The 271,218-nt window shown below is 45.1% G+C and overlaps 2 protein-coding genes across 3 annotated transcripts; both read left to right on the forward strand.

Annotated features, from left to right (window-relative positions):
- Window positions 1-7,011: 7,011 nt before the first annotated feature.
- Window positions 7,012-138,104, forward strand: BBS1 (Bardet-Biedl syndrome 1; the record flags this gene model as incomplete). Its single annotated transcript, XM_082270495.1, has 17 exons — window positions 7,012-7,040; window positions 29,051-29,121; window positions 61,759-61,793; window positions 61,880-62,152; window positions 67,635-67,681; window positions 74,014-74,052; window positions 74,200-74,272; window positions 80,368-80,499; window positions 80,703-80,809; window positions 82,179-82,299; window positions 82,423-82,581; window positions 89,700-89,769; window positions 100,470-100,628; window positions 101,776-101,909; window positions 104,144-104,278; window positions 128,407-128,493; window positions 137,616-138,104. 17 exons carry the CDS (start codon window positions 7,012-7,014, stop codon window positions 137,700-137,702), a joined length of 1,758 nt encoding a protein of 585 aa, XP_082126621.1. The 3' UTR covers window positions 137,703-138,104.
- Window positions 138,105-216,664: 78,560 nt separating this feature from the next.
- Window positions 216,665-236,384, forward strand: RNASEH2C (ribonuclease H2 subunit C). 2 transcript variants are annotated; one of them, XM_082269582.1, is made up of 5 exons: window positions 216,665-216,694; window positions 216,774-216,935; window positions 225,027-225,139; window positions 230,514-230,633; window positions 236,316-236,384. In XM_082269582.1, exons 2-5 carry the CDS (start codon window positions 216,776-216,778, stop codon window positions 236,334-236,336), a joined length of 414 nt encoding a protein of 137 aa, XP_082125708.1. In that variant the 5' UTR covers window positions 216,665-216,694; window positions 216,774-216,775; the 3' UTR covers window positions 236,337-236,384. The 2 variants fall into 2 exon arrangements, with proteins under 2 accessions (XP_082125708.1, XP_082125707.1); XM_082269581.1 differs by lacking the exon at window positions 216,665-216,694 and having other exon boundaries at window positions 216,711-216,935.
- The last annotated feature ends 34,834 nt before the right edge of the window (window positions 236,385-271,218 follow it).

Raw genomic sequence — 271,218 nt, forward strand, 5'->3', positions numbered from 1 at the left:
GAGAGGGAGAGAGAGAGAGAGAGGGAAAGAGAGAGAGAGGGAAAGAGAGAGAGGGAAAGAGAGAGAGAGGGAAAGAGAGAGAGAGAGAGAGGGAAAGAGAGAGAGAGAGAGGGAAAGAGAGAGAGAGAGAGAGGGAAAGAAAGAGGTCGAGAGAGAGAGGAGGAAAAAAAACTAGATAAACATTTGCAATGAGGGAGATCGCCTCAAGCAGCAGTTTGCCTTTGCTCGGTCCTGCTCTGAGGTATTCTGCTGACAGTTCCTCAGTCAGCCGCACGCTGCAGATGAAGGGAGGAGGTGGGGAACATTCCAGACATTCCACACATTCCAGACATATACGCGCGGAGAACGAGGAAGATCCTCTCTGCTCTGCTTCCTGTTTCCTCTCCTCAGCCTCACTTTCGTTCTCAGGACGTCACTGGTTGCTAGACGCCAGTCGGCTGGCCATTCTAGCAACCAGTCCAGCGCACAGTAAAGCTGCTGCTGCGGCGTCCTGGGGGATCAGATCAGGGAAACTGTCACCCTGCGTGGGGCCCCCAGACAAATTGCCAGTGTGCCCATGCAGAAAGACGGCCCTGCCGGGCCCCCCCTGACCCCGGGCCCTCGGGCAATGCCCGAAATGCCCGACTGGTCAGTCCGCCCCTGCGCCCGCCCGCCGTCATATGACGGCGGAGCGGAGCGGTGCGACCATTGTTCTGGGCCGCCGTCATATGACGGCGGCACATTCAGGCAGGGCAGGCGCGCGATCGTGTGCGCTCCGCCCTGCACTGCCGGTGTCGGCGTGTCCCCGGGACACAGCCCGTCACCGGCAGGGGGGAAACAGCCAATGGGCATGGCTGTTTCCCACGTGATCGGCTGTGTTCCAATGACACAGCCGATCACAATAGAGGAGCCCAGAAGATGACTGCGCATGCACGATCGGGAGCGTACAGCGCGGTCATGTCGGTGGCTCTGTGTTCCCTAGGAACACAGCTAGTCACCGGCAGTAGTAAACAGTCACTGACAGTGGCTGTTTACTATGTGATCGGCTGTGAATCCATTCACAGCCGATCACAAAATGTAAACACAGAGCAGTAACTCACTGTTACTAGCTCTTCTCCCCTCACACAGTTTCCAGTGTGAGGAGAGCAGAGCCAGAAACAGTGAGTTACTGCTCTGTGTACCTGTCACTGTAAAAGCACACTAATAAAGGTCCCCACACAGTCCTCAGCCCCCCCCCAATTGCACCTGTCACCCAACAGTCACCTCATCAGTGCCCAGAAATTGACACCCATAAGGCTACGTTCACATGTGAGCATAGCGATCGCGGGCAGAATCACCGTGATTCTGCCCGCGATCTGGAAATCATTGCAAATCGCGGGACACCTGTGCGTTGCCCGTGATTTGCAATAGCACCCCAAACGCTGTGCGATGTTGCCGCGATTTCCGCCTGCCGAATTGCGGTAACATCGCGCAAACAACGCATGACGCCCAAAAAAGGTACAAGAGTTTCTTTGGGGCGTCATGCGTTGTTTGCGCGATGTTACCTCGATTCAGCAGGCGGAAATCGCAGCAACATCGCACAGCGTTTGGGGTGCTATTGCAAATCACGGGCAACGCACAGGCGCCCAGCGATTTGCAATGATTTCCGGATCGCGGGCAGAATCGCGATGATTCTGCCCGCGATCGTAGCGCTACGCTCACATGTGCATGTAGCCTAAAGTTCACCTGTCACCAGAGGCTGCCATCAGTACCGCCGTGCACCATCGCCCGTCACCTGTCACCCATCGGTGACCATCGCCCGTCACCTGTCACCCCATCAGTCATCATCACCTGTCACCCCATCAGTGATCGTCATCTGTCACCCCATCAATCATCGTCACTTGTCACCCCATCAGTGATCGTCATCTGTCACCCCATCAGTGATCGTCACCTGTCACCCCATCAATCATCGTCACCTGTCACCCCATCAGTGATCGTCATCTGTCACCCCCATCAGTCATCGTCACCTGTCACCCCATCAGTCATCGTCACCTGTCACCCCATCAGTCATCGTCACCTGTCACCCCATCAGTCATCGTCACCTGTCACCCCATCAGTCATTGTCACCTGTCAACCCATCAGTCATCGTCACCTGTCAACCCATCAGTCATCGTCATCTGTCAACCCATCAGTGACCGTCACCTGCCACCTATCAGTCACCTGCCACCCATATAGCAATTTTTGCTATATACATGCAACCACTTACCGACCGCCTAACGACTATATACGTCGGTCATTAAAAGCTAAATACTGGGGTTATGGCAGCAGATAGCTGCCATAACCCCGGTATTTTTTTAAACGGCGGGCGGTTTGCTTTCAGATAAGGGTGGTCCCAGTGGCAGATTCGCCGCAGAATTACCCTTACGGTGCAGGGGAAGAGGTTCCCCCCCCCCCTCCCGCCACGTCCCAGACGTTTTCCCAGCTTACTGGACCCGCCGGCAGCGGGGAAAACTATCCGGTCCCGGATCCTCAGAGACAGGAAGTCGAGTGAGGGCAAGATGGCCCTCACTGGACTCTATGGTCTTGGAGGACCGGAGCTACGTCAAAAGTCGTTGCCTAGCAACCGGTTTAAAGGGCCGCTTTTTTTTTTTTTTTTCTTTTTCAACAATTTTTTTTTTTTTTTTCCTTTTTAGTGTAGTTGTGAGGTGTGAGGTCTTTTTGACCCCAGATCTCACAATAAAGAGGACCTGTCATGCCTATTTCTATTACAAGGGATGTTTACATTCCTTGTAATGGGAATAAAAATTATCAAAAACATTTTTTTTTAAAACTGTGTAAAAATAAAAAAAATAATAAATAGGAAAAGAAAAAAAAAATGAAAGTGCCCTGTCCCCGTTAGCTCGCGCGCAGAAGCGAATGCATACACAAGTCCCGCCCACATATGTAAACGGTGTTCAAACCACACATGTGAGGTACCGCCGCGATTGTTAGAGCGTGAGCAATAATTTGAGCCTAGACCTCCTCTGTAACTCTAAGCTAGTAACCTGTAGAAATTTTTAAAATGTTGCCTATGGGGATTTTCAAGTACCAATGTTTGGCGCCATTCCGTGAGCGTGCACAATTTTGAAGCATGACATGTTAGGTATCTAATTACTCGGCGTAACATTATCTTTCACATTATGGAAAAAATTGGGCTAAATTTACTGTTTTCTTATATTTTAATTAAAAAAAGTGAATATCTTTCAAAAAAATTGCATTTGGAAGACTGCTGCGCAAATATGGTGTAATAAAAAATATTGCAACGATCTCCATTTTATTCTCTAGGGTCTCTGCTAAAAAAAAATATATAATGTTTGGGGGTTCTGTAGTTTTCTAGCAAAAAAAAATGATTTTAGCTTGTAAACACCAAGTGTCAAAAATAGGCTTAAAGTGGATAAATGGACAACTTTGTGTAAAGTGCTACTTGGATGTTAGACCTCTGTATGTGGTAAGGCTGTGTAAAAGTGTTACACATGTGGTATCGCCATACTCAGGAGGAATAGCAGAATGTATTTTGGGGTGCAATTTTTGATATGTACATGCTATGTGTTGGAAATATTTCATAAATGGACAACTTTGTGTAAAAAAAAAAGAATTTTCATTTTCTTTCCACAGTTTCCAAAAACTTGTGGAAAAAAATGACACGTTCAAAAGACTCATTATGCCTCAAAAATTATACATTGGGGTGTTTGCTTTCCAAAATGGGGTCATTTTATGGGGGTTTCCATTGTCCTGGTGCTCCAGGGCCTTCAAAAATGCGATAGGTTGTCAGGAAATTATATGTGTAATTTATGCTCCTAGAATGCTGGACGGTGCTACTTGGATGTTAGGCCTCTGTATGTGGCCAGGCTGTGAAAAAGTCTCACAAATGTGGTATCGCCATACTCAGGAGGAGTAGTAGAATGTGTTTTGGGGTGTAGGAGTAGTAGAATGTGTTTTGGGGTGTAGTTCCAAGTATACATATGCTGTGTGAGAGAAATAACCTGTTAATACGTCAATTTGTTAACAAAAAAAATCTTCATTTTGCAAAGAATTGTGGGAAAAAATTACAACTTCAAAAAACTCACCATGCCCCTTATTAAATACCTTGGAATGTCTACTTTCCAAAAAGGGGGTCATTTGGGGGGTATTTGTACTTTTCTGACTTTTTAGTGTCTCAAGAAATGAGATAGGCCTTCAGTACATCAGGTGTGATCAAGTGTGATCAATTTTCAATGAATAGCACCATAGCTTGTGGACTCTAACTTTCACAAAGACAAAATAATATACACTTATTTGGGTTATTTTTACCAAAGATAAGTAGCAGTATAAATTTTGGCCAAAATTTGTGAAGAAAAATTACTAATTTGCAAAATTTTATGACAGAAACAAAGAAAAATGTGTTTTTTCACAATATTTTCAGTCTTTTTTTATTTATAGCACAAAAAATAAAAAAAACAGTAGTGATTAAATGCCATCAAAAGAAAGCTCTATTTGTGTGAAAATTCCCTACCCTCGTTACTTCCTGTGAGGGTACGTCATTCTACAGCTGAGCAGCTTGCCAGTGCGCATGCTCACAGCTGCGGCAGGTAGGGAATTTTCAAGGGGTAGTGTTTTTTAACCTTACACCGCGTCATTTATCAGCTGTTGCAGCGCATCCCACTGCGCATGCCCAGCTGCTAAATTAAATCATCTTGGAGACATCCCTCATCAGCAGGTGCGGCGTCCCAAATGAGTGACTGTTACGTTATAAAACATTGTAGCCGTGATTTGAATTTTCATAGACCCGCTGCCGATTACATTTTCCTGGAGCAGAGATGAGGGAAGTCTGACGGGTTGGAGCCGAGATGATTTCGCGCGGCAACAGCTGATGAATGAGGCGGGGTTCCGTGAAGAAACACTACCCCGTGAAAATTCCCTACCCTCCGCAGCTGTGCGCATGCATACTGGCAAGCGGCTCAGCTGATGTATGACTTACCCTCACCGGAAGTGACGAGGGTAGGGTATTTTCACGGAACACCAGATTCCTTTATGAACATTTTTTTCACATTGTCTACACACTTAATTTTTTTGGACTTTAAGCACTCCGTTTTAGCACTCAGCACAAAGATTGATTTATTAATAATCACCATTTGTTTTTGTGCACATTGTCTTGGTGCTCCCTTTTTTTTTTTTGGATTTGTAAAGTTGTATATACTTTGTATCGGAGTTAGTATAAGGTTTTTTGTTACTTACCAAATCACAGCTATTGGATAGAAATATCCATAATCCCACTACAACTCATATATGTGCAATATTTGTTTATTAGTTGTGAGTAATATTTAACCACTTGCCGACTGCCCACAGTATATTTACTGCGGCAGTCAGTCCCTCACAGGCAAAGCGACGTAGGTCTACGTCGCTAGCCTGTGAGGCTCTGGGGAGCGAGCGCGCGCAGACCCCCCCCCCCGCGCGCGTGTGCCCGGCGGACCCGATGTCCGCCGCTCACTCGCGATCGTCCGTGACAGCGGGAGAAAGGCAGGCGGCTGATGTAAACAAGCCGCCTGTCATTCTCCCCTGTGTAGGAATAGTGATCATACGGTTCCACTATGTAGGACCGTTGATCGCTGTTCCTACACCTCAAGCCACAGCCAATCACAGTTAGAATCACGCCCCTAGGGACACACACAGCCCCTCCCTCTAAAAAAAAGTTAACCCCTTCACTGCCAGTGTAATTTTACAGTAACCGTGCATATGTATAGCACTGATTACTGTAGTAATGTCACTGGTAACCCCAAAAGTGTCAAAAATGTCAGTCAAGGGTCCGATCTGTCCACCCCAATGTCGCAGTCCCGCAAAAAAAATCGCTGATCGCCGCCATTACATTTAAAATAAAATTACATTTAAAATAAAAAAATGACAAAAATCTTTCCCTTAGTAAACGCAATAACTTTTGCGCAAACCAATCAAAATACGCTTTTTGCGAATTTTTTTTTTTTTACCAAAAATATGTAGCAGAAAACAAATTGGCCTAAAATGTTAAAAAATTTAGATTTTTACTTTTTTTTTTTTTTGCGGGAATTTCATATAAAAAAATGTGAAAAATTTTGTTATTTTTGCAAAATTGACGCTCTTTTTTTGTTTATAGCGCATGATCAAAAAATCGCACAGGTGATCAAATACCACCAAAAGAAAGCTCTGTGTGGAAAAAAAGGACGTCAAATTTGTTTAGGTACAGCATCGCACGACTGCGCAATTGTCCGTTAAAAGTCACGCAGTGCCGAATCGCAAAATAGGCCCTGGTCAGGAAGGGGGTAAAATCTTCCAGGGCTTAAGTGGTTAGTAGCGCACCTTCACATTTTTCATTTCTTATTTTTTTTTCTCCCAAGGTTCAGGTAATTTCAGGTGCTGCTTTTTCACTATAGGTCTAGCGCATCTATTCTTCACATACCATCCTGGTCATATGCTAGGTAATTGTAATTGCAAAAAACACATTTTGAACCTGCTTTTAATCACAAAATCGATCTAACAAATACTGGCACCCTATTATCAGTAATTTTAATCAGTTTTCGGTTTCTTTACAAAGCGGCAGAGGTTGCACAGGAAGTTGGTCAAATTGCTATACTCTTAAACCGTTCTGCCAGCATGTGAAACATAATGGAAGTGGACTGCCTCTTTTCCATGCCCTAGAAACCCCCGAATAAAGTCAGGAATTACTAGATTCACTGATAAAAGCGATTGAAGAAAAAAAGAAACAAACAGGAAAAGCCATGTCCGGACGTGACGTAAACGTTTGGCTGTCAGGACTGTCCAATCAGCGTTCTGCAGTGGGCGTGTATAGGAGGGATTGATGATGGTTTAACGGTTGCTGTGGCAACCGCAGCGCGGCCTAGTGAGAGAATAGCTTTTAGCAACGGGTGAACGTGTGATAGTACAGATGTCGGTAGTAGTCGGGGAGTGAATGTAGTTCGGCATTCTGGGAGGATATAACGGCGACATGAGCACCCGTCTCCTACTTCATAGCTCCCTATAGATGTCCGGTTAGCTGAGCTGGCCATGTCCTCATCCGACAACAGCCGAGAGGGGTGAGGATGCAGCTTGTGTATCATTCTGTGTATTGAGGGGTGATTTCTATAGCTGGAGTGTGATTATGGCGGGCTCGGAGTGTCTGTATACGTTGTTAGTGGATTGTGTTCTGAAATAGAATATAGTAAACAGTCAGGCCAAGGATTATGTCTCTTCACACATCCGAGGCTCCCTAAGCTCTCTTATCCTTTGCCATTTTAGCCTGTGTATAGATCTGCAGTTGCCATGGTGATGCACATGTGATCTGCTATAACATCAGACACTTGAGAGCCCATTCACACCATGTGCTTTTTTTCCTCATGGAAAATGCAAATAACTGCAATGACATAAGAAAAAAAAAAGAGTTCTCTGTGTGGCACGTTCGTACTAGAACGCCGCGTTTAACCACTTGCACACAGGGCTCTTACACCCCCTTCCTGCCCAGCCCAATTCTCAGCTCTTTTACTCTTTGAATGGCAATTGTGCGGTCGCAACACTGTACCCAAACTACAATTTTATATTATTTTTCACACAGATAGGGCTCTTTCACACGGTCCGCCTCCGTAGGCGGATCCGTGCTGCTCAGCACGTATGGATTCCGCCGATCCCCGCTGAGCCGGCAGATGACAGCTCTGTCTCTGCTTGCAGTGCGGAGAGGGAGGTGTCACAGCCCTCGCTGCTCTCTATGGGGGTCGGATGAGAGCGGACCGACCGCCTGTCCACTCTCATCCGATCCGATCCCTGAACGGATGGAAAAATAGGGTTTCCATCCGTCCAGATTTCACGGACAGGATCGGATGCGGGTGTCAGCGGAGATGTCTCCGCTGACATCCGCTGCCCCATAGAGCTGCATGGAGGATCCGATCAGATCCGCCTAAAAAACTGACAGGCGGATCTGATCGGATCGCCCGTGTAAAAGAGCCCATAGAGCTTTCTTTTGGTGGTATTTACGTATCAGTTTTTTTTTGCTAAATAAACTAAAAAAGACCGAAAATTTTGAAAAAATAAAAAACTTTTTCATAGTTTTGTTATAAAACTTTGCAAACAGGTCATTTTTCTCTTTCACTGATGTGTGCTGATGAGGCGGCACTGATGGGCGAGACTGATGAGGCACTGGTGGGCACAGATTTGCAGCACTGGTGGGCATAGATTGACAGCACTGATAATCAGTGCCCTGAATATCAGTGTATATATCCCTTTTACAGATGCCGGTTATCAGCTCTCTTCTCCGATCCTCATGCTGACAGCATGAGGAAAGGAGTGCCGATAATTGGTGGTCTATCAGATTACTGCTACCCGTCACATAATGCAACGGAAGTGACATTCAGTCAGCTGTGCATGCCTTTCACCGCTACCAGGTTTGCTAATCTGAAAAGAACACCTGCAGTCAGAAGGCGGCAGCGAATATCTTACTACACCCAGCTACGTCTTGAATTTCAGAGTAATTTTAGCAATAAAGTGAGCGTATATATAAATATAATATATTGACACCTGTGATCAGCGGCGACCGGTCTATTGAGGGCGCAGGGGCGCCGCCCCCCCCCCATCCATGCGTCCCGGCCCCTAATCTGCATGCAGGGCGCCGGACGCATGGATCTCAATGTTTTTTTTTTTATTTCAATCACCTTATTAGAGCCAGAGGCTCTAATAGGGTGATGCAAAGGGTGGTCCCGGGGCGCAGAGCAGTGCGCCCAGAGCCCACCCATTGTGTGACAATAGCGAATGAAAATTTGCTATTGTCACACTGATCCTCCTCCTGGCCAATCAGATTGGCGGCATGGCAAACCCCATGCCATTGGCCGAGGAGGAGGCGGGAGCGGGAGGAGGACTCGAGAAGACCGCCGCCGGAGTGAGAAGAAGCCGTCGCCGAGTGAAAAGAAGCCGCCCGCTGGGACAGAAGACAGAAGCCGTCGCCGAGTGAGGAGAAGCCGCAATCCGGGACAGAAGCCGTCGCCTCCGGGCTGCTCCAGGGCTCCAGGTAAGTGCAATGGTCAGGGGGGGGACCACACTGCATTGAAGGGGGCACGCACGCTAGTCGCTGCATTGATGGTGGCATGCTGTGGTAACTCTGCATTGATGGTGGCATGCTGTAGTAGCTCTGCATTGATGGTGACATGCTGTACGGTAGTAACTCTGCATTGATGGTGACATTCTGTAGTAACTCTGCATTGATGGTGACATGCTGTAGTAACTCTGCATTGATGGTGGCATGCTGTGGTAACTCTGCATTGATGGGGGCACGCTGTAGTAACTCTGCATTGATGGTGGCATGCTGTGGTAACTCTGCATTGATGGGGGCACGCAGTGGTAACTCTGCATTGATGGGGGCATGCTGTGGTAACTCTGCATTGATGGTGGCATGCTGTGGTAACTCTGCATTGATGATGGCATGCTGTGGTAACTCTGCATTGATGGTGGCATGCTGTAGTAACTCTGCATTGATGGTGGCATGCTGTAGTAACTCTGCATTGATGGTGACATGCTGTACGGTAGTAACTCTGCATTGATGGTGACATGCTGTAGTAACTCTGCATTGATGGTGGCATGCTGTAGTAACTCTGCATTGATGGTGGCATGCTGTGGTAACTCTGCATTGATGGTGACATGCTGTACGGTAGTAACTCCGCATTGATGGTGACATGCTGTAGTAACTCTGCATTGATGGTGGCATGCTGTAGTAACTCTGCATTGATGGTGGCATGCTGTGGTAACTCTGTATTGATGGGGGCACGCTGTAGTAACTCTGCATTGATGGTGGCATGCTGTGGTAACTCTGCATTGAAAGGGGGCACACTATACTTTGATTACTGAAGGCCCCTTTCACACTTTTTTGACCTCCAAGTCATGCAATTTTTTGCCGCAAAGCAATGCCTATTCGATTTTTTTTCTGTTCGCTCCCCCCCCCCCCCCAAAAATGTTTAAACACCAGCCACCACTGCCTGTGATGCTGTTTTTATGTTAGATTTTGAAAGAAGTAGTAGGAAGGTGGCGAAGGCCATGTTGGTACACTCCGCACTGCTCAGCGCTAAACCTTTAGGCTACGTTCACATGTTAGCTTAGCGGATCGCGGCAGATTCACTGCGATTCTGCCCTCGATCTGGAAATCAATGCAAATCGCGGGACGCCTGTGCGTTGCCGTTGATTTGCAATGGCACCCCAAATGCTGTGCGATGTTGCCGCAATTTCTGCTTGCCGAATCGCGGTAATATCGCGCAAACAAAATCGCGGTTCGCATGACCCACAAAAGGTACAAGAGCTTCTTTGGGGCGTCATGCGACCCGCGATTTTGTTTGCACGATGTTACCGCGATTCGGCAGGCAGAAATCGCGGCAACATCGCACAGCGTTTGGGGTGCCATTGCAAATCAATGGCAACGTACAGGCGTCCCGTGATTTGCATTGATTTCCGGATCGCGGGCAGAATCGTGGTCATTCTGCCGCGGTCCGCTACGCTAACATGTGAAGGTAGCCTCAGGCTTTCAAAATTAAACATCCAAACCGCATCACAGATGTCGTATACTATATTTAATTATTGCTAAAATTACTCTGAATTTCGAAACGTAGCTGGGTGTAGTAAGATGTCCCTGGCTGCCTACTTACTGCAGGTGCTCTGTCAGATTGGCAAACCTGGTAGCGGTGAAACGCATTCGCAGCTGATGGAACGTCATTTGTGTTACATTATCTTACGGGTAGCAGTACTCTGATAGACCACTGGCATCTGTTTACCTCCGTGATCAGCTGTGATTGAACACAGCAGATCACGTGGTAAAGAGCTGCTGATTGGCTCTTTACCTAAATCTGTGATCAGCAGTGTTTGGAGGACACTGCGATCACAGAGCGCACCACCTGCGCCCAGTGGGCGCAATCAAGGGACACTGTCATATGCTGGCGTTCCTGAACTAGAGAACTGCGCTGTAGCCATCATTCGGCTATAGTGCGATTGACAAGTGGTTAATAACTTTCCAGAGCTGTGTGATATTATGCAAAGTGTTTGCAAAAAAGCACACATCTCTGCATATCACTGCACCGCACCATGCTAGACAATAGAAAGGGCCTAGAAGAAAGGACAAGCAAAGCCTCTTCTGCTAAAAATAAAACTTTTTTTTTTTTTGGCTACTAAATCTCTGCTTTCAAGTGGCAGTCAACCCCTGTATGTGAAGTTGTACCTACAGGTAAGCTTACAATCAGGCTTACTTGTAGCTACAATGAATATCTCCTAAATGAGCACCAGTCAATGACGTCACCCTCACATGTGCAGTGACGCTCTTCATTCAACGCACACAAGTGTGCCATAGAATACAGAGCGTCCTGCTACTCTTGCGATGGAGTGATGTTATCGTGGTCTGCTTATTCAAATGGCCAGAGCCTGTGAACCCCAAAAAAACAGGTGAAGACGGAAGCCCCCCAGCAGCAGTGACCGCTCTGGAGGGCTTAGTTTGCAGGGTACATTTGTCATAATGTCCTAATATGCAGTGCATACTAGCACATTATGACATAAACCTGCAGGGGCCCCGTTTTTTTTTTTTTTTTTTTTTTTTTCTAGCCAGTTTACTATCACTTTTAAGCCCAAAATCCAGGCAAAAATGAAAAATTTCCTCTCTCTCTCCCACCCCCCTTTAGCCGTCATGTATGGTTATTTTTCTGTCTTACTGGGGAACAAATATACTCGCGGAAGTAAACTCTCTTATCATTTTCAGCCAAGGAGGCTGCCATCTTGTCCTCTGGTTTGGTCTTCAGCTGCCACCATGCTGCACATGTGATCAGTTCGGACACCAGCCACTGGATGGTTTGACAGTTTGGTTGAGATCCCTGCCAATGTGACAGTTACATTCCTGGCACTGTGTTTCAAAACTGTTAAATTGATGGGTTTACTTCCTTTTTAAAGCGGAGTTCCACCCAAAAGTGGAACTTCCGCTTTAGGTGGTTCTAACCCCCGACATGCCACATTTGGCATGTCCTTTTTTTTGGGGGGGGGGGGGAGCGGGTACCTAGTTTTGACAGGTACCCGCTCCCACTTCCACTCGGATCGCCGCGGCGCCCTGAGCGGAAGTTCTCCTCTCCCCCTCCCTCCCTGCAATCTTCTGGGACATGTCAGAGGTCCCAGAAGATTGCCGGCCAATCACAATGCATAGCGTAACTCGCGCATGCACAGTGCGTACCCGGCTGTGAAGCCGCAAACTGTCACAGCCAGGTGCCCACACCAGTGATGCCGGCGCCGCAGAGCAGAGAGGGAGAAGAGCGAGGCTTCGGGCGGCCGCATCGTTGGACAGGTGAGTGTGTGAGGCTGGAACTCCGCTTTAAGTCTGCCATTCAGGTCCCTCGCTAGTGCTATTTCCTTGCTGCAGGAACCGCCAATTCAGATGTGAAGGGTGTCCCTGTAATTCCAGGTCCCCTCGCAGTGACATCTATGCTGCCTCCAGCAATTTTATGGGCAATGCAGTTGCTTTTGTGTATATAGTCTATGCTGTGCACTAGTTGATTCCTTTCTGGTATGCCTATGTAATTCCTCCCACTTGCATGATGTAATTTCCTTTTGCTCTTTTGTGAGCTCATGTAATCTTCCTACAAGGCACACATGGAGGCTTAGAAAAGCAGATATTTATTAAATGTCTTAAACACTTAATTATCACATCTACCGCATCATATTGTTGCCTCGACTTTCTGCATGCAATAAATCCAGGCTTGACAAATTTGCTTTGAATCTAGGAGCCAGTTAAAAAATGTTAGGAGCTATTTTTTTTAACTAACAAATCTTATGGGTGGGACATGTAACATGTTCCCGAAGGTGAACTTCTCCTTTAACCCTTTCACTGCCAGAGCCGTTTTTGTGCACTTTTTAAAAAAAGCATTTAAGGCCTGAAGATTACATAGAACTCCCAAACATTAATATTTTCTAAAAGCAGACACCCTAGAGAATAAAATAGTGTAGTTCCATTTTTTTTATGTCACACGTTATTACCACGGGAAACATAACCTTTTAGTAAAAAAAACACATTAAAAGATAATTTTAGGAGGCACAAAAATGCAATTACCCAATGTTTTCTAAAATCTAAAAGCAGAGGTTGCACTGCGTAAATAGATACCCAGGTCATCAGTTTAGCATTACGAAGGAGGTCCAGGGCTAGAATTATTGCTCTTGATCCACCGTGCGTGGGGATATGTAACATGTGTATCGCAATCTACGTTTTCAGGCCACAAGCATTTACATTTGTACATGCGTATATGTGGGGGTGGGGGGGGCCTACATTTTTTTTGGAGGGGGGGGATTTTATGTATTTGGGTGTAACTTTAATTTCTTTACTTAACTTTTTTTTTTTTCCATCACAGTAGACAAAAAGTCCCCCTCTGTCTCCTACTTCTGGGTCAACTAGAAGGGAAGGAGAGCAGAGGTGTGTCTGCTCTCCTCCCTCCCCTTTACCCAGTAGCACCTGCTATGCTGGTGCCGGGCCTGCAGATGGGCAAGCGGAGCCCGGGATACATAGCAGGGTGTGGGGAGAATTCAGGCGGCACCCCAGGTAACAGGACAGAACTTCTTGTCGCCGTGGCAACCTGCTGGTGCCTGGGGTTTGTCAAGCCCTGCAATAAAGATATTTGTGGATGCCAAGCGTTTAGGTTCAGCTATCTGATAAAGAATGTGTGCAGTTATTGTCTCTGCTATATGCAGGCTAGCAAAAAGGTCTCAGGAAAGAATAAATCACTATTACAACAACTGGAGTCAGAATTATAATTCTAAAAGCCTTCTGTATGTGGATATGCCTTTTCTGAAATCAAGCTTACTGCCATCTATCATTTTGTGAAAGCACCTGGTCACATAAGCTTTCTGCATTTAATTTGAGTGTTTAGAAACGGTTTCTCCACATTGGACTGTGGTACCCCATCTGTCTAAATCACTGTTCTTATTATTACCGATTTAAAGTAAAAAGTACAAAATGTCTAGGGAAAGCTCTGCACACTCTTCTATTGCTAAATCAAAGAAAGTGCTTTGTGCTAAGTTCTGACCATACAGCTGTACAGGGAGCAGGTTCCACAGATATTGCAGAGTAGAATTTGTAACCCAGAAACTCTATAAAGCCAACACCAAAGCTTAGAGAAAACTAAGAAACTACTAGAGATGAGTTCCCCAGTAATGCTTCACACCTATGGGACAAAACTGTACACTGCATGTCAGTTGTTTTACATTCTAACAATGAAGCAGCCGAACTACTGGTATAAATATAGATATACCTACCACCCATCAACATTATCAGGGGCTGTCTGCAAAATATACAGGCTTCTTAGGGTGCACTAATATAGAAGACATCATAGCAGGGCCAAGACTTAAGCCTTAAACTAACAAAGAAATCTCTAATGCCCCGTACACACGCATCGAGTCGGCCAACGTCCGATCGGCTGTTTTTCGGCTTGTTAGTATTATGCGTCCGACAACTGACTCCGACTTTTCGGCCCAAAAAAATCTGGTGTGCAGGCTACAAAATTTTTGTTGGCCGTCAACACAACGGCCGATTTTCAGTCAGTCAGTACAGATTTCGGCAGACAAAAATCTGATGAGCAAGACTGGGCATGCTCAGAGAAGAAAAAACACATGGAAAGTAAACCAGCACATGACATCACTTCAGAAGTAGATTTTTGTTGGCTGAGAAAATTTGTATGCAGTCTAGGCACATTCCAACCAACAAAACACCACTCTGGACAAAAGTCGGACGATCGTTGCGTGTGTACGAGGCATTAGTGCAAGGTGCTAAGGAAAAGGCTGAACTCTGCATTGTTCATCTGCAGGAAGCCAGCCCTCATAGATCCATTTCAACTAAGCTCACAGCACCATCTTCTAGATCCTCTCATTCCACAAGATCAACAATAAGTGACAAGCATTTAGAGGCTTGTAGAAATGCAGAAGCAACTCAAGCGCAAAACTCCTTTGCTAGAAAAGAAGCAGAAATTAAAGCTCAGGTGAAAGCAAAGGAAGCAGAGATGCAAGTTCTAATAAAGATAAATGGCAAAGGAAGAAGCAGCTGCCCTGGCAAAGTTGAAAGTCCTTGTACAAGCAGTGGGAGAAAGTAACAATTCATATTATTTTATCCTAGGAGAACTGGAAGATTCAGCTGAATGCTCCAGTGAATACATCCTAAAGCACAATATTTGCAACGATACCAAACTGTCTCTTGTACCTTTTTTACTAGCGACTCTGTTCTGACTCTCCAAACTGAGACCACCAAGGCCTGTACCACCTTAAAGGGCAAGTTCTCCTTTACAGAAAATCTGTAAGGTGAACTTACATTGGACCTCAACCCTCTGGTCCTGCTATACCGGAGCCTGGCGATCCCACACTGTGAGACACTGGGCCGTCACTTTACTGGTCCAGGGATTTCAAATCCCCGCTGCTTTCTCTCCTCTTCTCCAGCACTGACAGGACAAGCTAGGCGGGTTCTGATTGGTCAGCGATGTCCATTAGAATGCCTCCTATTCGTATACGTATAGTGGAATAAGCGGGGGGAATTTACAATTCCTGGACCGGTGAAGCGGCGACCTGATGTCTCACAGCGGGGGATTGTGGGACTCTGGTATAGCGGGACCAGGGGGGGTGGGGAGGAGGTCCAGTGTAAGTTCACCCTACAGATTTTCTGTAAAGGTGAACTTACCTTTTTAATCTGCCACACATTTGTATCTTCACAACAAAAGACATGATCTCCTACCCCTAACCCAAGGGGTTTCACAAGTTACTTGAACACCAAAGATTGAATTATACGAGATCTCTGACTTCACCAAATATGATACATTGTGAAATCACTAACCCCTTCACGCCAAATTTAAGCAAATAGGGGGCCTCACTTGACTGGGCTTTTTTTCCAAGCAACCGCATGTTTGAGTACCTCCCTTTGTGCTGGGAGCGTGCCACATGGCGCGCTCCCAGCACCAGGACTAGGGTCTCACCGTGAGCCCTGGGCTCCGTGCTAACATTCGGGACACAGCGTCCAAACTCTGTGAAGCCCGTCCCCGTGTTTTCTTTCTCTGTAAACGGAGAAGAGAAATGCATCGTATCTCTCTCCTTGGAAAAAAAAAAAATGTGTGTTAATAAAAAAAAAAAACCTAGACCAAGGTTTGATCTAGGTCAGTGCCAGGGTTAGTGTTTGGGTTAACGGTCAGGGTCAGTTTTTGTTTGAGACAGGATTTATTTATTTATTTTTTCTTAAATTAGTGTCAGTGTGTTTTATGTAGGATTAAAAAAAGCAAAATGCGCACTATTGTTTCTGGGTTATACTACGGATACATACATCAATAAATATATACACAAATGTGGTATCGCTGCGATCATCAGGAGCAGGAGAATTTAATTCCCAGAGATGTTCAATTGCATTTAGGTCAGGTAAGCATGGGGGCCATTCAATGTTATCAATTCCTTCATCCTCCAGGAACGGACTACATACTCTCGCCACATGAGGCCGAGCATTGTCGTGAACCAGGAGGAACCCAGGACCCACTGAACCCACATAGGGTCTGACAATGGGTCCAAGGATTTATTCCCAATACCTAATGGCAGTGTGCCTTTGTCTAGCCTGTAGAGGTCTGTGCATCCCTCCATGGATATGCCTCCCTAGACCATCACTGATCCACCACCAAACCGGTCATGCTGAACAATGTTACAGACAGCATGACGTTCTCCATGGTCTCTCCAGACGCTTTCACATCTGTCACGTACTCAGGGTGAACCTGCTCTCCTCTGTGAAAAGCACAGGGCGCCAGTGGCAGGCCTGCCAATTCTGGTGTTCAATGGCAAATGCCAATCGAGCTCCACGGTGCCGGGCAGTAAGCACAGAGCCCACTAGAGGATGTCAGGCCACCCTATACTTAAGTCTGTTTCTGATTGTGTGGTCATAGACATTCACACCAGTGGCCTGCTAGAGGTCATTTTGTAGGGGTCTGGCAGTGCTCCTCCTGTTCTTTCCACAAAGGAGCAGATAATGGTCCTGCTGATGGGTTAAAGCGGAGTTCCGGCCTCAAATACCTTTTTTAACTAAAAATGCCCCTATAATACTAATCCATCGCCCTTTACAGAACCGCTATTCTCATACTTACAAGGTGTACAGTATTGGATTTTAGTCAAAATCTTACTTTTAAAAACGCTGTCTGAGCGTGGCCATCTTGGATGTGGGCATCTGAAGCCACAGTGTAATCTGCTGTGTCCTTCTTCCTGATTCCAGGGAGTGTTCTGGGAGTTCTTCCTGATTCCAGCCTCCTGGGAGTGATGACCAACAGCTCCCAGGATGCAATGCAAAGGCGGAAGTGATGTCGGTGGCTGCAGCCACAGAGGGGGGAGAAGGAGGAAGTGCAATCAAAAATGCCCTGAAAATAAGGTAAGGGACCCCCCGAAAAAAAAAATGTAAAATGCCCAATTGTTGATCAGCACAGCGAGCACTCCAGGAATCACTAAAGTTGCAAAATAGGCCGGAACTCCACTTTAAAGACCTTCTACTGCCCTATCAGAAGGTGGGGGGGACTCTGCAGGAAAGAATTTCACTTGATTCACCTATCAACACAGACTGTGCTGACAGGGGAATTCCTCCTGCCGTGACATTGTATTTTCCCAGTGGGGGAAGCCATGCCTGCAGGGAGAAGACAATGATTATTGAATCTGGCAGGTTGGTTGTACCCAAGTTGATGGATCGATCAATCAACGTGGTACATTCAGCCTGCCCATGCACTGTTCGAATCTTGGCTGGTTCAGCAAGAACCGTTTTCGAACCGTCTATGGCCGGCCTTAGATGGAGTTCACATACTGTACCACGTTGCATGATGCTAAACTCCAGTTTCCCTTGCAACAAATCAGAGAAAGTAGATTCACATTTTCTCTGGTGCGTCCACTGAGCCTATAGCAGATATTGCTTATCTTTTGTAATCAAACCCATGCTGGGTTAACTTTTGGCAAATACAATTATATACAATTCCTAGGCTTGAACTTTGTGGGACTGTGCTAGCTGTGGAAATAGATGCGATGTTCAGATAGAGGACATCAACTTCTACACAGGAATGTTCTGGGCTACATATACAATTGGGAAAATCTCTTCTATGTCTGTCAGCAGTTGAGTAGAAAGAACCAGAAAATGTTCCAAGCCTGGACATTTGCATTATATTCCATCTGAAATTATTCCTGCTGATCCCTGCCACCAGGGCATTTTCTGCAAATGATTTTACAAATTCATCCTGGTTAACGGGTCCAGAATTCTTGCTGAATCATTCAGAAGAAACAACTACTGATGTCTGTAATATTCTAGAACCTGATAAAGACCCAGAAGTTAGTCCAGAAGTCAAAACACTTGCTACCATATCTGACCGGAGGCTCAACTTGGGTTGCCAACGCTTTAAACATTTCTCAAAATAGACAAATCTTGTACGCACCATTGCAAGGTTAGACCATATTGCATGCAATGCTGTATCTTGGCCTAGGCCAACAAGGCCCAGGCCTAGGGCGGCACTTTGCAGGGGGGCAGCAAAAAACTGCACCCTGCACAAAAAAAAAAAAACAGCCTTCTCCCAGCTCCCACACGAAAAGGGTCCCCGCCGACTTGCGCTACACTTTTAGTATAGTGCCAGTCTTATGGGGCGAACTTGGCCCGAGGGCAGGGTGCAGGAGGCAAATCAGTCTGGCACCCCCATAAAGTGGTCACACTGCTACCTCCTGATATGATAATACTGGCCGGTGAGGACATTTGGACAGACCGCAAGCCCAGTGGTGTATTTAGGTTTTGTGATGCCAATCGTGGTTTCTGATAAACTGCACTGATGGGCACTAATGAGGCTGCACTGATAAGGCAGCACTGATATGCTGTAATGATAGGCACGAGGAGGCACTGATATAGGGCTGCGCTGATATGCTTCCCTGATGGGCACTGATAGGCTGCACTGATGGCCACTGATGAGACGGCACTGATAAGCTGCACTGATGGCCACTGATGAGGCCGCACTGATATGCTGCACTGATGGCCAGTAATGAGGCTGAACTTAAGGGAACTGATGAGGCTATACTGATGGGCACTGATATACTGTGGTTGTGGTCTGTGGTTTACAGATGACAGGGCGGGTCTTAAACAGGAAAGGGTGTGGCCTTTACATGAAGGGGTGGGCCACATTTAAATTAGGGGTTGCACAAGTTTAATCAGGCCTAGGGCAGCACAAAACCGAAATACACCACTGATTGCATGTTGCATGTTTTTACGCAAAATCCACTGACACTAATTGTCATGGCTGGCTGTTATACCAAGTGTCTCCATCTGTAGAAGACATTGCTCAAGGTGACCTAATCATAATATGCAGTATAGTATTGTATAGTAGTGTACAACAGAATGTCTTTAGCACAGAAAAGGTGTACATGACAATCGGGACATTCCCAAAAGCAGTCTGATTTTTGCGTACTTGAACCTAGTGATTGACAGCAATAGTACAGTGCCTTGAAAAGGAATTTATACCCCTTGACATTTTCCACATTTTGTTATGTTACAACCAAAAATGTAAATGTATTTTATTGGTACTTTATGGGATAGACCAACAAAAATTGGCACATAATTGTGAAGTTGAAGGAAAATGATAAATGGTTTTCAAAATTGTTTACACATAAATATCTAACAAGTGTGGCGTGCATTTGTATTCAGCCCCCCTGAGTCAAGACTTTTGCTGAACCACCTTTGGCTGCAATTTCAGCTGCAAGTCTGTTTGGGTATGTTTCTATCAGCTTTGTACATCTAGAGCAAGGATCTTCAAACTATGGCCCTCCAGCTGTTCAGAAACTACCATTCCCATCATGCATAGTCATGTCTGTGAATGTCAGAGTTTTACAATGCCTCATGGGATGTGCAGTTCCGCAACAGCTGGAGGGCCGTAGTTTGAGAATCCCTGATCTAGAGTGATATTTTTGCCCACTCTTCTTTCAAAAATAGCTCAAGCTCTGTCAGATTGGATGCAGAGGGTCTATGAAGAGCAATTGTCAAATCTTGACACAAGATTCTCTAATAGACTTACAGTAGATCTGGACTTTGACTGGGCCATTCTAACACATGAATATGCTTTGATCTAAACCATTCCACTGTAGCTCTGGCTGTATGTTTGGGGTTGTCCTTCTGGAAGGTGAACCTCCGCCCCAGTCTCAAGTCTTTTGCAGACTCTAACAGGTTTTCTTCTAAGATTGCCCTGTATTTGGCTCCATCCATCTTCCCATCAACTCTGACCAGCTTCCCTGTCCCTGCTGAAGAAAAGCATCTCCACAACATGTTGCTGCCACCACCATGTTTCACGGTGGGCATGGTGTGTTCAGGGTAATGTGCAGTGTTAGTTTTCTGCTACACATAGCGTTTTGCTTTTTGGCCAAAAAGTTAAATTTTGGTCTCATCTGACCAGAGAACCTTCTTCTACATGTTTGCTGTGTCCACCACATGGCTTCTAGAAAACTGCAAATGGGACCTCTTATGGCTTTCTTTCAGCAATGGCTTTCTTCTTGCCACTCTTCCATAAAGACCAGATTTGTGGAATGCACAACTAAAAGTCCTGTGGACAGATTCTCCCACCTGAGCTGTGGATTTCTGCAGCTCCTCCAGAGTTACCATGGGCCTCTTGGCTGCTTCTCTGAATAATGTTCTCCTTGCCCAGCCTGTTAGTTTAGGTGGACGGCCATGTGTTGGTAGGTTTGCGGTTGTGCCATACTCTTTCCATTTTTGGATGATGGATTGAACAATGCTCAGTGAGATGTTCAAAGCTTGGGATATTTTTTTTATAACCTAACCCTGCTTTAAACTTCTCCACAATTTTATCCCTGACCTGTCTGGTGTGTTCTTTAGCCATGATGATGATGCTTGTTCAGTAAAGTTCTCTAACAAACCTCTTAGGGCTTCACAGAACAGCTGTATTTATACTGAGATTAAATTACACACGGGTGGACTCTATTTACTAATTAGGTGAATTCTGAAGGCAATTGGTTCCACTAGATTTTAGTTAGGGGTATCAGAGTAAAGGGGGATGAATACAATGTACGCCACACTTTTAGGATATTCATTTATAAAAAAAAAAAAAAATGAAAACCATTGATCATTTCTCTATCGCTCATTGACAGACGTAGTCTTCTTGATTCTCAAGAGCTGGGTTATGTTGTCTCCGCAGGAGTAGGACTAGGCAGAAAGACAAAACGTTCTGGCTCCACCTTAGGGGCAGTCCCTGAGGGTATATCCTCCCTCTCTCTGCTACAGGGAATCAGTTTTTTTCTGTCTAGTCAGGAGTAAGGACCTAAGTTCCTTGCTGGGATCTTTTTGGTCCTGGCAAGATTTTTTCTTTAAAAAAAAAAAAAAAAAAGATTTTTTTTAGGCAGTTTTTCTCCAGTATTTTTTTCCTGTGAGATCTTCAAGCAAATACGCCGGACTGGGCGACACTAGTGGTCACCCCAGCCGGCCTACGAGTGCGCGCAGACCATTGCATTGCACTTGGTCGGCCGCGACACATTCAAGTAAGTATGCGGGGCCGGGCGACGGGCTGGGTGTTGAGATCCAGTGGTCACCCCGGTTTCTGCCTACGAGCGCGTGCAGACCAGAGCTCCGCGCTGGGTCGGCCGCGACGGAGTCCCAGTGGAGGGACTGACCTTGCGAGTTAAAAGTCTCGCTTGGACGCCAGGAACCAGAGAGTCGAGGCGTCCGGAGTGGTCCACAACCCCCCACCCCGGTGGAGAGGGTATTGTGAAGAGAGGGTGCCTGTCGGTTCGGTATGGTGAGTAAACGTTCCCTTTTTTCCTCGTTATGAGGCAGTATGAATTATGGGCCCCTCCATACATGGTCAGTATATATCTGACACTAAAAGTCCCCCTTGTAAATACAGTATGTGTTTGTGGGAAGTGGACTTGGTTTGAGAGCTAACACTCTACCCAGCAGACTGTAGCATTACAGCAGACATAGGAGGTATAATCCTACCTTATTTGTAGTGTATCTCCTGTAGATCAATAAATCGCCACTTAGCAGAGATGCAGGTGGATGTGCTGGGAAAAAACGATTTCGGCGGTCCGCCGCCATTTTGCCGTAGACCAGGTGCATGTATGTCCTCAGGTCACGCCGGCCGCCATGTTTTTGGAGTCTAATGTCTCTTGTATGGGGGCAGCCATGTTTCATGAGCCCGGCTACCTCGTGGAGAGCTGGGAACGCCGGAAGGCGTACACAGGGGGCGGAGCCACGTCCTTCTACCCGGGAAAAAGCAACAGCTCCTTCCAGTCTGTAAAAGACAGACGCTGACTGCAGTTGGTTGGAAACTTCACTGCATCGGTTGGTGAGCCTTGGGGGTCCCTCTCTCTCTCTGTGGGGATCGAGAAGCAGGTACTCTGAGGGGCGCTATTGCGCTAGGGGGAGACACATAAAAAAAAATAAAAAAAAAAAGAAAGTTTTTTTTTTTGTTTTTTCTGGCAAAGGTGTCCTGAATTAACATGGACCCTGCCACTCATGTATCTCCTCCGGATCCCCTCGAGGGGTCTGCAGGATCCTCCAGCACCCCACTGACGATTGAATCATTGTCAGCTATTATGGAAACTTTTGTGTCCCGGGTGGAAGTGGCTTGTCAGGGACAGGGCGCAAGAAAGCGACCCCCGCCTAACCCCTTATTATCTGAAACCTCGGATTCAGACTCTGAGCCTATTTCTGCAGTTGCAGGTACTTCATCTGGGATTGGTGTCTCGTGTACTGTCTCTTCAGACAGTGAGGAGGATATTTCGGCATCAGCCATAGCCAAAGAGGAAGCGTTGGTAAACGCACTCATTGTATCTGTTCAAGAAACCTTAAGATTACAGGGTATTCCGTCGGAAATAGCTGAAACTGAAATCCCTTTTGGGACTAAAAAACGCATCAAAGTGGCGAAGGTTTTTCCATTGCCCAAATGTTTTGGCAATCCAATCAAAGAAGAATGGAGTCTGCCAAAACGCACTTTTACTATTTCTAAACGCATTAACAGGCGTTATCCATTTGAGGAAACCCTCATTAAGAAATGGACAGAACCACCTGTGGTGGATTCACCAATTGCTAGATTGAATAAAGCCACGGTTATTCCTCTAGAAGACGCTCCGTCTTTTAAAGATCCAGTGGATCGCAAGATAGAAGCTATGTCTCGCACCATGTTTACCTTGATTGGATCAGCTTTCAGACCAATAATTGCTATTGGTCTGGTTTCGCAGGCTGTAACTGAATGGACCAAGTGGTTACGCCGGGACTTAGAAGAGGTCCCTCAGGCGGTATCAGATTTGTTGGAACAAATGATACAGGGGTTACAGTTTGTGTGTGATGCGGCGTTAGACGCCACTCCATTATTGGCGCGAGCATCAGTCTCAGCAGTGGTTCTCAGGCGTACACTGTGGCTAAAAGGTTGGTTAGCCGACCAAGGTTCCAAAAAAGCATTGGCTAATATCCCCTTTTCAGGAGAGCGTCTATTTGGAGCCAACTTAGATGAGATCATTAAGGATCTCACGGGTGGAAAGAGCACCTTTTTACCGCAAAATGTTAAAGGTAAAGGAACTCGTCAAAAACGAGGGCCTTCTTTTTCTGCTCACAAGAGGTTTTTTCGTCCCGCGGGTGAAAAAATTAAGTCCTCCAAAGCTCCTTCAGGAGGCTTCAGGGGACGTTGGTCGGGCAAGCAAAAGCCCGCCCCCTCCAGACCTGAAGATAAATCGTCCAAAGCCTGAAGGTGCGCCCCCACCCATAACTGGGGTGGGGGGACGTCTTCGCCGGTTCCCGGATCCATGGCTTTCCAGAATCCCGGACAAGTGGGTTTGCGAAGTCATAAGGTCAGGGTACAAGATCGAGTTTCGATCTCTCCCACCTGCGCGATTCTTCCCTTCCAATATTCGACTATCCCCGGATTGTTTAGAAGATCTGCGGAGAGCAGTCACGGATTTACTACAACAAGGAGTGGTAGTCCACGTTCCTTGGACAGAACGTTTTCAGGGGTTTTATTCAAACCTATTTACAATACCCAGGAAAGAGGGCAAAGTGCGTCCAATTCTGGACTTAAGGGCACTCAATTCTTTTGTCAACATAAGAAAATTCAGAATGGAGTCCATTCGCACAGTAGCAGCCTTCCTGCATCCAGGGGATGTCCTAGCGTCCATAGACATCAAGGACGCATATCTTCACATTCCCATTTTCGCAGGACATCAGCGGTTTCTACGCTTTTCCGTAGAAGAGAACCACTATCAGTTTGTGGCGTTACCTTTCGGTCTCGCCACGGCTCCTCGGGTCTTCACGAAGGTGTTGGCCCCAATGTTGGCACTACTGCGCCAAAGAGGCATATCGATTCTTGGTTACCTAGACGATCTTCTGCTTCATGCAGAGTCTCCTCAGACCTTGCTACAAAACATAGAAATTACTATAATTTCTTTACAGGAATTCGGGTGGCTGGTGAACCAGCAAAAGTCATTTCTGGTTCCCACCCAGAGGCTCGAATATCTGGGTCTAATTCTAGACACAGTCAGGTCAAGAGTTTTTCTTCCGGTAGGGAAACTCCGGAAGATTCAATCAGCAGTCCAGTTGTTACTATCCAACAGCTGGTCTTCTCTTCGAACTTGCATGAGGGTTCTGGGATTGATGGTGGCTTCCTTCGAAGCAGTCCCATTTGCCCAGTCCCATACCCGAATTCTTCAGCAAGAGATTCTTCTCAGATGGAATCGGAATCCGGAATCCCTGGACAATCAGATCCGATTGAGCAAACAGACCAAAGAGTCTCTGGTCTGGTGGCTTCGGTCTCCGATGCTCAGCCAGGAAAAGTCATTTCTGCCAATATATTGGACAATAGTGACCACGGATGCCAGTCTATCCGGATGGGGAGGAATTCTCGGTCAGTTATCTGTCCAGGGACTTTGGTCCCCGGAAGAATCCAGGTTGCCGATAAATGTATTGGAACTGAGAGCGATCAAACTTTGTCTGATTCACTGGACCGAGCAGCTCCAGGGCAGCCCGGTTCGGATCCAGTCGGACAACGCCACGGCCGTGGCTTATGTCAATCACCAGGGGGGCACCAAGAGTGCCCGAGCGGCCAAAGAAGTGGCTTGCATTCTTCGCTGGGCGGAACGATTTGTTCCAGCTATCTCTGCGGTGTTCATTCCGGGGGTGGAGAATTGGCAGGCAGATTATCTCAGCCGTCAGACTCTGGATCAGGGGGAATGGTCCCTCCATCCAAGTTTTTCACCAGTTGTGCCTACGGTTGGGCACCCTGGATGTGGATCTGTTGGCATCACGATTCAACAGGAAACTACAGAGATTCGTGGCTCGCTCCCGCGATCCTCTAGCAGAGACCGCAGACGCACTGATCGCCCCGTGGGGGCAATACCAGCTAATGTATACCTTCCCTCCTCTCGGGTTACTGCCAAGACTTCTTCGCAGGATAGAGGAGGAAGGAATTCCAGTAATTCTGGTAGCTCCGGACTGGCCTCGTCGAGCTTGGTACGCCGACGTGGTCAGACTGGTGGCGGACGTCCCGTGGAGACTTCCTCTCAGGGAGGACCTACTGTCTCAGGGACCGATCTTCCATCCTGCTTTACGATCGCTGGCTTTAACGGCCTGGCTATTGAGACCCAGGTGCTGAAGGACAAAGGTTTGTCAGCTTCAGTTATTCCTACTCTAGTTGAAGCAAGGAAAGCGACTTCCAGAAAGATTTATCATCGCACATGGAAGTCCTACATTGCATGGTGTGAACCTCTGGGGTTCCGTCCACGGTCTTATTCGGTTAGTCGAATATTAGCTTTTCTGCAACAAGGGGTTGAGCAGAAACTGGCCTTGAGTACTATCAAGGGTCAGGTCTCAGCATTAGCTATCTTCTTTCAGAAGCCTTTGGCTACTCATTCCTTGGTGCGGAATTTCATCCAGGGGGTGCGACATCTGGCTCCGCCAGTGCGCGCGCCGTTACCACCCTGGGATCCTTATTTAGTATTGTCGGTTCTTCAGAAACCTCCCTTTGAAGATATTAGGGAGATTCCTCTACCTACGTTGTCCCAGAAGGTGGCCTTCTTGGTGGCTATTACTTCTGCACGCAGGGTGTCAGAACTGGCCGCATTATCTTGTCGTTCCCCATATCTGGTGGTTCATAAAGATAAGGTGGTTCTTCGTCCGAATCCATCCTTCCTACCAAAAGTGGTGTCAGAATTTCATCTGAATGAAGAAATTGTATTACCTTCCCTGTGTCCTAAGCCCAGTCATCCTCGGGAGTTTGCTTTACACTCCTTGGATGTGGTCCGGGCGATCAGGGTATACTTAAAGACGACAGACTCGTTTCGCAAGACGGATTCACTTTTTGTGATCCCGGATGGACCCAAAAAGGGGTTGCCTGCATCTGCCGCGACCATTTCCAAATGGATCAGACAGACGGTGGTACAGGCTTATTCTATTAAGGGTCGGGAGCCCCCGTTCCCTGTTAAGGCGCACTCCACTCGGGCGCTTAGTGCGTCATGGGCCTTTCGCCATCAGGCGTCAGTGGTCCAGGTGTGCAAGGCGGCTACCTGGTCGTCGGTGCATACCTTTACTAAACATTATAAAGTTGATGTAATGGCATCATCTGATGCCGTGTTTGGCCGCAAGGTTTTGCAGGCCGCCATTTGAGGAGACCAGTGGTCTGCCTCGAGGGTTTTTTTCCGTTGGAAATTTTTCTTTTGAGTCTCATTCTTTGTTTATAATGAGCCTTTAAAACTTCTAGTTTGGCACCGGTTGGGCCTTCTAGATTGGATTTTGATTTTTATCAATCCCACCCCTCATTTGTGGCACTGCTTCTGGATGTCCCAGCTCTTGAGAATCAAGAAGACTACGTCTGTCAATGAGCGATAGAGAAAAATGGATTTTTGTAAGATCTTACCGTAAAATCCTTTTCTCTTAAGCTCATTGACAGACGTAGTACCCGCCCCTCTATCATTGAGTTGGGTTGGGTTAAATTCTCTGTTACTGCTTTAGAACAGAACGGATTCCCTGTAGCAGAGAGAGGGAGGATATACCCTCAGGGACTGCCCCTAAGGTGGAGCCAGAACGTTTTGTCTTTCTGCCTAGTCCTACTCCTGCAGAGACAACATAACCCAGCTCTTGAGAATCAAGAAGACTACGTCTGTCAATGAGCTTAAGAGAAAAGGATTTTACGGTAAGATCTTACAAAAATCCATTTTTTCCTTCCACTTCACAATTATGTGCCACTTTGTGTTAGTCTATCACATAAAATCCTAAAAAAAGTACATTTCTGTTTTTGTTGTAACATGACAAAGTTTGGAAAATTTCAAGTTTAAATTATTTTTTAAGGCACTGTATGTTGAGGGTGGGTGGTTGTCTAGAAATGGTTGAGTTGAGAGGACAGGAACAGAAACCTAACCTTTTTATCTTGCCTGCCATCACCACATCACATTCCATGAAATGGATAAGCACCAAGGTAGACATTTCACAAAGGGTGCATTTAGAGCTGCAAATCTTTGGATTGTAGGGGAAAATAGCCAGATTGCTACTTTAACCACTTGCCGACCCCTGCACGACTATCTATGTCGGCGGTCAGCCCCTCTCAGGCAAAGTGACGTAGACCTACGTCGCTCGCCTGTGAGGCTGTAGGGGGCGAGCGCGCTCCCGCCCCCGCTCGCTCCCTAACATCTCCGCGCGTGTGACCGGCGGACCCGATTTCCGCCGGTCACTCGCAATCGTCGGGTGGAGAGGGAGAAAGACAGCCGCCTGTCATTCTCCCCTGTGTAATGACAGAGATCATACGGTTCTGCTATGCAGGATCGTATTTCTCTGTTGTTACACGAAAAGCCACACCCCTTTACAGTTAGAAACACGCCCCTAGGGACACAACCCCTTCCCTGCCAGTGTCATTTTTACAGTAACAGTGCATATTTATAGCACTGATTACTGTAGTAATGTCACTGGTAACCCCAAAAGTGTAAAAAATGTCAGTCAAGGGTCCGATCTGTCCCCCGCAATGTCGCAGTCCCGCAAAAAAAAATCGCTGATCGCCGCCATTACTCGTTAAAAAAAAAAAAAACCAACAAAAATGACAAAAATCTTTCCTGTAGTTAGTAAACGCACTAACTTTTGCACAAAACAATCAAAATACACTTATTGCGATTTTTTTTTTTCCAAACATATGTAGCAGAAAACAAATTGGCTTAAAATGTTAAAAAAATTTTGATTTTTACATTTTTTTTTTTATTGGGAATTTCATATAAAAAAATTTGAAAAATATTGTTATTTTTTCAAAATTTACGCTCTTTTTTTGCTTATAGCGCAAAAAGTAAAAATCACACAGGTGATCAAATACCACCAAAAGAAAGCTCTGTTTGTGGGGAAAAAAGGACATAAATTTTGTTTAGGTACAGCATCGCACGACCGCGCAATTGTCCGTTAAAATCACGCAGTGCCGAATCGCAAATTAGGGCCTGGTCAGGAATGGGGTAAAATCTTCCGGGGCTTAAGTGGTTGATTCACAATTGTTCAGTGATACAAATTATTGAGAATGTACGGATTATCATTATTACAACAACTGGAGTCCAAATGAGGTAACTTCTTTTCTGGTTCCTGAGAGAATCCACAGCTGAACAGCCAATAGAAAAGGGTCTACATCACGCAGGTAGTGATGTGGTCATTTGAAGAAGGACCCCATTGGAAAAAAAATAGGAGTGAAGGCTTAGGACCTGAAAGTCACGTGACTGTGGGTTCAGGTAAGTGTAAAGGGTATTTAGGGAATAATAGGAGGAACAGAAGAGAGACGTTTTTGACTGGAATTGGGCTTTGGTATGCATTCAAACCTTTCCTAAAATGTTAGAAACTCTAAAAAACTTGTTTTTTCTCAAATAATATTTTTTAAATAGCTGTGTTTTTCTCGTACATTTCTGGCAAATGGCAAACTTGATTTCGTTTATTTTATTATTTATTCTAAGCATGTTTTTTCACAGATAAATTGTGCATGAGAATCAAATGATTCTGTATATTTCACTGTAAACCTTTCATCATTCTCTGTTAATGATTGTTTGTATGATGTGCTGATTTCATTTCATTTTTTTTTCCCATCAGTGAGTCCTCAAAATGGTTGGATGCCCATTACGATCCCGTTGCAGGTCTGAATTCATTATCATCCTGCATTGGTAAGTACATTGGTAATTCTCAAAATCTGGAGATATTGGTAAGATAGAATGAGTCCTGAGATGGGCAACGGAAATGATGAAAAGTCTGAGGGATAGAACATATCAGGAGAGACATCAGGAACTTAATATGTACAGCCTGAAGTAGAGCTGCACGATTAATCGTTAAAAAATCGCAATCTCGAAAAAAAGCTTCCAGCAAATGTTTATCAACACTGCTAAGGCTGGGACATAACTATAAACAAAGTATCATTTTGCTCTTTTAGATCAAAGAAATTAACCACAGTCTGTAAAACCGCATTCTCATTGATCTGACTTGGACCGCGACTTGTCAGCCTGACAACTCGCGGTCGTCACGCTCCCATTGTGTAGTACCATAGCCGTTCTAATTGGAGCGACACAAGTCGCTCCGACTTAGAAAAAGGGTCCTGTACTACTTCGGGGCGACCTGGAGGCGACTTGCATAGACATTCATTTTGTGAAGTCCGTGCAAGTCGCGCCGAAGTAGCGACTTCACAGGTCGCTCCCTAAGTCGGAGCGACGCAGTGTGAACCGGCACTTAATGAGGTCAGTTTACCCACTTCTGGACCGGAAAATTTCCCCCCTTAATGACCAGGCCATATTTTGTGATTCGGCACTGCGTTACTTTAACGGACAATTGCGCAGTCATGCAACGCCGTATCCAAATAAAATGATGTCCTTTTTTTCCCACAAATAGAGCTTTCTTTTGGTGGTATTTGATCACCTCTGCGATTTTTATTTTTTGCGCTATAAACAAAAAAAGATCGGCAATTCTGAAAATAATAAAACAATATTTTTCACTTTCTGCTATATACCATTCCCCCCAAAAAATTTAAAAATCAATAAGCGTATTTTGATTGGTTTGCGCAAAAGTTATCGCGTGTACTAACTACGGGAAAGATATTTATGTCATTTTTATTGTTTTATTTTTATTTTTTTTTACTAGTAATGGCAGCGATCTGCGATTTTTAGCGAGACTGCAACATTGTGGCAGGCAGATCGAACACCTAACTGACATTTTTGACACTTTTGGGGGGACCAGTGACATTACTACAGTAATCAGTGCTAAAAATCTGCACTGTTACTGTAATAATGACACTGGTAGGGAAAGGGTTAACACTGTGGGTGATCAATGGGTTAAATGTGAACCTAGGGGAGTGATTTTAACTGTATGGGGCGGGGCTTATGGAATGACCATAGAGACCTGTGATCCTATATAGAAGGATCATAGGAGCTCTGTGATCATTCCAGAGAGAATGGTCATCTGTGTTTACAACAGCTGCCCGTTCTTCTCTCTCAGCGGGGAGCGATCGCGGGTTGCAGGCGGCAATTGGAGCCGCCTGCCCCATGCATCGGAGTCCCTGCTGCCGAGTGAGGGCGGGAACGTGCTGCCGACGGCACGCACTCGCCCCATATTGGCCGGCATGCGACTGACGTAGCCCAACGTCGGTTCGCGCAGGAGGGCCAGTGTGCCACAGTATACAGTGCATTGCGAAAGTATTCAGCCCCCTTGAACTTTTCGACCTTTTGCCACATTTCAGGCTTCAAACCTAAAGATATAAAACTGTATTTTTTTACGAAGAATCAACAACAAGTGGGACACAATCATAAAGTGGAACGAAATTTATTGGATATTTCAAACTTTGTTGACAAATAAAAAACTGAAAAATTGGGCGTGCAAAATTATTCAGCCCCCTTAAGTTAATACTTTGTAGCGCCACCTTTTTCTGCGATTACAGCTGTAAGTCGCTTGGGGTATGTCTCTATAAGTTTTGCACATCTAGAGACTGAAATTTTTACCCATTGCTCCTTGCAAAACAGCTCGAGCTCAGTGAGGTTGGATGGAGAGCGTTTGTGAACAGCAGTTTTCAGTTCTTTCCACAGATTCTCGATTGGATTCAGGTCTGGACTTTGACTTGGCCATTCTAACACCTGGATATGTTTATTTGTGAACCATTCCATTGTAGATTTTGCTTTATGTTTTGGATCATTGTCTTGTTGGAAGACAAATCTCCATCCCTTAGCTTTTAGGCGATCTCAGAAAACCCTCCTTTTCAAAGAAGCCTATCCTACCAACCCCTAACAAATGTACCTCCATTTTCTCCATCAACCCATCCCCCACGGTTATTGCCTTTTGTTTCACTTGACCCTCCCTTCTAGATTGTAAGCTCTATCGAGCAGGGCCCTCTAGTTCCTCCTGTTTTGAACTGTACTGTAACTGTATTGTCTTCCCTCAAATTGTAAAGCGCTGCGCAAACTGTTGGCACTATATAAATCTTGTAAAATAATAATAATCCCAGTCTCAGGTCTTTTGCAGACTCCATCAGGTTTTCTTCCAGAATGGTCCTGTATTTGGCTCCATCCATCTTCCCATCGATTTTCACCATCTTCCCTGTCCCTGCTGAAGAAAAGCAGGCCCAAACCATGATGCTGCCACCACCATGTTTGACAGTGGGGATGGTGTGTTCAGGGTGATGAGCTGTGTTGCTTTTACGCCAAACATAACGTTTTGCATTGTTGCCAAAAAGTTTGATTTTGGTTTCATCTGACCAGAGCACCTTCTTTAACATGTTTGGTGTGTCTCCCAGGTGGCTTGTGGCAAACTTTAAACAACACTTTTTATGGATATCTTTATGAAATGGCTTTCTTCTTGCCACTCTTCCATAAAGGTCAGATTTGTGCAGTATACGACTGATTGTTGTCCTAAGGACAGAGTCTCCCACCTCAGCTGTACATCTCTGCAGTTCATGCAGAGTGATCATGGGCCTCTTGGCTAAATCTCTGATCAGTCTTCTCCTTGTATGAGCTGAAAGTTTAGAGGGAAGGCCAGGTCTTCGTAGATTTGCAGTGTTCTGATACTCCTTCCTTTTCAATATTATCGCTTGCACCGTGCTCCTTGGGATGTTTAAAGTTTGGGAAATCTTTTTGTATCCAAATCCAGCTTTAAACTTCTCCACAACAGTATCTCGGACCTGCCTGGTGTGTTCCTTGTTCTTCATGATGCTCTCTGCACTTTAAACGGACCTTTGAGACTATCACAGTGCAGGTGCATTTATACGGAGAATTGATTACACACAGATGGATTCTATTTATCATCATTAGTCATTTAGGTCAACATTGGATCATTCAGAGATCCTCACTGAACTTCTGGAGAGAGTTTGCTGCACTGAAAGTAAAGGGGCTGAATAATTTTGCACGCCCAATTTTTCAGTTTTTTATTTGTTAACAAAGTTTGAAATCTCCAATAAATTTCGTTCCACTTCATGATTGTGTCCCACTTGTTGTTGATTCTTCACAACAAATTACAGTTTTATATCTTTATGTTTGAAACCTGAAATGTGGCAAAAGGTCGAAAAGTTCAAGGGGGCCGAATACTTTCGCAATGCACTGTATATACGGTGGGCGGTCCGGAACCGGTTAACCACTTAAAGACCAGGCCTTTTTCTGGCACTTGTTGCTTACAAGTTAAAAATCACTATTTTTTTTTGCTAGAAAGTTACTTAGAACCCCAAACATATTATATAAAAGCATGAACCCTAAAAAATAAAATGGGGATTGTTGCAATATTTTATGTCGCAATATTTTATGTCGCACTGTATTTGCACAGCGGTCTTTCAAACCCAGTTTTTGTTGCAAAAATTCACTTTAATGAATTAAAAAAAAAAAAACTAAACAGTAAAGTTAGCCCAATTTTGTTTTTCATGATTCACAATTCTAATTTTATCCAGAATTGTGCAGCTCTAGTCTGAAGGAAAGGAGGGAAAGGGGAGACATGACTGAAGCCTTTAAATACGTTAAGGGTGTTAATAAGGCTCAGGAGGACAGTATTTTTAATATAAAGCTAAGACCAAGAACACAGGGGCATGACTTCAAACTAGCAGAAGGAAAGTTCAAAACTAGCCTTAGAAAGTACAGTTTTAATGATGCTTGATGATTAAGTTGATGCTTAGAATGAACTTCCAGTGGAGGTAGAGAGCCGGTCAACAGTAAGTGAATGGAAACATGCTTGGGTCAGGATTTTTTAAAGGTAATGAGCAAGGCTGGCGCACCCTCTTTCTGTTTTTCCAGTGTTTCTTTTGGGCTCCCCCAGTCCGGACTGAACTTAACTGCAAACTAAGCATGCCAATATCTTCTATGCAGGATGTGGAAACCTTGCAAGCGGACCTGAACAAAATAACGGGGTGGGTAACTACATGGCAGATGAGGTTTAATGTTGAAAAATGTAAAGTAATGCACTTGGGGGCCAGAAACCAGAAAGCAAGCTACTCACTAGGGGGGGAACCTCTGGGTGAGTCTAGGATGGAAAGGGTCCTGGGGGTACTGGTAGACAACAGGCTTGGCAGTGGCATGCAATGCCAAGCCGCCGCAAGCAAAGCCAACAGAATACTGGGATGTATTAAAAAGGGGATTCACTCGAGAAATAAAGAGATTATTCTTCCACTCTACAAGACTCTGGTCCGGCCACATCTGGAGTATGCTGTCCAGTTCTGGGCACCGGTCCTCAGAAAGAATGTGCTGGAACTGGAGAAAGTCCAGAGAAGGGCAACAAAAATAATTAGGGGAATGGAGGACATCAGCTATGAGGAAAGACTACAAGCACTGAACCTATTCTCTCTGGAGAAGAGACGATTGAGGGGGGATATGATATCAATGTACAAATACTGTACTGGCGACCCTAGCATAAGGAACAAACTATTCAGAGAGAGGAGATACAATAAGACACGTGGCCACTCACTAAAACTTGAGGAAAGGCGGTTTAACCTTAAAGTGCGTAAGGGGTTCTTCACTGTAAGAGCGGTAAGGATGTGGAAATCTCTTCCACAAGCAGTCGTATCAGCAGGGAGCATTGATAGTTTCAAAAAACTATTAGATGGGCACCTTAGAGACCACAACATACAGGGGTATACAATGTATGGTTAAAAGCAAACACACACACACATCATAGGTTGAACTGGATGGACTGATGTCTTTTTTCAACCTCACTAACTATGTAACTATGCATATTCCAGATGAGGTCTTACTAATGGTTTATACAGGGGCAAAACGATATCCCGCTCTCTCTCTGGAGTTTATAGCTCTCTTAATAAAAGAGAGGATTTTGCTTTGTTTGGAAACCGCAGCTTGGCTTTGCATGCTATTGTTAGGCTTAATATAGTTACATAGTAGATGAGGTTGAATAAAGACAACAATAGTCGATCCAGTTCAACCTGTGTAGGTGTGTGTGGCTGTAATAATCTCGCATAGCCCTGAATGTTCTGATCCTTGAGATGTACGTCTAAGAGTCTTTTGAAAGCCACCATACTTCCCGCAGAAACCACCTCTTGTGGTAGAGAATTCCACAATCTTGTAGCCCTAACAGTAAAGAACCCCCCACATTGCCTGAGGTTAAAACGCCTCTCCTCTAATCGCATTGTATGTCCTCGTGCAATCCCTTCGACTGAACAGCTTTTTTTCTAAGCTGAGATCCCCATTGAGATATTTGTAAATTGCTATCATGTCCCCCCTCAGGCGTCTCTTCTCCAGGGAGAATAAATCAAGCAATTGCAGACGCTCTTCATAATTAAGGTCCTCCAATCCCCTAATTAGTTTAGTTGCCCTTCTCTGGACTCTCTCCAGCTCCAACACATCTGTCCTGAGGACTGGCGACCAGAACTGGACAGAATACTCTAGATGCGGTCGGACCAGAGTTTTATAAAGTGGAAGGATTATAGTCTTATCTCTGGAATACATCCCTTTCTTTATGCATGCTAATATTCTGCTGGCTTTGGCAGCTGCCGCTTGACATTGCATGCTATTGCCTAATCTATCATCAACCAAGACTCCCAGATCTTTCTCCATTTTTGATTCCCCCAAGGGTTCCCCTCCTAAAGTGTATTGTGCTTTTATGTTTTTAGACCCCAAGTGCAAAACCTTATACTTCTCCACATTAAACCTCATTTGCCTTGTCGTTGCCCACTCCGTTATTTTGTCCAGGTCATTCTGTAGGATATCTGCTTCATGCTGTGCAGTTATTGCCCTACCAGAAAACCCAGATCCTTCTCCACCATTGACTCCCCCAGCTGTTCTCCTCCTAGGATGTATTTCTCTTACGTCCTCCGACAGTCGCCGCCTCTTCATATTCGTCACATATGGGGTATTAGACTTTGCTCCGAAGGAGTAGCTAGGCAACAGAATATGTTAACATTAAAGCTTTTAACATATCCCACCCTCAAGGGGTGGTCCCCTCAGTCAATACCCTCCTACTTCCTGCAACCATATCTCAGTTTTAATGTCTAGCTTGTCAGGAGTGGCTGGCTCTCTCTGTGCTGGGGCTTTCTGCCCCAGACTCTTTCTTCTTTTTTGATTTTTTGTTTGAGTTTTCTCTCTACCTTTACTTAGCTGTTCTTTTTGTCAGTGTTAGTTAGTTCTTCGGATGAAGAGGATCATGCGGGCTGGGTCTCGGGCTGATCCCCCTGGTCGCAGGTCGTGGGTCGGTGGCTTCCCAGCCTGCCATCGAGCGTTCAGCCAGGTAACGCTCCTGGCACAGTGAACGACCCATCCCTGTTCGGTGCAGGGATGATTGGTGAGGTGGCTACCTCACTGGACGCTGTGCGGTTTCTTAACCCCCATTCTGTGTGTCTTGTATGCGACTCTCCCTGCCTCATGTGCAGCGGCTTGTTCGCCTGTGCGGGTCCCCCACATCATTGTGAGGTAAGTGTATTTATGTGGGGACCTGTCTGTCTGGGGGGGTGTCAGTCTGGGACTGTGTAACCTGCCTCTATTCACACTGTTTGTCTCCCTATCTCTCGGCTGCATGCTGTGGGCTGCAAGGGGGGGGGGAGCTGTGTGACACTGTGTGTGTCAGCCTTGTCAGTGTGAGAAGCTGTGTGCTGTGGGGCATGTTTTGTGGCATGTTTGGGCATTATACAGCGATCGCTGCGGCGATCTGACATGTGTTTTTATACATGGATGACATGTGTGCATTACTGTACTGTGGAGCGGCGGTTTCGGCGCCAAACGGCGCCATTTTGCCTACACTCGCTCCGGCCGCATGTTCTACATGCATAGCGGCCATTTTCTTGTAGCCTCCCATAGGCTTTCATAGAGCGCCCTGGCAGCATCACTTCCTCTTCTCCAGGAACACCGATCGAGGCAGCAGCAGCGGCGAGGGTCTCCTCAGGTTTTATCCTTCTGTTCTTGCTATCCATTGCCTGTGTTAAGTTTATTATTCCCTGTGGGGGTCTCATTGTGCTTGTGTGTGGTGCGGTGGGCTGCGCTCGCCGCGCTTGGTTAAAGGGGCAGTTAACCCTTTATTATCCGGCATTTGTTATAGGGGCAATGGATTCTCAGGAGGGCAAATTTCCTACCGCCTTGGTGGAAAGCCAGGGGACCGCTGTTTCCCCCTCAGGGGGGGATTTAGCCACTATTGTGGCTGGCCTTGCTGCTCAGGTGCAGATGCTGGTGGCTGCTCAATCTACTAAAAGACCCAGAGTTGCTCTTTCCTCTGATTCTGAGGGTGAAGGTGATGGGGCTGTTATGGCGGGGGCCTCCTTATCGGGGTCCCGCTCCTCCCTGGATCTAGTGGGGTCCGAGGTGGAGGCTGACGTTGAAGGGGTTGATAATTCTCCCCCTGGCTCGCCTGAAGAGCTTGCAATCATGGATGAATTGATTGCTTCCATAAAGCAAACGCTGCGTTTGCAGGATGAAGTGTGTCCCCCCGCTGCCTTGGCGGCTTATGGGACGCAGAGAAAACGCAGGACGCCGCAGGTTTTTCCCTGCAATGATGATTTTCAGCGCGCTGTTCAAGAACAATGGCGCAATCTGCGCAAACCTTTTGCTGTACCAAGTAGGTTCAAGCTGCGTTATCCTTTCTCGCCTTCCACTGATGAAAGGTGGTGTGTGCCTCCCCCAGTGGATCACGCAATTGCGGTTTTAAACAAATCCACTGCGATTCCTGCAGAGGATTCCCCTGTGTTCCGTGATGTCACGGATAGGAGATTGGAGTCTCTTGCCCGTCATACTTATTCTGTTACGGGTTCTATGCTTAAGGCTCTGTTTGCTTCTCTCATGGCGGCCCAGGCGATCGCAAGTTGGACGCAGATGCTTAGGCGCGTCCTAGTGGCCAATTCGGCCTCGCCGGCGACCCTGGATATGGTGGATCAAATCCACCAGGGTGTCATGTATCTGTGTGATGCGGACCTGGACCTAGTTCCGTTGGCTGCACGTGTGCACAGCGTGGCGGTGTTGTCTCGCCGCCTGGTTTGGTTGAAATGTTGGTCGGTGGACCAGTCTTCACGTAAGACCTTAGCCAATCTGCCTTATGATGGGTCTCGCCTTTTTGGGGAGTCCTTGGATGTGTTGATTAAGGGGATCACCGGAGGTAAGAGCACTCTCTTGCCCCATTTCCCCAAGGCTAAGGGGGCTTCTGGGAAGAAGCATGCTAATTTTCGGCCCCCTCAGGGGTCCTTTCGTGCCTTTCGGTCGCACTACAAGGGCAAACCGTTCAAAGGTCAAGGCTCTCAGAAGAAGCCCTGGTCTGGAAAACAAAAGTCCGGTCAATCCGGATCCGCAGCCCATAACAGTGCGGCCTGAAGGGGCACCCTCACCCAGTTTTGTTGTGGGGGGACGCTTGCTTGGTTTTCTTCAGCCCTGGTTGGCCCGTGTGCGGGACAGATGGGTTCAGGAGATCGTTCGATCTGGTTACAAGATCGAGTTTCTCTCTCGGCCGGAGAGCAGATTTTTTCCCTCAAATCTTCAACTGTCTCCAGAGCGTTTGCGGGACCTGCACCTGGCGGTGCGGGACCTGAGGGCTCAGGGAGTGGTCGTTCCGGTGCCTCATCGGGACAGATTTCGGGGGTTTTATTCCAATCTGTTCACCGTGCCCAGAAAGGAGGGCAAGGTTCGTCCAATTCTGGACTTGAAGGCTCTGAACCGCTCTGTGCGGGTTCGCAAGTTCCGCATGGAATCCCTGCGGTCGGTGGTGGCTGCCCTGGTTCCGGGGGAATTCATGGCCTCCATCGATTTGAAGGATGCGTATCTTCACATCCCCATTTTCGAGGGTCACCAGAGGTACCTTCGATTTGCCATTGCGGAGGATCACTACCAGTTTGTGGCGTTGCCTTTTGGTCTCGCCTCGGCTCCGCGGGTCTTCACCAAGGTGCTTGCACCGGTTCTGGCATTGTTGAGGGCCCAGGGCATTTCTGTCCTGGGGTATCTGGACGACATTCTGGTTCGGTCTGCGACCAGCCAGGGTCTGGAGGAGGACCTGTCTGTCACGATGCAAACTCTGCAGGTGTTTGGTTGGACGATAAATTTTCCAAAGTCGACGCTGAGTCCGTCGGTTCGTCTTCCCTACCTGGGAATGATTCTGGACTCGGTGCAGGCGAATGTCTTCCTGCCGGAAGACAAACTCAGAACTCTTCAGGAGGAAGTCAGGTCCCTCAGGGACGTTCCGCACTCGTCTCTGCGGACGTGCATGAGATGTCTGGGATTGATGGTCTCGGCCTTCGAGGCGATTCCCTTCGCCCAGTTTCACACGCGGGGTCTCCAAGCGGAGATCCTGTCCATGTGGGACGGGCGACCTCAATCTCTGGATCTTCAAATCTCGTTGAGTCATCGCACCAGAAGAGACCTTCTGTGGTGGCTCCAGTCCCCGATGGTGTCCGGGGGCAAGTCGTTTCGTCCTATCTCGTGGACGGTAATCACCACGGATGCCAGCCTGTCGGGCTGGGGTGGTGTTCTGGGCGTTCTGTCCGCCCAGGGGACTTGGTCGGAGGGGGAGTCCTCCCTTCCGATCAACATTCTGGAATTGCGTGCGATAAATCTCTGTCTTCATCGCTGGACGGACCGGCTGCGGGGCTGCCCGGTTCGGGTGCAGACGGACAATGCCACAGCGGTGGCCTACATCAACCACCAAGGGGGCACCAGGAGTGCCCGAGCGGCTCGAGAAGTGGCCGACATTCTGACTTGGGCCGAGACTCATGTCCCGGCGATAACGGCGGTTCACATTCCGGGGGTGGAGAACTGGCAGGCGGACTATCTGAGTCGCCAGACCCTGGATCAGGGGGAATGGTCTCTCCACCGACTGTCTTCCAGATGTTGTGCGCGAAGTGGGGTCTTCCAGATGTGGACCTGTTCGCGTCTCGTCTCAACAACAAGGTGAGAAGGTTCGTGGCAAGGACGCGCGACCCTCGGGCAGACGCGTCGGACGCGTTAGTGGCCCCGTGGCATCAGTACAGGCTGATGTACGCGTTTCCACCGATTCAGTTGCTGTCCAGGTTCCTTCGCAGGTTACACTCGGAACGCAGCACGGTGATTCTTGTGGCACCAGACTGGCCTCGCCGGTCCTGGTACGCAGACCTCGTGAATCTGGCGGTCGACGCCCCGTGGCGTCTGCCTCTTCGAAACGATCTCCTGTCTCAAGGTCCAATATACCATCCTGCTTTACAGTCGCTGGCTTTGACGGCCTGGCTGTTGAGACCGAGGTCCTGAGGGAGAAGGGTCTCTCCCCGGATGTCGTTCATACCTTGATCAACGCGAGGAAGTCTTCCTCGGGGAAGGTTTATTACCGTACTTGGAAGGCCTATTTTGCTTGGTGTGAGTCCAGGGGATTTTCTCCCCTCACGTACTCGGTTTCCCGAGTGCTGTCCTTCCTTCAAACGGGTGTCGATCAGCGTTTGGCGCTGGCTACGATAAAGGGTCAGGTGTCTGCGCTGGCCGTTCTGTTTCAACGTCCCGTGGCCTCCAACTCCTCGGTTGGCACTTTTGTTCAGGGTGTGCGGCATCTGGTTCCCCCTAGGAGGGATCCTCTGCCCCCTTGGGACTTGAATCTCGTTCTATCTGTGTTGCAACGTGCTCCTTTTGAACAGATCAGGGAGATCTCGTTGTCTATGTTGTCCAAAAAGGTCGCCTTTTTGGTTGCGATCACTTCGGCTCGCAGAGTGTCGGAGCTGGCAGCTTTGTCCTGCAAGTCTCCGTATCTGGTTGTTCATTTGGATAAGGTGGTCTTGCGACCTAATCCTTCTTTTCTTCCGAAACGAGTTTCGGAATTCCATCTTAATGAGGATATTGTCTTGCCTTCGCTGTGCGCGAAGCCTACACATCCGAAGGAGGTGAGATTACATTCTTTGGATGTTGTTCGGGCGATAAGGGTTTACCTTAAATCGACTGAGTCTTTTCGAAAGACGGATTCCTTGTTTGTTCTTCCAGAGGGTCCTCGGAAGGGCATGGCGGCGTCGGCCTCTACCATCGCCAAATGGATCAGGCAGACCATTGAACAGGCCTATGCTTTGCAGGGGAAGGTTCCCCCTGTGCCTGTGAAGGCGCACTCTACTAGATCTCTGAGTACGTCTTGGGCCTGTCGTCATGGGGCTTCTGTAGCCCAGGTGTGTAAGGCGGCGACTTGGTCGACCGTGCACACTTTCACGAAATTCTACAAAGTAGATGTTCAGGCATCGGCGGATGCTTCCTTTGTCCGCAAGGTTCTTAGTGCGGCGATTCCCTAGGGTCCCTTGTAGGGACCACTGGCTGTTGGGATACGTTTTTTTTTTATCCCCTGGTTATTTGTCTTTTCCTGGGTTGTTGCTCCTGTTGAGCACCTGTTTTTTCCTGTTGCCCAGCTGGGTTCCTTCCTTTGGTAAGGTTCCTTTCTTTGATGCGGAGACTGCGTTGCCTTTCGGCGCGGATGCGTTTCCCACCCCTCATGTTTGCACTGCTTTTGGACGTCCCCATATGTGACTAATATGAAGAGGCGGCGACTGTCGGAGGACATAAGAGAAAACGGAATTTTTGTAAAATCTTACCTGTAAAATTCCTTTCTCTGAGTCCTCCGACAGTCGCCGCCCCCGCCCCTCTTTTGGGGTTTGGTTGTATACTCTACTGCTATTCCACTAAAACTGAGATATGGTTGCAGGAAGTAGGAGGGTATTGACTGAGGGGACCACCCCTTGAGGGTGGGATATGTTAAAAGCTTTAATGTTAACATATTCTGTTGCCTAGCTACTCCTTCGGAGCAAAGTCTAATACCCCATATGTGACGAATATGAAGAGGCGGCGACTGTCGGAGGACTCAGAGAAAGGAATTTTACAGGTAAGATTTTACAAAAATTCCGTTTTTCCACACAATTGCCCAATAAAACAGTGCATTGAGGTTGGCTTGTAAGTTGGAGACATTCTGTAGGGAAGTTATTCCACTGCATAGCTTGGTGTCATCAGCAAAGAATGAAATGGTACGTTTAATCCCAGACCCTATATCATTTATACAGATATTAAAAAGTAAGGGTCCCAACACTGAACCTTGGGGTACACCACTGATAACCTTAGACCATTCAGAGTATGACTCATTGACTGATACTCTCTAAATACAGACTTTTCTATCCATTTACAAACTGATTTTTTTTTCAAGCCTGTACCTTACACATTAGCCGTGTATGGGGAACTGTGTCAAACGCTTTTGCAAATCCAAATATACCACGTCCACAGCCACTCCTTTGTCCAAGGTTTTACTTACCTCCTCCTAAAAAGAAATCCGATTTATCTGACAACTTCTGTCTTTCATGAATCAATGCTGTCTGTTACTTAAAATATTTTTTTTCCAGCAAGAATTAATCTATGTGGTCTTTTATTAATCTCTCCAATATCTTCCCAACTATAGAAGTTAACTAACAGTTCTATAGTTACTTGAAAAAAAATAATTACCTTTTTAGAATATAGGCACCATATTGACCTTACGCCAATCCAGTGGTACTATTCCAGTCCTTAACTAGTCCCTAAAAATTAGGAACAAAGTCTTTGAAATAACAAAGCTCAATTCTTTTAGGATCCGTGGGTGAATGCCATCCGGTCCAGGTGCTTTATTCGCCTTTATTCCATCTAAATATTTCTGGACCAAATTTTGAGCCATTGTGGTTCATTTGGGGCTGTGTCCATACCGTCCTCCTTATGGTCATGAGCTCCCCCATACTCCTTTGTATACACAGAGCTGAAGAAAGTATTTAATACATTTGCCTTCTCTTTGTCCCCAGTCACCCACTCCTGATAATTTTGTAAAGGGCCTACATGCTCAGACCTGACCTTTTTTACTATTAATATATTTTAGAATTTTTTGAGGTTTGCCCTACTATCTTTTGAAATGTGTCGTTCGTTTTGAATTTTTGTTTTGAGTAATTAAAGATCTAAGATCCACTATTGCTGGAACATCCATCTTGAGTGCAGAAGGTTGTTCGTTTTATGCTTAGGTCAAACATAGATCTATAGTCAGACAAAAAAGTATTTAAAAATATATACAGTGTGTGTGTGTATATATAATTAGTGTGTGTAATATAAATAAAGACATGGACGCCTGCCTTTACACGCACATGAACTTTAATGGCATCCCAGTCTTAGTCCGTAGGGTTCAATATTGAGTTAGCCCACCTTTTGCAGCTACAACAGCTTCAACTGCTCTGGAAAAGCTGTCCACAAGTTTTAAGAGTGCGTCTATGGGAATGTTTTACCATTCTTCCAAAAACGCATTTGTGAGATTAGGATGAGAAGGCCTGGCTTGCAGTCTACGCTCAAATTCATCCTAAAGGTGTTCTGTCGGGTTGAGGTCAGGACTCTGTGCAGGCCAGTCAAGTTCCTTCACCCCAAACTCGCTCGTCCATGTCTTTATGGGCCTTACTTTGCGCACGGGTCCAAATCATTTGGTGGAGGGGGATTGTTGTTCAGGGCTTTGGCTTGGCCCCTTAGTTCCAGTGAAGGGAACTAAGGTGTGTCAGCATGCCAAGACATTTTGGACAATTTCTTGCTCCCAACTTTGTGGGAACAGTTTGGGGGTGGCCCCCTCCTGTTCCAACATGACTGCGCACCAGTGAACAAAGCAAGGTCCATAAAGACATGGATGACCGATAGAACACCTTTAAGGTGAATTAGAGCGCAGACTGCGAGCCAGGCCTTATCTCCAACATCCGTTCCTGACCTCACAAATGTGCTTCTGGAAGAATGGCCAAACATTCCCATAGCCACATACCTAAACCTTGTGGACAGCCTTCCCAGAGGAGTTGAAGCTTTTATAGCTGCATAAGGTGGGCCAACTCAATGATGAACACTACGGACTAAGACTGGGATGCCATTAAAGTTCATGTGTGTGTAAAGGCAAGCATCCCAATACATTTGGTAATTTAGTGTATATTGGGTGAGTACTTGGTCTTTTTTTTTTTTTTATCTTTTTTCAGTCACTCTTCTGTGTTTCTAAACACTGACAGTTCAATATAAGCTTACTTACCCTCCTTTTTATATTGTTCCTGTCTACTGCTTATCTCTTTCTAAAACTTCCTGGATTCCCTGCATGCTTTGCATCTTCTCCTCTGCTGTTTACTTGCAATTTCTAAGAATTACATATCTCATGGTACTGTGCAGTCTGCAAGCAGTGATTTCTTTACTGACTCCGCCTCCTGAAAGTCCTCCTGTCAGCACCTCTACAGTTCAGAAGGCAGGCCCTGCGAAATGTGTGACACAGCAGCATCTAATCACAGGGCATAGTGCATGTGTGTTGCATAATTCAAAGAAACATATATGTGGGCATCTATACAAAATAAGTTTACAAACTTCAAGAACGTTCAGTTTAATAGGAGTAGGCTAAAACTATTTACAGTACATCATTACAAATTAAAAGAGAAGTATGGGTTTCTATTTTGTTCCGCCGGTTATACTTGCCGAAGTGGATGCAGCATCTGTCCTAGGCGCCACTACACTGAGTACCAAGTAATCGAACACCGGTGATCGCTCGGTTCTGACAGCTCCCCGAGCAGAGAGCTGCTGACTGTCAATCACTCTGACTGCCCCCTCCACCTCCCTCCTTGGAGTGCTGGACTGTGGAGGGGCGAGGAGCGGCCAGCTCAGGCTCTCAGCCGCTTGATGGGAGGCTGAGCCGAGTGTCCGTCCAGGCATCTGGCGGATCCCGACTCCGTGGTCATGATGACACGGTGCCTCGACCGACATCTGTGACATCAGCAGAAAGCGGACTTCATTCAGCCCACTCTCTGCTGAAAACAGGTCACAGGACTGCAGAATGAATTGCGCTCCTGTGATCAATAGATGTACATCCAAACGAGCTTTGGTTGTACATCTCCTTAACCACTTCCCGCCCGCCCTATAGTCGATTGACGGCGGGAATGTGGTTGCATTATCCTGACCGGACGTCATATGACAGCGGGAGGATAATGCGCTTTGCGCGCCCCCGGGGGGCGCGCAGAGTGGCGATCGGTGATGCGGCGTGTCAGTCTGACTCCCCGCATCTCCGATCTCGATAAAGAGCCTACTGACGTAGGCTCTTTACCATGTGACCAGCCGTGTCCAATCACGGCTGGTCACATAGTACACAGGAAGAGCTGTTGATCGGCTTTCCTCAGTACGTGCCTGACAGGCACAAGTAAAGGAGCGCCGATCTGCGGCTCCCCTGACAGGGGGGGTCTACTCTGGTAATCAGATCATTGATTACCAGTGCAGACCCTCGGGGGGGGGGGGGGTGCCACTAGAACCACCAGGGATGCCCACCCATGACCCCAGGGATGCCCACTATGCCCTCCCCGTCAGTGCTGCCCGCCAGTGCTCTCCCCATCAGTGCTGCCCACCAGTGCCCATCATTGCCATCTATCAGTGCCGCCCACCAATGCCGCCTATCAGTGCCCATTAGTGCCCATCAGTGACACCTATCAGTGCCCATCAATGCCGCATATCAGTGCCCAGCAGTGCCGCTTATCAGTGCCCACCAATGCTGCATATCAGTGCTACCTATCAGTGCCACATATCAGTGCCCATTAGTTCCGCATATCAGTGCCTCCTCATCAGTGCCTGTCAGTGCAGCCTCATCAGTGCTCATCAGTGCAGGAAAAAACTTCATTTATTTACAAAATTGTATAGCATAAACAAAAAAACTTTATTTTTTTTTCAAACTTTTCGGTCTTTTTTTTATTTGTTTAGCAAAAAAGAAAAAAACCTTGTGGTGATCAAATACCACCAAAAGAAAGCTCTATTTGTGGGGGGAAAATTACATAACTTTGGTTTAGGTACAGTGTAGCATGACCGCGCAATTGTCATTCAAAATGCAACAGCGCTAAAAGCTGAAAATTGGCCTGGGCAGGAAGGGGGTGAAAGTGCCCTGTATTGAAGTGGTTAAAGTACGTTGTTCGAATTAATATATGATTTTATATTTGACCATAGATGCACATTCAATTTCTCATGTTTTTTCAATGATACTTGACAACTGATTAATTTTCTCAAAGGAGCCAGCTGTGCATCATGTAGCAATAACGTGTTATGCAGCTTGATAGATATATTGTTTACAGATGTTTGTTTTTTATAGATATGAATCTTGCGCTATCATGGATTGGTTTTAATAAATAAATTAAAAATTCCTTCCTGATGCAGCAAGTACAGAGATCTGTTTAAATTATACAGTTAGCCAGAGAATAAATTGTAGGGGGGGAAAGTACTGCGCTTCAGAGGTCTATATGCGTATGGTAAGCGAATATATTACGTAAATAATACTCATACTGAGTTGTTATATATACAAAAGGAAGAGATGTTGTTGGTGTGATAAATACAATTACAAACTTATCATATGAAAGTGCTTCAAAGGAGGCACCCCGTGGTGGGTATATGGAAATATACAATGTATATACTGTAACGGTAAACAAATAAGTGAAAAAAACTCAAAACAAAAATAAATGGTGTTATAAATACAGTATATAAAGTGCAAATGCTTAAATAACACCATTTATTTTTGTTTTGAGGTTTTTTTTTCACTTATTTGTCTACCGGCACAGTATATACATTGTATATTTCCATATACAGTGCCTTGCAAAAGTATTCGGCCCCCTTGACCTTTGCTACCTTTTGCCACATTTCAGGCTTCAAACATAAAGATATAAAACTGTAATTTTTTGTGAAGAATAAACAACAAGTGGGACACAATCATGAAGTGGAACGAAATTTATTGGATATTTCAAACTTTTTTAACAAATAAAAAACTGAAAAATTGGTCGTGCAAAATTATTCAGCCCCCTTAAGTTAATACTTTGTAGCGCCACCTTTTTCTGCGATTACAGCTGTAAGTCGCTTGGGGTATGTCTCTATAGGTTTTGCACATCGAGAGACTGAAATTTTTGCCCATTCCTCCTTGCAAAACAGCTCGAGCTCAGTGAGGTTGGATGGAGAGCATTTGTGATCAGCAGTTTTCAGTTCTTTCCACAGATTCTCGATTGGATTCAGGTCTGGACTTTGACTTGGCCATTCTAACACCTGGATATGTTTATTTGTGAACCATTCCATTGTAGATTTTGCTTTATGTTTTGGATCATTGTCTTGTTGGAAGACAAATCTCCGTCCCAGTCTCGGGTCTTTTGCAGACTCCATCAGGTTTTCTTCCAGAATGTTCCTGTTTTTGGCTCCATCCATCTTCCCATCAATTTTAACCATCTTCCCTGTCCCTGCTAAAGAAAAGCAGGCCCAAACCATGATGCTGCCACCACCATGTTTGACAGTGGGGATGGTGTGTTCAGGGTGATGAGCTGTGTTGCTTTTACGCCAAACATAACATTTTGCATTGTTGCCAAAAAGTTTGATTTTGGTTTCATCTGACCAGAACACTTTCTTCCACATGTTTGGTGTGTCTCCCAGGTGGCTTGTGGCAAACTTTAAACAACACTTTTTATGGATATCTTTAAGAAATGGCTTTCTTCTTGCCACTCTTCCATAAAGGCCAGATTTGTGCAGTATATGACTGATTGTTGTCCTATGGACAGAGTCTCCCACCTCAGCTGTAGATCTCTGCAGTTCATCCAGAGTGATCATGGGCCTCTTGGCTGCATCTCTGATCAGTCTTCTCCTTGTATGAGCTAAATGTTTAGAGGGACGGCCAGGTCTTCGTAGATTTGCAGTGGTCTGATACTCCTTCCATTTCAATATTATCGCTTGCACAGTGCTCCTTGGGATGTTTAAAGCTTGGGAAATCTTTTTGTATCCAAATCCGGCTTTAAACTTCTCCACAACAGTATCTCGGACCTGCCTGGTTTGTTCCTTGTTCTTCATGATGCCTTCTGCGCTTTAAACAGACCTCTGAGACTATCACAGTGCAGGTGCATTTATACGGAGACTTGATTGATTACACACAGGTGGATTCTATTTATCATCATTAGTCATTTATTTCAACATTGGATCATTTAGAGATCCTCACTGAACTTCTGGAGAGAGTTTGCTGCACTGAAAGTAAAAGGGCTGAATAATTTTGCATGCCCAATTTTTCAGTTTTTTATTTGTTAAAAAAGTTTGAAATATCCAATAAATTTCGTTCCACTTCATGATTGTGTCCCACTTGTTGTTGATTCTTCAAAAAAAATTACAGTTTTATATCTTTATGGTTGAAGCCTGAAATGTGGCAAAAGGTCGCAAAGCTCAAGGGGGGTGAATACTTTCGCAAGGCACTGTACCCTCCAACGGGTGTCTCCTTTGAAGCACTTTAATTATTTGCATATTTGCAGTGCACATAAGGAATGCACGTTTGCACAATTATTTCAAGTGGAAAGGTTTATGTGTTTACAGTCATATGATCATTTTGTTATTGTATTTATCACACCAACAACATCTCTTCCTTTTTTATATATATATATATATATATATATATATATATATATATAACAACTCAGTATGAGTATTATTTACGTAATATAGACGCATATAGACCTCTGAAGCGTAGTACTTCCCCCCCCCCCCCCCCCTGCTTTGCTTTGTTGTGTTATATGGAATCATAGGGGAAGCGATAACAAGTTGGAGTAATATTGTTTCATTGTCATGCCACATGGTGTAAGAAGATTTCAAGGGATTATGAGAAACGGATTAAAAAGGTTTGCCTAATATAGAGATCAAATGAGCCTCTTAGAGGAGGAGTTAACAATCTTGATATTCCATATGGCGTGGCCACAATGTTTTTTCTTTTTCTTTTTTTTACTTCTTTATATTTTTTGAAGGCAGCACCTTTTTTATCAGAGTCCTAGGTTAAGTCTTTTTTTGCCCTCAGTTACTAATGATAATTAAAAGGAACCTGTTAGGAATAAAATATGGTTACTGTTATTTGAAGTCTGGCATTTTCTGGCCTGTCAATTTCCTGAGCTCACACAATGATTTTCTAAAGGAGTGCTGTTTATGTAGAAAAGTGAATGGTCACTGAGCTTGGTAAATAAGAGAGAGATGGTAAAGTTACCAATACCTTTACTAATTAAAAGTAGAATATTACTAAAGGCAAAACTGATATTTAGTTTTTATAGAGTGGAGAGAGAGATTAGAATGCTTGTTCGTTTTTATTGCTGTCTGGGCCCCCGTTCTCTTTACTATTATCCGAAAGCAAAAGAAAATCCCAAATTTTGGGTTGTCCCCAGAAAAGTGATAGAGGGGAAAACGTCCAATGGGCATACTAGTTCTGGTGACCTAGGTGTCCCCAGGAAATTAATTTGCAGGGATTTCCTCTCACTTCCTGTTTGGCTATGGGACAAGAAGTGAAGAAAAATCTCCAATGAAACACAGGAGGCAAAAAAAAAAAAAATCTGACAGGGGTTATAACCCTCCCTTGCTCTTTCCAAAAAAAAAAAAAACATTCTACTTGAAAGGTGCTTTGTGTGAGTTCAGGTCGTTATCTGTCATAATTGCCAAGGTGGTGCTCACACCCCAGCTAATTATCAAAGTGGGGAAAACCGAATATGAGGGAGTATACATCTTTTGTAGGTAAATCTGCACAGTTATAATTACAATTTCTTGCATAAGCCTAGCCATGGCTGCTTCCGTATATACATACCTGCTCTGGAAAATTATCAATAAAGTAATGGTAAAGTTGCCGCCTTTTTTTTTCTCCTTTAAACAAAAAAAAAAGGTTATGCTTACCTGCTCTGTGCAATGGTATTGCACAGAGAGGTCCCTTACCTCTTTGGGAGTCCCACACCAGCGTTGTCCCCTACTCCTTCTGCATGCCCCCTCAGCAAGCCATGTTCTAAGGGGGCACCCGTGCTGCCAAACTCTTGAGCCAGACTGTGTGCACCCATAGAGACACACGTAGCTTGGCTTGGTCACTCCCCCCCATTCCATTCTGACAGAATTTGATTGACAGCAGCAGTAACCATTGGCTCCTGCTGCTGCCTGTGCCTCCTCTGAGACTAGAAAGTGAAGGGAGAAGAGCTGCAGTCAAGCCATCACTGGATTGCTGACAGTATTCAGGTAAGGGTTTAGGTGGGGGGCAGTGTTAATCTTGACATTAAATTTCAATTTAGTTATAGTCATAGTCTTTAGACTAAAATGCCATTCCTCTTATGTCCTGTGACAGACAGCTTTCAATGTTTCTTCACTAATGGGTAATGCGCCATCTACAGGTAGACTAGGCAGTGAAAAACTTTCACTCGACACGCTTATAGGGGTTGTCCTTCACGACATTACCCCAGACACACTGTGCTCTAAAATCACTTTCTTGCTGCCTAAATTAGGAGTAGGACCTAGGTTCCCTGCTGGGACTTCGGTCTCAGTTTTTATTTTCTACCTAAGGTGGTGTCAGCTTTCCACCTCAATGAAGATATTGTTTTACCTTCGCTCTGTGCTAAGCCCAAGCATCCCAAGGAATTTGCCTTCCATTCGCTGGATGTGGTTAGGGCGGCCAGGGTCTACCTGTCAGCCACGGAGTCCTCCCGGACATCTGATTCTCTGTTTGTCCTTCCTGAGGGGCCTCGTAAGGGTTCGGCTGCGTCTGCTGCAACCATATCAAAGTGGATCAGACCGACTATTGTTCAGGCCTATTCGTTGAAGGGTCAGGTGCCTCCTTTCCCTGTGAGGGCGCATTCTACTAGAGCGCTGAGTGCCTCTTGGGTCTTTCGCCATCAGGCTTCGGTGGCTCAGGTATGTAAAGAGGCGACCTGGTCGTCTGTACACACTTTTACAAAATTCTACAAGATTGATTTGATGCCATCCTCGGATGCTTCCTTTGGCCGCAAGGTTTTGCAGGCTGCTGTTTGCTAAAGAAACTTGTTTTTTTTTCTGTTTAGGGGGTGAAATTTTCTTCTGGGGTAAGCTCCTGTTGTCTTGCGTTGAGCTTTGTTGTCATCCAGTTGGCTACGTTTAGCCTTGGGTATACGTTAACGTCTTTCCCACCCCTCATGCCTACACTGCTTTGGGACGTCCCATTAGTGAAGAAACATTGAGAGCTGCATCTGTCAGGGGACGTAAGAGAAAATTTGATTTTTGTAAGAACTTACCGTAAAATACTTTTCTCTATCGCTCATTGACAGACGTAGTCCTCGGTGATACAGCACCTTCGGGTTATGTTGCCTCCACAGGAGCAGGACTAGACAGGAAATTAAAATGCTCTGGCCACACCCTAGGGGCAGTCCCAGAGGGTATATCCTCTCTCTCTCTGCCTCAGCAAATCAGTTATTTTCTGTCTAGTTAGGAGTAAGGACCTAGATACCTTGCTGGGATCTTCGGTCCTGGCAAGATTTTTTTCTTAAAAAGATTTTTTAGACAGCTTTTTTCTCCAGTGTTCCTGTGAGATCTTCAAGCAAGAAAGCTGAACTGGGCGACGGGCTGGATGTTGAGATCCGGTGGTCACCCCAGTTCAGCCTACGAGCGCGTGCAGGCCATAGCTCCGCGCTGGGTCGGCCGCGACAAAGTCCCATTAAGGGACTGACCCCGCGAGTTAAACGTCTCGCTGAAACGCCAAAGACCATGAGTCACGGCGTCCGTATTGGTCGACAGCCCTCCCGCCCCGGTGGAGAGGGGTACTGTCAGGAGTTGGTGCCCGCCTGGTTCCGGTATGGTGAGTAGTATGTTCCCCCTTTTCCCCCTGACGGGTCTTGTGGTGAACGCGGGCCCCTCTCTGTATGGTAAGATAGTCCCCCTCTATCCTATAACATGGCACAGATCCCCCTACTTTGAGTGTGATTTTATGTGCAAAAAGCCAGGAGGCTTGGTTTGGGAGCTAACAATCTAATTGTATACATGTTTAAAAGATTGTAATCAGTGGCAGTCTGGGAATCTTACTGTGATAAGAATAAGGTACCTACCAGTCAGAAGCCACGGACATGTAGACTGCCTTCCTAGTCAAATCTCCAGCTAGCAGGCCTTCCGAACGGCCATGAGGTCCGCCAGGGCCGGTACCGCCAACCACGCCAAAAATCCCCATGCAGAGATAGTGTTGTGTGCCCTGCAGCACACCGCTATTCGGTACAGGCCGCCGCCATTTTTTTTTGCTGGATTGTACGAGCCGCCATTTTGGCGTAGCCTCGTGTCTCCAGCATGGGGGCGGCCATGTTTGAGGTGATCCAAACACCTCGTGGAGCTAGGGGAGGCGCCGGAAGGCGTGCAGAGGGGCGGAGCCGCCTCCTTTCTTCCTGGGCAGCCAGCCAAAAGACTTCCTGTTTGTCAAGACAGCGCTGTAACCTGTTGCAGTTAAACTCTGAGCATCAAGTGGTGAGCCTGGGGGTCTCTCTCTCTCTCTCTCTCTCGATCGATAGGGATCCCTAGCAGGTAACACTAAGGGGCTTTTGTGGCGCTGGGGGTCTGTGAAAAAAAAAAAAAAAAGTTTTTTATTTTTGAATTATATTATCCGGGAAGTTACTGGAATAATCATGGACCCTGCCACACAAATTCCCCCACCTGTTTCCCTCGAGGGGGCCACGGGACCCGCCGGTGCACAGAGTGTAGAGGCATTTACAGCAATTTTGGAGTCTATGGTGGCTCGGGTGGAGGCGGCCTGTCAGGGACGAGGGTCAAGGAAGCGACCCCCGCCTACCCCTATATTATCTGACACCTCTGACTCAGATTCAGAGATGGTCACTGCAGTTGCAGGTCCCTCTGCAAGGGCTGTTACCTCAGGTAAAGCTCCCTCAGACAGTGAGGAGGACGTTTCTTCTCCCGCTATAATTCAGGAAGAAGCATTGGTGGACGCACTAGTTGTGGCAGTGCAGGAAACCTTAAAACTTGAGGTTTTACCGGCAGAAGCAACTGATACAGAGATTTCTTTTGGTACTAACAAGCCCATCAAAACGGTGAAGGTTTTTCCTGTACCCAAGTGTTTTGGTAATAAGATTAAAGGAGAATGGGAGCATTCTAAACGTACCTTTACTATTTCCAAGCGTATTGCTAGACGCTATCCGTTTGAGGAATCCATCATTAAGAAATGGACGGTACCACCAGTGGTGGATCCACCTATTTCCAGGCTGAATAAAGCCACGGTTATCCCAGTGGAGGACACTTCATCCTTTAAGGATCCGGTGGATCGAAAGATGGAAGCAGAGTCCCGCACCATCTTCTCTCTGATAGGGTCAGCATTTAGACCAGTAATTGTTATTGGTCTAGTTTCCCAGACACTTACGGAATGGGCGAGATTGGTACGCCAAGACCTTAGGGGAAAAGATATTCCCCAGGAAACATCTGATTTGATGGAACAGATTATACAAGGGCTACAGTTTATCTGTGACGCAGCCTTGGACACTACTCCCCTATTAGGGCATGCATCTATGTCAGCGGTAATCCTCAGACGTGTGCTGTGGTTAAAATGCTGGTCAGCTGACCTAGGTTCCAAAAAGACCTTGACGAATCTCCCCTTTCAGGGGAATCGTCTATTTGGGGCCACCCTAGATGAAATCATTAAGGATGCCACTGGGGGCAAGAGCACTTTTTTGCCACAGGCTGCTAAAGCTAAGGGACCTCGCAACAAGCGAGGACCTTTCTTTACCGCCCATAAAGGACGCCCGGCTGGTACTAGCGGGAAAGGCAAGACTCCTCCAGGAGGGTTCAAGAAAGGCTGGTCGGACAAACAGAGGACCAACTCGGCCAAACCCGAAGCAAAGGAGTACACAGCCTGAAGGTGCGCCCCCACCCGGTTTGAGGGTGGGGGGACGTTTTCACCGGTATTCAGGACATTAGATCGAGCATCAACTACTACTACCGGTGCGATTCTTCCCTTCCAACATTTAAGTACTACAGGGAGCGGTAGTCACCGTTCCCTGAATAGATCTTTTCCTTTACCTTTTCCTAAGATTAGTCTCAATTCCCCACAGGAATCGGATCTGGTTGACCAGACAGGCCAAGAAGCCTCTAGCCGGGTGACTTCGGTCCCTGAGGTTCAACCAGAAAAGATCACCCTTCCTGATAGCAATCAGGTATCTGATAAATGTGTGGGAACAGAAAACGACCAGACTTTCTCGGATGGTCGGGGCCAGATAGCTCTAGGGACGCCTGGTTCAGATCCAGTCAGCACCAGTGGTCCTAGAAATTCTAGGCTGGCCTCGTCAAGCCGGCCTGGCCGACTTGGACAGGCTAGTCGCAGACGTTCCGTGGGAACTTCGTCTCAGGGAGTGTCTGTGGTCTCAAGGACCAATTTACCATCGTGCTTTACAGTCGCTGGTTTTAATGGCCTGGCCATTGAGACCCAAGTACTGAAGGACAGAGGTTTGTCAGCTTCAGTCATTCCTACCCTTATTAAAGCAAGGAAAGCGACTTCCAGCAAGGTCTATTATCACACATGGAAGACTTATATTGCGTGGTGCGAATCTTTAGGATTTCCTCCACGTACCTATTCGGTGACTCGAATATTGGCTTTTTTGCAACGAGGGGTTGAGCAGAAGCTAGCCTTGAGCACCATCAAGGGTCAAGTTTCAGCATTAGCAATCTTCTTTCAGAAACCTTTAGCTACCAAGTCCTTGGTGCGGAATTTCATCCAGGGGGTGCGGCACCTGGCTCCACCAGTCCGCGCGCCCTTACCGCCCTGGGATCTTAATTTAGTTTTGTCGGTTCTACAGAAACCTCCCTTTGAAAACATCAGGGAGATTCCCTTGTTTACTTTATCCCAGAAGGTGGCCTTCTTGGTGGCTATCACTTCTGCTCGCAGGGTGTCAGAGCTGGCTGCATTATCATGCCAGTCCCCATACCTAGTGATTCATAGGGATAAGGTAGTACTTCATCCTAAGCCATCCTTTCTTCCTAAGGTGGTTTCAGATTTTCATCTGAATGAAGATATTGTACTACCTTCCTTGTGTCCTCAGCCCAAGCATCATCGGGAACATGCGTTGCATTCCTTGGATGTGGTTCGGGCAATCAGAGTATACCTGAAAGCTACGGAATCATTCCGTAAGACGGATTCACTTTTTGTGATCACGGATGGCCCCAGAAAGGGTTTGCCTGCATCTGCCGCGACCATTGCCAAATGGATTAGACAGACGGTGGTACAGGCTTATTCTATTAAGGGTCAGAGTCCTCCGTTCCCTGTTAGGGCGCACTCCACTCGAGCGCTCAGTACTTCCTGGGCCTTTCGCCATCAGGCGTCAGTGGTCCAGGTACGTAAGGCGGCCACCTGGTCGTCGGTACATACCTTTACAAAATTCTATAAAATTGATGTGACGGCATCGGCGGATGCCTCATTTGGCCGCAAGGTTTTGCAGGCCGCAATTTGAGGAGACCGGTGGTCTACCTCGAGAGTTTTTTTTTCTGTTTGAAAAATTTCTTTTTTGTTGAGTCTCATCATTAAGGATGAGCATTGTAAACTTCTAGTTGGCACCGGTTGGGCCTTCTAGATTGGGATTTGATTTCCATTTTCCCACCCCTCATTTGTGATACTGCTCTGGGACGTCCCGAAGGTGCTGTATCACCGAGGACTACGTCTGTCAATGAGCGATAGAGAAAAATGGATTTTTGTAAAATCTTACCGTAAAATCCTTTTCTCTTAGCTCATTGACAGACGTAGTCCCCGCCCCTCTGTTTTGGAGTTGGGTTGGGTTAAAATCTCTAAAGACTGCTTTTTGACATAACTGATTTGCTGAGGCAGAGAGAGAGAGGATATACCCTCTGGGACTGCCCCTAGGGTGTGGCCAGAGCATTTTAATTTCCTGTCTAGTCCTGCTCCTGTGGAGGCAACATAACCCGAAGGTGCTGTATCACCGAGGACTACGTCTGTCAATGAGCTAAGAGAAAAGGATTTTACGGTAAGATTTTACAAAAATCCATTTTTCTCTGAGTCCTCTGACAGACACAGCTCCCGCCCCTCTATTTTGGGGTTGGTTGTGTTTTCTTTCACTGCTTGCTACGAAGCTGATTTTAGAGCACAGTGTTTCTGGGGTAATGTCATGAGGGACAGCCCCTATAGGCTTGTGGAGTGAATGTTTTTCACTGCCTAGTCTACTCCTGTAGATGGCGCATTACCCATTAGTGAAGAAACATTGAGAGCTGCGTCTGTCAGAGGCCTCAGAGAAAAATATTTTACGGTAAGTTCTTCCAAAAATCCAATTTTTAGTCATCTGATTTGTATTAGTCATATTTTAGTTAACCAAAATCCCCAGTACATTTTATTCGTCTAAAATCTAATGGATTTAGTTATTTTGTAATGTATTAAGTATTTCTACAGAATTGCCAAACTCATTATATACTCCTGGAATTACATTTTTATAACATGTTATTATTCAGGCCATGTTCACACTGATCCGACATGAAAGTCACACAACCTGCGACTTCAAGTCCGACTTCCATGCGGCTTCAAGGATCCGGTTTTGTTCCCGACTTTGAGATTATTGCGACTTGTCCTTTGACCAATCAAAACCATTTCATTGTTTATGGTTGGGATGAAACCTCACGCCAAATTTATAACCCCCTCCCCCCAATTCCATACCAGGTTCTTTGAGTCTGGTATGGATCTTGAGGGTAAATCGCATGCCAAAATGTGAAAAAAAGGGGATAATCTGTGCCTTTTTTGCACCATACATAGTGCTTAGTATTGGTTTAATTAGTCCACAAAACATTCTCCCAGTAGCACTGCGGTTTGCCATGGTGCTGCTTGGCAAACTCTAGGCGTGCACCCCATGCCAAATGTAAAAAAAAAAAACAGTGAGGTCCCCTCGCCAAGACCCTACCAGAGTATGAACTTTGCAAGGAAACCCCACGGCCAAAGTCAAAAATAAAACAGCGGTGGAGTCCCCCCCCAAAATCCATACCAGACCCTTATCTGAGCATACAACCTGGCAGGTCAGGAGAAAGGAGGGACCTGTGAGCGGCTCCCCTCCCGAACCATACCAGGCTACATGCCCTTAACATCGGAGGGGTGGGTGCTTTTGGGTAGCGATGACTTTAAGCAAACACTTTTGGTAGCTCTGGATCAGACCTGCTCAGTTTTTGATGATTCCTCTTGACAAAACTGCTTCAGTTCTGACACATTTGTAGGATGTTTGGTGTGAATGGCTCTTGAGGTTTTTCCACAGCATCTCTATAGGGTTAAAGGAAAAGTACAGCCAAAGCTCCTTTGGCTGTACTTCTCCTGTAGATCACAGGAGCTCAGTTTGTTCTGCACTTCTGTGACCCGTTTTCAGCAGGCAGTGGTCGGCTGACGTCACAGAGCCTGTCTAGGCTGGGGAAAAATCGCGACAATATGGTCGGGATTCGCCCCTAACCCTGGAGTGGCACCTGGCTCAGCCTCTCAGCAAACTGTTGCACATGAGCCAACTGCACCTGCCCCGTTCCACAGCCCAGTGCTCCAGTGAGGGTGGGGGTTAGAGCAGACAGCGGTGACTGACAGTCACCAGAGCACTGAGAACCAAGCGCTCAGTTTGAGTTTGATTGCTTAGTTCTCACCCTAATGCTGGCCATACACTATACGAAAAATTGTTTGAGCTCCTTTTCAAAAACTGAACACTCGGCCATGAGAGCAGACGATTGTGCCATCATGTACTAAGCGAATTATGATTGATAAATCGTTCAATGGACATAAATTAATCTGTTTTTCGTTCATTTTATCACATATACCTAGTGCAAAAGTTTGGGCGCGAAACACATTAACCTTTCAGTTTATCGTTCGTTCGGCAGAATTTTCCAAACTGTTCCTTCGATTTTTCAGCTCTGAAAAGGTAAAACCGGTTTTCTATTTGTGCCCATTAACTGGACGAAAAACGAACGAACGGACAAAATGACAGATTTTTGAACGATTTTTCAGCTAGTGTATGGCCAGCATTCGAGTCAGTGGGGGACAGATGCAATATCTGACTGATACTGTATCCACCTAGGTAAGTGTGATTCTTGCAGGGAAAAATCCCGAACATGTCTTTTAACCACTTGCCGACCACCGCAAGTACATATACTGCGGCGGTCAGCCCCTCACAGGCAAAGTGAGGTAGGGGTACGTCACTAGCCTTTGAGGCTCTGGGGAGCGAGCGCGCGCCACCGGATGCGCGCTCCCGCTCGGTCACGGACCCTCGCGCGTGTGCCCGGCGGACCCGATGTCCGCCGGGCACTCGCGATCGTCCGTTACACCGGGAGAAAGGCAGGCGGCTAATGTAAACAAAGCCGCCTGTCATTCTCCCCTGTGTAAGAATAGTGATCATACGGTTCTGCTATGTAGGACTGTTGATCACTGTTCTTACAGCTCAAGCCACAGCCAATCACAATTAGAAACACGCCCCTAGGGACACACTTAACCCCTCCCTCTCAAAAAAAGTTAACCCCTTCACTACCAGTGTCATTTTTACAGTAACAGTGCATATTTATAGCACTGATTACTGTAGTAATGTCACTGGTAACCCCAAAAGTGTCAAAAATGTCAGTCAGGGGTCCGATCTGTCCGCCGCAATGTCGTAGTCCCGCAAAAAAAAACCGCAGATCGCCGCCATTACGCGTTAAAAAAAAAACAACAAAAATGACAAAAATCTTTCCCTTAGTAAACGCAATAACTTTTGCGCAAACCAATCAAAATACGCTTTTTGTGATTTTTTTTTTTTTTTTTTACCAGAAATATGTAGCATAAAACAAATTGGCCTAAAATGTTAAAAAAATTTGATTTTTACATTTTTTTTTTTTTGGGAATTTCATATAAAAAAATGTGAAAAATATTGTTATTCTTGCAAAATTGACGCTCTTCTTTTTTTGTTTATAGCGCATGATCAAAAAATCGCACAGGTGATCAAATACCACCAAAAGAAAGCTCTGTTTGTGGGAAAAAAGGACGTTAAATTTATTTAGGTACAGCGCCGCAGTACCACGCAATTGTCTGTTAAAGTCGCGCAGTGCCGAATCGCAAAATAGGCCCTGGTCAGGAAGGGGGTAAAATCTTCCGGGGCTTAAGTGGTTAAAGTCTGGGCGCATTTTCTTTTTCTGAAGCCAGTCTGTGGTGGATTTTCATCAATGCTTGTGGTCACTGTCCTGCTGCATCACCCAATTTTTACTAAGCTTCAACTGGCAGACAGACAACCTGATATTATGCTGTTGGGTATTTTGGTAAACTTGGGAATTTATCTTCCCCTGCATGGCAAGTGGGTCCAGGCCCTGAGGCAACGAATCAAGCCCAGATCATGAGGTTCCCTCCACTATATTTCAAAGTTGGTATGATGTTTTGATGTTGGTAAGCTGTGCCTTTTTTGCACCATACATAGTGCTGAGTATTGTTTAATCAGTCCACAAAACATTTTCCCGGTAGCGCTGTGATTTGCCATGGTGCTTCTTGGCAAACTCCAGGCATGCACCAATGTTCTTTTGGAGAGCAGATTCTGTTTGTGCTTTGGGAGTAATCTTGGCTGGGCGCCCACTTCTAAGAAGAGTAGCCACAGTACTAAACCGCCTAGGCGGCCCGAGTGTAAGTGGGAGTTGGTAACTGTTTTGACTTAAAGCGGAGTTCCAGCCATTTACTCACCTGTCCAACGGTCCAGCGATGCGGCCGCCCGAAGCCTCGATCCTCTCCCTCGGCGCCGGCATCACTGCTGTGGGCACCCGGCTGTTACAGTTTGCGGCTTCACAGCCGGGTACCCACTGCGCATGCGCGAGTCGCGCTGCGCGCCATGATTGGCCGGCAATCTTCTGGGACCTCTGACGTGTCCCAGAAGATTGCAGGGAGGGAGGGGGAGAGGAGAACTTCCGCTCAGGGCGCCGCGGCGCTCCGAGCGGAAGTGGGAGCGGGTACCTGTCAAAACTAGGTACCCGCTCCCCCCCCCCCCAAAAAATGACATGCCAAATGTGGCATGTCGGGGGGGGTCAGGACTCCCTAAAGCGGAAGTTCCATTTTTGGGTGGAACTCCGCTTTAAAGCAGAAATAAACCCAAAACTAAAAATGTATTCTATTGCAGTTTACTAATCATTAGATGTGGTGGCTGCTTCAGTTTTTATTTCTTTGGCTTTTTCCCTCTGTTTTCACCTGGGGATCTGACCAGTAACACACCTCTGGTATTTGTGAGAGACCGCTCTGGAGCAATGAGCACAGGAGGCACAGCAAGCAGCAGCATTGCCAGTCGGGGGAGGGTAGTGTTAAATGTAGGGATCGACCGATTATAGGCAATGCCGATATATCGGGGGCCAATATGCACTTTCCCAGATATATCGGAATCGGCCACTGAGGTTACTGATATTGCTGATATTCCAGGAAAGTGCTTGTACCGGAGTGATGCCTGCAGCTAGAGGCATCACCCCGGTACCGGCGTCAATAGCCGACGGTCTGCTGTCTTGTAATGACAACCGATGCGGCTGAGAAGCCGCTCGGCTGTCATTACAAGGACCGGGAGGGGACGTCTCCCTGCCCCCCCCCGCCCCCTCCCGCCACCTTCCGTGGCTCACCCAGGTCTCCCGTCCCACCGGGTGACCCGGGCATCCTACCGTCACGGCCGCCAGAGAGAAGACCCGATCAAAGCCGCATTCTGCTCTGATCGGGTCTCCATGTAAAAACCCGGAAGTGATGTCATGACAACACTTCGGGGTATTCGGCGCCAGATTTAAAAAAATGACAGCATTCAAAACAACCAATCTTGGCTGTTTTGAATGCTTTTAAGTGCAGAGGAGGGGTTTGTGGTCTTTTAGACCCCCAAATCCTTCAACAACTGTATCTGTGAAAACAAAAAAAAAAATTTAAATGTCCGAAAATATCTGCCAATATCGGCCGATACCGATGACCAAAATATCGGTATCGGCACTAAAAAAACAATATCGGTCAATCACAAGTTAAATGAATTAACAGATTTGGATACACTAATAAACTGAAGCCAAACTCTATCTCACACTTTATAATCAGTTACAGGAAACCAGTTATTTTCCTTTTGATCATTTTAATTACCTCTGCCAGTGTTAGGTGGTTTATCTCATCCATGTAAACTGATACCTTCTGCTGTAGAGCTTGATCTTGTGAAAAACAGACTTGCTGGCTGCAATAACAGATGAAAAAAGGCTAAAAAAAAAAAGAAAATGAATACAGCCATCTATTCGTAAGAATTAATAGACTGCAATATAATGTTTGATTTTGGGTTAAATGCTGCTTTTTAGATGTTTTAAAGGGAATAGTCAAACTGATCTGCTTGCTGGGGGATGTATGTCCCCCTCTTGAACTCTTTGTTTTCCATCCAACTCCCATTATGTACCTTTGGGGTACTTGGCCCACTGGGTAACCCCTTAGCATCGGCTCCTCCTGGCCCTTAAAGAGGTTGCAGATACCAGGAGGCAAGGATTCCGGTTAAGTTACCCGCAGGGTGCGTGCTCTCGGCACAGCATTGTTTCCACTTTGGTACGCAGATTTGCAGCCTCTCGGTGCCTAGGCCCACCTGCCAAGAGGCCGCATATATGCGTACGGCTGGATGAAGAGGTTAAGAACGGTCATCCGTAGATCACAGTTTCGACTTACTTGGGCCACTACAGAGTAAGGCTAGTAGCTATAAATTGGAAACTCGGTTTGAAAGTGTTCAATTCAAGGCCTAGCATTGACTTTGACTATACCATGACTTTCCCCATAATTTTTCTCTTTTTATTAAAGGGATTGTAAGTGATCACCTTGTAAAAAAGAAAAACCCATTCAATTTAAAATAGAAATGAAAGGCAAAACATTTTTGTATAGATATAAAAAAAAAAGAAAAAACATTAGAAATACCTCCCCCCCCCCCTTTTATTGGAAGTTATATAATTCCCTCTGCTCTCAGTTGCATAAGAGCTGGAGGGGGGGGGGGGAGAAGCAGCAGTACACTGAGCATGCCAGTGAATGGTTGTGCAGCAATTGGTATGTCAGGAAAAGTCTAAACATTGGAGGAGAGTAAACTCAGGAGAGTTTTCAGCATAGCTAGAGAACTGACCATGGTGTGCTCTCATGCTTAGTGTGGTCAGTTTTTATAGGAAAGAAAGGGGACTAGCAGGATTACCAGGGATTTCACATAAAGGAAGCAATACAAAGAGAACAGGATACTTTCTCATACAAGTACATGGTACAGCAGGCACATATCAGGAATATGAAATGTTGGGGTTATAAACGCTTTAAGGCTTCTTAAATACGTTTCCTACAAACCCTTGCCTTGCCTTACTTGAACTTAATACTGCATTATATTTAGACTTGTGGAGTACAGTGAAGAATCTGTATGAATGTTATTGAGATATCTTTACTTACACCAGCACAGGTGTGAATATGTGCAATCGACCCTGCCCTATGAAAATTTGACTTTGTATAAAAGACCAGAAGTGTAATTTCACTTAAAATTGTTCAACCATAAAAATGAATTTCCTCTCATAATTTTGTTCCAGGTTCGATTGGGCAGGTTGCAGGCCCTCATTCTCTTTAATTATGAGTGGACAAACTAACTTTTTTTTCTTTAATAAAATACTTACGTTCGATGTTTTCTCTTTTTCTCCATGAAGCTCTTGCTGATTTACACGGGGATGGCGAGTATAAGGTAATACTTGTTCACTATAAATAGATATTCTCTTTATATACATATATTTTTATCACATGAATAACCATATTGACTTTCTGTGGCAGATGGTGGTGGGTGACCTGGGCAGTGGGCCCTATAACATGAAGCTGAAAGTGTATAAAGGCACAAGTCTATTGTCTGAAAATGCCTTGCTTGACATGCCAACTGCTGTTGTGGCTTTCCTGATGGATCAGAATGAGCCACGTACCCCAGCTGTGGCCGTGGCTTCTGGACCCTTTATATATGTATACAAGAATTTGAGACCCTACTTTAAGTTCACCCTGCCAGCACTGGAAGTCAATGCCCTGGAGAAGGAAGTCTGGGATCAAGCTAAAGAGGTAAGACGGAACAAGAATGGATTGAAAGACAGCAACTATTGTATATGACCCCTAGATAAAGGGAGCCTGGAGCTGCTCACATGTAACTGTTACATGGCTCCTTGTAATGAATTGGCCAAAAAAGGTTCATGTTTGTTTTTCATCAATTGATGTGCATTATAAAGGCTTTTGAAAAGAATGTGTGTCAGCCCATCATGACCTATGTATTTAAAATACACCTAAAAAATACATGGCGACACAAGCACGTAAGTGTGAATCCAGCTTAAATCAGGACTGAATTCTCACTTTAAAAAACTGCAAGCAGGCAGGCTTTTATTGCAGAAGAGACATGCACTGTCTTTTCTGCAATACAATCCCCCTACTTGCCTGCTCATCATCTCCTCTAGCACTGTAAACTGAGCTATATATATGCACAGTTTAGCTTACAGTGCAGGGCGGGTGATGGGATAAAGGCCTCCTACGCAGGAGTGATGTCATCTCCCACCAGCCAATGATGAGGCTCGATGATCGGCACTCAGAAGAAGATCCCATTGGACAGGTAAGTATGGAGACTTTAGTGCGGCTTTAAAGCGGTAGTATCCCGCTTTTTGACACTTTTACCTACAGGTAAGCCTATAATAAGGCTTACCTGTAGGTACAAATAATATCTCCTAAACCGGCACGGTTTAGGAGATATTTACAGTGCATGCAGCCGCTCGCGCGAGCGGCGCATGCGCTCTGAAGGTCCGGGGGGACCTTCAATTAACTTGCCGGGAGCTTGCCGGAAAAATCACTCCCGCGCCGAGGAGACGACGAGGGATCATGGCAGCGCCCGCATCGATGTCCGGGGGTCCGTGTCGGGGCTTCGTTTTAAGGTAAGTTAAACATAATGGGCTAGTATGCGATGCATACTAGCTCATTATGCCTTTGTCTTGCAGGTTTTTTTTTTTTTTTTTTATATATAGGGTTTACAACCGCTTTAAAGCGGAACTTTCATCAGAAAATTAGGTCCTGCTAGATCAATTCAAGGCTGGTCCCTTTTGCAGGTATAACTATGAAAAACAAAAAAGTACCTATACTGTTTAAAATCCAGTAATACACCTTGCTCTGCGCATGCTCAGTTGCTCTCTATTTTTCGGCACTGTGCCTAAAATCAGAGCCACTAGAGGGTGATCTGCTGACAGCCCCAAATATTTACTACTGCTCAGGGGCTCTGGGCTTCAGCAAAATGGCAACCTCCAACAAGAAGAAACCGGAACAATGCTGGAGGAAATTTACAGCACACACACAGTTTGGTAGCATAAAGAACATTATTTTTATCAAGTTGTTATGGGTAAAATTCCACTTTCAATCCCAAACTGATATTTAGGGCCCAACTCCAGGCACCATCCTTTGGGTACATTTTCAGTATTCATTCGCTCTTTCCCTTTTAAAGTGCTTCTGTTGTTCTCTAAGCAATTGCTGTTAGGCATGTGCCCTCACCCACTAACTCTGCTTTGCCAATCACTATATGAGTTAAAAGCACTTTATAAGTAATATTTTTTTTTATATACTACTAATAGCAGTGATCAGCGACTTGTAATTGGACTGCGATAGTACAGCAGGCAATCTGACGCTAACTGACAATGAGTGGGAACTGACTAACTGCCACTGACATCACCAGTGACACTAATTCAGTGATTATTGATATTCTATACACTGTCACTGTATTAACCACTTAAGCCCCGGAAGATTTTACCCCCTTCCTGACCAGGGGGTATTTTGCGATTCGGCACTGCGTGACTTTAACGGACAATTGCGCGGTCGTGCGACGCTGTACCTAAACAAATTTGGCGTCCTTTCTTTCCCACAAACAGAGCTTTCTTTTGGTGGTATTTGATCACCTGTGCGATTTTTTTGATCACGCGCTATAAACAAAAAAAGAGCGAATATTTTGCAAAAATAGCAATATTTTTCACATTTTTTTATATGAAATTCCCCCCCAAAAAAATGTAGAAATCAAATTTTTTTAACATTTTCGGCCAATTTGTTTTATGCTACCTATGTTTGGTAAAAAAAATCGCAAAAAGCGTATTTTGATTGGTTTGCGCAAACGTTATCGCGTTTACTAACAAAGGGAAAGAATTTTTGTCATTTTTTTTTTTTTTTTAACGCGTAATGGCGGCGATCTGCGATTTTTTTTTTTTTGCGGTACTGCGACATTGCGGCGGACAGATCGGACCCTTGACTGACATTTTTGACACTTTTGGGGTTACCAGTGACATTTCTACAGTAATCAGTGCTATATATATGCACTGTTACTGTAAAAATACACTGGTAGTGAAGGGGTTAACTTTATTTGGCAGGGAGGGGCTGTGTGTGTCCCTAGGGGCGTGCTTTCTACTGTGATTGGCTGTGGCTTGAGCTGTAAGGACACTGATCAACGGATCTACATAGTAGATCCGTGTGATTAGTGTCTTTACACCGAGGAGAATGACAGGCAGCTTGTTTACACAAGCTGCCTGCCTTTCTCCCTCTCCCCCGCCGATCGCCGAGTGGCCGGCGGACATCGGGTCCGCCGGTCACACGCGCGGGGGGGTCCGTGACCACGCGCGAGCGGGAGCGCGCCTCCGGGGGCGCGCGCTCGCTCCCTAGACCCTCACAAGCTAGTGACGTAGCCCTACATCACTTTGCCTGTGAGGGGCTGACTGCCGACGTAGATCGGCGTTAGGCAGTCGGCAAGTGGTTAAACACACTGGCTGGGAAGGGATTAACATCTTGGGTAATCAAGGGGTTAAATTTATGCCTAACAATGTTTAATCTGTGCTGATTTTTACTAAAGATACCTTTTTTTTTTTTTTCTTCCTCCTGCTATGCAGGGAGAAGAAACAGGGAGATTGTTCCTTCTGTACAGAGCCCTGCGTTGAAGGTCAGCACAGGACTCTATGGTGTGATTGGACACAGTCGATCAACAGGTTCCGGACATTAATCAATCCGCTGTGTACAATCACAGCAAGCATCGACGGAGGGCACCCATGCGTGTGCCCTAATCCCGGGAACATGTAGCAGCCTACCAGTACTTTGCCCGTAAGAGCTGCCCTCCTGAAAGGTATTGTGGACGGGCGACCCGTACAGGCAAAGCGACGTACTGGTACTTCATTAACACAGTGAATGTGATTTTCACGAATCAATCACGATTTAAAAATGCATACAACTGGAAGATTCATCTGCAGTGAATGTTTGGTGAATTTTGTTTATTTAACCACTTGCCGACCGCAGCAAGTACATATACTGCGGCGGTCAGCCCCGGCCAGGCAAAGTGACATACCGGTACGTCACTAGCCTGTCACTGGCTTGTGAGCCAAATGTAAACAAAGCCGCCTGCCTTTCTCCCCTGTGTAAAAATGGAGATCAGACGGTTCTACTATGTAGGACCGTTGATCTCTGTTTTTACACTAGTTGCCATGTCCAATCACAGTTAGAAACACGCCCCTAGGACACACTTAATCCCTCCCTCTCCAATACAGTTAACCCCTTCCCTGCCAGTGTCATTTTTACAGTAACAGTGCATATGTATAGCACTGATTACTGCAGTAATGTCACTGGTAACCCCAAAAGTGTCAAAAATGTCAAGGGTCCTATCTGTCCGCCGCAATGTCGCAGTCCCGCAAAAAAATCGCAGATCGCCGCCATTACTCGTTAAAAAAAAAAACACCAAAAATGACAAAAATCTTTCCCTTTGTTAGTAAACACCATAACTTTTGCGCAAACCAATCAAAATACGCTTTTTGCAATTTTTTTTTTTTTATACCAAACATATGTAGCATTAAACAAATTGGCCGAAAATGTTAAAAAATTTTGATTTTTACATTTTTTTGGGGGAATTTCATATAAAAAAATGTGAAAAATAGTTATTTTTGCAAAATTGACGCTCTTTTTTTTTGTTTATAGCGCATGATCAAAAAATCGCACAAGTGATCAAATACCACCAAAAGAAAGCTCTGTTTGTGGGAAAAAAAGGACGTCAAATTCGTTTGGGTACAGCGTCGCACTACCGCGCAATTGTCCGTTAACCACTTACCGCATACTAACGTAGGTCTACGTCGGTAAACTTTGCGGTAGTGTACCGGGATGATGCCTCTAGCTAGAGGCACCATCCCGGTACCGTGGTTTAGAGCCGACGGTTGGCTTTCCGTCGGTACCGACCGATGCGGCTCGGGAGCCGCTCGAACGGTACCCGGGGGGCGGGAGGGGACGTCCCCCCCCCCCCCTCCCGCCGCCTTCCGTGGCTTTGCCCGGGGCTCCCGTCCCACCGGGAGCCCCGAGCACCCAGCCGGCACGTCCGCCGGCTGGATGGAGTCCCGATGAATGCCGGAAACGGCATCGATCGGGTCTCCGATGACGTAACCCGGAGGCGGCGTCCATGACGTCACTTCCGGGTTACTGTGCTGCAAAAGGCGGCAAATTTGAAAAACGGCTGTATGCAAAAAATGCCGTTTTCGGCGTTTTGCATACAGGGAAGTGTAGTGGAGGGGTCTAGGGTCTTTTAGACCCTCGATCCCTCCATAAAGTGTACCTGTCACTACATATTGGTGTCACAAGGGATGTTTACATTGCTTGTGACAGCAATAAAAGTGATCAGATTTTTATTTTTTTTTTAAAACTTTAATAAAGTTAAAAAAATAAAATAAATTGGAAAAAAAAAAAAAAAAAAAATTTAGCCGCCCCCGTCACCGTTAGCTCGCGCACAAAAAAAAACGTATACGGAAGTCGAGCCGCAAATTAAATCGCTGTTCAAACCACACATGTGAGGTATAGCCGCGATCGCCAGAGCGTGAGCAATAATTTAAAAAAAAGAGCTACACTCTAACTCAAAACTGGTAACCGTTAAATAAATTTAAAGCGTCGCAGATTGAGATCTCTATTGACCGTAGTTTGTCGCGATCCCACGGGGGGCGCAATTTTAAACCGTAACATGTTGGGTATCTATTTACTCGGCGTGACATGTTCTTTCACAATATACAAAAAAAAATGGGCTAACTTTACTGTTTAGTATTTTTTAAAATTAGTGAAATGTGATTTTTCAAAAATTTTCCAAAAAAATGGCGCTTTAAAGACCGCTACGCAAATACCGCGTGATAAAAAATATTACAATGACCGACATTTTATTCTCCATAGTCTTTGCTAAAAAAATATATATAATGTTTGGGGGTTCTAAGTAGTTTTCTAGGAAAAAATACTGGTTTTAACTCGTGAACAAAAAGTGTCCGAAATAGAGCTGGGGCTTAAGTGGTTAAAGTCACGCAGTAAAAAATCGCAAAAAAAAAAACCCTGGTCAGGAAGGGGGTAAAATCTACCGGGGCTTAAGTGGTTAAATATTGTGTGATCTGTTGCATTTGTTACGCATGCAGCTGCGTCCGCGATCATTTGTTATTCTTTTCCTTTTCTCAAAACTTTAATAACAAATATTTAAACTGAATATTATTTACACAGAAAATAATACTCTGTTTCATCTCTGATTTAGGACAAAATAGATCCATTGACTTTAAAAGAGATGCTTGAGGGAATCAGGTATGGATTTCAGTCTGAGACTGCTAGTTCTCTATTTTTAGACGTCGTTTATGTGAAAGCCTTTGCCAGCATCTATGTCATTTTTTAGTCTAGTAATATGTGTATATGAGCTATTTTACTTGGCAAAATATTTTTTTCTGCATTTTCTCCATCCAGTTTTGTCAGTCAGATAATTCTGACACGCCTCGGCCAAGTAGGACACATAAATGGGTTTGCTTAGTGGAGCTTTGTGTATAAATCCACTCTATAATAAAGACAGCTGCTACAATCTTCAGAGTGCTGATACCCCCAAGATTCAGAAGAAATAATTGTGCAAGTAGATATGAGGAGATTCATGCACTCGCTTGTCACAATATTTGAATCAACTGTTGTAACAAATTGGAATTGATACTACATCGCAATTGATGTTTCCCTGTCACTGTTTGATAATCTGCTGTGGCCTTCAGTACATATGGAATGCAATGCTCCAGAGCTAGAGCAGCAGTGATTGCCCTTTTAACATAGAAATAATTTGTTCATTTGTGAATACTCCAGTCCAGGATATCTGTCTTTCTGGAGTTTATCAGAAACTGTAACCCTTTTAGGTAGCAAAGCCACAATCTTCCACAGTTTAGGCTGTCTGCGAGACACTGAGTACACAAGTATACAAGAGTCTGAATTGGATTTATAAGCCCTTTGTCTTCAAAGATTCTGAGGATTTTTTTTCATTTATTTATTTTTTTCTATAAAATGCAGAATGCAAGTGACAGATTCAAAACATTGTAAGGCTCCTTGCACACAGGGAGACTAGTCCCTATGTGTTCAATCCTGGCATTTTAGTTCAGACTGCAAGGCACAGGTACAGCATCCAGCCCTGCAGCCTGTCAGGGTCTTTGGCAGGCTGAAATACATCGGGACTGGACAGGGTAGAACACTGTACCTAGTGGTACTCACATTTAGGACCCTATACGTTCAGGAATGTATGCCCGGAATGCAGACTATTATGGCAGGAGTTCTTACTGCTGGAATGGCCAATAGATATAGGAAGCCAGCATGTGAATCCGCATACAGGCGGTCCCACGTTACAAACAAAATAGGGACTGTAGGTTTGTACCTATAGGTACTCACCTTTTAGGACCCTATACGTTCAGGGATGTATGCCTGAAATGCAGACTATTATGGCAGGAGTTCTTACTGCTGGAATGGCCAAGAGATATAAAAAGCCAGCATGTGAATCAGCATACAGGCGGTCCTGGGTTACAAACAAGATAGGGACTGTAGATTTGTTCTTAAGTCGAATTTGTTTGTAAGTGAGAACAGGTAAAACAACTTTTTTAAGTGTAGCCCCAGCCAAAAGAATAATTTTTAAAGTTTTTTGGATAGCATATGGAAGGGTTGCTGATGAATAGTATATGAATGATACCAAGTGTATATCTCAATGATTAAGGTAGTGACAAGAATAAAATATCATAGAGTAAAATGGATATAGCAATATTGAAAAAAAACAAAAATATATATAAAATGTGTGAAAAATATATAAATAAATAAATCGTGACTGTTGGTATATAAAAGTCCAATATATATAAAGTGACTTGGTGCTCAAGAAGATCAAGAGTCCTTATATGGTTCAAATGCAATTCAAGGTTCAGGTGCTTAAACGTGATTGTCCTTAAAGAGGAAGTAAACCCTCCTCTACAACTTGTACCTATAGGCAAGCCTATGATAAGGCTTACCTATAGGTACTGTAAATATCTCCTAAACATGTACCGTTTAGGAGATATTTACCTTACATTTCGCCAGTGACGTCACGATCGTGCCGTTCCTTCAGAGCCCCGTGCCGTGACTGTCGGCTCCCGCGCGCGTGCGCGGGAGTGACGTCACCGCGGCTCCGGCCAATCAGATGGCCGGATGCCGCGATCCCGGAAGACGGGCGACTAGACATGTCGCCCGTCATAGAGGTGAGTGAGCGGCACGGCGGGGGCTCGTTCTGAGGTAAGTATTGCATAATGAGCTAATATGCGATGCATACTAGCTCATTATGTCTTTCTTTTGCAAGGTGTAAAAAAAAAAAAAAAAAATCAAACGAGTTTACAACCTCTTTAATATTCTGTGACATCAATCCGTTTCGCCGTGATTTGTGGCTAGATAAAATCACTTACCAGAACCAGTGGGTCCTATGTGCTTTACAGCACTAGGACCATTCGCGCTTAGGTGCCCCCTGGGCTGGGATGGGTTCCCCCTTTATTCCTCCTATAGGCTGGTCTGGATTAGTAAGCTGGGTCCTCCTCACATCATGGTAGTATGGCAATTTTTAAAGGAAACAAAGCTCCATATAGTGCAGTATGTTCAAAATAAGTTTATTACTCACTACAATGGGTTAAAAGGCAAGGAATTTGTATAAAAAGTAAATCCGTGGTGGTCAGTGGTCGGCTTGTGCGGGCTGCGTGTCCCCTTTGCAGAGTGGCGAGCGGTACTTCCGACTTGCGTTCCAGCTGACCCAACGTAATACGTTATGCGTTCCAAACTGACGCGTTTTGTCACTTCCGGTGACGTCTTCAGAGTTTGGAAAGCATAGCAATGAATGGACCTATATAGTGGTAGTACCGCCCCTATCTCCGCCCTTAATTAATGCAGCCGGAAGGAAGAGGGATACCACAGCAATGATTTTCTCAGTATATGGCCGAATCACCCTCTATTTCAGCCCTTATTAAAATAGATTTGTGGCGAAGTTAATAAGTGGATTTACAGCCGCACAATATATATATTAAATAAAAAATAATAAAACATATATTCGTATTACATGATACAACCCACATTGAAATAATAATAATAAAATAAATAACAAGAAATGTGTAGGAAAAATCAGGTGCGCTAACCCAAATACATAAATACAACATACAAAAATGGTGTGAACAAGTCACTTATAACTAAGTGAAATGACAGGAAATTCAATTCAGGATGGTGATAACAAAATAAATCCAAAATGTGACTAGTGAATCACCAGTGTACAATGCTATGAACGTCCATGTTAATTATATATTAAATCAAAAAGTCCATAGGTGAAGATGCAAATATGGTGATATAAACTTCAAGCTCTGGAAGATGTGAACTGTGATTGGAAGGTGCAGAGTCCCACCACCAGCTTAGCCTCTTACCAAAAGCTGAAAACTAAGGGCATATATAGGTGTAACCGCTCCGGGGATCATGCAGCCTGTGGAGGGATTCCCAGAAACTCGGGTGGCACTCTAACACACTCGTAATCCCTGGACTCTTACCGGACAAAGCCAAACAAGAAGCCTGGAATGGTGATAATAGATGACCCTGCCAGGAGTTACTGGACTCTGGATGGCTGCTGTGGTTTCTTGTGTCCAAGAGGAACAAACCCAAACAGAGAGCCTGATGGTAGACGATCCTGCCAGGAATAACTGGACTCTGGATGGCTGCTGTGACTTCCTGTGTCAGGTTCAGGCCCCCCCACTGACTGCTCCTCCCGGAGGACAGCTGCGGCCCAGCGGATCCCTCCTGACTGCAGTCCTCGGTAGCTCAGGACCCCAGAACACGATCATACAGCATCTTCATCCTCCCTACAGCCCGATCCCGGGCAGGCTCAGCTGCGCAGCTGACGGAGGTGTTGTGGTTCCATCCACTGACGGCTCTGACGTCCGTATCCCTCTTCCTTCCGGCTGCATTAATTAAGGGCGGAGATAGGGGCGGTACTACCACTATATAGGTCCATTCATTGCTATGCTTTCAAAACTCTGAAGACGTCACCGGAAGTGACGAAACACCTCAGTTTGGAACGCATAGCGTCATCAGGTTGGGTCAGCTGGAACGCAAGCCGGAAGTACCGCTCGCCACTCTGCAAAGGGGACACGCAGCCCGCACAAGCCGACCAGGACCACCATGGATTTACTTTTTATACAAATTCCTTGCCTTTTAACCCATTGTAGTGGGTAATAAACTTATTTTGAACATACTGCACTATATGGAGCTTTTGTTTCCTTTTAAAAAAAAAATTGCCATACTACCATGATGTGAGGAGGACCCAGTTTACTAATCCAGACCAGCCTATAGGAGGAAAAAAGGGGGAATCCATCCCAGCCCAGGGGGCACCTAAGCGCGAATGGTCCTAGTGCTGTAAAGCACATAGGACCCACTGGTTCTGGTAAGTGATTTTATCTAGCCACAAATCACGGCGAAACGGATTGATGTCACAGAATATTAAGGACAATCACGTTTAAGCACCTGCACCTTGAATTGCATTTGAACCATATAAGGACTCTTTTGATCTTCTTGAGCACCAAGTCACTTTATATATATATTGGACTTTTATATACCAACAGTCACAATTTATTTATTTATATATTTTTCACACACTTTATATATATTTTTGTTTTTTTCAATATTGCTATATCCATTTTACTCTATGATATTTATTTATTCTTGTCACTACCTTAATCATTGAGATATACACCTGGAATCATTCATATACTATTCATCAGCAAGCGCTGTAGTTAGCTTTTTTAAAGCTAATCCCATCCATCTCCTGCATTACCTATAGTGGCTGCTGCAATTATCCATTTATTATACACACATTTATTTAATGTATTCAATTTTTTAATCCTTGGCGCGGGGAATATACTTTGTATATTTTTTTACATATGGAAGGGTTATCACCCCTGTACCGTTTGTTTTGCTGTCTGTGCCCCTGTTCAGAAGATTTCACCTAACTTTCTGAAATATTTGGGCTGTTGTGGAAACAAGGATTGGTAATAAAGCTTCAGTGGAGACACCTTTTTCCCATGAGAACTTTTACAGGAGTGAATTTCCCTTCCTAGGGGGAGATTTCTCCTCACTTCCTGTTGTCTCTCTCCGTTTGCAAGTCGGATGTTTGTAACACGGGGACCACCTGTAGCAGACTCCGCTTAAGACTGCAGTGTGTAGGGCTGGAATTGTCCTTTAATGTAAACACATCTGCATGTGGTAATATTCTGAGGTACTTCAAACTGTGAGACACAGACAGCCTGAGCTAAGGGAGATTGGCGGCTCTGCTACAAAACGATAAAATGGAAACTGCAGTTTTTGGCACTGCAACGTCTGATCCAGTACGCTGACAGGTGAGTGCATTAATCTTCATATATATTTAAACAAGAAGTATACCTATTTCTTAGTCCATCTGTTTGGATGAACTCTCTTACAGAAAAACCTGTGTTTTTTTTCTCCTTTACCTGTGTCAGGACCTACCTGCACCCTATGTGGTTGTGTGGTAGTATTCTTGTTGTTTAGTTTGTTGTGTTTTTGTTTTTTTGTTTTTTACAAGCGTGAGCTGATTACATTCACATGCATTCCTAAAAATTAAAAAAAAAAAGAGAACCAGACATGACTGTACTTATCCTAGAATCTGAGCATTCAGTCTTTAACAATTTACCAGTCTTTAACAGAATTATGCTGGTCTTTAAGGCAGAAATAAAGATCTAGATCATTGTGATCTGTTTTACCTCACATAGAAAACAAATCTTTCCTGACCTCAAAAGGGGCGACTTATTCAACAATCATAATGTTCAACAATCATATTTGTGGATATTGTTACATTTAAGAAAGCCTAAACCTTTTTCAGACCCCATTATTGCATGTGCCCTCGCTGAAATACCCTCTTCTAGAGGTCATGCAACCCACTTCTTGTGAGAAAGGGACCCCCTCTGCATGCATCAATAAGGCACCCTGGTCTTGTGGAAGAATGGACCCAATGTCTTTATGTGGTGCCATTCTTTACAGAAAGAGAGGACTCGTAACGTATTTACAATAATTCATGGTTTATTTTGAAGATGCAGGGGGATGGTTAAAAAAAAAAAGAAATTTGGAATTGGACTTTTACTACTTTTACTGTAAAGAACGCTTTTCTAAACGAATAGTAAATTTTATGGGTTTTTTTTCTTGATGTTTTTATAACAAAAGCCCACTTTTTCCTTTGTACAGTCCTTGGAGGGGGGGATTGTTTGCCATATCTTTAAATTGGCATCATTAAAAGCATCCCCCCTAGGTGAACCTCCCAGTTTTTCAAATTTTTCATTACTTTGACTAATTTTGATGCCTATTTCTAAACATCTTCCATGTCCATTTAACATTATTGTGACCAAAGCCATACCTCATATTCTGGTTGTGTCTTCCATTTGATTTACAGTATGTAGAGCAATACTACACTAACATCGTGTGTTTTGTTTTTTCCCCACTTTTTTATACATCCTAAAATTTTTGGGGGATTTGACACTGCTACCTAACATTGAGTTCTGCTTACATTACTGCTACGCAGTATTCCAAATCCAACGCTGTGTGATTTGTGTTTCTTTGTGCAGGGATAAAGCAGAAATTCCTCTTTCAGTGAGATCACTGCGGTATGTATAATTCAAATTTCTAATCAAAAAAACCTTAACATTATAATTGTATTGACTTTCCCTAATGGCCATTATCCAGTCAGTTGCAGGCTGAGCACCTTACCTTAAATGGTCACAATGACCATTTGGCTCTCTACTCTTCTGCAGGTTCCTGATGCTTGATCCACAGGAAATGGAGGCCTTTGTAAACACATATAAACAATTACCTCTGAAACGACAGGTAAACATCTATTTATTTTATTGTTTTGTAATAATGCATGCGTTATTGAGAAAGTATCATTTGGTAGCACTGACAAGCAAAAGAAAGTGGGGCAGCAAACACACATATACATAAGCTTAGGAGCTTGTTTTTTAAGTATGGGGTTTGAGGAGAAAAATAAACCTTTATACTCACCTAAGTAGATGCAGTATTAATCTGATGCTGCATCTGTCCCCTGCCGCCTCTGCACTGAGAACTGAGCGGTCAAACATAGCTGAAAGCTCAGTTCTCCCCCCTCTGCTCTGAGCGGAGAGCCGTGACTGCTAGTGCTCTGCCCCTCCAGTGCTCACTGGAACACTGGGCTGGGAAGTAGAGGGAGCAGCTGTCTCAGTCTCCCAGCTGCATAGGTGAGAGGCTGAGTCAGCTCCTGGGCCAGGCATCTGGGTGGATCCCAACTGTAAAGTCAGGATCTTTGCCCAGCTTGGACTGGCTGAATGACGTCAGTCGTCAGGGGGCTTTAGCCCGCTGTCAGCTGAAAACCGGTCACAGGCGTGTAGAACAAACTTTACTCCTGTGATCCATAGTAGAAGTATAGAAAAAAAAGAGAGGAAATGGTTCTGCGTTATGGACTAGTTATTGTGTAACTTAAAAGCTGCTATCCCCACTGAAACAACTACCAAAGTAGATGTCAAGGATGAATAAAAGTGGAAAGTTAAAGGTGGGTGTGGCGCTGCTAGTAATATGCAACAACTAATATAAATGTGCAAATGCTGTACAAACTCAACGTGTGTGTGTTGACCAAAGACAAAATCTACTGTATAGTAGAGCTGCACGATTCTGGCTAAAAGCACAATTTTTTTGCTTAGAATAAAGATCACGATTCTTGGCGTAACCTCATCTTTTGCATTATACAAAAAAATTGGGCTCACTTTACTGTTTGTTTTTTTTTATTCATTAAAGTGTATTTTTTTCCCCCAAAAAACTGCGTTTGAAAGACTTCTGCGCAAATACAGTGTGACATAAAAGATTGCAGCAATCGCCATTTTATTTTCTTGGGGGGTTCTCAGTAATTTTCTAGCAAAAAATACTGGTTTTAACTTGTAAGTAGCAAGTGTCAGAAAAAGGCTTGGTCTTTAAGAGGGTAAACTGCCCTCACTTAGTCCCGGTTCACACTTGTGCGATGCGGGAAGGCTGCGAATTCCCAGCCTGTTCCCGCATCGCAAACGCACCCCTGGCAGTTCACACTGCCATATACGATACGCAGGGGGTGTCAATGAAATGTTAACGACACCCCCAGTTTGATCACATATCGCAGTGCGATCTGACAGTTCGCACAGGATCTGATCGCAAAAGTGTGAACCACTGTGCGATCCGATCCTGATGCGGCTGGAAAAAAGGGTCATGTGCGTGTTTGGTGCGGATACAGTGCGAATTCAGCCATACAAAGTGTATGGCTGAATTCGCATCTGCACCTCCGATCGCATGTAATGAAGGAGCAGTGCGCTCCGAATTACATGCGATCGGCGCACTCGCAGGAATGTGAACCGGCCCTTACAAACAGAAGATCATTCCTTTGATCTAAAAGAATGAAAATATACATTGTAAAGCAATGTGTTTATAGTTATCTAGCAGCCTTAACAATGTTGATAAACAGTTGCCAGGGCTCTTTTTCTTTTTTTTTGACCGCTGTGAGTCAGCAGACAATGGCTCTGTAAGAATCGAGGACATGCTGTTTTAAGATGGTGGGGGGGGTGAATCGAGATCGCAATTTTTTAGCGATTAATCTTGCAGCTCTACTGTATTTTATGGTGTGCCATAGAACTTATTAACACAGATAAATGACCAGAGAAAAAAATGTCAAATGTGCACAAACTAAACATAAACTAAAATGTGCCTCAAGATTAAAGTGAAAAAGCGTTAAAATATAACAAAGTCCATTAGTAAAACCATGTCGGTTGCCAAAGTCTTTGAATTGATACATTTTGATGAGTAAGGATGCTGCAAATTCCACACAAACAAGCAGTGTCCATGTATCACTCGTGCTCCCTCTGTGCAGTTGCACTCATCAGATGGATCTCCCCACTCAAGGAGTAGCCAGCCTGCAATACCTGTCTGTAGATCTTTTCCCACGGGTGCCTCTGTTTCCTTAGCGTGCTTTGCCTCAGTGGTACCATTTAAAAATAATAGGAGCCTCCATAGTGTAATTCCGTAAGCCATTTTTTAATTTATAAAAGGCAAATATTGCACTTTAGGGTAAAAATCATTAGGCGTTCATATGAGTAAAAAAAAAAAAACAGGAAGGCCGGAGTTCCCTGCGCTCCACGAACTCAAACCGGATGTGACGCAATGGCGCTCTTGCTCCGCCTTACGCATTTTGTCACTAAGACGTCATCAGAATCAGCCGTCTACATCATCTACAGACAGTTATTGCAACTGTGAAGGCAGGCTACCCCTTGAGTGTGGAGATCCATATGGTGAGTGCAATTGCACTGGGGGGAGCATGAGTGATGCACGGACACTGCTCGTTTGTGTGGATTATGTAGCATCTTTACTTCTCTAATTTATCTTAAAGACTTTGGCATCCGACACAATTTCACTAATGGACTTTGTTATATTATAAAACTTTTTCACTTTAATGTTGAAGCACTTTATAATCCATCATTTAGTTTGTGCACGTTCAATATTTTTTCGCTGGTCATTTATCTGTGTTAATAAGTTTTATGGCACACCAATTGTATACAGTAGATTTTGTCTTTGGTCAACACACAATAAGTTTGTAAAGCATTTGCACATTTATATTAGATGTTGCATGTCACTAGCAGCGCCACACCCACCTTTAAATTTCCACTTTTATTCATAGGAAAGTATAGAATAAAAACTTTGGCCATACTTCTCCTTTAAATAAACTTACATTAGATAGCAAATTTTCCGGAACGTGCAGTTTCAGTAGCTTTTGTTAATTATTGGGCAATCTGTGAATTATGAATATGTGACTTGGCAATCTGTGAACCTATGTGAAAATGTAGGTGCCGCTCAGGCTCCTAGATAATCCCAATCAATCACCAGCTGCTGAAGTGCCGGCGCTCGTCTTGGCTCCAAACATCAGCATGTAGTAAAGTAAAGATCCCTCAAGCCGCACATTGCTGCAAATCCACTAATGGAGAAGTATTTGGCAATATCAGCCTGGGTTCAGGCCAGGCCACGCCTTGGGGGCATGGCCTGACTGAGACTGCCAAATACAGTACTTAGTGCATTAGCTGTCAGCATCTGCATCCACCCATAAACATTAGTCACCCAATCCAACCAAATCAGGGTAGCACTGCTGTGTGTGACAGCTGGGTGGTCTTTCCTTATTGTATGAAACTGAAAAAAGGTGTATTGGTTTTTCATTTGAAATTCACCTTCCTGTGTAAGTATTTCTTACCTGTTCATTAAGCCATACAGGTTATACGGTCTTCTGCTGGAGAATTAGAAACTGACAAGCAAAACTTTTAGGCCAGCTCAGGACTGAAAGGTGGTCTGCCCCCTCTGTAGGTCCAGCTGTATCCCATCTCAGGACATTACCATTGTGAGACATCTATATGACCTCCTGCTAGGGAACCTTCAGCAAGGGTTCTGGTGGACAATGAAGCCCTACCCGTCCAGATCTTGAAGAGGTTTGGATGGATCCTAAACCATCAGAAACTTGCAATAGAATAGACTTTTCACTTGGAATATCTTGTTCTAGTCCTAGACACAGTTAAACCAAGATTTTTTTTTTCTCCCCAGAATAAACTTTTACCTTTCCACTTCCCGAGTTCTGGGGCTAAAAGCCTGATAGCTTGCTCCAACGTAGTCCCATTTGCTTGGTGGCTTAGGAATCAGGCTCTGGAGTTTAAGTTCTTTCCTCTATTTTCTGGAAGATCCTCTCGTGAATGTCAGGCTGGGTTGGAGTCTTGGGCAGTGGACTTGGAAGTTGAAGGAATATTGTCTCCCGATTAACATTCTGGAACTTCAGACAATTTAACTATTCCTGCCAGGCTGACCTACCTGGCTGGGGAGTTGAAGCAGATCCTTTCCTGGGCAGAAATTCAGGTTCCAGACTTGTCTGCAATTTACATCCTAGGCTTGAACAAATGGCAGGCAGCCTTTCTCAGCCAGCATCCACTGGACCCAGGAGAATGTTCCCTATACACAGAAGTGTTCCAGAACATGTCACAGGTGGGGGGTGCTAGATGTGGACCTTCTGATTTCCAGGTACAACAGCAAACTGGGCAGGTTTGTCTCCAGATACAGAGATCCTCAAGTAGAAGCAATGGATGCTCTGGTAAATCTGTTGGATTAGTACTCCCTGATCTATGCTTTTCCTCCCCTGAAACGCCTTCCTTGTCTGCTTCACAGAATCAAATTGGAGGGCATTCTGGTAATCCTGATAGCTTTGCATTGGCCCAGGCAGATGAGGTACTTTAACCTCAAGTCTCCTGGTGGACACTCTGTGGGTTCTTCCAGATTGTCCAGATCTTATTTCTCACAAATCGATTTTACTATCCTGATTCATGGTCACTAGCTTTAACAGCATGACTGAAGCCAAGGTTCTGAGGGACTGAGGCATCCCAGTATTTCCATGATGCTAAAACCTAGGAAGTCTACTTCTCTTGATATGGGGCAAGAGTCTTTTAGCTCAGGAAATTCTCCTAGGGATGAATCCTTGCCTTCTTGCAAATGGATCTAGACCAGCAGTCAGTCCACAGTGCCATCAAGGGTCAGGTCTTTGCTCTTGTGATCTTGTTTCAGAGATCCCTGCCAGAGATCATTCCTTGATCCAAGACCTTTATGCGGGTGGTCTCTAACTTGACTTCCTCTGTTTGCTCCCCTGTGATCTGTGGGATCAGAAGTTGGCACTTCACAAACATCATTTTGAACCTATCCTCGTTCCACTGTTGCCCACAAGTTTTTATTTCTTGTGGACAATCACCCCTATGAGGCAAGTATCTGAGTATGAGTGCATTTTAGGCTCTTAAGCATCAGGCTATTCTTTCTCAGACTTGCAAGGCAGCCTTGTGGTTACCAGGTGCATGTTCAGGCCTCTTATAATGCCAGCTTTGGGTGTAAGGTTCTTCAAACGGCTCTTTAAGCTGTAGGCAGGCCTAATTTCTGTAAATTTTTGTGTGCTTGTTAGTATTTTGTTGTCACCCACCCCTCAGTTGAGCTGCTATTTGACATCCCAACAGATAGTATATGCCTTCCTCCACCCCTCAATGCACTCCAAGAAAAGTATTTTACAGTGAGTATCAAAATCCTATTTTTGTGCTTGGAGGGGACAAAATATCCAAAACAATGTATGATTGCTGAACTTTTATCCCATGAGAGATTTGCTGTCTGACCTGTTGGTCTTTTTTTTTAAATCTGGCAATGTGCAGATACAGTATTCAATGTGAGGCAGTTGTTTTGTGCAGAGGTGACATTTGAAATCCCAAAGACATTTTGCCTTTTTAACTTTTTGTTACATATCCCTGAGATCGCTTGATGGTGGTTACATCTTAGGCCCCTTTCACACTTGTGCGACTTGTCATGCGATTTGGGACTGCAAAATCGCATGACAAGTCGTTCTCCATTATTTCCAATGAGCCCCATTCATATCTGTGCGTCTTGAAGTCGCACCGACTTCAAAGTAGTCCCTGCACTATTTTTGGCATGATTTTGGTGCGTTTTGAAGAAAAGACATTATAAGCCCAGTCAAACTCGCATCAAAATCGCGGCAAAAGTTGCGGTAAAATCGTGCAACTTTGAAGTCGCACAAGTGTGAAAGGGGCCTTACAGGGGTGTTGCTTTGCTGTCTGCAATTTTAGTGTTATGCTGGCAGAGTGCTGCTGTTACAAAAGTCTAATATAAAGGAAGATTGGTGTATTAATGCTAGCTGTGTGCAGCACTATATGAAATGATTTTTGATGAATTCATAACTGTATTAAATTATGATTTTGGCTAGAGCTCAGTTTGGGTAACAGTCTATTTTTGCCATCATTTATGTATATATGTTAGAAAGAGATAGCAATATCTTTCCATGTATAGATATATATATAATCTAAACTATTTTTAACAAATACAGTACATACATAACTTTTGACTCTATACTGTAGACTGTGATCACATGTATGGGAACTCTGAAGAAGAACATGGCAGATGAGGATGCTGTTTGCTGTCTTGTTATCGGTACAGAAAGTGGAGAAATATTCATACTGGATCCGGAGGCGTTTACTATTCTTACTCGAGTGAGTACCATTGGAAAACATTTATGATATACATTTTATACTTCAAGAATCTGCATTGGCAAGCTGTGAAGGTAGAAGTATTTAGTAATCAATAGGTTTTAGAAAGATTTGCTCCTTCTAAACCTATTCTGGAAAAATAAAGTTTTAGAAGGAAGATGGTGTCGATTGCAATAGTTGTCACTAATATCTGTTTATGTTGGCAGGTCAATCTTCCCAGTGTACCCACTATTTTGGATGTGAATGGACAGTATGACATCGAATACCGTGTCACGGTAGCTTGCCGTAATGGCAATGTCTACATTCTTCGTAGGTAAGTAAGCCTTTTAGGTATTTTTTTATTTTTATTATTTGCAACATCTACTCGTTTGTTTACTGTTATAGGCAATAATGAAGAGCTGCATTAGTAATACAGCAGGTTTATCTTTTTTTGCATTGTGGGTATTGCTTGGACTTTAATGCATTCTTCAGAAGGAATCCATTGTCTTCTTGTGATATGTTTGTTAATTTGGTCAACTAAATGTGAATAAAATGAATAAAAAAGAATTCCAGTTCATTATTTTTCATTTTTTTTCATGAGGGCTGCCTTTTTTTTCTATGAAGATTCTTTTTTTTACTAATAAGAGCAATAACACTAATAACAATTGTGACCAATCCCTGCTTTGAAACAAGCATGCTGTAAATGAGTGTCACTTTTTTTCTTCTCTTTTATACTTGTTCCAGGTCAGCTATTCTCAGGAAGAATTGATGTCAAAACATGAGCAATACAGTCTGAGAACTGTCATTCTCGTATAGGAGGGGTCAGCAATGACCATCTCTGATAGGTTTCTTTTAGGCTCCATTCACACCTGGGCATTTTCAGCTCCAAAAACGCTCAAAAGAAACGTTTCCAAAACGCCCTACAAGTAAAACCCCATTCATTTAAATGGCCCCTGTTCACATCTGAGCGTTTTAACGCCTGAAGCAAAAAGCCCAACGCTCAAAAAAGTACATGAGCTTCTTTTTGGGCAGATTACAGGCGTTTTCCATTGATCTCTAGTCAATCTAAAAACGCCTGCACAAAAAACGCCTGTAAAACGCCCATAAAAACGCCTGAAAAAACGCCCAGGTGTGAATGGAGCCTTAAGGCCCGTACACACGTACCGATCGTCGGCATACAAACGTCGGTGGACGAAGGATCTGCCGATTGTACGCGTGTTAGTATGGTGCCTCCGACAGATGTCTGCGCACAATCCGCGGACAAAAGTCTTTCTTGCAAACATGAAAATTTTTGTATGCCGACACCAGAACGGACGATTGTTCGCCTGTCAGTACACAATTCGGCCGACAGACCGCAGATTTGCAAGACTGGGCATGCTCAGAAAATAGAAAACACAGGGAAAGTTAACCATTACATGACATCACTTCTGCAGTCGGCGGACAAAATTCTTGTGCTGTCCTTGTGCTGTCTTTGCACTTTTCAGCAGACACCGACATCCCGGGGAGAAAAGAGGAACATTTGTATGCCGACCATCGGTACGTGTGTACGGGGCTTAAAAGTAGTCCTTCTGTTAGAGCATTAAATGCACTGTACGACATACAGATAGCCACAAGAAGGGTCACTGATAAATCTATAGCAAATATAAATGCCACAAACGTATTATTTACTGAAACTAAAACACAGTTTGGATGGCTTTTCATAGAGACTCCAAGCGTCCCAAATACAGCATTGAGCTGAGTGCACAGGTGGTAGGATTGCTTCGTGTCCAGAAAAATATCATTATTGGAACATCTCAGGAAACTTTGCATGGATACTCACAAAAAGTAAGCATGTCTCAAGATAAATTTATTTAGTATGTCATATGCTATAATTGTGTCAGTGCACTTCAACCTTTAAAGCCAATTATTTACAAGATGCACATGTAACATTTCTTCATATTGTGACAGGGAAAGAGGCTGTGGACAGTTACCCTCCCTGCATCTATCATGACAATGTCTTTGTTGGAGCAGAAGTCCCGCAGTATTCAGGCTGTGTTGGTGGGCCTGAAGAACCTGGAAGTTCATCTGTATAGAGATAAGAATCTGCTGAGTGTTATTTCAACCCCAGTGAGTCTATGGAAACTTTTTATTTTACTACTGGGTCATTTTGTCATATACGTTGTACTCGCTGATGGGCTCACTGGTAACTCATATGTCTGTGTTTAATCTGTGCTGTTCTGTTCATGAACTTTTAGTAAATTAGAATTGCTGTGTGGTTTATATTGTATTGAATTGAAAACAATCATATTTTACCAGCATCAAATTACCCATTACCTTTTATCTGTACTGAATTTGGAAGAAAGGTGAGCCATTTAAATCATGATGGCCAGTTCATATATTAATGCTGCTGTGTATAACTGTCTATAGTCATCCTAATGCCTTGTACAGTGTTCAAGCAGTTCCTTCATATACACATTGATGATGAATAACCATATGTTTTATTTCTTCTCTGATAAGTAGTGGAATATCAGCTAAATATTTCTAAACTAGCCATGAAGTATGGCCCCTTTCACCTGGGCCAGACCTGGTTTTCAGTTGGCTGCTCCCCTGCTGAGCGGAGCAGTTGGATGACAGGTCCATGTCTGCTCCACTAATGCAGAGGCCGCTCTGCCCTATGGGCATCTGGATGTAAATAGACCTGCTGTCCCTTTACACCCATCTGCCATTTGATCCGATCCAGCCAGCCAGATGGGACAGGATCCCCCTTCTGTTTTTCTTTGGCGGGACAGATCTGGAGGTAGGCGGGTGTAAATTTACACTAATCTGTTTACATCTGGCGCTCCTTAGAGGAGAAAGGGGGTACAATCGGGTCTGCTGAAAAACAGACAGCCGGACCCGATCTGACCTCTCATTTGACAGAGATTCTAACCCTTCCCTAGTCCATCCAAAACTAAGGAAAAATGTTTAGGCTGGAAAAATAGTTCAGGGGAATTTACATTTTCTAAATTTTACAAAAAACTGGTCTTAGGTTATCTTAAGCACCGCACACCAGGAAAAGCTCACTTTATCTGATTGGACAAGAAAAAGAAAAAAATTGGTGTAAAATACTCACACCACATATCCTTGTCATTGTTTACACACCCCTGTTAAAATGTTAGGTTTCTGTGATTTAAAAAAAATTAGACAAAGATAAATAATTTCTGAATTTTTTCCACCTTTAATGCGACCTATAAAACTGTACAACTCAGTTAAAAAACAAACTTGAAATCTTTTAGGGGGGGAAGTAAAAATAAAAAACTAAAATAATGTGGTTGCATAAGTGTGCACACCCTCTTATAACTGGGGATGTAGCTGTGTTCAGAATTAAGTAATCGCATTTAAACTCATGTTAAATAGAAGTCAGTACACACCTGCCATCATTTAAAGTGCCTCTGATTAACCCCAAATAAAGTTCAGCTGTTCTATTAGGTCTTTCCTGACATTTTTAGTCGCATCATACAGCAAAAGCCAAGGTCCGCACAGAGCTTCCAAAGCATCAGCGGGATCTCATTGTGAAAAGATATCAGTCAGGAGAAGGGTACAAAATAGTTTCCAAGGCATTAGATATACCATGGAACACAGTTAAGACAGTCATCATCAAGTGGAGAAGCAATGGTACAACAGTGACATTACGAAGAACTAGCTGTCACCACAAAATTGATGAAAAGACGAGAAAAACACTGGTCAGGGAGGCTGCCAAGAGGCCTACAGCAACATTAAAGGAGCTGCAAGAATATCTGGCAAGTACTGCCTGTATGGTACATGTGATAACAATCTCCCATATTCTTCATATATCTGGGCTATGGGGTAGAGTGGTAAGACGGAAGCATTTTCTTGCGAAGAAAGACATCCAAGCCTGGCTACATTTTGCAAAAACACATCTGAAGTCTCCCAAAAGCATGTGGGAAAATGGGTTATGGTCTGATGAAACCAAGGTTGAACTTTTTGCCATAATTCCAAAAGATCTGTTTGGCGCAAAAACAACACTGCGCATCTGCAAAAAGAACATAATACCCACAGTGAAGCATGGTGGTGGCAGCATCATGCTTTGGGGCTGTTTTTCTTCAGCTGGAACAGGGGCCTTAGTCAAGGTAGAGGGAATTTATGAACAGTTTAAAATACCAGTCAATATACATTCAAAGCTGGCACTGTTTGCCGATGACCTACTGCTCTATATCACTTCTCCTCAAAAGTCCCTGCCCGCGATCCTGACCGAGTTCCGCAAATTTGGCCTTGTGAGCAACTTTAAAGTTAATCACTCTAAATCGGAGATACTAAATATCTCCCTGCCTAACTCAACTCTCCAGCGTATCTCGGATGCTTATCCCTTTAAGACGGGATCCTCCTCCGTTCGCTACTTGGGCGTCCAGCTACCTTCTGACCCGACACGACTCTTCGCTGACAATTTTGCCCCTCTCTTCACTAAAACCCTATCTGACCTATCTACCTACTCCACGAAACGCTTGTCCTGGTTTGGGAGGATCAATGTTTTGAAGATGGACGTTCTACCTCGTTTTTTATACCTCTTTCAAGCGCTTCCTATCCACATACCTGCCTCCTTCTTTGACAAGCTACGCAAAGCGCTCTCGAGATTTGTATGGTTTCATAGCCGACCCCGCTTACAATATGCGACTCTCACCCTTCCAAAGTCTAGAGGGGGCACTGGTATCCCAGATTTCGCTCTCTACCATCGAGCGGCGACCTTGACGCGCTTAGTGGATTGGTTTCACAATGCCCCAACTAAACTGTGGGTGCAACTTGAACACCTTCTGGCCCCTTTCGATCTCAGGGCACTCCCCTGGACCCCGGTGCATCTCCGTGGCCACACTTCTTCCTTCGGCGCTTTAACGCGTCAGACCTTGCGGGTCTGGGATTGCCTGAATAAATCGGGACGTCTGTCAAGTCCTCAGGGCCCCATGACACCCTTCTTTGGATCCCCAGCATTCCCTCCGGCGGCCTCGTGTTCCAGATTTGGCCCCTGGAGTGCGACGGACCATCGACGGGTGGCCCAGATTCTCCGAGCTGACCCGTCCCTGTTGATTTCTCCTGCATCCGCCACCCCCAGTGGTGATCTTGTGAACTGGCTGCAGCGCCGCCAGGCCCTCTCCTATATGCACACTCTGCCCTCGTTGACTGATGTTAGAGGAGATCCTTCGGAGTTGGACTCTATCCTGCTCCAGGATGTTCCCCCCACGCACACGGTGTCTCTCTTATACTCCTTGCTACTGCGCACCCTCCGCCCTGACCCGCCGACATATACTGCTGTCTGGGACAAGGACCTGGGCCGAACCCTTTCATCTACCGACTGGCACAAATGTTTTGCGATGACCCACTCGCTGTCTCCTGCTACCCAAGTTCAGGAGAAGGGGTTCAAACTCTTAAGCAGATGGTACAGGTGCCCTTCCTCGATTGCCTACATTGACCCAATCCAGTCGGACCAATGTTGGCGGTGCTCGTCCTCGAGGGGAACGCTTATCCATATCTGGTGGGAATGTCCCCAGATCCATGAATTGTGGACAGGAATCATAGCTCTGTATTGCAGGCTCCAGGCGACCATTGTTCCTGCGACGCCGGAACTGGCCTTGTTGTCTTTGTTACCCGGTTCCTTCCGGTCGATCAAGAGAGACGTTCTGAGGTTTTTCTTGGCGGCTGTTCGGACGGTGATACCCAGACACTGGAGGACCAAGCACGTACCCTCTAAACTTGAGTGGGCTCTGGAACTGGATCGGCTTAGGGACATGGAAAACCTGTTGGCGCGGGAGGGGGGCAGGGAGGACCGATTCTCTGCTGCTTGGAGGTCCTGGGACATGTTTCGGTGTTCGGATGCCTTTCAGTCCTGGCTCGGGACGTCTGTGCTACCCGGTGCTGGGGGGCAGTAGTGGGACGTGGGCGGCCCCTCCTGATTTCATCCACCTTCTTTTTCCCCCCTTGGCATACCTCTTTACATTCTCCTGCTTTATCCCATCCTCTAAGCTCTTTTCCCCTCTCTAGCTATATCATTGACACCATAAGGCAATTCTCTTTGTTTATTTGTTGTTTTTAGGTGTTTCTTACTGGAAAACCGAGATATTTAACAATGCCTACCACACTTTCCACATTCTTCCCAAGTGACGCCAACCATGAAAGTGTTTGTACCGGTGTTGGCCTTTCTTTGATTTTTCTCTTATTTATGTTAACACCTGACACCCCAAGTTGCTGTTATCTTGTCCTTGTGCTGCTGCCAGGTTCTAATGGACCTGGCGATTTAGGTTCCATATTGGCACTTATTGATGTTGATTGTTGTATGCATTTACTCACGGTTTACTTTATGTCATTCCTGAACAACTTATTTTACTGTATGTTTCATGCTCCATGCTTCTCCCCTAACTCTGTAAAACCCTTCTCTTTCAATAAAATAAGATTGAACTAAAATACCAGTCAATATTGGCACAAAACCTTCAGGCTTCTGCTAGAAAGCTGAACATGAACATGAAGAGGAACTGCATCTTTCAGCATGACAATAACCCAAAGCATACATCCAAATCAACAAAGAAGATTAAAGTTTTGGAATGGCCAACCCAGAGCCCAGATCTAAATCCATGTAAAAATCTGTGTGATGATCTGAAGAGGGCTTTGCACAGGAGATGCCCTGGCAATCTGACAGATTTTGAGTTTTTTTTTAAAAGAAGAGTGGGCAAATATTGCCCAGTCAAGATATGCCATGCTGATAGACTCCTACCCACAAAGTCTGAGTGCTGTAATAAAATCAAAAGATGCTTCAACTACGTATTCGTTTAAGGGTGTGCACACTTATGCAGCCATATTATTGTAGTTTTTTTTTTTTTTTAATTTGAAGTCCCCACCCCCCACCTAAAAGATTTCAGTTTGTTGTTCAACTGAGTTGTACAGTTTATAGGTCACATTAAGCCCTCATGCACACTGGGCGTCAGAAAAATCAAGCTGCAGAGCCACTTCTAACGCCAGGAAAAAGCAGCTGGAAAAACGTGCTTTTAGTAGCTTTTTCCATTTGCGTTATTGCACGTTTGGCCACGTCGCTTTTAGCAGTGTTTTTTCTGCCTCCATTCAAAATCAATGGTTCCCTATGGGAGCCTATTGATTTGAATGGAAGGCGCACCGCAAGTCGGATCAGGACTGCGGGCAGGGGGCTCATCGGAATCTGGAAGCCCCCTTTAACAAGGGGGCCCCCCAGATCCCGGATCCCCTCCCTATGTGAATGGGTATGGGGTACATTGTACCCCTACCCATTCACCCCATAAAAGGCAGTGTATGTAAATAATGACAGTAGACGTTTTGAAAAGTTTATTAAAAATCTTCATCCAGTCTTCTCCGCTCTGGTCTTCTCCTCTCCGCTCTTCTGGTATTTTCCTCCTTGCTCTTCTCCCCTCCGCTCTTCTGCCCTCTGCTCTTTTGCCCTTCTGCCCTTTTACCTCCTCTGGTCTTCTTCTTCCTCCGGTCCTCCTCCGACGCTGTCCCCGGTGATTATGCCGGTTTCCGGTCTCTGCAGCTTATTATATAGCCATTAGGGGCGTGGCCTCCCGGTGACGTCACTGGTAGACCCCCACCCCCTTATGTCACCGACGAGAGGAGAAGACCAGAGCGGAGAAGACTGGATGAAGATTTTTAATAAACTTTTCAAAACATCTCCTGTCATTATTTACATACACTGCCTTTTATGGGGTGAATGGGTAGGGGTACAATGTACCCCATACCCATTCACATAGGGAGGGGTTTTGGGATCTGGGGGGCCCCCTTGTTAAAGGGGGCTTCCAGATTCCGATGAGCCCCCTGCCCGCAGACCCCCACAACCACCGGCCAGGGTTGTCGGGAAGAGGCCCTTGTCCTCATCAACATGGGGGCAAGGTGCTTTGGGGTGGGGGGGGGGTTCAGAGCTCCCCCTGCCCCAAAGCACCCACACCCCCCCATGTTGAGGGCGTGCGGCCTGGTATGGTCCAGGGGGGGTGGGGCCGCTTGCTCGTCCCCTCCCCTTTCCTGGGCTGTCGGGCCGCATGCTCGGATAAGGGTTTAGTATGGATTTTGGGGGGGGACCCCACGCCGTTTTTTTCGGCGTGGGGCTACCCTATAATTCCATACCAGACCTGAAGGGCCTGGTTTGGAACCTGGGGGGAACCCCACGCCGTTTTTTTTTTTCCCCATTTTGGCGTGGAGTTCCCCCTCAAGATTCTCGCAGCGCAAGTCGCATCATCCTGATCCGACTTGTGGTGCGCCTTCCATACAAATCAATAGGCTCACATAGGGAACCATTGATTTTGAATGGAAAAAAAAAAACGTATAGCGTGGAGCTGTAAAACGCCTATGCCACTTGGAGCTCCTAAAAGCTCTATGTGTGCAAAGAATAACATGGATGGGCGTTCTGCAGCTGCAAAAAAAAAACATCTGACGCTGCTAACAGCAGCTCCAAAAACGTCCAGTGTGCATGGGGGCTAAAGGTGGAAAAAGTTCTGAAATTATTTACCTTTTGTCATTTTTTTTTTAACATCACAGAAGCCTGACATTTTAAGAGGTGTGCAGACATTTTATATCCACTGTACACTGTTGGACTTTATGGCAAGTTTTGTACTAAGCATCACCAGACATGTTGTAGCCCTTTTTATCATCTGAAATCACTCACAAGCAGGACACGTGGGCTCTGACGGTTGAGACGAATATCTTCTTTTGAGAAGTACTTTGGTGCCTTAATGGAAAGGTGTAGGATATGTGGTATCCAGGCACCCTGCTTGCTTCTTACCTCATGTTTCACTTCACGCATACGCGACCTACCCATGATCAGATGGCAATTACAGTCTCTTAGGAGCAAAATTACTTTCAGGTAAACTTTACAGTAGTAATTCAGAATTAATACTAACAAAAAATTTGCTATAGATTCCTTTAAAACCAAGCAGTTAGACTATGCCTGCAAGTTTTATACCGAAGCCCCGTTTTAGTCTCAAAACATGAGGTATATGTTATTACTCTGGTAGCAAAAGTCTAGTTGATTTGCATGCCAAGTAAGGTGTTCATTACATTTGCTCAGTTTAAAGATGGAAGAGCCTCATTTTAGAGTTTGCATTGTACGAATAGTACGTTGGAATGTGGGCACTTGGAATTATGCTGCTTGCCGGTTTTCTTTATAAAAAAACTGTATATAACAGTTACCCCTATGCTGTGCCATGCAATAATATCATTGATTTAGCTCTGATTTTTTTCAGGACATAGTGACCAGTCTATGCTTTGGAAGATATGGAAGAGAAGATGACACTTTAATAATGACTACAAAAGGTAGAATACAGATCTCTGACTATAACAAAAAATAAATTAAAAATTAAACATCCCACATTCAAACAAATTTGCTACAAAAGATAAGTGCAAACACAGATATCAAAGGAGTCAATCTGGGAAACATACAGTATCTCACAAAAGTGAATACACCCCTCACATTTTTGTAAATATTTTATTATATATATTTTCATGTGACAACATTGAAGAAATTACACTTTGCTACAATGTAAAGTAGTGAGTGTACAGCTTGTATAACAGTGTAAATTTGCTGTCCCCTCCAATATAACTCCACACACAGCCATTAATGTCTAAACTGCTGGTGAGTACTGCAAAAGTGAGTACACCCCTAAATGAAAATGTCCAAATTGGGCCCAATGTGTCAATATTTTGTGTGGCCGCCATTATTTTCCAGCTCTGCCTTAACCCTCTTGGGCATGGAGTTCACCAGAGCTTCACAGGTTGCCATTGGACTCCTCTTCCACTCCTCCGTGATGACATCACGGAGCTGGTGGATGTTAGAGACCTTGCACTCCTCCACCTTCCATTTGAGGATGCCCCAGAGATGCTCAATAGGGTTTAGGTCTGGAGACATGCTTGGCCAGTCTATCACCTTTACCCTCAGCTTCTTTAGCAAGGCAGTGGTCATCTTGGAGGTGTGTTTGGGGTTATCATGTTGGAATACTGCCTGTTTCCCAGTCTCCAAAGTGAGGGGATCGTGCTCTGGAGCAGCAGGATGACAGCTGTGTCTCCACACTGTGTGCGGAGACACAGCTGTCAGTTTCCACATGCATCTCTATGGGGGAAATCAAATGGGAACGAACCATCGGTCCGTTCTCATCCGATCCGATCCGCTGGACGGATGGAAAATAGGGTTTCCTATTTATCTATCTATCTATCTAGTGCATAGATAGTTTATTCCGTAAAGAACAAGAGGTAGATGATTACAACATGGTCCAGCATGTTTCGCTTCTTCGGGAGCATGGGTCTTAAAAAGGACCAACTCATCATCATCATCACAAAAATAACATTATGTCATAACTAGTAAAAGGTATTTGCTTGACAACCGAGAGTTCACCCTGAAAGGAGCCATTCCACTGTATTGGGAGTGCACCACACCAAAAGCTTCCCAGGGATGAAAGCGGGAACAAGACAGGGAACAAGACAGATGTTATGTGTTAGACGTGTATGTTATAAATGTGTAAACAAAAAGCATGAGTTAAAAAGAAAGGGGAGACCTAACCACTGCCCATCGGAATACTCCAATTATCACCACATGAGAAATAAGAAACTCCCCCATGCAATACATACCAGGAGTTCTTTAGGTGGGAACAATGAGTTCTATGACATATCCAGCCATTCTATATGATTTGTTAAAAGAACTGAACAGGTAATACTTCCAGAGATAGAAATGTTCCTGGATTCCACATAATGAATGGAAAAAATAATATATATATACAGTGCCTTGCGAAAGTATTTGGCCCCCTTGAACTTTGCGACCATTTGCCACATTTCAGGCTTCAAACATAAATATATTAAAATGTCATTTTTTGTGAAGAATCAACAAGTGGGACACAATCGTGAAATGGAACGAAATTTATTGGATATTTCAAACTTTTTTAACAAATAAAAAACTGAAAAATTGGGCGTGCAAAATTATTCAGCCCCCTTAAGTTAATACTTTGTAGCTCCACCTTTTGCTGCGATTACAGCTGTAAGTCGCTTGGGGTATGTCTCTATCAGTTTTGCACATCGAGAGACTGACATTTTTTCCCATTCCTCCTTGCAAAACAGCTCGAGCTCAGTGAGGTTGGATGGAGAGTGTTTGTGAACAGCAGTTTTCAGTTCTTTCCACAGATTCTCTATTGGATTCAGGTCTGGACTTTGACTTGGCCATTCTAACACCTGGATATGTTTATTTGTGATCCATTCCATTGTAGATTTTGCTTTATGTTTTGGATCATTGTCTTGTTGGAAGACAAATCTCCGTCCCATTCTCAGGTCTTTTGCAGACTCCATCAGGTTTTTTTCCAGAATGGTCCTGTATTTGGCTCCATCCATCTTCCCATCAATTTTTAACTATCTTCCCTGTCCCTGCTGAAGAAAAACAGGCCGAAACCATGATGCTGCCACCACCATGTTTGACAGTGGGGATGGTGTGTTCAGGGTGATGAGCTGTGTTTGCTTTTAGGCCAAACATAACGTTTTGCATTGTTGCCAAACAGTTCGATTTTGGTTTCATCTGACCAGAGCACCTTCTTCCACATGTTTGGTGTGTCTCCCAGGTGGCTTGTGGCAAACTTTAAACGACACTTTTTATGGATATCTTTAAGAAATGGCTTTCTTCTTGCCACTCTTCCATAAAGGCCAGATTTGTACAGTATATGACTGATTGTTGTTCTATGGACAGAGTCTCCCACCTCAGCTGTAGATCTCTGATGTTCATCCAGAGTGATCATGGGCCTCTTAGCTGCATCTCTGATCAGTCTTCTCCTTGTATGAGCTGAAAGTTTAGAGGGACGGCCAGGTCTTCGTAGATTTGCAGTGTTCTGATACTCCTTCCATTTCAATATTATCGCTTGCACAGTGCTCATTGGGATGTTTAAAGCTTGGGAAATCTTTTTGTATCCAAATCCGGCTTTAAACTTCTCCACAACAGTATCTCCCATCTGCCTTGTGTGTTCCTTGTTCTTTATGATGCTCTCTGCGCTTTAAACGGACCTCTGAGACTATCGCAGTGCAGGTGCATTTATACGGAGACTTGATTACACACAGGTGGATTCTATTTATCATCATTAGTCATTTAGGTCAACATTGGATCATTCAGAGATCCTCACTGAACTTCTGGAGAGAGTATGTTGCACGCCCAATTTTTCAGTTTTTTATTTGTTAACAAAGTTTGAAATATCCAATAAATTTCGTTCCACTTCATGATTGTGTCCCACTTGTTGATTCTTCACAAAAAATTACAGTTTTATATCTTTATGTTTGAAACCTGAAATGTGGCAAAAGGTTGCAAAGTTCAAGGGGGGCGAATACTTTCGCAAGGCACTGTATATACCATATGAGATGAGTAGATATAGATCTCCTATCCAGGATAGGACTCAATTATATTGAGGATTGGAATAATTTCAATGCATAAAACCATATCCCACCTTTTACCTATCCAGAGAAGTGTATGGCCCGAAAGAGCCGGTCATACACTTCTGGATAGGTGAAAGGTGGGATATGGTTTTATGCATTGAAATTATTCCAATCCTCAATATAATTTAGTCCTATCCTGGATAGGTACATCGACGCTAAGCTGATCTGCCTCTGCTCTTCCTTCTCTTCTCCCGTTGACAGCTCGGGGTCACGGAAGCACTGAGCGGCGATGTAACCAAGGTATTTCACACAATTCTAATCTACTACTCGGCGCTTCTGTGTACACTGCAGAGGGGAGAGACTGAGATCCCTCTCTGACAGCTATGAGAGGAGAAAGACAGCAGAGCGGGGCTGAGCGGCGATGTAACTAAGTTATTTCACACTATTAGTTTACAAAAACACACATTGGACATTATATAAAACACTAATAAAGTGGATGCTAGGATTTTACATAAATTAGGGCTTATTTTTGGGGTAGGGCTTATATTGCAGCCTTCCCCGAAAATAACAGTAGGTCTTACTTTCAGGGTAGGTCTTTCGGGGAAACACGGTATGACCAAAATTTGTACACATTTATTTTTAATTGTGATTAATAAAAGGTAAATTATTTTATATTAGACTATACTCTCATTTATTACAGTACCATTAAAATCCCCTTGGCCCTCCTCTTTTTTTTTTTCCTCTGCCAACAGTGTAAATTTGCTGTCCCCTCAAAATAATTTATCACACAGCCATTAATATCTAAACCACTGGCAACAAAAGTGAGTACACCCCTAAGTGAAAATGTCCAAATTGGGCCCAATTAGCCATTTTCACTCCCCAGTGTCATGTGACTCATTAGTGTTAAAAGGTCTCAGGTGTGAATGGGGAGCAGGTGTGTTAAATTTGGTGTCATCGCTCTCACTCTCTCATACTGGTCACTGAAAGTTCAACATGGCAACTCATGGCAAAGAACTCTCTGAGGATCTGAAAAAAATAATTGCTGCTTTACATAAAGATGGCCTAGGTTATAAGAAGATTGCCAAGACCCTGAAACTGAGCTGCAGCACGGTGGCCAACACCATACAGCGGTTTAACAGCACAGGCATGGTTGACAAAAGAAGTTGAGTGCACGCGCTCAACATCATATCCAGAGGTTGTTTTTGGGAAATAGACGTATGAATGCTGCCAGCATTGCTGCAGAGGTTGAAGGGGTGGGGCCTGACAGTGCTCAGACCATACGCTGCACACTGCAACAAATTGGTCTACATGGCTGTCGTCCCAGAAGAAAGCCTCTTCTAAACATAATGCACAAGAAAACCTGCAAAACATTTGCAGAAGACCAGCAAACTAAGGACATGGAATACTGGAACCATGTCCTGTGGTCTGATGAGACCAAGGTAACCCTATTTGGTTCAGATGGTGTCAAGCATGTGTGGCGGCAACCAGGTGAGGAGTACAAAGACAAGTGTGTCTTGTCTACAGTCAAGCATGGTGGTGGGAGTGTCATGGTCTGGGGTTGCATGAGTGCTTCTGGCACTGGGGAGCTACAGTTCACTGAGGGAACCATGAATGCTAACATGTACTGTGACATAATGAAGCAGAGAATGATCCCCTTCCTTTGGAGACTGGGCCACAGGGCAGTATTCCAACATGATTTCGACCCCAAACACACCTCCAAGACAACCACTGCCTTGCTAAAGAAGCTGAGGGTAAAAATGATGAACTGGGCAAGCATGCCTCCAGACCTAAACCCTATTGAGCATCTGTAGGGCATCCTCAAATGGAAGGGGGGGGGGGGAGTGCAAGGTCTCTAAAATCCACTAGCTCTGTGATGTTGTCATGAAGGAGTTGAAGAGGACTCCAGTGGCAACCTGTGAAGCTCTGGTGAACTCCATGCCCAAGAGAGTTAAGGCAGTGCTGGAAAATAATGGTGGCCACACAAAATATTGACACTTTGGGCGTAATTTGGACATATTCACTTAGGGGTGTTTTTACTTTTGTTGCTAACGGTTTTGACATTAATGGCTGTGTTGAAGCACATTTACACTGGTATACAAGCTGTACACTCACTACTTTACATTGTAGCAAAGTGTCATTTCTTCAGTGTTGTCACATGAAAAGATATAATAAAATATTTACAAAAATGTGAGAGGTGTACTCACTTTTGTGAGATACTGCATATAGAAAGCTGAAGTTGTATGCAAATCCATTATTTTTTAAGTAAATGTTTCGTTTGGTTCCACAGTGCCCCTACCCCAACCTGAACTTCTCCCCTATTGGTTAGTGAGGTTCACTTAAAGTGGTTGTAAACCCCAGACATTAAATACAGTGAGGGAGAAAAGTATTTGATCCCCCTGCTGATTTTTGTACCTTTGCCCACTGACCAAGAAGTGATCAGTCTATAATTTTATTGGTAGATTTATTTTAACAGAGAGAGAAAGAATAACAACAAAAAAATCCAGAAAAGGGCATTTCAAAAAAGTTATAAATTGATTTGCATTTTAATGAGTGAAAAAGGTATTTGACCCCTTTGCAAAACATGACTTAGTACTTGGTGGCAAAACCCTTGTTGGCAACCACAGAGGTCAGACGTTTCTTGTAGTTGGCCACCAAGTTTGCGCACATCTTAGGAGGGATTTTGTGTCACTCCTCTTTGCAGATCCTCTCCAAGTCATTAAGGTTTTGAGGCTAACGTTTGGTAACTTGAAACTTCAGCTTCCTCCACATATTTCCTATAGGATTGAAGTGATTGTAAAGTCTCTCTTTTGTATTAAAATAACAAACATGTTATACTTACCACCTCTGTGCAGTGGTTTTTCACAGGGCAGCCCCAATCCTCCTCTTCTCAGGTCCCTCTTTGGCTCCCCTGGCTCCTCCCTCCTGTTGAGTGCCCCCACAGCAAGCAGCTTGCTATGGGGGCACCCGAGCTAAGCTGAAGCTCTGTGTATTTGGGCACGGAGCTGATGTTCGGTCTGCCCCCTCTCTCTCCTGATTTTTTTACTGAGTTTGATTGACCGCAGCAGGAGCCAATTGCTCTGCTTCTGTGTCTCAGCCAATCAGGAGAGTCCTGGAGCGCTGAAGCACTCGTGGACATTCCTGGATAGAGATGGGGCTCAGGTAAGTAGTAGGGGGGCTGCTGCACACAGTAGGCTTTTTGTCTTAAAGCTTAAAATGCATTAGGATAAAAAAAAAACCCTCTGACTTTACAACCCCTTTAAGGTCTGGTGACTGTCTAGGCCTCTCCAGGACCTTATTGTGCTTCTTCTTGAGCTACTTCTTTGCTGCATAGACCTTGTGTTTTGGGTCATTGTCATGCTGGAATACCCATCCATGACCAAATTTCAATGCCCTGGCTGAGGGAAGGAGGTTCTCATCCAAGATTTGACGATACATGGCCCTGTCCATCGTCCCTTTGATGCCGTGAAGTTGTCCTATCCCCTTAGCATTAAAAAAAAAAACAGCCCAAAGCATAATGTTTCAGCCTCCATGTTTGATGGTGGGGATGGTGTTCTTGGGGTCATAGGCAGCATTCCTCCTCCTCCAAACACGCAAGTTGAGTTGATGCCAAAGAGCTTGATTTTGGTCTCCTCTGACACTTTCACCCAGTTCTCCTCTGAATCAATTAGATTTTCATTAGAAAACTCCAGATGGGCCTGTACATGTGCTTTCTTGAGCAGGGGGACCTTGCGGGCGCTGCAGGATTTCAGTCCTTTACGGCATAGTGTGTTACCAATTATTTTCTTGGTGACTATGGTCCCAGCTGCCTTGAGATCATTGACAAGATTCTCCCCTATAGGTCTGGGCTGATTCCTCACCGGTATTTTAATCATTGAAACTCCACAAGGTGAGATCTTGCATGAAGGCCCAGTCCGAAGGAGATTGACAATAATTTTGTGTTTCTTCCATTTGTGAATAATCACACCAACTGTTGTCACCCTCTCACCAAGCTGCTTGGCATTGGTCTTGTAGCCCATTCCCATTAAAATGCAAATCAATTTATAACTTTTTTTAAAAGCATTTTTCTGGATTTTTTCTGTTGTTCCGTCTCTTACTGGTAAAATAAACCTACCATTAAAATTATAGACTGATCATTTCCTTTTCAGTGGGCAAACCTACAAAATCAGCAGGGGATCAAATACTTTTTTCCTCATACTTTTTCCCTCACTGTATGAACAAAGCATATCATTCTTTAGTGTGTACTTGTCTCAATTAACCACTTAAGCCCCGGAAGATTTTACCCCCATTCCGACCAGGGGGTATTTTGCGATTCGGCACTGCGTGAATTTAACGCACAATTGCGCGGTCGTGCGACGCTGTACCTAAACGAATTTGACGTCCTTTTTTTCCCACAAACAGAGCTTTCTTTTGGTGGTATTTGATCACCTGTGCGATTTTTTGATCACGCGCTATAAACAAAAAAAGAGCGTCAATTTTGCAAAAATAGCAACATTTTTCACATTTTTTTATATGAAATTCCCCCAAAAAAAATGTAAAAATCAAAATTTTTAAAAATTTTCGGCCAATTTGTTTTATGCTACCTATGTTTGATTGGTTTGCGCAAAAGTTATCGCGTTTACTAACAAAGGGAAAGATTTTTGTCATTTTTGTTGTTTTTTTTTTTTAACGCGTAGTGGCGGCGATCTGCGATTTTTTTTGCGGTACTGCGACATTGCGGCGGACAGATCGGACCCTTGACTGACATTTTTGACACTTTTGGGGTTACCAGTGACATTTCTACAGTAATCAGTGCTATACATATGCACTGTTACTGTAAAAATACACTGGTAGTGAAGGGGTTAACTTTATTTGGAAGGGAGGGGCTGTGTGTGTCCCTAGGGGCGTGGTTTCTACTGTGATTGGCTGTGGCTCTAGCTGTAAGGACACTGATCAACGGATCTACATACCAGATCCGTTTTATCAGTGTCTTTGCAGCGAGGAGAATGACAGGCAGTTTGTTTACACAAGCTGCCTGACATTCTCCCTCTCCCCCGCCGATCGCCGAGTGACCGGCGGACATCGGGTCCACTGGTCACACGCGCGGGGGGGTCCGTGACCACGCGGGAGCGGGAGCGCGCCCCCGGGGGCGCGCGCTCGCTCCCTAGACCCTCACAAGCAAGCAACGTAGCCCTACGTTAGTTTGCCTGTGAGGGGCTGACCGCCGACGTAGATAGTCGTGCGTCGGTCGGCAAGTGGTTAAGAGCATGAAGTGTCATTTCTGTCTGCTTCTTTGTTCCTGTGCTCTCAGCATGAATCACTTCTGACAAGCTTTCCTGATACAAATAGAAAAATGAGAGGGACCTCCAGCAGATTGACTGCCTCAGTTTTGTTCCTGTGAGGTGTGTGTGTGTCAATTCCCTCCAGTTAGCTCTCAGACCTCTCCTCACTGAGCTGTACAGCATGTAACCTCAGCTCACCGCCACTTTTTTTTCTGAACTCTCAGACAAGCTGTAAGTTCAACACTTTGAATATACAGTATATAAAAAAGAAGCGAGGATTTTAAATACAGGTACAACTTATGTAGGAGGATTTGTTTCGTCTCTGTGTATCACATGAGGCCAATCACTACACAGGCCAAAAGGTACACTTGAGAAGAGTGGAGTAGGCCAAGCTTAACTTTATTAGAAAAAGTTGAAATTTACTTATATTATATTATAAAATTTACTTATATTTTTAGCTGACTATATCTCTGTATTTACTATTTGCTTTGATGTGTAGTTTTCATTGAAGGTAACCTCTCTTATGTCTAATCAAAGCTAATTACAACAAAACAAACTGAATAAATCCATTTAATTTTGTAAAATGCTTGCTTATAGCAATGAAATTCACTCATATAAGCAAACATAATATGTAAAAATAAAAATCCAGATAACTTCCCCAGAGTAGTACAATGTTACTATGGTAACATTATATTGCTCCGGACACAGTGTGTTAAAAAAACATTTAAAATGTTTTACCAGTCAGTGTCCCTGATCACCACTACACCAGTTACATAACGCTGTACTGAACTAGTGACAATATGGAAACTTTTTTTTCAAAAATGTACTTTTTTTTTTTTTTTTTTTCTTTTCATTTTTTTAAAAATTACTACTTTGAAAAACTCACCATGCCTCTTACTAAATACCTTGGACTGTCTACTTTCCAAAAAAGAGGTAATTTGGGGGACGTTTTTAGGCCTCAAGAAATTAGGCCGTCAGTACATACATACACGTACATATACATACATACATATATATATATATATATATATATATATATATATATATATATATATATATATATATATATATATACACTATCGTTTTTGGACTCTAACTTTCCTACAGACTAAATAATATACCGTATATACTCGAGTATAAGCCGGGTTTTTCAGCACATTTTTTTGTGCTGAAAACGTACCCCTCGGCTTATACTCATGTCACCGCGCATGCGCCGCCACCGCTCGGGACAGGTCGGAAATAGCCGAACGTATACCAGCTTTCACGAGCGGCGCGTGCGCAATGACGTGTCGGCGCCGGGCGGCGCCATTTTTAAAATGAAGGCGCCTCTGGAACAGGTAAGTGAAACACAGCCGCACTAGTATGCCCGCAACCCCGCATCCTCTTGTACCATGCTTGCCACCCTGCATTCTCCTGTACATGCCAGCCACACTGCATTCTCCTGTACATGCCAGCCACACTGCATTCTCCTGTACCATGCCAGCCACCCTTCATTCTCCTGTACCATGCCAGCCACCCTGCATTCTCCTGTACCATGCCAGCCACCCTGCATTCTCCTGTACCATGCCAGCCTCCCTGCATTCTCCTGTACCATGCCAGCCACCCTGCATTCTCCTGTACCATGCCAGCCACCCTGCATTCTCCTGTACCATGCCAGCCACCCTGCATTCTCCTGTACCATGCCTGCCACCCTGCATTCTCCTGTACCATGCCAGCCACCCTGCATTCTCCTGTACCATGCCCGTCACCCTGCATTCTCACCCTAGGCTAATACTCGAGTCAATCATTTTTCCCATCTTTTTGTGGTAAAAGTAGGGGCCTCGGCTTATACTCAGGTCGGCTTATACTCGAGTATATACGGTACACTGATTTGGGTTATTTCCACCAAAGAAATGTGCAGAATACATTTTGGCCTACATTTTTGAAGAACAATTATTTATTTGCAAAATTTTATAACAGAAACAAAGAAACTTTTTTTTCTTCAAAATTTTCAGTCTTTTTTTTATTTATTTACCTAAAAATAAAAATCCCAGTGGTGATTAGATACAACTAAAAGAAAGGTCTAGTTGTGTGAACAAAGTGCTAAAAATGTAGTTGGGTACTGTGTTGCATGACCTCTCAATTGTCGTTCAAAGTGCACGCACTGAAAGTTGAAAATTGTCCTGGGCAGGAAGGGTGTGAAAAGGCCCAGTATTGAAGTGGTTCATTTGAATTGCTCATGGTTGTGACAGGTTTATAAATACTCTAAGGAGCTTTTTCTGCATCACTTTCTGGGCTTTCTTCTTGTTTAAAGTATATTGGATTCCTTTAAATGTGTATTACTAGCCATTTATTACAACGATTGCTTGTTTCTTCACCCAGGAGGAGGACTTATTATTAAGATCTTAAAGAGGACAGCTCAGTTTGAGGAAAAGGATACATCTTCTGGTCCCCCTATTGGTCAGAGCATCAAACTTAATGTCCCCAAGAAAACCAAACTGTATGTAGACCAGACCCTACGGGAAAGAGAGAATGCTGTGGGTAGGTGAATTGTTGCCATTGCTTTTCACAGGGGAAAAAAGTATACAAATTTGCTCTCTGTCCATAAGTCATGGTTTGCTGTGTTCTGCCCTTAAGCTGACCATTCACCGATAGATTTTCGTTAAAACGTTCATAGTGAAATTCTGAAAAAATTGTTTGTTAGAATATTCTTTCTTGCCTTCGCTGAGTCAACTAAGCCATTAAAATTCCACCCAAGCCTTCTATTTGATTGGAATCCCATTCAGATCGATTTTCATTACTGTAATTTTTTTCAGAACTACGGTTAAAAGCAAACTTCAGTTTGCCGCTACTAACCTTTCGAAAATCAAACTTATGTTCTCAAACAAAAAAATTCTAATACCCCTACTTGGTCGCGCTGGGTCTTTCTTACAAGCGTTAGTCCCTTATATGTATGAAGCTCAAGGGTCTTTTATATTTTTCTTGTTACCTCTTATTGTTCTGCTGCATCACGAACTGTACTATGCATGTTTTGTACTTCGTGACCTTTGTATTTCATTTGTCGTTATGTATCTTGTGTTTGCGAAACCTTAATAAAATGTTTTGAAAGAAAAAAATTCTAATAAAATTCTACTAGCTTTAGACCATGTTTCAACAAATGTGATAAAATATTGGCTATGAGGACTCCATTGTCTGCAGGTGCTGAAGAAATGTTTCAATGTTGTATGAGTCCACTAAAGTATTTTAGCAAAGATTCACCTTTAAATAAAAACTGTTGTGTAATATATATTTACGGATTTTACCTATAATTGCCCAGATGGATAAATAGATCATGTAAAGGTAGCCATAAATGTGCCAGGTAATCCAACAAATTTAACATGAAACAGTTACTCTCTCTGTGAATGGTAGATATATAACATGTATGAGACTTTCCGATCGTAATAATCTTTGTTTGCATGTGAGACAGGTGAGTTGGAAAATCCTCCCTTGTATATTTACTGTGACAACTACTGTCAGAACTGCCACCTTACTGTGTATGGCCAAATCTATGAAAGCTCAAACTTGTTGACCCCAAAGCCCAAATGTATGCTAGGTAGTCTGATATTGATTTGTATGCTAAACGTAATTTGGACTAAAAGGCAGAATCCTTAAATAAAAACATAAAAGCAATATTTCTTCTTCCTACCAGCAATGCACCGTGTATTTCAAATGGATTTGTACCGCCTACGTCTTAATGCTGCCCGAGCGTATGTTAAGGCCCTGGATGCTAGCCTTACCCCAGTATCTTCAACAATGCAAGAACCACTTACACTCAATGCTATTGTAAGTACACTCTGCTTTATGCATTTGTTTTTCTGAGATGTGTACTTTACGGTACTATAAAAGATTTGGTATGCAAAAAAAATCTATTTGAAGAAACCACGTTTTTATTTATTTATTTTTTTTTTTTTTTAATGTGAACCTGAAATAACATTACCATTTCAACACTTCTTCTGCCACCACATGCCTGCATTGTCAGCTCAGCTTGACTATTGTGCTCCTCCGGGCCCCTAATTTCCTAATTTTTGGGTTTGTTTTGTTTGTTCAGCCTAATGATGGCTTCACTGATAGCGACAGCTCTTTTGATCTCATATTGAGAGTTGACAGCAACAGATTCCAAATGCAAATAGCACACTTGAAATTAACTCTGGACCTTTTATCTGCTCCTTGTAAATGGGATAATGAGGGAATAACACACACCTGGCCATTGAACAACTGAGCAGCCAATTGTCCCATTACTTTTGGTCCCTTAAAAAGTGGGAGGCACATATACAAACTGTTGTAATTCCTACACCTTTCACCTGATTTGGATGTAAATACCTTCAAATTAAAGCTGAAATTCTGCAGTTAAAGCACATCTTGTTTGTTTCATTTCAAATCCATTGTGGTGGTGTATAGAGCCAAAAAGATTAGAATTGTGTCAATGTCCCAATATTTATGGACCTGACTGTATTATTATTATTATTATATAAAAATTATTTAGCACTTAAAAGTTTGTGCAGTGCTTTACAAGATAAAGGGAGACCTACATTTACAACACAATTCAAGACAAGTTAGGGCCCTGCTCATTAGAGTTTACAATCTAAAAGGTAATAACTGTGTGGGTATTTGTTCGAACAAGTAAAATGCAGTTGTTGGGTAGAGGTGAGATGGGTTGAAGAGATACATTTTTATACCTCACCTAGACAGAGTAATACTGTACATGTTGGGGTACGGAGTTCTGAAAGTGAGACAGGCTCTGGAGAAGTCCTGGAGGTGTTGACAGAGTTTAAAAGCAGGTCCTATTGAGTGGACCAAAGAGAACACTTTGGTTGATATTTTGAAATAAGGATGGTGATGTAGTTGGGGGTGGTTGGCTTTGCATGTTGTTGTTTAATATTTTACACTTTATTCATTGGGAAATCACAAGCCAGGGGAGAGAATGGCGGGAGAGGGAATGGCAGGGGATTGGGGAGGAAGTGTACCATTGGCAGTTGGTGAGGTAGATGGCAACAGCATTTTTTATATATCTTCGGCGAATACCCTACATAGAGGTAGATCAATGAGGAGGGAGTTACAGTAGTCAAGGCGAGAGATAACAAGTGATTGGATTTACAGCTTGGGGTTGTATATTGGTTAAAAAGGGGCCTATTCTGGACATGTTACAAGATACCAAAAAACTCTTCGAATATATTAACCGTAAAAAAGTCAGGTCAAAAAAAGTAAGGTCTGAGCATGTAGGTCCTTTTACTATGTAATTTTGAGTTGGTTACTAAGGATAAAGAGAAGACAAATTTATTAAATATCTTCTTCAGCTCTGTATATACAGTGGAAAATTGGGAAATGTATGTCCCTAATAGGGATGGTATTGACACACAGTAGCTTCAAATGATCTACAATGGCTCAATATTGATATGGTTCAGAAACATTTAGACATAACAAAGGTGAATAAAGTGCCCGGACCAGATGGCTTACACGAAGGGGCCTCAAAGGGTTGAGCTCTGTTATAGCTAAGCCTTTGTTTCTAATTTTTAGAGACTACCTAATGACTGACATTGTATCACTGGATTGATGTAAGGCAAATCTGTGCTTATATTTAAGCTTTAACGAGCAGGATCCTCTGATTCCTACTGTATTAAAGTGTATTGTATTTGTACTGTCTACCCTTCAAGTTGTAAAGTGCTGGCGCTATATAAATACTATATAATAATAATATTTAAAAGGGGATCAAAGTCCTTACCAAGTGACTTTAGACTGGTTGGTAAACTTCTATAGTCTGGAGGATACTTGAGTTTAATAAAAGACCATATAAAAGAGTTTTTGCTAGAAAATATTTGAAGCAATAGTCAGTATGGAGTCACGAAATATCAAAGTTGTCAAATCTGCCTGCTGTGTGGTTGCAATGTCAGTTTAGAAATGTTCATTTTGTGCCATATATTAATTCTTGCCACTTTAGAAGGTCTATCCTGCCCACATCAGCTTTTTTCCTTTCTGTCTTCAGTAATAAAGTACATTAAGAAAATCCTCTCTTGTTCCAGGTACAGGGTATTGGTCCTCGTTTCAAATTGATTCTTAACTTACAGAACACATCACAGAACCGGCCATCCATGCAGCTTTTAATTAGTTTCCTGTATGATGAACGACTTTACCAGCTTAAGCCAGCATTCTTTAAGGTAGGCCAAAGAAAACTTGTAGACATGGTAAGCATGCATTCATAAATAGGTGAAGACCAACTTTACCAGAAGCTTATTTTCATGTTTTTTAATGCTTTGTTTCCCAAATGGGGACCACCCTCTTTAGACATGTCCTCCACAAAGCCATGTGGCTTTCCTAATATATGAAAATCTTTTCCAATGCTATTTGCAAATCTATGCAATGTATGAAAACAAGGACCTTCTGTTTAGATTTTATTAGTTTTCTTTGCAGTTTAGCATGCTTGAGTGTTGGGGATATTTTTGTATCTGTTTAGTGTTGCATTCATGGCAAAAAAAACTTGGTTAATAAAAAGTAGATGAAGAAGGTAGGCACACTTTTTTACTGTGTTGTCATCCCTGTTATACATTACATTTCAACCTCCCTGTTGCTTCACATCCAAGCTGCTTAGTAAATAAATTCCTTGTATGCTAAATATACAACCCCAATTCCAAAATAAGTTGGAACTCTGTGTAAAATCTACTTAAAAATGGAATGCAATGATTTGCAAATCTCAAACACTTATTTTATTTACAAAAGATAACATAAACCATATCAAAAGTTTAAACTGAGAAAATGTACCATTTTAAGAAAAAATAAAGTGATTTTGAAATTGATGGTAGAAACACCTCCAAAAAAAAGTTGGGACAGGGCCATGTTTACCAAGGTGTAGCTTCCCCTCTTCTTTTAACAACACTCTGTAAACGTCTGGAAAACTGAGGAGACCAGTTGCTCGAGTCTTGGGAGAAAAAATTTGTCCCATTCTTGCCTGATATAGGATTCTAACTGCTCAACAGTCCTGGGTCGTCTTTGTCGTAATTTTTTTTTCAAGATGCTCCAAATATTTTCAAATGGTGAAAGGTCTGGACTGCTGGCAGTCCAGTTAAGCACCCGGCCTCTTCTACTAAAAAGCCATGTTGTTATCATAGATGCAGTATTCGGTTTAGCACTGTTCTGCTGAAATATTTAAGGCCTTACCTGAAGAAGAAATCCTCTGGATGGGAGGATATGCTGCTCTAAAACCTGGATATAGCTTTCAGCATTGATGGTGTCTTTCCAGATGTGCAAGCTGCCCATTACATATACACTAATGCATCCCCATACTATCAGAAATGCAGGCTTTTGAACTGAGCACTGATAGCAAGCCAGAAGGTCGCTCTTCTCCTTAGACCAGAGGTTACAGTGTCCATAGTTGCCAAAAAAAATGTTGAATTTCAATTTGTCTGACCAAAGAACAGTTTTCCACTTTTGCAACAAACCATTTTAAATGAGCTTTGGCCTAGAGAAGATGGTGTTATTTCTGGATCATGTTCAGATATGGTCTTTTCTGTGCATGATAGAGCTTTACCTTGCATGGTTGGATGGCATGGCAAACTTGGTTCACGGTGACTTTTGGAAGTATTCCTGAATTCATGCAGTGATGTGAAGAACAAGCTCTACAGCAGAATGTATCAGTTACAGAGATGAGACAACCCATTTAAAACTAGCACAGGTGCTTACAATAATCAGCATTTACTTATGTAAAACCTTTAATAATCAGTTTCAGGAAACATTTTATTTTTCCTTTTGGGATAAAAAAAATTTGCTGGAGTTTGGCATTAGTACATCGAACACTCCCTTCCACTCAGTCTGAGATTGCTGCTGTCCAAATGTGCCCCCTGTACTCATTCACCTAGAGTTTTACAATTTTACATTCAGGAACATTATTCTGAAATAGACGCAGCTTTTCACGGGTTGATAAACCTCTGTCTATCCTTACTTCTGAGATACTGAGTCTCCTAAATTATCTTTTTATATCCAGTCATTTTACTAACCTGTTGCCAATTCACCTAATTAGTTGCAAAGTGTTTTTCCAGCTCAACCTTGTTAGTACCACTAAAGCTGGCTATACATTATACACTCTTCTTATTCAGTTTCCTTTAGATTTAAGCCTTGTACACACGCAACGATTGTTGGCTGTGAATTTTCGGCCAACGTCCGATCGGCCGATTGTCGGCTTGTTAGTATGATGCTTCCGACAACCGACTTCGACTTTTCGGCCGAACAAAATCTGGTGTGCATGCTATAAAATTTTTGTTGGCCGTCAACAGAACGGCCGATTGTTCTTCAGTCAGTACAGATTTCGGCAGACAAAAATGTGATGAGCAAGACTGGGCATGCTCAGAGAAGAAAAAACACACGAAAAGTAAACCAGAACATGACATCACTTCTGAAGTTGGTTTTTGTTGGCCGATAAAATTTGTGTGCAGTCTAGAGCACATTTCAACCAACACAACAACACTGGACAAAAGACGGCCGATCGGTCGGCCAACAATCTTTGTGTGTGTACGAGGCATAACTTTCAACTATGTAGTGCAAGTGCCTGCCTGATTGGATACAAATTGAAAGTGTTTAGGTTTGACGTCATATTATATGGTTTTTGGTAAATCTAAAGGAAAACTGCACAAGAAAATAGTATACTGTATGGCCAGCCCTAATTTTCAAGCTTTTTGTTGCCCGCTCAAACGTTTTTGAGATGTGTTGCTGCCATTCATTTCAATGTTACCTTATTGTTTTCTTAAAATGGTACATTTTCTCAGTTTAAACATTGCAATAGGTTTTTTATTTTCTGTTGTAAAAAAAATATGAGTTTAAGATTTGCAAATCATTGCATTCTGTTTTTCTGTAGACTTTGCACAGCATCCCAAATTTTTGGAATTGTACTAATATTGGGATATTTTTTGGGTAGATTTTATTGTTCGTTTATTTTACTGTATAAGCTGTTTTTTTTCTATTTGCTTGGATATTTAATGGCTTTAACCGTGATTATGTCTAACAATGTATGCAGTCTCTATGTGAGTGCCTTAGTCTAACATTTGAATCCAAGAGATTTCCCTGTAGTTGCATTAAGCCAGATTCATTGTAGACCCATCCATCTAAAGCTTGGCTCGGGTGACTTGCTAGTGATGTTAACCATTTACCATCCAGCCACTGTAGATAAACAGCCTGGCTGCTCACCCATGAGGGCATTTATTAACTTTCTCCTGCCGCTTGTGCGTACCCTCTTGGATGGGCATTGGTGCATGCTGTAATTGCTCTATCCTTCAGACACAGAAGATTACAGATTGGGGTACAAGACCCAGTGCTCCTGAAAATTCGCCACAGAAGTGTCACCAGACCATTGCAGCTAGCAACCGTGTTCTCGATCACCACCACATGAGTCCAAGTGTTATATAGTTACATAGTAACCATCAGTATTTCTGATTGCAGTCACACCAGTTCCAGTGTCACTAGACTAGTGCAGCCAATAATAGTGTTCCTGATCGCTCCTTCAGCGCCAGTAACAGTGTTCTTGATCGCCAACACATGAGTCCCAATGTCACAAGACCAGTGTAATCCTGCATTAGTATTCCTGATTGCAGCCACACCAGTCTGTGTCACCAAACCAGTGTAAGCCAGCAACTGTGTTGCTTTGATTGCTGCTGCAACAGCAGCCAGCAACAGTGTTCCTTATTGCCACCACACCAGTCCCAGGGTCACCAGACAAGTGTAATCCTGCATCAGTGTTCATGATTGATTGCAACCACACCGAACAGTGTCACCAAACAAGGGTAAGTCAGCAACAGTGTTTCCTGATCTCTAGCCATGGCAGTCCTGATGTCGCCAGATCATTATAAGCAAGCAACAGTGTTGCCAATTCGTTCCACACCAGCAGCAAGCAACAGTGTTCCATATAACCGCCACCCCAGTCCTAGTTTTACCAGACCAGTGTAAGCAAGCAACAGTGCTTTTGACTTGCAGCCACAGTGTAAGTCAGCAATGGTGTTCCTAATCGCTAGCCATGCCAAACCCGGTGTCACCAGACTAATGCAGCCAGCAACAGTGTCTCAAATGGCCACTACATCAGTACGGTGTCACCAGAGCCAGTGCAGCCAGTAACAATGTTCCTGATCACTGCAACACCAGTGCAGTGTTGCATCTGCCGCCTATACTGACCCTGGCTTGTTTATTGACCATATTTCTGCCTTCCACTTGGACCTATCCTTTGCCTGTTTGTTGACCATGTCTTCCTGCTGCCTAAATTGACCCATCTGCATGTCTCACGTTCCTGCAAGACACCAGTCCTATCCATCCCCTGTGGACAACTCCACTCCTGGAATGAGGATGGGGTCTGCTAAAGGTGATGCTACACTAAGCTATATTCCCCAACCACTCATGCAGAAGAGAGCATTACAGTACACAGTTTGATACAATGTTGGTTGATTTTCATAATACACAAGACAAAATGTCCTATAGATAGGCATTGCAGAGATTATAAAGTCTCACCCATAGGATATCCCCATACTTGTGAAGAGTAGCAGAATGTGTTATGGTGTATAATTTTAAGTTTGTGCATGCTGTGTGAGAGAAATATACTTTTAAATTGACAACTTTGTGTAAAAAAAAAAAAAAAAAAAAAAAAAAATTACCTAGTCACTAAGTTTTCTGAAATCTTCCAGGATGGCTTACAGAGAGAGAGACTCCTCCTACGTACACGGGAAACGCATGATCCACATTATAAAAAAGGCTGCCCTACTGACAGTTCCTCAGTATTAACAAATAACCAAAGGCGGTGATATATGAACATTATTACTCTAATGGTAAAACATCAGATTTTGTCAAATATTATACCCCCATAAACACGTCCCCAGACACATCGATCAATAGGTTTTAAAACTGGTCCAGGTTTGCGACTTTGCAGATCTGGAGTGGTGATGCTCTGGCCCTTTCTGCCCAAGTAGTAGCTACTGCTCTGGTAGAATGAGTTTTGATTCTAGAAGGTGGAGTCAGAGAGGGTGCCTGATATGCCTCACAGATTTCTGTCTTTATCCATCTGCCAATGATATTTTTCAAAACCCTCCTACCTTTTGTAGGGGCCAGAGAAGAGAACCAACAAACCAGTGGTAGATCTCCAGTCCTTGCGTTAGTTTTATGCATTCATGCACCTCCTAATATCCACACTATTTAATTCTGTTTCTTTAGCATTTTCTGAGTTTGCACAGAAAGACAGGATTACAATTTCCTCTGTTCTATAAAAATTGCTTGCTACTTTTGAAAGAAAAGCAGGGTCCAAAGACAAGATGATTTTGTCTTGAGAAATAATTCAAAACTGTTCCGTGACAGAGAGTGCATGAATTTAACGGACTCTTCTAGCCGAGACCAACACCACCAGGAGTACTGTTTTAAAGTTTAGAGTTTAATAGAACAGGTCTCTAGAGGCTCAAAAGGTTCTCTAAAAAAAATTTAAGGACTGTGGTCAAGTCCCAAGAGGGAAACTTTGAGATGACTGGGGTGCATTTACACGAAATCTCTTGAATAAAGGTTCCTCAGCTATTCTAAAACTCAAAAAATGTGAAAGGGCCGCCACCAGGACTTTGAGTGTGCTGAGGGCTAACCCCTGTCTGCTCCCTCTTGTAGTAAGTCTAGTACTGCTGGAATTATAGGACATACTATCTTATTATTTACGAGCCAGCCACAGAACTTCTTCCAGATCTTTTTGTAGGGTCAGTTGGTGGAATGCTTTCTGCTGGTCAGTATAGTGTCTATACCTTTCCCTGTCAGACCCTTCTGAGCTAGTAAATCCCTTTCAGAAGCTAGACCGTCAGAGAAAGCTGGCCTACAGCAGGATGATTCGCTGCTCCATGGCTTTGTTATGCTGAGCTTTAGCAACCCCTTGAACCAAGCCCTCTTTGGTCAGTAGGGTGCTATTTAGGAGGGCATTTGTTGACAAGAAACAAATCGTCTTGATGATTTTTGGGATTAGGGCAAACGGAGGAAAAGCGTACACAAGTCCTGGCACCCATGGCTGAGATAGGGCGTCCAGTCCCAAACTGAGTAGGTCTCTCTGCAAGGAAAATAATTGGTCCACTTTTCTGTTCCTTCCTGTGGCAAACAAGTCTATTTGGGGGCTCCACCACCTTGCTGTAATCTGTTCGAACACGGTCTGGTTTGGACACCATTACGTTTCTGTTATGTCCCTTAGACACAAGGGTGTTGCTAGCAATGCTGCCAGTATCTGCTCAGCAAGTTACACACAGGCTGGATTTACTTCTTAACCAGGAGAGCTTTATTACTCACTCAGAGACATGCTGACATGAGGAGTCCTAATATAACAGCTTCTGTTCCTAACAGATGTAATCTCTTCTCTGTACCATGCTTCCAGGCTCCACACACACTGTGTCTGACTTCCTGGTACAGTCCCTTCCCCATCATGCATCAGGAGAAAAGGGGAAAGGTCACAGTTATACTGCACAAACATCACACCACTCCTTCCCAAAAAACAAAACAGCAACAAAAAAGAGAACAAAGTGTTAAACACATAACATAAAAAGGGAAACAGGATCAGTTCAGCAAGTAGTATCTCCAACTCAGTTCTGTGATTTCCGCAGCACTTCATGAGCCCTTTGTCTGTGTTTCCTGACCTCCAATGTGTCCCTTAAGACTTCTGCGCTTTGCCAACGAGGAGTTTGATGTCTTTGGCGGGTAGACTTACGAAGTGGCACAGCACTGGGAGGGATAGAGTCGGTCAACGGTTCTGGAGGTGTTTGTGGGTGTCCAACAGACAAATCAGTCTCTGTAACTCCAGGCACATGGCTGGGCTTCTCAGGAATATGGTCACCAACCGTTTCAGGGGTTGGTTGTAAACTTGTGGGATCATGCCAGACACCATGCCATATGTCACCAGCAGAGCTCAGAGTAGACTCTGGTGGTTGGTTAGCAAGAGGGGTCGGATTTGTCTCTAGTGGCCGACAAATGCGCTTTCTCAATTGCGATGGTGTCATCGAACATAAACGCCATTCTCCAGGCGTACAAGGTACATTCTCCTTCCAAGAGGCCGATCAATAATGCCAGGAAGCCAAGGAGGCAAACCTCTGTAATTCCGAAACCATACGAGATCACCAGCACGGAAACCAGGACGGCCTGGTGGAGGAGGTGTTGATGACTGTTCCTGTGGACGAAGTAAATCAAGTTTGGTGCGGAGATGCCTGCCAAACATAAGAAAAGCTGGGGACAGCCCAGTAGCAGCGTGATTCGTGTTTCAGTACATGGTCAAGAACTCCAGCAGCTTCTCCTCTGACATTCCAACCTGGTCCACAGTGGACAGTAAGTGCTTCTTAAACGTCTGCACAAACCGTTCTGCCAGCCTATTCGAGGCTGGATGATAAGGAGCGGTTCTGTAGTGTTGGATACCCAAGCCTCTGAGGAAGGAATGAAACTCATGCGAAGTAAATTGAGTGCCATTGTCCGACACTATGGCTTTTGGCAATCCATATTGAGCAAAGAGCTTTCGCAAGACTTGAATGGTAGCAGCTGTGGTAATAGAAGGCATTTGGAAAACCTCCTGCCATTTTGAATGCGCATCTACCACGATCAAATACATTTTACCCTGGATTGGGCCAGCAAAATCAAGATGGAGTCTTGACCACGGGTCTGTCGGCCATGGCCAAGGTTGCAGGGTTCCCCTCTTTTGGGGACGCTGAGCTTGACAGCACCCAGGACATTGAGCCACATTATCTTCAATTGCTGTATCCATTTGTGGCCACCAAACATAGCTTCGGGCTCGCTGCTTTATGCGCACCACACCAGGATGGCCTTCATGTAGTATTCTTAGCATGGTTGGTTGCAAAGACTGAGGTACAATCACTCTATTGCCCCATTGTAGGCAACCAGCATTAGTCACAAGCTCACATTTTCTGGCAAAGTACGGACGAAATTCTTTTGAAACTTTCTCTGGCCATCCAGTCTGAACATATGAGAATATCTGAGAAAGGAAAGGATCTGTGGCTGTATGTCTGGCAATTAGGGAGGTGGACATGCAGGACCGTGGCCTGTGTATTTCCACTACGCGTATGTCTCTTGGTAGGTGGTCTCCAAGTGGCAATCTGGAAAAGGCATCTGCATTGCCATGGGTATCATGGGAGCGGTATCTGATAGAATAAGGATAAGCTCCCAAAAATAAAGCGTACCTTTGTAAGCGAGATGCTGTTGTTGTAGAAATTCCTTTCTGAGGGTTCAGGATTGACAACAGAGGTTTGTGGTCAGTGATAAGTGTGAACTCCCGACCCATAGATGTATGTGTGAAATTTTTTTGTGGCCCATACAATGGCCAAAGCTTCCTTGTCTATCTGGGAGTAGTTTTGTTCTGCTGAGGTTAAAGACCTGGAGGCAAAAGAAATGGGGCGCTCTGTGCCATCTGGCATGACATGGGAAAGCATGGCACCCAGTCCATAAGGCGAGGCATCAAAAGCCAAGGTGACGGGTTTCTTTAAATCATAGTGGACCAGAACTCGAGAAGACAGAATGAGTTCTTTGGAAAGCCGAAAGGCTTCTTCACATTTTTCTGTCCAAATCCACTTAGCTTTTGCATCCAGTAAGCGATGTAACGGGTAGAGCTGGTGTGCTAGGTTTGGCAAGAAACGGTGGTAGTAATTTAGGAGGCCAAGGTAAGATCTGAGCTGTGTGACATTCTGTGGAGTAGGGGCATGGGTAAGGGCTTTAACCTTTTCTTCAGTAGTGTGTAACCCATGTCGGTCCACCGTGTGGGCACAAAATTCCAGCCGAGACTTAAGAAATTTGCATTTTGAAAGATTGACACGTAAACCATACCTTTTGGAGTCTCTCTAGCACCGCTTCCACATTCTTTCTATGTTCTTCATCAGTGGGACCGGTGATGAGCATGTCCTCTAGTAGACATTGAGTGAAAGGTATGCCTGCCAGGACCTCATCCATGATCCGCTGCCAGATGGCTGGCGCTGGGGCAATGCCGAAAACCATGTGGTTATATTGGAATAAACCTTTATGTGTGTTAATGGTCAACAGATGGCGTGAATCTGGGTGTACTTGCAGTTGCAGGTAAGCTTGCTTTAAGTCTATTTTTGTAAACTTTTGCCCCCCAGCCAGTGAGCTAAATAGATCTTCAAGTCGAGGCAATGGGTATTGATCCACAAGAAGTTGGTTGTTCAGGGCAACCCTGAAATCCCCACAAATGTCTCCATTCTTTTTCTTGACAGGCACAATTGGTGATGCCCATTCACTTCTATCAACTTTTGTTATGATGTTTTCAGCCAATAGGTGGTCCAGCTCTGCTTCCACTTTCTTCCGTAAGGCAAAAGGTACTGATCTTGTCTTAAAAAAACGAGGTGTAGCACCAGGCTTCAAGAGGAGGTGGGCCATCTTCCCTTTTACGGTGCCCAAAGATTCCTCAAAAACCTCTTTAAAGCGAGACTTCAGGGATTCCACCCAATGGTCTGTTTCAGAAAGCAATGTACATTGGACAATGGTAAAAGGAGGCATGCCCAGGGCTTTGATCCAGTCTCTACCGTACAACGGAGGACCTCCTTCACGTACAACATAAAGGCGCAGAGTTTGACTGCATTTGCCCAATGTAACAAGGGGTTTCACATAACCCAAGGGTTGTAGTAGTTCCTTGCTGTAGGTTTGTAGTGGGAGATTTGTAGGTTGGAGCGGTAGGGACAGACCCGATGCCTTTAAATCAGTCCATGAAATGACAGACACAGCCGCCCCTGTATCAACATCCATGGAGACAGGACAGCCATTGAGTGTGACATCCACTTTTATCGCAGGAGTACTCCCAGCTACTCGAAACAGTCCAACATGCTGGACACAGGTCTCCTCATCAGAGCTGAAGCCGTTATTATCCGCATCCACACGAAACGTCTGTGTACGTCTACCTCTTGTGGTACCGTTCAGTGAGCGGGAGCTGCGGCAAACACGCCCAACACGACCAGTCTTTCCACAGAGAAAACAAACTACATCCTTGAACTTGCAAGCAGGTGCACTGTGAGTAGTGTTAGCACAATGGTAGCAAGTTGGCGTCCTAGAGACCGAAGAAGTAGGGTGGCGAGACTTAGGCTGATTTGGGGACGGTTGTCTTGGGTGTCGGGTGATAGCAGTGTGGAATATTTCCTCTCCCTGGTTCGCAGGAGTGTCAGGTGGTGCCTTCAGTAGGATGGCATCTCGTGTAGCCAACTCCATGACCGTAGCAAGGTCAGTGGCTTTCGTCAGAGTCAAGTCGGGTTCTGTGAGTAAACGTTTCTGTATGGCTGGGTCGCAGAGTCCCATGACAAACATGTCGTGGAGAGCTGTCTGCAGGTAGTCTCCAAACTGACAAGTGGCAGCTAGTTTACGTAAACCAATGATAAATGTCTTTATGTCCTCCCCTGCCTGCTGCCTCCTACTGTAGAATTTAAACCGCTCTGCGATTTCTAACGGCTTTGGGTTGTAGTGTGCATGTAGCTTCTGAATTCACTCCGGTAGGGGCTGAGAGGCTGGCTTGTCTGGGGAAATGAGGTCTCTGAGAGTACCATATGCAGCTTGTCCCAATGCTGTGATGAAAACTGCAACTTTCTTTTCTGCAGCCACTCTATTTGCTTCCATATACTGCTCTAGCCTCTTCACCCAGGAGCTCCAAGACTCAGCAGCAGGGTCAAATGGTTGAATAAACCCTATGAAGGCCATGTGCTAAAATCCACAATCCTCGTCGCCACTGTTATGTCCCTTAGACACGAGGGTGTTGCTAGCAATGCTGCCAGTATCTGCTCAGCAAGTTACACACAGGCTGGATTTACTTCTTAACCAGGAGAGCTTTATTACTCACTCAGAGACATGCTGACATGAGGAGTCATAATATAACAGCTTCTGTTCCTAACAGATGTAATCTCTTCTCTGTACCATGCTTCCAGGCTCCACACACACTGTGTCTGACTTCCTGGTACAGTCCCTTCCCCATCATGCATCAGGAGAAAAGGGGAAAGGTCACAGTTATACTGCACAAACATCACACCTCTCCTTCCCAAAAAACAAAAACAAAACTGCAACAAAAAAGAGAACGAAGTGTTCAACACATAACATAAAAAGGGAAACAGGATCAGTTCAGCAAGTAGTATCTCCAACTCAGTTCTGTGATTTCCGCAGCACTTCATGAGCCCTTTGTCTGTGTTTCCTGACCTCCAAGACTTCTGCGCTTTGCCAACGAGGAGTTTGATGTCTTTGGCGGGTAGACTTACGAAGTGGCACAGCACTGGGAGGGATAGAGTCGGTCAACGGTTCTGGAGATGTTTGTGGGTGTCCAGACAAATCAGTCTCTGTCACACTGTGTCTGACTTCCTGGTACAGCCCCTTCCCCATCATGCATCAGGAGAAAAGGGAAAAGGTCACAGTTATACTGCACAAACATCACAGTTTCCTGCAATTGTTCCCTGCTTAGAAAATCTGCTAGTGTGTTTAGTTCTCCCTTCGGGTGAACTGTGTCAATAAGGAAGCCCAGATCAAGACCTCTTCTGTAATGCTCATGAGACTCGCTGCCCTTGTGCCGCCTTGTTTGTTGATGTAGCTGACTGTTGTAATGTTGTCCGAGAATATTTTCACATGTTTTCCTTTTATGGCTGGACTGAAGGACTACACCGCTTCCATCACTGCTCTTAGTTTGTTGGCATTGGATGAGTGGCTGGTCCACGGACTGTCCCAGATGCCCTGGACCATTTGCTGGTCCTTATGAGCCCCACATCCTCTTGCACTTGCATCTGTCGTAATTATGACCGGATTTTGCTGTGACCACAAGCGTCCCATTGTGAGATTTTCTTGTTCAACCACCACTGGATTATTGACTTTACTTCTGCAGGGATTTTTACTAATGATGGAAGGGATTCTTTTTGGCCGTTCCAGACTGATAGTATGAAAGTTTGTAGAGGTCTTATGTGTAACACAAACCCCCCCCCGTATGGCTGCAGTCAATAAACCCAGTATCCTTATTGAGGTTTCTGAGCTAAGGCAAAAGTTGGACACTTCCGTTGTTAGTCTGAATTTTCTCCTCTGTTAGACGAAGCCCCCAAAAAAAAAAAACACTTTTTGCGATGGAATGAGATTTGATTTTTCCTCAAATTATTATTTTTTTTGAGCCAGCCCATATTCTGAAGATGCTAGATCACTTGCATCAGATTTTGCTCCACTTCCTCTGCCGAGTCTCCTAATAATAGTAACAAATCATCCAGATAAGGGATTATTGGGATCCCTTTTGACCTTAGAACTTGTAGGGATTCCAGTCCAAAAGGCAGCCATTGCACTGAAAATAAAGAGTTTCTCTCCATTTTTTTACTGCAAACCTGAGATAAATCCTTGATTCTGGTCAAATTGGGATGTGTAAAAAGGCATCCCTTAGTCTAGTGATGCCATGAATACATTTGGTGTCAGTAGTTCTCTGGTTGCATAAATTGTTTATATTTTAAATCTTTTGGATTTCACATGCGCGTTGACATTTTTCAGTTTCCGGATAAGTCTGTAGTTGCCGGACGGCTTCTGCCTGAGAAAGATGTGAGAGTAGAACCCATCCTTTCTCTGGCTTGGCAAAATATAACTGATTACTTTTTGATCCAGTATCTTCTGAAGAAGAGATGACTTCACCCTTGCCTTTTCTTCGTCTCTGGACAGGTTCGTTGCTATGAATTTTGCTTGGGGTCTGCCAATCAATTCTATTCTGTATCCTGATCTGATTAAATTTGTTGTTGGTGATGGTGTGTCATTGTGGAAGGAAGAACCCCAGTTTTCCTCCCACCAGGCAGACAGTCATTCGGGTTTTTGTTTTGGCTGGGAGGGCTTGAAGCAAAAACCTCCTCTTCCTTTCCCCCTTTTGTAATGTCCTCCCCTTTTATGATCTTGCTTGTCTGGATCCAATCTTTGTTGCCGTTTTGAAGGCACCAAAATTCCCTTTTCCCTGTTGCTGCTTTCTAGGGATGGGAAATCCCTTTGTCTTGTCGGCAGACCTTTCCAGGACCGACTCTAGTTCCTTCCCAAAAAGCAACTCCCCTGAAAAGAGAAAAGTGCAGAGTCTGGATTTTGAAGCAGAGTCTCCATTTTAGGACTTCAGCCAGACTGCCCTCCTAGCTTCGTTAATGAGGGCTGTTGACCTGGCAGTGAATCTTACCGATTTGGTCGAGGGGTCTACAAAGTATGCCACCGCTTTGTTGGGTAAGGTAGAAAGAGCATCTATGATTTCTTCTTTAGAAGTATCCCCTTCTGTGAGGGAGTAAAGTTGTTTTGTCCACAGATCCAGTGTACACAAGCGGTAGCTAAAGCAGGCTTAAAATTTACAGAGCAGTCTTCCCAAGCTCCTTTAAGTTACCCTTAAGTTTTTCTATTCATTGGGTACTTAAAGCGATTGTAAAGTCTTGTGTTTTCTTTTTTTTTTTATTAAAATAACAAACCTACTTGCCTCCTCTGGGCAGTGGTTTTACAGAGAGCAGCCCAGATCCTCCTCTTAAGGTCCCTGGCTGGAGGTCTTGGCCCCTCCCTCCTGTGGAGTGCCCGCACAGCAAGCAGCATGCTTTGGGGGCACCAGAGCCGAGCCACAACTCCGTGTCCATTCGGCCCCACCCCGCCCCCTCTCTCTCCTGATTGGCTAACTGAGTTTGAAAACAGCGGGAGCCAATGGTGCCGCTAGGGTGTCTCGGAGAGTCCCAGAGGCATTAGTGGACCTTGCTGGATAGAGAGGGGGTTCAGGTAAGTATTAGGGGAACTGAGGGGGGCTGCTGCACACAGAAGGCTTTTTATCTTAATGCAAAGAATGCACCTTCTGACTTTTTAACTTTATAACCCCTTTAGGGAATCCTGCAACCTCAAAAGCTAGCTCAGACTTTTTCTATGCCTTGATAGTGAAGCATCAAGTTCTTGGCGTTTTTCCTAAATAGCTGCATCATCTTCTTTGAATAGAAATCGTTAGATTGCTGGGAAAGAATACTCTTTTTTTTTTTTTTTTTTTTTTTTCTGGTTCCTTCCATTCCTGTAGAATTGTTTCTGTCAGGGAAGATTGAATGGGAAAGGTCCTAGCTTGTTTCGTTTGTAGTCCTGCATACAATCAATCATGCACTGACAATTCTTTGCTCCCATATTCCTCATCTATTTCTAAAGTATTGTAGATGGCTTGTAGAGGTTCTTCCATTTCTTCTGATGGAAATAAAACCCTTTGCAACTTAGTCACTTTTTCTTCTTTGAGTTCCCCATCTTCCGGCTCAGAAGCTGACTCAGTGCTATCTTCCATCTCCTCCAGCGTACCCTACTCTAGAATCCCCTTATTGGGTATGGCCATGTCGGTCTCTGTGCTAGGACCAGCATCGGATGTACTGGGTAGGGAACCCCCACTGTGTGTATCTTGCGTAGGTGTTTTAAATGACTGCAGTTTCTGTGTCATCTTTTTTTCATGGAATCTAGACATTTTCAGTGGCCCTGTTTACCCTTTGAAAAGGTGGTCTGTGCATTCTTGGCAAAGCCTTTTTCTCCAAATAGAAGATAATTTCTTGGCACAAACAGCACATCTTTTCTTAGGTGCTTCCCCTTTGCTGTCTTTAGGATCCTGATTATTATCCTAAAAAGACAGGGCAGAGGATCGCTTTTTACTACACCAGACAAAGAACCATTGAGTAAAATGACACTGTGTGTGTTTACCATCCAGACACATACATAGTGTGTGCTTCCCACCGACAGGAGACCTGCCACATTTCACCCTAGAAAGTAGCCTGGTCCCCTGCCACCCAAACACCCCTGTGCCCCTTCCACCGGGGATATAAGAAAAAGGCCCCCATTTTCCTTACCTTGGAGCCTGAGTCCGATGGCGCCTCCATGGTGACCTGCCCAGACCGGAATGAGATGCCACACATTACAGCCTTTTGCTAGGTAGGAAAAAAAAACAGGGGCTTCAGCCCGAAGATGAATTTTCTCTTACGTCCTCCGACAGTCGCCGCCCACTCATACAGTCTTCACTAATAGGTATTGCTTTCTCTCCACAGGAGTATCTAGGCATAAGACTTGTTAAGAACAAAATCATCTACATAGTCACACCCATGGGGGCTGTCCCTCTGGTCCAATACCCCCCTGCAATAGCCATCCCAACTCAGTTTGTCTTCTGTCTAACGTAGGAGTAGATAGGCTTCCCTGTGCTGGGGCTACAGTTTTAGCCTTCTTCTTTTCTTTTATGATTTATTTTCGGAAAATGTAATTTTTTTCTTTGCATTACTAGCTGTTTATTTTGTCAGCGATAGTTAGTCGGATCTTCGGATGAAGACGGCGTTTGCGGAGCTGGGAATCCGACTGATCGTCCTGATTCTCCAGGACAGAGGGTCAGATGGAATCCCAGCCTGCCATCGAGCGTTTAGCAGGCTATGTGTTCGCCCTGGCCTCGCAAACGACCCATCCCTGTCCTCAGGGATGCAGCCTGTGAGGTGGCTATCTCACTGGACACAGCAACGGTTCGTCCGTGCACTACTAGTGTCCTGCGTTTTTTGGCTGACGGCACTCCCCTGCCATCTGAGGGTGGGCGGTTTCCCGTTTTGTATGAGGCACCCCACGCCATCGGGTACAGGTAAGTACACTCTGTGTGGGGCCTCTGTCTGGGGTCGGCAGTCCTGTGTGTCTGTGGTGTCCCCTATGTCTGTGCGTTTTTTGGGCTCCCTGGTCCCAGTCCCTGCGGGGGTTTATTCTCTCACAGCCAGCGCTGTGTGGGGTTTTGGGGGTCCCTCTCCTACTGTCACTTTAGGGTGCTTGGAGGTACAGACACGTGCGGTGACCGCTGCGGGGTTAAAAACCGCCGGTCCGCCATTTTAGGTGTGGGCAGCATGTCTGACTTCACTATGGGCGCTTATACGGCATGATATGTAGTGTATTTTGGCACCTTGCGGCGCCATCGTGTGTGGCAAACGATCGTTCTGAGCACGTCGGCGGCCATTTTACCGAAGCCTCCCATTACTTTCAATAGGCATCCATTTTTCCTTGGCCTGCAGCCTCAGTTCAGCCTCCGGCGGTGACATCACTTCCTTCTTTCTCTCAGGAGCGACCGAAGGCGGTGGTAACACACTTGTGGGGATCTGTTCTGCTGTCCTTTCTTTTCCTACCTTGTGCAATCTTCCTGGCTTCAGTTTGTCCCTGCGGGGGGTCTGTGGTTACAGTCATTGTAGCGGTGTGCTGCGGGGGTCGGCGGCACTCTTAAAGGGCCAGTACCATATAAAAAAAAAAATTTGCAATGGAATCCCAGGACAGCAAATTCCCTCCAGCTTTGGTGGGGGATTCAGGTTCCTCTGAATCCTCTACCCTGACTAATTTGGCTGCTGTATTGGCGACTTTGGTGTCCAAAATGGATGTGCTGATGACTGAACGTGCTGCTAGAAAAAGGCCTAGGATTTATTTTTCTTCTGATTCTGAATGTGACATGGTTTCTGTAGGTAGCGTGCCCCTTTCAGGGTCTCGCTCTTCTCAGGACCCGCAAGAGTCTGAGGGGGAGGCGGAGGTTGCAGGGAGTGGATGATTCCCCCCCCCGGGACGCCCGAGGAACGCGCAGCTATGGATGCGCTGATTCTTGCCATCAAAGAAACACTACATTTAGAGGATGAGCCCAATCCTCTGGGCATTGTGTCCTCTTTTGGTACACACAGGACCCGCAAGATGGCGCAGGTTTTTCCTTTTCATCACATGGTGAATGAGCTATGGCGCAATTTGAAACACACCTTTGTGGTGCCTAAAAAGTTTCAACTTCTTTACCCTTTTGCGTCTACTACGGTTGCACGCTGGTGTGTGCCTCCTCAAGTGGATCACACTGTAGCCATATTGAACAAGGCTACTCTGGTTCCCACCGAAGATTCTCCGGTATTTAGGGATCCTACTGATAGGAGGCTGGAATCTCTTGCCGACATTCCTACATGGTGGCAGGTTCCATGCTAAAGCCTATTTTTGCCTCTGTTATGGTGGCTCAGGCTGTGGCGGATTGGACCAAGGTGCTCAGACGCACACTCATTGCTGATTCTGCCCCCCCCCCCACTACCGTGGAGATGGTGGACCAGATTTATCAAGGGGTCATGTATTTGTGCGATGCGGCCTTAAATGAGGCCCCTTTAGCTGCGCGCCTGTCCAGTGTCGCGGTGATTAACCGTCGTCTGATCTGGTTGAAAAGCTGGTCGGCTGACCAGAAATCCAGGAAGACGGTGGTTGATATTCCCTATGCGGGGTCTCGCCTTTTTGGAGACTCCCTGGATTAATTGGTTAAAGGAGTCACTGGGGGCAAAAGCACTCTGCTGCCCCAGAATCCTAAGGGCAAGTTTTTCCGCGGCAAGCGGGGCCCCTCCTTTAAACCTAATCATGACTCCTTTCGTGCCTTCAAGGCGCAGAACAAGGGAAAACCCTTCAAGGGCCAAGGTGGTCAGAAAAAGCCCTGGTTCGGCAAACAAAAATCCGGCCAAGCTGGGTCGGCGGCTCAGTCCGCCTCTGCCTGAAGGGGCGCCCTCACCCGTTTCAGGGGTGGGGGGACGTTTGCGCGGTTTCCTCCAACCTTGGCTGCTCCGAATCACAGACAGGTGGGTTCAGGAAATCATTCGGTCAGGGTGCAAGATCGAATTTCTTTCACGGCCGGCAGACAGATTCTTTCCCTCAAATCTTCGTTTGACCCCCAGGGCGGTTACAAGACCTGCATCAAGCGGTACAGGATCTCCTCGCCCAAGGGGTTATCGTCCCGGTGCCTCATCGGGACAGGTTTCGGGGGTTTTATTCGAATCTGTTCACTGTGCCCAGAAAGGAGGGCAAAGTGTGTCCGATTCTGGACTTAAAAGCTCTGAACCGCTTTGTGCGCGTTTGAAAATTCCGCATGGAATCGCTCCGCTCGGTGGTAGCCTCCCTGAATCCGGGAGAATTCCTGGCCTCTATCGACCTGAAGGATATCTGCACATCCCCATTTTCGAGGGTCATCAGAGGTACCTCCGATTCGCTATCGCGGAGGATCATTACCAGTTTGTGGCGTTACCTTTCGTTCTCACTTCGTCTCCAAGGGTCTTTACCAAAGTGTTGGCGCCTGTTCTGGGCCTGTTGCGGGCACAGGGCATTGCGGTCTTGGGATATCTGGACGATCTCCTGCTAAGGTTAAGTGCCAGTCAGACCCTGCTGCGCGATCTGTCCACTACGGTCCAGGAGTTCGGTTGGACCGTCAACGTTCAGAAGTCGACCTTGTCTCCTTCGGTTTGTCTCCCATATTTGGGAATGGTTCTGGACTCTGCTCGAGCAAAGGTGTTCTTACCGGAGGACAAGCTCCGGACCCTACAGGACGAGGTCAGGTCCCTCAGGGACAACGAATCCTCGTCACTAAGGACCTGTATGCGGTCCCTGGGATTGATTGTGTCGGCCTTCGAGGCGATACCATTTGCACAGTTTCACACGCGATCTCTCCAAGCGGAGATCCTAGCCAGGTGGGACAGACTACCTCAGTCCTTTGATCTGAGAGTGTCTCTGAGTCGCCAGACCAAAATGGATCTCTTGTGGTGGCTTCAGTGCCTGGCTGTGTCGGACGGAAAATCCTTCCCGACCAATTCTGTGGACGGTGATGACCACAGATGCCAGCCTGACGGGCTGGGGTGGCATTCTGGGCAACCTGTCTGCCCAGGGCACTTGGTTGGTGGAGGAATCCTCCCTACCGATAAACATTTTGGAATTAAGAGCGATCAGGCTGTGCCTGCTCCACTGGTTGGATCGTCTTCAGGGCCGTCCTGTACGGGTGCAGACGGACAATGCCACTGCGGTGGCTTACATCAACCACCAAGGGGGCACCAGGAGTGCCCGGGCGACCCAGGAAGTGACCAGTATTCTGTCTTGGGCCGAGACTCATGTCCCGGCGATATCGGCAGTTCATATTCCGGGTGTAGAGAACTGGCAGGCCGATTATCTGAGCCGCCAGACCCTGGACCAGGGGGGAATGGTCCCTGCACCCGGAGGTGTTTCAAATGTTGTGCGCGAGATGGGGATCCCCGGATGTGGATCTGTTCGCGTCTCGGCTAAACCACAAGGTGGAAAGGTTCGTGGCAAGAACGCGCAATCCTCTGGCAGACGGCGCGGATGCGCTAGTGGTGCCTTGGCATCAGTATCGTCTGATGTATGCCTTTCCTCCGATTCAGTTGTTGTCCAGGTTCCTTCGCAGGTTGGCCTCGGAACCAACAGTGGTGATTCTGGTGGTGCCGGACTGGCCACACCGGTCCTGGTACGCGGACATCATTCACCTGGCCGTCAAGCCTCCGTGGCCGTTGCCAATGCGAGAAGATCTACTGTCTCAAGGACCGATCTTCCATCCTGCTTTACAGTCGCTGGCTTTAACGGCATGGCTGTTGAAATCCAGGTCCTGAGAGACCGGGGTTTCTCCTCAGAGGTCATTCCTACTTTAATCAAGGCTAGAAAAGCCTTGTCTGGTAAGATTTATTACCGTACATGGAAAGCTTATTTTGCCTGGTGTGAGTCCAGGGGTTTCTCTCCTCGTTCATACTCGGTGGCGAGAGTGTTGGCTTTCCTCCAGTCTGGTGTGGACCAGCGCCTTGCATTGGCCATGATTAAGGGCCAGGTATCTGCTCTGGCTGTTCTTTTCCAGCGCCCTGTAGCGTCTCATTCCTTGATTCGCACCTTTATTCAAGGTGTGCGTCACTTGGCCCCTCCTAGGAGGGAGCCCTTGCCTCCATGGGACTTGAACTTGGTTCTGTCCGTGTTACAACGGTCCCCGTTTGAAAACATCAGGGAAATTTCATTGCCTCTGCTGTCTAAAAAGGTTGCCTTTCTGGTGGCGATCACTTCTGCTCGCAGAGTGTCGGAGTTGTCTTGTCGCTCCCCCTACCTGGTGGTTCATAGGGACAAGGTGGTCTTGCGACCTAATCCATCCTTTCTTCCGAAGGTGGGTTTGGATTTTAACCTCAATGAGGACATTGTTTTACTTTCGCTCTGTGCGAATCCTAAGCATCCTAAGGAGGTTGCCCTGCATTCCTTGGATGTTGTCAGGGCGATCAGGGTTTACCTGTCGTCGACCGAATCCTTTCGGAAATCAGATTCTCTCTTTGTCCTTCCTGAGGGACCTCGGAAGGGTATGGCTGCGTCTGCGGCGACCATTGCAAAAGGGATCAGACAGACAATTGTTCAGGCCTATTCGTTGAAGGAACGGGTACCACCCTTCCCTGTCAAGGCGCACTCTACCAGATCGGTGAGTGCGTCCTGGGCCTTCCGGCATCAGGCCTCGGTGGCCCAGGTGTGCAAGGCTGCGACTTGGTTGTCAGTGCACACCTTTTCCAAAATCTACAAGATTGATGTTCTGGCATCAGCTGATGCCTCCTTTGTGCGGCAGTTCTATAGGGGACCCTGGTTTTGGGCGGGTCCCTGGCTGTTGGGGTTGTTTACCCCTTGGGTTTTTTGCTTTCCTGGGTTGTTGCTCCTGTTGAGCTTTTGGTTGCCCAGAAGGTTTCCCTTACTGTTATGGTAAGGTTCCTTTCTCTGATGTGGGTACTGCGTTGCCTTTCTGACGGTTGCGTTGCCCACCCCTCATGTCTACACTGCTTTGGGACGTCCCCATTAGTGAAGACTGTATGAGTGGGCGGCGACTGTCGGAGGACGTAACAGAAAACTGAATTTTTGTAAAATCTTACCATAAAATTCCTTTCTCTGAGTCCTCCGACAGTCGCCGCCCCCGCCCCTCTTTTGGGGTTTTTTCTACACTTTACTGCTTGCGACCAAACTGAGTTGGGATGGCTATTTCAGGGGGGTATTGGACCAGAGGGACAGCCCCCATGGGTGTGACTATGTAGATGATTTTGTTCTTAACAAGTCTTATGCCTAGATACTCCTGCGGAGGGGAAGCAATACCCATTAGTGAAGACTGTATGAGTGGGCGGCAACTGTCGGAGGACTCAGAGAAAGGACATCTGACATCAGAAGGGGGCATGAAGATCAGCGCCAGGGTGCTTTGCCCGGCGCTGGATTAAAGGTGAGATTAACACAAATTAAAGCATTTTGATGGGGCGACACCTCTGCATCCCATTACATTACACCGCCCCCCCACACCTCTGGACCCCATTACATTACACAGCCCCCCCACACCTCTGGACCCCTTTACATTACACAGGGCCCCTCCACACCTCTGGACCCCTTTGCATTACACAGCCCCCCACACCCGTAGACCCCTTTACATTACACAGCCACCCCCCCACACACACACACACCTCTGGACCTCTTTTGCATTACACAGTCCCCCCCACACCTCTGGACCCCTTTTGCATTGGTGGTGCTAGGGGGTCCTAGAAACAAATATCACCTGCTGGGTAACTTGGAAAGGTAACTCCAGCAGCTACTGCTCTCTATTCAGCGCTGTTGTGCAAACTGCATACTATAGCCCCATACCTCCCAACTTTTGTACTTCAGAATGAGGGACACTTGAGAGAGGAAGTGAACTGTGGCGCGTAGCATGGCAAAATGGGTGTGGCCAAATGCTTAAAAAAAACACGCTACCTTGTACTTATAAAAAATCTTTGATTGCTCTCCCACAAGCTGGAGTCTCAAGGACACAAACCCCAGTACAATCATTAAAAAAAAAAAGAATAAAAACACTTTCATTGCAAATGGTTTTGCACAAACTGTGGAAGAGTGGGTTATGCGAAGTGTGGAAGGATTTGTCCATTTGTGTGTACAGAGCAAGGTTCAGGAGTGCGTTTTCGTACAGGGTGCAAGGTTCAGGAGTGCGTTTTCGTACAGGGTGCAAGGTTCAGGAGTGCGTTTTCGTACAGGGTGCAAGGTTCAGGAGTGCGTTTCGTACAGGGTGCAAGGTTCAGGAGTGCGTTTTGTACAGGGTGCAAGGTTCAGGAGTGCGTTTCGTACAGGGAGCAAGGTTCAGGAGTGCGTTTCGTACAGGATGCAAGGTTCAGGGGTTCATTTCGTACAGAGTGCAAGGTTCAGGGGTACGTTTCGTACAGGGTGCAAGGTTCAGGAGTGCGTTGTACAGGGTGCAAGGTTCAGGAATGCGTTGTAATGGTTGTAAGGTTCAGGAGTGCGTTGTACAGAGTGCCAGGTTCAGGAGTGCGTTGTACAGAGTGCAAGGTTCAGAAATGAATTACACAGAGTGCAAGGTTCAGGAGTGCGTTTCTTACAGGGTGCAAGGTTCTGGAGTGTGTTTCGTACAGGGTGCAAGGTTCAGGAATGCTTTGTACGGGATGCAAAGTTCAGGAATTATTTAAACTGCAAAGACACCAATTAGTTAAACATTGCACACTTATCTTAAAATCTTGATTAGCAGTATACAGGAGCTGAGGGAAGAATGGTGGCATCAGATGGAACATAAATGAGTTTAACCTATAGCAGGACATGTCTCGGTGTAACATTTATACAGCACATCCAGTGTTTGGTGGGCTATTCTGGGCAATCACAAGGAGATTGATTGGAGCTGTCAAGTTGAAACACTGATGTCGGGTGTGGGCGGAGCCGGTATGCGGAGCTCTGTCCCTTTGTTCCATGCATAGACAAACAGCAGCTGGCTGGGGAGGAAGGTGGCAGGGGTCAGGATCAATTTGTATGTGCACCCACAGCGATGTATAATTCAGGTTTGTTATATAGGGTCGTGGGTGCACATACAGCAGTTACAATTGGTCCCGCCCCCTGTCACTTTCCTACCCGGCCAGCTTCTGTTTGTCTATGCACTGAACAAAGAGGCGGAGCCCCGCATACCAGCCTTGCCCACACCCGACATCAATGCTTAAACGTGACAGCTCCAATCACTCTCCTTGTGGCTGCGCTGGATCGCCCACCAATCACTGGATGTGCTGTATAAAGGTTACACTGCTGAGGTATGTAGCCTCGAGTTCCCGGTCAACCCCAGGCCTTGGGACTCGAGGCTAATAATTTTAGGCAATAGGAGACCCAGGGCTTTTTTCGGTCAGCCCCCCCCCCCCCCCCCCCCCGACGCCACTGCCCAAGCTGCTTGTGCCCCCAGGTTCCCTGCCCCTGTCGCCTAACACGAAGGCCAAAAAAAAAATCTTCATTGTTTCTTTCTGGCTGGAGGAAACACATATACTGAGGAACTGTCAGTTGGGCAGCCTTTTTTATGTAGGATCATGAGTTTCCTGTGTTAGATGGGAGGAGCCTCTCTCTGTAAGCCGTCCTGGAAGATGACTTGGAAAAAAATTATTAAATTAAAATTCATTTCCATTTTCTTTCTTAAAACCTATGGAAAAAAAGCAAATATTCAAAAGACTTACTATGCCTCTTAAAAATATCTGCTTTCCAAGATGTGGTCATTTTGTGGGTGTTTCTACTGTTCTGGCACAAACGTGTTAGGTAGTCTGGAAATTAGATGTCTAATTTATGTCCCTTGAAAGCACTTATTGGATTTCTTGGATGTGTTTGGGGTACAGTTGTAAGTATGCCCACACTGTGCATGAGAAATAATTTGTTAAACAGACAACTTTGTAAAATAAAATAAAATTTAATTTACGTTCTTCACTTTCCAAAAAATTATGGCAAAAAATTACAACTTAAAAAAACTCACAATCCTTCTTACCAAATACCTTGAAATGTCTACTTTCCAAATATGAGTTATTTTGGAGGTGTTTGCACTGTCCTTGCATTTTAGGGCTTCAAGAAATTAGATGGGCATTCAGTATATTTGGGAACAGAATACGTTAGCATAAACTTATGCTGAAAATGTTATTTACAAAGTTCTATAGCAGAAACTAAAGTAAAGTGTTTTTGGTCCTTTTTTTCCCCCTTTTACATGGTAAAAAAACAGTGGTGATTAAATATTACCAAAAAAAGCTCTATCTGTCTCAAAAAATGATATAAATTTAATTTGGATACAGTGTTGCATGAGCAAGTAATTGTTAGGTAAAGTATCACTGCTGAAAACTGGAAAATGGCCGGGACAGGAAGGAAGTTCGACATCTTGGCCTTCATGTGGTTTAAGATCTTTGCAAGGTTTTCAGGTTTTGCTAGTTGCTGATTCGCTTTCTGTGGAGGGAATACAATGAATATTCCATTTGCTGCAGTCAGCTGAGGCAGATAGAAGAATACAGCAGGGACCTATGCATCGAAGGCAGGGTCATCCCTTCTGTCCATAAACCTTACATTAAACCTTTGTAAACTAAAAAGTAATTTGTTCTGTATAACGCATTTTTAGAGGTTTATTCGCTTTTTTTTTTTTGAGAAATTTAGAATGTTTTTTTAGAAACATCTTTAGCATGTTATTTATATTGTACCTGACAGAACTATTTTGTAACTTCCTTTCTGTGGTCCAATACTTTTTTTTTTTTCTCAGGTTCCACTTCTTGTTCCTGGTTTAAACTATCCAATCGAGACATTTATTGACTGCTGCTCTGATAAAGGCATTTCGGATATCATTAAGGTAATTTTTGGCATTCAGTCATTATTTGAGTTGATGCAGATTTTCAAAAATTCCTCAAAGTAGCAGCAAAATTTGTTGGACAAAATTACTTTCAGGACAACTATCGTGGAAAATGTTTGTTTTGTTTAAAGTGGTTGTAAATCCTTCTATTTATCAAATTAAGTTACTAGCCTCAGGTAATACGTGCAGATAAAACAAATCCTCCTACATAAGCTGTACCTGTTGACCCCTGTCCTGCATACAGCAAAGGAACTAGGCAGCAGAGAGAAATGATGATCAGTGCTTTGGATTGAGGCAAGCACACAGTATGGAAGCATACGCTTTGTTTTGCATGTCAGAGGCTTACAATCACTATAATGTATGTGTACTGAATATATGTAACTTCTGTTTACACTGTGCAAATTGTGTGTATTTTATAAAAAAAATCTCACATTGCTAACTTTTTAAGTTGATTGATTGCATTTGTCTATAGTACAGTTTAAATAGTTTGTCTCATCCCTGTAAACTGATACATATGGAAGAGGGCTTATTATTTTGAAAAACAGACTTTTTCTGGATCTGGGTCACCACATGAAAATAAAGGAAAACAAGCCTAAAAAAAGAAAACGAATGCAGCCATGACCTCTAAGAATCGGTTAGCTGCAATATAATAAATGTTTGCTTTTGGGTGTAAAGCAGTATGAAACCCAAAAGCAAACCTTTACTATGTTGCAGCTTCTCATTCCTTAGATGTGATGGTTGCATTCATTTTATTAATGACAGCATGAAATGGGAGGGGTTTTCTTTAAGTAACGCTCTTTTATGATCAGCTGTCTGCTGGACACTTGCTTGATTAATAATTGCACTCACCTGTAATTCAATTCTTGTTAATTAAGATTGTGTTGTCTAAAATGTAGCTTTTCTCCTAAAGTTTTTTATTGGGGTGTATTCATTTTTGCAACATGGTCTTAAATTAATTTGTTGGGAAAAATACTTTTTTTGTGTGTGCAAATTAACAAATCTTGGTTGCAATCAATGGCACGTAATTGTGGGAGTATTTTCTAGTATAGTGTCCCATACAAAATGTTAATTCTGAAAGAAAAGTAAACGTTTTCTGACAAATCTGTTGGGGTGCTGGAAACAGTAGATAACATAGAATCCAATCAGTGATTACCCTTCACCAAGAAGCACACCAATGCGCTCACCTCAAGGTTTGACCCCTGTTTCACCAGCGGGTCAAACAATGCAGTATTGCAGATTTATCCAATGGAACAGATAACAGCAGGTCACTGAAGCATATACTCAAGGTATGACCCCTGTTGCACCAGCAAGTAAAACAATGCAGTATAGCAGATTCATCCAATGGTATCAGGTAACAGCAGGTCACTGAGGCAGAAACTCCATGGAATATGTATGAAAAAAGAAAAACGCAGCCTCAAAGTGTAAACTGTATGTAAAAACTGGACTTTTAATAAAAGATTGCACTTACATCAAAGCAGGTAAAAAGCGCATAAAACATCCATTTGGTTGGAAGCAGCGTCGCGGGCTCTGCTCTCCATCGTCTGTGTGGCTGGCTGCCATTGTGCAGAGCCCGCGACGCTGCTTCCAACCAAATGGATGTTTTATGCGCTTTTTACCTGCTTTGATGTAAGTGCAATCTTTTATTAAAAGTCCAGTTTTTACATACAGTTTACACTTTGAGGCTGCGTTTTTCTTTTTTCATACATATTCCATGGAGTTTCTGCCTCAGTGACCTGCTGTTACCTGATACCATTGGATGAATCTGCTATACTGCATTATTTTACTTGCTGGTGCAACAGGGGTCATACCTTGAGTATATGCTTCAGTGACCTGCTGTTATCTGTTCCATTGGATAAATCTGCAATACTGCGTTGTTTGACCCGCTGGTGAAACAGGGGTCAAACCTTGAGGTGAGCGCATTGGTGTGCTTCTTGGTGAAGGGTAATCACTGATTGGATTCTATGTTATCTACTGTTTCCAGCACCTTATGCGGACCTATGGGCCTCTGATAATTTCTTGGGACTATATCATATATTTATATTATATGGACATTTTTTATTTCTTTCTTACCATTTTTATGTGTTTTGCGCTACACTATTTTCTCCATTATATTCTGTCTGGGATTTGCTGTGGATCCTGGGTCGGTGTTTAGCTTGCATTTCAGCTCTTTATATGTTTTATATTATTTGTTTTTCACCTGTCTGCGCTGATTGTTTTTTTGTATTCAAATCTGTTGGGGTGTACTCATTTATGCTGAGCACTGTATGTGTTCTGTGGCTGATTATAGCATCTTTGCGCAGCCCTGCTAAGTCTATTATTAGCCCAACCAACAACTCCATTTAGCTCACTTTGCTTGCATTACTTGCTTTGATCCAGCTTCCTCTGGCTCTGTTTCCACATGCTTGATCAGCACATAACTTAGCCTGGAAGCTCTTGCTGTCTGTAATAGGGGACATCAACCCTTCTGGCAAAGAGCATTGGGCAGTTTCAAAAGCGGACCTGGTGAGGGGTGCATGGTCCAATGTGTTGGAGCAGTGGCCTCCAAACTGTGACCCACAGGTTGCATGTGGTCCTTTGATTGCCTTTATCCGACCCTTGGGGGGCACTATTTCCCACTGACGCCAACAATGGGGAACTATTCCTCCCAATTAAACCAATATTGGGGCACTATACCTGGCACGACAACCATAATGGGGCACTATTTCTCTAACTGATGCCAACAATGGGGCACTATTCCTCCCATTAAACCCATTGATGGGATATTGCTTACTCCCATTGACATAGTTTCATAGTGAGGTTGAAAAAAGACATCAGTCCATCCAGTTCAACCTATGATGTGTGTGTGTGTTTGCTTTTAACCGTACATTGTATACCCCTGTATGTTGTGGTCTCTAAGGTGCCAATCTAATAGTTTTTTGAAACTATCAATGCTCCCTGCTGATACGACTGCTTGTGGAAGAGAATTCCACATCCTTACCGCTCTTACAGTGAAGAACCCCTTACGCACTTTAAGGTTAAACCGCCTTTCCTCTAGTTTTAGTGAGTGGCCACGTGTCTTATTGTATTCCCTTACTCTGAATAGTTTGTTCCTTATGCTAGGGTCACCAGTACAGTATTTGTACATTGATATCATATCCCCCCTCAATCGTCTCTTCTCCAGAGAGAATAGGTTCAGTGCTTGTAGTCTTTCCTCATAGCTGATGTCCTCCATTACCCTAATTATTTTTGTTGCCTTTCTCTGGACTCTTTCCAGTTCCAGCACATCCTTCCTGAGGACCGGTGCCCAGAACTGGACAGCATACTCCAGATGTGGCCGGACCAAAGTCTTGTAGAGCGGGAGAATAATCTCTCTATTTCTGGAGTGAATCCCCTTTTTTATACATCCCAGTATTCTGTTGGCTTTACTTGCAGCGGCTTGGCATTGCATGCCACTGCCAAGCCTGTTGTCTACCAGTACCGCCAAGTCTTTTTCCATCCTAGACTCACCCAGAGGTTCCCCCCCTAGTGAGTAGCTTGCTTTCTGGTTTCTGGCCCCCAAGTGCATTACTTTACATTTTTCAACATTAAACCTCATCTGCCATGTAGTTGCCCACCCCGTTATTTTGTTCAGGTCCGCTTGTAAGGTTCCCACATCCCGCATAGAAGATATTGGCATGCCTAGTTTAGTATCATCTGCAAATACTGAGATTGTAGAGATTGTACTAGATATCCCCTCCTCTAGATCATTTATGAATAAATTAAACAGGATTGGTCCCAGGACAGAACCCTGGGGGAACCCACTTTCTCTGTCGCTCATTGACAGACGTAGTCCTCGTTGATTAATAACTCGGGTTATACTGCCCTCTACAGGAGTAGGACTAGACAGGAAAGAAAACGTTCTGGCCACACCCTAGGGGCAGTCCCAGAGGGTATATCCTCTCACTTCCTGCTACAGCAAATCAGTTTTTTTCTGTCTAGTTAGGAGTAAGGACCTAGATGCCTTGCTAGGATCTTCGGTCCTGGCAGGATTTTTTTCTTAGATTTTTTTTTAGACAGCTTTTTTCTTCAGTGTTCCTGTGAGATCTTCAAGCAAGCAAGCTGTAACTGGGCGACGGGCTGGATGTTGAGATCCAGTGGTCACCCCAGTTCAGCCTACGAGCGCGTGCAGGCCATAGCTCCGCGCTGGGTCGGCCGCGACATAGTCCCACTGGACGGGGACTGACCCTGCGAGTTAAACGTCTTGCTTGAACGCCAATGACCAAGTGTCACGGCGTCCGTACTGGTCGACAGCCCCCCCACCCCGGTGGAGAGGGGTTCTGTCAGGAGTGGCGCCCGCCTGGTTCCGGTATGGTGAGTAGTATGTTCCCCCTTTCCCCCTGATGGGTTTGTGGTGAACGCGGGCCCCTCTCTGGAATGGTAGGATGGGTTTCCCCTCTATCTTATAACAGGTCACAGATCCCCCAATTTGAGTGGGATTTTTGTGAACAGAAACCAGGAGGCTTGGTTTGGGAGCTGACTATCTAATGTCATTTTAAAACTGTAAAGGTGACTGAAGTCAGTGGCAGTACTAGAATGGGCATTACTAATGAAGCAAGAGGTATCTTACCTGTCAGAGGTGTTCACAGGGCGATGCCTATGCCTGAATAACTGCAGTCCAGATCGCCATTCCTCCAGCAAGGGCAGAGAGCTGCCTTCCGACGGCCCACGGACCGCATGCGTCCGTGGGTCCGCTCTCTCTGTGGGGTCCAAAAAGGCAGGTAACACTAAAGGGCGCTGTTGCGCTGGGGGATTACAAAAAAAAAAAAAGTTTTTTACTTTGTCATTTTTTTGTCGCTGACAAATGTCTTGTATAATCATTGACTCTGCCGCATAGGTATCCCCACCTGATCCCCTCAAGGTGGCCGCAGGACCCTCCAGTACCCCACTTGTTTTTAATGCATTTTCGGCAGTTTTGGAGTCTTTGGTATCCCGGGTGGAGGTGGCCTGTCAGGGACGGGGGTCAAGAAGTGACCCCCGCCTACCCCTATTTTTTATCTGATACTTCAGATACGGATTCGGAGCTGGTCAATGCAGCTGCAGGTCCCTCTTATGGGGCTGTTGTCTCAGGTAATGTCTTCTCAGCAGTGAAGAGAACGTTTCTGCCTCCGCCATTGCACAAGAGTGGTGGATGCACTAGTTGTGTCCGTCCGGGAAACCTTTAGTCTTGAGGTTACACCGGCAGAGGTAGCTGAGACTGAGATTCCTTTTTGGTACTTGTTAGCCTACCAAAAGGGCGAAGGATTTTCCTTTACCCAAATGGGGTCGTTTTGAAACGAACCCCTGTTATTTCCAAACGCATGGCTAGGCGCTATCCGTTTGAGGAATCCCTCTTTAAAGGAAGGTCATACGGTCAGGATACAGGATCGAGTTTCGATCACTTCCACCGGTGCGATTCTTCCCTTCTAACATTGAACGGTTTCAGGGGTTCTATTCGAACCTGTTCACAATGCCCAGGAAAGAGGGCAAGGTGCGTCCAATTTCTGGACTTGGGGAAAGATGGAGTCCATCCGAACAGTGGTGGCCTCCCTGCATCGGGGGGATTTCCTGGCGTCCATAGACATTTAGGAGGCCTATCCTTATATCCCCATCATCGCAGGACATCAGCGTTTTCTTCGCTTTCCCAAAGATCATCCCTGGTTCCCACCTGGAGACTGAACTATCTGGGCCTAATGTTGGATACATCCTGGGCAAGAAAGTTTCTCCTTGCGGAGAAACTCCAGAAGGTTCAGTCAACGATTCGGATGTTGCTGTCCGTCAATTGGCTGGGACTGATGGTGGCCTTCTTAGAGGCAGTACCGTATACCCAGTCTCATACCCGAATTCTCCTGAAGGAGATTTTTTTCTAATGGAATCAGAATTCCGATTTCCTGGACAATCGGATCCGGTTGAGCAAGCGGAAGTCTCCGATGCTCAACCAGGGGAAGTCATTCCTTCCGATAGCATCCAGGTTACAAATAGGGTATCGGAACTGAGAGCGATCAAATTTTGTCTGATTTACTGGACCGAGCAGCTCTAGAGCAGCGGATCCAATCGCACTATGCCACGGTCGTGACTTAGGTCAAGAAAGGGGCACTTAGAGTGTCCTGGTGGCCATCGAAACGACTAGCATCTTTCATTGGACGGAACGGTTTGTTCCGGATCTCCCCGCAGTGTTCACTCCGGGGGTGGGAAATCGGCAGGCAGATTATTTCAGCCATCAGATTCTGGATCAAGGGGTATGGCCTCTTCATCAAGAGGTTTTTTCACTAGCTGTCCCTTCATTGGGGCACCCCGGATGTGGATCTGTTGGCACCTTGGCTCAACGGGAAGGTGCGGAGGTTTGTAGCTCGCACCCGCGATCCTCTAGCGGACGCAGCAGAAACGCTGATCGCCCCGTGGGGGCAGTATCAGCTACGGCATGCCTTCCATCCTCTCAAGTTACTGCGGGAACTTCTTCGCAGGATAGAGGTGGAGGGAATTCCAGTTATTCTGGAAATTCCGGACTGACTTAGTCGAGCCTGGTACGCCGACTTGGTGAGGCTAGTCGCGGACGTTCCTTGGAGTCTCAGGGACCGATCTTCCATCTTGTTTTACTATCGCTGGCTTAATGGCCTGGCCATTGAGACCCAGGTACTGAAGGACAAGGGAGTGTCAGCTTCAGTTATTCCTACCTCTAGTTAAAGCAAGGAAAGTGACTTCCAGCACATGGAAGTCTTATATGGCGTGGTGTGAATCTCTTGGATTTCCCCCACATACCTATTCGGTGACCCGAATCTTGGTCTGTCTGCAACAAGGGGTTGAGCAGAAACTGTCCTTGAGCACATCAAGGGTCAGGTTTCAGCGTTAGCAATCTTCTTTCAGAAACTTTTGGCTAATCATTCCTTGGTGCGGAATTTCATCCAGGGGGTGCGACATCTGGCTCCGCCAGTGCGTGCACCCTTACCGCCTGGGATCTTAATTTAGTGTGGTCGGTTCTTCAGAAACATCTCTTTGAAGATATTGGGAGATTCCCTTGCTTACAGTATCCCAGAAGGTGGCCTTCTTGGTGGCCATTACTTCTGCACGCAGGGTGTCAGAACTGGCCGCATTATCTTGTCGTTCCCCATATCTGGTGGTTCATAGGGATAAGGTGGTTCTTCTTCCGAATCCATCCTTCCTTCCTAAAGTGGTTTTCAGAGTTTTCATCTGAATAAAAATATTGTGTTACCTTCCCCGTGTCCTAAGACTAGCCATCCTTGGGATTACACTCCTTGGATGGGGTTCAGACAATCAGGGTACACTTGACTACTACGAACTTGTTTCGTAAGACGAACTCACTTTTTGTGATCACGGATAGCCCTAGAAGGGGGTTGCCAGTGTCTGCCGCGACCATATCTAGATGGACCAGTCAGACGGTGGTACAGGCTTATTCTATTAAGGGACGGAATCCTCCGTTCCCTGTTAAGGCGCACTCTACTCGGGCGCCTAGTGTTTCCTGGGTCTTCCGCCATCAGGCGTCAGCGATCCAGGTTTTTAAGGCGATGACTTGATCGTCGGTTCATACCTTTACATCATTTTATAAAGTTGATGTGATGGCATCGTCAGATGCCTCTTTTGGCCGCAAGGTTCTGCAGGCCGCAATCTGAGGAGACTGTTGGTCTATCTCAAGGGTTTGTTGGGTTTTTCACTTAGGTCTCATCTTTTTGCTCGATGAGTCCTTGATGCTTCAGGTTGGCTCCGGTTGGGCCTTCTGGATTTTGATTTCTGTTAGCCCACCCCTCATTTGTGGTACTGCTTTGGGACGTCCCGAGTTGTTATTAATCAACGAGGACTACGTCTGTCAATGAGCGACAGAGAAAAATGGATTTTTGTAAAATCTTACCGTAAAATCCTTTTCTCTTAAGCTCATTGACAGACGTAGTACCCGCCCCTCTGTTTTTGAGTTGGGTTGGGTTAAATTCTCTAAACACTGCTTTGTGACATAACTGATTTGCTGTAGCAGGAAGTGAGAGGATATACCCTCTGGGACTGCCCCTAGGGTGTGGCCAGAACGTTTTCTTTCCTGTCTAGTCCTACTTCTGTAGAGGGCAGTATAACCCGAGTTGTTATTAATCAACGAGGACTACGTCTGTCAATGAGCTTAAGAGAAAAGGATTTTACGGTAAGATTTTACAAAAATCCATTTTTCCACACCCGCCCAATCCGAGTACTCCCCATTAATCATCTCCCTCTGGACTCTCCCCTGGAGCCAGTTCTCTATCCAGGTACTCACCTTATGGTCCATACCTACCTTCCTTAGTTTGTACAGTAAGCGTTTGTGGGGAACGGTGTCAAAGGCCTTTGCAAAGTCCAGATACACCACATCCACAGGCTTTCCTTTATCTAGGTGGCAGCTCACTTCATCGTAGAAGGTTAATAGATTGGTTTGGCAAGAACGATTTTTCATAAATCCATGCTGATTACTACTAATAATACAGTTTTCATTACTAAAGTCTTGTATGTGGTCCCTTAACATCCCCTCCAAAATCTTGCAGACTACTGATGTTAGGCTGACCGGCCTATAGTTACCCGGGATACACCTCGGCCCCTTTTTAAATATTGGTACCACGTTGGCTTTTTTCCAATCAGCTGGCACCATACCCGTCTGTAAACTATCCTTAAAGATCAAGAATAATGGTCTGGCAATCACCTGTCTGAGCTCTTTAAGAACCCTCGGGTGCAAGCCATCCGGTCCCGGTGATTTATTTATGTTAAGTTTCTCTAGTTTAGTTCTAAGTCTATCTTCTGTTAGCCATGGCGGCACTTCCTGAGGTGTGTTGTTTAGTTCGGCCTTACAAGCTAGGTTCGTGTAGCCCCCCGATTCTTTTGTGAAGACTGAAGAGAAGAAATTGACGGCAGGGCATTTTCTACTCCTAACAGCCACAGTCTTCCCCAGTCGTCGTCCCCCCTTCCCAAAGCCTGAAGGACAGTAAATTGGCCCTTTGTTTAGAAAGTTTGAAGACCCCTGTACTAGAGCAAAGGCCATTACACATACTCCTGACACTGAACAGTTAACCTTTTGCAATTGTAGAATTATTTTCTGCTGTGTTTTTGTACCATTGTCACCTTTATTTCAGATTGAACCTACATGTATTCTCTTTTTATAGGTTTTTGTCTTGAAAGAGGGGAAAAGCACACCACTCATCACTGCACATATCAATATGCCAGTCAGTGAAGGACTGGTAGCTGCCTGATCGGAACTTCAAAAGACTATTTGCCTGGAAGGAGGCTTCAAAACACATACCAAGATGAAGAGTCTACAAACGCAAAATGATCAGTATAATATGCATATAGATTTATTTAGGATGCATTTAAAAAAATTGTTTCCTTTGTAAGATTTCACTGTATTTTTGCAGCTACAGTACCTTTAAGGCACAGCTTTTTCTGACCAAGCATAAAACATTAGTTATTGGGGAAACAAGGCAGTGTCTGCCTTCTGTGCCCTCCACATTTACAGCCTTGTCAGCTGCTACATGTAAGCATCTTAAATGTTATATCAGTGAATGGTAAGCCAGCAAACCTAAATGCAGGAATCTTTCATCACATTCCTATGGGGTCAAAAATACACAAAAATGTAAAATTAGTTTTTATCAATTTAATATCATTGATAATGTAATATTTACACCATTAAGATTTGTCAAACGTATCAATGTTTATCTATGCTTATGTTCATTTTTTGTTGGGGGGGGGGGGGGTGGTCACATGTCAGTTCTAAGCTGTGCATACTCTCACACATTTTAACTAATATCACTAGAAAGTCATAAAGGCTAGATCTAGGTCATGCTAGGTCAAAGTTTGAGGAGTACAAATACATTTCTAAAGTGAACTTGGCATATACTTTGAATAACTATGAAACGGGTAAAAATGTGGCTTTCCACTGATCATTAGGACACTTGTATTCTGCAGTCACAGGGGAGAGTAGTCTTTACGAACCAGCAATATACTTCTTGTGCTATTCAGATATACACTATATTGTCAATAGTATTGGGAGGCCTCCCTTTACACATGAACTTTTAAAGTGATTGTAAACTCAGTTTTTTTTTTTTTTAAATAAGAAACTTCAATCTACGGTAGATAAAGGAGGCTACCAGAAAGACGGATGGGGCCTTTATCCAAAGAATACATGAAAGACCATGAGTGAGCAAAGAGAAGAAAGAAAAGTGTAGAGAAAGGAAAGGATAGAAACTAGGTAGAAGGGGGAAGGAAAGGGGTGGGGGGGGGGAAGGGGAGGGGAAGGACAGGGAAGGAAGGGTGTGAGGTAGAGAAAAAGGGGGGAGGCAGAAAGACAGAATGGAGAAATGTGAAAAGAAAAAGGAAAGATCAGAGCAAGAAACAAAGAAAAAATGATGAGGGCTGGTGGGATTTTAATGGTACCATAGAAAAGACCATAGCAAAAATTGATAAAATCAAGTATTTTATAAAAATTTATAAAACATATCGTGGAGTACATATAATGCAGTAACACAGGTACAGACAATAGGCAATGGTAGATATATAGCTCATCCGATGTGCAGGACCTCGGAAAATTAACAGAACATGTTTCGCAGCCTATTTTGGGCTGCTTCTTCAGGGGTCTGTAACATGCTATACAAGGAGAGAGCCTTAATAGACCTATGTAGAAAAATAACAAATAGTAAATAAACAAACAAACAAAATGCAACATAATGGTTAAGCATGCACATGCGGCTCCTGTGTATACAATGCACAGCCCATCACCACAAACCGTCACCTGACAGTGCACCAAGGAGAGAGAGAGCCCGGGATCCCCACAATACGTCTTACCCACGGATGTGGAGGAGAGATAAGATAGGGACAGCTAGGTGGCGTGTGTGTTATGAACCGAAAGAGGCATCCAAGGGGATACCAACGGGGTTCAAAAAGTGAGAAAAAAACGCAAGAAATTCCCAAAAGATGTCCAAGGGATGTGTTTACTAAAAAATAAAAAGGCAATAGTTTACCTTCAATAGTACTGAATTATATACAGCTCGATAACGAGACAGAGTAAATTGGAACCCAAAAGTCCCTGTCTCTAAAGAGAGAAAAATGTAAGATATATTTAGAGACATGAATACTCCTGAGCAGAAAAGAACTTAAAGGGAACAGAAAGAAAAAGAGAGAAGGGGAGAGGGGCCAGGGAACATGGAAAGAAAAAAGGGAAGAACAAAAAAAAAAAAAGCAGCAAAGGGAAGGGAGAAAACTGAAGGGGGAACAAAGGCTGGGAAAGAAAAAATGGGAAGAGAGAGGGGAGGGGGAGAGGTGAAGGAGAAGGAGCAAGGGAACTGTAAATGAGGAAGGAAAGAAAAGGCGGCTACCTCACAGAAAATACAAATAAAATATGGAGAGGCCGGTGGAAGAAAAAGCAGCTATGCATCTAAGGATACAGTGGGCAGTGTCTAGTTGTCATGCTCGTTCTGAGGCAAGCCAGGAGGACCTCCATGGGGTATCCAGATAAAATTGTCCCAGTAGCAAAAGCACCTAATGGGGAGACATAGGAAAAATTGAAGGTGAGCCTGAAAGATCGCATAATAGCAAACCTCCGGGCATGACCACCGATCAAATAGCAGACCTCCGAGCAAGACCACCGACAAGTACTAACCAGCATGTATTCAGATGGAGAGCATGGCCGTCTCACAAAAAATAAAATAAAACGCCAAGCTTCCCGCTTAAGTACTACCTCAACCCACCGCCGGGTGCACGTCATAGACGTGCGCCGCGGCGTGGGTCAGATCCTCAACTGTGCGCGCACCGGAAGCGCGCACAGTGCTGCACTGAACTCGGCCACAACATGCAGCCGCATGCAGCCATGGAGAGCGGAAGTGGATGTAGTGAACCGCCACATCCCGCACCTCCACCCGAGGATCACACATCCGTGGGAGACGAGAGGAGGAGCCAGGACTCACCAACCCACCAGAGGGGCAGGACAAACCAGGCGATCGGAGGGGCGAATGACCGTGCATTGCAGACAGTGACAGGAGGAGCCTTAAGCATGTGATTCCATCAAAATAAAAACAAAAACAGAATTACAATACAAAGAACAAAATATGCAAAGAGATACACCTGATACAGCAAAGAATGTAATATATATAATATAGTACATTTGACATCAGCGTAGCGATCCATGGCTGGGGGGAAGAGAAAGGGGGAGGGGGGGGAAGGACATAGCCAGCAATGGACCGCCGTGCTGTATACAATACAAAGTATCATAATTACCTTTCCATGGATAAATCAAATGTCCATGGAAATTGCCACAAAAGTCTAAACTGAAGACTGGTCAAAAACAAAAATGAATCATAAAACAAGTAACATGTGGCTCCCGGGAAACATGTTAAACTTACCTGCTCTGTGCAGTTGGATCCTCCTCATCTCTGGTCCCTCTTCTGTGCTCCTGGCCCCCCCCCCCTTCTGTTGCGTGTCCCAACCGCAAGCAGCTTGCTATGGGGGCACCCAAGTCACAGCTCCCTGTGTCCATTTAGACACAGAGCCACAACCCAGCCCCACCCCTCTCTCTACTTATTAGCTGGCTGGCTGACTTTGATAGACAGATACTGGAGCCAATCGAACCACGCTGCTGTCTTAGCCAATGAGAAGGGGAGTCCCAGGCAGCTACTTCCAGTCTTATGCTGGCCATACACTATACGAAAAACTGGCCGAAATTCGGTCATTTGGACAGTTCTTTCATTTTTCGGCCAGTTAATGGGCACGAATCAGTAATCTGTTGTGACGTTATTAAGCCAAAAAAAACGAAGGGCAAGTTTGGAAATTTTCTGCCGAACAAATGATAAATTGAAAGTTTAATGTGTTTCTCATCCAGACTGTTTGCACTAGGTATTATGTGAAAAAAAAACAAAACAAAAACTGATTAATTTATGTCCATTGAAAGATTTATCGGTCATTACATGATGGCACGATCATTTGCTCATTCGCACTTAGAACGATTTTTCGTATAGTGTACGGCCAGCATTAGTCCGTAGGGGTTCAATATTGAGTTGGCCCACCCTTTGCAGCTTTAGCAGCTTAAACTCTTCTGGGAAGGCTGTCCACGCATTTGTGAGGTCAGGCACTGAGTTTCAACGAGAAGGCCTGGCTCGCAGTCTCTGCCCTAATTCATCCCAAAGGTGTTCTGTCAGGTTGAGGTCAGGCCAGTCAAGTTCCCCCACCCCAAACTCGCTCATTCATGTCTTTATGGACCTTGCTTTGTGCACTGGTGTGCAGTCATGTTGGAACAGGAAGAGGCCATCCCCAAACTGTTCCCACAAAGTTGGGAGCATGAAATTGTCCAAAATGTCCCCACACCATACGCCCCCCTCCCAAATGATTTGGACCAGTGCACAAAGCAAGGTCCATAAAGACATGGATGAGCGAGTTTGGGGTGGAACTTGACTGGCCTGCACAGAGTCCTGACCTCAACCTGATAGAACACCTTTGGGATGAATTGGAGCGGAGACTGCTGCGAGTCAGGCCTTCTCGTCCAAAATCAGTGCCTGACCTCACAAATGTGTTTCTAGAAGAATGGTCAAACATTCCCATAGACACACTCCTAAACCTTGTGGACAGCATTCCGAGAAGAGTTGAAGCTGTTATAGCTGCAGAGGGTGGGCCAACTCAATATTAAACCCTACGGACTCAGACTGAGGTGCCACTAAAGTTTATGTGCGTGTTATGGCAGGCATCCTAATACGTTTGACCATATAGTGTAGAATTGCATTTTTTCCATATACATGCTATGTTGCAATCATCTTACTGTATGATTGATAACGACCCAGTGAGTTCCATTGTGTCATAACCCACAAAGTGAACTGATGAGCCTAATACTAAATTTGATTATGACTGTCTGTTTGAAAAAGGTACAATACTTTTAATAGAGAATGGTGCTTTTTTAATTATGCCTAATGTGCGAGAAACTTTACTGGCAGCTATTGCCACCCTCCTTCTAAAAAGTACTAATTACTTCGCAATCGCAGGCAATGGCCTGCTCCAGCATGCATGCTAGTAAAGTCAGAACTTATGCAAACTTGGAACTGAGCAGTAAGGCAAAAAAGTTCTAAAGTCAGTGACTCTCCATGAAAACCAGGAAACTAGCCTATTAGAAGGAGGGTCAGCATAGGCAGTCTGCTTTAGGGAGCCATGATTCACTGCTGCTGATATATGAATATTTTACAAATTCTTGTAAGAGTTTCGTAATTTACCTTAATGTGTGTTTATATGTAAGTAACTAAAAATACGTTTTACAGTACATCTATCCATTTATTGGATCAGAATTTACAGAAGATTCAGTTAAAATAGAATCAGGTGGGCTGAATCACACATTGATTCTCCATCGCTTGAGGACTTTACCAATAAGATCTCCTTTCCATTGGATCTGGTTGTCTTCCTGCCAACAAGTTTTCACCAAAGAACTATTAGATTTAATTGTTGGGCAATATAAGCTTTACACCTGACCGTTTATTACCAGTAACCCAGAATCTATTTATGCCAGACCATTTCAGTGGAAGCCTGCCACAGTTTCAAAATGTAAAACATTTCTCAGCATGAACCAAAAAAAAAAAAATGTGAAATTCAAAAAAAGGGAGTCTCCTAAAAAACAAAACAAAATAAAAACTTCAGTCATATTGGTCCACATGCCCAATCCACCACATGTGCATATATTCATCAGTCATGCCCCAGACATGATGTCAAACTGTTATGAGATTTTTGTGACCATTCTAAGCCCTAAGGAGAGATGATTAACCCCTGTGGGGTATATGGCTTTTGTGACCACCTGTAATTTAAGAGGTCTAATTTTCCAGGTGATTGAACACGCAAATGGCACGATTGCTGTTTTACTGTGTGGCACACATAGTTATGGGAAGATTTCACTGGAGATTAAATGAAGACATAGGACTAATTGATACATTGGTTATATTCTATTGTTTGTTCACATTATTATCAGTGTATGTAGTGGGTTGTACTGATTAATTTGTTTGGATGTAGGGATTGTATATTTAAGCCTGCCATAGACTGTTTGAATCGATCAATTCGATCCATGAACCATTAATCTTCAACTGATCAACTTGAGTACAACCAGCATGTTGGATTTTTCATGCGATTATTGCCAGTGGTTACGGCTGCTAGCAATACTCACTGTGTAATTCCGGCCAGGATGGCTCCTTGCCCCTACCCTCCCCTGTCGGAAGAATACATTAGCTCTGTGGGAGGGAATCAAAGAATTTTCTATCCTGCAATCCGTGGTTACAGGAAAGAAAATCACACCATCTATGGCCAGCGTTAGAAGTGCTGCACTTTATTGAGCTGTGGATATGTTCAAAGATAGCTAAGTAATAAAAAATTGTGTTGTAAAGGCAAGAATGTGTGAGAGCTGTGAATGCAGAGCACTGTGCCGTGATTAAGATGTGCGCATGAGCAGGAGTGATGTCATTGCGGCCTCGCCATTCAAACGCCCAGAGATCCAAAACTCGGAAGGAAGACTGGGTGTAAAAGGAATCGCCAGCAGTGGTGACAGTGCACTGATGGAGGGCTCCATTTTACAGGTAAACATGCCATAATCTGCTAGTATAGCAATAAAAACTAAAAAGAGAGAGAGAGGGCCAAGCGCCGATCTAAGTGCAGCAATATAGGCAATTTATTGGACACACATGAAGAATGTTACTCACAAAGGATGTATAAAATCATGTATTAAATCTGATTTTATACATCCTTTGTGAGTAACATTCTTCATGTGTGTCCAATAAATTGCCTATATTGCTGCACTTAGATCGGCGCTTGGCCCTCTCTCTCTCTTTTTGGATTCATACAGGGTTGCTTCACCCTCCACAAGCCGGCAGCCAGCAAAGTGTACAAGCAATCCCACCAGACTTTCACCATTTGCCCACATCACAGCCTATTGCAGCAACCCGCTCAGTCCGTTTGCGCCAATCTCTCCCCCCCTCTCTCTAGCAATAAAAACTGAATGTATTGATAAGCCCCCCCTTTATTTAACAGGCAGAATTTTTTTTTTTTTTTAGAAAATCAAAGTAGACATGTAATATATATGTTATTCAGTTTCAGGGCATACAGATGATTAGGAAGCATGAAAATGTAACCACATTATTTCATGAGTAAGGTATGGCATTTATAAGTAATAAAATGTATAGAAGGCTTGTACATATGTTCAAAGATTGCTGCATAATAAAATAACTGAATTTTTGTAAAATCTTACCTGTAAAATTCCTTTCTCTGAGTCCTCCGACAGTCGTCGCCTCCTCTAAGTCATCACTGTTGGGTATTGACTTCCCATCCGCAGGAGTAGCTAGGCATATAGACTTAGTCCAAAGACAAAAGGCATTAGCATATACACACCCATGGGGGCTGTCCCATCTGGTCAATACCCCCCCTGCATCACCACTCCCAACTCAGTTTGGTAGCATAGCAGTAGGTAATAGGAACCCCAAAAGAGGGGCGGGGGCGGCGACTGTCGGAGGACTCAGACAAAGGAATTTTACAGGTAAGACTTTACAAAAATTCCATTTTCTCTTACGTCCTCCGACAGTTGCCGTCTCCTCGAAGTCCTCACTGTTGGGATGTCCCAAAGCAGTATAGACATGAGGGGTGGGAGACGTAACCGCAGAAAAGGCAACGCAGTACCCACATCAGAGAAAGGAATCTTACGTGCACTGTAAGAGAACCAACTGGGCAACAGAAAAAAACAATGCTCAACAGGAGCAACAGCCCGGGAAAGCAAATGCCAACAGCCAGGGACCCAGAAAAAAACTCAAGGGTCCTTCATGGCACTGCCGCACTGAGAACTTTGCGGCCAAAGGAAGCATCAGCTGATGCCAGAACGTCTACTTTGTAGAATTTGGAAAAAGTGTGCACCGACTACCAAGTCGCAGCTTTGCACACCTGGGCTACGAGGCCCGATGCCAATAGGCCCAGGACGCACTCAAAGATCTGGTAGAGTGCGCCTTAACAGGGAAGGGTGGAACCCGTTCCTTCAAAGCATAAGCCTGCTCAATGGTCTGTCTGATCCATTTGGCAATAGTTGCTGCAGACGCAGCCATGCCCTTCCGAGATCCCTCAGGAAGGACAAAGAGGGAATCCGTCTTCCGAAAGGATTCCGTAGACGACAGGTAAACCCTGATCGCCCTGACAACATCCAAGGAATGCAAAGAAATTTCCTTCGGATGTTTAGGCTTCGTACAAAGCGAAGGCAGGACAATTTCCTCACTAAGGTGGAACTCCGTGATCACCTTGGGAAGAAAGGACGGGGGTGTTCTCAACACCACCTTATCCTTGTGAATTATCAAGTAAGGGGAGCGGCAAGACAGCGCCGCCAGCTCCGACACTCTGCGAGCCGAAGTGATCGCCACTAAAAAAGCAACCTTTTTCGACAGCAGAGGTAACGATATCTCCCTGATGTTTTCAAAGGGAGCACGCTGTAACACGGACAGAACCAAGTTCAAGTCCCATGTGTGACGAATACGGGTATCAGACCCCTGGCCTTCTCATCCACCTCGTGACCAAAGACCAAGCAATCTCACACCCTGCCGTCACTTGCGTAACAATGCCACTCTCAGCTGCACCCAGCACACAGATTGTCCAGCTTGCTGGACCACAATCTAGATGCCAGCAGACTGAGAGCGATTGTCACCGGGTTAATTAAATGATTAACCCTTTCCTGCCACCACCCCTACGTTATACTGACTGAGCCTAGGGGATGCTCATGGTTTGACAAATATCAATTATGACTTTAGAATAACCGTCTGTAACACACACTGTCACCTGACAAGAATGTTTCAGATAGGTTAGCCCAAACAGTACGAATATCAATTATGACTTTAAAAATAACCGTCTATAACACACAATAGCGCTCCTCAGGAGGCAGATTTGTTTGGGTCAAGTTGCGTTTAAGAGCTTAGAGACAAAGTTTAACACTTTTCAAAATAAGGTTTAATTATAGAAAGGTTAAAAAGTGGTGCGAATAAAAATATTTACAGAAAAATGGGTTACAAAGAAATGGAGACACAATACAGCAATTTAGAAATAGGAGAATAAAAGAATGAAAATACTTGCATTAAAACGGTCCTGGTATTACCTTAATTTTCAGAGTTGAACAGGTATGTTTGGTTCTCCTTGGGGCGGTGTTATGCCATCGATCTTAGGATGAGAACTCAGAACTCTCTAAGTTCCTGTGTTTTTCTCTGACTCTCCAGGGGGCGTCGCCAGAAGACCTTAGCCAATAGGCTCGGAGTCTTCTAAACTGCTACGGGACCTCCCCGTTTGACCGCTTAATAAAAGCACTCATATCTTGAGAAATGAAACGGTTTACACGCTTGAAACCGATATCTTATGGTCCGGTTTGGAATGTCCTATCTTTAGACACTAAACATGGGGTATTTCAGACTAACCTCTGCCCTGTACGCCCTTGGATCGCTAGCTTGCCTTTCCTCGGCATGACGGTGTCCGTGCTTGGACTTAATTCAATTGGTATTTTATGGGGCACCCAAATATCTACTTTTTGTTAATATGTTATGTTTGGTTAAAAAGATATAAAGTTTCATGGTCAACTGTGTCATTTTCTGAAATGACCTAGTAGCCATATGCTGAGTTCAGATTACAAATTAACTCTTAAAGCATGAGGAGACTGAATGTCTGCTTGGTCAAAGCTTGTGTATAGCAAAGGTGTGAAAAATGTCAGCTTAGCAGGAACCTGGCATATAGTGACCCAGGGGGTCATTACAGTGCCAAAAGGCTGGCCAAAAGGGCCAAAAGGCTGGGGGGATGATGCTGGTAAGAATGAACATTTCCAACACTGTCAACTAAGCTCGTACCACAAGATGGATGCTTGCGACAGTGTTTGAACAAAATGGCGGCCTGACAATCTAGAGTGCCAACGCACAATATCATTACACCATGGAGGTAAAGGCTCCTTCCTGGGAGGAGCCAAATGTCGCACACCTTGAATGAAGGTGCGGATCAAGGAATGAGACGCCACAGGGCGTTGGAAAAGGACAGCCAGTGCAGACACCTGGCCCTTTATCGTGGCCAGCGCCAGGTGCTGATCCACTCCAGACTGGAGGAAAGCCAACACTCTCGACACCGAGTAAGAACGAGGGGAGAACCCCCTGGACTCACACCAGGCGAAATAAGCTTTCCAGGTACGGTAATAGATTTTACCAGAGGAGGTTTTCCTAGCCTTGATTAGAGTAGGGATAACCTCCGGAGAGAGACCCTTGTCCCTCAGGACCTGGGTCTCAACAGCCAGGCCGTTAAAGCCAGCGACTGTAAAGCAGGATGGAAGATCGGACCTTGAGACAGGAGATCTTCCCGCAGAGGCAGACGCATACAGAACTTCCGAACACGCACAAAGTGGTTCAGCGCTTTCAGGTCCAGAATAGGACGCACTTTGCCCTCCTTCCTGGGCACAGTGAACAGATTCTAATAAAACCCCCGAAACCTGTCCTGATGAGGCATCGGAACAATCACTCCCTGAGCAAGCAGGTCCTGCACCGCTCGATGCAAGTCCTGCAGACGCCCCGGAAGCAGATGAAGATTGGAGGGAAAGAATCTGTCCGCCGGTGGGGAAAGGAATTCGATCTTGTATCCCGATCGAACGATTTCCTGAACCCACCTGTCCGATATCCGGAGCAACCAAGGTTGGAGGAAACCGCGCAAATGTCCCCCCACCCCTGAAATGGGTGAGGGCGCCCCTTCAGGCAGGGGCAGATTGACTCGCCGAGCTGGCATTGCCGGACTTCTGCTTACCCGCCCAGGGCTACTTCCGACTGCCCTGGGCCTTGAAGGGCTTGCATAGAAAAGAAAGAAAGAGGAGGCGCAAACACCTAGTGCATTACCCGTGGTCAATTTGCAAATAGTTTAATAAAAAATGCCAAATGCATACTCACAGACGTAAAGATAAAAACATGTTACAGGAATCCACCATGTGTGAACTGGGACACGTCCTTCAGTCAGGACCGCTAACGCGTTTCGGGGGTCTGGCCCCCTTCCTCAGAGCTGGGCTCCTCTTTCTTTCTTTTCTATGTACCCGTATTGGAGTTCCCTGCCTGAGGAGAGCAGCACGCCAGTCTTCCCATTCGGAGTGAGCGCTGGGCTGAATTTTTGTTCTTGAAGGGCTTGCCCTTGGATTGGTTCCGAAAGGCACGAAAGGACCCCTGATTGGATCTAGGCGCAGAACCCCGCTTGCCTCGAAAAGACTTGTTTTTCGGGTTCTGGGGCAGCATAGTGCTTTTGCCCCCCCGTGACGCCTTTCACCAGGGTGTCCAACGCCTCGCCAAAAAGGCGAGAACCAGCATAGGGAAAATCAGCCACAGTTTTCCGTGAGGACTGGTCAGCCGACCAGCTCTTCAGCCATATCAGTCGCCGGTTAAGCACCGCGACACTAGAGAGGCGAGCCACTAAGGGGGGCCTCATTCAAGGCTGCATCACACAAATACATGACTCCTTGGTGGATCTGATCCACCATTTCCAGTCGGGCAGACAGAACACCATCAGACACGAGATTGCTCTTAAGCATCTTAGTCCAGTCGGCCACCGCCTGAGCCACCAGAACGGACGCGAAAACGGGTTTGAGCAACGAACCTGCCACCGTATAGGAATGGCGAGCTAGAGACTCCAACCGCCGGTCCGTGGGATCCCGGAAAACCGGGGTATCCTCAGTAGGAACCAAGGTAGCCTTGTTCAACACGGCCACAGTGTAATCGACCTGTGGAGGCACACACCATCGTGATTCCGTAGCCGGCGCAAAAGGATAAAGCAATTTGAACCGGCTAGGTACCAGGAATGGACGTTTTAACGTGCGCCACATTTCATTAACAGTGTAATGAAACTCAGCTGGGCAGGGGAAAACCTGCGCAGACTCGCGGGTCCTGTGCGTCCCAAAGGAGGACACAACGCCCGGAGGACAGGGCTCATCCTCTAAATGTAAAGTTTCCTTAACAGAAACAATTAACTCATCCATGGTCGCCCGTTCTTCAGGTGACCCTGGGGAGGAGGTATCAACCCCCTCCATCTCAGCCTCCCAGACCCTGGGGGGTCCAAGGATGAGCGGGACCCCGAAAAGGGCACGCTCGCAGCTGCAGCCATATCCCCATCTGAATCAGAAGAGAGAGACAATCTGGGCCTCTTTCTCGCAGCACGTTCAGCCATCAGCATTTCCATATTAGACACCAAGGTCGCCACCACAGCAGCCAAATCCGGTCGCAGCGGGGCCACAGGAGAACTGGGACCCCCCACTAAAGCTGGGGGAAACTTGCTTTCCTGAGAATCCATTGCTCAAGTTATCAGAAACAAACAACAGTGCAATACAAAAAGTACTGTCCCTTTTAAAAGCGCTGCGGCGAGCGCAGCCCGCCGCTACAGCTACAGTGACAAGAGACCCCAAAAGGAGAAGAGAAACTGAACCAGAAGTGATAATAGAGAGGAAAATTGAGAGCGATAACCTGCAGAGCCCGCAGATCGTTGCTACCGATGTCCTGCTGCTGATGGAAAGGAAATGCTGCTGAAGTAGGCTGGACTATATGCCAGACTCTGGGAAAATGGCTGCCCCATAGGAATGCATTGGAGGCTACGCCAAGATGGCCGCCAACATGCGGTCGGACTGCCAAAACAACATGCAGGATCGCCCCAGTGGAGCTACACATGCTTGCCCATAAGTAAGATGGCGGACCGTGCGAAAATACACCGCTGCGGTCGCCACAAAAAACAAAACGTCTGCACCCCCAACAATGCACCGAAGTGACACAGGGACAGGGACCCCCAAGCAACATACAGTATCTGCACAAGTGATCCCCACAGGGATCGCACAGGGAGTCACACAGGCACAGACATGGGGAACACACAGCAACACAGACTGCCACCCCAGACAGAGGCCCCACACAGAAGTACTTACCTGTACCAGATGGCATGGGAAGCCTCTATGCACGGAAAACCGCTGTCCTCATCTGACAGGGAGTGCCGTGAGCCAGGGACATGACACTGCAGCACCGCAGATGTGTTCTGTGAGGTAGCCACCTCACTGCTGCATCCCTGCAGCGAACAGGGATGGGTCATTCGTAATGCCAGGGCGAACCATAGCTGAACACTCGATGGTGGGCTGGGGGTCCATCTGACCCTCTTTGCCCTGGAGAACCAGGGCGGCCAGTCCTAATCCCAGCACCGCATGATCCATCTTCATCCGAAGAGGAGCCTAACACTAGAAGCTGACAAAATAAACAGCTAGTAAAGTAAGAAAAAAAAAACTGACATTTTTTAAAGAAAAATCAAATAAAAGATTAGGAAGGCTGAAACTGAAGCCCCAGCACAGGGAAGCCTGACTACTCCTGACGCTAGGCAGATTAAAACTGAGTTGGGAGTGGTGATGCAGGGGGGGTATTGACCAGATGGGACAGCCCCCATGGTTGTGTATATGCTAATGCCTTTTGTCTTTGGACTAAGTCTATATGCCTAGCTACTCCTGCGGATGGGAAGTCAATACCCAACAGTGATGACTTAGAGGAGGCGGCGACTGTCGGAGGACGTAAGAGAAATTGTGTTGTAAAGGCAAGGCTGTGTGAGAGTCTTTATTTCTTCTGCCTTTTTTTGCTGCTTCTGTTGCTCACAGGAGTTAGAACACTACCCACTCACTCCAGAAATGTATTACATTTATTAGGACACCCACAAGCTTTAAGGTGATTTTATAAAGAGGAAGCATCAGATGTCCCATTATTTCTTTTTTTTCTGGCATTTCAAAATATTAGTCTTATAAAAGCTTGCCTAATTCTCCAAAAATACTGAAAAGATATTGTGACAACAGTGGTGTCCGATCCCACTGTGCTGCCGCCAATATGTGACAACCTGTCAGATCTCCCATGCTGCCACCAATATGTGACAACTCTCAGCCCCACCCAGCAGACTGAGAGCAATCAACACTGGGATTAGTTAAAGAGAAGCTTCAGTCATTTTGGGTTTATTAAAAGTCAACAGCTACAAAAACTTTAGCTGCTGACGTTTAACCACTTCAGCCCCGAAAGATTTTACCCCCTTCCTGACCAGACCCTATTTTGCGATTCGGCACTGCGTTATTTTAACGGACAATTGAGCGGTCGTGCGTCGCTGTACCAAAACAAAATTGACGTCCTTTTTTTCCCACAAATAGAGCTTTCTTTTGGTGGTATTTGATCACCTGTGCAATTTTTAATTTTTGCGCTATAAACAAAAAGCGACAATTTTGAAAAAAAAAAACAATATTTATCACATTCTGTTACATAACATTCCCAAAAAAACAAAAATTTAAAAAATCAAAATTTTTTAACATTTTAGGCCAATTTGTTTTCTGCTACATATTTTTGGTAAAAAAAAAAAAAAAATCGCAATAAGCGTATTTTGATTGGTTTGCGCAAAAGTTATCACGTTTACTAACTACGGTAAAGATTTATGTCATTTTTATTTATTTTTTTACTAGTAATGGCGGCGATCTGATTTTTTGCGGGACTGCGACATTGTGGCGGACAGATCGGACCCCTAATTGACATTTTTGACAATTTTGGGGGGACCAGAGACATTACTACAGTAATCAGTGCTAAAAATATGCACTGTTACTGTAATAATGACACTGACAGGGAAGGGGTTAACCCTATGGGTGATCAATGGATTAATTATATGCCTCATGCTTACTGACGTGTGTGAGGGGGGGTTCTGTGACAGAGACAGAGATCACAGGTTCAGCTATGCTGAATCCTGTGATCTCCTTATGTCTGTCACTGAGAAGATCTGAATGCTTTGTTTACAAAAGCAGGCGGGTCTTCTCACAGTTTCCCCCGAAGATCGGGGAAGGTAGGTGGAAATCGCTGCCTCTCCTCCAGCCTGACTCCCGCTGTATCTAAACACAGCGGGAGCGTGCCTCCGGCGGTGCACGCTCGCCGCTGAAACCACTAGGAGTCCAGTGACGTAGGTCTACGTCGCTGGACCCAGGGGAGCCGCACTGCCGCAGTAGGATTACTGGGAGCATTTGGCAAGTGGTTATTAAACACATACACCCGTTCCAGGATCCAGTGGTGTGCTCACCTGTGCTGTCCCTTCTCTTGATCTTTCCCCGGCGCTGGCATCTCAACTCTGGGCACATGGCTGTGATGGCTTGTGGCTTTACATGCGGGGGTCCGCTGCGCACTGTGAATGGTCCCAGTTGTCTTCTGAGAGCTATTACGTATCCCAGATGACTGCGGGGAGGAAAAGGGGAAGAAGAACTTCTGCTGGGATCACCTAGGCACAGGTTACACACCAACCAAACCACACAAAATGTTTTATCAGAAATACTGCTCACAATATTTCAGTTAAAGGAACAGGATTCTTTAACCCCTTGACGCCGAAGGGTAAAACAAATCTTAATGCCTAAGCACAATTTTGCAACCTTGACATGTGTTCGTGAAACTGTACATATCATCACAGCTACTTTGTACATCCAAGTGTTTTTTTTTTTTCAGGACAAATTGAGCTTTCATTTGGTGGTAAATGGTTATGGATATTTCCTGATTTTTTTTATTTTATATTATCAGGAAAACTAGCCCAAAATAGTAAAACAAATATTTTAAATTTAGCTGTATATTTCTTGTTCCTACCATCACCTACCACCAAAGAATAACCCAAAATAAATGTTCCTGCTCCTGACAATCGCAGCAATACCACATACAGTATATAATCTGGATAGTGTGTTATTATTGGATTTAGACTGACACGATTCTCATCTGCCCTGGTGTTTCCATCACCATTTCTCTGGTAACTTGTAACTAGGCAAATAGGCAGTGGAGCATGCCCACCCATGCGTTGCCAAATCTTTCCAGAGTAGGTCCTAATACAGTATTGAAATTCTGTGCTAAGATTATCAGGCCCTATGCCATCTCAGAAATTTTACCCATGTAGACATTCAGGCTATCCGTCAAATTAAGTAGGAGATAAACATTGCCAATAGTATAATACTGTCCCATTACACCAAGATTAGGATAAGGTAGAAGTCCTAAGGGGCTCACCATTACTGCAGAAATTTGTACATTGAGAGTCTTAAAGCGGAGCTCCACCCAAAAGAGTAAGTTCCACTTTAAGGACTCGTTCCCCACTCCTCTTAAACAACTCGCACTTTTGAGGAGCAGGGGTGTTGGGGGGAGTGAGCAGGTACCCGATTTTAACAGGTACCTCCAAGCGCCGTGGCACTCTGCAACAGAAGTTCTCCTTCTTCCCCCCCCCCCCCCCCTGCAGTCTTCTGGGACACTGACAGATCCCAGAAGACTGCATCCACCACTCATGATGCTCCCGGCTGGGAAGCTTCAAGCTGTCACAGCTGGGTGCCCATAGTGAAGATGCCAGTGCCTGGGACTGAAAACAGCGAGTGAGACCGACTGGGGTGAGCTCACCGCTGGATCGTATTGGATGATTTTTACCTATAGGTAAGCCTAAAAATGGCGCATGTTTAGGAGATATTTACTTGTTAATGGGTCAGTGACGTGAAATGCGTGGGAGTGATGTCATCACGGCTCGCCGAACCCAGACAAGAGACCGGGTGAAGATGGAAGCCCTATCAGCAGTGACAGTGTGCCACTGGAGGGGGTTCGTTTTAAGGGAAGTTTCACATAATGTGCTAGTATGCGATACATACTGGCATATTAGGACATTGCCTTGCAGGAGGATTTTTTTTTTATTTCTTCTTGCTGTTTATCTACTGCTTTCGGGGTCATAACTTTACAGCCAGTCAGGAGAGACTCCTAAAGGAGCACTATGCAGTGTTGGATCTATTTAATCACTTAAGCCCCGGAAGATTTTACCCTCTTCCTGACCAGGGCCTATTTTGCGATTCGGCACTGCGTGACTTTAACGGACAATTGCGCGGTTGTGCGACGCTGTACCTAAACGAGTTTGACGTCCTTTTTTTTACTACAAACAGAGCTTTTTTTTTTGGTGGTATTTGATCACCTGTGCGATTTTTTGATCATACAGCGTCAATTTTGCAAAAATAACAATATTTTTCACATTTTTTTATATGAAATTCCCCCAAAAAAATGGAAAAATCAAAATTTTTTAACATTTTCGGCCAATTTGTTTTATGCTACATATGTTTGGTAAAAAAAAAAAGATCGCAAAAAGCGTATTTTTTTGGTTTGCGCAAAAAGTTATCGCGTTTACTAACAAAGGGAAAGATTTTTGTCATTTTTTTTTTTTTTTAACGAGTAATGGTGGCGATCTGCGATTTTTTTTTGCGGGACAGCGACATTACGGCGGACAGATCGGACCCTTGATTGACATTTTTGACACTTTTAAGGTTACCAGTGACATTACTGCAGTAATCAGTGCTATCCATATGCACTGTTACTGTAAAAATGACACTGGCAGTGAAGGAGTTAACTGTATTGGAGAGGGAGGGGTTAAGTGTGTCCTAGGGGCGTGTTTCTAACTGTGATTGGCTGTGGCTACTAGTGTAAGAACAGAGATCAACGGTCCTACATAGTAGAACCCAGTGGCGTCACTAGGGTTGGTGTCACCTGGTGCGGTAAAACATGGTGTCACCCCCCCCCCCCCTATATTTGGGCCGGGCAGCAGCTCAGCGTTGGAGTTTTTTGAAGCAGGTTGCGACGGTCAATAAGGCCTACAGGATAGCAGGTTAGGCACTTCCTAATGGCTCAGTCCCTAGGAGCAGTAACGGATAATGGCTGACAGGCCATCCTGCCAGACCCAGCAAAATTGCAGCAGTGATCCCCCCGGTTATACGTTCGCTCCCTCTGGGTTAACCAGGCTGACTTTGGTCAGTAGTGTAGCCCGTCTGTACCCTGGCAGTGACACAGTCTCTCTCTGGTGGTGCTGAGAAGTGTGGCCCTCTCTCTGGTGGTGCTGGGCAGTGTGGCTCTCTCTATGGTGTAGCACTCACTCCCTCAGCTTTTTCCCAGGTTTCCAGTCCTCAATCTCTCCCCCTAGCAGAGTGCATTCTGGGGGCTGTGGTCTGCTCCCTGTGGACAACAAATGGGGCCACCAATCTTCCGGGACTACATGTCCCATGATGCCCCCTAGTCTCTTCTGATTGGCCCTCTGTGGTGGCCAGCGGGAAGGGAAACAGACCGGGCAGTAAGCTGGGCGGCAATCAGATGAGAGCAAGTGTCATCCGTGTCCGTAAAAAAAAAAAAAAAGCTGAAGCGGATCAAAATACGGTCCGCCCCGTGTGAAAGGACCCTTATGCACAAGGTGCAGGGTTCAAGAGAGCGGTAGGTACAAAGTCTATTCATATCTCACTATTGCACCTCTTGTTAGCTATAACCTCTACACACACACACACACACACACACGTACAAACACACACGCACAACACACACACACATGTACAAACACACACACACACACACATGTACAAACACACATGCACAACACACACATGCACAAACACACAAACACGTACAAACACACACACACCACATGTACAAAACACACACACGTACAAACACAAACAAACCACATGCACAGACACACACGCACAAACACACACAAACCACATGCACAGACACACACGCACAAACACACACAAACCACATGCACAGACACACACATGTACAAACACACACACAGCAATACATACACACACACACACACATATACGTACAACACACATGTACAAACACACACATGTACAAACACACACACACACACATACGTACAAACACACACCACATGTACAAAACACACATACCACATGCACAGACACACACATGTACAAACACACACACACACAGCAATACATACACACACACATACATGCAAACACACACACACACACACGCACACACGTACAACACACATGTACAAACACACATGCACAACACACATGTACAAACACACACACACACGTACAAACAAACCACATGCACAGACACACACACACACACACGTACAAACACACACACACACACAAACCACATGCACAGACACACACATGTACAAACACACACACACACACAGCAATACATACACACACACATACATGCAAACACACACACGTACAACACACATGTACAAACACACATGCACAACACACATGTACAAACACACACACACACACACACGTACAAACAAACCACATGCACAGACACACACACACACACACACATGTACAAACACACACACACACAAACCACATGCACAGACACACACATGTACAAACACACACACACACAGCAATACATACACACACATACATGCAAACACACACACATGTACAAACACACATGCACAACACACATGCACAAACACACTCCTCTGCTCCCCCCCCCCCCAAAAAAACTCTATCATCTTCCACATGGTTACCTTTGTAAAAGCACATTTCTGTAGCTGGCTGTCACAGCTTCGTTTTCCTTCTCAATGCACTCTCACCTCATTTTCAGTTCCCAAACTCCCGGAGCAGGAAGGAGATAAGGATTGCAGTGCAGCTCACCCCTCTCTTGCTCTTGGACAGGCTTCACTCGGTCAGACCAGCAGCACTTATCCTGGTTCTAAGTGCAGCGCAGAACGTGGCAGAAATCTTACTTTCACTTTTAACTGCCGAAGCCAGGCTGTGAGTGCAGGGCTAGTACTACAAGGCTGGGAAACCTCTGGGTACAGTATTTGAGTGAATGGATTCTGAACCTTGGCATCTTTTCCCGCCAGCAATGTTTAATTGCCGGCTGTTTCCCCATACGCTGGTTGCTTGACAAAGGGGCGGGCCTGGGTATAAGTCCTGCCCATCCCGACATCACAGCTTGAATTTGACAGCTGTACGCTCTGCAGCCTCACAGAGCACACCCAGGGGGTTTATCTGCCAGTCTCTTGTTCTGCTCCATGTTCACACTTGCACTGGAAGTTACTATTTAAATTAACAAATGTAGTGATGCGGTACAAAGCCCTTGTACAGCGGGACTGCAGGACAGACGCTGCGGGCATTTCAGGAAGGTTGGGAGGAGGTTTAGGCTTAGGTGGTGTCACCCCTCTGGCGGGTGTCACCCGGTGCGGACCGCACTCACCGCACCTGCCTAGTGACGCTACTGGTAGAACCGTCTGATCTCCATTCTTACACAGGGAAGAATGACAGGCGGCTTTGTTTACACTAGCCGTCTGCCTTTCTTCCGGTGTAACGGAAGATCGTGAGTGCCCGGCGGACATCGGGTCTGCCGGGCACACGCACGGGGGGGTCCATGACCGCGCGGGAGTGCACTCGCTCCCTAGAGCCTCACAGGCTAGCGACGTAGCCCTACGTCGCTTTGCCTGTGAGGGGCTGACCCCTGCAGTAAATAGTCGTGCGGCGGTCGGCAAGCGGTTAATTTTGGTCGAAACAGTAATGACCACTTTATTATAGAGTGAGGACCTCGGGTGTTCCAGGTCTGGTTAACATAGGAAAATGAGTTTAAAATCAATGATATAATGAGGCCCTGGACAGTTACATATAAAGAAGACGATGGGTAGAACCTGAGTTACAGAAGGGGAGAGCCAAACTCCATAGGTAGTCAGCTGAGGGGCTGTAAAGCGCACACATCTTCAGTAATCACACAGAACAAACCAAAGACACTAGCCCAGGGATCCAGCACTGTCTTCACCCTGGCTGGTTTAGCAGCTGGTTCCCCACTGTGCATGCATGAGCTGCTGCCCTATCTGCAATGCTCCTGCAGCCTCCTGGAACCTGTGACGTGCCCCAGAAGGTTGCAGGCAGGGAGGGGAGAAAGCCTCGGTAATCCGAACAGAAATGTGAGCAGGTACCTACTCCTGAAGAAATAAAAAATGTATACAAGGCAGTAGTATGGGTGGATTTTTTTTCAGTTTTGCCAAAAATCTCATAATAGCCTGTATAGCCAATCCTCGTTAGTATAGTGGTAAGTATCCCCGCCTGTCACGCGGGAGACCGGGGTTCGATTCCCCGACGGGGAGGCAAATTTTTTTTTTTTATTATCAATGAAAATTAAAGCATTTTGCTTTATTTAATTTACATTGATAATAAAACTTTTTAAATTCTCACATCGCTTTAATAATACTACAGTTTGGATTGCCACTGCTGTACTATATCTTACCGGTGAATCAGTATCATTTAAGCAATGCTGTTCTTGCATGCTCATTAAATTATTTCTTACCATCCAAAAGTGAATAGTACTTATAATATTACAGCTTTGTTTGGGTTTCTATGGCATTCAGCATATCTTTATTATATGTACATTCAGCTACTTGGATGAAGCAAACAGAATTAAAAAAGAAAAAATTCAGGTCCCACCGAGATTTGAACTCGGATCGCTGGATTCAGAGTCCAGAGTGCTAACCATTACACCATGGAACCTTATAGATATTCACCGTGGTGTTCTTTTCTGAAGCTTATTACTCATATGCTATTCGTTATTCTCCAGTAAGTGTTAGATATCTTCTATTAACACAATACATTGTCTTAGGCTCGGTTTCCACTAGTGCGACTTGACACATGTCAAGTCGCACAGCAAGTCAAAACCCATTGTTTTCAATGGGGCCCGTTTCCACTGCCGCAGCTTCAGTTGCCGCGACCTCAAAAGTAAATCGTGTACTACTTTTGAGCGCGACTTCCCTCTATAAATGAGGGACAAGTCTAACTGAAGCCGCGGTTTACTTTTGCTATGAAGTCGTGCTAGAAGTAGCACGACTTCGTAGCCGCACTAGTGGAGACCTAGCCTACCCTTTCACACTAGTGCGACTTCAAAGTCGCGCGATTTTGCCGCGACTTTTTCCGCAATTTTGACTGGGCTTGAATGTCTTTGGCCTCAAAGTAGTGCAGGGACTACTTTGAAGTCGGTGCGACTTCAAGTCGCACTGATATAAATGGGGCTCATTGAAAATAATGTAAAACGACTTGTCATGCGATTTTGCGGTCCAAGTCGCACTAGTGTGAAAGGGGCCTAAAACACCAGAACAATGAGCCAACTCAGGCCAAACATAATTAGCTGACTCAACAAAGAAAACAAATTAGTGAAATGAGTTATCAGGGTCTTCCCTGCCCAATCTCCCCTCTACAGTTCCAAAGCACAAGGATGAGTGTGCCAAGTAGTTCTCTTGATTACCATTTAGTATTATTTTAATGAGCAACTATAGGATTATTAACAGGAAGAAGTGTTAAATAAATAAAAAAAAAGTCTTGTTTATATGTTTTCGGTGTTTTGTCCCCAAGACCCCCCTCCCCCGTTCTTTTACCCCCGCTTACCATGGAAAAAAATAGGCCTGGTCCTTCAAGCGGAGTTCCACCCAAGAATGGAACTTCCGCTCTTTTGTTTCCTTCCCCCCCTCCGGTGGCACATTTGTCACCTTTCAGGGGGAGGGGGGAACGGGTACCTGTTTTTGACAGGTTCCCTTCCCCACTTCCATGATACGGCGCTGCGACGCCGTCCCTTGGAAGCTCGGCCCCCTCCTCCCTCCGCTGCCGAGCCAGCAGGAATGCTCAGCGTGCTTCGCGCATGCGCAGTAGGGACCCGCCCATGAAGCTGCAAGGCTTCACTGCTGGGTTCCCTTACCGGCAATGGTGGCAGCAGCACCCGACAGCCGATGGAAACATCGGCTGTGGTGCCGACTTCGCTGGGCTCCAGGACAGGTAAGTGTCCTAATATTAACCACTTGCCGACCAGTCACATTGACTGTACTGCGGCAAAGTGGTTCGTTATCGTCCAGCGACGTAGACCTACGTCACTGGACTCCTCCCCCTGTAGGCAGCGCTCCCGCTGTTTTCAGTCACAGCGGGAGTCGGGCCAGGGGAGGAGCGGCGGCGATCGCCACTGCTCTTCCCCGATCATCGGGGAATCTAGTTTGGAGATCCGCCCGCTTGTGTAAACAGAGCGGGCGGATCTCCTAAGTGACAAGGAGTGACAGATTGCAGTGTTCAGCATAGCTGAACATGCGATCTGTCCTTGTGTTACTCAGTCACCCCCCCCCCCCCCCACACGTCAGTAAGCACCAGGCATACATTAACCCCTCCCTCTCCAATAAAATTAACCCCTTCCCTGCCAGTGTCATTTTTACAGTAACAGTGCATATATATATATAGCACTGATTACTGCAGTAATGTCACTGGTACCCCCAAAAGTGTCAAAAATGTCAGTCAAGGGTCCGATATGTCCGCCGCAATGTCGCAGTCCCGCAAAAAAAATCTCAGATCGCCGCCATTACGCGTTAAAAAAAAAACACCAAAAATGACAGAAATCTTTCCCTTAGTTAGTAAACGCAATAACTTTTGCGCAAACCAATAAAAATACGCTTATTATAATTTTTTTTATACCAAACAGGTAGCAGAAAACAAATTGGCCAAAAATGTAAAAAAATTTTGATTTTTACATTTTTGGGGGGGGGGGGGGGTTTCATATAAAAAAATGTTAAAAATATTGTTATTTTTTCAAAATAAACGCTCTTTTTTTGTTTATAGCGCAAAAAGTAAAAATCGTACAGGTGATCAAATACCACCAAAAGAAAGCTCTGTTTGTGGAATAAAAAGGACGTAAATTTCGTTTGGGTACGGCGTCGCATGTCCGCGCAATTGTCAGTTAAAGTCGCACAGCGCCGAATCGCAAAAAGTGGCCTGGACGTAAGACAGAAAAATCCTCCGGTGGTAAAGTGGTTAAAAGTCAGCAGCTACAGTATGTGTAGCTGCTGACTTTTAATTTTTGGAGGGGGAGGCGGAACTCCGCTTTAAGTGGTTAATGTACAAAAATACAGATTGTACGTCTTCATAAAACAGAGGGATATATTTAGAAATCTTGGTTGCTGAGACTGTCTCCTTAGATGAGTTATGTAGAGTGTTGCATCGCAAAGAGAGCGGATTCAACCCATCCTAAAATGATCAACCCACAATTGTGGCGTCCTCTGCGCCAATACAATAAGAATCAGACCCCAATAACCGGGAGTGGTGCAGAGGACGGCACACAGCCGCTAGGTGGCAGATGATGACGCAAAGGCCGCTAGGTGGCGGGTAATTGCAGACATAGCCACTAGGTGGCAGTCCAGTCCATGTACGTGCTTATGACGTATGTAGCTACACACCAGTTGTGTTACTAAGTGCAGAATATGCGATGGTATACGCATTTATCCATTGTCCTCTGCTAACAGCCGTATTCCTGCAATCATATTTATCCATGGCAACCTGTGTGTCAAATCCTGACGTTTCACGCAACTACAATCTACCCAATATAAGATGTTAATTGCGAAGCTAAATATTGCGTGCGTCAAAATACCTATTAGGGCGCACCATTTTAGGGTAGAATTTCAGAAAAGGGCAATGCTGTTATATGCAGGAAATAGAGTTGTGTCAAACATGGAATTAGCATATTGCATACCTGCATGCTGTATAATCCGAGCGCGGGGTGTACCGTCCTAGGGGAGATGTAAAGACTGCTATTATAACATTACGGTCTACAGAGCCCCTCATAGAGATAACAGGATGTATGAAGATGTGTTCACATGATATCGATAGTAACTGGAAACAGTTATTACAGTAGCAAGTAGTCGTGGCCGAGTGGTTAAGGCGATGGACTTGAAATCCATTGGGGTTTCCCCGCGCAGGTTCGAATCCTGCCGACTACGATTATTCTTTTCGTTCCCTCTAATGGTTTTTAAGAGAAAATTTCCTCATAGCGGCCTATAATTGTACTTTGCATTTGAAGTAGGCCTAGATTTACAACTACACCAGTATAAAAGTGGAGTGGTAGCAGTGAGGGGTGATGTGCTGTTATGCTACATGCATTGTATTCTTTATTTTGTAACTTTATTTGAATTGTCACAAAATGGCACTTCATTCAAGTCATTGCACTGCGGTGTGATAATATGGCGTGCTTGGGTACCAAGTTTTGGCACAGAGCCAGGCGTGTTTGGCTTTTTACAGTCTGTTATGGAGGAAAAAAAAAAATGCATGAAAAAAATCACAATTGCGTCTTTGGTGCGAGTCCATTGAAATCTATTAGATGCAAAACGCAATCTGCTGTGGGAAAAAAGGTCTATTCTATTGATTTTTTTTTCTATTTTATTCTATTCTTTTATTTTCTATTCTATTCTTTTCTAGTTTATTCTTTTATTTTCTATTCTATTCTGTTTTAGCCTCGGTTCACATTTATGCGAGTGCGGGAAGGCTGCGAATCCGCAGCCTGTTCCCGCATCGCACACGCACCCCCGGCAGTTCACACTGCCATATGCGATACGCTGGGGGTGTCAATGTAATCTTAACGACAACCCCAGTTTGATCGCATATCGCAGTGCGATCGTGCAGTTCGCACAGGATCGGATTGCACAAGTGTGAACCGCTGTGCGATCCGATCCTGATGCGGCTTCCAAAAAGGGTCCCTGTGCATGTTTGGTGGGGCTGCGGTGCGAATTTAGCCATACAAAGTGTATGGCTAAACTCGCACCGCACAGCCGATCGCATGTAATGTCGGAGCAGTGCGCTCCGACATTACATGCGAACCCCGCACACGCACAAGTGTGAACCGGGGCTCACTCTGTTTAATTCTATTTTATTTTCTATTCTATTATTTTCTATTCTTTTCTATTTTATTCTAATATTTTATATTCTATTCCTTTATTTTCTGAATTATTTGATTATATTGTTTATTTTCTATTCTATTTTTTTCTATAATCCTGTTTTCAAATTCAAATTAGTTTTCAAATTTGACTCAAATTCAATTAAAATTTGAATATTGGCAGATTTCCATTTCGTAAAGCCTAGTAAACACTAGTAATTTTATCTCACCCAGCAGGGTTGAACAAAAATAAACTGGCAGTTTAGGAGGAGCCGCTGTACTAACAATCGGATGTTAGTACAGTGATCTCCCCTGCTGTGCTAGTGTGTTCTGACAGGGGGACACCCCCTCCCCTGCCAGAAGACTCCAGCCAGTGAGAGAGCGCTGATCGGGAGCTCATCGGCAGACCTTTTTCAGTCATGCCTTTTCGAACAGCTGGCTTCTGTCGGACCGACTGCAGCACACACGGCCCGAATGCTGCCCAACATTCGGCCCATGTGTACTAGGCTTTATTTCGGGTTTATTTAAATTTGTTACTATTGTAAATCGGAAATTCAGATACATCCAAAATTCCGAACAAATAAAAATTAACCAAATTTCAATTCGGACCAAAATAAACTGCACGTGTCTAATTTCCAGACAGCAATTAAATGGGTCTGAGTGTTGGCAACTACTGCTTCCTTAGCAACCAGTGAGAAATAAGAAGCTGTCATAGATAGTAGCGGTAGATATTCTGACTCGGATTGTTGTGATAGTGATCTAACCCTTGTGAGACCTCTGTGCCTGGCCTGTATAAGCAGATACGGTCACTGCGGACAATCCTCCTCAGATAGCTGAACTCACCAATACTGGTTTCATCCAAAAGCTGGTTTATTCTGAACATCACACAACAGGAATACAGCAGAATGAATGGATCTCAGTATTATGCGGTCAAAAGATGATGCTTTCCTTAGCTTAGCATGTGGAATACAAGAGTCCCTGTTACATGAGGCAAATGCAAGCAGCCATGACACAGGAAATACAGCAAGAGCAGGGGGCGGAGTTTACATACAAGGAAATGATGTATCATGCTCACAGGAGGAACAAGAGCATTACCAAAAAAGGCCAGAAGGTGGCAGCAAATACCTACCCATAGAAAAATACATGGTAAATAAATCACAGAATATACTATGTAAATTGCATCTACAATAATGAGAATATTAACTGTGTAACAGCACAGTAGAAATACCCATTGTTTAAGATAGAGCTCATCCTTAGTACAGTGCCTTGCGAAAGTATTCGGCCCCCTTGAACTTTGCGACCTTTTGCCACATTTCAGGCTTCAAACATAAAGATATAAAACTGTAATTTTTTGTGAAGAATCAACAACAAGTGGGACACAATCATGAAGTGGAATGAAATTTATTGTATATTTCAAACTTTTTTAACAAATAAAAAACGTAAAAATTGGGCGTGCAAAATTATTCAGCCCCCTTAAGTTAATACTTTGTAGCGCCACCTTTTGCTGCGATTACAGCTGTAAGTCGCTTGGGGTATGTCTCTATCAGTTTTGCACATCGAGAAACTGAAATTTTTGCCCATTCCTCCTTGCAAAACAGCTCGAGCTCAGTGAGGTTGGATGGAGAGCATTTGTGAACAGCAGTTTTCAGTTCTTTCCACAGATTCTCGAATGGATTAAGGTCTGGACTTTGACTTGGCCATTCTAACACCTGGATATGTTTATTTGTGAACCATTCCATTGTAGATTTTGCTTTATGTTTTGGATCATTGTCTTGTAGAAAGACAAATCTCCGTCCCAGTCTCAGGTCTTTTGCAGACTCCATGAGGTTTTCTTCCAGAATGGTCCTGTATTTGGCTCCATCCATCTTCCCATCAATTTTAACCATCTTCCCTGCCCCTGCTGAAGAAAAACAGGCCCAAACCATGATGCTGCCACCACCATGTTTGACAGTGGGGATGGTGTGTTCAGGGTGATGAGCTGTGTTGCTTTTACGCTAAACATAACGTTTTGCATTGTTACCAAAAAGTTTGATTTTGGTTTCATCTGACCAGAGCACCTTCTTCCACATGTTTGGTGTGTCTCCCAGGTGGCTTGTGGCAAACTTTAAACAACACTTTTTATGGATATCTTTAAGAAATGGCTTTCTTCTTGCCACTCTTTCATAAAGGCCAGATTTGTGCAGTATACGACTGATTGTTGTCCTATGGACAGAGTCTCCCACCTCAGCTGTAGATCTCTGCAGTTCATCCAGAGTGATCATGGGCCTCTTGGCTGCATCTCTGATCAGTCTTCTCCTTGTATGAGCTGAAAGTTTAGAGGGACGGCCAGGTCTTCGTAGATTTGCAGTGGTCTGATACTCCTTCCATTTCAATATTATCGCTTGCACAGTGCTCCTTGGGATGTTTAAAGCTTGGGAAATCTTTTTGTATCCAAATCCGGCTTTAAACTTCTCCACAACAGTATCTCGGACCTGCCTGGTGTGTTCCTTGTTCTTCATGATGCTCTCTGCGCTTTAAACGGACCTCTGAGATTATCACAGTGCAGGTGCATTTCTACGGAGACTTGATTACACACAGGTGGTTTCTATTTATCATCATTAGTCATTTAGATCAACATTGGATCATTCAGAGATCCTCACTGAACTTCTGGAGAGAGTTTTCTGCACTGAAAGTAAAGGGGCTGAATAATTTTGCACGCCCAATTTTTCAGTTTTTTATTTGTTAACAAAGTTTGAAATATCCAATAAATTTCGTTCCACTTCATGATTGTGTCTCACTTGTTGTTGATTCTTCACAAAAAATTACAGTTTTATATCTTTATGTCTGAAGCCTGAAATGTGGCAAAAGGTTGCAAAGTTCAAAGGGGCCGAATACTTTCGCAAGGCACTGTAGTATGGAGGGTATGAGAGCAGACAGAGGGAAATATGCATAGGAGAAGTGCAGAGAGTATGACAGCAGGCACTATGTACAGGAGAGGGGTGGGAATGACAGAGGGCAATATGTGTAAGAGGAGTGCAGAGAGTATGAGAGCAGACAGTATGTACAGGAGAGGGGTGGGAATGACAGAGGCAAATATGTGTAGGAGGAGTGGAGAGAGTATGAGAGCAGACAGTATGTACAGGAGAGGGGTGGGAATGACAGAGGGCAATATGTGTAGGATGAGTGCAGAGAGTATAAGAGCAGACAGTATGTACAATAGAGGGGTGGGAATGACAGAGGGCAATATGGGTAGGAGGAGTGCAGAGAGTATGACAGCAGACAGTATGTACAGGAAAGGGGTCGGAATGACAGAGGGCAATATGTGTAGGAGAAGTGGAGAGAGTATGAGAGCAGACAGTATGTACAGGAGAGGGGTGGGAATGACAGAGGGCAATATGTGTAGGATGAGTGCAGAGAGTATAAGAGCAGACAGTATGTACAATAGAGGGGTGGGAATGACAGAGGGCAATATGGGTAGGAGGAGTGCAGAGAGAATGACAGCAGACAGTATGTACAGGAGAGGGGTGGGAATGACAGAGGGAAATATGTGTTGGAGGAGTGCAGAGAGTATGACAGCAGACAGTATGTACAGGAGAGGGGTCGGAATGACAGAGGGCAATATGTGTAGGAGGAGTGGAGAGAGTATGAGAGCAGACAGTATGTACCGGAGAGGGGTGGGAATGACAAAGGGCAATATGGGTAGGAGGAGTGCAGAGAGAATGACAGCAGGCAGTATGTACAGGAGAGGGGTGGGAATGACAGAGGGAAATATGTGTAGGAGGAGTGCAGAGAGTATGACAGCAGGCAGTATGTACAATAGAGGGATGGGAATGACAGAGGGAAATATGTGTAGGAGGAGTGCAGAGAGTATGAGAGCAGACAGTATGTACAGGAGAGGGGTGGGAAAGACAGAGGGCAATATGTGTAGGAGGAGGGCAGAGAGTATGAGAGCAGACAGTATGTACAGGAGAGGGGTCGGAATGACAGAGGGCAATATGTATAGGAGGAGTGCAGAAAGTATGACAGCAGGCAGTATGTACAGGCAGTGGCGTAGCGTGGGTTGTCAGCACCCGGGGCAAGGCAAGTAATTTGCGCCCCCTAACCCGCGGGATTTTAGCACTCGAGTCTCTTCCACTAGATTAGTTAAAGAAACCCTTACCCCCTAAGCACATGTATTGTTTGTTATGAAAATACTGATGTAATTAAAGTAAAATGCATCTAAATACAAGTTTGAATGACCAGCGTGCCCCCTTTCAATGCAGAGAGACCAGCGTGCCCCCTTTCAATGCAGAATGACCAACGTGCCCCCTTTCAATGCAGAGTGACCAGCCTGCCCCCTTTCAATGCAGAGAGACCAGCCTGCCCCCTTCCAATGCAGAGAGACCAGCGTGACCCCTTTTCAATGCAGAGAGACCAGTGTGCCCCCATTCAATGCAGAGAAACCAGTGTGCCCCCTTTCAATGCAGAGAGACCAGCGTGCCCCCTTTCAATGCAGAGTGACCAGCGTGCCCCCTTTCAATGCAGACAGAGCAGCGTGCCCCCTTTCAATGCAGACAGAGCAGCGTGCCCCCTTTCAATGCAGAGAGACCAGCGTGCCCCCTTTCAATGCAGAATGACCAACGTGCCCCCTTTCAATGCAGAGTGACCAGCCTGCCCCCTTTCAATGCAGAGAGACCAGCGTGCCCCTTTTCAATGCAGAGAGACCAGCGTGCCCCCTTTTCAATGCAGAGAGACCAGTGTGCCCCCATTCAATGCAGAGAAACCAGTGTGCCCCCTTTCAATGCAGAGTGACCAGCGTGCCCCCTTTCAATGCAGACAGAACAGCGTGCCCCCTTCAATGCAAAGAGACTTACCTGCAGCGGCGGCTTCTCCTCAGTTCCCCACATTTCCTCGAGTCCTCCCGCCTCCTCCTTTCGGCCAATCAGGAACGGGTCTCGGACCCGCTTCCTGATTGGCCAGGAGGAGGATCCATGTGACAATAGCGAATTTTCATTCGCTATTGTCACACAATGGGTGGGCTCGGGGCACACTGCTCTGTGCCCCCGGTCCACCCTTTTTTGTAGCCTATTAGAGCCTCTGGCTCTAATCAGGTGATTAAAAAAAAAAAACCACTCTGTGACAGAGCCAGGCTGCTGACTCACTCACTGCTAAACTGACTGAGCAATGAGGAGAGGCGGCATAGGCAGGGCTTGGTTTGCAACGCCACCCCACCAAACAAAAAATGGACAGGTGAGGCACAGTCCAACCCCTCCCCGCCCCGACCCGCCATTTTCAGCCATAGGGCGGCAGCGCTGGACATCTCCCAGCCTAAAGATGGAGGCAGCCACATACAGTGTGTGAACTGTGCATGTCATAGTCAGACAGACAGAGTGACACTGCGGATGCGCCCCCCCCCAGATGTTGCGCCCGGTGCGGCCCGCCCCCCCTGCACCCCCCACGCTACGCCACTGTGTACAGGAGAGGGGTGGGAATGACAGAGGGCAATATGTATAGGAGGAGTGCAGAGAGAATGACAGCAGGCAGTATGTACAGGAGAGGGGTGGGAATGACAGAGGGAAATATGTGTAGGAGGAGTACAGAGAGTATGACAGCAGGCACTATGTACAATAGAGGGATGGGAATGACAGAGGGCAATATGTGTAGGAGGAGTGCAGAGAGTATGAGAGCAGACAGTATGTACAGGAGAGTTGTAAGGAAGGTATAACTGTGGGAATTATGTGTAGAAGAGTTCAGAAGGCATTACAGGGGGAAATACGTGCAGGGGAGGACTATAAAGGTTTTGACCCTGAGCAGTATCCAAGTGTGCAGTGTGAAAGTTATGGCAGTGGGTAGTATGTGCAGTGGAGGAGTCCAGAGGTATGAGAGGGCGCAAAATGTGCTGGAAAGAATTGCGGAAGGTGTGACAGCAAGTATTATGTGCAGGAGAAGAGCGTGGAAGGTATAACAGCAAGAAGAACAGTTAGGCCTCATGTACACTGCTGCTGATAAACAGATGCTTAGGAACAGTTGGGCGTTTTTTTCAGCAGCCCCTGAACTCTCCTCTATGTTATATTTTCTGTCCATGTACACTGAGACGTTTATAGTCATTTAGAGGCAGTTGAGTTTAGTGAAAATGTGTTCAGACAGAAGTTTATTGGTATTTGAAATGCCAAATGCTTGCAAGAGTGCGCAAGTGCACCTAAACATGGTAACTCGCGTTTATAAATGTTTTGTTTATCAGGGCCTCGGGGCGTGGCTAGCCAGCAAGATGGCTGGCTGCATGTGATCGAAGCTCTGCAGGCCTCCACTCGAGCTCCATGCAGTGCACCTTGATACCCACCTTGATCCAGACATCCATGCGAGTATTGCGGCAGCTTGCGATACATACCGGGCAATATGAGTAAGGAGACAGGTAAGGAACGTCCTGCTACGCAACAGAACGTTTTAAGTAGTTTGTGCGGACCGAGAAGCAGGAGATAGGTCGGAGCCCACCAAACACACGGAGGGGAGGAAGCAGCAGCAATACACAGAGCAACATGCTGGCGGAGAAACCAGCAAAACTCTCACTTGAACAGGTACATTCTCAACTTATGGCTGCTATAACTGCAAGTAATACTATGTTTACTGGTAAAATGGAGGAAATTAGAGTGGATATAGGTTTATTACGCCATGATCTGCAGGCTGTGAGAGAGCGGATGGCAGAGGCTGAAAAAAGGATATCCTCATTAGAGGATAATTACACTCCAGTGCCAAATCGTATATTAGCAGCTGAAAAGCAAGTAACATACCTTAATCAAAAAGTTGATGACTTAGAAAACCGATTAAGACGTAATAATATCAGATTTGTGGGCTTACCGGAGAGGGCTGAGGGGAAGAACCCTGGAGATTTTGTGGAGACATGGATTAAAACCCTATTTCCTGATACTACTTTCTCCACAGCATTTGCAGTAGAAAGAGCCCATAGAATTCCTGCAAAACCACCAGCCCCTGGAGCCCCTGCAAGACCTTTACTTGCACGATTTTTGAATTGTAAAGATCGGGATCTTATACTACGGAAAGCAAGACAAAAGGGCACCATTCAATATGAAAATGCACAAGTGCTTTTTTTCCCTGATTTTTCAATGGATTTACAAAAATTGAGAGCTACCTTTTTTGAAGTTAAAAAAAAATTAAGAGAACGACACATTAGCTACTCCATGGCATACCCTGCGAGGATGAGGGTGGAGGAAGATGGGAAAATATATTTCTTCAATACTCCAGAGAGTGTACAAGAATGGCTTTGTTTGAAAGGAACTATAAAGTGAACGGGAAGAAGAATCTTGCTATTTTCCTTTTTGTTTTTCCTTGTAATGAAAACTTTTTCTTTTTTCCTGGTGAAGGATACAAGAAAAAGGAATAAAAAAAGAAGCATGTGTGTGATGGAATGACGAGGCGGGGGGAGTGGAGGGACTGGGAGTTAAGGAACTATGGGGTTTTTTGTTTTTTTTTTGTTTTATATTTTTTTTGTGTGCGTTTTTTTTGTGCGTTTTTTTTAGTGTGCGTTTTTTTTTTTTGTTTTTTTTTTTTGTTTTTTTTTTTAGGGGTTCCTCTTCCCCTCCCTCCCTCCTCTCACCACTGGTAATTCTTTGAGCCATTTTTTTTTTTTTTTGATGGCTTAGCAAAATTCCTTTTTTATTTCTTAGAGGAAAACATGAAATTTTTCTGAGAGTAAGGTGGGAGCTTGAGTGGAGGCCGCAGCTATATTGTCCTTGCATGCAAATGTTTGTATGCTCGGGTAATGTCCCATTGTTTTTTTTTTGGAGTAAGACCTATTGGTCAAAATTTTGCTATATGTGCATGATGATTTTTCTTTTTAAAACAAAATATTTTTTTTTTGGTAATTTTGTTTGTGATTTTTTTTTTCTTTTTCTCTTTTTTTCTTTTTCATATTTTTTCTTGTTACTTTTGAAGATCACTGTGTCCTGGTGTGCCCAACTGACCTCAATAATTATATTGGTATAAAATATAAGGAGTACAATGCTATGGGGTATTATCATGATAAATGTCATATATAAATAGACGGTTAGATATATGGGATCCTTTTTGGGAAGTGAAACTACAGCTATATATAGAAAAAAACCTCTAAGATGACTACAAAATGTGGGTTCCTATCATGGAATGTTAGGGGTCTAGGGACCCCCCAGAAGAGATCCCAGGTAATTACAAATATATTACAAACTAAAGCACAAATTAAATGCCTGCAAGAGACACATATGATCCCAGATAAAACAAACCAATTGTGTAAACCCTGGATCCAATGGTCAATACACTCGAGCTATTCAACATATGCAAGGGGGGTTTCATTGCTTGTCCATAGGTCGGTACAATGGAAGTGCTTTCAAAAAAAGGTAGACCCTGAAGGGCAATATGTATTTGTACGAGCTCAAGTGTATGATATACCATTTGTTATTTTAGGTATATATAATTCACCACCTGCTACATTAAGTGTAATTAAAGAAGCTATGCTATTTGCAAGTTTATACCCAGAGGCATTAGTGCTATGCCTGGGAGACTTTAATCTTCTGTGGGACCCGCTGGTGGACAGGCATGGACCCCCCTTAAAAAAAACTCGAAAACCACTTATGCTTCGTGAGTTAGGGGAGGAATTTGGATGGAGAGATTTGTGGAGAATGCTTAATCCCCAGACCAGGGCTTATTCCTGGGCCATCCCAGGAAGGGGATGTCTGTGAAGAATAGATCTGGCGCTGGGAAATGATAAAGTTATTTCTAGTTGTCTCTGTTGAATATTTGATTAGAGGAGAGTCTGATCACTCACCACTCCTGGTAAACATAGCAATAGGAATTGAGGGAATGAAGCAAAACTGGAAATTTCAGCCATATTGGTTATCACAGATTGGAACACACGATCGTATACCTGAACAATTGCAGATATTTTTAGAAACACATGGATCCCAAAGAGATTTCATCTTTTGGGATACCTTGAAAGCATATCTACGGGGGGCACTTAGATCAACAATATCATATATTAAAAGAGCCACCAGGCAGGAAACGGAAGATCTAGAAGAGCAATGTAGAGATACAGAAGCTGCGTTTTTGAAAACACCAACTGAAATAAATAGGGAAAAATGGGAAATGACAGTAAGGCTCCGTTCACATCTAGGCGTTTTGGGGCGTTTTTGGGGAGTTTTTCTGCTCTAGGATCAGCTCTCAAAACGCCCAACAAGACAAATCCTATTCATTTCAATGGCCCCTGTTCACATCTGAGTGTTTTGATGCTGTAAGCAAAACGCCCAACGCTCAAAAAAGTACATGAGCTTCTTTTTGGGCAGATTACAGGCGTTTTCCAGTGGTTTCTATCTAAAAACGCCTGCACAAAAAACGCCTGTAAAAACGCCTGTAAATCGCGGTAAAATCGCGGTAAAAAAACGCCAAGCTCAGGTGTGAATGTAGCCTAAGAAAATATACTACACATATAGCAGCAATAGCTAAATACAAACAATTTGAATATCAACAGAAGTACTTTGAACAAGGGAATACTTCAAGTCATCTTTTAGCACATATGGCTAAGCAACAAAGTACAAGTTTAGTTATAACTAATATACAGCGCCCTGATGGGGAATGCGTAAGGGATGTGGCTGGTATTATGTCATGCTTTCACTCGTTTTATACTGATATGTATGCCACCTCTCTTACGTATAATGCAGATGAAATTTCAAATTATCTGAGTGAAATACACTTTCCAGCCTTAACGACCGAGCAGGTTAAATTATTAGAGGAAAATCCAAGCGAGGAAGAAGTAAGAAGAGCAATAACAAGTCTAGCAATAGGAAAGGCTTCAGGACCAGACGGACTTCCGTTAGAAGTATATAGTAAATACGTGGATATTCTTGCCCCAGTGCTAGTTCAAGTATTTAATGCAGCTTTCAGGGTAAAAAGACTTCCTGAATCCATGTATTTAGCTACAGTAGTACTAATTCCAAAACCAGATACAAATTTAACAGACTGTGCTTCATACCGACCCATATCATTATTAAATACAGACTACAAAATTCTTGCAAAAATTTTGGCCCATAGATTAAACAATGTAATACTTAATATTATACATCCAGATCAAACTGGATTTATGCCAGGAAAATCCACATCTATAAATTTTCGAAGAACACAATTTATAGCTCAGCTTAGAGATCAACTACCAGAAAACCTCTTATTTTCAGTAGCTATTGAATCTTTGGCACTTCGACTTCGGCAAACCCCTTCTGTATGGGGTATTACATTGGCAGAAAGGATAGATATAGTGGGATTATATGCTGATGATCTTGTTTTATATTTAAATGATGCACATGGATCATTGGAAGCAGCTATGCATATAATAGAACTATTTGGTTCTTATTCAGGCCTTAAAATTAATTGGCAAAAATCCTCTCTTATGCCATTGCAACCACAACTACCCACACTAAGCAAGGATTCAAGTTTATTAAAGGTAGTGTCCTTTTTCAAATACCTGGGAATAAATATTACAAGATTACCACAAGCAGCTTTACAGGCTAACCTTAATCCACTCATGACAACAATTAAAACGAAATTAGCTACTTGGGCTAAATTACCACTTTCAGTTGCAGGGAGAATAAATGTAATCAAGATGGTCCTATTACCGAAATGTTTATACATTTTTTCACATATGTTGTTATAGTCCCTAAAACTATTTAAAAAAAAATAGATGCCCTATTTACCACATTTATTTGGGGAAAGGGTAGAAATAGAATAAAGTTAACCACACTTCAGAGAGCTAAAACAGAAGCAGGTATGGCACTTCGGTAATATATACAGATACTATCTCGCTGGACAACTTAAACATTTCACAGGATGGATAGTACCAGTAACACTACAGATAGTAGAATCACACCTGGCTCATATTTTACAAATCGATAATTTACTTATAGCCCTAGAAGCACCTTTGAATGAATTAAAATATAAGCAAATACCAATGTTAACCACTTCCATACCGAGTCATGTAATATGACGTCGGCAAAGTGGTTGTAAGGATCCGGGCTGACGTCATATGACGTCGCCCGGATCTCCCCTCTACTGCGCGCCCCCGGGGGCGCGCAGCGCGGCGATCGGGGGTGAGGCTCGTCCCTCGGACATAGCCCATCCCTGATCAAGGTAAACAGCCAAAAGAAATTGGCTGTTTACCATGTGATCGGCTGTGTCAATCACAGCCGATCACATGAGCGGCTCAAGCACGAGATGCTCGTTCTCTCTGCAATGCGCGCCCCCGGGGGCGCGCAGAGCAGCAATCGGGGACGAGGCTCGTCCCTCGGACAGAGTCGATCCCCGATCTAGGTAACTAGCCAATGAAATTGGCTCTTTACCACGTGACCGGCTGTGTCCAATCACAGCCGGTCACAAATGTCAACAGAGAACACGGTAACTAGCTGTCACCGTGTTCTCCTCCTCACACACTGATCCTGTGTGAGGAGGAGATTGTGGTAACAGCTAGTTACCGATTACAGTGCACGCTAAACACACTGATTGCCCCCCCAATAAAGAGCACCTGTCACTAGCCCATCAAAGTACCTGAGTACCTGTCACCAGCCCATCAGGCCATCAGGTACTCAGATGACAGGTACTCGGGTACTCTGATGGGCTGGTGACAGGTATTCGGGTACTCTGATGACAGGTACTCGGGTACTCTGATGACAGGTACTCGGGTACTCTGATGACGGGTACTCGGGTACTCTGATGACAGGTACTCGGGTACTCTGATGACAGGTACTCGGGTACTCTGATGACAGGTACTCGGGTACTCTGATGACAGGTACGCAGGTACTCTGATGACGGGTACGCAGGTACTCTGATGACGGGTACTCAGATACTCTGATGACGGGTACTCGGGTACTCTGATGACGGGTACTCGGGTACTCTGGTGACAGGTACTCGGGTACTCTGATGACGGGTACTCGGGTACTCTGATGACAGGTACTCGGGTACTCTGATGACAGGTACTCGGGTACTTTGAGTACCTGTCAACGGAGTAATCGTCATCAGAGTACCTGAGTACCTGTCACCTACCCATCAGAGTACCCGAGTACCTTCCACCTGCTCATCAGAGTACCTGACGCCTGAAGTACCCGAGTACTTGCCGCCTGCTCATCAGTACTCCTCAGTACCTATCACGTATCAGTACTGATCATCAGTACCCATCAGTACAGTATCACCTATCAGTATCAGTACTACTCATCAGTACCTATCACCTGCCTGTCACCTGCCTATCAGAGTACCCGAGTACCTGTCACCTGCCTATTGGAGTACCCGAGTACCTGCCACCTGCTCATCAGTACCAGAGTACCTGTCACCTGCCCAACAAAGTACCCGAGTACCTGTCACCCCGCTCGCGCGCAGAAGCGAATGCATACAGAAACCCCGCCCACATATGTAAACGGTGTTCAAACCACACATGTGAGGTATCGCCGCGATCGTTAGAGCAAGGGGAATAATTTGAGACCTAGACCTCCTCTGTAACTCAAAGATGGCAACCTGTAGAAATTTTTAAATTGTCGCCTATGGGGATTTTTTAAGTACCAAAGTTTGTCGCCATTCCGTGAGCGTGCGCAATTTTGAAACATGACATGTTGGGTATCTATTTACTCTGCGTAACATTATCTTTCACATTATGGAAAAAAATTGGGCTAACTTTACTGGCTTCTTATTTTTTAATTAAAAAAAGTGAATTTTTTCCAAAAAAATTGCGTTTGGAAGACCGCTGCGCAAATACGGTGTGATAAAAAATATTGCAATAATCTACATTTTATTCTCTAGGGTCTCTGCTAAAAAAAATATATATATATAATGTTTGGGGGTTCTAAGCAGTTTTCTAGCAAAACAACTGATTTTAGCTTGTAAACACCAAATGTCAAAAATAGGCCTAGGCAAGTGGCTAGGATGCATGATGATGCTCCTTGGATGTTAGGCCCCTCTATATGGCTAGGCTGTGAAAAAGTCTCACACATGTGGTATTGCCATACTCAGGAGGAGTGGCAGAATGTATTTTGGGGTGTAATTTTTGCTATTTACATGCTATGTGTTAGAAATATCCTATAAATTGACAACTTTGTGTAAAAAAAAAAGGTTTTCATTTGTTTCCCACATTTTCCAAAAACTTGTGGAAAAAAATGACACGTTCAAACGACCCATAATGTCTCATAGAATATACGTTGGAGTGTTTGCTTTCCAAAATGGGGTCATTTTGTGGACTTTTCCATTGTATTGGTGCTCTAGGGCCTTGAAAAGTGTGATAGGTAGTAAGAAAGTTTTATGTGTATTTATGCTCCTAAAACGCCTTATGGTGCTTCTTGGACGTGGAGTCTCTTTTTGTGGACAGGCTGTGTAAAAGTCTCACACATGTGGTATCGCTATACTCGGAAGGAGTAGCAGAATGTATTTTTGGGTGTAATTTTTGCTGTGTACATGCTATGTGTTAGAAATAATTCAAATCTGTAAAGAAAAGCGCACGCAACCTCGGGCAATAACGCTTTAATAAAGGACAATAACACAGTACATTGGAATTGCACTCACACTTTTCCTTTAAGACAATCGCTTTACAGCATTCCAACAGGAGCTACTCGCTCCTCCCGTCCCTCCAGATGGTGACTCTGCGGTCTCCTCATTCGCGGCTGCCGCCGCTGTATCCCCGCTCTCCTTCACTTCCTGTGTTGCCTGGTCACCGGATGCCGGTTCTAGTGCGCCTGCACACTATACCGACGTGATCTACGGGCCTCAGGAGAGCCTCAGCCAAAGCCGAAGCCACAAGTTGTACGGAGCTGCGAGGTGGCAGATTCAAGACACGGGTGCACTGCCTCTGCTGTTACCACGGACAACGCGTTTCGGAGGCAGAGCCTCCTTCCTCAGGTCCCACCTTGCTTCCTGCTAACGCCCCTCCCTATATACCCGGGATACCATCGGCCCTAATTATTTAATTGTGTATTCTTAAAGGGGCCAGTAACCAATAATCCTTATCCACCTTGGCTGGGACGGGAGAAGCAAGGGGCTATCCACTTTTAAAAAACATATTAAAAAACATATATTAAAAATACAGTTTAAGATACAATTTAAGATACAATTTAAAATACAATTTAAAACAGTACAATACCAGCGCAGACATTAACCAGAGCTATAGTTACATGTTTGGATATCACATTCCCTACATAGCAATGGTTGTCTCCTGCTAAAAATACATAACCGTATCCTAAAAGTATATATGTTTATAAGACTCTAAGCTACATCAGCATTTCCTAATACCAATAGTCGACAGATCATATTAATTCCACATTATCTCTCATCCATCTACCAGAATAATTTCATAAGTCAGGATAATACACATAATAAATAGAAATACTAGTCTCAATAAAATTCAATAAGATAAGATTCAATTCCATATGGCACATATGCAAATATCAATTAGTATATGAGGATACTACTCCATATAGGCCAACCAAATATACTACACGGCAGTTGTTTATATTTCTAATATATATATATATATACACACACACATGAGAAATACATATACATATGCCTACACATACCCATCGGTGGTGACACCCTGAGTATCCCCAAATATATATCTGTACATATACACCTACTCTCATACCCGGCTGCTCAGATATTGTTGTGTGGGCACGAATGCGCATATGCCTCCGTGCACACTTCACAGACACATGGCCGGGCAGGGACTGTGTTCCCTACCCTTAGTGACCATGTGTATGTGCATGTGCTAGAACCCACTCTACCATGCCCACACCTCCGTGCTGATATGTCAAATGATCGTGTTGACTTCCAGCTCCTCATTGAGCCCACCCGGCGACATGGACCCAAGCGTAAAGATCCAGAATGTTTCTTGCTTGCACAGGATCGAAAACCTTTCACCTTCTGGGAGAGTCATAGATATGGCTTCAATCCCAAATAGTTCCAGGCCTGCAGTATCCCCACCATGCGCTTTACAGAAGTGTCTTGGCACGCTGTGCTTGTCTTTTTTCTGCTCAATAAACCGGCGATGTTCACCAAACCTGGTGCGCATTGCTCTAACTGTCCTGCCAACATAAATTAAGCCACATGGGCACCTCAAGCCATAGACCACAAACTGTGTACCACAGCTAATGAATTGTTTGATATTATAGGAGCGCCCTGCAACTGATGTAAAGCTACTTTTACCATGTTGCATAAATGCACAAGCCTTACATCTGCTCTGCTTGCATTTGTAGGAGCCTACCATATTAAAGAGAACTGGGATAGTGGATGCTCTATTATGGCATTTCATACTTTTTATTTTGCTTGGAGCAACCAGACTCTTTACATTGCTAGCCCGCCTAAACACCACTTTGGGTTTTTTAGGGAGCACTCTACCTAAGGCTGCATCCTGCTGCAGAATAGGCCAATGTTTCTGCAAAGCTCTCTTAATGGCCCAATGTTGGTTATTGAATTTTGTAATAAACATAACCTCTCGGGGAGCACCGTTCTCCACAGCTGCCTTGCTACTACAGCCTTCTATATAGCGATCTCTGGCTTTTTGTATATGCTGCACAGCATACCCTTTCTCCATAAATTTTTTCTCTAAAATTTTAGCTTGCAACAGATATTGCTCAGTATCTGTGCAATTTCTACGCAGCCTACAGAATTGACTGTAGGGTATGTTTTCTTTCCATTTGGGCAAATGGCAGCTCTTCCAATGTAAATAAGAGTTACCTGCTGTTTCCTTAAAGTGCGTTTTGGAGGTGATAGCCGCTTCTTCATTCCAGGTCAATTCTAGATCCAAAAATACAAGGGACTTCGCATCTAGTACATGCGTAAACCTAATGCCATACGGATTGGTGTTACAGTAGTTCACAAATTCTACTGCCCTGTCAGCTGTACCATCCCATATTACTATTACATCATCGATGTAACGCCCATAGTACACCAAGTGCTGTGCAAACGGGTTCTGCATCCAGATATGGAATTTTTCCCAAAACCCCATGAATAAGTTTGCATAGCATGGTGCAAAATGTGCGCCCATCGCAGTGCCTGAAATCTGTCTATAGTGTTTTCCCTGGAACTCAAAATAGTTCCTTTCCAGTGCAAACTGCGTGCAAGCACTGATAAATCCTGACTGGTCCGGATTGAGGTACTCCGCACCCGACAGGAAGTGTTCTACGGCCTTTAGTCCACCCTCATGGGGTATCGAAGTATACAGGGAGCACACATCCAGGGATAGCCACAGATAGTTGGGTTCCCACCTATAATTCTGTAGTATCTCCAGCACCTGTGTGGAATCCCTAATGTATGCCGGGAGTGATGTAACTATCGGCTGTAGATGGAGATCCACATATTGGGAGAGTCTGCTGGTAATACTCTCCATGGCCGCTACAATTGGCCTACCAGGAGGACAAACTGGATTTTTGTGTATCTTTGGGGTATGATAGAAGTACGGGGTTTTAAAATAATTATTTAGAAAAAACAGTTTCTCAGATTTATTGATGATTTTACTGTTAAAGGCCTTATTAATAAGCTCCTGTAGTTCTATCTTATACTGAGGGAGGGGATCCTGGCTCAGAACCTCATAGGTGTTATGGTCCGACAATAGTCTTACCGCTTCCCCAATATAATCCTCCCTATTTTGTACTACTATCCCTCCTCCTTTGTCCGCTACCCTTATGATAATATCGCTATTCTTTTTCATTCAATTAAGTGCCACTATTTCTTCTGAGGATAAGTTATTAGTACTTAGCTTCCCCTTAGGGCGGGTACAGATTTTGTTAAAATCCGCATACACCATGGCATAGAACGTTTTGGTGTATTCATTCTTAACATGATGTGGGTAGAAACTCGACTTGGGTCTAAAATGGCTATACTTTATCTCATTGTAATAGGGGTTAGAGATAGCATTATCTGGTGTTATAGCCCCTTCAAGCCATAATTCTTCCAATATGTCTAACACTTCTCTATCTAATTCTGATTCTCCTAACTCCAAACCGTCCTCCTCCTCAGCCATCTCCGTGGAGTCTGAGGAGCCTATGGACACCTCTTTAACCTTTGCATTTTGGAGGCTGAAGTATCTCTGTACTGTGAGGTCCCTCATATACTTATGCAGATCTTTAAACAGATCAAAGAGGTTAGCATTACTACTTGGGGCAAAATTGAGCCCCTTCTGTAGTAGGCTGATTTCTCCTTCTCCAAGTACATGTGTTGACAAATTGAATATTTTTACTGTGGAGATAGGTGATGTAGTTTTCCTCTTTTTATTTCGCTTCCCCTTTCCTCCTCTGCTTCCTCTATATCTCCTATTTTCCTTTTTTCTGCGGGAGGGGGGCGGTCAAAAAAAGTCCCATCACTGGTCTGGGGCATATGTCCTGCCTGGGTATCTAGCTCCTCTCCTACAATAGCGGTACCTCCAATCTGTGACAGGTCCCTATGTCCTGTGGTGGGTTCCTCTAATGCCTCATACCTATTAGATAGTGGGATTCCTTGGTAGGGTACAACTGACCCACCCTGGGCTCCCCCATCCATAGAGTATGGACCCTCTCTAGGCCCCTGCTGGGACCTATCTCCCTTCCCTCCTGACTTCTCCCGATCTCTGGGTCCTGTGATACTCTGGTGGCCTCCTGCACCTGGCTTCCCCATGGCAAGATCTTTCCTACTTGGGGTCCTGACCCTCTGGGGTCCCCCCCCATGTTCCCTATATCTTCCCTCTGACGGGGATGTGTGTTCTTATTATGTTTCTGTGGCCTAACCTCGGGACTGTTATAGTTACTCTGTTCCCTATAGCTTGTTTTCCTACATGTACCTCCATATTGTGTTTGATGGTTAGTATTCCCATCTCTCTTTTTGTCATATTTATGGTGATTATGATGATATATTGGACCCTTATTACTATGGGGACCACTATTTGTATACCCCCTACCATTAGGTGGCGGTGCTGCATTATTACTATTCTGATGGGGTCGGGACACTCCTTTTCCTCTTTTCTCTTTCTGGGGGTTATGTACACTTGTTCTATTGTCCACAGAGGTAGGTGTATTTCGGGCCATATCATGCCGTTGTGATCTATTATGATCACGTTCATTATGTTCCTCCCTTTTCGGTCTCTCTCCTTTTTCCAACTGAAAATCATACCCTGTTCATAGTCTGCAATATCTCTGGAGAATTTTTTACGTTTCCCTTCTATTAACTTATCCTCGAATTCTGCTCTCTTGCGATTTAACAATTCCCTGCATCTTACAAAACTATTCACGTCCTTGCTTACTGTATAGTGACCTGTTGGGCCTCCTCTGATCATCAGCACACAGTCACTGAGGGTACCGTTCACACATTCATCCTCACTCCCTATGGCTCCTTGCTCAATAAACAGTCCAGGGGTGTTGGTTTTTAGTATTTATTGTAGAACTTGGATTGGAGAAGGGAATAGTGGGATACTCCAACTGGAATTATTTACATTGGATGAGGACAACTCCCACTTGGCCTCACCAGGTTACTTGTGGAAGCAATCACACTGCTTAAACCATACTGCCACATGTATGGAAAGGATTAAATCTCCTTGCTCTTTTTCTCTAGCAATAAACTTGGTGATCTACATTATCTTCAGGATACTCTCTAGCATCCACTTTACTGAGACTGGTCAGTAAAGCTGCAGGGGTGGCTCCCCTCAGGTCAGACCTCTTGACACAGATCTGAACTCACTGTACTGCAGAATCAGATCCTTCAATGTCTCCCCTCTCAGTCAGCTCCACTGGACCTCTGGGCTCAGTTCCTCTCTAGCTCTCTAGGCCTTCAGGTCAACTACCCGGGCCGCATGTTACCTCTACAGAGGAGGAGGCAGCCGCCCCCTCCCTCTGGGACTCCGCTATCCAGATGAAAACCCCCAGAGCTCATGTGCTCCTGGCTTTTATATAGTATCTCAGCATGCACTGAGGCACGTTCCTCTGCCAAATCACCAGGGCTGTATTAAACGCCTTTGTACTCATTTGACAGGTTTTCTCCCACTGTCCAATATGCCTCCTATCGGACCAATGTGAAACACTCTGCAGGCCGACAGAGTTGCACCTGAGCACATTGAGCAGACCTCACCAGCAGACCCTGCACTCTGGTAGGCAGAGAACTATATAGATTTACCTGCAATCCCTCTGGTAAGCAGACAGGACTCAAAAACTATACTCTCTCTCTAGCACTTACCTAGGAGGGTGCTACATTCACCCCCCCCCCCCCGCCAAACTGACTCTGGGCATCCGCCCCTACAAAAATACCTGTACAAAATTTACAAGGAGTATCCCACAACCTTGGAAAAGGGGAAAAGGGAAATAACCTATGTACAGGGCCATGGGGCATACCCCATATGTGGCCAGTGGATACTATAAATTAAGTGAAAAAATATATGACTCTGCTGTACAATGTTTACACATAAGAAGGTACCGGGTGTATTTGAACCAATGCACCCCCCACCAAACAAAAATCTGTCTGACAGGTGAAGGTAAAACATCCTAACTGAATAAACTACAAGTAGAAATTTTACATATGTACAAATGTAGACAGTGGATGGCCTTTCCAAGGCCAGAAGGTCCTCCGCAAGCCTGCAAAGGAAAAGATAAGTACATAGCAATGTAAACATCCTACATACTTACGGAGAGACTGCTCTCCGTAGAGGCAACCTTTTCACCCACAAAATCTCTGACGCTAACATTCTCGTAGATATCTCCAACACTGCCGGCCCCCTAAGGGCACGCTTTACTCGTCCCTCTGTTGTGCATACTGTAACTAGCACATTATCACAGTTATCACAGGTTCCATCTGGGAACCATTTTTGACTAGCAATACGCACAGTCCCTGTCAGATACCAGGGCATCGACTATTCTATAGTTAGGATGAAGAAATGTGGAGTCCACCGACTGGTGTTCACAATGTCTTTTCCTTCTGTAACACAGAGGGAACACATCTTCTTCTGGCGGCAAACAATTCTTGCTCTCTAGGACCTCAGGTCGACTACCTGAGACACATGGCACCTCTACAGAGAAGGAGGCAGTCGCCCCCTCCCTCCAGGACTCTGCTATCTAGACGAAAACCCTGGAGGCATGTGCTCCTGGCTTTTATACAGTATCCCAGCATGCACTGAGGCACTTTCCTCTGCCAAATCACCAGGGCTGTATTAAACGCCTGTGCACTTATTTGTCAGGTTTACTCCCACTATCCAATATGCCTCCCTATTGGACCAGTGTGAAACACTGTGCAGACAGACAGAGTCACACCTAAGCACTTTGAGCAGACTTTACTAGCAGATCCTGCTCTCTGGTAGGCAGAGAACAATATAAATTTACCTGAAATCCCTCTGATAAGCAAACAGGACTCAATAACTATACTCTCTCTCTTGCACCTACCTAGGAGGGTGATACACACTCCTTTTTAAACATTTTTAGACTGACCACTATTTATGAGAAAGAGAGAAAGCTGTCACAGTCCGTGATCAGGCGCAAAAGCCAATTACTGTAGCAGTAGAGAGCGCTAGTAAAACTTTAAAAAGAAGGCGGAGGACAGGGCCCTCTGTTTGTTCCCCTCCTCCTATGCCCTGTAAAGAGAGAGGGTCAACAGGGTCTGGGGGAAAGACACAAGGGGTCAATGTATCTTCTCCTCAAAGGAAGAAAAAGAGGATCTGGTCACCATCAATGAAATCAGTTTGGTTGCAAATGGTTGAATCCCCTGGAAGAAGTACACCAAGGCAACTAGTGGAGATGACCCCATCATTGCGGTCAAATATGGGGACACCAATGAAAAGCATGCCAAGATTCACAGAAGAACAAGCTACGACAGTGCGGAGGAGGCTGTTTGCTACTCAGTCTGTGGATACTCGAACTGGAAGTATGTCAAAGTGATTGGTGGGGCCCTCTCCCATAGTCTCGTTGCAAGTGGGGGGGAATTTATACCAAAGCTTTACTTGATACCGGGGCTCAAGTGACCTTGTTATACAGAGATTTCTATGATAAACACTTGAAACACATCCCTTTGTGCAAGCTGGAAGAGTTGGGCATTTAACAAGATGCTGTTAAGAACAGGGGGAAGAGTTCCAGTCAGTGTCTGCAACGTCAACGGGCAACCTGTCAGCCTGAAGCCTCAGATGGTGTTGGGGCGAGTGAGCATGGCTACCCCAGTTACGCTGAAGGATTTGGTCCAGAAGGTGGAAGGGGAAGGCAAAGATGAAGATTCTAAAGTCTGATGTCCTGCCATGCCTTTCAAGTGTTGGGAGCTGATAAGGGATCAGCTGGCCAAATGGGATGAGATATTCTCTAAGAATGATTTTGATATGGGCTGTGCTAAGAGTGCCCAACATAGAGGATAGGCCCTTTCGAGAGAGAGATCGGCGGAGTGACCTGGAAGATTTCCGGGCACAATTAGCTGAACTGAAGAAGTCTGGGGTCATCAGAGTCTAGAAGCCCATTGGCATCCCCCATTGTGGTGGTAAGGAAGAAAAATGGGACTATTCAGATGTGCATTGATTACCGGACTCTGAACCGGCGAACCATCCCTGACCAATATACGACTCCCCGTATAGGAGATGCATGGCAATGCTAGCCTGGAGCCCAGCGTGTTAGATTTGAAGAGTGTATATTATCAAATACCCATGCATCCAGATGACCGAGAAAAGACAGCTTTTATCAGCCCGTTGGGGTTCTTTGAATTTGATTGTATGCCCCAGGGACTGGCGGGCGCTCCTGCTACTTTCCAGGGGTTGATGGAGAATACCATAGGTGATATGAACTTGATTGATGTCCCTGTATATCTGAATGATATCATTGTGTTTGGCAAGACACTGGAAGAACATGAAGCTCGACTTGAGAAAGTTTTCCAGAGGCTCCATGCAGAAGGATTGAAGTTGTCCTTGGAGAAATGTCAGTTCTACCAGACGTCGGTCACCTAGTTGGGGCATGTGGTCTCAGCAGACGGGGCGGCTACTGATCCCCAGAAGTTGGAGGCCGTCGCTACTTGGCCTAGGCCCAGGACAGTGACCGAGCTGAGGTCATTCCTTGGGTTCTGTTCTTATTATCAGAGATTTGTGAAGAATTTTGCACAGATAGCAAGACCTTTGAATGAATTATTACAGAACGAAGGAGGTGAAGAATCACAGAAGTCAAGTTCAAAATAGCAACGTTCTATTGGACCTAGAAGACCACGTGAGCCTATTCAGGATCAGTGGACTTTGAAGTGTGAACAAGCTTTTAAACGCTTGAAGGAGAGTCTCACCCAAGCACCAGTTTTGGCCTATGCTGACCCCTCCAAGCCATACGAGTTACATGTAGATGCCAGCCAAGATGGTATTGGTGGAGTGTTGTATCAAGAGGCTGCAGGAAAGCTCCGTCCAGTGGCTTATGTGAGCCGCAGTCTTACGCCTTCCGAGAAGAATTACCCGATACACAAATTGGAGTTTCTGGCCCTTAAGTGGGCAGTAGTAGACAAGCTGTGAGATTACTTATACGGAGCTTCCTTTGTGGTGAAGACGGATAACAATACTTTGACCTATTTGTTGTCCACTGCTAAGTTGGATACTACTGGACATCAGTGGCTAGCTGCCCTGTCTGAGTTTCAATTTAGTTTGAAATATCGACCAGGGAAAGGAAATTTAGATGGAGATGCTTTATCCAGCTTTATCCAGACCCTATGTTCCCAATGGGGGTGCTCGAGATTGGATACACTTAACCCCTGAAGGGGTTCAAGCAATGTACCAAGAAGTAGAGTATCGTCACAGAGGAGCCACGGGAGCAGAGGCTGTGGGAATCACTCCGACTGGGGTGCCACTTTATTATTGTGACTTAACTCAAGTGGGAAGTCAGAAACTCCCTCATCTGACTAAAGAAGACTTGAGGCGGGAAGACCCTTTGTGTGCCTTAGTTAGGAAGGCATTGGTTGCAAGAGACCCCAAGATGCTGTTGAACAGTTTCCTTGACGGTGCTAAAGTGGTTCACAAGGATTGGAGCCGACTGAGGTTGAAAGACGGGATTGTGCCTAGGAAGTGTCTACTTCAGGAGCCTGAAAGTGTCTAACAGTTATTCCTCCAGGAAAAGCATCGGTTGACGGTACTAACAGCCCTTCACGATGATCATGGATATTTAGGTCCAGACAGAACCTTTAAGTGGGTCAGGGATTGGATCTATTGGCCTTGTATGAGAACAGAAATTGAAAGCTATTGCCATTCATGCATCTGGTGTATCCAGAGAAAGATGTTACCCAGCAGAGCTGCCCCAATCGGTCATTTAAGCAGTCAAGGACCAATGGAGTTAGTGTGCATTGATTTCTTGTGTCTTGAACCTGACCTGGGTGGGCGTAGTAATGTCATGGTTGTGACCGATCATTTTACTAGATACGCTCAAGCTTTCCCGACCCGAGATCAGCAAGCTAGTACAGTAGCTAAGACTCTGGTGGAGACGTTTTTCATTCATTACGGCTTACCGCATCGCATTAATTTGGATCAAGGCCCGAGACTATGAGAGCAAGTTGATATGACAGCTTTGTGAACTGCTGAGCATACAGAAATCCAGAACCACTCCATATCATCCTCAGGGAGACCCACAACCTAAACGGTTTAATCGTACTTTACTGAACATGTTGGGGACTTTTACCCTGAAGAAGAAACAACATTGGGGTGATCACATTGCAGCTGTGGCTCATGCCTACAATAGTACAGTGAATGACTCTACTGGATATTCTTATTGATTGATGTTTTGGAGAGAGGCTAAATTGTAGGTGGATTTTGGTTTTGGAACATCCCCAGATCATGCTTCTCAAGCTTCCTATTGTGGCTATGTTGACAGACTCAGAAAGAACTTAAAGTTAGCTTATAAGAAAGCTCTAGAAGCATCTGCTGCAAGGGGACAACGTAACAAAAGGAATTTTGAACTACCATGTTTAACCACTTGCCGAGTGCCTAACGCCCATCTACGTCGACAGTCAGCCCCTCACAGGCAAAGCGACGTAGGTCTACTTCGGTAGCCTGTGAGGCTCTAGGGAGCTCGCTCACCGACCCCCCCCGCACGTGTGCCCGGCGGACCCTATGTCCGCCGGGCACTCGCGATTGTCCGTTAGAGCGGGAGAAAGGCAGGCGGCTAATGTAAACACAGCCACCTGTCATTCTCCCCTGTGTAAGAATGGAGATCACACGGTTCTGCTATGTAGGACCGTTGATCTTCTGTTCTTACACCAGTAGCCACATCCAATCACAGTTAGAAACACGCCCCTAGGGACACACTTAATCCCTCCCTCTCAAATAAAGTTAACTCCTTCCCTGTCAGTGTAATTTTTACAGTAACAGTGCATATATATAGCACTGATTACTGTAGTAATGTCACTGGTAACCCCAAAAGTGTCAAAAATGTTAGTCAAGGGTCCAATCTGTCCGCCGCAATGTCGCAGTCCCGCAAAAAAAAACGCAGATCGCCGCCATTACTCGTTAAAAACAAAAATGACAAAAATCTTTCCCTTAGTTAGTAAACGCAATAACTTTTGCGCAAACCAATCAAAATACGCATTTTGTGATTTTTTTTTTAACCAAACATAGGTAGCATAAAACAAATTGGCCAAAAATGTTAAAACATTTTGATTTTTAAATTTTTTTTTTTTGGGAATTTCATATAAAAAAATGTGAAAAATATTGTTATTTTTGCAAAATTGATGCTCTTTTTTTGTTTATAGCGCATGATCAAAAAATCGCACAGGTGATCAAATACCACCAAAAGAAAGCTCTGTTTGTGGGAAAAAAAGGACATCAAATTTGTTTAGGTGCAGTGTCGCACGACCGCGCAATTGTCCGTTAAAGTCACGCACTGCAGAATCGCAAAATAGGCCCTGGTCAGGAAGGGGGTTTTTAGCATCTCTGGATATCTGCATTGAACCGAACAACGTGATATTTAGTTAAGGAGTACCTCTATGACCATCTCCGCTGCAGCTATACGCCCCTGAGGAAGCATCGGCGAAACATGTTGGGCGCTGTTATGTGGATAGAAACCGGTGACATATCTGGTCTAGTCATTTAGAGTTACCTATGACATAAAATATATCACTGATCTTTTGAATGTTGTTATCCAATAATTCTATATGTTTTGTCTTTTTTCTTAAATAATTCTTTATTGATTTTATTTTCAATAAAATTTGAATATTTTTATAGCTGATTGATCATTATTGACAATAAGTGGTACCCCTAAAGTCCCCCCCCCCTTTTCTCTAGCCCTCTTTTTTCTGACCACTATGGTGGCTGCTTGGGATAGCCTGAGTAATACTTCTACTAATGCTGGACTTAGATGGGATCATCATCTTGCAGGAACTGGAAGACTGGCATTATGGGAACTGTAGTCTTTTGCAGAGTGCTGATCATGTGCCTGGATTACTAAGGAAACTACCTTCCCAGGAGGCCAAGAGGGAGTGAAGCTTTTTGGGAGGGGGTTATAAAACTATCTGAGAGACAGACTTAAACTCTCTTGCTCCTGTGACCCATCGTGTGCACATCAGCCTGCTGAGTGGTGTGTGAGACAGGAGATTGCAGCCTACTGCACGAGGCCTGACCCTCTTACGGAACTCAGCTTCAGCAGAGCGGATGTCTGTCGCTGCACTACGGATGTCTTTGCAGTATCGTTGAGAGAGAAGATGGAGGTCAGCCGAATATCCTGAGGCAGCAGAGCGCAGCAGGTTTTCCAAATGCTGGAGTGTGGAAGGCCACATCGCCTGTTCCATAGGGCTCTCACAGACGGACATCAGAAGTTGGTGAGAGGGTGCCTGTTCTTTGTCCAGACTGTAAGTATATACTTCATCTTTACACTGAACACAAACATTGAAGCAGATATCAGATCCTTTACATTGATTAGTTGGTCAGCCAGGGGGGGCGTGGTTTGGCGATGGCTCCATGAGCACGCAGGAAGCAGGAGCTAAGTGAAGCGGAGCGGTGCTCGTTCCTCCGAAGCCGGTGACCCGATCCCCGAAGGCATATGTCGGCAGTCAGCAACGTGCAACCCCGCTGGTGAAGCCCGCGTCTGCATGTCGGAGCACGCCTCCCTGAAACAGTAGACTTGAGTACAGCCTATGCATATACGTCGGCACTCATCCGCCTGAAAACTGGTGTCTCGATCCCTGAAGGCACAAGTGGTAATTAGAAACCTGAAACCCCGCAGCACAGCCTGTGTCTATATGCCGGCAGTTCAAACACCAGCACAGCCGGGGGCTCCAGTGACCACATACTTTTTAAGACGATCCACAGCCCCACAAGGCATTATGGCTGCTTCTAAGACGGCATCTACACTTCTCAGACCGGCGGTCCTGCAGGTCCTGCTTTGCAAAAGAAATCTTCAAAAACGAATATAGATCAGATGAGAGAGTCTCTCTCCTCCATCCAGTATCCCCACATACAGGATCTAGCCATGGAAGAACAAGGGGCATCACAGATTCTACACAATTCTCTGCCACAATATCTACCTGTTACAGAATGGAAGAAGTTTGTATCTCACATTCCAAACAAGCAAGATATTAGCGACATGGCGACTACAATTGTGAGCAACCTAAAAGGGGAAATAAATTCTATTAAGTTAAAAGTGGATCAGGTTGATGGTAGGATTGGGTTGGTGGAGGAGGCACAATCTTTATCTGATTCCAAAATCCAAATATTAGTTCAATCACAGCTGTTAATGCAAAGACAGATTACTTTATTACAACTTAAGCAGGACGATAATGAAAACCGTAATCGAAGAAACAATATTAGACTCAGAGGTTTGCCAGAGTCTATCCTAGGTCCTGATCTCAAGGGGTGTGTGGTGAAGATTATAAATGGATTAATGGAGCGTCCTCTAACTGATCCTATTTAAATAGACAGGATCCATAGGGTTAAAGCCCCACGAAGCGCAGGAACAGAACACCCACGGGATGTCTTAATCCGAATCCATTTTTTTGCCTTCAAGGAGGAGATCATGAGGCGCGCTTGGAATCAGGGCACTTGGGATTTATTGCGCTTCCTGCCTGATTTGTCCCATAATACATTGCAGATGAGGGCCATGATGAAACCTCTGTTAGAGGAGATATGCAGGGTGAAGGCAACTTACCACTGGGGCCATCCATTTCATTTAGTGGTGGTGCAATAATTTATTTTTGTTTCCCCCTTTTTTTTTGGATTCTCCCCCTATTCTTCCCTTCCTCCCCTCTCAGTTTACTAGAGGTGAGCCCGCTCTCACTCACGGCTCCATGTTTAGAGTGTTTGAGTGTTTAAGGAAGAAGAAAGAAGGAAAATTTTCTTTATTTATTTTGTTATATATACATTTTTTTTCTTTTAGGTCTCCTTTTTATTTCTTTTTTTGCCTCTTTTTTTCTAGCTTATAGAGTCCGGGGACTCTAGTACTCACGCAGTCTGCCAACCATTTCTACCCTAAAGTAGGCCGCGCCTGGTTGCTCGAAGTTAAGATAACTTTTTACTAGTTGGATTGTATATAGGGGGGCGTTGGGTGGGGGGTTTTTTTGGGGGGGTTTGGATTCCCCTTTTTTTTCCCCTCTCTTTCTCTTCCCCTTTCCTTTTGTGTCTATGGTCTTGGTTGGGACTACGGGGGGGGGGAGGGGCGGTGGGAGGTTAGGAGGTGAGGTAGACTCCCATGACATTGAGTGCCCATGAGCGAACGGATGTTGGCTGTAAGATCTCCACATTGAATGTTAGAGGGTTGTCCACACCGTAGAAGCGTTCACGCCTGTTGCAGGATTTAAAACGGTGCCATTCTCAAATAGCATTTTTACAAGAAACATATTTTAGGAAGGATTTCTTACCTAAATTGTATAATAGAGACTTCCCCTGGGCCTATCATGCCCCTTCTCCTATTGCTAAATCGAAGGGAGTAAGTATCCTTATCTCCAAGACGATCCAGTGGTCACTCAAGGAGATACTGGCAGATCCTTTGGAAAGATATTTGCTAGTGAAAGGCAAAAATTGAGGAAAGAAAAAGATGGGGCTTTACAGGCCGGTGGGAGCAGAAGGATCAGAGGCAAAACCAGTGTTTGTAAAACCAAAATTACATTTTATTGATAACCAAAGAGTAAAAATACGCATGGACAACCATGCATACTTGGAAGTGACAGACTAACATGTATTAGTAAAAACATATAAAGTCACTAGCAGTACAGAAACAATCCCCAAAGGGGATATGACCACAAAAGCCTGTGTAGGATGGGAGATGGGTCTCAAGCTGGATTCGGTCAATGTAGGTCCCCAGCAAGCCGACGCGTTTCGCTCAAGGCTTCCTTAGGGCCTGAGAGACCATAACAGACCGGTGTTTCCTTATTGGTAGTGACTCATACTAAGCGACAGGGTTGTAGTGATGACAGATGCTGTTTGGAAGATATTACTTCCGTATTTCCAATATGAATTCTTATACAAATATCATCAACAGATTAATTGCACTGGATCCGATACTTTAGAGTCCCCACTGCGTCACCAATGGCAGGGCTTCTAGGTTTACCCTCACTGTAACCTCTTGAACAAAAAGTCGCATTCAGAAAAGGCAACAGTCCTCTCCTTGGCGTATTTCCAATTTTATATGTATATGTATGTTCACCATTAGGTATGATGGATTTCTACACAGGAGTGGCTTCAAGCAAGACAAGAATCAACCTTCTCTTTGCGATTCAAGAGATTCTAATGTTCACGGTCTAAGAGCCCTGGATAGTGGCAGTGAATGACCTCTTCTTCATGTATGGAGTGCTCCAGGCAGGAAAGGGGGTGCATGTATGTCTATTTTTCATTTATAGGGACAATTGGTCCTGGGCTGATTAGCCCTCCATCTTCAACTTGCCAGACAGCCTGAGAGGCAGGCTGTCTGGCAAGTTGAAGATGGAGGGCTAATCAGCCCAGGACCAATTGTCCCTATAAATGAAAAATAGACATACATGCACCCCCTTTCCTGCCTGTAAAGCCCCATCTTTTTCTTTCCTCAATTTTTGTTGGTCTTACAGGGGTAAGGGCCTAAAATTGCACGGTATTTTCTGTATAGATTGCTAGTGAAAGGGAGTACTGGCCATACAGAACTTACACTGGTAAATGTCTATCTACCTAATTCGGAGCACTTGGTATTTTTACAACAGCTAATACCAGTCGTCTTGGGATTTCTTTGTCAGACATGTGCATGGACTGGGACTCTAGACCACCTAGACCTGCTACGTGGCGCCTGAATGAGTCATTACTGCAATCACCAGAGGCTAAAGCAACAATAGATGAGGCGCTGGGTAATTTCTTTGCGGAAAATAGTGACGACTCCGTGTCTCCCGCAACAATTTGGGGGGCCCATAAATGTGTGGTGAGGGGAGTTATAATGCGGGTGGCATCTCAACATAAAAAGTCCCAGGAGAAAAAGGTTAATGAGTTTCTCTCCCAAATTGAAGACCTTAGTAGGCAACATAAAAAGTCACTGGCTATGGAACATCTAGGCCCCCTTACCCGAGCGAGAGAAGAGCTGAATTGCCTTCTTTTTCAAAAAACAAATCAAAGACTGATATGGGCTAAAAGACATTTTTTTGAATTTGCTAACAAACCAGGGGTAATGTTAGCAAGGGCACTAAGGGGTCCAAGGAAGCAAACATATATTTCCCGTATAAAGACGCAGGGTGGTGGGGAGGTACATACCTCGCCTGCAATGGCAGGCGAGTTCTGTTCATTCTACCACTCCTTGTATTATTTGCAGACTGCAGGAGAAGGGAAAAGGGATCAAGAAGAAAAAAAATTGGAGCGGATAGAAGCAGATCTCCGAGACTCTGAAATGCCAGTACTATCTGTGGAACAAACAATAGCTATGGAAGGAGAGATTACAGAGCGAGATTTGGAGGTTGTCATAACCCAGGCCAAGGCCCATAAAGCCCCTGGTCCAGATGGGCTTACACTGCCCTACTATCAACACTTTAAAGCACGTTTAATCCAACCTCTTTTGAGGCACATGAATTCAGTGCAGGAAGGTGCGGTGTTACCTATAGATTCATTAAGGGCGTATATTACCCTTATCCCAAAGGAGGGGAAAGACCCATCATTATGCGGTAGCTACCGCCCTATCTCACTCCTCAACTGTGACACAAAGTTTCTAGCAAAAATACTCGCAAATCGTCTCCTACAATACATCCCTTATCTAATACATTTGGACCAAGTAGGTTTTGTACCGTCACGTGAGGCAAGGGACAACACGACCCGGGCGATAGATATCATGCATGCGGCACAGGTATCCCATAACAGAATGGTGTTACTTTCGACAGATGCGGAGAAGGCTTTTGACAGGGTGGCCTGGAGTTTCATCGAGGCCACCCTGTCATATATTGGACATGGCAGGCAGATGTTGACATATATAGCATACATAGCATTATACACCAACCCTTCAGCAGCAGTACAGGTCAACGACTGGAGATCAGATTATGTTTTAATTTCGAATGGGACCAGGCAGGGATGTCCATTATCACTGCGTATTTTTATTTTAACACTTAAAACTCTGCTATGTTCAATCCGTAGATCACCAGATATTGTGGGGATGTGGGTTGCAGGCGAACAACACAAGGTGGCCGCCTTCGCGGATGATCTTGTGTTTTTTGTGACTAATCCATCTGTGACACTCCCAAATATCCTGGAAGTTCTTAAAGTTTATGGATTATGAGCCAACTACAAGATCAACCTTTCTAAATCGGCAGCGTTGAGTATATCCATGCCATCACAGGAGGAACATTGATTACGTGCATCCTTTCCGTTTCAGTGGGTTGAAGGGGCGCTAAAATATCTGGGGGTTCAAATTACAGCAGAACCGTCAGATTTGTACAGGAAAAATTGATCTGAAGCTATGGCAGCAGGTAACTTTAACTTGGTTTTGCAGGTGTAATGCACTTAAAATGAATATTTTACCTAGGATTCTGTATGTAATGCAGGCCTTACCAATCACAATTCCCCTTGCCTTTTTCCAACAGATCAGGAGGATGCTCCGTACCTTTATCTGGGCCCATAAGTCCCCGCGGATTTGGATACAGATACTCTCTCTGACAAAAGCCCAGGGGGGATAGGGCTACCAGACGTTTTCCGATATTATAGGGCAATACATCTGACACGAGTTGTGGACTGGAACTGCAATATAGCAAACAAACGTTGGGTTAAATTGGAGGTCGGCGAAACCATCCGCCCGACCCCCCCAGCACCATGGTCAATTTATACCCCAGCGGATAAGATTCTCTCACAACCTACTATAGGGGCGTCAATACGAGTGACTCGACAGATTCAACATTACCCTAAAATCGCCCCAGCCCCCTCCCCTCCCCTCTGATACCTATCTTGGGAAACCCGGAATTTCCTCCAGGCTGTATGAATGCAAAACTGCGACGATTGGCGCAGATTGGCAAAACTCGTATATATGATGTGTGGCAAAAAGTCCATATACCTTCCCAGGAGGAAATAATAGCTTGGCCAGATACGGATCTGGACTTCTTAAGTACCTATCAATTGAGACATTTTCTTAAAACATATCAGCAAAGGGGGTACGTTCCACGTAACTTAACTCCATTTGAAATGATATGTAACTCAGAAGCCCCCCCTAAACACTTGATATCCTTACTTTACACATGGTTATCAGAGGACCAAGAAGGTCAGCAGTTACCGTTTATTCGACAATGGGAACGTGAGCTTGGAGTTGTTTTGACCCCAAGGTAGGTGAATAAGATTTTGAATACTGTCCATAAATCATCTATGGACAGTAAAATCCAGGAAATGGGGTACAAGATACTCACTAGGTGGTATAGAGTCCCTGAGGTGCTCCACAAAATGGATGAGAATTGCTCAGATAGATGTTGGCGTTGTGGATCGGAGGTAGGGACGATGCTTCACATTTTTTGGACATGTCCCCTTATAAAGACGTTCTGGACAAAAATTGCGTTAGTTATCAAACGGCTAACTGCTGTTGAGATTCAAGATGATCCGGCTTTATGCCTACTCCATCTTACGAAAAGTTTGTTAAAAAGGTATAGAAAATCACTGACACTTAGACTTTTGAATTCTGCAAAGGCGTGTATACCTGCCTTATGGAGACAGGCACAGCCGCCTGCTCTGACGTTATGGTACTCTAAAGTAAAAGAGATCCACAAGATGGAGGAACTTACAGCCTCGTTGAAAAATACAGAGGAGGAGACTAGAGCCCGATGGCTGCCTTGGGTACACTTGAACAATACGGAAACCCCTCCAATATAATATGGCAATATCTGTTTGGATCCCTTCCCCTCCCCCCTCACCCCTCCCTCCCCTTCCACCCCCTTTTTTTTTTCTTCCTTTTGTCTTTGTCTTCCCTTCCCCCCTTTGATGGGTAGGGGATATATGTATTCACAAGTTTTCATAAATTTGCAATGTGGATTGACTCTATGAATATAATAGGGGTTGTACCCCTTCTTATGCACTTTTTCTTTTTTTTTTCACGTTTTCAGTGATATAGATGTGGTTTGGATTCAAGTATCATCACCCCGTTGGGAAGGGAGATGAAATTTGGTTTGGAGATTTGTATTCACTTTAGAGATCTGAATATATGATACACACCAGTGTAACACGGTCGCTTTATCCTTACACTATGTTTTGTGGGGGGGGGGGGGTTTGTGTGGTTGTTGGGAACAGATACTACAATGAATTAACATACAGTTGTGTTCAAAATTATTCAACCCCCACTGAAATTGATTGTTTTGGCCAGTTTGACATTGATTTTGATCATTCAGTCATTCTGCTTACAATTAAATCAAAGAGGCACGTGTAGGTCAGACAAATATAACATAACATTTATAATGAAATAACCACAAATGTCTTTTCTGTGCTCACATCATTATCAGTTTTATTCAACCCCCAAGTGACATTCAATCTTAGTACTTAGTACAACATCCTTTTACAGTTATAACAGCTTTTAAACGTGAAGCATAGCTTGACACAAGTGTCTTGCAGCAATCTACGAGTATCTTCGCTCATTCGTCATGGGCAAAAGCCTCCAGTTCAGTCACATTCTTAGGCTTGTGCACTGCAACTGCTTTCTTTAAGTCCCACTCGGATTTAAGTCTGGTGACTGTGATGGCCACTCCAAAATGTTCCAGCCTTTAATCTGCAACCATGCTCTAGTGGACTTGGAGGTATGCTTGGGATCATTGTCCTGTTGAAAGGTCCAATGTCTCCCAAGCCTCAGGTTTGTGATGGACTGCATCACATTGTCATCCAATATCTCCTGGTACTGAAGAGAATTCATGGTACCTTGCACACGCTGAAGCTTCCCTGTACCTGCAGAAGCAAAACAGCCCCAAAGCATGATTGACCCCCCGCCATGCTTCACAGTAGGCAAGGTGTTCTTTTCTTCATAGGCCTCCTCCAAACATAGCGTTGATCCATGGGCCCAAACAGTTCTAATTTTGTTTCATCAGTCCACAGAACACTATCCCAAAACTTCTGTGGTTTGTCCACAGGACTTTTGGCATACTGCAGTCGACTCTTCTAATTCTTTGGAGACAGCAAGGGGGTGCGCCTGGGACTTCTGGCATGGAGGTCTTCATTACGCAGTGTGCGCCGTATTGTCTGAGCAGAAACTTCAGTACCCACATCTGACAAATCTTTTCTCAGTTCCTCAGCAGTCACACGGGGTCTTTTGTCCACTCGACGCTTCAGGTAGCGCACAGCAGTCGAAGTCAGCATCTTCTTTCTGCCACGACCAGGTAGCGTTTCAACTGTGCCCTTTGCCTTGAATTTGCAAATGATGCTTCCTATGGTGTCTCTTGGTATGTTTAACATCTTTGCAATCTTCTTATAGCCATTGCCCTTCCTGTGAAGCGTAATCACCTCATCTCTTGTCTTCCTGGACCATTCTCTTGACTTCACCATGTTTGTAACCACACCAGTAAATGTCTAGAAGGAGCTGAGTATCACAGTCATTTTAAAGCTGCCTAATTGGTGCTTATTAGGCTTTATTGCTGCTCCCTGTAATGCACAGGTGTTTTCAATACCTGATTGAAAACACCTCAATGAATCTCTGTTCTTCAGAGTGGTAGTCTTTAAGGGGTTGAATAATTGTGTCAATGAAGAATTCACAAAAGAAACATTTACTACTGTATTACAAAACCAATTGATGTAATTTTAGTTGCATATGGTTCTTTAAGAAGTCCTTGTAGGATTTCATTCTGAATACAATTACAAATGTACACTAAATTCCCTAAAACACTTTACAGCATTGGGGGGTTGAATAATTTTGAACACAACTGTAATTTACTGGAGGCAGAGGAATCCAAGTCCTCATGGTCACTGAGGATGGCATTGCCCTTAGCTACCTTCTCTTGGCTACACACTACTCCTGGGGTTTGGGAGGCATGAAACCCACCCCAGGATAACTTAAACACTTAAGCCCCGGAAGATTTAACCCCCTTCCTGACCAGGGCCTATTTTGCGATTCGGCACTGCGTGACTTTAACGGACAATTGCGCGGACGTGCGACGCTGTTCCTAAACGAATTTGACGTCCTTTTTTTCCCACAAACAGAGTTTTCTTTTGGTGGTATTTGATCACCTGTGCGATTTTTTGATAATGCGCTATAAACAAAAAAAGAGCATCCATTTTGCAAAAATAACAATATTTTTCAATTTTTTTTGTATGAAATTCCCCAAAAAAAATGTAAAAATCAAATTTTTTTAACATTTTCAGCCAATTTGTTTTATGTCGCAAAAAGCGTATTTTGATAGGTTTGCGCAAAAGTTATCGCGTTTACTAACAAAGGGAAAGATTTTTGTCATTTTTGTTGTTTTTTTTTTTAACGAGTAATGGCGGCGATCTGCGATTTTTTCCGCTGTACTGTGACATTGCGGCGGACAGATCGGACCCTTGACTGACATTTTTGACACTTTTGGGGTTATCAGTGACATTACTGCAGTAATCAGTGCTATACATATGCACTGTTACTGTAAAAATGACACTGGCAGTGAAGAAGTTAACTGTATTGGAGAGGGAGGGGTTAAGTGTGTCCTAGGGGCGTGTTTCTAACTGTGATTGGCTGTGGCTACTAGTGTAAGAACAGAGATCAACGGTCCTACATAGTAGAAGCATCTGATCTCCATTCTTACACAGGGAAGAATGACAGGCGGCTTTGTTTACATCAGCCGCCTGCCTTTCTTCCGGTGTAACGGACGATCGCGAGTGCCCGGCGGACATCGGGTCCGCCGGGCACACGCGCGGGGGGGGTCACGCCTCCAGTGGCGCGCACTCGCTCCCTAGAGCCTCACCAGCTAGCGACGTAGTACTACGTCGCTTTGCCTGTGAGGGGCTGACCGCCGCAGTAAATAGTCGTGCGGCAGTCGGCAAGCAGTTAAGAGGGACTGATCGATCAGAGGATGACTCAGTGGAAAAGTGCATTGAAGAAGAAGAGTAGAAGTAGGTAGAGGGGACAACTCAGGCACTGTCACAACCAGCTGTAAGGACCTAGGGTTTCTGGACAAGCTCCAGTGGTGTGCCCTGCCCTGCATCCTTCCCAACTGCCAGCAGAATTATCCGATGGGATGCGAATGTTATATTGCGTGCCTGCCCATTCTTGCTGGACCATGTCTGTCATCATATGGATCTTGCTACTGACTGCATGGTCCAGCAATGAGGACACATTGCCTTCCACATGATGGTTTAGGGCAAGAATAGCCTATGGATGAAAAGAATGGTGGATGTATTGAAAACCTGCCACTGCAGTACAACACATGCCAAAAATTCACAAAAGAGGGCAAAATTCCCCAGCTGGAAAGATAGGAGTTATAAAGAAATTTGGCCAAATTTGCATTTAGGCTCTGGGCATGAAGGTGGTTCATGGTGAATTTTGTTTTTTGCTGGGGCAGCAAAACTTGCCTGACCAAAGCTACAGGTGGAGTAGGGATGGCAGAATAAGATCAAGGTTTCAAGGTTGCAGCCTACAGTTGCCTCTACTCTGCATGGCTCCATGCAGACCCTCTTTCCTGCTGAAGGAGGGTAGACCTCTGACACCCCTTAATATAGCCCTATTCCTATCACTGGAGGCTCTTGAGAAGGAATCTTGTATAGTGGGGGTGGAAAGGGAGGAGCTGGAAGGAGGAGGGAGTGTGGCCAGTTTCTTGATGACTATCATTTTGGTGCTGTTCCCAATGAGCTGCCTGAAGAAGAGTGAGATGTCTCTTCATACCTAAATGGCAGATAGTATTGCCACACTTGTTGAAAAAGGCCCACACAGGTGAGTTCTGGGGAGTGGACCAGGGGGACAACAGTACCCTGCACCTACTGTATGTAGCTCTGTCATCTGGTGGAACAAAGCAACTGATCCATTCGCTTCTAGGAGAGCTGCTCTAGGATGACAGTCTACTTTGCTGGGGTTCTGATCCTCCTTCACTTTTCTCTTCTGCTGCATTGGTCACCCAGATATGGTCAGAGACCTCATTGTCATTCCCGCCCTCCTCATCACTGGAGCCAGTATGCTATGGCTGCTGGAACTAGGGATGCCACCTCAACCCTTTAATCCAGGACACATATTAATTACACAGATTCTGAGGCTGATATAATGCACATAAGGCACCAAGTGAGTTTAACCACTTGCCGACCGCCGCAAGTACATATACTGCGGCGGTCAGCCCCTCACAGGCAAAGTGACGTATGGGTACGTCACTAGCCTGTGAGGCTCTGGGGAGTGAGCACGCACCGCCGGAGTGTAAGATTCTGGTACCTTCGGTACCCTTCCAGCCCATTTCTTCCGCATTGTGTCCCACCTTTTCAGCTAGGTGGAACGCATATACCTGCCTATCTCTTTAAGCCGCATGACGTCATCACTAGGCGCCGCTCTGAGCGGCTATTTCAATCGCCGGCTTTCACTCACAAGGTGTTCGTGCAAACCGCTTGTTATACAGCCTTGTCTGATGCTGCCGAAGCCTCCAGCTATTTCCCCAGTATCTGGATAGACCGGAGTCTCGCTACTTGATCCTGTATCTCGCTACTGATCCTGTATCTCGCTACCTGATCCTTATCTCATTACCGGACCCCTCATCTCTCTAAACCAACTAGTGATAAGTATCCGACAGGGGATTCCTTCCTATCAACTTACACTATCTACTCTTGCATACTAAAGACTGTTGCTATCTATGCATTACTATTTCTATCATCTGCACTGTTACATAGATTGCTAGCTCTTGAGTCTACTACCATCTATATCCTTGCACTGAGTTAGCAATTCCTGTACACTTCATCTGCTGTCCCCTACCACCTGTTATTTGTACATGATTGCTAACCTATCTGCATACTATCTATCACCATCTGCTAACACTCCTGAACATTACTATTGAGTGCCTATCATTGCTATCACTACTCACACCTGTCCTTTCAGCACATCACCTCTATACTATCGTATACAACCTATCACTCCAGAAACATCTTATCTGAGTGTCTGTATATTTGCATGCTGAGGCAGGCTGGGCCACAATGATGAGTCTGGAGAGTTGGATATGGTGATTCAACACATCTCTACACGACTACTGAGTGGAAATTCTGCAGCTGCAAATCCAGTTCACTAAACAAACGCCGGAGCGTTACAGATTGCACGAACCAGAAAAAAAAATGGATTCAGCAAAATTAGCCACTCATGTGATACAACTAACACAAAAGGTAGATGCATTAATCCTTTCCCTTGCCGAAGTGAAAAATGAAAATCAGACTTTGAGACAGCAGATAGCCCGTGTTTCACAGCTCACTGCTGCTCAACCTCGTGAGCCCAAAATAAACCCTCCTCTAGTGTTTACAGGTGATCGGAAAAAATTTAGTGAATTTAAAAACACATGTCAATTGCTTTTTAATTTAAAACCTCGTACTTACACTACAGACCAAATTAAAGTCTGCACCACTATCTCATATTTGTCGGGTGATCCACGGGCTTGGGCAGACTCTCTCTTTGAGAAAAGTGACCCTCTTCTTAACTCCTATCCTTTATTCTTAGCAGAACTCGCTAGCTTATATGAAGACCCAAATAGGCAGAGTACTGCTGACAGCCAATTGAGGGCTTTAAAACAAGGAAGGAGACCTGTTGAAGACTTCGTAGCAGAGTTCAAAAGATGGACCCTTGATTCAGGGTGGAATGATGCATCTTTGCGAACCCAGTTCAGACTCGGGTTATCAGAAGCCGTTAAAGACGAGCTCGCCCGAGCGGAATTACCTGGCACTTTGGATGCCTTAATACAACTCAGCATTAATATTGACAGGCGACTGCGAGAAAGAAAGGCTGAGAAAATGGGAGTACCATTATCCAATCCTTCTCGGGTTTCGCCCATTGACCCTACTCCTATGGAGGTAGGAACCATACGCCCACCATTATCGTCTACTGAACGAGCCAGGAGAAGATCTGAAAATCTCTGCATGTACTGCGCCTCCCCGGATCATTTGATAAGCGTCTGTCCCCTTGTCAGCAAAAAAGAGGGTGAGTGTTCAAATGTCTTGCTGGGGGGATTAACGACTTCTTTTTCTAATCCCTATCTTTTTATTCATTTGACCTTACAGTGGGACCACAATAGGATCACCACCAAGGCTATGATCGACACAGGATCTTGTGGGAACTACATTGACACTAGTTTTGTTGCTTTAAATAAAATACCTATTATTTCAAAATCTAAACCTGTCTCTGTTAGTTTTATTAACGGTATTCCGTTATCTTCTGGTCCAATTACCAATCAGACACAAGCACTCCTTGCTACTGCTAACGAGTCTCATGCTGAGACCACCACTTTTGATGTATTACCTTCACCACATTTTCCCATTATTTTGGGACTTCCCTGGTTACACATACATCAACCAACCATTGATTGGAAAACACGGACTCTAACCTTCCCCTCTCACTACAGCGAGACCACGTGTAACCTCCAATCATATAAAAAAATCCTGTCCATGGTGTCAGATGAAATTTCACCACCACCATGTTATCAGGATCTATCAGAAGTCTTCCTTGAGAAAAATGCTCAAGTATTGCCTCCCCATAGGGACTACGATTGTTCTACTGATCTACTCCCTAATAGTAAACTACCTTTCGGTCATGTTTATCCTCTTTCTCAGGATGAACTTTCTCATCTCAAGGAATACTTGGATGAGAATTTAGCAAAAGGGTTTATTAGACCCTCTACTTCTTCCACAGCTGCAGGACTTTTCTTTGTCCGCAATAAGGATTTAAGTCTCAGGCCTATTATTGACTATAGGCAATTAAATACCATTACGATAAAGGATCGCTATCCTTTACCTCTCATTCCCGAACTCATTGAACAAGTGCGCGGAGCTACCTACTTTTCAAAATTGGACCTAAAAGGGGCATACAACCTCATCCGAATCCGTAATGGGGATGAGTGGAAGACGGCATTCAGAACCAGATACGGATTATTCGAATATCTAGTGATGCCTTTTGGGTTGTGTAATGCTCCCGCAGCATTTCAGCGATTCATAAATGACATCTTCAGAGACTTACTTGATGTTTGTGTTGTGGTATATCTGGATGATATACTCATTTATTCTCAGTCCTTGTCCGAACATGTAAGCCATGTAAGACTTGTGCTATCCAGATTACTCGCACACAATTTATACGTAAAATTGAAAAAATGCCTATTTCATAAGGAAGAAGTACTATTCCTAGGATACATCATATCTAAGAACGGTATCAAGATGGATATGAACAGGGCCGGTGCTACCAGTAAGGCGACATAGGCAGCCGCCTAGGGCGCAACTTAGCAGGGGGCGCCAGCGGAGCATGACCCGAGGTAAATGACTTACCGAAAGTCACTGAAGGGGTTTTAACCAGTGGTGGCCAAACTGTCCATTAGGGGCGCAGGGGCGCCGCCCCCCCATCCATGCGTCCGGCCCCCTAATCTACATGCAGGACGACGGATGCATGGATTCCAATGAGGGTTTTTTTTTTTTCTTGAAGCACGTGATTAGAGCCAGAGGCTCTAAAAGGTTTAAAAAAACAATGAATATTTGCTATTGCCACACTGATTCTCCGCCCGGCCAATCAGGAAGCGGGTCCAGAGACCTGTTTCCCAATTGGCCAAAGGAGAAGGCATCCTATTGGCGGAGGAGGAGGGAGGAGACTGAGGGGGAATCTGTCGCTGTACGGGGGAACAAGGTAAGTGAACTGGTTCCCGGGAGGGGGGGTGGGGCTTTTATGGTGTTAATTGGACTGGGCGGCAATTTTTATTTTGCCTAGGGCGGCAAAAATCCTTGCACCGGCCCTGGATATGAGCAAGATATCGTGTATACTGGATTGGCCTGTACCAACAACTCGTAAGGCATTACAACGATTCCTTGGATTTTCAAACTTCTATAGGAAGTTCATCAAGAACTTCTCTTCTATTGTGAGACCGCTCACACAACTTACAAGTGTAAAGAAACCATTCAAATGGTCTGAAGAAGCAAATAAAGCTTTCCGCTTGTTAAAATCAAGCTTCACTTCTGCTCCCATACTACGCCATCCAGACCCATCCCTCCAATACATCCTGGAGGTAGATGCGTCAAATATGGCTGTAGGAGCAGTTCTTTCCCAACGACCAACGAATACTTCACCACTCCACCCAGTTGCTTTTTTCTCTAAATCACTAAGTAGCCCAGAGGTGAATTACCCAGTGGGTGAAAAAGAGTTGCTTGCTATAAAACTGGCACTAGAAAATTGGCGACATTTACTTGAAGGTACTCGATTGCCAATACTCATATATACAGATCATAAGAATCTCCAATACCTTCAGACCAACAAGACTCTTTCCCACCGGCAGGTACGTTGGTCATTATTCTTCCTAAGATTCAACTTCCTAGTGACCTACACGCCTGCAGACAAAAACAAAAAAGCAGATGCGCTATCACGGCTAACCGAAGATAACTGCGCCGAAATCCCTTCACTTCCTATAATACCCCATGACCGTATTATTGGTGTTTTTCGTTCCTTGAAGGAAGAGATTCTGCACAGTATAGGACTGGATTCACCACCACCACAACTAAGTGCTGATGCAGAAGGCTTCCTCTACTTTAACGACAAACTCTACATACCTCCTGGTATGCGTACCAAGATCTTGGAATTATCACATGACGTACCTATGGCAGGACATATGGGTATGACTAAGACATTCAATTTGCTCACCAGGCAATTTTGGTGGCCTGATATGAAGACGTCTGTACAAAAATTTGTTTCCTCATGTGACATCTGTGCAAGGTCCAAAATTGACACTACAAAACCATCTGGTCTACTTTGCAGTCTACTAATACCCAAAGTTCCATGGGAAGTTGTGTCCTTAGACTTTATAGTAGAATTACCACCTTCCAAAGGATTTACTACCATTCTAGTGTCAGTGGACCATCTGACAAAGATGGCACATTTCATTTCTATTCGCAGACTACCTTCATCTAAGGAAACAGCGGAATTACTAGTGAAACATGTGTTCAAGCTACATGGAATTCCAAAGACTCTTTTCTCTGACCGAGGTTCACAGTTCATCTCCAAGTTTTGGCAAGCTCTATGTCATATACTACGAATTGAGCGAAAACTTACTTCTCCCTACCACCCTCAGACCAATGGACAAACTGAAAGAGTCAACCAGTGCATTGAACAATATTTGCGTTGCTACACCTCATACCTACAGGATGATTGGGTGGACCTCCTCCCTCTGGCAGAATTTGCTTACAATAACGCAACCCACAGTACTACTAAGCAAAGTCCATTCTACCTAAACTATGGGTTTCATCCCACACTTCTTCCACCACGCATCCTGCCATCAAGTAACCCAGTAGCCTCTGACTATCTTACCTAAATAAAAGACTCTCTGGGTTTACTTAACACCACCATCTCACATGCTCATAGCCAACAAAAAAGGTACTACGACCTCCGTAGAAGACCTTCTCCTCAATATGCTATTGGGGATCTCGTTTGGCTATCTACGAAAAACTTAAGGTTAAAGATCCCCAGTAAAAAGCTTGGGCCTTTGTTTCTAGGACCTTTCCCAATTGAGAAGCTCATTGGGAGAGCTGCAGTTCAACTCACCTTACCGGCAGATCTTAAAATACACCCCATCTTTCACGTGTCGCTACTGAAACCACATGTTCCCAACCAAGGAATAAGACCTACCATCTCGCCTCCACCTCCAGTACAAGTTGAGGGCGGAGAAGAATTTGAGATTAAGGAGATTTTGGATTCTCGTATCCACAGAGGGAAACTCCAATATCTCATAAGATGGAAAAACTATGGACCTCAAGACAACACCTGGTTGGATACTTCTGACGTTCACGCTCCCAGGCTTATACGAAGGTTCCACTCCAAATACCCGGAGAGACCAGTGCTATAGGCCTTCCGGAGCCGGCCTTAAGGGGGGGTACTGTAAGACTCTGGTACCTTCGGTACCCTTCCAGCCCATTTCTTCCGCATTGCGTCCCACCTTTTCAGCTAGGTGGAACGCATATACCTGCCTATCTCTTTAAGCCGCATGACGTCACCACTAGGCGCCGCTCTGAGCGGCTATTTCAATCGCCGGCTTTCACTCACAAGGTGTTCGTGCAAACCGCTTGCTATACAGCCTTGTCTGACGCTGCCGAAGCCTCCAGCTATTTCCCCAGTATCTGGATAGACCGGAGTCTCGCTACTTGATCCTGTATCTCGCTACTGATCCTGTATCTCGCTACCTGATCCTTATCTCATTACCGGACCCCTCATCTCTCTAAACCAACTAGTGATAAGTATCCGACAGGGGATTCCTTCCTATCAACTTACACTATCTACTCTTGCATACTAAAGACTGTTGCTATCTATGCATTACTATTTCTATCATCTGCACTGTTACATAGATTGCTAGCTCTTGAGTCTACTACCATCTATATCCTTGCACTGAGTTAGCAATTCCTGTACACTTCATCTGCTGTCCCCTACCACCTGTTATTTGTACATGATTGCTAACCTATCTGCATACTATCTATCACCATCTGCTAACACTCCTGAACATTACTATTGAGTGCCTATCATTGCTATCACTACTCACGCCTGTCCTTTCAGCACATCACCTCTATACTATCGTATACAACCTATCACTCCAGGAATATCTTATCAGAGTGTCTGTATATTTGCATGCTGAGGCAGGCTGGGCCACAATGATGAGTCTGGAGAGTTGGATATGGTGATTCAACACATCTCTACACGACTACTGAGTGGAAATTCTGCAGCTGCAAATCCAGTTCACTAAACAAACGCCGGAGCGTTACACGGAGGTGCGCTCCTGCTCGGTCATGGACCCCCCGCGCGTGTGCAGGCGGACCCGATGTCCGCCTTGCACTCGCGATCATCCGTTAGAGCGGGAGAAAGGCAGGCGGCTGATGTAAACAAGCCGCCTGTCATTCTCCCCTGTTAAGAACAGTGATCATACGGTTCTACTATGTAGGACCGTTGATCACTGTTCCTACACCTCAAGCCACAGCCAATCACAGTTAGAATCACTCCCCTAGGGACACACACAACCCCTCCCTCTCAAATAAAGTTAACCCCTTCACTGCCAGTGTCATGTTACAGTAACAGTGCATATGTATAGCACTGATTACTGTAGTAATGTCACTGGTAACCCCAAAAGTGTCAAAAATGTCAGTCAAGGGTCCGATCTGTCCACCGCAATGTCGCAGTCCCATAAAAAAATCGGCTGTCTCCTCTTCTGAAGTTGTGGAAGGTGGTCACACGCAGTCGGCCTAGTGTACCAGAAAGTGTGGCTGAACCCAGAGGTCCTGGAAACTGACTAGGGGAGTTGAAGGCAACGGTGGTTCTGCAAAAACAGTGTCAGTGAGTACAAAACAACTTGCCCAGGGGTCTGTCAGGAAGGGGACCATTCCAGAGGCTAGAGTCAGCGGACGGGTGTCAGCACACAGGCAGTGAGAGCAAAGGGGGTGCCAAGTTAGAACCCTGAAGAGAATAACCAAGCAGGAACCTTTAACGTATCTTCACTTCAGTGGCTAGGTGAAGCAGTGGCCTTGCAGCGTTCTACAGTTAACTGTCCTCAAGACCGTGAATAGTTAATAGTTGGAGTATCCCACTCATCCCTTCTCCTATCCAATTTCCAAATAAAAACAAAAAAACAGCATCCCCTGGATTGATTATTGACTGAGCCAAGGACTTTCATTGCTGTTTATCTGCTATCAGTTGCTAAGGGTAACCCAGGGGAATCCAGAAAGTGTAATTCTCAGCAGTCCTCTAGGGGGCAGTGCTACAGGCGTTTTTCAGGCATTTTTTCAGGAGCTTTTTGCAGGTGTTTGGTGGCAGGCATTGACATCTAACAAAAACCCTTGTAATCTGCCAAAAAAGAAGCTCATGTACTTTTTTGAGCTTCAGGCGAAAAAACCCTCAGATATGAACAGGGGCTATTGAAATTAATAGGATTTTGCTTGTTGGGCGTTTTGAGACTTCAGAGATGAAAAACGCTCAGGTGTGAACAGGGCCTTAGTGAAGTCCTTTGTACTAAACGAGTCCAATAATTCCTCAATCTTGCAATTTTGAGATGCCACAGTGATTTCATCTCTTTCCTTTCACCCTCACTCAAGTACAGATAGATATGTGATGACCCTTGTTAATTGAGCCCCGACTCAAAGGAGGTCAATGCAGGCTTGTGACCATTGCAGAAGCATTTAGCTTTTATGAAGCACAGATCCCCACTAGAGATGGGCTCAGGTGTGTTCGGGATCGTATTTCCAACTCACCTGCCCAATCCAGCCATGAAGCTGACACTGCACACACCATAGGCAAGGTAGGCGCCGGCCTAAAGCGAACATCAGTGGGGGGGGGGTGCCACCTTCTTCTGTGCCCCGCAGCAGGAGGACCAGAGCAGCACACAGCCACTTCTGCCGAAGAACAGTTCATCAGATCCACACTCAAGGAAGCCAAGCGGTATACAAAAGTCCCCAAGCTCCCGGAACCTGTCCAGTTGTTTGGTGTAGTCCACCTGTCCTGCCGCCTTTTGGACCATTGCAGCCACGGCACCTCCCATAGACCCGTGCACCGCCTAGCAGAAAGGAGGCCCGGGTCTCCCAGCCCAGCTCCCAGTCATATTGCAGCACACACTACTCGATTAAAGCTCGGAGTAGGTGTCCTCGTAAGCACTGAATGCGGGGCACTGGGAGACACACTGGTAAAGCATGTATGCCACCCCGGCCAGACCCCTGTTCAGCCCACTCTCCTGGCTGCCCTGTGCAGGCAGCTGCTGGACAAACACACTGGGAGCCTCTGAATGTTGTTCTTCCAATAGTGGAAGCTCCCAATTACTTTTTCTTATATCTGTCACTGGAGGCTTGCTCAAACATAGACAACTGGATGTAATTTATCAAATTGACTGAAATTTGATTTTCTTGTATTGTCGCTAAAACACATACGATTTATCCCTGCCTTGTAAAATAAACAGTTTTAATATGATTGGTTGCTCTGGAGACATATCTAAAGCTTTTATTTTAGATACTACAAATAAGGCTTCTTGTATATAAGGTCCAGCTTCTCTCCTTTAGATAATTAGGTCATGGTCTAACCTTAAAAAACCCTTCTATATACTACCATAGCCTGTCTGTATACTACCCTAACCTGTCTATATACTACCCTAACCTGTCCATATACTACCTGAGGTCAGCTTTTTGGATGGGGGTGTATTTGTGTCTCTGTGCTTCCAGATAGTGATCATACATTTCTGCATTGCAGTCGTGGGTTTCAATTTCATCTTGCAGTGTCTCTGGTAGCAGTGTAGCTGGATTTAATTTTGCACACCTTTTGAGCATGATATTTGTGTGCGCTAAAAGTGCCAGTTCGTATTTGGTCAGTCTCGCTGATGAAATGTGTTTTATGGTCAGGTTCTGCATGACAACATGAACCTCATGGGGTACATAAACTTCCAATGGGTTCCCTAGCACAATGTCCACAGTCTTTGTCAGCAGCTGCTGCTACTGCCCTCAGGCAGGGTGCCATTGCATTGACAACTGTGTCAATCTGACAACTGTAAAAGCCAATGGGCTTGTCACTTCCTTCATGGTTCTGTGTCAGGACTCCAGCAGCATGGCCTCTGGACTCATGACAGTAAAGTCGGAATCCCTTGGTATAGTCTGGTAGACCCAAAACGGGGGCTTCACTGATTGCAGCATGCAAGGTCTGAATAGCATGCATTTGCTCTTCACTGAGTTCCAGTTTTCCCTGTATGTTTACAGAGTCAAAGAGAGGCTTACAAACTTTTGACATTTCTGGTATCCATTGTCGGCAATATCCAACCAACCCTAGGAATCCCCTCAATTGTTTTGCATTTTGTGGCATTTTGCTATTCAGGATAGCTTTCTTTCGATCTTGTGTCAGGTGTTTTTTTCCTTGGGAGATGCAATGACCCAAAAACACAACTTGGTCCATGTTGTATTGTAATTTGGAGGGGGATACTCTGCATCCCTCTTCTCCAAGCTGATTTAAAAGGGAGATAGTGGCATCTCTACATGCCTCTCTCATATCTGCTCCAATCAGCAAGTCCTCCACATACTGAAGTAGAGTGATACCCTCCGGGCAGTGCCACCTGTAAAGGCATTCTTTCATTGCTTTGCTGTACTCATTTGGGCCTGGGGCTATCTACTCCAGGCATACTGTTGCCCTTCAAAACTGAAGGCAAAAAGATATTGACAGTCAGGGTGGGGCGGTATAGTGAAAAAGGCATCCTTCAAATCAATAACTGTGAAATATTGATTAGAAGGGATAATGTTACTCAGAATAGTGTGAGCACCTTATTGGATGATTTCTTTAATTGTCCTTAGGTCTTGCACCATTCGGTAAATGTTTCGGCCTGCTTTTTTCACATTGAAGGGGGCATGTACGCTGGTCACTGCATTGAAAGGGGGCATGTATGCTGGTCACTACATTGAAAGGGGGCATGTACGCTGGTCACTGCATTGAAAGGGGGCATGTACGCTGGTCACTACATTGAAAGGGGGCATGTATGCTGGTCACTACATTGAAAGGGGGCATGTACGCTGGTCACTGCATTGAAAGGGGGCATATACGCTGGTCACTACATTGAAAGGGGGCATGTATGCTGGTCACTACATTGAAAGGGGGCATGTACGCTGGTCACTACATTAAAAGGGGGCATGTACGCTGGTCACTGCATTGAAAGGGGGCATGTACGCTGGTCACTGCATTGAAAAAGGGCATGCTGCTCACTGTTTTGAAGGGGGCACGCTGGTCACTGTTTTGGATCTTCCCTGATCTGGTTTGCCTGGAGCTGCAGATCTTTATGCTTGTCCTATATCCCTGTGTAGGAATCATCATTGGGCTGTTCGTCACTGTGGATCCACCACCTCCTCTTCACTGCTACCTCATTGCTCAAGCAGTTGTTGCTTTTCTGACTTTTTTTTTTGGTTTACATTATGGACTAGGGGTGCCCATACACTAGATGAAAAATCTTTGAAAATCTGTCATTTGGACGGTTTGTTCGTTTTTTATCCAGTTAATAGGCACAAATCAAAAATCGTTTGTGACGTTTTTGTGCCATAAAATCAAAGAAAACGTTTCGAATACTTCTGCCTAACGGAAGATAAATTGAAAGGTTAATGTGTTTCTTGCCTGTTAATAATTTACCTGTTGGTACTGCGCATATGTGACTCAGCAGCAAACAATTACAAGAAACTGATTCATTTATGTTCATTGAACGATTCATTAACAATAATTATGAACATATATCTATATATACAGTGACTGCAAATTATTACAAAAAAAAACAGTATGTTGAAAGTCATGTGCTGACATATATCACTGATTTTGATACTTCGTATACTTCTACATCAGTTGTCAGGATGGCCGAGCGGTCTAAGGCGCCAGACTCAAGACTGTGAGAGTCTTCCCCAGTTGGGTGTTCTGGTCTCCGAATGGAGGCGTGGGTTCAAATCCCACTTCTGACAATACCTTTTTGATTTTTTTTTTTTTACATATTACTAATTGAATGTTTAAATGAGCAATGCTACGTACTATATTTAAGCGTGATTTCAACAGTTTTATTACGGTATGCATCTAAGCAAATTATTTTGTTCCCTTAGCATTGGAGAAAACTAGAGTTTGAAAAATGAGTTACATATAGAGATATTAATCTCTGCAAATCAGGATGCTGCAAAGAACTACAATACTGTAGCTTCTATCCAGTAAAGGAATGAATTTATATCATCCTTATGGTTACATCATTAATAGAAACCTAGTTCAGATAAAAAACAAGAAAGGGAGTAACAGTACAGAGTGCACAACAGTGCCAGGCGAGGAATACAAGCACACCTTTCCAGCGAGACGATGACCTGAACAACGCCCTCAATGCTCTCCCAGGCTGAAACATTGCCTGAAAGCTCATTTTTTAGTCAATACAAAAATTACAATAAGACTGAAACTAATTGTAGAAAAACCGTGCTCTATTATACAAATGTGGACCTGACCAATGAGACGTTGGACAGGTTAATCCTCGTTAGTATAGTGGTAAGTATCCCCGCCTGTCACGCGGGAGACCGGGGTTCGATTCCCCGACGGGGAGACCACATTTTTCTTGCAGAGAGCTGCTATATTTGTTTTATTAGTTTTTGTTTATTTCACTGCACTGCACTTCACTTCATGTACTCTTAAATAAACCATTCACAGTGCAATTTGTTTAGACACATGAAACAGTATTTGTGATCTGCATTTTACTTTTAAAAATGAGTATATGACAAAATTAGTATATATAGTATACCGCTAAACATTTGAATTCATAAAATGGGACTTACACCCATAAAATGGAAGTCATCAAGATTATGCTATGTCAGAGTTAAAAAAAAAAAAAAATTAGGTCCCACCGAGATTCGAACTCGGATCGCTGGATTCAAAGTCCAGAGTGCTAACCATTACACCATGGAACCTCATATCACCTAAGTTGTCAAATAGATTCTAAAAATATACTCTATAGTTGTGGATGGGTAGTATAAGATCTTTGATGTGTATAATTTTGGTGCTAGACATGGTCTGATGATTTTTCCTTTCATAAGAAAATGCAGCGAAAATGTACTTTTGTGAAGAGGTGAGAGGGACTTTTCCCTTTATTTGTTAGTCAGTTTAGGAAAACAGTCCTTGCATGACTGCTATAAGAAGACTGAGGGCTGGTTAACATCATGTGCAGAGCATGAACAAGTGCAGAATGGTGGGTTTTTCTGCAACACACAAAAATTCGCTGCCTTCTACAGGCACCGAAATACCATGTGGTTCAGTGCAGCACAAGAATGTAGAGAAAATCTCAAAAGTGGGGAGGCACTTGTCAAAAAAGTAATGATCATCAAAATGAAAACCCAAAGAATTAAAGCGGAGTTCCACCCAAAAGTGGAACTTCCGCTTTAAATAGTCCTAACCCTCTGACATGCCACATTTGGCATGTCATTTTTGTGGGGGAGGAGCGGGTACCTAGTTTTGACATGTACCCGCTCCTACTTCCGCTCGGAGCGCAGCGGCGCCCTGAGCGGAGGTTCTCCTCTCTCCCTCCCTCCCTGCAATCTTCTGGGACATGTCAGAGGTCCCAGAAGATTGCCGGCCAATCACGACGCATAGCGCAACTCGCGCATGCGCAGTGTGTACCCGGCTGTGAAGCCGCAAACTGTCACAGCCGGGTGCCCACATCAGTGATGCCGGCGCCGCAGAGCAGAGAGGGAGAAGACGGCGCATTGCTGGACCGTGGGACAGGTGAGTGTGCGGTTAGGCTGGAACTCCGCTTTAAATGCTATTGTGTGAATGGGCAACAAACGAAACGCAGACTTCATATCCGCTTTTGCGAGCAACGCAGAAGCACCAACAACTCTTATCTTCTGTAAAGCATCCTCAAACGTTGAATAAGAAACGGAACATAAGGAATGATCGATCTCATCATTCAACAAGAGCCCCTTGGGGTAGGATGAATGATGTATAAGCCTGAAATCACCCGGCTCCTTTTTAGCAACCAAAAAAACTATTTTTGATTTGTGCCTATTAACTGGATAAAAAACGAACAAACCGTCCAAATGACAGATTTTCAAAGATTTTTCATCTAGTGTATGGGCACCCCTAGTCCATAATGTAAACCAAAAAAAAAAGTCAGAAAAGCAACAACTGCTTGAGCAATGAGGTAGCAGTGAAGAGGAGGTGGTGGATCCACAGTGACGAACAGCCCAATGATGATTCCTACACAGGGATATAGGACAAGCATAAAGATCTTCAGCTCCAGGCAAACCAGATCAGGGAAGATCCAAAACAGTGACCAGCGTGCCCCCTTCAAAACAGTGACCAGCATACCCCCTTTCAATGCAGTGACCAGCATACATGCCCCCTTTCAATGCAGTGACCAGCGTACATGCCCCCTTTTAATGTAGTGACCAGCGTACATGCCCCCTTTCAATGTAGTGACCAACGTATATGCCCCCTTTCAATGCAGTGACCAGCGTATATGCCCCCTTTCAATGCAGTGACCAGCGTACATGCCCCTTTCAATGTAGTGACCAGCATACATGCCCCTTTCAATGTAGTGACCAGCGTACATGCCCCCTTTCAATGCAGTGACCAGCGTACATGCCCCCTTTCAATGTAGTGACCAGCATACATGCCCCCTTTCAATGCAGTGACCAGCGTACATGCCCCCTTCAATGTGAAAAAAGAAGGCCGAAACATTTACCGAATGGTGCAAGACCTAAGGACAATTAAAGAAATCATCCAATAAGGTGCTCACACTATTCTGAGTAACATTATCCCTTCTAATCAATATTTCACAGTTATTGATTTGAAGGATGCCTTTTTCACTGTACCGCCCCACCCTGACTGTCAATATCTTTTTGCCTTCAGTTTTTAAGGGTAACAGTATGCCTGGAGTAGATAGCCCCAGGCTCAAATGAGTACAGCAAAGCAATGAAAGAATGCCTTTACAGGTGGCACTGCCCGGAAGGTATCACTCTACTTCAGTATGTGGAGGACTTGATGATTGGAGCAGATACGAGAGAGGCATGTAGAGATGCCACTATCTCCCTTTTAAATCAGCTTGGAGAAGAGGGATGCAGAGTATCCCCCTCCAAATTACAATACAAAAGGCCACTGCATAAAAAAGGCTTCTTCTCACCTAAGACGCTAGCATAAATGCAATAAGCTTGCAGCCAATTATTAAAATTTCTAGGAAAAAATCTGGCCTTATCATCGGATGATCTATCAGAATCCTTCAATTCAGGATTAAAAAGTTTGCTATGGGGCAACAAAGATAATAAATCAATAAATTGACCCCCCCCATATTTTGTCTTTAACAGCAGCACTTAAATGGAAACCCAATGGTGACAACTCGCAAGACATCACCTCTCTAAAATACGTTTCTGGGACAACACTACTAGTTGCAGGTCTGGGGGTAGTAGAAGGCAAAGATCCTGAAGAAGTAGGGACAGGTGTAGGTACATCCTGCACAGGAAAAACATTTTGCATAGTAGCAACATCTGTAACAGAAGGACCTGAAGATAAAAATGAATTTCCCCAAATAGAATTAACAGCAGGGGCACACACAATTGGAACATTATCAGTACCAGGGGGCACTACTTTTTTAACTCATGCAGACAGGATATTGGCAAGCTGTAAGAGCGCAGAGCAGTTGTCAGGCTCACCTCTAGCAGCAACTGCGCCACCCGGGACCATTAGAACAGACGAGAGATGAAGGCTTGTTGAGACTGTAGGCACCAAGACAAGAACCGGTTGAGGGGGAAGCTGAGGCCCAACGAAAGCAGTAGGCAGTTCAGGCGGGGGGGCAAGCTGCACCTTGAAAAACATTAACAGCATCAGAAACAGCAGAAATACGGGCACGACTCCTGCCTCTCCGGCCCGTACGTGCTCGGTCCACATCGCCCTCCTACGAAGGAGAATTGGAAGCAAATCTCCGGGGCCTCTTGCAGATTCTTCGTTGCCATCCGCCTCTTTCGCTTCCGGCAACAGACGTGGGGCGGACGTGACAACACCGGACATCGTCATTAGGGTCAGAACGATCCGCAGCCACCATAGGATGAAAAGGAAAAGGAAGTCGCGTCAGCGGTGACCAAAGGATCACCCGGAAGAGGAAAGACGTCATCCGACCTGGCCATGGAGGAAGAAGGCAGAACGACCGGAGAGGACAACGGCGGCTCGCGGACAATTGGAGGCAGAGAGAGACAGTGCATCATCCAGGCCTCGCCACCGTCGCCACCAGCTCTCTCCATCAATTGCCGAAGTAAGGAATCCATGGCAGATAGACAAAATGCGAACTGTACTCTTGAGCTCCGCTGACCAACTGCCTGTAACGGTTATTATTACCCTTTTTTATAGACAGTGACTCGTGCCAACTTGTCAGTTGTTTGAAGAATTGATCAATTACCAGTAAGTAAATGATTTATTAATTTACAGGTTTCAGCAGCTGTCTAGCAACGGCCCCATATATGGAGGGCGGGTACATTTCATGACCCTCCCTCCATTTTCATTACGTACAGAGTACAGAGCTCAGTGGTGTGCTGTGTACAGAGTGCAGGATTCGGGAGTTAGTTATGTACAGAGTACAGAGCTCAGTGGTGTGCTATGTATAGAGTGCATGGTTCAGGAGTTAGTTATGTACAGAATACAGAGCTCAGTGGTGTGTTGTGTACAGAGTGTATGGTTCAGGAGTTAGTTATGTACAGAGTACAGAGCTCAGTGGTGTGCTGTGTACAGAGTGTATGGTTCAGGAGTTAGTTATGTACAGAATACAGAGCTCAGTGGTGTGCTGTGTACAGAGTGCAGGATTCGGGAGTTAGTTATGTACAGAATACAGAGCTCAGTGGTGTGCTGTGTACAGAGTGCAGGATTCGGGAGTTAGTTATGTACAGAATACAGAGCTCAGTGGTGTGCTGTGTACAGAGTGTATGGTTCAGGAGTTAGTTATGTACAGAATACAGAGCTCAGTAGTGTGCTGTGTACAGAGTGCAGGATTCGGGAGTTAGTTATGTACAGAGTACAGAGCTCAGTGGTGTGTTGTGTACAAAGTGTATGGTTCAGGAGTTAGTTATGTACAGAATACAGAGCTCAGTGGTGTGCTGTGTACAGAGTGTATGGTTCAGGAGTTAGTTATGTACAGAGTACAGAGCTCAGTGGTGTGCTGTGTACAGAGTGAAATGCGACTAATGCTCCAAAGTAGGACCTGCACCTATTTTGGCAGCAAGCCTCGTGTTTTTCTTAATATGCGCTTTAGTTGTGCGCCAAAAGCGTGTCTCCTAGCCTATGCGTTCTCACAACGCAAAGGTGCGAATAGGGTTTCAAAGCAAGGAACCTCTTAACAATTCCGAAAGCATTAAAGAAAAAACAGAGCATAGATCTATTACACAAAATGACAATAGCCAATGACAGAATCTCATAAAACCAATCAACACAACGCAAAGCATTATTACTTAACTTGTCAGGATGGCCGAGCGGTCTAAGGCGCTGCGTTCAGGTCGCAGTCTCCTCTGGAGGCGTGGGTTCGAATCCCACTTCTGACAAATATTTTTTTTTTCCTTCTATAGTTGTCCACTATTAATTGAGCTTTAGGTATACGACAGGATAACTTTATTTTATTGAGAAATGATTGTTGGAAAAAAAAAAAATAAGAAATGAAGATAGCGTTCCATTTTGTGGGTTACAGAATGAATTTGCATTAGTAGGACTACATTTCCCAGAATGCCTGGCTGCATTTGTGCCGTCACTTCCGGTGGCGGGAGCTTGATGTCGGTAAGTGATGGGAGTTTTGGTGTGAAGTTATATAGAACAGAGCGGCTCCTTGTGTAATGTATGTGTGTTCATTCCTCAGATATGAATGAGAGCAGCGCTGCCCCCTGTGCCCGCCTGGAGCTCCACACTCTGTCCTCGGCTGCCCAGGAGCCCCTCCACCTCCTCCCCTGTGTGATCCAGAGACAGGGGCCGGCCAAAGTCACTGAGTACTTCACCCCGGCCATCAGAGAGGCTTCTGGAGGTGAGTGAACGGAGGGAGAGAACCTACCACTGCCCACCTTCCTGTGTAAGAGAAGGAGCACTGACTATAGGGAGCTTGTAGCACACAGCACACCTACCTCCACTATACAGATAAGTGGCTGCCATTAGGCCCCATGCACACTGAGCGTTAACCCCTTAGCGCTGGCCACGCGCAAATATGCGGCCTCTCTGCGTCTGGTGCCGAGGAACTGCATATTTCCATGAATTGCTGCCCAAACAGCTGTGCCGAGAGCGCGCACTCCCGACACCGTTACCAGCGCCTAACTGAAATCTCTAAATCGCTGCTTGTGATTGGGAGTTTTCGGATCACGTGACAGCCAATCACAGTGGTCATGTGCTCTAAAGTCCTGCCTGCTGGGAGGCACTGGCATGAAAATGTTAGAAATGCACCTTTTAGTGGCGTCTGCCTCCTATGTGTCCATGCATAAGAGGCAGACCCCCCCCCCCCCCCCCCCCCCTCAGTGCCAGTGCACTTAGCAGCAGGGTTTTGGCAGAAAATGTGTCTAAACGTGCCATAACAGTAAGGCTCCATGTACACGGGACGCTGAAAATGGCCGTTTAGGAGCAGTTGGGCGTTTTTTTCAGAAGCCCCTGAAAGCAGCTCCATGTTATCTTATCTGTCCATGTACACAGGGTCGTTTACAGTCATTTGCAGGCAGTTGCGTTCAGGGACTGTTTTTAGAACGCAATTATTTGCGTTCGAACGTGTGTTTCCCGGCGTTTCAAAAGCACAAACGCGTCCGAACGCGATGACCCGCGTTTAGCGTTCGCGTTTTTCCATTTTAAAGGGGAATCATTTTTTTGACCTCTAGGAACGGTTCTAAACGCAAACGCTGCTAAACGCCCGCTAAACGCGGGTACAAACGCGACCGAACGGACGTTTCAAACGTCCTAAAAATTCCAGCATTCAAAGGGACTTTTAACAACGTCCCGTGTACATGGAGCCTAACTATTATGTTTATTACCCACTTCCGTACTGCTGGACGTCATATGACTTCCTGGACTTAGAGTGCGGATATCTGAATGATGCCTACAGCTGCAGGCATCATTCAGATATCATTTTTTTAGCCAGCGATTCCCTTCACCTTAAGAACAATCCTAGCAGCTGTTCAGCCACTTGAGTGTTTCTACAGGCGGCGGGAGGGGACGTTCCCGCTGCCCTCCGGTGCTTCTACTGGCTCGCCCGTGTGATCGGGGAGCCGGAGAAGGAATCTGCCGCTGGAGGAAGTACACCATGGAAAATACCGAGGGCCAGATGGTCCCCAGCAGACTCTATATACTCAGTTGTGTATACTGCCGTGATCTTGGCTGGATAGCCGAGATCCGTGTTTTTGTTTTTTGATCTCAGGCTTTCGCAGAGGCTCAGGCTGTTGCAGAGGATTTGCACAAAGTAGCCTGGATCCTCCTCCTCTTCTAGGGTCCCTCTTCTCTCCTGGCCCCTTCCTCCTGTTCAGTGCCCCACAGCAAGCAGCTTGCTATGGGGGCCCCTGAGCTGATTCATAGCTCCCTGGGTCCATTCAGACACTGACCTGCCCGCCCCCTTTCTCCCCTGATTGGCTAGCTGACTTTGACAGCAGCCGGAGCCAATGGTGCGGCTGATGTTTGTCAGCAAATCAGGAAGGAGAATCTTGGTTGGCTGAGACACTCGTGGACATCGCTGGACAAAGAGGAACCTCAGGTAAGTATGAAGGGGGCACACAGAAGGTTTTTTATCTTAATGTATAGAATGTATAAAGATAAAAAAAAAACTTCTGCCTTTACAACTCTAAGGATTTTTGGCTGTTGTTTGGCAGCTCGAAGTGTCACCTCCCTCCATAAATTTTCTATAGTATTAAAGAGGTTGTAAACTCGATAAAAGTTTTTTTTTTTCTTTTGCAACCTGCAAGAGAAAGACATAATGAGCTAGTATGCATCGCATACTAGCTCATTATGAAATACTTACCTTAGAACGAGCCCCCGCCGTGCCGCTCTCTTACCTGTATGACGAGCGACATGTTCAGTCGCCCGTCTTCCGGGATCGCGGCATCCGGCCATCTGATTGGCCGGAGCCGCGGTGACGTCACTCCTGCGCACGCGCGCGGGAGCCGACGGTCACGGCACGGGGCTCTGAAGGAACGGCACGATCAGCCGTTCCTTCAGAGCGCATGCGCCAGTGACGTCACTGGCCGCATTAAAGGTAAATATCTCCTAAACCGTACATGTTTAGGAGATATTTACAGTACCTATAGGTAAGCCTTATCATAGGCTTACCTATAGGTACAACTTCCTGAGGAGGGTTTACTTCCTCTTTAAGGTCTGAAGACTGGCTAGGCCACTCTGTGACCTTAATGTGCTTCTTCTTGAGCCCCTCCTTTTTGGTCCACTCTTATTTACACATCATCTTTAACCACTTAAGCCCCGGAGGATTTGGCTGCTAAAAGACCAGGGGGTTTTTTGCGATTTTTTTACTGCGTGATTTTAACGGACAATTGCGCGGTCGTTTGACGCTGTACCTAAACAAATTTGACGTCCTTTTTTTCCCACAAACAGAGGTTTCTTTTGGTGGTATTTGATCACCTGTGCGATTTTTTGATCATGCGCTATAAACAAAAAAAGAGCGTCAATTTTGCAAAAATAACAATATTTTTCACATTTTTTTTATATGAAATTCCCCCCAAAAAAATGTAAAAATCAAAATTTTTAAACATTTTCGGCCAATTTGTTTTATGCTACATATGTTTGGTAAAAAAAATCACAAAAAGCGTATTTTGATTGGTTTGCGCAAAAGTTATCGCGTTTACTAACAAAGGGAAAGATTTTTGTCATTTTTGGTGTTTTTTTTTTAACGCGTAATGGCGGCGATCTGCGATTTTTTTTTTTTTTTTTTTTTTTTTTTCGATACTGCGACATTGCGGCGGACAGATCGGACCCTTGACTGACATTTTTGACACTTTTGGGGTTACCAGTGACATTACTGCAGTAATCAGTGCTATACATATGCACTGTTACTGCAAAAATGACACTGGCAGGGAAGGGGTTAACTGTATTGGAGCGGGAGGGGTTAAGTGTGTCCTAGGGGCGTGATTCTAACTGTATAGGGACATGGCTATTGGTGTAAAACAAAGATCAACGGTCCTACATAGTAGAACCGTCTGATCTTCATTTTTACACCAGGGAGAATGACGGGCGGCTTGTTTACATAAGCCGCTCCGCCTTTCTCCTTTCACCGGAGCGATCGTAGTGTGACCGGCGGACATCGGGTCCGCCGGTCACACGCACTGACTTGTCAGTGAAAGAGCCTCGGCTTGGCTCTCAAGTCAGTGACAGGCGAGTGACGTACCCATACGTCACTCTGCCTGGCCGGGGCTGACCGCCGCAGTATATAGTCGTGCGGCGGTCGGCAACCGGTTAAATCCTTAAGGTTTCTTGGCTGGCACTTGGCAACTCAAAGTTTCAGCTCCCTCCATACATTTTCTATAGAATTAAGATCTGGAGACTGGCTAGACCACTTGTGACCTTAATGTGCTTCTTAGCCACTCCTTTGTTGCCTTGGTGTTATGTTTTGGGTCATTGTCATTCTGCAAGACCCATCCATAACCAATCTTCAGTGTTTTGGGAAGAAGGTTCTCATCCAAAGATTTTATAATACTTGGCCCCATCCATTGTCTCCTCAATGGAGTAAAGTCGGTCTGTACTTTTAGCAGAGAAACCACCCCAAAGCATCATGTTTCCACTTCCCTGCTTGACTGTAGTGATGGTGTTCTTACGGTCATAGTCATGACCCAAAACATACCATGCCAGTCTCCAGACCTTAATTCTATAGAAAATGTATGGAGGGAGCTGAAACTTTGAGTTACCAAACGACAGCCAAGAAACCTTAAGGATTTGGAGAAGATCTGTAAAAGAGTGGACCAAAACCCTCCTGAGATGTGTGCAAACCAGGTCACTAACTACAAGAAACATCTTACCTGTGTGCTTTCCAACAAGGGTTTCTCCACCAAGTACTAAGTCATGTTTTGTTTGGGGATTGAATTATTATTTTACTCACTGAGCTACAATTAAATTTAGAACATTTTGTATAGTGTTTTTTCTGGATTTTTTGCTGGATATTCTGTCTCTATCATTAAATAATACACCGATGATAACCATTACAGACCCTTAATTTCTTTGTAAGTGGGCAAACTTCCAAAATCTGCAGGGGATGAAATAATTTTCCCCACTGTGTGAATGTAACATGTTATGAAAGGTGAACCTATTTAAACTCCAACTCCAGGGGGTTAAGGAAACCCCCCCCCCCCCCATTCCTAGGTACTGCAAGGGTTGAGTGCTTTTTAGTCTAGGGACAGAGGATTAAAAGAAAGGCATGGCCAAAGCATTTTTTCCCCATGCTTCAGTCATGTGATCACTCAGCCCTTTTTTTTTATATATATATACATACACCCCAAACTACTACTTTAACCACCTCGGCTACAGAAGGTTTTATCCCCTTTGTGACCAGGCCAATTTTTTCTATTTAGCACTGTACTTCTTCAACTGGTAATTGCTCAGTCATGCAACACTGTGCCCAAACAAAATGTATATAATTGAATAATTGAAAAAAAAAAAATATATATATATATATATATATATATATATATATATATATATATATATATATATATATATAATTTTTACTTTCTGCTATAAAATATATCCAAGAAAAAAATGTAAATAAAATTTCGTCATAAATTTTGGCCAAAATGTATTCTGCTGCATATCTGTGGTAAAAAAACATATTTATACTGATATGGACTGGGTAATGTGTTAGGAATGAAAGGATGCCACGTTGTTTGATGGAAATAAAAATTATCAACCTACAGAGGGCTGAATTCAAAGAGACCCCAAAAATCAAGGTGAAAAATGATGCAGGAGGCCAGTCCATTTTGCTGAAATTGAATTGCAGCAACTCAAAATGGTACTCAGTAGTTGTATGGCCCCCACATGCTTGTATGCATGCCTTACGTTGGGGGTATGCTCCTAATGAGACGACGGATGTTTAAAAAATGGATGTACTTGCGCACTGCTATGTTGTGCTATAAGACTACAAAACTAAAAACTTACAAAGCTGATCCCTCACAGCTATACACACTCTCTAAACGTGTATCAATGTTCAGAATTGTATTAAAAAGTGGTGCCGCGCTCCCAAATGTTAATGTGCTTGTATCCCTTTAAATACTTGAGGACCAGGCCTATTTCTGACACTTGTTGTTTACAATTTAAAATCTGTATTTTTTATTCATTGGCAGACACAGCTCCTGATCTTCTTAACCATTGGGTTATACTGCCCCCCTACAGGAGTAGGACACTAGGCAGAAAAAGTCTGGCTATGCCTAAGGGCAGTCCCAGGGGGTATACTCCCTCTCTGTTATAGGTACTCATTTTTTTTCTGCCTAGTCATGAGTAAGGACCTAGTTCCTTGCTGGGATCTCTCCTGACAATTTTTTTCTTTAGATACAATTTTCTTTTCTCCTGAAATTTTTCCTGTGAGATCTACAATCAACTGCCGGACTGGGCGACGGGCTGGATAATCTAGATCTAGTGGTCACCCCAGTCTAACCAGTGAGTGCGCGCAGACCTCAGCTCTGCGCTAAGTTGGCCACAACATAGCCCCACCGGCGGGGGCTAGCCTGCGAGTTAAACGCCTCGCAAGGTCGCATACAACAGGGTCTCGACCCAAGTCGCAGCGTTCTCCTGGTTGACAGCTCCCCATTTGGATGGAGAGGAGGTTCTGTCTGGAGCAGTGCCAGCCTTTTTGTTTTGGGGTGGACTTGGGACCTCCATGGAATGGTTGGACCCCTGGGTTCCCCTTCTTCCCATTAGGCACCCCCTCATCAGTCTGATGCTTCCTGTGGGTGATACACCTATGAGAGGTGGATCAGGTGGATTCTGACAGGTATTTCATCCAGGGATTCAACTTTTTTTTTCTCAAAGTAGGCCAGCTTATCCCGAAGGATAGCCACAATACATTCATTGATCATGATCCATGTCCGTTTTGCATTTAGGAGATCAAAGGGGACCATGGGTGACCTCCAGGATCACACATTGGATATCCTAGCTGCTGTGAAAATAAATGCATTTAGGCATGTCATAAATTCCGGGATCCCCCCCCAAGACCATACCAGACCTGGTAAGTGCCATCCCACCCTCCTGGACCATGTCGGAGCAGTGTGAACCTGGCTTTAATCAAACAATTATGTGACATTCGGCCCGTGTGTATGGCAGCCGGTCCAATAGAAGCTGGCTGTGCATGCTGGAAAACCAGCAGCTGACCAGCTCTTGATCAGCACTCTCAGCCAATGGTGGAGAGCGCTGACCAGAGTGTTCTGGTGGAGGGGCCGTCTCCCTGTCAGAACACAATAGCTCAGTGGGGGAGATCGCTGTACTAATATTGGATTGTGAGGACAGTGGCTCTGACCAGGGCTGGTAGTTTTTTTTTCTGAACAAAAAGAACAAAAACAAATGGTGTGTTAATTAATGGCTTAATGTGATTGTAAAGGCTTATTATTTATAAAAAAAAAAAAAAGTTATACTTTCCTCCTGTGCAGTTGGTTTTGCACAGAGCAGCCTGGATTCTCCTCTTCTCAGGTTCCTCGTTCCTGGTCCTCCCTCCTATCGAGTGCCCCCACAGTAAGCAGCTTGCTATATGGGGGCACCTAAACCGTGCTGCAGCTCGATGTGTCCATTCAGACATGGAGCTGCCATTTGGCCCCGCCCCCTCTCTCTCTCCTGATTTTAGACAGCTGCTGGACCCAATGGCGCCGGGGCTGTACCTCAGCCAATCAGGAGGGAGTCCCAGTAGAGCCAAAGGACTCGTGGACGTTACTGGACAGAGAGGGGGCACAGGTATGTATTAGGGGTGCGGGGGGGGGGGGGGCTGCTACGCACAGAAGGCTTTTTATCTTAACCACTTGCCGACTGCCTAACGCCGATCTACGTCGGCAGTCAGCCCCTCACAGGCAAAGTGACGTAGGGCTACGTCACTAGCTTCTGAGGGTCTAGGGAGCGAGCGCGTGCCCCCGGAGGCGCGCTCCTGCGTGGTCACGGACCCCCCCGCGCGTGTGACCAGCGGACCCGATGTCCGCCGGTCACTCGGCGATCGGCGGGGGGAGAGGGAGAATGTCAGGCAGCTTGTGTAAACAAGCCACCTGTCATTCTCTTTGCTGTAAAGACATTGATCAAACGGATCTAGTATGTAGATCCGTTGATCAGTGTCCTTACAGCTCAAGCCACAGCCAATCACAGTAGAAAGCACGCCCCTAGGGATACACACAGCCCCTCCCTCCCAAATAAAGTTAACCCCTTCACAACCAGTGTATTTTTACAGTAACAGTGCATATGTATAGCACTGATTACTGTAGAAATGTCACTGGTAACCCCAAAAGTGTCACAAATGTCAGTCAAGGGTCCGATCTGTCCGCCCCAATGTCGCAGTACCGCAAAAAAAATCGCAGATCGCCGCCATTACGCGTTAAAAAAAAAACACCAAAAATGACAAAAATCTTTCCCTTTGTTAGTAAACGCGATAACTTTTGCGCAAACCAATCAAAATACGCTTTTTGCAATTTTTTTTTTTTTTTACCTAACATATGTAGCATAAAACAAATTGGCCGAAAATTTTAAAAAATTTTGATTTTTACTTTTTTTTGCGGGAATTTCATATAAAAAAATGTGAAAAATATTGTTATTTTTGCAAAATTGACGCTCTTTTTTTGTTTATAGCGCGTGATCAAAAAATCGCACAGGTGATCAAATACCACCAAAAGAAAGCTCTGTTTGTGGGAAAAAAAGGACGTCAAATTCGTTTAGGTACAGCGTCGCACGACTGCACAATTGTCCGTTAAAGTCACGCAGTGCCGAATCGCAAAATACCCCCTGGTCAGGAAGGGGGTAAAATCTTCCGGGGCTTAAGTGGTTAATGCATACAATGCATTAAGATAAAAAAAAACCCCTGACTTTACAACTTCTTTATTAGGCTATAATTGTAAGGTTGCTCAGTATTCCTAGATATATATAGAAAGAACTATTTTGACAATTCCCCTTGTTTTCTTTACAGGTAAAGAGGTCTCATTCAGAGGCAGAGTGCTCCGAGGGCAGGAGGTTACTGTCCCTGAAGATTATATGGGGATTGTCCTGAAGGAGGATAATAAACCTTTCTCTGAGGAAGAGGTAAAACGGTGTACCAATATATTGCCTTGTTTTTGTCCACACCTCCTATTTATACCTTTTCAATCCCCTCAAGAAATCTAAATTTAGGCCTGCAGTAAAATGTAATTCTACCACCACACAGCTTACTTTTGTGAAATACAGTGGATATAGAAAAAAATCACCCCCCTTAAAATCACATTTAGTTTCTTTGCAGCCTTAGACACCATTCACACTGCCGCGACCAGAAAGTCACCTCATAAGGGGCAACTTGTTAGCGCGACTTTCAGCGCGAATTCAGCGCGACTTGTATGATAGACGACTTTGTACGACTTTGTATTTGGCCAATCAGAATATGATGGTTCTGGGTCATGATCAATCACACCAAAAAAACGCCCAGGTGGAGCGGAGCCCTATCCCTGTGCTACTAAAAATTCTAAGAAAAATTATCTTTTTTTTCTGGTTCTGGACATGCTACAGAGCTGAAACTTCACAGGTACACTTTTTAGACCCCCCAGACGCTAAATCCAAAAAAGTCATGCCTGCCTCCAAAGACGCCCAAAAAATGCCCGATAAATGCCTGCAACAAAAACACCCAGGTGGAGCGGAGCCCTATCCCTGTGCTACTAAAAATTCTAAGAAAAATGATCTTTTTTCCTGGTTCAGGACCATTTTAATGGAAAGTTGGATCACAAGTCGCTTCAAATAAGATAAGGAGGCGACTCCCATTGAAGTCTATGGGACAAGTCGGATACAAGTTGCCTCAAAGTAGTACAGGACCCTTTTCTGAAGTCGGAGCGACTTCAGTAGTGCCAATTAAGACGGCACTCATTGATTAACATTGCTTTTGTTATGTCAAGCGACTTGAGGGCACACAAGTCGCGGCAGTGTGAATGGACTCTTAAATGAAGACACACAATGTTTGTTTTATCCAGCTGTATTTACTCGCTGCAACTTATAATTTCAAAGTAAAAGATATAACCGCAACACGTCAAAAATTGAAAAAAAAATTCTAAAACAGAATCACGTGAGAAGCACAGCACTATTTCCCACTGAGAGGTTTGCCCCTCCTTGCTGTCACCATACAGACCAAATACTCCTACTGGGTACTGATCCCCTGCTCTTGCTGTGCTCCTTGTGAGCGTTATCGGGGTGCCACTATCTGGAGGCGAGTGCTGGCGCATAAGAGCCCTGGGGTCCCCCACATTTCCCCTTTTCTTCCCCCAGTCTGCTATACTCTGATGGAGGTTTGTTTCTTCAACAAACATTTGCTTTGACAAAACCTGTTCGGAACCGGGCCCATGAAAATGAAAAAGATCTGTGGATGCTTTGTCCCTCAGTGGCTATCTGGTGTATACTAAGATACATCTTGATCTATGATACATTGTGATACATATATGTTCAGTTCACAAATCCCTGAAGAAGGAATAATTAGTAGATTCCGAAACATGTTGGATGTTGCTTATCGCTTGAAGAGTCAATGACCACACCCATGTACTCTGGCTCACATGCCATTGAATTGAACACCGTTTTCCATTGTATTTTGTTTTTATGCCAATGTATTCTATGATCATTTTGTTTACTTTGTACATTTCTTTGTGTATTTATTTTTTTTAATTATTAATAAATACTACATTTTAATTAATTCTGTACTTTTTTACTCACTGTACTAATTTACAGCTCTACCCAATTTAAATTCCCCTGGGACATTTTTTCTGTTTTTTTCCGTGGGGTCAGTATGGTCTGATTTATGGCTTCCCTCCTCAAGCTTCTGCCAAGATTTCTACGCAGGATAGAGGCAGAAGGGATTCTGGTCATCTTGGTGGCTTCGGGCTGGGCTTGGTACGCCGATCTGGTGCGGTTGGTCGCTGACGTTCCTTGGAAGCTTCCTCTCAGGGAGGATCTGCTGTCCCAAGGACCGATCTTCCATCCTGCTTTACAGTCGCTGGCTTTGACGGCTTGGGTGTTAAATGCCAGGTGCTGAAGGATAGAGGTTTATCTGAGTTGTGATTCCTGTTAAAAACTAGGAAATCTACTTCTAGAAGGATCTACCATCGTATGTGGAAGACTTGCATTACATGGTGTGAGTCTCTTGGGGTTCATGCACGTTCCTTCTCTGTGGTTCGAATCTTGACCTTCCTTCAATGGGGGGTTGAGCAGAAATTGGCCTTGAGTACCATCAAGGGCCAGGTATCGGCTGTGACGGTCTTCTTCCAACGACCTGGCCACTCACTCCCTGGTGCGTACCTTTCTTCAGGGTGTCTATTTGGTTCCTCCAGTGCAGGCTCCATTGCCGCATTGGGACCTCAATTTGGTGTTTTCGGTCCTCCAGAAGCCTCCCTTTGAAAATCCTCAGGAGATTCTCCTGCTGTCCCAGAAGGTGTGCTGCGCTGGGTGTCGGAACTGTCCGCGTTATCCTGTCGTTTACCTTACCTGGTGATTCGCATATATAAGGTGGTTCTTCACCCCTGTCCGTTTTTCGTTCCAAAGGATGTCTCTGATTTTCATTTGATTTGTGTTGTCTTCCCTGTGTCCCAGACCTAAACATCCAAAGGTAATTGCCTTGCATGCCTTGGATATGGTCTGGGCAATTAGGGTGTACCTGGTAGCTACAGAGTCTTTCAGAAAGTCAGACTTTGTGCTTACAGATGGGCCTCGTAAAGGGTTGTCCGCTTTCTTTGCGACCATTTCCATATGGATCACACAGACAGTGATTTAGGTCTATTCCTTCAAGGGTCAGGTTCCTCCTTTCCCTGTTAAGGCGCACTCTACTTGGACTCTTAGTGCTTCCTGGGCTTTCCGTCATCAGGCGTCAGTGACGCAGGGTTGCAAGGCGGTCACTTGGTCGTCGGCGCACACTTTCACAAAGTTTTTTTAAAGTAGATGTTGGCATCTGCGGATGATTTTTTGGCCGCAAGGGTTTGCAGGCTACTGTTGAGAGGACCTGATCCTCTTTGAGGGTGTATTTTTTTTTTTTTTTTTTTTTTTTTCAGGTGGGCTCCTGTTGCCTAGTTGGCTACTGTTTAGCCTTGGAATTTTTAGCCTTGAAATTCTTTTTTTGTTCCCACCCCTCATGTTTAAAACTGCTTTGGGACGTCCCAATGGTTATGAATATCTGAAGCGGTGTCTGTCAATGAATGAAAGAGAAAATGGGATTTCTCTATCGTTCGACAGACGCAGCTCCCTCCATCTTCTTTAGACCAATGGGTTATGCTCCTCCAATGAGGAATAGGCACTAGGCAGGAAAAAAGCTTAACCATGGCTATGGGGCTGTCCTGTCCCTGCAGGCATAACCCCACACTATATCAGTAAACAGTTTGTTTCTGCCTAGTTGAAGGAATAGGACCTAGCTCTCTGCTGGGTCTTTGGTCTTCGCTTTTAACGAAAATTTGTGTTAGTTGGTATTTTTTTATTTTTTACACAAGTTCGTTCCTGACGGACCAAGATCAGGGGAACTACAAGCAACAGCCGGCTGTGGGTTCACACTGAATAATCTAGAGCCTTAAGGTCTCCCAGCCTGGCCAACGAGTGTGAGCAGGTTCTAGTCCAGAACTAGGTCTCGCCACGACTGTGACCCGACGGATGGGGATGAGCCTGCAAGTGGACTGTCTCGCTGGAACGCGATGACCTGGAACGCCCGGAGTCGCAGCTTCCCCCTTGTTGACAGCACCCCCAATCCCGGGTGGGAGGTGTTCTGTTTCGGTGTGGCGCTCACCTGGTATCGTGGTATGGTAAGTAGATTGTCCCCCCCAAAACCTGTGGCGGTCTCGGGGTGGACGTGGGCCCCTCCTTTTTGGGATGGTCTGATCCCCTGGTTCTCTTCCATTCCCCCAACCCCTCTAACAGTCACGGTGGTCTTTTTGGTCCCCCTCCTCCCAGAGTTAGGTAAGAGCTGGCTTTGCCACTTGCTCCAGTAAGAAGGGATGGATGTGGTTGTTGCTGACCAGGTTGTCCGGATTGCACCGGGGGTCTTTGAGTAAGTTCCGGGCCCCCTGGGGATTAGTGACTGGGGCAGGGATGTCTTTTGGGCTCCTTGCGGCGGTTATAGGCTTGAGGGGGAGCAGCTGTTTCTTCATCCGCGGGGCTGTGCCTCACGTGGCTGGATCAGGCCGAAAATTGAGGCCATGGCTTGTGGCCTACTCACGGCTGTCCGAGTACCATGTCCAGCTGTCAGAGCTCATAACCGAGCTGTCCGAATTGCTGATTAAGCTGATCGAGTTGACGGCGGACCCGCGACCGGATCCGACCCCAAATTTAGGCCGCGGCTTTGCGGCCTACTCGAGGCTGGCTGACCAAGATGCTGACCAGGTGGTTTTGAGCTGCTGCCCAGAGGGATAAAGCAGATGGGCATCCACCCCCCCCAGGGCGGTGGACATATGGACAGCCTGGCGCCCCCCTTGAACCTGGGGCTGCCGTGGGGGTACTCTGCCTGCGTCACTGGCAGTGGCGTGGCGGCTGGGCCTGGGACGACCACGGTGAGGCGGGCGGCGCTGGCTGGCTGCCATGGGGACGCTTGGGGCTCCAGGTCCTAGATGGCTGCAACACTCGGGGCTCCTGTGTGAACTGGAGTGTGGACTGGCTTGGCTGGCTGGCTTCTTGGCTGCAAGGCCGCAGGTGGGACGCCGATACACGCGGGGGATGTTCTTGCTGCGCCTCGGCCCGGGTCAAAGAGAGGGAAGAGGAGGGGCGGAGCCGTTTTATTAAGCTCCCGCACTAATCCACCAATCAGCTGTCTTCTTGTGATTTCTCGCACAAATCCACCAATCAGCTGTGATCTTGTGACTTTTTTATCCCAGGCGCGATAGGGCGTGGCCGCGGCTGATGACGTCATTTCCTAATCGATGTTGCCGGCACCCCGCATCGATGCAGAATCACGAAGGGTCGAATCGCGATGCATCGATGCTTCGATTATATTCCGCAGGCCTACTCAACCCCCCCCCAGCTGTTGCAGCTAAATAATAGTCAAATTGCTTTAAAAACACACATGAACACTGGTTTTATTAAATAACGGAACGTTATAGATGACGTAGGAATCTGCTGTGATGGTAGAAATAGAGCATGTCCTTTCTGAGTTGTTTTTAAAGTAGTTGATCCTTATTCCAGGTCATTTAGCAGGCAATAAAGCCAAGATCAGGCTGCATTCCCTATTGAATGACCTGGAACAAGCATGCAGCCATTATGCAAAATATGTCTAAACTCCCGTTCTGCATACTGTGTTTCAGGTCCATAATGGCGTGTGTGTTATCAGCTTGAGAGGGAACTTTAGATGAGCAGATTGCTAGAAATGAAGCCCATTTGAGGGTTATAGTTGTACATCTGCCTTTATCTACCAGGATTTTTGGATTTAGGATCCCTTTATTGTAGTCATCACATTGGTTTTTGTCTTTCTCTATTCCAGGATCGTTCACTGACAGTCAGAAGCACTTTCCAGTCCTTTACGCAGTGGAACCTGGAAACGCCACCGTCTGCAGACGATGTCTTGGTGATGTCACTAGCATGGCCGAAAATCGCTGCTGCGGTAATGCATTCAGGCCATAGTATTTTAATTACTTAGTCATCAAAAGCATATCTTGCTAAGAGATTCAGCTTTTCTAATCTTCTGCATTTAGTTTACATGGGATCAGTAGTAACTCCTAGAAAATGGGGGTTAAATTTCTGCCTTCAGGGGGAATTGGACACTGGTAAAGAAAGCCTGTGGCCAGCCAGGTATAGCCCCTATTCTGATAATGTTTCACCTTGTAGAGAAGCAGCAGTAGGAGTATTATCGTTTATTCAAGGAACATAGGGTTGGTAGTATTTCAGACAGTCAGAATATTTTAAAGCAGTCCAACCGAGGGGTGATTAACACTAATAGGCCCGCATACCAAAAAAGTAAAAACTGGGGGCAGCATGCAGCTCAAAGGGTTGCCTGAAGGACCTTCTGCCTAAAGCTGGCATCAGATAATCCTTGAACGTCCAACGAGAAAAGCTTTGTGATTGACCGAAGGAGCAGATTTGCAATTGCTTATTGAGCTTTTAGGCATCAGGCATCCATTTCCTAGATTTGCAAGGTAACGGAAAAGTCACTAAGCATAGCTGCTGCTTAATTTTTAGTGCTAATGTTTCACAAATTGACATTACTTCTGTAGCAGGTTTCGTAGCAGAACCTGCTAGGAATATCAAGATTTGCAAATGGCTTATGGATATTTGTCAACCGGATCCTTAAACTTTGGGACTTCCTCAATGATAACATATAGTATTTTGTTAATGTTAGATGGATACAGCCCACTTTAATAAAGGCTTCCTCAAACTGATATGTTAGAAAAATATTTTTGAGGAGAAAATAACTTATCAGGATTTATCCAGTCTCCATAGAGAACTGGTTGGAATAAATAAGGCGCTGGAAAGGTTTTAATAGTCTTGGCGGCCTCTTGGTGAATCAAGCTTAGTTTAGCTTGGCCTACATTCATATCATCTGTGGGCTGTTCTAGTTTAACAGTTTCAGACCGTGTTTACATAAAGGAGAAAACAGACCATGTTCATAATAAATTATATGATCTCTTTACATTTGGGATCATTATCAACTGATTGTCACTGTTCAGAAATAAACTCCTTTAGAATGGATTTGTGAGATTCCTCATCCGTCACAGCTTCCGAGAGCCTGTTACAGGTGCAGGAATGTCAAAAAAGATCTCTGGAAGCAAATGTGTAGAAGTATGCTTATGCTCTGTGTTCTGATGTTGGTAAAGTCTAGTATAGATCCTCAGATACGGCTGGGGGGGGTGGGGTCAAGCCTTATGGGGTGTGGGAAGTATGTTGTCTCAAGTAGGGGACATCAATCCAGGCGATTGGTGTCTGGTCCCTGAGGAGGGACAATGCTGGCCACCCTGGAACTGTTAGTGAATTGTACCTTGGCGAGGGCGAATGTAGCAGGACTGCTCCCTTTGCATTTGGGATCTGACATGTTTGCACAGCTAAACTGAGACAACCTAATTTAAACTCCCAAGAAAACAACTTGGTTATATACAAATTGACTGCTGAGAGCAGATGAGATTAGCCGACAAAGGTGATTGGGTTACTGTAGGTAACAGCAGGGACGATATCAGGTAAAAATGTGTGTCCTTTTGTGATTAGAGCATTGGTGGGAATATTCTTCCTCGCCCTAAAAAAGTGGGAACAAAATATGTAGAAAACCTGCATGACAGTGAAATTAGTGGAAACCTGTGATAATAGTAGTCCTTTTAATAGTTCCCAAGGCTCTGACATAAGACAGGGGAGTCCTAAAAGACTTACCATGGTCTGGGACGTGGGGAGTACTTAGCAGCTAACCGAACATGAGGAACATTGAACCCCCTACCCGAAGGTCACAGTCCAGGTTTTCTTCGCATTGTCTTTGGCATACTCAAGGGAGTCTTCATAGACTGGGTTACAGCTGTAAACCTGGAAAGCACTCCGTGGTTAACTAAAACCGTACACAGGGATCTGAGAAGTGCCACAATCGGTACACGGTGCCGAAGGTCACATTACAGGCAGGCCCTACAGTCTTTGGTCCAGCTACCAAAAATTAGCTGATTGCTGCATAAAGAGCTCTGCAGAGTATCAACAAAGTTTTAATTGAAGTAAACTTACTAGCAAAAAACGGAAGTGTGATTGGTGCAGGAGGGGTTATGCTTGGCAGGGAGCTCTTTTGTTTGACCATGTCCAGTTCCTCCTGAAGGTGGTAGCATAACCCTTATTGTTAGGGATGCACCGAAATGAAAATTTTGGACCGGGACCGAAACCAAAAATTCAGGATGCCCTTGGCCGAAAACCGAAAATGACTTTTTTCCCCCAAATGATTTTAAATTAGATCAGCAGTGATGAGTTGCCTGTCATTCATCTAACAGCTCCACATACATAGTGGGCAAGCTAGTTCAGATGACGGCGTCCTGTGCAGCCTGCGGGAAAGGAATTGTGTATGCCTGTATGGCTGGAGCAATGCTGCAAAAATGTTTGTTGTGTTGTGACAGTGGGACGCCGTCCCTACCAGAACACTCCAATCACCACCATTGGCTAAGAGCGCTGACTGGGAGTCAGTCGGCTGCTGGTTTTACAGCATGCTCGTCTGACTTCTGTTGGATAGACCTATCAGATTCTGCAACCTAAAGGGATGTTCAGCCAAAAACAAACTTACTGCGCATGTGCCATGTGTGCTGTAATGCATTGCAATAGGTTTCCTAATGTGACAGAACACGTAGCAGCAGCGGACATTTTCTTACACCCACGCGAGTCTTGAATTGTACATTTATTGTAACAGAAAATGCTGTGAATCGCATACTCCACGCAGCGGTGTGTGGTGAAAATTCCAAGAAGTAGATAGTAATAAAATGTGAACAGCAATATTCAAATGAAATATAACAGCATGATTTGCATACTAGACAATGCTCAAAAAAATGTGCAAATAATGCAACCGATCAAGAATAAATTCTTAATAGATGTGCAAATATGACAATAAGTGCTGAAAAATGGGTATAATAATTTATGATACCCATTTTTCAGCACTTATTGTCAAATGTGCTTATGTTATGGTTAGGAATGTATTCCTGACTCTGTAGCATTATTTGCACATTTTTTTGAGCATTGTGTAGTATGGGAATCATGCTGTATGTTTCATTTGATTATTATCAACTTTTTGGGATTAGCATCACATACTGCTGCATGGAGTATGCGATTCAAGTCATTTTAGAAGGAGAGCGCTTTAATGGGAAATTGCATTGAAGAGTTATTGCTGGACCTTAACACACTGTGGGGGAGAGAGAGAGAGAGAGAGAGAGAGAGATTGCATTAAGCGTTATTGCTGGACCCAAACACACTGTGGAGGTACAACTGCAAGCACTGACAGAGAGATCTCTCTCCAATGGCAAGCTGCACTAGGCTGTGATTATACATTTCATCCGTTCTAACTACCGACGCTTTTGGAGGAGAAAAGGGGGCAAGTTGTTTTTTAAACAAGCCGATATCCACGTTACCTTCCTCCGCAGCGAACAGCACATGAAGGGAGGAGGTAGGTGGACCGATTCAGCAATAGGGTCGGAGGAGGATCCGCTGTGCATCCTGGGTCCCTCTCCCCTGAGACGTCACTGGTTGCTAGACACCAATCGGCTGGCCATCTAGCAACCCCTGTAAATCACAATGAAGCGCCAGCTTAGGATCGCAGCGGTCATCAGAGATACCCGCAAATGACAGGGAAGTGAAGGGCTCACTTTTTACTTATATCAGGGTCCATACATTTTCGGCATCCTTTTAAACCCCTTATCGGCCGAAATTGGATAGTCAAATTTTCGGCCTAAATTATCGGTGCACCTCTACTTATTGTCTATGAATTACTATTGATCCTTTGTCCCTTAATGGATGATAATGAAATTTTCCCAATTGCATATTGCTGGTATGTATGGTATTGTAAGTATGTCTGCATGTAGCCACTGTCATTGTGTCCATATAAAGTCAGCTGTCTCTTTATTCCTAACTACATTGTGCCTGTGGTCAGTCCTCTGAATGCTGTGTCTTTTTCACCTACCAAACACATCTGCCAAGTCGGGATAGCAACCACTCCACTGTAGCAGTAGTTCAGCATGTCAGAGGACATTATGGTAGGTTTCCAGTTCCTGCCAAGATGGCTGCAGCGGAGAGATGAAAATAAAGTTCTAAAAGTCTCCTATTTCAGGAATTAAAGGTATAGGCAGCACATGCGGCTCAGATGTTAGAACACAGGTCAGAAGCCACAGAAAGATGACACAAGCTGATTAACCCCATCATTCACCAGTTGCATCAAACGTCAGGATTAGGGGACCATTAATGACTGCACTATACAAAAGAAGAAATATGTTGGCCTGAAAATTTGCTTCATATATGGCTAGAAAAGTTATGATATACTGGCTCTGTGCCTAGCTTAAATGGAAACATGTACATACAAAGGCTGTCATTGCTAAATCCCCTGTTTGATAATGCAAATTGCCTGCTATGCTGAGCCAAAGTATGCAGTGGCTCCTGGGTCACAAACATGGAACAGATATGCAGGTCAGTGGTTTTCAATTTCCTTTTGCCTATATATGTTCCATGTCAGTGGCTTAAAAAAAGCATAGCTTGTGGCAACCATGTAACTGCCAATGCTGACCACCTTTTAAAAATTGTTAGGTCTTGCTTTCTCTTACTATGGGGAACCATTTATAGGCATATTCCACTTACATTTCTGGTAGGGTCAACTGTTACAGTTGTTTAGAGTCTAAGGCTGTTCAAATTAGTTTTTTTTTTTTGTAACAATGGTTTAGCACAGTGGTTCTTAACCTTGTTGGAGGTACTGAACCCTACCAGTTTCATATGCGCATTCACCGAACCCTTCTTAATTGGAAAAATAAAATATGATTTTTTTCAAATTCAAAACATAGGTATATATTTAGGTAAATATTTATACATAGGTGCACAAAATTAACAAAACCCTTAAAACATGATTTTCACACAAAAACAAAAACCTAATTTGGGATAACTTAACTTCAGCCGCTTTTCCCAGCATGATATTCGCCATCTTCAACACAGCTGGTTTTATGAGTGTTTCACCAATGGTGTGTGGTTTGCCCTGCTTTGTGATCAGGTAAGCAACTTCGTACGATGCTATGAGGATCGGTTTGTTGATGGGTACAAAGCCGAGAACAGGCAGACTAGCCTTTTCATCGATTCTGGCTCTCCTCACCTTGAATTCAGCGAGCGTTGTGTTCTTGTATTTTCCATCTCCATGCAGCTTAAGGAAGTGTTCTTAATTTTGCCGGTGCTAGACTAGAATTGCTCAACTTGGCATTGCAAATCATGCAGTTAGGACGTTGACTCCCATCACGTTTTGTTATACATGTGAATCCATATTGTACATATTTGTCCGACCACTTTCTTTTTTTGCTCGACATAGTATGAAGGGATTAATATTAAGAAAGAAATCACCAAATTCCCTGCAGCACAGATAGGCCAAGCGATGTTGCGTAATCACCTGCAGCCAATGAGCGGGGCGTGTCATCACGAATCATATGAGTCGGGTGTGTGTCTTGACCTCCGCTGAACCTGTGAGACTGACTCACTGAACCCCTGGGGTTCGATCGAACCCAGGTTAAGAAACACTGGTTTAGCAGATTGCTGATATATGAAGTGTGGCATACTTTCCCTACAGTTCTATAATGTCATTCTTCTTCCTTTTCAGGTTCACACACCAGTTGATTAGAAGGGCACATTTCTGTCTATCAAGATGTATTGCTCCGGAAACATTTTTTGCATATGTAAATATAGCCTACATTCCATTGCTCATAATTGTTTGCAAATGGTATATTACAGCTGTACTTAGGCACTAAAAGTGTATTAAGTTGAAATTTTTTTTTTCTTTTTTTTAATAAAAATGAAGAGTGGTAAAATTGTGAATTCATTAGGACATGAAAGCCAGACAAAAGTAGTTGTGTATTTTTACTTTCATGTTGTGTGTGTGTTTGTTTTTCTTTAGCATTTTAATTGCACAAACAAAAAAAGAAACAGCTGTTATTGTATCTTTAGGCTCAAGCTTGGGCCACATGGCCTTTGCTAGATGATCTTGTGGGACTGATAATCATAGCACTTCCTCAACTGCTATCCTCCTCTATGGGACAGATATGTGCCTAGCATTTCAGCTGCATTACCCTTTAATATACAGGTGCATCTCATAAAATTGCAATATCAAAAAGTTAGTTTATTTCAGTAATTCAAAAACTAAAACTCATATTTCAAGCATTTCTTTCTTTTCATTTTGATGATTTTGGCTTACAGCTAGTGAAAACCCAAAATTCAGTATCACAGAAAATTAGAATATTACATAAGACCAAAAAAAAAATTAATACAGAAATGTTGGCTTCCTGAAAAGTGTGTACAGTATATACCAGTGTTTTTCAACCTTTTTTCACGCAAGCCACACTTTAAAATCTGGAAGAATCTCAAGGTACACCAACCAAAAATGCAGCCTGGACTGGACGGAACAACATGACGTCGCTCTGGCCCTCCAAGGCCATAGAGGATATACTCTTTCATCGCCCCCTGGGACTAGCCCGCTGCACTATTGGATTGCTTCTCGGGTGAGCCAGTGGGAGGGGGGTACATCCCCTCCCGCTGCTTCTGAAAGCATTCCAGTGGCTCATGTGGTGCTTGGAACCCTTTCATTAGAAAGCCAGCCGTGGGCTGTAAAAAACAATACTGAGGTTATGGCTGATATCTTCAGCCATAACCCCGATAAACCATTTCAGAGTCGGAACGTATATTTAACTATGACTCGCTGCAGTACAGGTGTAGCGCAGGGTACCTGCACTTTTCATGTGCGTTACCTGCTGTTTCTCATCAACTTCTATTATGTCCTACATTTTCTGAAAGCACACCAAAAATGAGGGGCATAATAGAAGTCTATAGGAAACTGCAGGTAATGCACATGAAAACCGCGGGTACCCTGTGCTACACTTGCACTGCGGCCAAACTGCAGCAGAGCAATGTGCAAGCGGAAGACAATATAATAAAGAAGTGCAGTTACCATTAAAGAAATATAGTTACTATTACCAATAATAATAATAATAACCAACATATCTTATGTATATTTATATTGCATTAAAAAAAAAAACAATCACCATGCCTGCAATTATACCTAAAACAAAATCATGCAGGTAAATTACAGGTACAATTGCTGTACCTCATGGAGCTCAGAGGAGCTCATATGCAGCCACTGAAAAGCCTCCTCCCTGTTCTTCCTCCTCTCCTCATGCTCTGCTTCACCTCCCCCCAGGGAAAAGCGCGCCAGCCAGCGTCTCCTGGGGCCTGCGTCTCGCACATCCCAGAAAGCTGTGCGTACGCTTGACCCGCCCCTAGCAACCGATGACCTCATCGGTTGGCAAGATGCGATCGGATGGCCCGCACAGCTTCCCAAATGCCTGTGGCAGCGGGAAGTGAGCTTTAGACAGCGGACCAGAACCGCTGTAACAACAAGGCTTAACTGAGTGGCCAACACAGTTTGTAGATCAGATGGGGTAATTTTGCCACGGCACACAGGTTGAAAAACGCTGGTATATACTATACACTCAATACTTGGTCAGGGCTCCTTTTGCATAAACAATTGCATTAATGAGGGGTGGCATGTAGGCGATCAGCCTATGGCACTGCTGAGGTGTTATGGAAGCCAAGGTTGCTTTGATAGCGATCTTCAGCTTGTTTGCATTATTGGGTCTGGTGTCTTGTTTTCCTCTTGACAATACCCGACGGATTCTCTATGGGGTTTAGGTTAGGGGAGTTTGCTGGCCAATCAACCACAGTGATACCATAAATCATTAAACCAGGTATTGGTACTTTTGACAGTGTGGAAAGGTGCCAAGTCCTGCTGGAAAATGAAATCAGCATCTCCAAAAAAAGCTGGTCAGCAAAGGGAAGCATGAAGTGCTCTAGAATTTCCTGGTAAAGGGCTTCACTGACTTTGGACTTGATAAAACACAGTGGACGAACACCAGCAGATGACATGGCTCCCCAAATAATCACGGACTGTGAAAAATTGGATTTTTGACTAACCGTAAAATATATTTCCTGACAGACTCCATGGCAGCCTACGTGTGGGTTAGTCCCGCCTCCTACTACCTCATAGGACCCCACTCCCATAAATTTCACTCTGCCCTAGAGACCATGTTCCTTTTTTGTCCTCCTCCTGTTGGATGGATATCAAGTCTTACCTCATGAAGATTTTCGGTCTATTTCCTGGTGATTTACACGATTGATTCCAGGCTGAATTCCTGAAGAGTCCAGTACGCCCTAGCTACTAGCGGGGTAGGACACGGGTGTGCAATCCCATGCATTGGAGAAGCATAAAGCCTGGCCACTGGCGGGCAAGCTGAATATGGCCAATCGTCCTAGCTACTAGCGGGAGGCCCATTAATACACCCCGAATCGATGCGCTGGAGGTTTTCGTGTCCCAGGTCAGACCGTGGTTTGGAGCGTGCTTGGTAACGTATGGCAGCCATTTTTTGTATATGTATTTTGTCTTGCTGTGTTTTGGAACGCAGGTGCGTTTCATCTTGCGGCCCCCGGCTCTTCCTGTGTCCCAGCGCAGCTTCCGGGTCACCGCTGTGTGTCTGGGGGCGGTGCTGGCGTAGTGGAGTGGCTGTTCGTGCTCACACATGCGCACGGATGCTGTCTGTCACGGGGGGGCGGTGACGTCATCATCTGGCGGCAGATTTAAACTGCTGTCACAGTGGGTCACATTGGGATTGTACTGCGGGCATATGCGGCGGCTTCCCTGTGTTTGATCGTTCTCTGCTAGTGGTAAACTTAATCCTGCTGGATGTCTGTGTGCAGTCTGTGGTGTATGCAGCACTTCTTTTGACTGTTACAGTCTTCCTGTTAAGAGCAGTATGGATACTTCACCGCCCCCCAGTGGCCAACCCTTACTCTACAGGTAAGAATGGTATTATTTTTACCTATCCCTGTACGGTTCGGATTTAGGGCAGTAGGGGTAGTTTTTCCCTTTTCTCTTAGCCCTTCTAGGTCTGATAAACAAACTAAAGCACGCGAAGATAAGGACCTTACTAGGTCACAACGTCATCACACATCTCCTGGCACTAGTCGCCACAAGTCTTCTACCAAACATCACAAGGAAGGCTCCTCGCTTGCATCAGCACAAAGACACCCTGATAGAAGATCTTGCTGGGGTTGTGGAGCACGTGTTTCTGATGGCAAATCACTATGTGATGCATGTTTTGCCCATGCCTCTAGAGAAAGGGGGAATGATAACCAGCAGGTGGAATCCCTGGTTAGACGGGTGGTCCAAGAATCCAAACAAAACCTGGAGGTTGACCGCACCTGTAGCCCCTCGGCTGGTATGGCAGACATCCCTGTTAGGGATAGTCTCAGTACTCCCGGCCCTTCTCAGCAGAGCATTTCCGGCTTCAACTCCTCGGATAGTGAGGACGAATCGGATACTCCTGACACAGGCTTTGATTTTGCCTTGGTCCCTACCCTGGTTAAGGGAGCCCTAAAGTGGGAGGAGCCAGTAGAGTCTCCATCTAAACAAAGCAGGTACTTCAAACACCTAAAGAAAGAGCGCCATAATTTTCGCTTTTTAGGTGAGCTTGGCGAAATCATCTCGGATGAGTGGGCATGTGCAGAGAGGAAAAATTCTCTGGTATCCAAAGTTTCCAGGATGTACCCATTCAAGAGTGGGGATGTGAAGCACCTGGAGTCAGCGCCCCTAGTGGACGCCGCCCTCATGAGATTAGCGAGGCACGTTACTTTTCCACTCGGAGACACAGTGTCTTTTAAAGATGGGCTGGAAAGCAAAATCGACACTGACCTTAAGAAGATTTATGTGTCTGCTGGAATGGCTTGTAAACCAGCCCTAGCCATTGCGGCTTTATCCAAGGCCATGGAGGCCTTGACACTAGAGGTGGATTCGGATCTAAGGTCTGTATCAGAAGAAGTAGCCAGAGCTTCTTCAGTGAATGAGCTCAGACTGGCGGCTTCTTTTCTGGGGGAGGCTTCCCTAGATATTATTCGTCTGGTGGCCCGGGTCATGCTCTCTTCAGTGACAGCTAAACGGGCTCTATGGCTGCTCCCCTGGCTGGCTGATCCTTCCTCCAAGCAGGCTTGGTGCCGTATTCCATTCGAAGGGTCTTCCTTCTTCGGGAACAAGCTGGAGAGCGCTATTTCGCAGGCCACGGGCGGTAAGTCGGGGTTCCTCCCGCAGGATCATCGCCTGCTGGGTCAGAGAAGGACACAGTCCTGACAATCTTCGGATAGAGCGAAGGATGCTCGAAGTTACAAACCTGGTCGTGAATTCCGGAAAACATGGAGGAAAAATCAATCTTCAAACCAAAAGGCTTCCAAAGGAGCCTCTTCTAGTAGCCGGGAAGCGGCTAAGTCCTTTTGATGTTGGGCCTGTCCAGACGGTTCAGGTCAGTGCTCGCCTTCTCCGGTTTCGACACATCTGGGCAGCCTCGATAAGAGATTTTTGGGTCATCAGGACAATCTCCACAGGCCACACTTGGTCGTTCTGCAGTCCACCTATCCTCAAGTTCGTTCCCACAGCTCTTCCACGGTTGGAAGAAAAAAGGCAAATCCTTTCAGCATACGTAGATGCGCTGCTGCTTCAAGGCCCAGTAGTTCCAGTAGCAGCCAAAGAGAGGTTTCAAGGCCTCTATTCTCCACTCTTCTTAGTAATGAAGAAGAATGGCTCCTGGAGACCGGTTATAGACCTCACACATCTAAACTCCTTTATAAAAAAAGGAAAAATTCAAAATGGAGACACTATTGACAATCCGCCAGGCGGTTCAACCAGGAGATTGGCTTGTGTCAATAGACTTGGAAGGATGCATATTTCCATGTGCCTATAGCAACAGAGTTCCAGAAATACCTGCGGTTTGCTGTGGATCAACACCATCTTCAGTTTACATGTCTCCCATTCGCGCTCACAACATCTCCTCGAGTATTTTCAAAACTCTTATTGGCTGTGGTAGCCCTGATCAGAATCAAGGGAGTTCGTCTTCACCATTATTTAGTCGACTTACTACTTCTGTCGCAAGATCGAGAGCAACTCCTGGTTCACAGAGATCTAGTCACTGCGACTCTTCTCGAGTTCGGCTGGTTGCTAAACCTGGAAAAGAGCCATCTGGAGCCCACACAGGCACTTTTCTTTCTCGGGGCTCAATTCAATACAGTCAAGGGCACCATCTCCTTGCCTCTAGAGAAAATCCGATTATCAGAGACAGAGTACAGCTGGCTATGTCATCATCCCATCTCCGGGCCTCACAGTGCCTCAAAATAATAGGTACTATGGTGGCCACGACACCTATGGTGAAATGGGCTCAATGGAGGATGCGTCCTTTTCAAACAGGTTTTCTTTGCCAATGGTGCCCAGGCGACATGGATCATCTGATTTGGATTTCCCCAGTAATGCGGGACAGTCTCCTGTGGTGGTTGCAGAAGAGGAATCTACTCAATTGCCATTCTATCCTTCCCATCTCTTGGGTCACGATAACCACGGACGCAAGCAACACAGGTTGGGGCGCTCATTGCCTATCAGAGATAGCCCAGGGCAAATGGAATCCTCGGTTACACAAGGAAGTCTCGAACATCCTGGAGCTTCGGGCAGCATTTCAAGCTCTCCAAGCATTTCATCACCTTACAGTAGGAACATCTGTCCTCCTGAGGCTGGACAATACGACGGCAGTGTTGTATATAAAGCGTCAAGGGGGAACTCGCAGTCACTCTCTATTGAAAGAAGTCGAGCCAATAATGATCTGGGCTCAGAAACACTTATCCAACGTCACTGCGGTTTATCTACCAGGATCACAGAACATCCAGGCGGATTTTCTATCACGAGTCTCCATGGACAACAACGAGTGGAGTCTTCATGCCGATGTGTTTCAGTGGCTAAAATCCCTAGGGTTCCTTCCGGAAGTGGATCTGTTCGCTTCCCCGTGCAACTTCAAGTTGGAGAAGTATTACACGAGATTCAAATGCCCACAAGCTTTCGGGGTGGATGCCCTAACAGAGCAGTGGAGGTTTCACAAGGCTTACGCCTTCCCACCAGTTCCAGTCCTCCTTCGAATTCCTGACGAGACTCAGGTCGGAAGAAGTGGAGGCTCTTGTGATAGCCCCATATTGGCCGAACAGGCCCTGGTTTCCGATGCTGCTACAGCTGAGCTTTCGCGAGCCAGTTTCACTACCTTGCAGGCAGGATCTCCTGTCTCAGGGAACGGTGTTACACCCTTGCCCGGCCCATCTGCACCTGATGGCCTGGTTTTTGAAAGGGAAAGGCTGGAGGTATTAGGGTGTCCAAGCGGAGCTATCTCCACACTGTTGAATGCGAGAAGAGCTGGAACAAATAGAGTCTACGTAAGGATATGGAAGAAGTTCATGTCTCATATCTCCGGAAATATGGATGTGCAAGGCACTCCAAAGGTTCAACATATTTTGAGTTTTCTACAATCTGGCCTGGATCTGCCTTTATCAGTCACCTCTCTTTGAGTTCAAGTGTCAGCTATCTCGGCTTTCACAGGAACATCCTGGGTAAAGCATCCCCTAGTGAGGCAATTTTTCAGAGGAGCTTCTAGGCTCAGACCACAAAGGAAGCCCAGATTCCCTAAGTGGGATCTTCCGCTTGTTCTGGATTTCTTTGCAGACCTCAGAAGAGATAACCTGGTTCAACTCTCCATCAAAGAATTGTCTCTTATAGTAGCGTTCCTGGTGGCAGTCACCTCAGCAAAAAGGGTCTCAGCAAAGAACCCTTTTTGACGTTTTTCCCGGATTGGGTGGTTCTGATTCCCATGTTGGATTCTCATCCTAAAGTATCCTCTATTTTTCATGAAAATCAGGAAATTGTCTTGCCAACATTCAAATCCTCTGACTCTGCGACTCATCCACTGGATGTAGGGCAAATTCTGAAGCTATATCTGGAAGCCACATCTCATTTCCGCCATATGGATTATCTGTTTGTCCTGTTCTATGGGAAGAATAAAGGCTTGCGTGCTTCATCTAGAACGATCGCATCTTGGATTGTCCAGTCCATTCAGTGGGCCTATAGAGCTAAAGGGTTGGCTCCCCCGGAGGCTGTGACAGCGCATTCTACAAGAGGAATGTCGACTTCTTGGGCAGCGTTCCATCATGTGGCTCCTGAAGTTGTATGCAAGGCGGCCTCATGGTCCTCAATTCACACTTTCATGGCTCATTATTGTGTCGAGCCAGCTTCTTTATCATCTGTTGATTTTGGTTTGCGGATACTATCAGTTGATGGTGCAAATTAAATTTCTTTTGAACAGCAGATTGCCCACCCTGGTGTGTTTGGCTAGTTATTTCCCACACGTAGGCTGCCATGGAGTCTGTCAGGAAAACGGAAAATTTATATCAAATACTTACCGTAATTTTCCTTTCCTGATGGACTCCATGGCAGCCGGAGTCCCCACCCATCTGCCGGAGGAGGCTATTTTATGGAACATGGTCTCTAGGGCAGAGTGAAATTTATGGGAGTGGGGTCCTATGAGGTAGGAGGAGGCGGGACTAACCCACACGTAGGCTGCCATGGAGTCCATCAGGAAAGGAAAATTACGGTAAGTATTTGATATAAATTTTCCGTTTTCTCTCATGTTCCTTGATGGACAAAGCTCCTAATCTTCATAACCATTGGGTTATACTGCCCCTACAGGAGTAGGACACTAGACAGAAAAAAATGTCTGGCTACGCCTATGGGCAGTCCCAGGGGGGTATACTCCCTCTCTCTGCTATAGGTACTCAGTTTTGTTACAAGCAGTGTCAGAAAAATTATAATTTCACAGAGGGGTGGGTGCTGTGTCCATTAATGAACATCAGAGAAATGGATTTTACGGTAAGTCATAAAAATCCCACTTCTCTTTCATTCATTGGCTGACACAGCTCCACATCTTCTTGACCCTTGGGTTTATGCTGCTCCCTACAGGAGTAGGACACTAGTCTGGAAAAAAAGTTTGACTACGCCTGTAGGGCAGTCCCAGGGGGTATACTCTCACTTCCTGCTATAGGACTTCAGTTTTGTTCTGCCTAGTCAGGCGTAAGGACCTAGTTCCTTGCTGGGATCTCTAGTCCTAGCATTTTTTTCCTTTTTTAAATTTAATTTTTTAGCTTCTTTTATTTTCTGTTCCTATGAGAACAACAATCAACTGCCCGACTAGGCGATGGACTAGATATTCTAGCGTGACCCGACCTCAGATCTGTGCTAGGTCGGCCACGACATAGCCCCACTGGAAGGGGGCTGGCTGGACGCCTCGTGAGGAGCATAGCCCTAGTCATGACCTGAGTTGCAGCGTGCTCTGGCCCGCAGCACCCCTATTCCAAGATGGTGCGGTGGCTTGCCTGGAGTGGTGCCCACCTGATCCCTTCTGGTGGTTTTTCAGGGTGGACGTGGGCCCCTCCCTGGGTTGGTCGGACCCTAAGCACCCTTCCTTCCAATGTAACGCTCCCCCCTCCCTTTTGGGGTCCCTCTGTGGACCACCCCTCAATTCACCCACGCCTAGCTCCTCCCTGCCCTGGGGTGGCTATGCATATTATGTTTGGGGGCGTCAAGCGGGTGCTGGGGGGGGGGGCGCCGCCAGCTGCTCAAAATGCTTTTTTTGGGGGGAATGGTCCTGGAGAGGACCCCTCCTTGCTGTCCAAATGTACCTTGGGGTCCTGGGAGCCGCATGCAGCTGCCATTTAGCTGTAGATGGCTGTTCTATCAGTGGCCATGTTTGTGTAGTCTGGCGCCCATTTTCTTGTCGTTTCCCCACTGCTATCATACGGCAGCCATGTTTGTGAAGCCTATGGAGCGGTGAATCGTGGATGGGCCTCTAGTGCCAGTTCCTGAACTTTTTCTTTCTCTCTGATCATTGCACGGCATGCAGCCTGGCACTCTTTTTTTTCTCTCACTGTTTCTGTATCGGAGTAGGAGGTAGTGAGTTCCTGTGGGTGCTAAACGGCTCCTTCTTTCTGATAAAGTAATAACCTGGTGCGGTGGGGGGTAATTTACAGCAATTTCAAAATTTTTGTTGGCGACCCACAGCTTAATGGAGTCCCTGGAGCACGTGTCACCACCTGACCCCCCCCCCCCCCCCAGCAGACAAGTCTGACTGGGACCCAGAGGGCCCTGCAGCCTCTATGGACGGCGCTCCTGCAGTCACTAGTGTCCAAGGTAGATACCTCCAACTGTCCTCCGCCTTCACCTGCATAATCAAATTCTGAGGTTGATTCGGCCGCCGAGGACACGAGTCACCCTACTGGGTCTGCGTCCACGCACCTGGAGTGCTCAGATAGTGTGACTGAATCCTCTTCCACTACAGCCGCGCATTAAATGGGGCTAGTGGTTGCAATGATTGTATCAGTGCGGTAAACTATAAAATTGGTGGACACTGCTACAGCTGTGTTGGTGCACTTTGGTACCCGCAGAGCCTCAAAGTCAGCAAAGGTATTACCCTTTCCCACCTATTTTGACAGCATTGTTGCAAGTCATTGGGGTTCCCCAAAACGCACCGTCGGGGTACCTAAGTGTTTCGTAGAAAGTATCCTTTTGAAGAGGCCCTGTTAAAGAAACTGACAGTTCCACCTGTGGAGGAGACTCGGGTTTCCAGGTTGAATAAAGCCACCCTTCTCCTGGTGAAGGATTCTCTGTCCTTTAACCACTTAAGCCCCAGAGGATTTGGCTGCTCAAAGACCAGGCCCTATTTTGCGATTCGGCACTGCATGAATTTAATGGACAATTGCGTGGTCGTGCGCTGCTGTACCCAAATGAAATTGACGTCCTTTTTTCCCCACAAACAGCTTTCTTTTGGTGGTATTTGATCACCTGTATGATTTTTTGCGCTATAAACAAAAAAAGCGAAAATTTTTAAAAAATAACTTTTTCACATTTTGTTTATATGAAATTCTCCAAAAAAAAAAACGTAAATCAAATTTTTTTTTAACATTTTAGGCCAATTTGTTTTCTGCTACATATTTTTGGTAAAGAAAAAAATTGCAATAAGCGTATTTAGATTGGGTTGTGCAAAAGTTATTGCGTTTACTAACTACGGGAAAGATGTCTTTTTTTTTTTAACTGGTAATGGCGGCGATCTGTGTTTTTTTTTTTTTCTAAGCAGGACTGCAACATTGCGGTGGACAGATCGGACCCCTGACTGACATTTTTGACACTTTTGGGGGTACCAGTGACATTACTACAGTAATCAGTGCTATAAATATGCACTGTTACTGTAAAAATGACACTGGCAGGGAAGGGGTTAACTTTATTGGTGATCAAGGGGTTAAGTGTGTCCCTAGGGGCGTAATTCTGTTAGGGGGCGTGGCTAGTGAAGTAATCACAGAGACATACGATCCTACATAGCAGGATCGCATAGCCTCTGTCATTACTTAAGGGAGAATGACAGATGGCTGTGTTTACATTGCGAGTGGCCGGCGGACATCGGAGCTGCCGGTCACATGCACAGGCTAGTTTTATTGATCTTATTTATGTTTCAATATCCTCTCCCTATACCACAGCATATCCTATTTATTCTCTTACCCATCTAAATTACACAGGCTATCCTACCAACATGCTTCTACTCATCTAAATATTGGCTTGAATTCAATTTTAGAACAAATGTCATTTTTTTAACTGTATATGGTTCATATCCTTAATTTGTCCAATTTTTATACATTTTTTTTATAGAAAAAGGTTTAATTAATTTTTTACATAAATTTTTTTTTATATACATATATTTAACATCTTCCATAAATATGTCTAATATACGGAAATAGTTTATATCATATAATGCTCTACATCTTACAGGCAGATTCCACCTGATATAATATGCACCTCCTAGATCATACAGATTTTATGAGGAATATAGTACAATGTGTGTCCGTTTCCCCTCATAATTTTATATAATTTTTTTCACAAATTTTCACATTTATTAAAGATATTTTTTATGTATTTCCATGTATTCATATCCATTTTTACCTAAATATAGTTATTCTTTGATGTATATAATATAATATTTTGGAAATGCAGACTTTGACTGGTATACACAGCATCCATAAACAAACCAATCTAGGTCCGATATTTGGGGTTAAACATCCTGAGACTCGTATTAGTAAGGCGGAATTGAGGGTGGTACACCATAGCAACTAAACTAAACAATTGGACGATAGACGCAGCTGATCAAAGAAGCAACCTGGAGGCTCTGTATATAAATAGCGGAGAGCGTACGGAGTGACGTAGCTCCTGATGACATCAGCATTGACGAAACCGGTAGGGCTGGACTTCTTGTCGCTCCGTCACTTCTGCTAAGTGGTCACAGTCGGCTGGAACACATCCACACCCGGACATCCGGCGCGGACGCTATACCACCAACACTTTATTGGAAACTTAAATGTGAGTGGATATATATATTTTTTTTAAATAAAAGTTTATACATACTGCACAATGGAATGTCTACTTTCTATATTTGGGGCCATTTGATGACCATCTCGAGGCTTTGAGGGCACACATCTCCTACACTTGGCAGGACCTAACAGACCCAGAGGTAACCCGCAAGACCACCCATTTGCTGGGCAGGCTTGATACCCCTTTTTGGGGAGGGCATTGTGGTGAGTGCATTTCTTAAGGGGCACGATATACTGCACCGAGCACAGCAAAGGCCAAGTATTAATACTACATCTGATACATCATCTAATCTTCACTACAGTCCCCCTGCATTTGCATGGGACTTCACGGACTGCACGGATTGTCACTTGCACAGTAGCACTTTAAGTGCATTGTATAAAGACTGGTTTCACCACATTGATATACTGAAAGTATATTTCATAACCAGCATCTGTTCCAGAATTTTTTAGCTTTAATAGTCACTCATTTGATTCGGTTTACCTTGCATCTTTTGGACAATTTGTTACGGTCTTGGAATACTGCATCATTTATGCACTTTGCATCTATATTGCACTATTTTTTATTATATTGATATACTGTTTTGTTTTCATACGGCCATAAGTTCATTGATGCACATGTCACTTTATTGGTTTATATAATTTTTTTTGTCACGAGTGGACACAAGCACTTTTTTATATATTGTATTTCTATATATTACATATTTATATTTTTACATATTTATTATATTTTATATAATTACTATATTTAATTACACCTGGTTTAAATATTATATACACTACATTTGCATATATCATACAGAGAGCGCCATTTACCCATACCATTATATCACACATACGTCACTTTGCCTGTAGGGGGCTGACTGCCGCAGTATATAGTCGTGCGGCGGTCGGCAAGTGGCTAAGGACTCTTTTGAAAAGAGAGCTAAATCTCTTTCGATACCCTTTTACTATATAGCCGGTTCCATTCTACGGCCGGTGTTTGCCATAACCTTGATTTCCAAGATTCTAACGGAATGAGCCAAACTTCTGCACCAGGATTTGGAATGGGAACAACCTCCTTCTGACCTGGCAGGCCAGTTGGTCCAGGGGTTGCAGTATATCTGGGATGCCGCTCTGGATGCGGCTCACTTAGCTTGCAGGGTGTCTGCGACAGTGGTTACCCTTCGCCTCATGATATTGCTGATCTGCGGACCAGGCTTCCAAGAAGGTACTGACTGATCTCCCCTTTGTAAGAGACCGCTTGTTCGGAGCTTCCATGGAGGAGATCATTAAGGGTCTTACAGGGGGTAAGAGTACTCTGCTTCCGCAGGCTACCAGGAGCAAAGAGTCTCATCGCAAACATGGCTCATTCTTCTTGACCCATAAGCGGTCCTTTCGTTCCTCGGGATCTAAGGACCAGGGGTCAAAATCCGCCCATAACCCCGAAGGGGGTTCCAAGAGGCCCTGGCCTGGTAAGCCGAGAGCGGGTTCCTCTGGTACCACAGACAAGCCCACTTCTGCCTGAAGGGGTGACCTCCCCCCATACCTGGGGTGGGATCTTCGCTTCTTTTCGGATCAGTGGAGCTCCATGATTCAAGGCATTTGGGTCCACGAGTTGATTCGGTCCAGTTACAAGATCAAGTTTGGTCCTCTGGCAAGGTTCTTCCCCCTCCAACCTGCGCTTGTCCCCAGATCGCCTATGAGGTACTCTTGGGGTGGGTACAGGATCTGCTCTCACAAGGGGTCAATCCTGGATTTTAAGGCTTGAACTGCTTTGTGCGAGTTCAGAAATTTCAGATGGAGTCCATTCGCATGGTAGTGGCATCCCTTCATTAAGGGGATTTTCTGTCCTCTATTGACATCAAGGACACTTACCTTCATATCCCAATATATGTTGGGCATCAGCATTTTTCTTCGCTTTGCCATGGAGCACTACCAATTCGTGGCGTTACCCTTTGGTCTTGCCATGGGCGTTCACAAAAGCTTTGGCCCCGATGTTGGCACTGCTACGGCAGAAGGGGATTGCGGTACTGGGGTACCTGGACAACCTCCTTCTACAATACAAGCAGAGTCTCCAAATGCCTTACTAGACAATCTGGACATTTCAGTGCGAACTTTGCAAGAGTTCGGGTGGAAACTGAATTTCCAAACATTTGCTCTGGTCCAGTCCACCAACCTTGACTACCTGGGCCTGCCCTGGACTCTGCCTAAGTCCGGGTTTTTCTTCCAGAGGAGAAACTCCAGAAGTTGCAGGATGCGATTCAGCTCCTGTTGTCCAAGCGGCGGTCATCTCTCAGAACCTCTGCAAGTGCTGAGCCTAATGGTCTCCACCTTCGAAGCGGCTCCGTTTGCTCAGTTCCATACCAGATCTCTGCAAAAGGAGATTCTTGCCAAATGGAACAAGAATCCTCAGTCTCTAGACAATCTGATCCTGTTGAGCCGGGGGGGGGGGGGGGTGGCTGATGTGGTGGCTCTGCTCTCCGGCGCTTTGACAGGGAAAATCCTTTCTCCCCCTGTACTTGGACTGTGGTCACCACAAATGCCAGCCTGTCCAGGTGGGGAGGTGTCCTGGGCACAGATTGTGCTCAGGGGGTTTGGACTCTGACGGAATCCAGCCCACCGATCAAAATCCTGGAAATCTGGGCGATAAGGCTTTGCCTGAGCCAATGAATGGATCGTGTGCAGGAGTGCCTGGTAAAGATTCAATCAGACACGGCTGTGGCATATGTCTATCATCAAGGAGACACCAAAAGTGCCCTAACAGCCTAAGAAGTAGCCAATGTTCGAAGGTGGGCAGAATGCTTTGTTCCATTCATCTCTGCTGTGCATATTCCAGGGGTGGAAAATTGCCAGGCAGACTACCTCAGTCGGCAGACGTTGGATCAGTTAAAATGGTCCCTCCACCCGGAGGTGTTTGATCAAATGCGTCTCTGGTGGGAGATTCCCGATGTGGACCTGTTGGCCTCTCATCTCAATAGGAAGGTGCAGAGTTTTGTAGCAAGGTCTCAGGATCCTCTGGCCGACGCCACGTACACTCTGGTGGCTCCTTGGGGCCAGTATCTGATATACACATTTCCTCAGATAACTCTTCGGCCAAGACTCCTGTGAAGAATCAAGGCATTCTGTTCATCTTAGTGGCCTCGCAGGTACTGGTGGGGCTAGTCGCTGATGTCCCTTGGATACTCCCTCTCAGAGAAGATCTTTTAGCTCAAGGGCCGATCTTCCATCCTGCTTTGACGGCTTGGCTATTGAAAGCCATGTGATGGAGAGGTATCTGAATCGGTGATTCCGACGCGGTTAAAAGCTAGAAAATCTACTTTCAGGAAGATTTAGCATCAAATCTGGAAGGTGTACATTGTGTGGTGCGAGTCTCTGGGGGTTCCCCCCCCCCTTCCTTTTCGGTGCCCCGTGTCTTGGAGTTTCTCCAAAGAGGTGTAAATTAGCGTTTGGCCTTGGGTACAATCAAAGGCCAGATTTCGGCCCTGGCAATTTTCTTTCAGCGCCCGTTGGCCACAAATTCTTTGGTTCACACCTTTGTTTAGGGGGTCCGCCACCTGGATCCCCCAGTGAGGTCTCCATTACCTACGTGGGACCTCAATTTGGTGCTGTTGGTTCTTCAGAAACCGCCTTTTGAAAATATTTGTGAGCTTCCTCTGCTTACTTTGTCGCAGAAAGTAGCTTGCTTGGTGGCTATCACTTCTACACGCTGGGTGTCGAAGTTGGCTGCGCGGTCTTGTCGTTCACCTTACCTGGTAGTTCACAGAGACAGTGGTGCTTTGTCCCGGCCAGTCGTTCCTTCCGAAGGTAGTCTCTGGTTTCCATTTAAATGAAGACATTGTGTTGCCTTCCTTGTGTCCTAAGCACCCTAAAGAGATTGCCTTGCATTCTTTGGATGTGGTTTGGGCGATCAGGGTGTACCTGGCGGAAAACTGATTCCCTATTTGTGCTTTACGGATGGGCCCCACCTTCTGAGATAATTTCCAGATGGATCAGCCAGATGGTGGTGCAGGCCTACTTCATTAATGGTCAGAATCCTCCTTTCCCTGTTAAGGCGCACTCAACGCCTCTTGGGCCTTCCATCATCAGGCGTCAGTGGGGCAGGTTTGCAAGGTGGCCACCTGGTCGTCCGTACACACAGCAGATGCTGCCTTTGGCCGCAAGGTTTTGCAGCCCGCTGTTTGAGGGGACTGGTCCTCTTTGAGGGTGTATTTTATTTATTTTTTTGTCAGGTGAGCTCCAGTTGTTCCTGGTTGAGCTCCTGTTTTACTTGGTTGGCTACGTGTAGCCTTTGGGAAGTTGCTGTGTTCTTCCTACCCCTCACGTTGACACTGTTTTGGGATGTCCCAATGGTCAAGAAGATGTAGAGCTGTGTCCCTTCAATGAACGAAAGAGAAAACTGGATTTTTTGTCTTACCCTAAAATCCTTTTCTCTGATGTTCATTGACGAAAACAGCACCCGCCCCTCTATTGTGTTGGAATATATGTTCTTCTGACACTGCTCGTTACAAAACTGAAGAGCTATAGCAGGAAGTTGGAGTATACCCCCTGGGACTGCCCTATAGGTGTAGTAAAACATTTTTCCACCTAGTGTCCTACACCTGTAGGGGGCAGCATAAACCCAAGGGTCAAGAAGATTTGGAGCTGTGTCCGTCAATGAACATCAGCGAAAAAGATTTTACGGTAAGACAAAAATCCAGTTTTTTCTCTTGTGCTCATTGCCGGACACAGCTCCTGGTCTTCATAACCATTGGAATGTCCCAAACCAGTGTTAAACTTGAGGGGAGAACAGCTGAAAAGAAATTCCCAAGGCTAACTATAGCCACCAGGTAAACAGGACCTCAATCAAAACAACTGGAGCTCACCTATAAAAAAAAAAAAAACAATACACCCTCAAAGAGGACCAGGTCCTCTAACAGCAGCCCGCAAAACCTTGCGGCCAAAGAAAGCATCTGTAGATGCCAACACATACACTTTATAGAACTTTGTGAAAGTGTGCACCGACGACCAGGTGGCCGCCTTGCAAACCTGCGTCACTGATGCCTGACGACGGAAGGCCTAGGAGGCACCGACGTCCGAGTAGAGTGCATCTTGACAGGGAAAGGAGGAACCTGAGCTCTGATGGAATAGGCCTGGATAAACATCTGTCTGATCCATCTGCAAATGGTCGCAGAGGAAGTGGACAACCCTTCCCGAGGTCCATCCGTGAGCACAAATAGTGAGTCTAACTTCCTAAAAGACTCTGTAGCTACCAGGTACACCCTAATTGCCTGGACCACATCCAAGGCATGCAAGGCAATTTCCTTCAGATGTTTTGGTCTGGGACACAGGGAAGGCAACACAATGTCTTAATTCAAATGAAAATCAGAGACAACCTTTGGAAGGAAAGACGGACAGGGACGAAGAACTGCCTCATCTCTGTGAACCACCAAGCAAGGTGGACAACGGGATAACACCGCCAATTCCGACAACCTGCACTCAGAGGTAATAGCCATCAAGAAGGCCACCTTGTGGGACAGCATAAGCAGGGGAATCTCCTGAAGATTTCCAGCTTCTGGAGGACAGAGCACCAAATTGAGGTTCCAAGGTGGCAACAGAGACCCCCACTGGAGGGGCCAAGTGCCTAACTCTCTAAAGAAAAATAAGCACCAGGGAGTGTGAGGCCAAGGGCCATTGAAAGAAGACTGTTAAGGCCAACACTTGACCCTTGATAGTACTCGGGGCCAGTTTCTGCTCAACCCCCTTGATGAAGAAGGTCAAAATCCAAGCCACCGGGAAAAAGCCCAAGAGACTCACACAACGCAATCTACGACTTTCACGTATGATAGTAGATCTTCCTAAAAGTCGATTTCCTAGCTTTTAACAGCATTGGAATCACTGACACAGATAAACCTATATCCATCAGCACCTTGTGTTCAACAGCCAAGCCATCAAAGCCAGCAACTGTAAAGCAGGATGGAGGATTGGTCCTTGGGACAGCAGATCCTCCCTGAAAGGACGTTTCCCATTAACGTTGGCGACTAGCCGCAGCAGATCAGAGTGCCAAGCCCGGCGAGGCCAGTCCGGGACCACTAAGATGACCAATATCCCTTCTGCCTCAACCCGGCGTAAAAGTCTTGAGAGCAGGGAAGGCGTAAATCAGAAGATAATGACCCCCACGGGGCCACCAGAATGTCTGTGGTGTCCACCAGAGGATCCTGTGACCAAGTTACAAACCTCTGCACCTTTCTGTTGAGCCAAGACGCCAACAGTTCCATCTCAGGGATGCCCCACCAGAGACAACTGATGAAACGCCTCCGGATGAAGGGACTACTCCCCTTGGTCCAACGCCTGTTGACTGAGGTAATCCGCCTGACAATTTTCTACCCCTGGAATGTGTACGGCGGAGAGGGCTGGAATGACCCGTTCTGCCCACCTTAGAACGTCAGCTATCTCCAGAGCCGCCAGGACACTTTTTGTGCCCCTTTGGTAATTGACAAAAGGCATAGCCATGATATTATCTGATTGAATGCGCACTGGACATCCCTGAAGATGATCCATCCAATTGTCCAGACACAGTCTGATTGCTCGAAGTTCCAAGACATTGATCGGTAGTCTAGAGTCTCCCAGTGTCCAGAGCCCCTGAGCAGAATTTCTGCAGGAGGACGCCTGCCCAGCCGGACAGGCTGGCATCCGTGGTGACCACTGTCCAATACAAAGAGGAAGGATTTGCCCAGCCGAAGCGCCGGAGAACGAAGCCACCCTATCAGGGACTCCTTCGTTCCCCAGCTCAGCTGGATCTGATTGTCCAGAGACTGGATTCTTGCCACATTTTGTCAGAATCTCCCTTTGCAGGGAACTCGTATAGAACTGTGCAAAAGGAACCGCCTTGAAGGTAAAAACCATCAGGCCCAGCACCAGCATGCAAGTCTGGAGAGATGACCATCTGCTGGACAGCAGGAGACAAATTGCAGCCTGCAATTTCTGGAGTTTGTCCAGAGAAAGGAGCCTTCTGGCTAAGGCCGAGTCCAAAGTCAGACCCCAGATAGTCCAGCTTTGTGATTGAAACCAGAGCAGACTTCTGAAAATTCAGAATCCAGCCAAACTCCCTCAGTTTGTATAATGATTTCCAGGTTTGCCACAAGAGCAATAGGAGACTCCGCTCGCAGAAGGAGGTCATCTAAGTAGCCCTCCGTTGGTGTAACAATGCTAGCACCGGGGCCATCGCTTTTGTGAAGACCCGAGGAGCAGAGGAGAGACCAAAGGGTAACGCCACAAACTGATAATGCTCCTCTCCCACGGCAAAGTTGAGGAAGCGCTGGTGTCCAACACCTATTGGAATGAGAAGGTAAGCATCCTTAATGTCGACAGAAGCAAGAAAATCCCCCTGATGCAGGGATGCCACCACTGTGCGAATGGTCTCCATTCTGAACTTCTGCACCCTCACAAAGCAGTTCAGCCTTCAGGTCCAGGATTGCCTTCTTGCTGGGAACTGTAAGCAGGTTTGAGTAAAAACTCTGAAAAAGTTCCAAAGTCGTAACCAGGACAGTTACCTCTTGAAGTAAAAGGTCTTTCACCGCCCCAAAAAGAGCCTGTAAGCGGTCCGGGGACAGGCACAAGTTGGAAGGAAAGAACCTTGCCAGGGGACAAGAGCGAAACTGGATCTTGTAGCAAGACCAAATTACTTTGTGGACCCACTTGTCTTGTACCTGCAAAGACTTCCCCCCCACCCCCTATATGGGTGAAGGTGCACCTTCATGCTGAAGGAGCCTTGTCCGCGGGTCTGGAGAAGCCCGCTCTTGGCTTGCCAGGCCAGGTTTGTTTGGATCCTCCAGAGGAGAGCCTGAAAGGCTGATCCAAAGCTGACCCTGAGGGACGTAAACATTTCTTATGAGCCGAACAGGAGGGCCCACATATACGACGAGGGTCCTTGCCCTTAGTAACCTGTTGAAGAAAGGTACTCTTTCCCCCTGTGAGACCTTTAATGATTTAATCCAGGGTAGCTCCAAACAGGCGATCTTGAAAGGGGAGATCAGTCGAGGCCTTTTTTCGAAGTCTGGTCCGTAGACCAGCATTTGAGCCAAAAAACATGCCGAAGGACCACTGCTGAAACAGAGAGCAGAGCCACTAGGGGAGCCGCATCCAAAGAGGCATCACAGATAAACTGCAGTCCCTGGACCAGCTGGTTTGCCAGCTCAGCAAAAGGCAGGGGGAGCTGTTCTCTCTCCAGGTCACGGCATAAAAGCTTAGCCCACTCGGTCAGAGTTTGCGACACCAGGGCAAAAGTGAATACCGGCCAAAGGGCCGAACCAGCCAGAGTGTACATATTGCGGGCCACAGCCTCTGCCTTCCTGTCAGCCGGATCCTTAAAGGCCAGGGACTCTTCAACCGGAATCATGGTTGCCTTGTTTAATCTGGAAACTGGAGGGTCCACCACTGGTGGAACAGTCCACACCTTAATAAGGGACTCCCAGCAAAATCGCTTGGGAACCCCCAAGGTAACGCTTTGGTCACCCCCACTCTTTAGCGACAATTCTGTCAAAATAGGCATGGAAAGGAAACACCTTTGCCACTGGATGGCTTGTGAGTGCCAAAGAGAACCTGGGCCTCCGTCACAGCTGCACCTGCGTCCTCCATCTTTAAGGTCTCACCCACAGATACAACCTTCCACCAGCGCCTTTTCGTGCGCAATTGCAGATGCGGAGGAATCATCCTCACTATCTGAGGATTCCGGGCGCCTGGCTGCAGACCCAGCAGTGACCCACGTTCGCAGCGGCCGAATCAGATTCAGGATCTGATGAGGCAGGGGAAGGTGGGGGCGCTTTTTGCTAGCCCGAAAGCCACCTGCACCCAGGACACTAGGGACTCCAGGACCGCCGTCACTGCATTGATGGATGGTTAGGCACCGCAGGCTCAGACAGGGGATCAGGTGGGGAGATGTGCTCCAAAGATTTCATGAGTCACCAGGGGGATCCCACAAAAAGTGTAAAACACTGCAAAGGGACAACCCCACTGCACTGGCAGCACCACCCGGTCGCCAGGCACAAAGCACCAAGTGATCCTCAGCAGAGAGGGAGAGGACCTCACCAGGATATTCTGCACTCCATGTGCAGCAATCAGGAAGTGAAAGGATCCAGGAGTAATACCCAGGGGATGGGGACGGTTTCCCACCACCACCAAAATCAACGCCCACAGTCATGGCCGCCACCATTTTCAAATGGTAAACCACTGAAAAATGGACGCCGGACTACATAAACATGGCCGCCCTGCATTGAGCACACAAGGCTACGACAAAATAGAGGCACCACGAGGCTCCCAGGGACCCAGGAGGGAGCCCCAAAAAACAATAAGGTGTAGCCACCCTTCTCCTGCGCTTGGTATCCAGACCCCTTGACCACACACTTCGCGGGACTGACAACTGGCTTCTCAGATGGCTAAGGTCTTGCTGCCCTTACGGACCGGGGTAGTCCACCGATACTAAAGGCAAAAAAGAACAAAAAAAGGGCGCACCGACCTAGCGCATTATCCTCAATAAAAGGCTTTATTTAAATAACATAAAAAATGGCTACTCACAGACGTAGATAAAGGTATAGCATATCAAGCTGAATTGCTCAAAAGTCCGTGTTTAGTCCATATAAGCGTCCATGATGAGATGACTGACGCGTTTCGAGGACCAGCCTCTTCCTCAGAGTCACTGTGTCATGACTGTCTCTTTGGTTTAAATAATGATGTAGTGAGGTGGCGACCCAGTCACTGCCCCCAGGAGGGAGTGCCTCCTCCCCCGGGGGGTGTGGCTAGAGCACCACCCACCTTCTCTTGTGACATTATTGGTAATTTGCAGTGGCAAACATCAATCATAAAAATAAAAATAAAATGCAAGTGCTAAAATGGTAATATTATATACGTGAAATAAAAACATATGCATAAGAACAGTGCAACAAAGTCTAAATGAAGAAACACCATGAGCTAATGTTAAAAACAAATAAAAATGCTTTCTCGGTGCACTTAAAATCATTGCGGCCATTCCCTGGACTGACAGTAGAGAGCAGCCTATACAAGTGTTATTATTAGGTAGTTACCCCACAATTTTAATATATTACCTTTACCATCTATTGTACCTGGTCCAGGCTGTAGACTCATCTATTCATAGTTGTGGTATTCTGCCCTCTCCATATTTTCCCTTTGATGGCTCCATCCTATTAGGGGGGGGGGCTCCACACTGGAAAGAGGGATCGAGGAGGGGTAGAAGGCTAATAATGTACACTGTGCCCCTAACCTGCTTCATTAGACAAGTGGGGCACAGGCAGTACTGGATCGTGGAGCCGATCGGTCATGTTACACCGATCACCGGCTCCGTGGAACGCACGCCGCTACCCTACTTCCGGGTTATTGCGTCATGCGTTCCACCCATCGTCACTTCCGCCGACGTCACTTCCTGTACTGGGGGAGGCAGTGTACAGCGGGGCGGTCCGTCTCCAGGGCAACTCTATCACAGCATTGGCCTGACAGACGTCAACACCGCCCACAATACACAGCATCCCATCCTACTGTATTATACATCAGCGCTTCTATTAATTCCAGTGTTCAGGTCACGATATTGTTATTGTCTCTAATTGGGAAGCCTCTACCCTTCTAGATGTGCAATTATGGACCATTTTGGGCCACTATATGTTTGATGGAATCAAGAACCAGTGTTTGTATTTATCCATGTGCATATTCTGTTTGCTTTTATTGTTAATGTTGGTGCAGCCTTGTTGCATACGCGTGTGAGCGCCCATGCACCACCACATACATAGCCCACAAGGAGCCTGCAGGCTAATGCACAAACGCAACATCGCAACTGTACAATATCCACATGGATTAAATGGGACCCTCGTCTAATTTAACCTGTAAGTCCGAACCAAGAATACGTATGAGAGAGATATATATATATGTATAATTCTTGGTTCGGATTTACAGGTTAAATTAGACGAGGGTCCCATTTAATCCATGTGGATATTGTACAGTTGCGATGTTGCGTGCATGCGTGTGTGCGCTTGTGCATTAGCCTGCAGGCTCCTTGTGGTTTTTGCCTTTAGTATCGGTGGACTACCCCAGTCCGTAAGGGCAGCAAGACCTTAGCCATCTGAGAAGCCAGTTGTCAGTCCCGTGAAGTGTGTGGTCAAGGGGTCTGGATACCAAGCGCAGGAGAAGGGTGGCTACACCTTATTGTTTTTTGGAGCTTTCATAAGTGGGGACTCCAGCAGCAGTGGTAGTACCAGCTCCTTCAAGTGACTGAAATTGTGCGTCACGGACCACATCGAGCAAAGGTGAAAGTATGGTTTTATCCATTGAAGAGCGGGAACTTAGAAGACTTTCTCTGGCCAAAGGCTTCAGCAACAGTATCAATACATATGAGCAGCGGACTACTGCAGACAGTATCTGCATTGATGAGACAGACACTGTGGACAGGGAAGACACCATGGTGTCCCTCTTTTATAGATTAAGACGAACTCTGGAAAAAGAGATGACCCAGTGGTGGGACATTCTGCTTTTAGAGAATTACCTCGAGGTCGATCGGATCCCAAGGGGTTTAAGACTCACTAAAATGTGCCTCTGGCTAGACGAGGACTTGCAAACCGAATGGTTAGCTAAAATGAGAGAGTGCAATAAACTTTTGTTAGAATCAATTATAAAGCAGAGACAGAGATATTTAGAAACAATTCGTACAGATGTGAAAGATATACAAGAACAGCTTGCTGAATTTGTAGACATAGCTTCATTCAACACGTGGGATGAGAATGTAAATGAACAGGTGGTGAGTTTTGAGACCGAGCTTATCAGTAAAAAATCGGGCAAATTTGAAAGGGATAGGCAGGACTATCAAGAGGGACGGGAATTCAACTGGAAAAGGGGTCCTGGTCCGCGTTCACTATCCAGGAATACTAGGGGGTCCAGGTGGGCTGAACAGAATAACTCCCCAAGAACTGGACACACCAGTCAAGGGGAGGTCAGGTCTGGAAAAATAAATAAGCCCTTCTCTAATTACAATAATAAAAACAATAAAAACAAAAATAAAAGAAGTGCAAGGAACAACAGCCATACCAATAACACCAGGAAAGACAAATCGCATTTTGGGACAAATGCAGGTAGTAAACCAAATACAAAAAATTCCTGCATGGCCCCCATGAGGAGGAGTTTAAACGGTAGGCCTGAGCCTGCCGTCAACCATACCTCCAGTGAAACGGTGGAAGATAGAACCCTAGATACCGCTCCCACATTAACCAGTGCTACAGACATGGTTGGGACCGTTGCCCAGAATGAAGGAACACAGCCCCAGCCAGTTATTTTTTTAGGGCAGGGGGCTGTGGGGGGATTCACCCCCATAGCCTCGAAACATCTCAACTCCCTCCCCCAGAGGTATCCTACAAGGAAAAGGGGAGAAAGGGAAAGAGAGGAAAAAGAGGAGGAAAAAAGACCAAAAAAGAGGGCGGAGATAGGTGGAACACACTCCACCATTAAAATTTACAATCTTTCAGGAACGGTGTTTACGGAAACTGAGCTAAACCTGCTTAGAAAGGGGCTCAACTTCGCCCCCCCCAGCTACCCAAATCTCTTTGAGGTATTTATTGACCTGAATAAATATATCAGAGGGCTTACAGTTAAAAGATTCTATGCCCTCAAAAAGAACCCGGACTCAGGATCTGCTATTCCGGTTAATCCGACCCAGAATAATGGTAGGGAAGAAGACGCACTAACCATCCTCGAGAGTCTTTTCGAGGAGGGGGGTTGTGACGATCTTCCAGTAGTTCCGGAACTTATTGGAACAGATAAAACCCTGATACACACCTCCTTTAGACCTAAGTCATCCTTTTTCCCTCATTGGGCAAAGGGCAATTTTATACCAACTTTTTATGAGGTAGTGCTGGAGGAAATTAAACAGGTCTGTCAGAACAAGAACGGGATGCCCAACAAGCATAAGTACCAAGTGAAGGGTCTCGGGATTGGTGAAAATATGATGGATACAATTAAGAGTCTAAAGAACAATGAGGAGATTATTATTAGGCAAGCTGACAAGGGAGGTGGCCTGGTCATACAGGATCGATCTGCATATCTGGCAGAGGCTTACAGACTTCTGAATGATCAAGGGACGTATGAGAAGCTAAAGAAGGACCCTCTAGCGGAGTATACAATATCATTAAAATCACTGCTAGATGGAGCTTTGGGTAATAAAGTGATCTCAAAGAATGAATATCACTTTCTATTAAAGCAACATCCTAAAACCCCGCACTTTTACCACATCCCCAAGGTCCATAAGGACCTCGAGAACCCCCCTGGCAGGCCGATAATAGCTGGCATTGATAGCCTAACTAGCAACTTAGGCTGTTACATAGATCATTTCCTGCAGGATTTGGTAGTGTCTCTTCCATCTTATGTGAGAGACTCAAGTCATATGTTGGATATTTTGACCCCGGTGAAATGGTCCCCTCAATATAAATGGCTATCTTTGGACGTGTCCTCATTGTACACGTCCATTGAACACGTCTATGGCTTAAAAGCTGTTGAACACTACCTGAGCGTCAGTAATTTGCATCCCCTACAAATTACGTTTTTGGTTGATTGTATCAACTATGTATTAAATCACAATTATTTCTCTTATGTAGGAGACTACTACAGGCAGATTAGAGGAACAGCAATGGGGGCTAGGTTTGCTCCCAGTTACGCAAACCTCTTTATGGGGTACTGGGAGGACCTATTCATTTGGAAGAACAATCCCTTTAGGGCAAATCTAGCCCTGTATGCCAGGTATATCGATGATATACTAATCATTTGGGATGGCACACAGGAGGATTTGGCAGGCTTTGTGCAACATTGTGCAAACAATCCCTTTGGGATCTCTTTCACTCAGGTAACGGATGACACCCGTTTAGTCTTTCTAGATCTAGAACTGTGTGCTGATTCTGATGGAAGCATTGTCTCTAAAACTCACTTCAAGCCGAGTGGGGGCAATGCTTACCTTCATGCAACCAGCAACCACCATCCCAGATGGATAAGAAATATCCCTTTTGGGCAGTTCTGTAGATTGCACAGGACATGTACAAAAAGGTCGGATTACGAAGCACAAGGTGTTATCCTCAAAGAAAGATTTGTGGAGAAGGGCTACAAAGTTGAACATATAGAGGAGGCATACGCTAAATATTTGGCGATGTACGAGAGTGACATCCTTGTCGAAAATTCCCCTTCAACGCACAACCCCCAGTACACTAGCCATTCTAAGAAAAAGCCCCCTAAGGCTGGGAGCACTGGGTCAGTCAGGTTCAGCACGGTCTACAGCAACAAAGCCTTCGATATCCAACGCGTGATTCAGCGCAATTGGAAGATTCTCAAACAGGATCCTGTTTTGGGGAGGATATTGCCACCAAGACCGGAAATAGTGTTCAGAAAACCAAAGGATCTGAGAAGCCAAATTGCTCCCAGCAGGGTCCGCAAATCCAAAGTCTCTCGAGGGTTACTAACATCCATCCCTTGGTTCTCAGCTTTTGACCAAAAGGGTAACTTTAGGTGTGGGGTCAAAAATTGTGGAGCCTGCTCCTTCATGTGGCATCGGAAGAAGGAAGTAGCTGGTACAGATGGGCGATGCCACGAGATCAAACAGTTTATTAATTGTGGCACCAGCTACCTTGTATACGCCCTAATTTGTCCATGTGGTCTATTATATATCGGACGCACTACACGACCCCTGAGGGTAAGATTCGGGGAGCATAAGTGCAGTATAATTAATAAAAAGACCAAGGAAGGACCGAGAGACCGTAACAACTACTCGGTACCTCGCCATTTCTGCCAGTTCCATGATGGAGACTCTACAGGGTTAAGGGTTTTTGGAGTCGAAGCCATCGGTAAAGATCAAGACGACGGGATGAGATTCCAGAAACTCTGCAAAAGAGAATCCTACTGGATATTTACCCTGGGATCTTTAGCACCAGGGGGCATAAATGAGGATCTAGAGATCCATGGGGTCCTATAAGACCAATGGGGCTCACCAACTGGTCAGCTCCCTCGATCCTCATGTATCCTTCACATTTCAGGCCGGATGCGGGTGTCGTATGGTTCATATGCGCCATGATCACCGCACACTCGGTCTGTCCTATCTCTGCTTTTTCCTTTTTAATTTTGATAGTAATTTTAAATTGCATATATTTGCATATATATATGTATATATATATATATATATGTATATATGTAGTTTCATTGCATATTTCTCAATGGTTCAAAATTCCGAAACAGCGTCTAGGGACGTGGTTCCTGGGTTTTAGAACCACATCCTAAATTATGGTCCCATTCGGTTTGTAATGAGCCGTACAGTCATGGGGTTGCTATGAACCTGTGACTGTCAGTGAACGATGACATCAGTTCACCCAGTTTGGAGGACATGTCTTCTCTAAATAATCCACTTTTGGGCCAATCCCCCAAAAAAAGAAGGTGCATCTGTACACCTATATATGCTTTGGGTTATTAACCACTATTAACATCAATTTTAATTGTTTTCTCTATATTGTGACCACATAAAATATCTATCTAGATACATAGTGTAGCATGTTGACATACGTATGAGAGAGATATATATATATGTATAATTCTTGGTTCGGACTTACAGGTTAAATTAGACGAGGGTCCCATTTAATCCATGTGGATATTGTACAGTTGCGATGTTGCGTGCATGCGTGTGTGCGTTTGTGCATTAGCCTGCAGGCTCCTTGTGGGCTATGTATGTGGTTGTGCATGGGCGCTCACACGCGTATGCAACAAGGCTGCACCAACATTAACAATAAAAGCAAACAGAATATGCACATGGATAAATACAAACACTGGTTCTTGATTCCATCAAACATATAGTGGCCCAAAATGGTCCATAATTGCACATCTAGAAGGGTAGAGGCTTCCCAATTAGAGACAATAACAATATCGTGACCTGAACACTGGAATTAATAGAAGCGCTGATGTATAATACAGTAGGATGGGATGCTGTGTATTGTGGGCGGTGTTGACGTCTGTCAGGCCAATGCTGTGACAGAGAGAGTTGCCCTGGAGACGGACCGCCCCGCTGTACACTGCCTCCCCCAGTACAGGAAGTGACGCCGGCGGAAGTGACGATGGGTGGAACGCATGACGCAATAACCCGGAAGTAGGGTAGCGGCGTGCGTTCCACGGAGCCGGTGATCGGTGTAACATGACCGATCGGCTCCACGATCCAGTACTGCCTGTGCCCCACTTGTCTAATGAAGCAGGTTAGGGGCACAGTGTACATTATTAGCCTTCTACCCCTCCTCGATCCCTCTTTCCAGTGTGGAGCCCCCCCCCCCTAATAGGATGGAGCCATCAAAGGGAAAATATGGAGAGGGCAGACCATCATGGGGAGAATATGGAGAGGGCAGAATACCACAACTATGAATAGATGAGTCTACAGCCTGGACCAGGTACAATAGATGGTAAAGGTAATATATAAAAATTGTGGGGTAACTACCTAATAATAACACTTGTACAGGCTGCTCTCTACTGTCAGTCCAGGGAATGTCCGCAATGATTTTAAGTGCACCGAGAAAGCATTTTTATTTGTTTTTAACATTAGCTCATGGTGTTTCTTCATTTAGACTTTGTTGCACTGTTCTTATGCATATGTTTTTATTTCACGTATATAATATTACCATTTTAGCACTTGCATTTTATTTTTATTTTTATGATTGATGTTTGCCACTGCAAATTACCAATAATGTCACAAGAGAAGGTGGGTGGTGCTCTAGCCACCCCCCCCCGGGGGAGGAGGCACTCCCTCCTGGGGGCAGTGACTGGGTTGCCACCTCACTACATCATTATTTAAACCAAAGAGACAGTCATGACACAGTGACTCTGAGGAAGAGGCTGGTCCTCGAAACGCGTCAGTCATCTCATCATGGACGCTTATATGGACTAAACACGGACTTTTGAGCAATTCAGCTTGATATGCTATACCTTTATCTACGTCTGTGAGTAGCCATTTTTTATGTTATTTAAATAAAGCCTTTTATTGAGGATAATGCGCTAGGTCGGTGCGCCCTTTTTTTGTTCTTTTTTACCCAGGAGGGAGCCATAGGCCTCAAGGACGGACCCAAGCAGGAGCCCCCACCAGGTACAACACCCCCCCCGCACAGACGATCGTCCAGTTACCGGCGGCACTCCCCCCGCCCCCATCGCCAGGAGGTGGGGACCAGACCACCCAAACAGCCCCAGCATAAGTGAAAGAGGGGGGTAGGATGGAGGGAGCCTTACAGGAAAGAGGGGAACCCGAGGGTCCAACCGTCCCAAGGAGGGGCCCACATCCACCCCAAAACCCTGGGGGAGACAGCTTTTTACAATACCAGGAACCAGGTGGGCACAGCTCCAAACAGAACCCCTCGCCATCGAAATTGGGGGGCTGTCACAAGACGTTTAATTCGCAGGCCAGTCCCCATCCGGTGGGGCTATGTCGCAGCCGACCTAGCACGCAGGTCTGCCCAAGCTCGCTGGCCAGACTGGGGTGACCACTGGATCAAAATTATCCAGCCCGTCGCCCAGTCCGGCAGTTGATTGTAGATCTCACAGGAAAAATCCAGGAGAAAAAAAAATTCTATCTAAAAATGAAAAATTGGCAGGACCAAAGATCACAGCAAGGAACTAGGTCTGAGTGCCTATAGCAGAGAGAGGGAGTATACCCCCTTGGACTGCCCATAGGTGTAGCCAAACTGTTTTTCTGCCTAGTGTCCTACTTCTGTAGGGGGCAGTATAACCCAACGGCTATGAAGATCTGAAGCTGTGTCCGTCAATGAAACGACAACGAAAGAGAAAAATAAATATTAGTCTCATTTGACCATAACACTTTTTTCTTTCAACCCTCCCATATAAGCCACGTTTGTGGAGAATTTCTGATAATAATGTCACCTGCACAAAATGACCACTCTTTGTCATACATTCCTGCAACTGCTTCAGAGTTGCTGTAGGCCTCTTGGTAGCCTCTCTAAACCAGTTAAGGGGCAGTATAACCCAATGATTATGAAGATTAGGAGCTGCGTCCGTCAATGAAAGAAAGAGCAATTTTGCATTTCATTTGGAAATCAAGGTCTCAGAGTCTGGAGGAAGAGTGGAGAGGCACAGAATCCAAGTTGCATGAGATCTAGTGTGAAGTTTCCACAGTGTCATCTGCTGGTGTTGGTCCACAGTGTTTTATTAAGTTCAAAGTCAGCACAGCCCCTTACCAAGAAATTCTAGAGCACTTCATGCTTCCCTCTTGCTTGATGCCACTTCATGCTTCTCCTCTTCTGACCAGCTTAATGGAGATGCTAATTTCATTTTCCAGCAGGACTACCAATACTTGGTTTAATGATCATGGCATCACTGTGCTTGATTGGCCAGGAAAACCTAAACCCCATTGGGAATCTGTGGGGTGTTGTCAAGAGAAATATGAGACACCAGACCCATCCATGTAGAGGAAGGCCGCTATCACAGCAACCTGGGCTTCCATAACACCTCAGCAGTGCCACAGACTGATCATCCCCATGGCACATCGCATTAATGCAGTAATTCATACAAAAGGAGCCCCGACCAAGTATTGTGTGGATACTTAACATTCAGGTCCTCTTAACATCTGCAGCAGATTGTAAGACATGAATCATCAGGGAGGAGAGAAAGTGAAACTGACGTCTGTACCACCCTGGAGACGTCTCTAACCCAGGTGTCCGAGAAGGCAAACAGATGTCATCCACTAAAGGAAGAGGGAGTTGCGCTGTCACTGAAAGGGGGGCTTGGGAGTCCAGGCCTTGCGGAGAAAGGGGGTGTCAGGCTTAGACGAAGTGGCTTGGGAAAAATAAAAACGCTTTCTAAACCCGGCCAAGTTGTTCTCAGGCACCTTAGATTTCTTTTTTTTTTTTGCTAGGCAAAAGTATTCTCTTACCACCAGTGACATACTTAAAAGTGTTACTAAACCCAGGACCCTGCATTCACAATATCTGGTCTCCCACAGTACATGGAGAAACAATTATTTCTGTAAATATAAACTGCTAAATACCTTTTTTTATCAGCAGTATATAGTAGTCTTGTGACTTCTAACAGTGCCTGGGTAAAGCTTGGTTTTCATACTGCACTAGCTGTCCTATCATGATGCAGGACCCCTGACCCTCTGTCCAGACAGTGCTGATTGGCCCTGTGCTGATTACATGCACTCACCCAAAAACACCTCTAGCAATACACACCAAACTGAGCATGTGCAGCCTGACTCCAGTAACTCTTATCTAGACATGTTATGGGGACAATGCAAGAAGAGAAGGGTCTGTGCACACAAGATCAAACTGCCTTTTTACACCATGCAGAGGATTAACCCCTTAGGTTCCACAGTGAGTATAACAAGCATGCTTTACTGCATATACAGACTGATTTTAGTTGTGGGTTTAGTAACACTTTAATAAGAATCCAGATGTTCACCAAATAGACATTTTTTTTATTTTCAAAAGTTAACCTCTTCAGGTATTTTTTTTTTTTTTTTTTAGACAGACCAGTACAGGACTTGACATATGGACAGAAAGCCTACTTTAGACATCTGTTAAAGGGAGTTTCGAAGACTGTCCCGTAATACCACAGAACAGCTGAAAGAAGTTCCATGCAAGCAATCATAGGCTGTATGGCAGAGCCAACAAGTGCAAAATTTTGATTTTTGGTATACAGGCGATCCCCAGGTTGCAAACATCTGACTTACAAACGACTCCTATTTACAAACAAAGGGAGACAACAGGAAGTGAGGAGAAATCTCGACATTGGAAGGGAAATTCACTCCTGTAAGAGTTCGCATGGGAAAAAGGTGTCTCCACTGAAGCTTTATCACTAATCCTTGTTTCCACAACAACCCAAATTTTTCAAAATCCAGTTGTCATAGAGACAGAAAGTGAGGTGAAATCTTCTAAACAGGGGTACAGACAGCAAAACAAATGGTACAAGGGTGTTAACCCTTCCCTAGGATATCCAAAAAACTTAAAAATTATTCTTTTGGCTGGGGCTACACTTCAAAATTTACTAGTTCCAACTTACTAACAAATTTGATTTAAGAACAAACCTACAGTCCCTATCTGGTTTGTAACTCGGGGACCCCGCCTATACCTGAAAAAATCTTTTTCTTTGGAGTACATCACCGGTATCTTCATATGCATTTTGTTAGGATTACCTTCAGATTGGAATATTATGTGACATACAATTTGCAACTATCATCTTTTTATTCTACAAGACCTCTGCTTTCAGAAAATATAATGATCTGGGTGTTTAAGTCATTTTATTGCCAAAAATGAAGAGCATGTGCAAAAATGTGCTCCAGAGCCAAACTGGTTAAGCCAACCCTAGATGGATCAAAGTTCCTGCTGAACTGGCTGAATTTCAATTCATCTATGGGTAGGCTGGTTGTACTGAAGCCAATCTATTGATTGAGTTCAGTGCCAAACAGCAACATTACAGGCCTTTCCCACGTGTCCCGGTACCATTCCTTTTAGCAGAAGCTGTAGATAACAGATCCAGATACACTAGCCTTTTAGTTCTGGATGGAAATCTTTAGAATAAACCAGCTAAAAAGAATACATTTGTGCAGAGGCTGCACAGACATGAACATCATCTAGGACACAAACAAAAAACCGAGGCTGTGCCTAGCTAGGAGGGATTAATCTTGCATTTTTTTTGCCAATTTCTAATCACCAGAAGATGGCATCATAAAAAATATGAAGATACTCTGCAGCCTGGGATGAATGCTGAAGAAAGAAGCCTTGAAAAGCAATTCAAATGTTTTGTCTACAGCATTTTAAAGACCCAAACAGTAAATTACTTATTTATATTCAGGCAAAAGCAGGATCCTCAGAAGACGTCAACCAGCTGTATCATGTCACATAAAATGGGGTTAATGTTGATCAATTTATTCAGGTTTAGTGACCATATCTGTTCATAGATATTTTAGCACAATCTAATTAACCACTTCAGTACTGGGTAATTTCACCCCCTTCCTGCCCAGGCCAATTTACAGCTTTCAGCGCTGTCGCACTTTGAATGACAATTGCGTGGTGATGCAATGCTGTACGGAAATTAAATTTGTATTATTTTTTTTGAGACGGATAGAGCTTTCTTTTGGTAGTATTTAATTACTGCTGAATTTTTTTTAACTAGGGAGGGGCACCGGCTAAACAAATGAAAAAAAGACCGAAAATTAAAAAAAAAAAAAAAAAAGTTGCTTAGTTTTCGTAATAACATTTTGTAAAAGGGTAATTTTTCTCCTTCGCTAATGAGGCTGCAACCATTGGCAGCCTTTATGAGCACTAAAGGGCATCACTAATGAGCTGGGTCATGCGTCCTAAGGTCGACTGTTACAGAACCGTGAACCCCTGAGGTATTGCCAGTGGAATCAGTGCGTTACCAGCCCATGCATTTGCATGGGAGTGAAGCAGGGGCCACAACCACTCACACAGGAGAAGTCAACCACAGACAGGGACTAGAGAGACGCAAAAGTATATAAAACAAAAAAATTATAACTGGGCTAGTGGGATATAAAAGCAGCAACTTCCAGTGTGACAACAATGTAAACAATAAAAATATAAATATGTTGCGCTAGAAATGACGCGATGTATTATGCAAATATATACACCTGTGAAAGTGACTATAGAAGTGTATAGGTCCAATACACAAGTTACTTGTGTATTAGACCTATACACTTCTATAGTCGCGTTCACAGGTGTATATATTTGCATAATACATCACGTCATTTCTAGCGCAACTTATTTATATTTTTATTGTTTACTGTGTAGACGCAAAAGTATGCCAACCCAGTGTCCATCTCTGCCACTGCTAAACTGCAGAGCAGAACCATCAGTGTCAGGCATTACGCCTCAGACTGCACTCGTCCACCCAAAAAGTTATGGCAACCATGAACACTAAGGTAACCCCAGTATCTTAACCACTTTACCACCGGAGGATTTTGCTGTCTTACGTCCAGGCCACTTTTTGCGATTGGGCGCTGTGCGACTTTAACTGACAATTGCGCGGTCGTGTGACGCCGTACCCAAACGAAATTTACCTTTTTTTCCCAAAAACAGAGCTTTCTTTTGGTGGTATTTGATCACCTGTGCGATTTTTACTTTTTGCGCTATAAACAAAAAAAGAGCGTTTATTTTGAAAAAATAACAATATTTTTAACATTTTTTTATATGAAATTCCCCCCAAAAAAGATGTAAAAACCAATTTTTTTTTACATTTTTGGCTAATTTGTTTTCTGCTACCTATGTTTGGTAAAAAAAAATCACAATAAGCGTATTTTGATTGGTTTGCGCAAAAGTTATTGCGTTTACTAACAAAGGGAAAGATTTCTGTCATTTTTGGTGTTTTTTTTTTTAACGCATAATGGCGGCGATCTGCGATTTTTTTTGCGGTACTGCGACATTGCGGCGGACAGATCGGACCCTTGACTGACATTTTTGACACTTTTGGGGGTACCAGTGACATTACTACAGTAATCAGTGCTATAAATATGCACTGTTACTGTAAAAATGACACTGGCAGGGAAGGGGTTAATTTTATTGGAGAGGGAGGGGTTAATGTATGCCTGGTGCTTACTGACGTGTGGGGGGGGGGAGGTGACTATGTGACAGAAGGACAGATCGGATGTCCAGCTATGCTGAACACTCCGATCTGTCACTCCCTGTCACTTGGGACATCCGCCCACTTGTGTTTACACAGGCGGGCGGATCTCCACACTAGATCCCCGACGATCGGGGATGAGCGGCGGCGATCGCCGCTGCTCTTCCCCTGGCCCGACTCCCGCTGTGACCGAAAACAGCGGGAGCGAGCCTCCGGCGGCGCGCAAGCGCCGCCCAGAAGGGGGAGTGTCTGACGACGTAGTACTACGTCGTCAGACGATAACGAGCCACTCTGCCGCAGTAATATTACTGTGGGCGGAGGTAAAGTGGTTAAGGACAAACTGCATAACCCCATGTTTTGAGGGGGTGGGGGGAAGAAGTTAATGAACTGTATGCAGGAAAAAATCCTGCTTCTCCCTTCAAGTGCTACAACAGCCTCAGGCAGAGCACTGGTCACCGGCCGGAACCACCACCTGATAGAGCACTGGCATAGTGCCACAAAGGAGACTCTCCTCACCCACAGCCGCGGGTGATCGCACCACCGGTGTTTCTTTTTCTGCCTAGTGTCCTACTCCTGTAGGTGACGATATAACCCTA

Source organism: Pelophylax lessonae (genome assembly GCF_965119305.1).
Source record: "Pelophylax lessonae genome assembly, chromosome: 10".
Lineage (NCBI taxonomy): Eukaryota > Metazoa > Chordata > Amphibia > Anura > Ranidae > Pelophylax > Pelophylax lessonae.

Bases quoted from the DNA above. Each gene is read 5' to 3' on its own strand.
- RNASEH2C (XM_082269581.1), top strand. From the start codon at position 216,755: ATGTGTGTTCATTCCTCAGATATGAATGAGAGCAGCGCTGCCCCCTGT. The intron at 216,936-225,026 runs GTGAGTGAACGG...TTTTCTTTACAG, and splicing joins CATCAGAGAGGCTTCTGGAG to GTAAAGAGGTCTCATTCAGA. The intron at 230,634-236,315 runs GTAATGCATTCA...CTTCCTTTTCAG, and splicing joins GGCCGAAAATCGCTGCTGCG to GTTCACACACCAGTTGATTA.